The 276505-nt window shown below is 43.2% G+C and overlaps 4 protein-coding genes across 6 annotated transcripts; 2 read left to right on the top strand and 2 right to left on the bottom strand.

Annotated features, from left to right (window-relative positions):
* Positions 1-51668: 51668 nt before the first annotated feature.
* RABEP1 (rabaptin, RAB GTPase binding effector protein 1) lies at positions 51669-158122 on the top strand. Of its 3 annotated transcripts, XM_077482394.1 has the most exons (18): positions 51669-51821; positions 76104-76232; positions 82674-82877; positions 91003-91163; positions 92411-92530; positions 97456-97591; positions 99081-99259; positions 100536-100652; positions 112628-113092; positions 116695-116799; positions 124306-124422; positions 134840-134938; positions 135750-135890; positions 136756-136945; positions 141211-141266; positions 147217-147315; positions 151717-151833; positions 154963-158122. In XM_077482394.1, exons 1-18 carry the CDS (start codon positions 51788-51790, stop codon positions 155062-155064), a joined length of 2571 nt encoding a protein of 856 aa, XP_077338520.1. In that variant the 5' UTR covers positions 51669-51787; the 3' UTR covers positions 155065-158122. The 3 variants fall into 3 exon arrangements, with proteins under 3 accessions (XP_077338520.1, XP_077338521.1, XP_077338522.1); XM_077482395.1 differs by lacking the exons at positions 141211-141266; positions 147217-147315; positions 151717-151833; positions 154963-158122 and adding an exon at positions 140287-140628; XM_077482396.1 differs by lacking the exons at positions 112628-113092; positions 116695-116799; positions 124306-124422; ... (5 more) ...; positions 151717-151833; positions 154963-158122 and adding an exon at positions 101201-101340.
* A 21557-nt stretch (positions 158123-179679) lies between these two features.
* On the bottom strand, positions 179680-237892 carry NUP88 (nucleoporin 88). Its single transcript, XM_077482392.1, has 17 exons — positions 237571-237892; positions 231475-231644; positions 227749-227874; positions 217114-217200; positions 216379-216549; positions 210463-210643; positions 200637-200790; positions 200460-200558; positions 200282-200372; positions 199001-199105; positions 196905-197063; positions 192813-192938; positions 192657-192722; positions 191771-191851; positions 181219-181345; positions 181024-181142; positions 179680-179975 (listed from the first exon to the last, which is right to left on the bottom strand). The coding sequence occupies exons 1-17, from the start codon at positions 237808-237810 to the stop codon at positions 179912-179914; spliced, it is 2166 nt and encodes a 721-aa protein (XP_077338518.1). The 5' UTR covers positions 237811-237892; the 3' UTR covers positions 179680-179911.
* An 8106-nt stretch (positions 237893-245998) lies between these two features.
* Positions 245999-256097, top strand: RPAIN (RPA interacting protein). The gene is made up of 7 exons (XM_077482391.1): positions 245999-246135; positions 246284-246472; positions 252599-252671; positions 252753-252864; positions 252943-253006; positions 254651-254791; positions 255939-256097. The coding sequence occupies exons 1-7, from the start codon at positions 246061-246063 to the stop codon at positions 255966-255968; spliced, it is 684 nt and encodes a 227-aa protein (XP_077338517.1). The 5' UTR covers positions 245999-246060; the 3' UTR covers positions 255969-256097.
* Positions 256098-260787: 4690 nt separating this feature from the next.
* Positions 260788-271603, bottom strand: C1QBP (complement C1q binding protein). The gene is made up of 6 exons (XM_077482390.1): positions 271321-271603; positions 269584-269734; positions 266131-266218; positions 264979-265074; positions 262727-262849; positions 260788-261625 (listed from the first exon to the last, which is right to left on the bottom strand). Exons 1-6 carry the CDS (start codon positions 271535-271537, stop codon positions 261479-261481), a joined length of 822 nt encoding a protein of 273 aa, XP_077338516.1. The 5' UTR covers positions 271538-271603; the 3' UTR covers positions 260788-261478.
* Positions 271604-276505: the final 4902 nt, after the last annotated feature.

Genomic DNA, 276505 nt, shown 5'->3' with positions numbered 1-276505 from the left:
TCCCCTACTCTTGCTACCTTCAGACGATTCCTGAAAACTCATCTCTTCAGGAAAGCTTATCACATCTCCAACTAATCTTCTAACACTTCCATCAGCTCATTCCCCACAGTTACAACCTTTTGTACCACCTGCCCCACCCTATTAGATTGTAAGATCTTCTGAGCAGGGCCCTCTTAATCCTGTTGTATTTTATTGTGTTATAACTGTATTGTCTCCTTTTTATATTGTAAAGCGCTGCGTAAACTGTTGGCGCTATATAAATCCTGTATAATAATAATAATAACAATAGCACATTGACATAAACATGACTCCTCACTTATATAGTTAAAAGAACTTTTCCATCTCCAGGTGAAGTTAAGCAGGATAGATAAGTGAATAATCACCACAAAAAACACATTTAAAAAAAAAACAATACACAAAATACACTTTGCATAATCTGTGAAATGTGAAAAAAATGTGAAAAATTAGAAAACCTCCTGTTAGTATAGGAATCTGAATACATCTCCCCCTCTTCCAGATGTCATAACTCACCCTCATCTTGTAATCCTGTAATACAACTCATTCAGTTTAAAATAAAAATAAAAATAAAAATTGCAAGGCAGTATCTCACAAATGTGCGTACACCCTCACATTTTTTGTAGATATTTTATTACATCTTTTTATGTGACAACACTGAAGAAATGATACTTAGCTACAGTGTGAAGTAGTGCGTGTACAGCTGGAAACCGCTGGCAACAAAAATGAGTACACCCCTAAGTGAAAATGTCAAAATTGGGAAAAATTTGCCATTTCCCCTCCCCGGTGTCATGTGACCTGTTAGCCCTTGTACACACGGTCAGACATTCTGCCAACCAAATCCGTTGGATTTTGTCCGACGGATTGTGTCCGAAACTGTTTCATACACACGGTCGGACCAAGTTGTCGGAAAATCCGATCGTTCAGAACGTGATGACGTTATTTCGTTACGACGGGACTACGTTCACGCCAGTAGCCAATAGCTTTGGTGTAGGAATTTGATCTGAGCATGCGTGGCACTTTGTCCGATCAAAATTCTCTACACATGATCGGAGTATGTCCGATCGGACCAGTTTGTTGGAAAATATTTCCAACAAGTTGGAAAATTGGGTCCGATGGATATTCCGATGGAAACAGTCCGATGCATACCACACACAGTCGGATTATCCGACAACACGGTCCGATAGAACACATTCCGACGGATTCTCAGACCGTGTGTACAAGGGCTAAGTGTTACAAGGTCTCAGGTGTGAATGGCGAGTAAATGTGGTAAATTTGGTGTTATCGCTCTCACACAGGTCACTGGAAGTTAAACCATGGCACCTCATGGCAAGAACTTTCTGAGGATCTGAAAAAAAGAATGCTCTACATAAAGATGGCCTAGCCTATAAGAAGATTACCAAGACCCTGAAACTGAGCATGGTGGCCAAGACCATATAGCGATTTAACAGGACGGGTTCCACTCAGAACAGGCCTCGTCATGGTCGACCAAAGAAGTTGAGTGTACATGCTCAGCGTCATATCCAGAGATTGTCTTTGGGAAATAGACATATGAGTGCTGCCAGCAATGCTGCAGAGGTTAAAGGGGTGGTGGAGTCAGCCTGTCAGTGCTCAGACCATACGCCGCACACTGCATCAAATTGGTCTGCATGGCTGTCATCCAAGAAGGAAGGCTCTTTTAACCACTAGGCACCCACGCTATAGCCGAAAGACGGCTACAGCGTGGACGCCAATTGCCGGGAGGCCGTGCCTGGATGTCCTCCTGTTTACTTCCGCGAGCCTGCATCGGGGAAATTCTGTGCTGCCCATGTCCCTTGAACACAGCCAATCACAGATCGCTGTAAATGGCCAATCACAGCAGCCATTTACAGCACGATCTGAGTGCCCAATGAGAGATGATCTCATATGTAAACATATGAGATCATCTCTCATCACCGGTTCTCTCTCCTCACACAGAGACAGAGTGTGAGGAGGGAGAGACGAACAGCTGCAGCGTAAGGGGGAAAAAAACGAAAAATAAAGTGCCCACACTACATGTCACTGCCATCTGTCCCAACTGCCACCTGTTAGTGCCATCTGTCCCCAGTGCCACCTGTCAGTGCCCCCTGTCAGTGCCACCCTTCCCAGTGATACCTGTCAGTGCCACCTGTCCCCAGTGCCACCTGTCAGTACCATCTGTCCCCACTGCCACGTAAAGTGTCATCTGTCATCAGTGCCACGTATCATCAGTGCCACATGTCATCAGTGCCACATATTAGTGCCATATGTCATCAGTGTCATGTGTCATCAGTGCCACGTATTAGTGCCATCTGTCATCAGTGCTACATCAGTGTCACGTGTCATCAGTGCCACGTATCAGTGCCATCTGTCATCAGTGCCACGTCAGTGTCACGTGTCATTGTCCTGGTGCTCCTGGGCCTTCAAAAGTGTAATAGGTAGTCAACAAGTTAGATGGGTAATTTATACTTCTAGAACACGTGACAGTGCTCCCTGCATTTTGCGCCTTTCTAAGTGGCTAGGCTGTGGAAAAGTCCCACACATGTGGTATCGTAATACTCAGGAGGAGTAGCAGAATGTATTTTGGGGTGTCATTTGTGGTATACACATGCCATGTGAGAGAAATAACCTATTACATGAACAATTTTGTGGAAAAAAAATCTTGCAAAGAATTTTGGAAAAAAATTACATCAAAAACCTCACCATGCCTCTTACTAAATACCTTGGAATGTCTACTTTTCAAAAAGGGGTCATTTGGGGGGTATTTGTACTTTCCTGGCTTGTTCGGGCCACAAGAAATGAGACATCAGGTGTGATCAATTTTATATATCCACTAATTTGGGTTATTTTTACAAAATATATGTAGCAGTATAAATTGTGGCCAAAATTTATGAAGAAAAATTTATAATTTGAAATTTTTTATCACAGAAACTAAGAAAAATTTGTTTTTTTTCAAAATTTTCTGTCTTTTTTCATTAATAGCGCAAAAAATAAAAAATCCAGAGGTGATTAAATACCACCAAAAGAAAGCTCTATTTGTATGAAAAGAGGACAAAAAATTCATTTTAGTACAGTATTACATGACTGAGTAATTGTCATTCAAAATGTGAGAGCACCAAAAGCTGAAAATTGGTCTAGTCACGAGGAGGGTTTAAGTGCCCAGTTGTCAAGTGGCTAAAGATGATGCACAAGAAGCGTGTGTGGTGGCAACCACACGAGGAGAACAAAGGCAAGTGTGTCTTGCCTACAGTCAAGCATGGTGGTGGGACTGTCATGGTCTGGGCCTGCATGAGTGCTGCCTGCAATAGGGAGCTACAGTTCATTGAGGGAACCATGAATGCCAACATATACTGTGACATACTGCAGCAGACCATGATCCCCTCTCTTCGGAGACTGAGCCACAGGGCGGTATTCCAACATGATAACGGCCCCAAACGCAGCTCCAAGATGACCACTGCCTTGCTAAAGAAGCTGAGGGTAAAGGTGATGGACTGGCCAAGCATGTCTCCAAACCTAGACCCCACTGAGCATCTGTGGGGCATCCTCAAACGGAAGGTGGAGGAGCGCAAGGTCTCTAACATCCACCAGCTCTGTGATGTCGTCATGAAGGAGTGGAAGAGGACTCCAGTGGCAACCTGTGAAGCTCTGGTGAACTCCATGCCCAAGAGGGTTAAGGCAGTGCTGGAAAATAATGGGGGCCACACAAAATATTGACACTTTGGGCCCAATTTGGATATTTTCGCTTAGAGGTGTACTCAGTTTTGTTACCAGCAGTTTAGACATCAATGGCTGTGTGTTGAGTTATTTTGAGAGGACAGAAAATGTATACTGTTATACAAGCTGTACACTCACTACTATACATTGTAGCAACTCATAGAGTTGGTTCACACTGGGATGACTTGTCAGGCGACTGACAAGTTGAGTTCCGTTCTGTACAATGGAACCGTTCTAATAGGAGCGACTCAAGTTGCTCCGACTTAGAAAAAGGTTCCTGTACTACTTTGGGGGCGACTTGAGGCGACTTGCATTGACTTCTATATAGAAGTTGTTTCACAAGTCGCCGCTGCTGTCGTGTGCAGGTCGCCTGATGCAGTCGTGCTGCAAATCGTGCTGCCTCAGTGTGAACCGGCTCTTAGGGGTTGATTTACTAAAACTGGAGAGTGCAAAATCAGCTGTGCACAGTACCCAATCAGCTTCTAACTTCAGTTTGTTCAATTAAGCTTTGACAAAAAAAGCTGGAAGCTGATTGATTTATATGCAAAACTGCAGAAGATTTTGCACGCTTCAGTAAATCAATCCCTTAGTCGTCTACCCATTTTGATGTAGTTAAACAACCATACAAATGTTTAGATTTAATTTGAATTCCAATAAAAGGGCTGGAGATTGAGCACATTCCTGTTTTATACAGCTAATAAGCTAAAAGGAGAATTTTTCTCTTTTTCAAACTGTCTGACCATCCAATACTTGCTATAAAAGGGACAGGGGGCCCAGATCTAGTTTGGCGGGAGAGTAATTACACACACAATCTGCATAGGAGGGAAGACACAGATAGCCAGCAAGATGTCAGAGGATTGCTGGAATTTGCATGCCTATCTGAAGATGTCAATTCCTGGATTCTGCCAAAGATGGACGCTTTCCTATGCAGGTATGCTGGGGCAGTCACAAGTTAGGGACTAGGGATGTTAGAGAATGTCTGTACTTTATTCTGAACTGTTACCTGTGATTGTCATCATCTTAATTTATTTATTTAAGTAAAACTTTTGTAATTTTGCCTTTGCCTGGTCTGAAATTACTAAAAGGGTGCAATGTAAGTAACCAGCACATATAGTCTACAGCTCAGGTAACTAAATCACTTTGGGTTATGAAGACATCGGTACAGAGATTTATTACAGTGTGAGGACAAGTAGTTACCAAGGTTAACAAAGGTTTCTATAGCAGCCTGTCATTAAACGTGTACATGTGGCAGGTGGGTAGCCTCTTGCAGTGAGGGAGATGTCATCAGCATTGCTTCAGGCAAGATCAATCTCCCAAAGTAACAGGAGTAGATCTGCACTACCAGTGCCCTCATCCTGTACACAGGGAGAAGGGGTTTGTGAAGTGCACGTATGGAGTCTGTGCTAGGTGCATGGCAGGATCCCATTGTGTTACTGGGAGTGAGATAGCAGACAGGTAGAGAGGGCATTGGCTTTTCATGTCCCCCCTAAATGCACAAGTGACTGTGGAGATGTGTAATTCTTCAAGAGAGTTTACAAGAGTTCTTTCATGTTTAGTCATCTGTCTGGGTGGTGAGCATGGCTCAAGTAAAGATACCCCATGTGTATGGCAGTGACCCTGTTCAAAGTGCCTAGTATAGCACAGAAAAACCCACACCAGGGTAGGCCTCTCATGTGACCCTTTCTTGGAACCCAACAAGAAGACAACCATGAAGGATTTGTTGACCACCACAGCACCCTAGCTCCCTTCAGACAAGTTTAATATGTTCGCTTGTGATCAATTCACATGAAAGATACGTTTGAAGGCTTCAACATTTCCCCACCAAATTTATTGGAGTTAATGGGCACTGGACACATATTTAAGGGTTTTATTAAACCATCAACACATAAAAAAACATTAAAACTTTAAAAGGTATTATCATATAACACCCGGCTCTATGACCATTCTGAATTTTTCTTAATGGTCTGGCCCAGGATCAGTGGAGACTGGAGAGTGAGGAAAACCACAACCCAAGGACACACAATGGGGTGGCAGGAAGAGACTGGCAAGGGTCTCCCGGAGCTGTTACAACCACAAATTCCACGCACACATATCAATGGTCAAAAGAGACAGCACACAGTGCTGTCTTTTTTGACCGGGTTGTGGCTTTCCCCCCTCTCCACTGCTCCTGGGCCAGACTGTCTGATGGTGTTCCCAGTTGCACCCATTATCGATTGAGGTTCCCTTTACTATTTTTTATTTTATCAGCTGATGTATATTCAGTCAACAAAAATATTTCCTGACTTAACTGAGATTCACAAAATGCATCGAGAGTTGTGGCATTGTTCAGCCTTCTTTCCTGGTTATGACTTTAGTGCACAGTGATGTTTGTCTATCTACTTTACTGCTTTAGTGCAAGCTGGCTGCACAGAATCATGTGTATGTACACTCACCCATCACTTTATTAGGTACAGCTTGCTAGTATGGGGTTGGACAACTGTTTGCCTTCAGAGCTGCCTTAATTCTGCCTTAATTCTTCATGGCAGATTCAACAAGGTGTTGGAAACATTCCTCAGAGATTTTCGTCTATATTGACATGATTGAAACACGTAGTTGTTGCATATTGTGTGTCTGCACATCCATGATACGAATGTCTAGTTCCACCACATCCCAATGGTTCTCTATTGGATTGAGATCTGGTGACTGTGGAGGCCATTGGAGTACAGTGACCTCATTGTCATGTACAAGAAACCAGTGGTGAGATGATTTGGGCTTTGTGACATGGTGCATTATCCTGCTGAAACTAGCCATCAGAAGATGGGTACACTGTAGTCATAAATGGATGGACATGGTCAGCAACAATACTCAGGTAGGCCATGGAGTTTAAACAATAATGAATTGGTGCAAAGTGTGGCAAGAAAATATTCCCCACACCATTACACCACCAGCCTGAACTGTTGATACAAGGCAGGATGGATCCATGCTTTCATGTTGTTTACGCCAAATTCTGACCCTACCATATAAATGTCACTGCTGAAATGAAGACTCATCAGACCAGGCAATGTTTTTCCACTCTTCTGTGGTCCAATTTTAGTGAGTCTGTGCAAATTGTAGCCTCAGTGGTACCCGATGTGGTCTTCTACTGCTGTAGCCCATCTGCTTCAAGGTTTGATATATTGTGCGTTCAGAGATGGTATTCTGCATACCTTTGTTGTAACAAATAGTTATTTGAGTTACTGTTGCCTTTCTATCATTTACCCATTATCCTCTGACATCAACAAGGCATTTTCATCCACACAACTGCCCATAACTGGATATTTTCTCTTTTTCAGGACGTTCTCTGTAAATCCTTGAGATGGTTGTGTGTGAAAATCCCAGTAGATCAGCAGTTTTGTAAATACTCAGACCAGCCCCTCTGGCACCAACAACCATGCCACGTTCAAAGTCACTTAAATCCCCTTTCTTCCCCATTCTGATGCTCGGTTTGAACTTCAGCAAGTCATCTTTACCACGTCCAAATGCCTAAATGCAATGAGTTGCAGTCATGTGATTGGCTGAATAACAATTTGTGTTACCAAGCACTTGAACGGGTGTATCTAATAAAGTGGCCAGTGAATGTACGTCATTCTGCTGTTTTGGGCCGGAGGCACACCCTTCGGCCCGGCTGGGCTGTGTCTTGTCACAGCATATGCCGATCACCGGCTCCTGACAAATGATTGACCACTGGCAACCGGTGATTAGCTCTGATCTTTCCCAAACTTAGCTTGTTTGTTAGGCACATATTTAACTCTTTGAGTGCCCTGGATGATAATCCCTTCCTGCTCAGTGTCATTAGTAAAGTGACAGTGCATATTATTAGTACTTATCGCTATAATAATGGCACTGGTGATGCCAGTGGCAGTTAGTCAGTTCCCCCCAGCGTAAGTCAGTGTCAGATTTCCCACTGCACTATCACAGTCCCATTATAAGTCACTGATCGCCGCCATTATTAGTGTAAAATAAATAAATAACAATTCCAGTATATATCCCATAGTTTGTAGACACTATAACTTTCACACAAACCAATCAATATACACTTATTGGGTTGTTTTTTTTGTTTTGTTTTTACCAAAGACATGTATCGGAATACATTTTGGCTATAATGTATTAAGAGATTATTTATTTATTTATTTTTATTAAATATCTTTTATAGCAAAGAGTAAAAAAATATTTTTTTTTTTCAAAATTGTTAGTTTTTTTATTTATTAAATAAAAAATAAAAAATTCAGGGGTGATCAAATATCACCAAAAAAAAGCTCTATTTGTGTGAAAAAATTATACAAATGTTGTTTGGATACAGCATTGCATGATCGCGCAAATTGTCAGTTAAAGTAGCGCAATGCGGAATAGCAAAAAATGGCTTGGACATGAAGGGGATAAAACCTTCCAGTGCTGAAATGGATATGTATTGCTGATGAATTATCTTTATTCATTCCATACACCATTTTGGATGTTTTAAACAATTTTCTGTATATTTCAAATAAAATTATAAGGATTTTAACTGTTCGACTGACTATATGGCATATCTCTTAAAGGTCCCAAGGGAACAATGTTTCTTTAAAGTATTTTATCAATTGACAAACACCGTTTTCAACAAGAATGACATCTAGTGGTGAGAAGTGTACACTGCAGAAATAAGACAGAAGAAATGTTGCTGATAGCAGCTAGTGTTTAAATTATTATTAAATGAAAACTATAATGGTTTACAGTTTATTTTTCAATTTACAATTGAAAAAAAAAAAAAAAGAAATAATAGAATTTCAATTTATTTAAACACTTCGGTACTGGACAGAGAAATAGAGCTTTCTTTTTGGTAGTATTTAATCACCACTGGGTTTTTAATTTTTTTGCTACATACATAAAAAAATTACTGAAAATTATGAAAAAAAACATGTTTTTCCTAGTTTCTGTTAAAAAATTTGGGAAAATAAATAATCTTTCTTTATAATTTCTTTGATAAAAATAACACAAATCAGAATATATTATTTAGTCTGTGTTGAAAATTAATCAGTCCTGATGAACTAACTGACTTTTTAATTTCATGAGGCCCTAAAATACTAGGACAGTACAAATACCCACCAAATTACCCCTTTTTTTGAAAGTAGAAAGTCCAAAGTACAGTGGACCCTTGGATTATGAGCATAATCCGTTCCAGGAGAATGCTTTTAATCCAAAGAACTCGCATATCAAACCGAGTTTACCCATAGAAGTCAATGGAATTGAAGATAATTTGTACCGCATTGGCTTCTATTGCATGCAATACCGCATATGGCCAGAGGTGGGGGGGGGGGCGGAGAGGGGCCAGAGAGCCTCGGAAATACTGGGGGACAGCTCGGCTTTACCTAGGAAACTCTCGGAAAGGCTCGGAAACACTCGGGAAAGGAGTATTTATGGGTGTTTCCTAGTATTTCCAAACCGTTCCGAGTGTCACCGGTGCCCCCGCACCTCTGGCCAAATGTGGTACTGCACACCACATAGCACATTCTGCTCGTTTTGCGAGACAACACACAACATGCAAACCGAGTCAGAATTTGAAAAAAAAAAAAAGTTGCTCGTCTTTCAAAACGCTCGTTAAACGTGTTACTCGTTAACCAAGTTTCCACTGAATTTAGTAAGAGACATGGTGAGTTTTTCGACGTTTTAATTTTTTTGTCACAACTTTTTTGGAAAATTAAGAAATTTAAAAAATATAGTTTTTTTTTTCACAGAGTTATCATTTTAACAAGTTATTTCTCACACACAGTATAGGCATACTTATAATTACACCCCAAAACACATTCTGCCATGTCTCCTGATTATGGGGATACCACATGTGTGAGAATTTTTCACAGCCTTGAATTTTTTTTACGCAAACGTCAATTTAATAAGATATTTCTCACACACAGCATTCACATAATTAGAATTACACCCCAAAACACATGCTTCTGAGTATGGTGATACCATATGTGTGAGACGTTTTCCCTTTTTGGACTGATTATATACCGGACATGTACATTGTATCTTATGTTTCACAAATCAACCAATTGTATCAAAGCCAATGTACTGTAATGGTCACCTCTATACGAGTGATCATGGAATATAGCTTAGTGTAGCATCACCTATAGCAGTCCCAGTTACTATAAGCCAAGCAAGCCTAGCCTACTAACATGCAGTGGCCCTTAGGAATGTGATGATCACTGACCAGGAAGTACAGGAGCCTGAAGAAATATAGAAAAAAGATTCCGTGTGGTTCCAGGAGTGCAGTTGTCCACAGGGGATTGCTGGGACTGGTGTCTCACAGGAACATAGTCAGTCGGACGTATATATGGGTCAGTTCAGGCTGCAGGCACAGACATGGTCAGCAAACAGGCAAAGGATCAGTCCAGGTAACAGGAAGAAATGTGTTCAATAAACAGATCAGGGTCAGTACAGGTGGCAGACAGAGGCAACACTGCACTGGTGTGGCGGTGATCAGAAACATTGTTGCTGAATGCACTGGTCTGGTGACACTGGGGACTAGTGCGGCAGCAATTAGGAACACTGGTGCTGATTTGCACTAGTCAGGTCACACTAGGACTGGTGTGGCAACAATCGGGGGACACCGTTGCTGGCTTTCACTGGTGTGGTGACATTGTGACTGGTGTAGGGGTGATCAGGGACACTGTACCTGGTGTGGAGGATGATCAAGGACAATATGACTGGTGTGGCGATGATCAAGGAAACTGTAACCAGCGTGGTGGTGGTTAAGAAGAATATAAGTTAACTATGTATACACCTGCTAGCTCTTAGACTCTGCACCCTGGGGAATCTATGCTCTAACTCCCACTGGGATCTGTGTTAGTGATTCAGTAGACCTGCTTCCTCAACCTCCCTGGGTACTATCCGTAGCAGTCAGTCCTAGAGTCCATTATCTTAGCGTTGAACTTCCAACTCCTACGGAGTGCATCTGTTACCAGGTCTCAGGTGACCTGACAGTACTGCACTTACATTAAAAGAAACTGTAACCAACATGTAATAAACTCAAACATTGCCCTCATCCAAGATGTGTCACATCAGCTGGAAGTAGCACCCAACATGTTTCGTCATCAAAAATCTGGACATTAACTTCCGAGTTTATTACAAGCAGTTAGGAAGAGGGTAAAATACAGTGGTACAGAGGACATAGCAGACATTAATTGAGCCACAAGAGTTGCACTGACATGCACTTTTCCTGGTCTCTCATCCTGCTGTCCCACACGGCAAGGGAAGGGGGGTGCACATCTGATGACTTTAATGTGTTTCATGCAAAGCTAGACTTTGGCAGGCTGTACTTACCCAATCTTAGGCAGGGGTTTTAAAAATCTGCCATCTGTCCATTCAGGCAGTTTCATTGTCAGTACGTGCACATCTCCTGCCAAGCCACTCTTTGTTCCCATTATAATGTACCAGTTAGGGCTGTATCATCAATTTATTATTTAAGTCTAGAGGGGCCATTGTATTTAAATCATAAATCCATTTTGCCTCCTTTTGAAGGAGTATTTCATCTTTGTCTCTTTTTCTTGCAAGTAACTTAAATTAATAGATAACACTGAACTTTAACCCTGTTAGCCAGCCATAGACAGATCAAAATCCAGCTGGTTCAGCAGGAACAGACTGAATTTTACTGAGGCTGCTTGTACTTAGGTTGAAAATTGCATAAGGCAGGATACATAATGGACAGCAGCATTGTCGGTCTGGGGAGAGGGGAATTTTAAATGTACTAGAAGATAAAAAAATTGAAGCCAAACTTTAGTACCTTCATAGAGAACTCAAGCTCCTCCCAGGAGCCCCTCTACACTACCAGCACCTCATTAATGTAGCGGATCCAAGTCAACACACTTTCACTAGATTCTTCTGTCATCATCCTAGATGTAAACACACATAGGCAGGGGCATATGTGGTTGCCATTGGACAGATAAACTTGTTTGTTTATAATAATGGGTGTTAAATAAATGCTATTTAGTACCAACAGATGTCATTTACCCTACCACTGGGCCACCACGTGCATCCCACCCCTATGTAGGATGTAGGTATATAAAGATGCAACATTGATACCGATGAGAAGACACTAGTGTTGCCAACCGTCCATAAATTTAAGGGCTTCCCATAAATGCCCGTTTCGTAGCATGAGAATAATTCTTTATTTTACATTTCGGACAGTGGCCACCTGTGAAAAATATGGCTGTGAGCCAACATTGAAACTGCTCATATATGGATGGAGCCAAAGAGAGGGCAATCTCAGATAAAAACCTGTTAGAGTCTGCAAAAGACTTGAGACTGGGCCAGAGTTTAACCTTCCAGCAGAACAATGACCCTAAACATACAGCCAGAGCTACAATGGAATGGTTTAGATCAAAGCATATTCATGTGTTAGAATTGCCCAGGCAAAGTCTAGACCTAAATCCAATTGAGAATTTGGGGCAAGACTTGAAAATTGCTGTTCACAGACGCTCTCCATCCAATCTGACAGAGCATAAGCTATTTTGCAAAGAAGAATGGTCAAAAATGTCATTCTCTAGTAGGGATGGGCCAAACAGACCCCTGTTCGTTTCGCACCAGAACTTTCCGAACACAGCGAAAGTTCAGTCCGGAATAACGAACCCCATTAAAATCATTGGGACTTGAACATAAAAAATCAAAAGTGCCCACTTTGAAGGCTTATATGCCCTGGGTGACATGTATCAATAAAAATAAAAAAGTTTGTGAAAAACGTCATTTTTAAATGAGCAGTGATTTGGGGATTTTTTAGAGTTAAAGCCTAAAAATTTAAAATTCCTTCCAATATAGTGCATGTGGGGCCCCCTTAGTCCACCTGTAAAGTGACAGATCCGTACCATGTCTAGAATCGGCTGCAGCAATAACTGCATTTATAAAGCCAAACAATTTTAAATTTTCCCTGCAAGCTGCCTTTACTTTGCTCAGCACCAGCTGGGGAGTCAGTGTGTATGATGAGGCCACAATGTAGTGCACTGGGAACAAGATTAGAGATTTTTTGGATTCATTCTGGTGTCACTGTTTGACAGGTGCAGAAAAATTGGTCTTTGGGTGTCTGTGGCACCTTTCCATCATAAACCTATAGAGGTGATCTTGATGAAAGTAAGAATTGGCCTTGCTCTAAAAAATTGCAATGATATGCACCTGTCAAACAGGTGCAGAAAAATTGGTCTTTGGGTGTCAGTGGTGCCTTCCCACCGTAAACCTATAGAGGTACTCTTGATGAAGGCAGGAATTGGCCTTGCTGTAAAAAATTGCGATGATATTCACCTGTCAAACAGGTGCAGAAAAATTACTCTTTGGATGTCGGGGTGCCTTTCCACCGTAACCCTATAGAGGTGCACTTGATAAAGGCAAAAAAATTGCAATGACATGCACCTGTCAAACAGGTGCTGAAAAATTAGTCTCTGGGTGTTAATTGTGTCCATGAAACCTATGCCAAAAACATTCTTCCAGATGAAATGATTGAACACCCTCAAAGCTAGGCAGCCTCGAAGTCCTGCAGAGATTCCACATTACAAAAAGATCTTAATCGGTCACATCGGAATCAGGGGCTTCATACCTGGTAATCCAGGACTGATTCATTTTTATAAAAGTCAAATGGTCCACGAAGTCTGTGGACAGATGCGTTCTATGACCAGTAATGAAACCTCGTGCGGCACTGAATGCCCATTCTGAAAGCATATATGCACGACGGCCCAACAACTCAACAGTATACTGGGCAAGTTCTGACCAGTGGTCTATTCTCATGACCCAGTAAGTCAGTGGATTGTCAGCTGGAAAGCTCTCCATCTCTGTTTTGGCCCCGAGGTAATCATCCACCCTATGATGCAGACGATGGCGATGGGATGTGGAAGCTGACAGCCCTGGGCGACGAGGACTAAAAAAAATTCTGAAATGCCTCATTTAGGCTGACGCCTTCTCCAACGCTCCTCTCTTGACCAACAGAAGACTCAAAACTATGTTTTCCACTACACTGTAACCTACTGGAGTCAGGAAAAACGTTCAATAAAATCCTCTTTAACGCGTCCTCAAGAGATTTTATCTTCTGTGCTCTCTGTGGGGATGGGATGAGTTCTGAGACCTTCCCCTTATAACAGTGGTCAAGGAGAGAAGCCAACCAGTAATCATGCTTCTCCTTTATGCCACGTATTCTTGGGTCCTTTCGCAGGCTTTGAAGCATGAGGTTGCCCATGCGCCTCAAATTTGTCAAGGCTTGAGAAACACTGGGGGTCACTAAGAATGACAGCATCTAGAACTTCCTCCTCCCAGCCATGTACTACTCCCAAGGGTCCTGGGGTTGGAAAGCCATCACTTACAGATTGATGCATGTCTTCCTCTTCTTCGAAGCCTATGAAAGTGCCAGAATCCTCCTCCTCATCCTCCTCCCCTCTGTCCTCTTGTGTGTTCTGTGACATAGGAATGATGGTGTCTGGATAAAGTGGGCCTTGAGAGGAAAGGAAGTCCTCCCCTTCCCCTCGCTGCTCTGCCTCCAGTGCCATGTCCATAATGCTACACAGAGTCTGCTCCAGCAGGAACACAACAGGGATTGTATCATTGCTCACCATCCTTGTGGCCTCCTTAAATGGTGACAATACAGTGCATGCAATGATCACCCATTGGTGTGGGGGAAAAGGCTGAGACGGCCTGAGCCTGTCGTCGTGCCATATTCACGCAGGTAATCGTTGACGGCCCTCTGCTGCATGTATAGCTGCTGCAGCATTGACGAAGTTGAGTTCCACCTGGTGAGCATGTCACAAATCGGGCAGTTTACGGGCAGGTGGATTTCCTGCTGAATTTCAGCCAACTGAGAACTGGCTGTGTATGACCGCCTGAAATGACTACAGACTCTTCTGGCCAGCTTTAGCACATCTTGCAACCCTGGGTACGTATTTAGGAAATGCTGCTCCACCAGATTGAGGACATGTGCCAGGCATGGCACATGTGTCAGCTTTCTCTGTCTAAGGGCGGACAGGAGGTTTGAGCCATTATCACACACCACCATTTCTGGCTCCAGCTGGCATGGTGTGAACCACCTCTCGGCCTGTCCCTGCAGAGCTGCAAGAATCTCTGCTCCAGTGTGATTCCTGTCCCCTAAACACACCAGCTGAAGCACTGCGTGGCACCTTTTAGCCTGACTCTGGGAATAGCCCTTTGAACGCTTAGGTGGTACCTGATGTTCATAGGACAATTCTGCAGAGGAGGGCATGGAGGTGGCAGAGGAGGAGGAGGGGTAGAGCTCACAGGTCTGGCATCATCACCGCCAGCTGTATGGAGAAGTAGGGGCACAGCAAGCTGCAGCACCGAGCCCTGTCCTGCATCCTTTCAAGTTGCAAGCAGGGCTACCCAATGTGCTCTGATCCGAGAACATTCCCTTCCAAGTGATGGTAGAGAGATGGAACGGCCTTACATAAAAACTAGTAGCGATTTGGAACCTGCCATTGTGGTACAGCACATTGTGTGAATTCACAGAAGGGGGTAGAATCCACAAGGCTGAAAGGCAGAAGTTGGAGAGCCAACAGCTTTGACAAGCTTGCATTTAGACACTGGGCATGTGAGTGGCAGGGACTGTATTTTTTTTTCTGCTGCAGCAGATGCGGCAGAGAAATTTGCAGCTACAGTCTACAGCTGGTGGTGTGCTGCTGGCAGATGTGCCACTAGGACCTGGGACACCCTGTGCTATACCATCATCCCTGTCAGTGGAGGCTGCTGAAAAGGTAATGACTTAATATAGCAGGGTCAGACTGAAGAGGGTAAGGAGGAGGAGGAGGGACAGATTTGTGCCCCTTTTGTATGGCTTTTAGGTGTTCTTGCCAACGGGCTAAATGGTTGGACGTTAAATGCCTTGTTAAGCTTGTGGTATCCAAATGGTTGGTGTTTTTGCCACATTTGATGTGCCTGAGACACCGTTTGCAGATAGCAACAGTACGATCTGCTGCAGATGTGCTGAAAAAGGCCCAGGCAGCTGAGCTTTGGGGAGTGGGCCGGGAGATAACAGCTACAGAATGTGATGGAATAGGGTGTCTGCTCTCTACTCTTTCTTGATGTTGGCCTCCTTACAGTTGTGTGGCCTCACCTTTAATTTCCTCCTGTGCTCTATCTGGCACCCAAGTCGCATCAGTGACCTCATTATCATCATCATCTCCATCTCCACCATCTTCATCATTACCACTGGAGACAACTTTGCAATACGCTGCAGCTTGGGGAACATGAATGCCAATTTGTCTACCAGTGTTCCTCCCTCTTTCTAGGCTCATGTTCCTGTCATCCTCAACCTCAGAACCAACATCTGAATCCAGTAATGGCTGGGTATCATCAAGGAGTAAGTGGCTGACGCTGTGGTCAAATAACTCAGCTGATGTGGACAAGGAGGCAGGTTTATCCACTCTGGCAACTGCAGGGGACTGCACATTTGTCTCTGCTTGCGTGACAGAGGATGAGGAGGATAAGGAAGGTTTAGTAAGCCATCCCACCACCTTCTCTGCATGCTGTGGCTGGATAGCACCGGCAGACTCGCTAAACAGAGGAAATGATGCCTTGCCTGAGGACTGACCACCATGTCTACCTTTGAATGTGGACACATTTGTTGTTGCCCCCTTACAGTGCCAAGGGAATCTCTGCCTCTCCTTGTCGTCCTCCCAGACATTATTGGGAGGGAGGGGGCGGTGCTTAGAAGCAGAAGTTGAAATCTGTACGTAGATGCACTTTAATCAATGTAAAGAGGTGTTTGGTGCACTTTAATCTGAGTACTCACACTACACAGACACACTTCACAGATACACTAGAATATACTGCAATATAATATGCCAAATGTATAGTGACACACAGAATTATATGGCGTTAAACTGGCAGTAATGCACACAGAAGTAAATGCCATTAAACTGTCAGTAATCACAAAACTATATGGCGTTAAAATGGCAGTAACACACACAGAACTATATGGCGTTAAACTGGCAGTAACACACACAGAAGTAAATGTCATTAAACTGGCAGTAACGCACACAAAACTATATGGCGTTAAACTGGCCATAACGCACACAGAACTATATGGAGTTAAACAGGCAGTAACGCGCACAGAAGTAAATGGCCATAACGCACACAAATGGCCATAACGCACACAAAATTATATAGCGTTAAACTGGTAGTAATGCACACAGAACTATATGGCCTTAAGCTGGCATTAACGCATACTAAACTATATGGCGTTAAACTGGCAGTAACGCACACAGAACTATATGGCGTTAAAGTGGCAGTAATGCACACAGAACTATATGGCGTTAAACTGGCAGTAACACACACAGAAGTAAATGGCATTAAACTGGCAGTAAAGCACAAAACTATATGGCATTAAACTGGCAGTAACGCACAAAGAACTATATGGCTTTAAACTGGCAGGAACGCACACAGAACTATATGGTGTTAAACTGTCAGTAACGCACACAGGACTATATGGCGTTAAACTGGCAATAACGCACACAAAAGTAAATGGTGATAAACTGGCAGTACTGCACAAAACTATATGCCGTCAAACTGGCAGTAACACACACAGAATTATATGTCGTTAAACTGGCAGTAATGCAGACAGAAGTAAATGGCGTTAAACTGGCAGTAACGCACAAAACTACAAAACGGTAAACTGAAAGTAACGCACACAGAACTATATGGCGTTAAACTGGCAGTAACACACACAACAACTATATGGCATTAAACTGGCAGTAACGCACACAGGACTATATGAAGTGCCAATCTCATTTCTTGAGACACTAACAAGTCAGGAAAGTTCAAATACCCCCCCAAATTACCCCTTTTTAGAAAGTAGACATTCCAAGGTATTAAGTAAGTAGCATGGAGAGTTTTTTTAAGTTGTCATTTTTTCCCACAATTCTTTGCAAAATTACGATTTTTTTTATTTTTTATTTTTACAAAATTGTCATATTATCAGGTTATTTCTCACACACAGCATATGCATACAACAAATTACACCCCAAAATACATTCTGCCACTCTTTCCGAGTATGGTGATACCACATGTGTGAGACTTTTACACAGCATGGCCACATACAAAGGCCCAACACTGACGTGGCACTTTCAGCTGTTCTAGGAGCAAAAATGACATCTCATTTCTCAACCACCTATTACACTTTTGAAGGCCCTGGAGCACCAGAACAATGGATTTTCCCACAAAATTACCCCATTTTGGAAAGCAAACCCTCAACATATAATCTATGAGGCATACTGAGTCTTTTGAACAGTTCAACTTTTTCCAGAAGTTTTTGGAAAATATGGAGAAAAAATGAAAACGCATTTTTTTTTACACAAAGATGTCCATTTATAAGATATTTCTAACACATAGCATGTATATAGCAAAAATTACACTCCAAAATACATTCTGCTACTCTTCCTGAGTATGGCCATACCACATGTTTGAGACTTTTATACAGCCTGGCCACATACAGAGGACCAAATTGAAGTAGCACCCTCAGGCGTTCTAGGAGCATAAAGTACACATTTCATTCCTACCTCTCATACTTTTGAAGGTCCTGGAGCACCAGGACAGTGGAATTACCAACAAAATTACCCCATTTTGGAAACCCCAATGTGTATTCTATGAGGCATGGGCTGCAAATAGGTACTCGGGTACTCTGATGGGCTGCAGATAGGTTCTCGGGTACTCTGATGGGATGGTGACAGGTACACGGGTACTCTAATGGCATGGTGACTGGTATTCGGGTACTCTGAAGGGCAGTGATGGGTACTCAGGTACTCAGTACTCATATGGACTGTGACACAGGGGCGGATCCAGAGTCTAATCTCGGGAGGGGCACTGCTATAAAATATGTTTTTTTGGGGACAATTTATATGGGAAATGGCTGGTATTTGCGCTTCAATCATTACGGCACCATGGTTGTTATGGTGTCAGGATGATTGAAGCGCATTATTTCTATTAATACATTGTAATATAAAATTAAATGGTTCAACTCACCATAATGCAGAATCAGTGGGAGCCCTGAGGATGTCACTTGCCATGTCGCCTGCCACCAAATGTGGATTGTCACTTGCTACGTCACTTGTCACCAAATGCGGATTGTTACTTGCCACGTCACCTGCCACACATTGCGGATTGTCACTTGCCACGTTGCCTGCCACACATTGTGGATTGCCACTTGCCATGTAGCCTGCCACACATTGCGGATTGTCACTTGCCACGTCATCTGCCACACATTGCGGATTGTCACTTGCCACGTCACCTGCCACACATTGCGGATTGCCACTTGCCACGTAGTCTGCCACACATTGTGGATTGCCACTTGCCACGTAGTCTGCCACACATTGCGGATTGTCACTTGCCACGTCACCTGCCACACATTGCGGATTGTCACTTACCACGTCACCTGCCACACATTGCGGATTGTCACTTGCCACGTTGCCTGCCACACATTGCGGATTGCCACTTGCCATGTAGCCTGCCACACATTGCGGATTGTCACTTGCCACGTAGTCTGCCACACATTGCGGATTGTCACTTGCCACGTCACCTGCCACACATTGCGGATTGTCACTTGCCACGTCACCTGCCACACATTGCGGATTGCCACTTGCCACGTAGTCTGCCACACATTGTGGATTGCCACTTGCCACGTAGTCTGCCACACATTGCGGATTGTCACTTGCCACGTCACCTGCCACACATTGCGGATTGTCACTTGCCACGTCACCTGCCCCACATTGCGGATTGCCACTTGCCACGTAGTCTGCCACACATTGTGGATTGCCACTTGCCACGTAGTCTGCCACACATTGCGGATTGTCACTTGCCACGTCACCTGCCACACATTGCGGATTGTCACTTGCCACGTCACCTGCCCCACATTGCGGATTGCCACTTGCCACGTAGTCTGCCACACATTGTGGATTGCCACTTGCCACGTAGTCTGCCACACATTGCGGATTGTCACTTGCCACGTCACCTGCCACACATTGCGGATTGTCACTTGCCACGTCACCTGCCACACATTGCGGATTGCCACTTGCCATGTAGTCTGCCACACATTGCGGATTGCCACTTGCCACGTAGCCTGCCACACATTGCGGATTGTCACCTACTGTGTCACTTTTCTGCTAAGGTGGTCTTTTGTTGGGTCCCAGAGTGAAGATAGGCAGCAGAGAGATGATGCAATCTCTCTGCTGCACACAGCTTCCTACACAGTGAGGGCGGAACTGGAGGGATGCAGGGCAGTGAGAGATGATGTCATCTCCCTGCTCCCCTGCCTGCTGGCTTCCTGATTGGCCAGCAGCCCTCCTAAGCCGCCCAGCTGCCCCCCCTCACCCGTCCACTCAGCGCGGGTACCCGCGGAACCGGCCGCGATTGGACCCGCGGAACCGGCCGCGATTGGACCCGCGGAACCGGCCGCGATTGGACCCGTGGAACCGGCCCGCTGGTACCCGCGGAACCGGCCACGATTGGACCCGCGGAACCGGCCTTGCTGTCATCAGCTGCCGGTATTCTCGGGGGGCAATTGACCCGTTGCCCCCCCCTGGATCCGCCCCTGCTGTGACAGGTATTCATATGGACTGTGACAGGTACTCAGATGAACTGTGACAGGTACTCAGGTACTTATATGGACTGTGACAGGTACTCGGGTACTCTGATGGACTGTGACAGGTACTCGGGTACTCGGACGAACTGTGACAGGTACTCAGGTACTCATATGCACTGTGACAGGTACTCAGGTACTCGGGTACTCAGATGCAATGTGATAGGAACTCGGGTACTCAGATGGACTGTGACAGGTACTCGGGTACTCTGATGGACTGTGACAGGTACTCAGGTACTCATATGGACTGTGACAGGTACTCAAGTACTCATATGGACTGTGATAGGTACTCAGACGAACTGAAACAGGTACTCAGTTACTCATATGGCCTGTGACAGGTACTCAGGTACTCATATGGACTGTGAAAGGTACTCAGGTACTCATATGGACTGTGACAGGTACTCGGGTACTCAGATGGACTGTGACAGGTACTCGGGTACTCAGATAGACTGTGATAGGTACTCGGGTACTCTGATGGACTGTGACAGGTAAGGTAAAGAAACAAGGCAAGAGACATTACTAGCCCATATTACAATTATACCCTGGGACCTAAAATTATGGGATGGATCAAAAATGTATATAATCGGCCTACGGCAATGGTTAAAGTCAATGGGAAAGTGTCATCGCCCCTGAAATGTATAATGAAACGAGACAGGGGTTCCCACTCTCATCACTCCTATATGTATTGTCGATGGAACCTTTCCTTGTGACTCTACGGAATAATCGAGGTATAGGAGGGGTGAGAGTGGGGGAGAAGGAACGTAAAATTGCAGCTTACGCCGATGACATCTTGATGTATGTAACTAACCCAAGGGTGACATTGCCAAATATAATCAGAGAAATAAAAAGATATGGGGAATTCTCAAATTTTTTAATTAACCCAATAATAACAGAGATATTAAATATAGGAGTTGAAAAAAATTAAGAACTTGCATTACAAAGGGAATTCCCATTCACGTGGGTGAGAAGAGAACTGCCATGCTTAGGAATTAAATTGACATTGTCATGGCTGAGATACATCAAAATATTATATCTTTCATGTGACTTTCAGCTTAGGAGTCATCACTCCAGGAGAGCATCCCCCCCTCCCAACAGAGAAACAGAGAAATCCAAACATGTGATCGGCTGTGTCCAATCACAGCCAGTCACATGTAAACAAGGAAGTGCCAGTAATTGGCGCTCCTCGCCTCACAGTCGCCGATCAGCGGCATCTTCACGCAGGGGGACATCTAGGAATGTTATGAGGGTACTGATCATCAGTTCCCTGATTACAATATTGCAATATAGTGTCACAAATCAGTGCCCACCATTGCCCACCAATGCTAGCTATCAGTGCCCACCAGTGGCAGCAATCAGTGCCCACCACTGCCGACAATTTCTACCAATCAGTGCTCATTAGCGATGCCAGTCATTGCTGGCAATCAGTGCCACCTATCAGTGCTGCTCATCATTGCCCATCACTGCTGTCAATCAATGCCCATCAGTGCCCACCAGTGCCGCCTATTATTGCCCATCAGTGTCGCCTAACAGTGCCTATCAGTGCTCATCGGTGCCACCTATCAGTGCTGCTCATCAATGCCTATCATCGCCCACCAATGCTAGCTATCAGTGCCCACCAGTGGCAGCAATCAGTGCCCACCACTGCCGACAATTTCTACCAATCAGTGCTCATTAGTGATGCAAGTCATTGCTGGCAATCAGTGCCACCTATCAGTGCTGCTCATCAATGCCCATCACTGCTGTCAATCAATGCCCATCAGTGCCCACCAGTGCCGCCTATTATTGCCCATCAGTGTCGCCTAACAGTGCCTATCAGTGCTCATCAGTGCCACCTATCAGTGCTCATAAGTATGGCATATTAGAGCCTCCTCATCAGTGCCACCTAATCAGTGCCCATATGTGCCACCTCATCAATGCCCACCAGTTCAGCCTATCAGTGCCCATCAGGCTACTTTTAAAACTTTTTTTTGCATTGAAACATGTGCCCTGGGGCAGGACCCGGGTCCCCAAAAACTTTTTATGGCAATAACTTGCATATAAGTTTTTAAAATGAACACTTTTGATTTTTCACATTCATGTCCCATAGACTTTATCGCGTGTTCGGACACATTTTTTGCCTATTCGCATGTTGAATAATGACAGCTGTTAAACGGAGAAGTGTCGACAGGGCATTCACATGTAGGTTATTATCAACTGTTATTAGTATAATGTAGTATTGAATAATCTATTTTCATATAATAAAATTGTTGGGGGGGGGGGGCGGGGTTTACCTTCGTAAAGAGGTCAAACAGCTGAACAGTTTAGGGACCCCTGTGTAGATCTACAACAGTATTGCTGTCTAAAAGACAACATGTTAAAGTGTCCTATGTGCATAGGTGGTGCAGCAAAGACTATGGATGCAGCAGAGGTGTATTTACTGCATCCTTTTATTCCTTCTTCTCATTTGATCTCTTTCTTTTCCCTTCTCTTTAGATTTTCCTATTACCTTTTATCTATACCTCAAGTCCTTTTCTCTATTATTTTCCTCCACATTTCCCCTTTTCCTTTGCTTTCATTTTTCTCTTTATTTTCTTATTCCTTGTTCATTTTACTCTCTGCCTTTATTTTCTCCATCCCTCCCCTTTCCTTTTATTGTTTTCCTCTTTAAAATACCTTTTTTTTCCTGCCTTCACATTTCTTTCTTCTTTCCTTCTCTTCTACTATTTATGCCATCAATTTTGTTTCTTCTCCACTTTCTTTGTTTTTCTATTGCTCCTTAATTCCTTTGGTCTTTCCCTTTTCTTCATCTTCTTCTCTTCCTTGCTTTCCTCCACCTTTCCTTTCTCTGATTCTTTGCAGCCTCTATTCCTTTCTTTTCATTTCCATGTCATCATACCTCCCTTCTCTTCCTTACCTCTATCCATCCTTCCTTTACTTCCTACTTTTCTCTCACTTACCATCTCTCCCAGCCTTTATGTTTTTCCACCCCCTCATCATCCCTTAACTTCAACCATTCCTCTCTTTCCATCCTTCATTCCACTTACTCTATCCCTTTCTTGTTTTTCTATATCCCTTCTCACTCCTTTTTTTTCCTTTTGCGCTTCCTTTTTTTCTATTCCACTCTTTTTTCTCCATCCGTTTACTGATTGCTCTACTTTAAACCCTCATTTTCTTCCATTTATATCCTTTAACTCCTTCCGTCATTTGCTTTTTTTCCTTATCTTTTATCCTTTCCTCTTCTCACTTTACAAACTCTCCTCTTTCCTTTCCTAAAATGCCTCTCTGCCTTGCTTTTTACCTCCTCTCTTTTCCTTGCTCTCTTACCTCTCTCTTTTCTATTCATCTTTTCCTTCCCCCTTTTCCACCTGTCTTTCCTTCCACCCCCTTCTTCCTTTATTGTTTTCGCTCCTGGTTCTTCTCTTATCTTCTTTGCCTCCACCCCTCAGTGATGCTAAGAAGCCGGAATCTCCAGATTACCTTAAATGCCCTTCATGTAAAAAAAAAAAAAATCTAATTGTATCTTTTATTCATGTACATTAATACACTATATAAGCCTTCAGACTTTTTCTTTAGATCATTGATTTGTAGTGCTATGTAAAAAACAAAAGAAAAAAAGGATGCATAAAAAAAATATATTCTTAATCATACCAAATTAAGGAAATGGATATAGATTTACACAATGATGAATAATTTACTCAAAAGAACCATGACAGCACTTTAGTGCTTATACGCATATTTGTGTGGAGCCATAAAATGTAATCATCTGACTACGTAAAGGTTTAAAGCGGAACTCCAGGTTCCCACTCATTGACCATTAGCTTCCCTTCTTAATCACAATAAATATGCATTTAAACATTTTTATGAAAAGACTAACTGTTGGATGACGTCACATTGTTGGTCCACGTTACTCCCTAGGGCTTGGCAGGCACTCTTCAAATGTTAGTGGATTACATACATTCTTTTAACAAGCCTGTGAGATGTTTTTACACTATGGGAGCCTCCTTCCTTCTTTTTAATCCTTACCATGACATGCTGTGACCTGTGAAAGGGTAATCTCACCATTAAACTGTGATGTAAGGGAGTTAGAGTTGGTGATCGTTTGGAGATATTGTGGTCTTCTAGCTGGTTTATAATTTTACTAGTATATCAATCTGGTGAGTCCATTTTAGTGAGAGTGGTGAAGGATTTAGACAGTGGTGGAGCACTTGGTGCACTTATAAGCAAAGGCGTTTTTACTTCACAAGTTTGCCATAAAATCAAGATATTTTGGGAAGAAATAGCCCCATGGATTAGGAAGATGTCAAAGGAGTGGATGGAATTAACACCAGGGCACTTCCTGTTCCATGGGACTATGGGGACTATAAAAACATATAAAATTAGTGTCATACCACACTTATTAAATGCAACAAAGAGGATAATACCCAGACACTGGAAGCAGGCCATAAGTCCGACACTAGGAGAATGGAAAAGGGAAGTGGAAGGAATAAGAGAAGTGGAGAGGTGGGTATTTAAGATCAGAAATAAACAGGAAAAATTCGAAAAAATCTGGGAACAGTGGGAAAAATATGTCCCAGAGATTGAAAGAGAGGTCATTGCCAAGAGTAGAGATAGATCCCAAATGGAAATCTGAGAAAGGGAAAAAGAAAAAATGAGGAACGATCCACAACATTTATTTTTTTAGCAGTGTTAATTGTTATCTGTTTTTTCATCCTTGTCGTAATTAAAGCCATTATTGTAACTATGCGACTATGTGGTGTATGGTGGAGAAAGACTCCCCCTCGTGGGATATTGAGGATATACTGGGGGGGGGGGGGAGAGGGAGAACTTTTTTTTTTTCCTCCTTTCCTTCTTTTCTGAGTGAGGTTGAGGGATAACGACTAAATATACATGTTGGTTTGAGAATTAAAGAGAAGTATTAAGAAATAACACAACGACACATGATAGTCACTTATGTAAAAGAGATTAAGGTAGAGGGTAAAATAAAGGAAAAATGTTTAATATAGAATAAGCACGGGAATATAACTCACAAGGAAACATACAGAATACCATTTTTTTTTCCATAAAGAATTTTCTTTTATTTATGGAAATGTAAAACAATACAGACACGACATTTCAAGGTAAAATGGCTCCATTTGGAGCGCCAGTACAGATTACACTTTAACATGCAGATTCAAAAACCACCAATTCTATAAGGTCGAGAACATTTTCCAACAGTTATGTTTATGTGGCGTCTTCAAAATTCTCCCATCCTGAGGTTTGTGTATGGTCACAGTTCTTCCTGCCTATTTGTCTACTGCTCCCCCAGGATGGGTCTCTGCTCTATAGTAAAATATGCATTCCGTATGTTTATTTTAGAAGGCGGCATGCACCAAGGGAGCCGGCCCCTAGGGCCTCCCCTCAGTCCATGCCCCCGACCCTTAAATGTTAATATAAGAGAGGGAAGAGAAAAAAAAGGGGGGGAGACGGGGAAGAAAGCAGGAAGGTAGAGAGGAAAGGGGGATGAGGGAAACAGATAGAGAAGCTGGGGGGGGGGGGGGGGTTACGTGGAAGGGAACAGTTATTGGGGAGGGGGGTGGAAAGGCCTAGGCCTAGGTGGAACTACCCTCCCCATCTGCTCCTCATAGCCCATCATCCGAGGCGTTCACCCAAACATGTAGTTAGGATATCATTATGTCAGTTCTTGAACAATGAGCACTCCTAGCCAGTTTCTCATAGTAGAATTTGGTATTCTTGGGTGTTGCGGTGGAATACCATATTTTGGGAGAGGGGTAGGAGGAGGGAGGGGAGGTATGGGGAGGGAGGGGAAGGGAGAGGGAGTAGGAGAAAAAAAGGGGAAAACATTAAACAAGGGGTGTCACGAAATTTTATAGATCCACTTTTAATGGTGAAAGAACACTAAGAGAAGGTATTCACTGAGACGGCATGGAAAGGAAGAGGAAGGAAAGGAGGGGGGGGGGGGGTAAGGAGGGGAAGGGGGAAGAAAAAGGGGGGGGGAGAGGGAGGGGAAGACGAAGGGGAGGGAAAAACTTTTTTTTCTTTTTCTCTTTCTGTCTCTCTCTCTCTCTTTTCTCTTCCCTCCCCTCTCTGCCCCCGCTCCGGGGAGGGGGGGAGTCAACCACAGAGGGAAACATAAGCTTAAAGGGCAAGATATGATGTTTTTATTGTTTGGTACTGTTTATACGTGATACACTTGCAAAATGTTGATTGTAATCAGTGGAAAAAAAAAACTTTAGAGTTTGAATTATAAAAGAAAAAAAAAAGCAAAGGCGTTTTTACTTCACAAGTTTGAAATATTGTTCAATATTCTCTCTTTATATAGTTGTTCATTTTTTCATTTGAGTTTTTTGACTTCATGGACTGTTATATAAGCACTTTAAAGAGGAAGTAAAGGCACTTTTTTTTTTTAAATGCAACCTGCAAGGCAAAGGCATAATGAGCTAGTATGCATAGCATACTAGCTCATTATGAATAACTTACCTAAGAACAAAGCCCTCGAAGCGGTCCTCCTCCTTTATCTTCACCGCTGTCATGTATCCCGGAGTGACTTCCGGGTCTCACTGCTCCGGCGCTGTGATTCGCTGGAGCCGCGATGATGTCACTCCCGCGCATGCGCATGGTAGCCGACACGAGCGGCATATCGCCGTGATCTGTGGCGTGCTCAGTTCGCCTGCGCATTGCTGTCTACGACGGTGCCTGTCTTTTTGTCAGATATTTCTTGGACCTACAGGTAAGCCTTAATCTAGGCTTATCTGTAGGTCAAAGTGGTTTGTAAGGATTTACAACCACTTTAATAATATTGCACAAATATTTTTTTGTATTGCACTTTGATATGCACTAGCACTTTATTCATATTTTTGCACAGAATTTGTTTATTACATAGTGATATACAGTATATATAGTATCTCACAAAAGTGAGTACACCCCTCACAATTTTGTAATTGTGTGTATTTATTATGTCTTTTCATGTGACAATACTGAAGAAATTACACTTTGCTACAATGTAAAGTAGTGAGTGTACAGCTTGTATAACAGTGTAAATTTGATTTGCTGTCCTCTCAAAATAACTCAACACACAGCCATTACTGTCTAAACTGCTGGCAAAAAAAGTGAGTACACCCCTAAGTGAAAATGTCCAAAATGGGCCCAATTAACCATTTTCCCTCCCCTGTGTCATGTCACTCATTAGTGTTACAAGGTCTCAGGTGTGAATGGAGAGCAGGTGTGTTAAAATTGGTGTTATCGCTCACATTCTCTCATACTGGTCACTGGAAGTTCAACATGGCACCTCATGGCAAAGAACTCTCTGAGGATCTGAGAAAAATAATTTTTACTCTACATAAAGATGGCCTAGGCTATAAGAAGCTTTCCAAGACCCTGAAACTGAGCTGCAGCATGGTGGCCAAGACCATACAAGAGTTTAGCAGAACAGGTTCCACTCAGAACAGGCCTCACCATGGTCGACCAAAGAAGTTGAGTGCACGTGCTCAGTTATATCTAGAGGTTGCCTTTAGGAAATAGATGTATGAGTGCTGCCACTATTGCTGCAGAGGTTGAAGGGGTGGTGGGTCAGCCTGTCAGTGCTCAGACCATACGCCATATGCTTCATCAAATTGGTCAAATCAAATTGTCCCAGAAGGAAGCCTCTTCTAAAGATGATGCACAAGAAAGCCCACAAACAGTTTTCTGAAGACAAGCAGACTAAGGACATGGATTACTGGAATCATGTCCTGTGGTCTGATGAGACCAAGATAAACTTATTTGGTTCAGATGGTGTCAAGTGTGTGTGTTGACAACCAGGTGAGTAGTACAAAGACAAGTGTGTCTTGCCTGCAGTTAAGCATGGTGGTGGGAGTGTCATGGTCTGGGGCTGCATGAGTGCTGCTGGCACTGGGGAGCTTCAATTCATTGAGGGAACCATGAATGCCAATATGTACTGTAACATCCTGAAGCAGAGCGCAATCCCCTCCTTTCTGAAACTGGGCTGCAGGGCAGTATTCCAACATGATAATGAACCCAAACACACCTCCAAGGTGACCACTGCCTTGCTAAAGAAGCTGAGAGTAAAGGTGATGGACTGGCCAAGCACGTCTCCAGAACTAAACCCTATTGAGCATCTTTGGGACATCCTCAAACGGTAGATACAGGAGCGCAAAGTCTCTAACATCCACCAACTCTGTGATGTCGTCATGGAGGAGTGGAAGAGGACTCCAAGCAACCTGTGAAGCTCTGGTGAACTCTATGCCCAAGAGGGTTAAGGCAGTGCTGGAAAATAATGGTGGCCACACAAAATATTGACACTTTGGGCCCAATTTTGACATTTTCAACTGGGGTGTACTCAGTTTTGTTGCCGGAGGTTTAGACATGTATATATATATATATATATATATATATATATATATATATATATATATATATATATATATATGTTCCGGTTACTCACACTTTAAAATTTAGTATTTTTGGGTTGATGTGTGGACCAGGGCCACTCTTATCATTATATATGGTTTATTTGTTCTCCTGCAATAATTAGAGTAGCAGCTGTTTATTAGAGCACATATCTGTGGCGCTGTTATTTTGTTATTTTTGTTTTGTTTTTTAAGAAGCACATAATTAGAGCCGGAGGCTATAATTGGCTGCAAAAAAGGGTAATATTCGCTATTGTTTTCCTGAGTCTCCTCCCAGCGAATCCTGGCTCTGGAAGCGGGTCCTGAGACCCGATTGGCCAAGAGGAGAATCGATCCTATTGGCAACCGAGGAGGAGGAGGAGGGAGGAGACGCAGGGAAGCCGTACCGCCATAAAGCTGAGGAAGGAGGAGACGCAGAGGCCCGCTACCTGGAGAAAGCCCACAACCTAGATAGGGTAAGTGCAGGGACCGATCAACCAAGTGGGGGGTGGCGTTGGACAAATTGCCCCCCTCCCACAAATATATACCGCCAGCCGATACCAACTATTTTCACACGTATTTGTGAGAATGCTCTGATACCTTCTGAAACTGATACCTTTGCAGTGTGGTTTGAGCCCATACTAAAAGAATGGGCTCAAATCGCACTGCAAAGAATTACATGCAATTTGAACAGGTATGCAGTGTGATTCTTATCTGAATCGCATGTTTGTCATAGTGATTTCATCCTGTGTTCACACAGGAGCAGTGCGGAAAACTGCATACGATTCGGACAGGAATAGTATTGCATTCCTGTTAAAATCACATGCGATTCTTTGCAGTGTGATTTGAGCCCATTTATTTTGTCATTTTTTTATATGCTCAAATCACACCGCAAAAGTATCAGTACTCGGTATCGGCAAGTACTTCACGGAAAGTATCGGTACTCATTAAAAAAAAACATTGGTGCAAAAAAATAATTAAAAAATTGTTATCTGTGTCCCATTTAAGAGATTTCCCTTGAATCACTGCAGAAAACAGTTTCCTGCCTATATAAAGACTTATTCCATGAAACAACCCTCCTGTTGGGGCCTTGCAGGAGAGCTTCAGAGGCTTTGGCTCCAGGGCTGGACAGAGACGATTGGGGCAACATGTGGGGGACTGCGTTCCAGTATCTAGTATCTAGCAGAGATAGATTGTTTCATTACAAATTCCTACACAGAATCTACCTCAACCCAGCTAGACTGGCAAAGATGTTCGGGAATCAGCTGCACCCTTAGCTAACTTCATGCATATTTTCTGGGAATGCCCACTAATTAAATCTTATTGGCAAGCCATTGCCTCCTGTATAAGGTCAGTCACCTCAATTTCTATCCCTATGTCCATTGAATTATGTCTTCTACACTTAGTGGAGCCCTTCGCCACTACCAGGGCCATACAGACCCTTCTTACCCTGTTACTGTTCTATGCTAAAAAGCGCATTGTCCTTTCATGGAAGAGCTCTGTGTCACCAACCTGGAGTCTAGGAAAACATTGGTCAACAAGGCAGTACCGTTTTACAAGGCTACATACTTGAGCAGAGGGGCTCTAAACAAATTCTAGAAGATCGGGGGGGGGGGGGGGGGGGGTAATGTCTTCCATGGACATGGAATCAGATTTACCACACTGAGACATAACCCAAGATCCTTTGTAGATATGGTAACACGGAAGGGCAATTGCTTTGAAGGACTAGAAGATTGGTGAGTGATTGTAGAATTTGTACACTGCACAGTTAGGGATGGGCAACTCTCCTTAATTAGCCATGTCACTATGGAGCAGGGGGAGCGGGGAGGGGGTAGAGAGCGTAACCATACCATGGACGATATATGATAGAACACGGGGGAGCCGCGGAATTGTATCCTTGTGTCATGGTAGACTGGAGGTAGGGACGTTTGTGTACCTGTCTGGGCAAAGTTAGGGGGATGTATCACAAGTTTCTGTGATAATGTTTATGTTGTATTGTTTTTCTGTAGTGTACCGGTGTTCTGCCGAGAACTGTCCCCCCATCGGATAGTGTCTGCCTCGTACTGCGCAGGCGCAGCGCTTGCGCAGTACGGAGGACAAGAAGATGCCAAAAGTCTCTGAAGATGAATGGCGCCTGCGCACATAATGGTACCTTCTGCCCGGAGTCCAGGTTCAAGCCCCACCATGCAAGTGGACATACGGTTTGCACTTAGAAACAGGGCCCCTCATGGGCTCCGTTAGCTTGCCATGCTTCGGGCACGGCCTCGCCGCACTCGACAATTTTTTATTCTAACTCTATGTCCACTTAGATGGTGGGGCTTGAACCTGGACTCAGTGCGCAGGCGCCATTCATCGACTTTCGGCGTCTCCTTGTCCTCCGTAATGCGCAAGCGCAGTACAGGGCGGACACAGTCCGATGGGGGACAGTAACAAGACACCGGCAAGTTTGTGGCCGGTTGCAGCCCACGTCGTGTGGCTTGTTATAATATGTATTGTATAAAACAAAATAAAAATAATGAAAAAAAAAAAAAGAGAGAGATTTCCCTTCACTTCCTGTTCTGGTGACAACCCAAAAGTTGGGATTTTCTTTTACTTTTGGTGATAAACAGGACAAATAAATGGGCATTATTTCTAATGGGGCAGCAATAAAAACCTGACAGAAACAACTCTCCACTTCATTTGCAGTCCAAACTGGGTTGTTATTATAGCTACTTCTATAGTTAGCCCCTGTACACACGGTCGGAGATTTTGCCAACCAAATCCGTCGGATTTTGCCCGTCGGATTTAGTCCGACGGATTGTGTCCGAAACTGTTGCATACACACGGTCGGGCCAAGTTGGCGAAAAATCCGATCTTTCAGAACGTGATGACGTAATTTAGTTACGATGGGACTACATTCAGGCTAGTAGCCAATAGCTTTGATGTAGGAATTTGATCTGAGCATGCGTGGCACTTGGTCCGAAATTGGGTCGGACGGAGATTCGGATGGAATCAGTCCGATGCATACCACACACAGACGGATTATCTGACGACACGGTCCGATAAGACGCATTCCGACAGATTCTCCGACCGTGTGTACAGGGGCTAAGAAGGAGCCATAATAGCCACCTGTCCACCCCTTATGGGCCAAAGCAATTTTGTGTTACTGCATATATAATGTGCACTTTTTTAAAATGTGTCCTGTTTAAAATGACGCTATTGCATTGCAAAGATATTTACAAATGAAATAAAATGTTTATTTATTTTTTAAATTTTGCATTCTTTTACATGGGAAATGTGTAAATATATGTTAAATGTGTAAAAAAACAAAAACAAAAACAAAACAGAAACAATCAAAAATTCATCAGGAAAATAATGGTAGGGAAAAGGAGACAAAGGAGTTCATTAGAGCTAAGCAGAGGAAACTAAGGATTAATAAGGGATAAGGGGCTAAATAGAAGAGCCCTTTATTAAAAAACAAAACCAAAAAACATTTGTTGCTTGTCAGGTTGCTTTAACCGCTTGCCGCCCCCGTCCGTCATATGATGGCCAGGCGGCGCAGCTCTCGTTCTGGGAGGGTGTCATATGACGGCCTCCCATTTAAACAGGGAATGCGCGTGATCGTGTGTGTGCATTCCTGTTCCATCAGTCGCGGCGTGTCACGGAGACACCGCTCGCCACCGAGGGGGGTGAACAGCCATTTGGGCCTGGCTGTTTACCACATGACTTCATCACGGCCGATCACAGGTGGTAAAGCACCACATTGTATGGCGCATGCGCGCGATCGGGAGCGCGCTGCCCGTGCACGTTGGTGGCGGCGTGTTCGCGGGAACACTGCTTGTCACCGACGGTGGTAAACAGCCATTGGCCGGCGGCTGTTTACCATGTGATCGGCTGTGATCCTTTCACAGCCGATCACTAAATGTAAATAAACCGCAGTAACGAGATGTTACTGGGTTCTCCTCCTCACACACCGATCATGGGTGAGAAGGAGATTGCGGTAACATCTCGTTACGCCCTACAGTGTACACCAACACACACTGATTGCCCCACCCCCCCCCCAATAAAGAGGACCTGTCACCACCCATCAAAGTACCCGAGTACCTGTCGCAGTTCATATGAGTACCGAGTACCTGAGTACCTGTCAACGCCCTTCATAGTACCCAAATATCAGTCACCAGCCCATCAGAGTACCCGAGTACCTATCACCAGTCAATCAGAGTACCCGAGTACCTGTCACCAGACCATCAGAGTACCTGAGTACCTGTCACCAGGCCATCAGCGTGCCCGAATACCTGTCACCGGCCCATCAGAGTACCCGAGTGCCTGTCACCAGCCCATCAGAGTAACCGAGTACCTGTCACCAGGCCATCAGAGTACCCGAGTACCTGTCTGCAGCTCATCAAGTTACCTGAGTACTATCTCCAGCCCATCAGAGTACCCGAGTACCTATCTGCAGCCCATGCCTCATAGAATATACGTTGGGGTGTTTGCTTTCCAAAATGGGGTCATTTTGTGGGTAATTGGCTGGGCTGGTGCTCAAGGACCTTCAAAATTGTGATAAGTAGGAATGAAATGAGATGTGTAATTCATGCTCCTAGAACGCCTGAAGGTACTACTTCAATATTGGTCCTCTGTATGTGGCCAGGCTGTGTAAAAGTAGCACACATGTGGTATCGCCATACTCGGTAAGAGTAGCAGAATGTGTTATTTTGCTATATACATGCTATGTATTGGAGATATATTATAAATTGACAACTTTGTGTAAAAAAAAATGCGGTTTCACTTTTTTTTTATTACATGTTTTCCAAAAACTTCTGGAAAAAAATAAACCGTTTAAAAGACTCATTCTGCCTCATAGATTATACGTTGGGGTGTTTGCCTGAACTGAGGGTACAGAGCACTGCGCTTCGAGCCCACCCAGTTGTGTGACAATAGCGAATGAATATTCGCTATTGTCACACTGAACCTCCTCCCGGCCAATCAGGAAGCGGGTCCTGATACACGTCACCCAATTGGCTGAAAGGACAGGTGAGCATATTGGACGCCTAGGAGGAGGAGGGAGGAAAAGCACAGCGGAAGCCGACATTGCGCAGAGGAGGAGAAGACTCCATATAAGCCATCACCCGTCGCCTATAAGAGCGCTTCCTGCCCACAACCTAGAGTGCAGGACTGGATGACTGATTGACCGTGAGACCCCCAAAAAAATAAAACCGCCAGCCACCACTGCTGAAAGATACAATGCAAATGTACAATAAGGAAGATATTATATTACACTTAAAATGTGGCGTGTCATCTACTGATTTTAATCTTACGATAAACAGTGGCGAATATAATTATTTGATCCCCTGCAGATTATGTAAATTTGCCCACTTATAAAGAAATTAAGGGTCTATAATTGTTATCATAGGTGTATTTTAAATGCTAGAGACAGAATATCAACCAAAAATCCAGAAAAAACACACAATACAAATGTTATACACTGAGTTGTTCAGTGATTAAAATAAGTATTTGATCCCCTACCAACCAACAATAACTCTGACTCCCGCAGACTGGCTACAGTATGTGCTCATATGGTACACAGATTAGACCTGTCAATTTAAGAAGGTACTTTTAACAACAGCTCCTAATGTGCATAATAGACATCTGTCCACAGAATCTCTTTCTTCCATTCAAGCCTCTCCACCATGGGCAAGACCAAAGAGCTGTCAAAGGATGTCAGGGACAAGACTGTAGACCTGCACAAGGCTGGAATGGGCAACAAGACTATCAGCAAGTAGCTTGGTGAGGAGACAACTGTTTGAGCGATTATTCGCAAATGGAAGAAATACAAAATAACCATCAATCGCCCTCGGTCTGGAGCTTAATGCAAGATTTCGCCTCATGTGGTAAGGATGGTCATGAGAAAAGTGAGGATCCAGACTACATGGGAGGTGCTTGTGAATGATCTCAAGGCAATTGGGACCAGAGTCACCAAACAAACCAATGGTAACAAAATACGCCTCCAAGGATTGAAATCCTGCAGTGTGGGCAGGCATCAGAAATTTTGGGGCCCCTTACACAGCTTTAGGCCTGGGCCCCCCGGGGCCCAACCCCCGACATTCTCCAGGGCCCGCCCACTGGTCGTCCCACCGAATCTACCCACTGGTCATCATTTTACATTCTTATGCCACGTACACACGATCGGAATTCTTATCGGAACAAGCTCTGATGGTTTTCCCGTCAGAATACCGGAAAAATTGAGAACATGCTATCAAATTTTTGCTGGCGGGAATTCGGCCAGCTAAATTCCGATAGAGCACACGGTCACATTTTCTGATGAAAAGCTCTCATCAGTCTTTTGCTGGCCGAAATTCTGATCATGTGTACGCGGCATTACACCTTAATATATGAAAAGTGGATTTAAAGTCATCAGTGCTTTCAATATTTAACAGTAAGGCCCCTTTCACACTGGGGCAGTGGGAGTGTCAGCGGTAAAGCGCTGCTATTTTTATATATGCTATTCGGCTGGGAAAGGGTTAAATCTGCTGGTGGTATAGCTGCGCTGCCCCATTCATTTCAATGGGCAGGAGGGGTGGAGGAGCGTATACACAGCGCTCCTTCACCGCCCCAAAGGACTTTTTTTAGCGTCCTGCCAGCGCACCGCTCCAGTGTAAAAAGCCCGATCCTCCAATGCTCCTCTCAATTGAAATCAATGGGGAAAAGCTGTGATACCACTGGCAAAACACCACTCTGGTGGCATTTTGCGGGCGGATTTAACCCCTTTTCGGTAGGGTTAAAACTGCCCCGCTAGCGGCCGAATAGCACCGCAAAAACAACGGTAAAGCGGCGCTAAAAATAGCGCCGCTTTACTGCTGACGGCACAGTGTGAAAGGGGTCTTAGTGTGTCCCATCCAAGAAGAAGGAGATAAAAAAAAGTCCCACTAAAATGTACAGGCAGCACAGGGGGCGCAGTCAGCAGCACACATTAAATATTTGCGACTTACCATCCATGCTTTCCAACCTGTTGTTGGTGTCTGTGTCCATGTGTACTGTCGACAAACTGGCCACTCTCCCTGGCCCTGTCCTGCCCAATCACAGTCCAATCACAGTCACAGCAAATCCTGCAGCAGCCATTAGGCTCTGCCTCTGCAGGGATGGATAAGAAGAGAGCTGACGAAAATGTGTGATCTCATGTGTTTCCTTCTCCCCTCTTCAGCTGCCAGCTTAGAAGCGGGGGGGGGGGGGTTTTCTGCCAAAAATGTCTGATCTCATGTGTTTCCTTCTCCTCTCCTCCTCTCACCGTCACTGGCAACACGCTGACTGGGGGGGGGGGTGCAAGGGCCAGGCCCCTGGAGACATGCGGGCCCCTTACAGGTATAATGCCTATACCCCCTGATGGCGGCCCTGCCTGCAGTACCCACAAGGTCCCCCTCCTCTAGAAGGCATATGTACAGGCCCATCTGAAGTTTGCCAATAAACCTCTAAATGATTCAAAGAAGTATTGAGAGAAAGTGCTGTGGTCAGATGAGACAAAAATTTAGCGCTTTTTGGCATTTGACTCGTGTTTGGAGGAAGAGAAATGCTGACTATGACCCTAAGAACACCATCCCTATAGTCAAGTAAGGAGGTGGAAACATAAAGGTACAGGCTGAGTCTGCTGCATTGAGGGCCCAATGGACAGGGCCACGTTTTGTAAAATCTTGGATGAAAAACTTCTTCCCTCAGCCAGAACACTGAAGATCCAGACATTAATCCTATAGAAAATGTATGGAGGGAGCTGAAACTTTGAGTTGCCAAGCGACAGCCAAGAAACCTTAAGGATTTAGAGAAGACCTGTAAAGAAGGGTGGACCAAAATCCTTCCTGAGATGTGTGCAAACCAACTACAAGAAACGTCTTACCTCTGTGCTTGCCAGTAAGGGTTTCTCCACCAAGTACTAAATCATGTTTTGCTTGGGGATCAAATACTTATTTTACTCACCTTTTAACCCAATTTATAACATTTGTATCATGTTTTGGTTGATATTCTTTCTCAATCATTTAAAATACATCAATGATAAAAATTATAGACCCTTAATTTCTTTGTAAGTGGGCAAACTTACAAAATCTGCATGCAGCACAGATTTAGTTTGCCAGATAGTAATTGTTCTGGTTAATTGTTAGAAGATCCACTGATCACTCTCTGGTGGACGTGTGTTATGTCATCCCGGGTTGCTAGGCCAGAAGCCTGTGGTCTATTTCAAGGACACCTGGCTGCCTGAGGCCTATCCAGGAGGAGGAGAAGCAGTGTAGGGTTGGGACTGCAGGATTAGAGTCTGACCGAATTCCAGAGGTTCTGCCGGGTGGGGAACCAGCCGTGGTCGGAGGTAAAGGGGAAGCAGTCACCCCTAAGGGACCATCCACCTTATTACTGGAGACTACAGTAAGTAAGCCTAAAGAAAAAACAGAGCAGTCTTCTCACCAGCCGGGGGCAGGGACCATTGGATCTCCAATGGCTCCTCCGTAGCCTCAGACCTCCGTGGTGTTCCAGGATAGGCAGGCCAAAGATTTCATTCTAGAGATGTCACTCATTAGTCAGGAAGGCCGTGGATGTATAAAGTGAAAAAAGGGGAAACTCCAATAGTGTGATAAAGTAGAAAAAAAGCCTTTATTGCTTTTAAAATGCACAGGCAGGAACAGACATCCACCGCACAGAACATTTAAAAATTAGCCGGCAAGCATAAAAACAAAAAACGAACACCCGTGTAACAGAAACACATGAGGTGCAATGGCGTCAGTGCGTGGCCACGCCCTACATGTTTCCATGTAGGACGCCTCAGGGTGAAAGTAGCCTAGCAAACTAAATGAACAATGGGTTGTACTCCACTATGAGAAAATTGTGTTTTTAGATCTAATTCAAGGTTCTGATGAGAATTTATTAATAATTTCAAACATGGCGACCTTGAAAATGATATTAACCACTTAAGCCCCGGACCATTTTGCAGCTAAAGGACCAAGCCCCTTTTTGTGATTTGGCTCTGAGTCGCTTTAACTGACAATTGCATGGTCGCACGACGTGGCTCACAAACAAAATTGGCGTCCTTTTTTTCCCACAAATAGAGCTTTCTTTTTGTGGTATTTGATCACCTCTGCGGTTTTTATTTTTTGCGCTATAAACAAAAATAGAGCGACAATTTTGAAAAAAATTCAATATTTTTTACTTTTTGCTATAATAAATATCCCCCAAAAATATATAAAAAACTTTTTTTTTCCTCAGTTTAGGCCAAAACAGTTTTTTTTTTACATATCTACATATTTTGGTAAACAAAATCCCAATAAGCGTTTATTGATTGGTTTGCGCAAAAGTTATACCGTCTACAAAATAGGGGATAGTTTTATGACATTTTTATTAATAATTTTTTTTTACTAGTAATGGCAGCAATCAGGGATTTTTATTGTGACTTCGACATTATGGAGGACACGTTGGACAATTTTGACACATTTTTGGGACCATTGGCATTAATACAGTGATCAGTGAGATAAAAAAATGCACTGATTACTGTAAAAATGTCACTGGCCGTGAAGGGATTAACCACTAGGGGGCAATGAAGGGGTTAAGTGTGTGTGTGTTTTTTTTACTGTGGGGGGGGGGCGTGGCTTGGTGTGTGACGTCACTGATCGTCTTTCCCTATAACAGGGAACAGACGGTCAGTGACAGCCTCACTAGGAAGCACGAGGAGAGGTTTGTTTACACTAACCTCTCCTTGTTCTTCAGCTCTGTGACCCGATCGCGGGACACCGGCGGCGATCGGGTCCAGGAGCTGAGGACCGGGTCACGAGTCCGCCGCCGACAGCGCGTGTGAGTCCCGCGGCTGGGCACTTAAAGGGCAACATACCTGTACGTGCTTGTGCCCAGCCGTGCCATTCTGCCGACGTATATCGTGTGAGGCGGTCCTTAAAAAGGAAGTAAACCCTGATGAGTTTACTTACTCTTTCATTCCCTGCAAAGGCAAAGCATAATGGACTACTATGCATCGCATAGTAGTCCATTATGTGTCACTTACCTGACAAGTAAGTGTCTTGTCTTAATCTAGGCTTACCTGTAGGTCAAAGTGTGTTGTAAGGGTTTACAACCACTTTAAGCAGTTAAATACCGGTAGGAGGTTGAAAATTGTTTCATTTTAGCCATAGATGTACAAAAGCATTTTCTCCATTATATTATATTGAAGTTTTATGATTATATGTGTAGCTAAGGGTTTTCTAATATAAGGCATTACAGTTGTTATGGTTGAAAATGAGTTTGGCTCCCTTTAGTGTCCTTTAAATGCTGTTAGGACTTTCTTTTAATTCCTGAGAAGCAGCACTGCAAAGCACTGTGGGAGAAGTAGTTTGGGAGATGTTAGCTGGATCAGCCCTAGACTACAATACAGACAATGCAAAGCACGCAGCACTGCATGCTGGGAGGAGTAATAAAAGGATCAGCGTGGCCATCTTTCTGCCTCTATGGACGCCATTCAATACCTACCAGCATGAGGTCTGTGTGTGTGGCCAGGAGACTGCGGCCTATACAGCATGGAGCAGGATTGCCAGCCTCTGAGGGACTTCAGATACAGCCCTGCCAGTTTAGCAAGTGGATAGAACAAACAAAAAGAAGACCACAACCCCCAATTATCTCAATAGGATGGCATAATTCAAATCACCTTATATCACTCCTCCTCATATAGGAGACTACTGCCGTAACCGAAAGCAATATAAGTAAAAAATTACTCCTTTGGGGGAACACAAGAGAGGTCCAGCACAGAAGAAAAAAAAGGGGGGGGGGGGCTAGATGGCTACTTATGGCTGTAGTGGATACATTTCCGTGAAAAAAAATGTTAAACATTAAAAAAAATGTTATTCAAATATCAAAAAAATACCATTATGGCAGAAATTCATTCAGTACAATACCTTCATTTAAGAATAATCCTAATATGTTATACAAAGTACTAACATCACACCACCAATGTGACTACTCAAAAGATTTTAACCTACAACCAATATTTAAAAAACATATAAAGACAGTAGACCAACATAAAACATATACAAGGACAGAGGCGCCTCACAAACCAAACATATACTAAGCCCTTGTACACACGGTCGGAGAATCTGTCGGAATGAGTCTTATCGGACCGCGTCGTCAGATAATCCGACTGTGTGTGGTATGCATCGGACTGATTCCGTCCGAATCTCCGTCCGATCCAAATTTCCAACATGTTGGAAAGATTTCCCGACCAACTGGGCCGGACGGACCTAATCCGATCATGTGTAGAGCATTTTCATCGGACCAAGTGCCACGCATGCTCACATTCAAATTCCGACACGGAAGCGCTCGTTCACGTAAAACTACTGCTCGTAAGCGATATAGCACATTCGTCACGCTGCAATGTTAAAAAATCTCTCATCAAGCGCATTCTCTTGATCTTTAACAATGCTGCAAGAACGAACTTCTTTTGATGCTCATAGTCACACACACTTCTCCCGAACGGATTTCATTACTCTTTTTTAACCATTTCAGCAATACAATTTTAGTTTAAGTCACATCTACACAATGTTTGTTATTTTTTTTTATTTTTTTTTATGTTTTTTTGGGGGGGGGGGGATTCCCTAAAAAACTCCTTTAAAGACACTGGTCATTTCTCCTTTATTTAACTTTTTATTTTGGTGTGTAAACTTATAACAACAACATTATTGTATTTTTTAGATTGTATTTTTGAATCTACAGGCGGTTGTTTAGTGTTGGTACCCCTTGTTATTTGTTTTACTTTGTATTTTGGAAATGTACCTGCCTGCTCACAAATAAACTCTACTTTTTGAAGGAAAACACATTACACAAGTATTTCATCAAACAAAAATAAAATTTATTTTTTTTTGCTTGAAAATAAAACTAGGAACGCAGCACTGGAGAAACTTCTTAACTTTGGTGCAGCCTTTGGCCCCCAGGGCAGACAGGACTAATAAGTCCTCGAGAGCAGGAAATTCAGATGCCCAGGATGGTGATCTTGAACAGGCTGCATCTTCTGGCACACCAGACTCATCCCAGGCCATCACTCTCTGGTCTTCCTTTGGGACTTCCCACCAGGCATCCTTCCAGGCTGTGGCTGGGCTCCTCTAGCTGGGGCAGGAGGAGGAGGGCGTTGTTGGACCTCCTGGCTGCCACTTGCCACAGCCTCCCTCGACTGAGGTCTTCCTGTGTATGAAAAGGGGACATAGTTTTAGTTTTTTGATCATCAATCACAACATTTTGTGCTCCTGGCTTTTGCTATTTGACTGTTACCAAATAGAACAGACTATCATTCTGACACCAGCATTTTTCTTTCCCGTCCCAATCATTTTTGGTCACTACTGTCTATTGAGATGTAAACCACTTGGAGAAATCACAACTTACTGATCAATAAGAACATCTAATCTAGTTAACATCATTAAATGTAACACAAGAAATATGTTCAACAATGCAATACCTGTCTCAAGCTGGGCCCCACCACATGGTGCTGCCTGGATGGCCCAGGTTGGTCATCAGAAGCCTCAGCTGGGGGTGAAGGATGGAGGAAGGAGGAAGCATGGAGAGTGGTGGCCTGAGTGGTGGCCTGGGTACCCCCTGGTCTAACAGAAAATGCAGCCTGTCAAAGTGCACCATCCTGGGGTAGTAAACAGCATCTGGATCTCCTGCTCTCAAGGACTCCAGGTGCTTCTTCCTCTCCCTGAAATATGTAAGCTTCATGGTCACAATTTTGAGATTCAGATATGCCATGTCTGCCGTGGGGACCCTGATCTGCACCAAAGCAAGCAGTTTCTCCAGTGTTGCGTTCCTCTTGGATCTGTCATAATAAAATTTGTTGTGGAACTGCCACAGGCAGGGCATCTCCTTGTATAGCTCGAGGAAGAGCCCCATAAAGTTGGGATTGGTGAATGGGTCCATTTTGTCTGCAAGATACAACACAAGACAAACCCTCAAATACTAATAATGCAATTAAAATCCCTCCTAATCTTGTCCCAACATTGGCCTAGATACAAGCAGTCTAGTCTAGTGAAGCACCAAGTTAAAAATGTTACCTTCGTTTCCACGTTCGCCGCGTCCGTGACTCACACTCTCCTCCCAGATCGTACGGACGATACACATGTGTGGCGTTTTATATACAGTGTGCATGCGTGAAACTCCACCCGCCCCTGACGTTCTTTCCAGACTATTCCCCGCCCCTTCGCTTCCCACGCAGTGGGGAGAGCACATGGCGGAGAGAACGCAGGTGCGCACTAATAGTTCCACTAACGAGGAGGAGGGTAAGGAAAGCCCGGAGCCTGAAACGTCCCGATCCAGGAAGACAAGATTTAAGGCCTCAAATATGTATTTTGGAGAGATGTTGGAGATGGTCGACATATTGAACAGGACCGACTATGATGGGAAGTATGGACCTTACCCAAACCCAAATATCAGAAAGGCCAAGATCATGAATAAAGTTGTGAAGAGTCTTCTGAAGAATTTTGGGGTACGCCGATCCAAGGATCAACTGAGAAAACGCTGGTCAGACCTGAAACTGAGGGAGCACGAGCAGTACGTAAGGATCAAGCGTGTTCTTAAAAAAAGTAAGTAGTTGTGTGTTCATATCATTATTCTTGCTTGCATACATGCTCCATGTGCTTGGATTTCATGTTGTGCATTTTTAAATGGCCACTTTCAAGGTCATGGTTTCGTTCGTTCGTATGAAACATCGTTCTGCAGGGAAGTATTCCAGCTTAACAAAGTGGCAGCAATAATGTTCTCACCTTGTAACTCGGCCCAAAAAAACAATTGGACAACACTTCCAAGCAATGTTTCATATTCCTATTTATGCCCTCTGTGTGCTAATTAATCTTTGTTTACATTCTCATAGGGGAGAGAAGACTCGGCAAGTATGAGGACACCAGGGACCATGAGGACACCAGGGACCACACCCCTCCCAAAGAAGGGCAACTTCCAAAAGAAGAAACAGAGGAGCAGGAGCAGGAGCAGAAGGAGGAGGAAGAAGGAGAGATTGTGGAGGTTGGCCAAGTTGTCACCACAACAGGTGAGTGTCGGAGAACACAGCTTCCGGTAAGCTCATCAATGTATATCACCATATTTGGATTACATGGTGTGTTTGTTTGTTTTTTTTCTAGGTGATGTGGAGGAAGATTCCTGTTTTACCAGTGAAAGTGCCCAGATCTTGATCGGGGAGATAATGGTGTGCAATAGGGATTTGGAAATTGTACAACAAAACATCAATGATGTTAAAAATAAAATGAAGAACACCATTGATGTTTTGGGGAGAGTGTGAAAACGAAAAAACTAGATAGGGTTTTATTTTTGTTTTATTAAAAAAAAAGTGGATTTAGCATAATACCAAATTTGGAAGATGCACACAGTGTGTAAACATGCGCTATCTCCCATCATGGGGAATCAATGTACATGTTTTGTGGAAAGTGTCTGAGATGAAGGGGTTGCAGCCCCAAAGCATGTACATTGATCCCCCATGATGGGAGTTAGCACATGTTGACACACTGTGTGCATCTTCCAAATTTGTATTTTTCAGGGGTGACACCCCATGTGATGAAGGCAATATCAGCCCAGTTTGTACATACTCATGTCTGATATTGTCTTCACTTTTCCAAGTTGAACTTTGTAAGTTCCTGTGTTCTGTATTTTACGGTTTGATACATGCCTGTTTACACAAAAAAACAAGTAAAAAATAAATATGATTAAACTCGGTTTTGGATACCCAAAATATCTTGGTTGTGTTGTAAAAACCTTTACTAAACGCACATATGAATGTGCTTGTATTAAAAAGTTTCATTCTCAACAATGTGTGGCTTCCTTTTTCATTGGGATTACAATGTATTTGTAGTCAAATTTGAGTTTGTGCTGAGAAGGAGTGCGATTTACTACAGGCAACTCCACTTTCAGGTGTACTTTTGCAGTGCACTTGTAGTGCATAGTGGATGTGCCTTTAGTAAAAAGCACCCAGAGGTGTAAATTTGGACAATCATGCCATTTTCCTCCCAGGGTGCTGAAAATGAGCATGATTTACACTACACATTAGTTAACAAAAAGAAGGTGTGTGTGTAGCAGACCAACAACATAATAAGATTATCCGAAGAAGAGACTGTCCCCTCATCTCGGGGTTTGCACTGTTGCTGAAAAAGGCACAACTTGACAAAAAATGGCAAAGTGGGAGGCCACAGTCTGCCATTCCTGTTGCATTGAAGGACACTGTGTAGTGACACAAGAAAACAAACTAGTAATTTGACAAATCAACATTGCATGCAGATTAGACACACACATTTTTGAAGACAATTAGTATAACATTTTTTAAAATTAGTATTTAAAGCCTAAAGTATAAGGTCCCCTTATGAGAGTCCTAATCCCCCCCATCTGATGGGCCCTTGATAAAAAATGAGGGGGGATGTTTAGGAGAGGTAACCCTCTCCACTTGATTGAGAGCTGAATTCGTAAATAATGTGTGATACTTTGTGAAGCCCCTCCTTAGTTACACTATTGGCAGCCCACCGGACAGGTAAGAAGTGTCATAATAACAAAATGGAAGGACATTTTGACATTATGCTATTACATAGCAATAAACTGAATATGTTGAAAAAATAAAACTAGCATTTGAAAGTATTGAGGCAGGCCCTTACACTACATGCTTTGGTGAATTTGGCCATAAATGTGATCATGAAAAAAGTATTTAGAGAGTGTATTGGGTTGGGTCAAGTCATGAGATAGAAGATTGCTATCAGCTGAGGTAATAGTTGGGGAGAGGGGGGTTACTAATGAGTTTGGCACAACTCCAAAAAACAAGAAAAAGGTCACTTTGCATGAATTGAAGCACACACATCACATTTGTAGAGATTTTAGGGGGTGTTTAGGGAAAAGCAATACTATGGAGCTGCCAAAAGACATTGTCAAGTGACTAGACTCTAGATTTAGGGGCCAAGAAGAGCATGGTGGGGAAGTTAGTGAGGCAAATCCGCATGAGGACAAAGGGGCAGAGTATATGAATTAGAGCATATTGCAATGATGGTAATTAGGGAATGAGGAAAGAAATGCAAGACATTAGCAATCATGAAATACATAGAATGTGATGTTTACGGTTAAAAATTTGCATAATATAGTCCTTCAGCAGGAGCTGAATGATGGCAGAACAGGTCTCTGTAATAATGATCCCCAGAGCCTGGGGGGAGATGCCTGTAGAGAACTTGAGGTCCTGAAGGTTCGTCTACATCCTCATCGTACAGTTTGTGCTGTGCAGGGGTTCTTACTTTGACTTTGACACAAGCCCTTTGGCTTGTGTCAAAGTCAAAGTAAGAACCCCTGCACAGCACAAGCTGTACGATGAGGACGTAGACGAAACATGAAACACGAAACATGTTTGGAAAACGGTCGGGTGGTCAGAAAGGACACCAGAAAGCAACGCTAAACAGCAAGGCCTGAAAGGACGACCTGAATAGCAGAAGCAAGCAGACACTAAAAAATGCCTTTGAAAGCGTACTATACCAAGATAGAGTCCACAATGAGAAGCAAATACTTAATGACTGCACGCACTGATTATCAGATACGCAAAGACAAGCAGAAACTGAAGAGCAGTAGCGATCTGAATCACTAATCTGAAAAGCACGAATCGTCTTTCACCAAACTTCTACTAAAACACGAGATCAGCAGAAGGAGCACAAAGGGTGCCGGACGTGGTGCTGAACTTCCTTTTTCTAGTCCCGCCGTACACGGCTTACGTCACCGCGTTTTTGGCAACCGCGAAATCAGACAACTTGGCCCGACCGTGTGTATGCAACAGTTTCGGGCACAATCCGTCGGACTCAATCCGACGGGCAAAATCCGACGGATTTGGTTGCCGAAATCTCCGACCGTGTGTACGTGGGCTAAGACTCCTTGGGGAAAACGAAAATCCCTTAAATAAATATTTAAATAATCAATAATTCTTATAATAGGAGTCTGGGTATATGTGGTTTCCTACGGTAGGGTAGTGAAAATCTGAATATGCGTCTATCAATTCCCTTAGAAAGTATGTACATTCAACTAAGGAAGGGGTAGCTGCTCAATTAGTAAGAAACAAGAAGGGAACTAATTCCTCATTATAGTCCTGTTTGTTACATCTGTCACTTTTCAGGTGTCTGCTGGTTTTCCATTAGCAAGTTATTGAGTGCACTTTAAATGAATCACAGAGTTAACAAAATCCACGGAAGGATATGATTGCCTTTCTCAGTTACAGAGTAGCATAGTCAATTTATATTTCTCATTAATACCTAATGTCTCAATAGTGCTTTTCAGAGAGCCTCCTACACAGCAAATGATAAGAACTTCATTCATTCAGCACATGAGATATTAAGTCAATTGCCGGACAAAACACAGCTGAGCACTTCATAGTTCACAAGCTTGTTATACTTAGCTTTCAGAGGGCTGTTCATAGATTCACAGACACTTGATTTCCTCATGCATATGTGTCACGTCTGCTTAATGATGTCAATCGCTTAATAGTGTCCCGATAACTGACCTCCATAGCTTGCAATTTAAATTTTCAGTCATACAGGAACCCATCCGCCAAATGGTCAGGCTAATCCCTGTTTGTTCAGTAAGTCAATATCATCCAATACTGACCAGCATTGTCGCTTAGAGGACGGGACATGAGTTGTCATTAACCACTTCAGCCCCGGACCAATTAACAGCCTAGGGACCAGAGGTCTTTTTACAATTTCGCACTGCACTGCTTTAACTGGTAATTGCGCGGTCATGCAATATTGCACCCAAACGAAATTTGCGTCCTTTTCTTTCCACAAATAGAGCTTTCTTTTGATGGTATTTGATTGCCTCTGCGATTTTTATTTTTTGCAATATAAATGGAAAAAGAACGAAAATTTTGAAAAAAAAAGATATTTTCTTCTTTTTGTTATAAGAAAAATCGAATAAACTAAATTTAAGCCATACATTGAGGGCAAAATGTATTCAGCCACATGTCTTTAGTAAAAAAAATGTCAATAAGCGTATATTTATTGGTTTGCGCAAAAGTTATAGCGTCTACAAACTAGAGTACATTTTCTGGAATTTACACAGCTTTTAATTTATGACTGCCTATCTCATTTCTTGCTTGGAAAGTAGACACCCCAAGGAAATTGCTGAGGGGTATGTTGAGCCCATCGAATATTTTTTTTTTGTCCTAAGGGATTGAATAATGACAAAAAAATAAAAAATTTTACAAAAAGTTGTCACTAAATCATATATTGCTCACACATGCCATAGTTATATGTGGAATTGCACCCCAAAATATATTTTGCTACTTCTCCAGAGTATGGGGATACCACATGTGTGGGACTTTTTGGGAGCCTAGTCGCGCACGGCACCCCGAAAACCAATTACCACCTTCAGGATTTCTAAGCGTGAAAATTTTTGATTTCACTCCTCACTACCTATCACAGTTTCGAAGGCCATAAAATGCCAAAATAGCACAAAACCCCCCAAAATGACCCCATTTTGGAAAGTAGACACCCCAAGCTATTTGCTGAGAGGCATGTTGAGACCATTGAATATTTTTTTTTTGCCCCAAGGGATTGAATAATGACAAAAAATAAAAAAAAATTTTTTTTTACAAATAGTTGTCACTAAATTATATATTGCTCACACATGCCATGGTTATATGTAAAATTGCACCCCAAAATACATTTTGCTGCTTCTCCTGAGTACGGGGATACCACATGTGTGGGACTTTTTGGGAGCCTAGCAGTGTACGGGGCCCCGAAACCAATCACCGCCTTCAGGATTTCTAAGGGTGAAAATTTTTGATTTCACTCCTCGCTACCTATCACAGTTTCGAAGGCCATAAAATGCCAAAATAGCACAAAACTCCCCCAAATGACCCCATTTTGGAAAGTAGACACCCCAAGCTATTTACTGAGAGGCATGTTGAATCCATGAAATATTTTATATTTTGCCACAAGTTGCGGGAATAATACAAACTTTTTTTTTTTTGCTCAAAGTTGTCACTAAATGATATATTTCTCACACATGCTATAGGCATATGTGAAATTACACCCCAAAATACATTCTGCTGCTTCTCCTGAGTACAGGGATACCACATGTGTGGGACTTTTTGGGAGCCTAGCCGCGTACGGGACCCCGAAATCCAAGCACTGCCTTCAGGATTTCTAAGGGCATTCATTTTTTATTTCACTCCTCACTACCTATCACAGTTTTGAAGGCCATAAAATGCCAAGATGGCACAAACCCCCCCCCCCCCCCAAATGACCCCATTTTGGAAAGTAGACACCCCAAGCTATTTGCTGAGGGGCATGTTGAGACCATTGAATATTTTTTTTTGTCCCAAGGGATTGAATAATGACAAAAAATATAAATAGTTATTTTTTTTACAAAAAGTTGTCACTAAATTATATATTGCTCACACATGCCATGGTTATATGTGGAATTGCACCCCAAAATACATTTTGCTGCTTCTCCTGAGTACGGGGATACCACATGTGTGGGACTTTTTGGGAGCCTAGCTGCGTACGGGGCCCCAAAAACCAATCGCCACCTTCTGGATTTCTAAAGGCGCAAATTTTTGATTTCACTCCTCACTACCTATTACAGTTTCGAAGCCCATAAAATGCCAAAATAGCACAAACCCCCCCCAAATGACCCCATTTTGGAAAGTAGACACCCCAAGCTATTTGCTGGGAGTCATGTTGGCTGAACGAAAAAAAAGAGATTGATCGGTGGGTATGCCCACCATTAGAATACCTCCCTTCATCCACCCACTTCTAATGATGGACATACATGCACCATTTATATATGCCGAAGCATGGGGGTACTCTCCCACAAAAAAGTTATGCCACGTACACACGGTCAAACTTTTCCACGGGCAAGCCCTCCGTCGGAATTTCGACCGTATGTACGCGGCATTAGGAGCAAAATCGCTCCTCCGCCCTGCTGCCCACCATGCTTCGGGAATATATGCTCTTTTTTTAACTGTAGTGGTGAAATCACCTCCTACAGCGTTGGAGTCGTGGCTTTATGTATCGTGGGAGCAACCGCTATTGCTGTCAAGATAAATAAATCCACGCTGCAACTGAATGGCGTACCTGCTAAGCAAATTATGGTTAACGTTAAAACAAAGTAACATTATAGTATAACAGTAAAACCTTACCATACCATACCTGCAAAGCAAATGCCAAAAAAAACAGTAAAAAATAAAACATTTTTTAACACAACCTGTGCCTAAAATATATATATGCCGAAGCATGGGGGCATCCTCCCGCAAAAAAGTTATGCCGCGTACACACGGTCAAACTTTTCCACGGGCAAGCCCTCCGTCGGAATTTTGACCGTATGTACGCGGCATTAGGAGCAAAATCGCTCCTCCTCCCCTGCTGCCCCCATGCTTCGGCATATATGCTCTTTTTTTTTAACTGTGGTGGTGAAATCACCTCCTACAACACTGGAGTCACGGCTTTATGTATCGTGGGAGCAAACGCTATTGCTGTCAAGATAAATAAATCTGCGCTGCAGCTGAATGGCGTACCTGAAAACAAAAAAAATGGTTAACAATAAAACACATACACGTACATACGATCTGTGAACAGAGGGAGAAGCTGACGCGACGATCGTGCAAACAAAGGTAAAATTTTGAACTTGGTACATCACTAGCCTATAATGCTTCTAGATTGAGGCCTGCATTAGTGGAGTTTAGCCTGACATTAGGGTTTGTCTTGTGTCGTGTCTTGCAGAGATTATGGACGGTTTCAACGATCACAGTTTCCTCCCTCTGTTCATCTGAAAAAAAAAATTTAAGAATTTTTAACATTGCAGCGTGACGAATGTGCTATATCGATTATGAGCAGTAGTTTTACTTGAGCGAGCGCTTCCGAGTCCGAATTTGATTGTGAGCATGCGTGGCACCTTGTCCGTCGGAGTAGGCTACACATGATCGGAGTATGTCCGATCGGAGCATTTTATCAGAAAATTTTACCAGCAAGTTGGAAAAGTTGGTCCGTCGGATATTTCGACTGAAACAGTCCGATGCAGACCACACACAGTCGGAATATCCGACAAAATGGTCCGATAGGAAACATTCCGTCGGAATCTCCGACCGTGTGTACAAGGGCTGATAGTTTCAATGTGTATGCAATCAGGAAGGCCCTTGCACTACATGGTTTTGGTAAACCTGAAGGAAAGAATCAGCAGAAAATCTGATAGTGTGTATGGGGCTTTATTGTTGATCAAAGAGGTAAAGTTCTATACCTGGCACATGTAATCTTTATTGCTGCAAAAATGGCTGAAGTTAATAATACATTACTAACTAGATGACATAAGACACCTGCTAATATTCACCATATATTCCTCAAGATATCTGCTGGCAGGGTTGTGGTATGTCAGCCACACATACACATTCTTTAAATTGGAAATTCTCAGATTGTCCGCCGCAATTTTTCAGTCCTGCTATAAGTTGATCACCACCATATAAAAAAAAAATTCAACCATAGTTTGTAGACATATAACTATAAATTTTGTGCAAACCAATCAATATACCAGTGACGGCCCCAAACCCCCCCCCCCCCCCCCCCGAAGCCTATTAGAGCCTCTGCTTCAAAAAATAACACCTTCCCATTGGACTCCATGGTCTAGCGCGCGTATGTAGATCAGGGGGACCCCCACCACCCCCCCTTTCCAATGTGTCTGGCCGCCTGATCTACTTACAGGGTGCTGGACCATAGATTCGATTGGGAAGGTGTTATTTTTTGAAGCATAATAGGCTTCAAAGAAAGGGGGGGGGGGTGTTTGGGGCACAGAGCACTATGCTCCAAGCCCACCCAGTTGTGTGAGAATAGCGAATGTATATATGCTATTCTTACACTAATCCTCCTCCCGGCCAATCAGTAAGCGGGTCATGAGACCCGTCACCCGATTGGCTGAACGGAGAGGCAATCCTATTGGACCAAAATGTTATTACCTATAAAGGCCTGAGCTGCAACTCATGGCGTTATACAATTCCAAACAGAAATAAAACAAGATGAAGCTGCGCTAAGGATTGATTTTAAAAGGCACAAACCATTGGAAATAAGCCAATGCGCTTACTAATGGCAAACGGGTAAATGTAAAATGTTTTTTTTTGTTTTTTACCTACCTTTGTAGTAATATTTTGCATTTACCCATTTGCCATTGGTAAGCGCATTGGCTTATTTCCAACGGTTTGTGCCTTTTAAAATCAATCCTTAGTGCAGCTTCATCTTGTTTTATTTAATCCTATTGGACGCCTAGGAGGAGGAGAGAGGAGACGTGCGGCTGTGATGGACAAGACACAGGAGTCGTTGCCCGCAGCTTGCCACCCACCACTGCTAGATGGGGTAAGTGCTGGTTCGACTGGCAGACAGTGAGCGGGCGAGCCACTGCAATATAAGCTTATTGGGATTTTTTTTACCATAATACACAGTGGCCCAAATGTGTAAAGAAATTAGATCTTTTACTTTTTTTTATTGGATATGTTTTATAGCAGAATATAACAAAAATATATATTTTTTCAACTTTTATTGTTTATAGCGCAAAAAAAATAAAAAATAAATCCCAGAGATCAAATATCACCAAAAGAAAGCTCTATTTGCCAGAAAAATTTATATAAATGTAATATATTTACAACATTGCATGACTGCACAATTATCAGTTAAAGTAATGCAGTGTCGTATCGCAAAAAATGGCCTGGTCAGGAAGGGGGGTAAATCTTCTGGAGGTCAAGTGGTTATATGTTTCTTTTCCCTAATACGCTGTGTGCTTTTACAGTGACAGCACACGGGATACTGTAGCTAAATAAGTGGTAATTGTATGATTAAGGAGTGTTGCCTAATGATTCCAAAGGTATCTACAGAAGAGATCTTTTATCTCCCAGAAGTTGTGGGTAAATACTCTCACATATTTTCATCACAACAGCTAATTCCCCTGCCAGACAGAAACATGGCATTCCACATTCCTCGCCAGGTCGCAGCGTCACGTCCAGCTACGTAATGACGCTGCCTGTCACGCTGTCAGAATGACGCGGTACTCGAAGATGCCCAGGCCGAGCTCAGTGCTGAACGTTTCCCGACACTGACCGTAGCCGGCTTTGGAGGTCGGGATGGCGGAGTCGGGACAAGATGCCCCCGAGGGCGGTAAGTGCGCCCCCAGAACTGGGCTTTGTATGTGTGTGTGTTGGTTCATGGGAGGTTGTCAGGCAGGCTGGGGGGGTCGGGCCGTGCAGTCCTCGGTAGTGGCTGGATGTAGTTCTGAAAGCTCGGGGAGGACACATGTGAGCACCCGGTGTGTGATGACAGGCCTGTGTAGGTACCGCTACATGTTCTGCTTGTATAATCATTGCACACACCCTGCCTGCCACATCTCACATCCTGCAAGGCAGCCTGTGATAGCGCTGCGACTTGTAGTTCTACAATCATCACCGTTCTCTCATCTCACCTAAGTCTGATGTGATCATTGTTCTCACCGGTGTCTATAGCGATCTCTGATGTCACCTGAGTCTGGAGCAATCACTCGTCTCCGATGTCACCTGGGTCTAAAGTGATCACACGTCACCTGAGTCTAGAACGATCAGTTGGATCTGGTGTCACCTGGGTCTAGAGCGATCACTCGTCCCCGATGTCACCTGGGTCTAGAGCGATCACTCGTCCCCGATGTCACCTGGGTCTAGATCTATCACTCGTCTCCGATGTCACCTGGGTCTAGAGCGATCACTCGTCTCCGATGTCACCTGGGTCTAGAGCGATCACTCGTCCCCGATGTCACCTGGGTCTAGATCGATCACTCGTCTCCGATGTCACCTGGGTCTAGAGCGATCACTCGTCTCCGATGTCACCTGGGTCTAGAGCGATCACTCGTCTCCGATGTCACCTGGGTCTAGAGCGATCACTCGTCTCCGATGTCACCTGGGTCTAGAGCGATCACTCGTCTCCGATGTCACCTGGGTCTAGAGCGATCACTCGTCTCCGATGTTACCTGGGTCTAGAGCGATCACTCGTCTCCGATGTTACCTGGGTCTAGAGCGATCACTCGTCTCCGATGTTACCTGGGTCTAGAGCGATCACTCGTCTCCGATGTTACCTGGGTCTAGAGCGATCACTCGTCTCCGGTGTCACCTGGGTCTAGAGCGATCACTCGTCTCCGGTGTCACCTGGGTCTAGAGCGATCACTCGTCTCCGGTGTCACCTGGGTCTAGAGCGATCACTCGTCTCCGGTGTCACCTGGGTCTAGAGCGATCACTCGTCTCCGGTGTTACCTGGGTCTAGAGCGATCACTCGTCTCCGGTGTCACCTGGGTCTAGAGCGATCACTCGTCTCCGGTGTCACCTGGGTCTAGAGCGATCACTCCTCTCCGGTGTCACCTGGGTCTAGAGCGATCACTCGTCTCCGGTGTCACCTGGGTCTAGAGCGATCACTCGTCTCCGATGTCACCTGGGTCTAGATCGATCACTCGTCTCCGATGTCACCTGGGTCTAGAGCGATCACTCGTCCCCGATGTCACCTGGGTCTAGATCGATCACTCGTCTCCGATGTCACCTGGGTCTAGAGCGATCACTCGTCTCCGATGTCACCTGGGTCTAGAGCGATCACTCGTCTCCGATGTCACCTGGGTCTAGAGCGATCACTCGTCTCCGATGTCACCTGGGTCTAGAGCGATCACTCGTCTCCGATGTCACCTGGGTCTAGAGCGATCACTCGTCTCCGATGTCACCTGGGTCTAGAGCGATCACTCGTCTCCGATGTTACCTGGGTCTAGAGCGATCACTCGTCTCCGATGTTACCTGGGTCTAGAGCGATCACTCGTCTCCGATGTTACCTGGGTCTAGAGCGATCACTCGTCTCCGATGTTACCTGGGTCTAGAGCGATCACTCGTCTCCGATGTTACCTGGGTCTAGAGCGATCACTCGTCTCCGATGTTACCTGGGTCTAGAGCGATCACTCGTCCCCGGTGTCACCTGGGTCTAGAGCGATCACTCGTCTCCGGTGTCACCTGGGTCTAGAGCGATCACTCGTCTCCGGTGTCACCTGGGTCTAGAGCGATCACTCGTCTCCGGTGTCACCTGGGTCTAGAGCGATCACTCGTCTCCGGTGTCACCTGGGTCTAGAGCGATCACTCGTCCCCCGGTGTCACCTGGGTCTAGAGCGATCACTCGTCCCCCGGTGTCACCTGGGTCTAGAGCGATCACTCGTCCCCCGGTGTCACCTGGGTCTAGAGCGATCACTCGTCCCCCGGTGTCACCTGGGTCTAGAGCGATCACTCGTCCCCCGGTGTCACCTGGGTCTAGAGCGATCACTCGTCCCCGGTGTCACCTGGGTCTAGAGCGATCACTCGTCCCCCGGTGTCACCTGGGTCTAGAGCGATCAGTCGTCCCCGGTGTCACCTGGGTCTAGAGCGATCACTCGCCTCCGGTGTCACCTGGCCCCACAGTCCTGTTCTCTGATAAGGACACTGTTCTTTAATCTTATCTGGTCCTGCAGTTCTACAATAATTCCCATTCTCTGATATGATCACTGTTCTCTGATCTCACCATTCTACAATAACCGCCGTTCTATGATCTCACCTGGCCTCACAGTTCTACAATAACCACCATTCTCTGATCTCGCCTGGTCCTATAATTCTACGATGAACATTCTTCCCTAATTTTACCTGGTCCTCAGTACAATAATTTCTGTTCTCTGATATGACTATACTGTTTTCTGATCTCACCTGACCCCACAGTTCTACAATGATCACTCTCCTCTGATCTCACCTGGTCCCACAGTCCCGTTCTCTAAGAACACTGTTCTTTGATATTATCTGGTCCTACACTAATTTCCATTCTCTGATATGATCACTGTTATCTAGACTCACCTGGCCTCGCCATTCTACAATAAACGCAGTTCTATGATCTCACCTGGCCTCAACGTTCTACAATAACTGCCCTTCTATGATCTTACCTGGCCTCACCGTTCTACAATAACCGCCTTTCTATGATCTCACCTCACCGTTCTACAATAACCGCCTTTCTATGATCTCACCTCACCGTTCTACAATAACCGCCTTTCTATGATCTCACCTCACCGTTCTACAATAACCGCCTTTCTATGATCTCACCTCACCGTTCTACAATAAACGCCGTTCTCTGATCTCACCGTTCTACAATAACCGCCTTTCTATGATCTCACCTCACCGTTCTACAATAAACGCCGTTCTCTGATCTCACCGTTCTACAATAACCGCCCTTCTATGATCTCACCTCACCGTTCTACAATAAACGCCGTTCTCTGATCTCACCGTTCTACAATAACCGCCTTTCTATGATCTCACCTCACCGTTCTACAATAAACGCCGTTCTCTGATCTCACCGTTCTACAATAACCGCCCTTCTATGATCTCACCTCACCGTTCTACAATAACCGCCCTTCTATGATCTCACCTGGCCTCAACGTTCTACAATATCCGTAGTTCTATGATCTCACCTGGCCTCACCGTTCTACAATAACCGTAGTTCTACGATCTCACCTGGCCTCACCGTTCTACAATATCCGTAGTTCTATGATCTCACCTGGCCTCACCGTTCTACAATAACCGTAGTTCTACAATCTCACCTGGCCTCACCGTTCTACAATATCCGTAGTTCTATGATCTCACCTGGCCTCACCATTCTACAATATCCGTAGTTCTATGATCTCACATGGCCTCACCATTCTACAATATCCGTAGTTCTATGATCTCACATGGCCTCACCGTTCTACAATAACTGCCGTTCTCTGATCTCACCTGCTCCTGGAGTTCCACAATAATTCCTGTTCTCTGATATGATTACCATTTTCTGATATCACCTGGACCTACAGTTCTACAATAACCGCCTTTCTATGATCTCACCTCACCGTTCTACAATAACCGCCTTTCTATGATCTCACCTCACCGTTCTACAATAACCGCCTTTCTATGATCTCACCTCACCGTTCTACAATAAACGCCGTTCTCTGATCTCACCGTTCTACAATAACCGCCTTTCTATGATCTCACCTCACCGTTCTACAATAAACGCCGTTCTCTGATCTCACCGTTCTACAATAACCGCCCTTCTATGATCTCACCTCACCGTTCTACAATAAACGCCGTTCTCTGATCTCACCGTTCTACAATAACCGCCTTTCTATGATCTCACCTCACCGTTCTACAATAAACGCCGTTCTCTGATCTCACCGTTCTACAATAACCGCCCTTCTATGATCTCACCTCACCGTTCTACAATAACCGCCCTTCTATGATCTCACCTGGCCTCAACGTTCTACAATATCCGTAGTTCTATGATCTCACCTGGCCTCACCGTTCTACAATAACCGTAGTTCTACGATCTCACCTGGCCTCACCGTTCTACAATATCCGTAGTTCTATGATCTCACCTGGCCTCACCGTTCTACAATAACCGTAGTTCTACGATCTCACCTGGCCTCACCGTTCTACAATATCCGTAGTTCTATGATCTCACCTGGCCTCACCATTCTACAATATCCGTAGTTCTATGATCTCACATGGCCTCACCATTCTACAATATCCGTAGTTCTATGATCTCACATGGCCTCACCGTTCTACAATAACTGCCGTTCTCTGATCTCACCTGCTCCTGGAGTTCCACAATAATTCCTGTTCTCTGATATGATTACCATTTTCTGATATCACCTGGACCTACAGTTCTACAATAACCATTCCTTGATCTCTCCTAGCTCTAGTTTTACAATGATCACCATTCCCTCATCTCTTCTGGAATGCATGGTTCTACAGTGACCATCAAGGATTAGCCAAGGTGTTTGAATGCTAGTCTGAACCCCCTGCTGAGATTGATAGGTATTGCAAATCTGTAAATTTCAGGAGAGATTATGGAATGATGATCATTGTAGAAATATAGGACCAGGAGGAGTCAGAGAACGGTGATCATTGTAGAACTATGGGGCCATGAGAAATCGGGGAATGGTGATCACTATTGAACTATATGACCAGGCTGAGATGAAGAGGAGGGGCAGATAATGTTACAATCTCCACCTCAGCCAATTAGAGGAAGCCTTGTACTTACTCAGAAATACAAATCTTTCTGTGTATGGCCGAGCATCACTCCCCAAAACTTGATTTTGTTCCGAGAGTGGGATGGGAAGTCCCTGTCTATGTGCCAGAATACAGCTCTGTATACTGTATGCAGCTAATGCAAAATACAGTTTTATAGATTGCTGATGGCTGCTTCATGTGTTGTGAAGGTAATAGTTTGTTTGGAACAAGCTATTTTAAAGTGCCTGAAAGCGGGAGCTTGGCTTTAAAGCTTAACTATGGACACAAAAAAATCATTTAAATACAGTGCCTTGAAAAAGTATTCATACCCCTTGAAATTTTCCACATTTTGTCATGTTACAACCAAAAGCGTAAATATGTTTTTATTGGGATTTTATTTCATAGACCAGCACAAAGTGGCACATAATTGTGAAGTGGAAGGAAAATTATAAAGCGTATTCAAAAGTTTTTAGAAATATCTAAGCGTGGCGTGGATTTGTATTCAGCTCCCTTTACTCTGATACCCCCAACTAAAATCTAGTGGAACCAATTGCCTTCAGAAGTCACATAATTAGTAAATAGTGTCCACCTGTGTGTAATTTTATGTAAATACAGCTGTTCTATGAAGCCCTCAGAGGTTTGTTAGAGAACCTTAGTGAGCCTACAGCATCATGAAGGCCAAGGAACACACCAGACAGGTCAGGGATGTAGTCGTGGAGAAGTTTAAGCAGGGTTAGGTTATAAAAAAAAAAAAAAAATATATATATAAAATCTATATATAAAATCTATCCCAAGCTTTGAACGTCTCACAGAGCACTGTTCAATCCATCATCTGAAAATGGAAAGAGTATGGCACAACTGCAAACCTACCAAGACATGGTAATCAGAGAAGCAGCCAAGAGGCCCAATGGTAGCTCTGGAGGAGCTGCAGAGATCCACAGCTCAGAATCTGTCCACAGGACAACTATTAGTTGTGCGCTCCACAAATCTGGCCTTTAACCCTTTCATATGCCTAAGCCTGTTTCTGACATTTGTTGCTTACAAGTTAAAGTACATATTTTTTGCTAGAAAATTACTTAGAATATATATAATATTTTACTTTTTTTATTTATTTAGCAGAGAATCTAGAGAATAAAATGGCGCAGCTGTCTTTTAAAGGCAACTTTTTAGGAAAACATACACTTTCATGAATTAATCTAAACAGTAAAGTTAGCCCAAGTCTTTTGTATAATGTGAAAGATGTTATGCCGAGTAAATAGATACCTAACATGTCATACTTTGAAATTGCGCACACTCGCAGAATGGCTACAAACTACAGTACCAAAAAAAAAAAAAAAAACTTAAAAAAAAATAATGGTTACCAGGTTAGAGTTACAGAGGAGGTCAAGTGCTGGAATTATTGCTCTCGCTCTGACAATTGCGGCGATACCTCACGCGTGATTTATCACCATTTACATATGTGGGTGTGACTTTTGTGGGCGTATTTTTTGCTGCGTGAGTGCTTTAAAAAAAAAAATATTTTCTTTGTCACTTTTGAAGAAAAAAAAATTTTTTTTGATCACTTTTATTGCTGTCACAAGGAATGTAAACATCCTTTGTGATAGTAATAGGTGTTGACAGGTACTCTTTATGGAAGGATTGTGGGTCTCTCCTTTGCACATCCAGAGTATTAAGATCACCAAAAACGGCAATTCTGAATACTGTATATTTTTTATTTTTGTTAGCCAAGTAAACCAGAAGTGACAGCATGATGTCTCTTCTGTGTTTACACAAAGAGCGGAATGAAGCTGTTTCTGGCTTCCTTCCAGTCTGCACAGTCTCACTATAGCTGGTGGAAGTGCCGGATCACGCATTGGGTCTCCCAGTTGGAAGGGAGGCCCGGGAAGAGCGTCGGAAGGCAGCGGGAGGGTGGGCATACCTTCCCGCTCCTCCAGGATAACAGCCGAGCAGCTTTAAGCCACATCGGTTGTTATCCCTGAAGAGCCGACCACCAGCTCTAAAAAAAATGGTACTAGGTTAATGCATGCAGCAGCATGCACCACTCCAGTATTACCCCCTAAAGCCAAGGCTGCATATGTGCGTACGGTCCGTGGGAAGGGGTTATGGAAGAGTAGCAAGAAGAACACAATTGTTAAAAAGCCATAAGTTCCGTTTGCAAGAAGCCAGGTGGGGGACACAGCCAACATATGGAAGAAAGTGCTCTGGTCTGATGAGACCAAAATTAAAATCTTTGGCCTTAAATCATGAACATCAATTTTATTTGGGTACAAAGTTGCAAGACCGCGCAATTGTCAGTTAAATTGATGCAGTGCCGTGTCGCAAAAAATGGCCTGGTCAGGAAGTGACTAAAGCCTTCCGGGTCTGAAGTGGTTAATAGGTGGTGGTGTTCCCTCAATAACGCAAAGTAAGCTTAATAGCAGGCTTTGTTACAAATGGCGATTATGGAAAATCCACTATACTCAATCTATGTAAGGCCATCTAATGTGACAGAAGAGCCTCCATTAGAGTGGCAGTGTTCCCTTAAACAATTTCTGCCCGGCTTATAGCAGAATGATGGCTGGGCGGTGGTTCTGTTATACTGACTGGGCGTCCAGCAGGATAACTGCCAGCGCAGGCCCGTGGGGATGTGAAGTGCGGCATGTCACATTCACATGTATACCCGTAAATATATATAAACAATGCTAAACATGCAACAAAAAATAGATAGATATCCCAAAAAATATATATATAATTTAATTGCCCAAAATATTCCAGTGCAAATAAATCACATAAATATTAAAGCGGGGTTCCACCCTAAAGTGGAACTTCCGCTGATCGGATCCCTCCCCCCCTCCGGTGTCACAATTGACACCTTTCAGCGGGGAGGGGGGTGGAGATACCTGTCAAAGACAGGTATTTTCACCCACTTCCGGGCATAGACTCCCGTGGGAGTCTACGCCATTTCCTGCCCTGCCGCGCTGTCTGCTGGGACACACACGGGTCCCAGTGACAGCGCGGAGATTTCCTATTGCGCGGCTCGCGCATGCGCAGTAGGGAACCGGGAAGTGAAGCCGATCAAGATACATGACCTCGCAAGTCTGGTGTTATACAGCGGGCATCTATCTAGAGGATATAAAGCTTGTTTTGCCAAACACGTGAGTGTGAGGCTTATGATCCGGTGAGTGCACCCACAACGGGGGTTTTCACGATCACAGCTGGTGTGGTGAAGGAGCAAATTAATTTCGGCGGACACTGATTATCACTGTTCACGTGGACTTTATTATTCGGATTTCATTTATTCGGATTGATATATATTTTTATTTGTTGATTCCCGGATCTTTAAGTACTTTAATTTTGAGTACCTGCGTTTAGATTGGTTAATATTTAAGTGATTTATTTGCACTGGAATATTTTGGGCAATTTAAGTTTTTATATATATATATATATATATATATATATATATATATATATATATATATATATATATTTATTTACGGGTATACATGTGAATGTTACTGTTTTGTTTTTATTTTAATTTTATTTATTTTTAGGCAGGGTGAGGTTAAGCATTCACCTATTGAGTGCTATGTGTCACATAATTTTTTGGCTTTTTGAGAAACCATACATAGCTCGGCCACTATGAGTGGTGACTATTAGGACTGCATGTAGGACAACCTTCACCTATCCCAGTTGGACGGATAAAGAGATTTCCCTTTAGTTGATATTGCCCCCACATGGTGATTCCCACCATAGTATATAGTAGAAGATGGCGACATTCAGATGGTAGCGTCAGAATTTGGTGAAACATGAAAGTATGGATCCATCCTGCTTTGTATAAATGTTTCGGGTTTGTGGTATAATGGTGTGGGGGATATTTTCTTGGTACGCTTTGGGCACTTTAGTACCAACTGAGCAACGTTTAAATGCCAGGGCCTACCTGAGTATTGTTTCTGACCATGTCCATCCTTTTAGGACTACGTTGTACCCATCTTCTGATGGCTCCTTCCAGCAGGAAAATGCACCATGTCACAAAGCATAAAGGGGATTCCGTTACTAGCAAGGTGTACCTAATAATAAAGTGGCCAGTGAGTGTATATCGTCCAAGCAGGACCAGTGTAACTGTATATAACAATGCCAGGAATTATTGATTTTTTTTATTTTTATAATAATAAATAAATAAATAAATTCTTTCAAATGTAACTGCAGTCACATTTTAGTTTTTAGCGGAAATGGGGAACCATTAGAACCTGTTAGGGTTTTATTGCTGTTTACAGCCCTGTTGGGGAGATCTCCTCTCGCCTTCTATCCCATTGACAACACTGCTGCTGGGAAAGAAGTGAGTGCAAGTCTTCAGTAGGGACACGGCAATAAAAAGCTGTTAGAATTCCAGTCTTCCTTTACACGTTATACAACGTTTTTTAGTTGCTATATTGGTGTTGAGCTGTTTCCCAATCTCCTGTCCTAGCTGGAATCCCACTTTAAGCAATTCCAGATTTTCTGGTTCTCACCTATGATAAATGTTGGGCATCACGTTGCCACCTATGAGCCATCTAAAATTCCCAGGAAGTCAAGGTGACCTATTTGTGGCATGTGTTGTATGACAAGCAATTATTTAGAAAGCCACTGATAATGTTTAGGTGTGAGATATGTAATAGTATTCTTGGACAGGCTAAACATGTCTGAATCTGCATCTCCTTAAGCCAGCATATTTTGGTAATGGTGACGAGTATGACATAAATATGACTATTACGCAATCCTTTACCCAGTAATGGCAGTGTTCCTCATGTGTTTACTTATCTCCTGTACATCTCGGCTTTGGATAAATATGTACCCATGTACTGTGTTTTAATAAAATGAATTATAATAAAAAGTATGACTATTATCTAGACTGTTGGTATATTGCACATAGTTCATGGTGCCTTGATGCTTTGTACTTTTCATGAATAATATCATTACAGTGTAGCACTGTAAAGGCTCATGCACCTGCAATAGGTTATGGCATTTCATGGATTCATACTCTTCTAAGGGGTACAGTAAGGGAAAAAAGTATTTTGAGCCCCTGCTGATTTTGCACGTTACCCTGTTTTCCCTAAAATAAGACCTAGCATGATTGTCGGTGTTGGCTGCAATATAAGCCCTACCACCCAAATAAGCCCTACTCTGTTTCCTCAAAAATAAGCCCTACCCTGAAAAGAAGACCTACAAGGACTTTAACTAGGGCTTATTTGGGGGGTAGGGCTTTTATTGCAGCTATCACCGACAATCACACTATTTTAGGGGAAACAGGGTAGCTCACTGACAAAGAAATCATCAGTCTATAATTTTAAAGGTAGGGTTTATTTTAACAGTGAGAGACAGAATAACAAACGTATCCAGAAAAACACATTTAAAAAAAGTTATAAATTGATTTGCATTTTAATGAGTGAAATAAGTATTTGTTCCCTTATCAATCAGCAAGTCTTCTAACTCCCAGGTGTCTTCTATACAGGTAACAAGCTGAGATTAGGAGAACTCCCTTTAAAGGAAGTGCTCCTAATCTCAGTTTGTTACCTGTATAGAAGACACCTGTCCACAAAAGCAATTAATCAGGTTCCAATCTCTCCACCATGACCAAGTCCAAAGAGCTGTCTAAAGATGTCGGGGACAAGATTGTAGACCTACACAAGGCTGGAATGGGCTACAAGACCATCTTGGTGAGAGGGTGACAACAGTTGGTGCGATTATTCGCAAATGGAAGAACAAAACAACTGTCAATCTCCCTTGTTCTGGGGATCCATGCAAGATCTCGCCTCCGTGAAGTTTCAATTATAATGAGAATGGTGAGGAATTAACCCAGAACCACACAGGAGACTCTTGTCAATGATCCCAAGGCAGCTGGGACCATATTCACCAAGAAAACAAATCGTAACACACTACACTGTGAAGAACTAAAATCCTGCAGCATCCACAAGGTCCCCCTGCTCAAGAAAGCACATGTACAGGCCTGTCTGAAGTTTGCTGGGTGAAAGTGTTGTGGTCAGATGAGACCACAATCAAGCTCTTTGGCATCAACTCAACTCGCCGTGTTTGGAGGAGGAGGAGGAATGCTGCCTATGACCCAAAAACACCAACACCATCACCACTGTCAATCATGGAGGTGGAAACATTATGCTTTTGGGGGTGTTTTTCTGCTAAGGCGACAGGACAACTTCACAGCATCAAAGTTATGATGGACAAGGCTATGTACCCTCAAATCTTGGTAGAGACCCTCCTTTCCTCAGCCAGGGCATTGAAAATGGGTCGTGGATGGGTATTCCAGCATGACATTGACCCAAAACCCACGGCCAAGGCAACAAAGTAGTGGCTCAAGAAGAAGCACATTAATGTCCTGGAGGGGCCTAGCTAGTCTCCAGACCTTAATCCTATAGATATGTGGAGGTAATCGAAGGTTCGAGTTAGCAAACTTTATCCTCAAAACCTTAAAGTGGTTGTAAACTCCAAAAACCTGCAAGACAAAGGCATAATGAGCTAATATATTATGAAATACTTACCTTAGATCGAAGCTGTTGCAGCAGTCTCCACACAACACTGACTGGCCTCATGTCGCCTGGAGTTATTTCCGGGTTTGCGGGCTCCGGTGCCGTGATTGGCCAAAGCCGCGATGATGTCACTCTCGCTCATGTGCAAATTTAGGAGATATTCACGGAACCTACAGGTAAGCCTTATTATAGGTTTATCTCTAGGTAAAAGTGGTGTAACGGGGTTTACAACAACTTTGCAGGTCCTCTGCAAGTCATTTTAAAGATGACAAAATACCTCCTGAGGTGTGTGCAAACCTGGTGTCCAACTACAAGAATTGTCTGACCTCTCTGTTTGCCAACAAGGGTTTTGCCACAAAGTACTAAGTCATGTTTTTGCGATGGGGTCAAATCCTTTTTTCACTCATTCATTTAAAACTCCTTCCCGCTGACCGTATGCACATATGCGGCCTCGGCTTTAAGGGGTTAAGGGGCAGCTGCATGCATCATCCCGGTACTGTTTTTTAGAGAAGTTGGCCGGCTCTTCAGGGATAACAACCGATGCAACTAGAGTGAGACAGGGAGGAAGCCGGAAACGGCTACCTTCCAGTCTCCTTTGTGTAGAAACAGAAGCGATGTCTCAAAGCCCCTTCCAGTTTACTCGACTGCCAATGGCGCCAGTTTAAAAAAAAAAAAAAAGTACTGTATTCAGAATTGCCGTTTTTGTCGATCTGAATACTTTCAAGTGCAAATGAGGGATTTGGGGTCTTTTAGACCCCTGATCCCTCCATAAAGAGTACCTGTCGCCACCTATTACTGTCACAAGGGATGTTTACATTCCTTGTGACAGTACTAAAAGTGATCACTTTTTTTTTTTTTTTTTACGTGACAATGTAAAAAAAAAAAAAAAGTATATATGAGGGTGTGTGCGTCTCCATTAGCTCGTGCAGCAAAGAAAGCACACACATAAGTCGTGCCCGCATATGTAAACGGTAATTCTAGCACTAGACCTCCTCTGTAACACTAGCCTAGTAATTGTGTTCTTTTTTTTTTTTTTTTAAAGCGCCGCCTATGGAGATTTCTAGCTACCGTAGTTTGTCACCATTCCACGAGTGTGAGCAATTTCAAAGCATGACATGTTGGGTATCTATTTACTCGGCGTAACATCATCTTTCACATTATACAAAAAATTGGGCTGGATTTAATGTTTAGTATATTTGTTTTAAATTCAGGAAAGTGTTGTTTCCCCCCCCCCCCCTCCCCCACCTAAAAAATTTCCCATTGAAAGACAGCTGTGCAAATACAGTGTGACAAAATATTGCAACAATCGCTACTTCTCTAGATTCTCTGCGAAAATTATATAATGTTTGGGGGTTCTAAGTAACTTTCTAGCAAAAAATACAGATTTTAACTTGTAAGCAACAAATGTCAAATAGGCTTAGGCATGAAAGGGTTAATTCAGTCTTATTTTATTCATATAGAGAACATAAAAAAAAGTAAGCGATACAGACATTAGTAAGGTACACCAACAATAGTTATTACAGAGGAACAAATGCATATTCAGGTTACATAAGAATGAAATGAGAACATGTTTTACAAAGCATGTTGGGAGTCCAGCTGTAAGAGCAACACCTAAAACCATTTCAGGTTAAAGTAACAGTCGCCATCCTTTCTCTCCCTAAGGTGTCAGCGGCTGAATGTGCGATAAAAGTGTATGTATGTAGCTGCGAGTAACATACATAGTCGTACAGTAGACCGCACTGTGTTCCGGCTTTAGGGTATGAGCGGAGACTTCACAAAACACAGACTAGTCTACAGCAGTGATGCTCAGCCAATCACAGCAAGCAATGTAGACTAGTCTGTGTTTCTGGAAGTCTCCGTCCATACCTGGAACACAGTGCGGTGTAGTGTATAGTACTGGAGTATGTAGACAGCCACAGATACAGAACATACAGTTTTGCATTTGCACATGCAGCAGGCTGACAGCTTACAGAGAGATGTATGTACAGTAGTTCAAAAGCTGGAGTTCTCTCTTAAATTGAAGTGCAAAAAACTGTAGATGAACTGTAGATGAACAAATGGCACAACTAGACAATTGGAACATACTAGGTAGTCAGTCATACTATGTTGTATGTTCCAATAGCACAGTCCCGTACCATTTCATTTACTATGTTCAACATGGTAAATCAATTGGTCTATGCTACGGATTTATAAATCTATTTCAGTAAAATTGGCAGATTTCGCTTTAAGAACAAAAGTTTTTCAGCTTTCTCACAGTAGAGAAGCTTTCTCTTCTCATCAAGAATATGAGATGCTAGACTGAATATTGTCTCACTCTGTACTGGTGCTTGGGGCAGATAAATATCTGCGTGAAATCTGTGCAAGCAATGGAAAACATTCTTTGTTCATGCGCCAGTACTCAAGGGGATTGTCACTTCAGGCGATAGGCTGTTCAGCTAAATAAATGTCCAGCTGTTGGGTAGCTGCACTTGTGGCACTGCTATGGACCGGGGTGCATTCATGTAAAATGTCTTCAAACATATCAGATATGGAGGGAGCGTGTTCCTCTTTACTTATATGCAACCGTATCTTCTCACTTTTCTCTGTGCTACACATCAAAACACCTTCACCAGATGCTTCCACCACCTCCATTTGTGCCTGTATCATTCCCGTGCACGCTGCTTTTTCTCAACATTAAAATAATACTCTTTAAATCGAGGATCTAGAACTGTTGCAATGCAGTACAGAGGGTTGGACTTGGTGTCTTGAAACTGGTTGGTAACGGCCTCCAGTGGTCTGTTTCTGTCTCTTTTCCTAGCAAACGCTTCAGTGCAGCAATTAAGGGAGTAATTTCAGAAATGGAAGCATTAGTTGAGCTTATTTCTTTTGATAACTGTTCAAGTGGAGATAGAAGAGACAAACTATTTTCAACTAACATCCCCTAATGTGTGCTCAGTGTTGCCGGCAGGTCGTAATCTGCAATGTATGCAGCTAAAACACGATTTGGTTCAAAAAGACGTTGCAGCATATAGTTGGTGATGTTCCAACGAGTGGCTACATCTTGCTGCAGTTTCGGTGGCATTCCAAACTGCATCTGCAAAGCTTGTAATCTGGAATAAGCAAGCGGAGAATGCTTAAAGTGACCCACAATTTTTCTTCCGTTTAAAACAATATCAGATATGGTGCGCTGACTCAACAATCCTTCATTCACAGCCACTTGCAGCGTGTGTGCCATACATGGTATGCTTTTAAGTTCACTGTCCACCATTGCCTTTACCTTAGGGCTGCAACTAACGATTATTTTCATAATCAATTAGTTGGCCGATTGTTTCGATTAATCGTTTAATGACCTTGAAAAAAAAAAAAGTGGGTCAAATTGACATTAATTTTCAACCACAGTGATGGGAAAATTTGGAAAGAATAGAAAACTGCTTGGTCAAAGGAATTTTCAGACAGTGTTTGTGGTTTTCATTCAGAAATTACATTAATTTTAAAAACGGAATGTTAAAAACAAGTGAAAATTTCAAACAAAATTCTTTCATTCAGCGACTGTACAAAGATTTTTTTGTCTGAATATTCTCATCTGAAAATTGATCCGTGTGGCCATCATAAGGCTCGGTGCACACCCAGTTTTCTTTTGATCCATTTCTGCAGTGCTTTTTGCTGTGCGTTTTTGATTTTTGCGCACATGATTTTACTGCAATTTGCATTTTTGTAAAGTAAATGAACTGTAGTGCGTTTCTGCAAAAAGAACCAATAAACATAGATGTGAACCAGGTCTAAGACATTTAGTAACATAATGGGGTTAAAAAAAAAAAAAAAAAAAACTAAAATGAGCCCTTTATAGTAAAAAAATGCAGATAATCACTACTTTAAGGGGTTCATTTTTTTTTTTTTTTTTAACTGTAGAACTGTGAAAGTAATATTTACAGTAGCGATTATTTGCTCTTTTTGTACTATAAAGGACTAATTTTTTTTTTTTTTTTTCTAACCCCATTATGTTACTGGCCAATTAATCAATTATGAAAATAGTAATGGATTAATTTCATAATCGATTAGTTGTTGATTAATCGATTAGTTGTTTCAGCTCTACTTTGCCTTATTCCACGCATTATCTGACGATCAAATGCACTTTAGACTTCTCAATGTGCCAAGTGTTGAGCATGGTTTTTAAAGCATCAGGTATTGCTGCTGCAGTATGTGATCCAGCAATCTTGCGTGCGTTAAGTAGGATGTTTTGCAATTGAAATTTGTCATCTATCCACTGCGCTGTCAGGCTAAGCATGCTCGTTGGATTGTTATGATGTTGGTAGTCATGACCTCGTGAACGTGTTTTTTAACGCTGCAAAACAATTCAGGTAGATGGGTATCTGCAAAGTAGTGTCTGCTTGGTGGTGAGTAACACGGCTCAATATGTTGCATGAGCCTATGGAATCCAACATCCTCCACAACAGACAATGGCTGGTCGCCTAATACAATTTCATAATTTTATCTGTAATGGTACAAGCCATGGGACTGTCACTTGCAAATTTTTTAACCTTTTCAAAGACTGGCCACAGATGGTGTTAAGCCTGAGGCACTTTTTGGAAGTGGCGCTCTTTTCTTGTAATCTGAATGCTGAACTGGATGACGTGTTTTTCAGGTGGTGTCTCAAACTTGTTGAAAAATGCCTTGGCACTGTACCCCCTCTTGAAATTTCTGCTGAGCAAAGACTACAGATTGCAAATTTTGGGGTCTTTATCAGAAATTTTAAAATATTTCCACACAGCAGACATGGTCCACCTTTGCTGGTAGCTCAGAATAATAGCATAGAATGGTTTTTTTTTTTTTTTTTTTTTTTTTTTTTTTGATAGTGGGAGTGAAATCTGAGGGGGGAAAAAAGATGAAATACATTTAAAAGCTAAATTCCAGGAGGCAGCTTTATAAAAAACTAACCAATCTTCTTTTTTTTTTTTTATGGCACAGCTCTTGCCATGCAAGGTAGTTATGTCTGCACTGCGGTACATCTGACTTGTACCAAAAAAGATAATTGAACTGATTAAATTTGATTTGAAATGGAATCGATTGCTTGCAGATTGCATGCTATTTTATTTTTTGAGCTATTATGTAGTATACCATAATATAAACGTCATGCGCTTGTTGTCATTGAATTTGTCTCTTTGACAGCGTAGCATTATCAGTTGTACTACACTGACATAACAGCAAGCACATGAATTTTTTTAAACGTGACAGTACGCAATAAATATAATTTATATTTATTGCGTACTGCCATGTTTAAAAACTTAATGTGCTTGCTGTCATGTCAGTGTAGTATAACTATACTATGCTGACAAAGTGACAAATTCAATGACAACAAGCACATACATTTTATAGTATACTACGGAATAGCTGAAAAAATAAATAGCATACCATTACATTTCAAATCCTGTTTAATCAGTTCAATTGTATAAATGCTTTTTGCTGCAAGTCAGATGTACTGCAGTACAGACAGCCAATTTAATACTAATATTGCATGGCAAGAGTGCTGGATTGTTGTTTAACAACAAAAGTAGTAAGTAATATGTTGTTTGACTGCTATAGACAGATCATCGTTTCAGTACTATAGTGAAATAAATAATACTACTAGTTGGATTGTTTCTGTCAGTTTAAGTTTGGCAAAAGTGGCAATGTTCATCAGTGAATAGTAGTAATGGTAGCCATCCAGGAGGGACAGTGCCCACTCTTGTACTTGAGTATGCTATGTGCAGCCCTATATGAAGCTGTCTCTCGGGTCCCAGCAGCGTCTCGCAAGCACGAGGATCATCGGCGGGGAAGGTGCCAGCGTCTCAGCAGGAAAGGAAGGTGCTTACGAGTGCGGCGTCTGAACTGCTAGGCACGCCACCAACACAACAAATGTCACCCACTGGTTCTCCCACCGCTACTGCGCATGCGGAATTTTCAGCGCCATTATCAGCAAGAATTCTCTTTCGGCAAATTGCCGAAAAGCCTTTTTTCGGTCGATATGTTTCGGTGGCCAAAATTCCGGTGCATCCCTAGTTTGTATGACAGATATGTTAATGAGTGATCTACTGTGTTGCAGCAGAACGCCAAATGATTAACAGGGTTTCAGTATACTGGATCTCCTGGACTGTAGCTAGTACTGTATTCCTTTTGAAATGTGTAAATATCTTTTATCTCATGTAATTGTCTTCATTGTGAGAAATGTTAATTTTAACTGCATTCGTTGGGAAAGATTGTACTCTGTAGTAAGTTAATAGCTTGCAAACAACATGGTTATACATTTTTTTAAAAGACATGTATAGCAAAATGTTTACTGTTTAAAATTGCTATACATTCCTTTTTAAATTGTTTTTGTATTTGTTTAAATAAAATCAATAAAATATAAATGCAAGCCCCACAGGGAACTTAAAGCGGGAGTCCGCCGGGACTCCGCGTTTTTTTTTTTTTTTTTTTTTTTTTTAAAGCCAGCAGCTACAAATACTGCAGCTGCTGACTTTTAAAATAGTGACACTTACCTGTCCAGCGCGCCCGCGATGTCGGCACCCGAAGCCGATCTGTAGATCGTCACTCGGGTGCTGCCGCCGCCATCTTGGGTATGGGAATCAGGAAATGGAGCCTTTTCGGCTTCATTTCCTGGTTCCCTACTGCGCATGCGCGAGTTGCGCTGCACAATAAGGACGGTCCCCGCTGCCTCTGGGATCTGTGTGTTTCCCAGCAGGCAGCGGGGCACTTGCGGAAGGGGGCGGGCACTTGCGGAAAGGGGCGTAATCTACACCCCTTTCCGCAGAGAGCTATCCCGGAAGTGGGTGCAGTTACCTGTACTGTACAGGTACCTGCACCCCCCTCCCCCCTGAAAGGTGCCAATTGTGGCGCCGGAGGGGGGGGGGGATTCCGATGAGCGGAAGGTCCATTTTAGGGTGGACCTCCGCTTTAATTTCTTGCTGTACAGCAGATGTTGGGAATATATTTTAAAGATCAAGAAGGTTTTAATGCCTGTGATACCTTGTCTGATCAATGCAGCCAAAAATCAGATACCAAGACATTGGCAAGAAACAGCCCCACAATAAAGGATTGGCTAGCCAGGGTAGAAGAGACCTATATAATGGAATACTTGAGAAACCGCAGAGAGGAGGGAATGATAAATAGATGAAAAGATTGGAAGTAGTTTTACAGAACGATGAGATATGTGGCGGTGGTAGGAATATAAGATTGGGTGAATGGGGAGAACCGGGAGAAATTAGGGCTGCAACTAACGATTATTTTCATAATCGATTAGTTGGCCGATTATTGTTTTGATTAATCGGTTAATAACCTATAAAAAATAAAAGTGGGTCAAATTGACGTTCATTTTCAATCACAGTGACCGGAAAATTTGGAAATAGAAAACTTCTTAGTCAAAGGAATTTTCAGACAGTATATGTGGTTTTCGTTCATAAATTACATTCGTTTTAAAAACAGAATGTTAAAAACAAGTGAAAATTTCAAACAAAATTCTTTCATTCAGCGAATGTACAAAGATTTTTTGTCTGAATATTCTCATCTGAAAATTGATCTGTGTGGCCAGTATAGGGCTCGGTACACACCTATGCAGTTTGCTTTTGATTTGTTTCAACACTGCTTTTTGCTGTGCGTTTTTTGATTTTTGCGCACGTGATTTTGCTGCAATTTGTATTGTTCCATTTTCTTTGGGCAGATTAAAAAACACAAATTGCTGCAAAAGCACATTACATGCTTTTCTGCAGCTTCTCCATTGAAGTATATTGAACCAATAAAGCACCATTTTGCTTTAAAAGTCCCTGACCCTTTCAGATGTGAACGTGTCCCATAGGAAACCATGTAAATGAACTGTAGTGCATTTCTGCAAAAAAGCACCAATAAATATATAGATGTGACCCAGGTCTAAGACGTTTAGTAACATAATGGGGTTAAAAAAACTAATATTAGCCCTTTATAGTAGAAAAAAAGCAGATAATCACTACTGTAAGGGGTTAACTTTTTTTTTTTTTTCCTGTAGAACAGTGAAAGTTATATTTACAGTAGCGATTATTTGCTCTTTTTGTACTATAAGGTCTCTCTTTTTTTTTTTTATTTTTTTTTTTTAACCCAATTATGTTACTGGCCGATTAATCGATTATGAAAATAGTAATCCATTAATTTCATAATCGATTAGTTGTCGATTTAATCGATTTGTTTTTGTTTTTTCAGCCCTAGGAGAAAGGGAGAGAAAAATCAGACAGACTGGATTGATGGGGAGGGATTGAGGAGTGTGTGAGTGTGTGAGTGTGTGAGTGTGTGTGTGTGAGTGTGTGAGTGTGTGAGTGTGTGAGTGTGTGAGTGTGGCGGGGGGGTGCATGTTGTAAAATGTATACACGAAATGTAATCATGTTGGAATTTACAGAGTTCGTCTTTTTGTACTGTAATGTGTATATAATCAAAATTAAATAATGATAAAAAAAAAAGTTCTAATGGAGTAGGCCTCATGTACACTGGACATCTTTTAACGTGGCTGCTAGGCCTCATAAAACGCCAGTCGCAATAGCTGTAGAATGAGTTTTTCAGCGTTTTTTTTTTTTGCCATTATAGTTTTTCTTAAAAAAAAAAAAAAAAAACGAAAAAGACTCATTCTACAGCTATTATCGCGACTGGGGTTTATGAGTGAGGCCTAATGCCGGCCATACGCGGTTCGAATTTCGAAATAATTTTTCTTGCGAAAATTGTATATTAGAATTTTTCGTATGAATTTCGCACTATTAGTGGGCTGCAGCAACAGCCGATTTTCTTGCGGAAATAAAATTTGAGGAATTGGACATTTTTGGAAAAAACAAACGATTTTCTAATCCCTGATGGGAGAATCATGCGAGAAATGTAATCCGAAAAGAAAATTTACGGAGAGAAAAGAAGATTTCCGGCCAAGAAAATTCTTTCCTGTAGCAACATGAGGTGAAATTGAAGGCTTGGTCGGCCGAATTTCGAAAATCAATGGTGGCATCATCGGATCGCAAACATTTTTTTTTTTCTGATTTTGAAAAGAAAATTAGTTCGAAATTCGACCGTGTATGGCCTGCATAACAGCCATGTTAAAAATGTCCAGTGTACATGAGGCCTACTTCATTAGATCCTCCTCCTCCTCCTCCTCCTCCTCCTCCTCCTCCTCCCCCCCGATGAATAGTTTTTCATCATTTTTAAGCTTTTATAAGAGTTGGAGCATTTTTTTTTTTTTTTCTAGCCAGAAAATACCATGCATGGACACATAGGATAACATTAACATGCTGGGGAGTTTACTGGCTGCAGAAAAAAAAAATGCCTGAAGCCAAAAACAGCAGCTGTAAAAATGTCCAGCGTGCATGAGGCCTTAGGGGTGTCTGGCGTTGTGTGTGTGTGTGTGTTTTTTTGTTTTGTTTTTTTCCTGTCCCTAAATGCCCCTGCATGTTAGCTTATGGTCCCTTTTTCATATGGACGTCACCCGTTCAGTTATATATTTTTTTTCAAATAAAAATGAATTTACACATCTGTGTTTCGTTTACAGCCACATGCACACAAGCTGCTTCATTCTGGCCAATAAAATGAATGAACACACAAGCGCTTGCCTCGCCTTAATGCGTTACATGCGCTTACAAGCTTTCAGGTGTTTTTTTTTTCTGCCAAAACGCTGCTGCCAGGAGGAAAGGAGTCTAGGAGAGATGGCAAAATGTCCAGTGTGCATGAGGCCATCGAGTTATGAGTGAGAAAGTTAGGTGAAATGCCATTCACAATGGCTTTGAAGCCAGTATAGGTAGAGAAAAGAGATTTGGCAGGTCAGGTGATCTTTGACAGCACTGATGAGTGAATATTTATGGGCACTCTTTATATATCAAATCCTGTTTTCTATATTACTTTTAACTTCACAGTAAGTTTAGAGTGGACTATTGTAATAGGATTACTGGACGTTCCATCCTCTAATCTGCAAATAAAAGTACAAAGGCTTTTAAGTGCCATCTCTTTTTATATTTATCTGGAAATGAATTCTAGTGATACAGTAAATACGTCTCATTTGAGAATCTTGAAATATAAACCATTTTTAAATGATTAAAGCAGAGGACCAAGTTAATTGGCTAGGAGGACAGAGTTTGCCTGGATGGTTATTCGGTCAGGTGGCATTTCACAAATGACTGGTTACATTTCTCTTGTTCTGCAATCCTTGATTGTTGTAGATGGAGGAACAATACTTCCATGAAGCTTCCACAAATACATAAGTGGAGTTTTTTGTGTGAAATTGTATTCCTGTTCTCTGCACTGATAAGCCAGGCTTGCAGAGCCATCCTCTTTCATACACGAGTCTCGCGATTTATAAAAGCTTAAAAACAGTTTTGCTGATTCATAAGACAGCATATGTTTTACAGAAACAAAAGGTCTGTTACGATTTTGATCAGTAGTCAGCAATTGTAGAGGAAGGAAGTCCTTGTCCTGTCTCCTGATTGCTGTCTAAAATATGATAAGGACAGAAGCTGACACTACAGAGGATAGCAAAAAATGTCAAATCGCCCTATATGCATGTACAGTACATGTAGAGAGAATATGTGGATTGTGGGATTTCTTTGGAAAAAAAAAACTGTTTTTTCAGCACTGTTTATTTGTCTAATATGATTGGGTTCCAAAAATGTCAACACATTTTCTGCATGATAGCATTATTGCCATTAGAATTTAATTGTTAGCGTTGTTAAAGTGATTGTAAAGGCTCATGTGTTTATTTTTTAAAAAAAATAACGTTATACTTGCCTCCCCTGTGCAGCTAGTTTTGCACAGAGCAGCCACAGGAGCCAATGGCACCGCTGCTCTGTCTCGGCCAATTAGGAGGAGTGTCCTGTATGTCTGAGGGGATTGTTGACATCGCTGGAGAGAGAAGGTGCTCAGGTTTTGGGGGGGGGCTGCTAAACACAGGTTTTTAAAAAACCTTCTGCTGTTACAACTCCTTTTTAAAGAGGAAGTAAACTCTCCAACCCTTCTTCTTCTTTTCATTTAGTCTATTATAATAAGTAATTATCAAACTATAGCCACTGTAATCCAGCTCAAATTGCATATTACTTACTGTTTAAAGAAACATTAAAAAACTTGTTTCCAGGGGTTAGGCAGCGCCATCTTAAGTATTGTTTTCTGAGTCCACAGTGGAGTGTATTTCCGCCCTTACATGGAGCACTTCCTGTACTGTTAACCAAGCCTCCTTCTCAATCCAATGTTTCTATGGCAACCCTGCTTCCCCGTTCATAGTTGACTTGTTTTATTTCATAGTATTTACTTGTGCTGATTATCTAGTGTTTGTGTGAGTCCTATCAGCTTCAGCTGATAAGAATGCAGTACTGCTGTCCCATGCCCTGCTTTACACTGTATGTCATGTCACAAGGTCACATGGTGCGTAGGAGGAAGCTCTGAGGGATTATGCAGCCTCCTGGGATATCAGTGGTGTGCCCCAGGAAGTCCTGATAGATAAGCACATAGAGAGTGTGCCGTAAATCAGGGGAGATCTGGGCATGCTCAGTGATGTCATTCTAAAGAACAAAAAGGATTACAGCAATACTAAGCAAGTAAGGAGATATCTACAAGCAGTGTTCATTGGGGTTTTTTATGCTGATTTACATGGGACAAAGTTGTGGGGAGAGTTTACAACCACTTTAAAGTATAGTTCATCTGAAGTTTAGGGTTATTTATACACTTAAGGTTCAGATTAGAGTATATCTAAAGCCGACATTTTTTTTTTTAAGTTAGAAAAAAGCAGGGGCTTTTTTTTTTTTTAATTTATTTTTTTATATGCTGTCTTTTGTACCATTTAGGAAATGTATCTTTTTCTTGTCCTGTAGACCCAACAAAATTTTTCCCATACAGATTTCTCCTGTATTTCTGTTATGATAACAACTATTTTATGTTTAAAAACTTGCATGCCAAAAACAAACCGGTTTTTAGAAGTTGACAACTGGCATACCACTTAAAATGTGATGAGCTTAAGCCTATAATATGCAACATCTGAGAGTATAGGTTTAAAGTTGCATTGACTGTCAGGAGTAAAGACGGGAGAAAGTAACTTTTTAGTTTTGCTATAGTTCATTAATTATTCAGAATAATCCTTTACAAGGTCAAAACTAAAGCCCGGCAAGAGTGAAATGGTTGTAATGGTGACTATTGGCAGCAATGAGTGGTTGCTTATAAAAGCATAGACCATTAATGAAATCCCATTTGCAGTATAATGTAACTGGCACTTGGCTAATGAAATCTAGTTATCAAGTTTTTACAATGATAAAATTTATTGCTCGGTTCTGACCCTAAACACTAAGCCCCTGTACACACGGTCGGAGATTTCGACAACCAAATCCGTCGGATCTTGTCCGAAACTGTTGCATACACACGGTCGGACAAAGTTCTCGAAAAATCCGATCATTCAGAACGTGATGACGTAATTTCGTTACGATGGGACTACGTTCAGGCTAGTAGCCAATAGCTTTGATGTAGGAATTTGATCTGAGCATGCGTGGCACTTGGTCCGATCAAAATTCTCTACACATGATCGGAGTATGTCCGATCGAACCAGTTGGTCGGAAAATATTTCCAACAAGTTGGAAAATTGGGTCCGACGGAATCAGTCCAAAGCATACCACACACACAGTCAGATTATCCGACAACACGGTCCGATAGGACACATTCCGACGGATTCTCCGACCGTGTGTACAAGGGCTAAGACTGTATTCCCTATTAGCCTTACAATCAATCCAAAGGGAATACATGTTGTGAAAAAGCAAGGGACCTGAAACAGTAATACTCGTGTTGAGTGTAGTTTCAGTGACCCCTTATTTTCTACATTCCTGACATGCCCCTTAGTTATGCTCCTCTATCCTTTTTTGAGTATTTTGTTTTGAGAAATAAACCTTATTCTTTATTCTTCCTGACAGCTGCTCTTCAGAAAAGAATAGAAGAACTGGAGAAAATAAATGGAGAATTTCTTAGGACCAAGCAGCAACTGGAGCAAGAGTTTAATCAGAAGAGAGCTAAATTCAAAGAGTTATATTTGGCCAAAGAAGGTAAGGCTCACCTTACTGTGAAAAATATGCTGTGAATTAAAAATGTTTCCAGAAATAGAAGTGTTAATAGTTTATTTGTATCGATTAACAAAATGGAAAGCAAATTAACAGAGGAGAAATCAAAATAATTTTTGGTTTGACCACCCTTTGTCTTCAAAACAGCATAAATTCTGCTAGGTACACTTGCACACAGTTTTTGAAAGAACTCAGTAGGTAGGATGTTCTAAACATCTTGGAGAACTAACCACAGATCTTCTGTGGATGTAGGCTGTGTTAGATCCCTCACTCTCTTTGTGTAATCCCAGGCAGACTCGATGTTGAGATCAGGGCTCTGTGGGGGGCCAAACCATCACTTCCAGGACTCCTTGTTACATTCAACATGGTTCTTAATGACATCGGCTGTATGTTTGGGGTCATTGTCTGGCTGCAGAATACATTTGGATGCAATTGCACACCTCCCTGATGGTATGGCATGATGAATAAGTATCTACCTGCATTTCTCAGCATTGAGGATACCACTAATCCTGAGCAAATCTCCAACTCCATTTTCAGAAATGCAGCCCCAAACTTTCAAGGAACTTCCACCATGCTTCATTGTTGCCTGCAAAGATGCTCATTATTGTACTGATCTCCAGCCTTTTGTGAACAAACTGCCACTCGTCAGTCCAGAACACATGCCATTTTTCTGCACCCCATTTCCTAGGTTTTAATGCATAGTTGAGTCACTTAGTCTTATTTCCACAGTTTGAGGGTATAGCTTTTTCGCTGTGATTCTTCCATGAAGACCACATCTGGCCAGACTTCTCAGAGCATTAGATGTGTGTACCTGAGTCCCACTGGTTTCCACCAGTTCTGTGCTGATGCCACTGCTGAACATCTTCCAATGTCTGAGGGAAGCAAGCATGATGTGTCTTTCATCTGCTGCATTAGGTTTCCTTGACTTGACGGTCTATGGTCCTCAATGTTCCCAGTTTTTGTACTTTCTCAAAAAAGCTACAATACATCTCCAAACCCCAGTCTGCTTTAAAATCTTTACCTGGGAGAGACCTTGCTGATCCAGTGTAACTACCTTGTGTTTTCTTGCTGTACTCAGTCTTGCCATGGTGTATGACCTGTGACATAAACGGTCTTCCACAATCTCACCTTGGCAGCAGAGTTTGGTTGTTCCTCGCCCAATTTTAAGCTTCCTACACAGCTGTTTGTTTCAGTTACTGACTGCGTTTTAACCTACTTATGAAATTGATAATCATTAGCATCTGCTTGGTATAATTGGTTAATCGTACAACTGACTCTAATCCTACAAAATCCCTGACTTTGTGCAAGTGTAAGAATTGATGCTGGTTTGAAGCCAAAGGGTAGTCAAGCCAAATATTTGTTTTTAGCTTTTCCTTTTCTCTCACTTTGTATTTTGTAAATTGATAATGCTTTCAAAAATATATGGTTTAATAGTTTCTTACAGCATTTTTTAATCATCCCCTAAAACTTGTGCACACTACTGTATGTACAGTATCTGTTTTTATTATGCACTTCGTAGGTTTCCTGTGGTTTTATTATTTGGTTGATCATTTAAAGATTGTAATATGTGACTTTGCTCAGCAGTAGAAAAGATCTTAGTGTAGGTAAAGCCAAAACTTTTTGGCTTTTTTCACTTTATTTGCCATAGTGAACATTGTCTCAGTTACAGAAAGTGAAGGTCCTAACCAATCCATACCCTAGAAAAAAATAATATAAATGTTTTAGCTTTTACATTTTAGGTGTACATACAATTGAGTCTGAGGTGATATTTGTTGTTCTATTGCGGTTTGATTGCTCTTAGCCCTTGTACACACGGTCGGAGATTCCGACATCCAAATCCGCCGGATTTTGTCCAAAACTGTTGTATACACACGGTCGGAAAATCCAACGTGATGATCTGAGCATGTGTGGCACTTTGTACGATCGGAATTCTCTACACATGATCGGAGCATTTTGTCGGTAAATTTTACCGACATGTTGGAAAACTTGGTCCGTCGGATATTCCAACGGAAACAGTCCGATGTAGACCACACACAGTCGGAATATCCGACAAAACGGTCCGATCGGACACATTCCGTCGGAATCTCCGACCGTGTGTACAAGGGCTTAGAGTTATCATGGAACTGGTCATAAAGGAACACTTTTTTTTTTACGCTTTTTCTTTTTGAGGGGCTACACACTGTATTTATTGCATGCAGGATAAGGGCCTATTGAGGGCTAATATAGATGTATGTATGTATGTATGTATGTGTATGTGTATATATATATTATTTTTTTAAATATTCATGTACTGTAATTATAGGGCTTGACAAATACCAGGCGCCAAGTCGCCAGGGCGACTAGAAATTGCATCTTTGCGCCTAGGCTTTTGTCATCCATCCGTATCCGCTGCTGACTATGCTATAGCCGAAGGACGGCTACAGCATGGTCGTCTAGTTCTGGGAGGGTGTCTATTGATGTCCCCCAGTATCCACATCCCCTGTAGATGGCAGTATGACCCAATTGTCTTGGAATTATGTGTCTGCCGAATAAACTTCAATAAATAGTTTGTACTGTTAAGTACAAAATTCCTACTTTTTATTGCATTCCCATTGACTTGCATGGAGAAGTAATTTTGTTCATGTTAGAAATTATTCTATCAAAACAAGCCCTTAGGGCAGGGGTGTCAGCTCTTTAGTCAAAGTGGTGGCTCCTGATTAAGGAGTAAAAGCATTTAGTAACATACAAATAAGGATGTTGGTTCTGTGGGTTAGGACCGCTTGCCAGTATTATGTAGTCTATGAATGAATTTCATCTTTAAAATGACACATCTGTGGGATAGAACTGCTTTTATTTTCCTCATTATTGAAAATAGTATCTTAATGATCTTGATTTTAAAGAAAATAATGAATTTGTTTTTCCTTGGTTTTTATGTATTTTGGTATTTAACATGCTGTTTTCTAGTTTGACCCAGTATTTATTAATGGGTTTTGATTATAAACCAAGCCACATCACACAGTGAACAATTGACCTATGTAGTGCCATAAAGAGATTAATTGCATTTATTGGTACCGCGAAGACAGGTTGATTGTTAGTCAAATCTTTTGAAATTATAGGTACTGTTAACTCTACCTACTGTTTTCTGTTCTTGACAATTATGTTTTGGTGGTTGCTTGTCAACTTGCTTTGATGTGTCCAGAGAGGGCTGCATGTCAGTATAGATTGAGATGGTCAGAGAGGGCTGCATGTCAACATGGGTTTAGGTGGCTGTAGAGGGCTGCATGTCACCTTGTAGTGAGATGACTAGAGAGGGTTGCGTGTTGGCATAGGTTGAGAGGCTGGAAAGGACTGCAGTAGGGGCTGGAGAAGACTGTAGGTTAACATGGTTTGAGGGGTCAGAGAGGACTGCATGTTGGAATGGACTGCATGTTGGAATGGACTGCATGTTGGAATGGACTGCATGTTGGAATGGACTGCATGTTGGAATGGACTGCATGTTGGAATGGACTGCATGTTGGAATGGACTGCATGTTGCCATGGTTTAAGGTCGCCGGAGAGAGTTGGTTGTCAGCAGGCAATGAGGTGGTCAGGAACAGCTGCGGGTCAGTGGGGAATTGATTTGGCCGGGGTGGAATTTGTCTGAGGAAAAACTTGAAACGTATGCACAGAGCTTCAAGTGCCTGTGTTTCCATTTCTTTTTCTTTTTGATACTGAGCAAGTCACCACTGCAAATTACACTTATCAAGCCTGGTTGCCTTATCACCGAGCATTGTTATGAGTAATATAATCGAATAGGAGCCGTAGTGTGATCAGAGTGCTGAGTGATGGAGGGTGAAGGGAAGGATGACTGGGTGGGGGCATTATGGCAGTAGGTGACGAGGCCAAAATGGAAGGGGGTTTACATGGTGGCAGAAGGGGAACAGGGGGATGGGAGGAGCATGATCAAAAGAGGGTGGTGCTGGTGAATGGGGAGAATGGCGATGCAAAGACGAATGTGGGGTGTTGCTCTGTAGTGATAGGTGTCAGCCATGAACATTTTTATGCATTCCACATACAGTATGTTCAGATTGGCTGGAGATCAACATTGCTGTGGAAGTGTGGAATGTGACAAATTGAATTCTGGAGTGTTTGATGGCTGTCTTACTCCTTAGAGCTCCATAGTTTGGGCCTGTCCTGAGTGGTTTTTATGGGTGGTGCTGGTAGCAGCATGTCAGACACCAGTAGCGCAGATAGCAACAGAGAGTGATGGCCATGAAGGTGTGTGAGGTGGCAGATGTGATGTCGGAGTGCCTGCATGCCATGGTTTTCTTGCAGCTGCTTCCCAGGTCAGCCATGTACAGGACCTTAGTGGCCGAGAATGAGCAGGGTCTGCCAGTGAATCAAGCTGGGGGAATGGTATGTTGGTGGTCAGGGAACACTCAGTCTTGGCAGTATTAAATGCAAAGCTAAAACAAAGGCACAGTCATGCATACAGTGGGGATGGAAAGTATTCAGACCCCCTTACATTTTTGACTCTTTGTTATATTGCAGCCATTTGCTAAAATCTTTTAAGTTCATTTTTTCCCCATTAATGTACACACAGCACCCCATGATGACAGAAAAACACAGAATTGTTGACATTTTTGCAGATTTATTAAAAAATAAAAACTGAAATATCACATGGTCCAGTATTCAGACCCTTTGCTGTGACCCTTATATATTTTAGTCCATTTCTTCTGATCATCCTTGAGATGGTTCTACACCTTAATTTGAGTCCAGCTGTGTTTGATCATACTGATTGGACTTGATTAGGAAAGCCACACACCTGTCTATACAAGACCTTACAGCTCATGGTGCATGTCAGAGCAAATGAGAATCATGAGGTCAAAAGGAACTGCCTGAAGAGCTTAGAGACATAAGTGTGGCAAGGCACAGATCTGGCCAAGGTTACAAAAAAAAATTCTACTGCACTTAAGGTTCCTTAGAGCACAGTTGTCTCCATAAACCTTAAATGGAAGACATTTGGGACGACCAGAACCCTTCCTAGAGCTGGCCATCCGGCCAAACTGAGCTCTCAGGGGAGAAGAGCCTTGGTGAGAGAGGTAAAGAGGAACCCATCACTGTGGCTGAGCTCCAGAGATGCAGTCGGGAGATGGGAAAAAGTTGTAGAAAGTCAACCATCACTGCAGCCCTGATTGCAATCGAGGGAAAGATGAATGTGGCCAAGTACAGGGATATCCTGGACGAAAACCTTCTCTAGAGTGCTCAGGGCCTCAGACTGGGCTGAAGGTTTACCTTCCAACAAGACAAGGACCCTAAGCACACAGCTAAAATAACAAAGGAGTGGCTTCACAACAACTTCGTGACTGTTCTTGAATGGCCCAGCCAGAGCCCTGACTTAAACCCAATTGAGCATCTCTGGAGAGACCTAAAAATGCCTGTCCACCAACGTTTACCATCCAAGCTGACAGAACTGGAGAGGATCTGCAAGGAGCAATGGCAGAGGATCCCCAAATCCAGGTGTGACAAACTTGTTGCATCTTTCCCAAAAAGACTCATGGCTGTTAGATCAAAAGGGTGCTTCTACTAAATACAGCAAAGGGTCTGAATATTTAGGACCATGTGATATTTCAGTTTTTCCTTTTTTAATAAATCTGCAAAAATGTAAACAATTCTGTGTTTTTCTGTCAATATGGGTGCTGTGTGTACATTAATGAGGAACAAATTAACTTAAAGTGGAGGGCCATCCTGAAAAAAAAAAATATTAAAAATTACAAAAAAATCTAAAAAAAAAAAAAAATGAAAATAAATTTTTATTTTTTTTTTACTTACCAGAAGTGCCTGTTGCTAGGCACATAATCCTAATCTTCCTCTTCCGCGGAGATCTTCTTTCTTCTCTCCTCCGTGCGGCGTCTTCTGGGTAATGGGTCGCGCTGTGTTCTGGGAACTGTGTGTTCCAGAACACAGCGCGTCCCATTCACAAAGCGCTGCGTAACTCGCGCATGCGCAGTAGGAAACGGGCAGTGATGCCGTAAGGCTCCACTGCCTGTTTCTCTTACAAGGAATGGCGGCGCCGGGACCCGAGAGCCGAGGGACGGGTCGGCCTCGGGCGGCCGACATCGCGGGCGCCCTGGACAGGTAAGTAGGCTGATTAAGTCAGCAGCTGCAGTGTTTGCAGCTGCTGACTTTTTTTTTTTTTTTTTTTTTTTTTAAACGGCCCTGCGCTTTAAATGATTTTAGCAAATGGCTACAATATAACAGAGTTAAAAATGTAAGGGGTTCTGAATACTTTCTGTCCCCACTGTATGCTTTTGTTTCTATTTGGTGGGTTATTTTTAATAACCTGAGGATTGAATAGGATACATGTTGTTTTGTCTTTTGTATCTCCCAGTTTTAGAGGTTAGACATAGAATTTCATAAATTGTTATCTCTTTATTTTTTCCCTTGTCTGTTTGCCTCCCCTCTCAGAGGATTTAAAGCGCCAGCATGTCACTATACAGACTGCACAAGATGAGATAGCCCAGTTGAACCTCCAGTTGTCTCAAGCACGTGCAGACATGGAGAACATCAAAGCAATTGCCACAGTGTCGGAGAACACTAAGCAGGAAGCAATTGATGAAGTGAAGAAACAATGGCAAGAAGAGGTGGCATCTCTACAAGCTATTATGAAAGGTATGTAGCTGAGGGCAGTAGTTGCCCTCCATTTTCTTGATACAGCCTTCGGGTAAACCTAACATGAAGAAAAAAGTTATAATTTATACTTCCCCAAGGGTAGGCACCAGAATGTGCCTGCACATACCTGTTATGAGGAGAATGTATTGTATATGTCTGGGGAGCCTCCACGCATGGGTGTTCCTATGCACCGGACAGGGCAAAACAAACCCAACACCACCATTTTGTACATAAGGGATGGGTTGTTACAAACAGCAACAGCAGGTCAACAGCAATCAGTATAAACATAACAAAGCTAATGGTGTAAAAAACAAAAACAAAGGAAACGCATAAAAAAACAAAAAAACAAAAAAAACAAACAAACATAACTCTCAAAGTGTAATGTATAGAACGCTATCGCGAAATTCCTGCCTCTAGTCAGGTGCACACAAGCAATTTTTCCAAATATTAAAGGAGAAGGAACAGAATGGAAATCGGAAAGCCGAGAAGAAAGCCGGGGCATGGAGAGGGCCAAGGCGGATTTAAAGGAGAACAGAAGCACAGGGAAGTAGAGACTTAAGGGGAGGAAGAAGGGGGTAGGAGGAGAAAAAAAAAACGGAAGCCTATCCTGTTACTGTAGTTCTACCGAAGGAGTCAGGAGGGTGTCATAATCTGGAGTGGATCGGAAAGTCATGCCAGTAAAACCAGGTTTTATTGAATTTTTCCTGTTTTTCGATGCAGTGTGGCTGTTAATTTCGTTCACCACAGCTATCCACTGACCGATGGACGGGGGATCTGGGCATTTCCATCTTCGGGGGATACACATTTTAGCGGCATTAAATAGGTGGATCAGAAGGGAGTTCTTATATCGATGTCTCGACATCGGGGGTAAGGTGCAGTAGGCATTCCGCTGGGTCGTCTGCAAGTGAAATACCTGTCAGTCTAGCAACCATGCGACGAATAGCTACCCAGAAGGGGTGAACCCGCTCGCACGTCCAAAATACATGTAATAGCAACCCATCAGTCTGCTGACATCTCCAGCAGAGGGAGGGGACTGCGGGGTAGATCTTGTGGAGGAGCATCGGTACCCTATACCACCAAGTTAGTGTCTCAAACCCAACCTCTTGAAACCTGCTTGCAATTGAGGAGCGAAGTGAAAAGTGCAAGATTTGTTCTCTCTGCTCTTTTGAAAAGGCCTGGCTCAGATCAATTTCCCATTTCTGTAAATAGGGAGGTATAAAGCCTCCTTGAGTTTCAACCAAAAGCCTGTACATTAAGGACAGTAAATGTCGGAGCGGAGCAGGGTCCAAGTAGAGCTTCTCAAAAGCAGACATGGGTTGGTTAGGGGAGGCCATACAATGCGAGGAAGTGAGAAAGTGTCTAATCTGTGTCGCTCTCCAGTTATCCGGGGGGGGGGGGCACGCGATAGCAATGCTTGAATTTCCTTGATAGTGTACCATCGACCCTCGTGCTGGAAGTCTCGGAACCTGAATTTATTGATCATTAGAAATTCCCTAAATCTCCTCCCTGACAGACTAGAAGGGAATTCCTGGGTGCCAATGACCGGGGACATAGGAGAGGGAGTGTGGGGGACCATCGTGACACAGTCCGTCTTGATCACCACTGACAGTCGTCCCAATCAAGGGGTGGGTTTTCAGGGGACCTGGCAGGGTAGAACTCTGCCACAGTAATGTTGGGAGGGAAGAGGGGATATTGCCGCCCCCACCCATTCCTTCTGAGGCGTGTTTGACCCAGTCCAGTGCTCTAGTCAAGTGGACCGCCTGGTAGTATTTAAAAGGGTCTGGGAACCCGATGCCTCCCTGATCTTTTGGTAAGGACAGGATACAGTGCGACAGTCTTTTTGCTTTGTATCCCCAGAGAAAATTCAAAAATTCCCCTCGAACAGAGCGAAGGAAGTGTCCTGGCACCGATATTGGCAGGGTTTGGAGGATATAAAGAAGTCTTGGCAAAACCGCCATCTTTAAAATACTGTTCCTTCCAAACCAGACGAAAGTATTCTTTTGGCAGCGTTGGAGCTCTAAGCGTAGCGAGGTAAGCCAAGGGGCAAAATTCTCTTGGAAGATTGCTGACAATGAGGGGGTAAGATAGATTCCCAGGTTTTTTATTTTGTGGCGTGCCCAGAAGAAGGGAAAGTTCTGTTGAATAGTGTTAAGAGTTTCCTTAGGAAGATTTATGTTCAAAGTTTCCGATTTGTGCAGATTACTTTTGTAATTAGAAAGGGCGGAGTACAACTTGAGTGACTGCAATAAATTGGGAATAGAGGTAACGGGGCTTGTCACGAAGAATAATAAATCATCGGCATAAGCCGCCACTTTATGCTGTATGTTGACAGCGCAGATGCCCTTTATATTTTGATCGTCTCTAATGTGAGCTATCAAGTGTTCAAGGACCAATATGAAAATCAAAGGAGACAACGGGCACCCCTGTCTCGTCCCGTTGCTCCGTGAAAAGGGAGCTGAAATTGCTTCATTGGCCCGGACTGCTGCTGAGGGGTGGGAGTAGATTGCCTCTATCCATTGACACATATGTGGTCCTGGACCAAGGTGTTTCAACATGCGTTTCATAAAGAGCCAGTTGACCCGGTCAAAGGCTTTCTCCGCGTCAGCTGAAATCAGCAACATTGGAGTTTTCCTTGACCGGGCCAAGTGGATTAGATTTAAGGCCCTAATCGTATCGTCTCTGGCTTCCCTAGTCAGGACGAAGCCGACTTGGTCGTAGTGGACTAATTTAGGGACGAATGAAATCGGGTGGTTAGCCAGTATTTTGGTAAATATCTTGAGGTCTGTATTTAATAGAGAAATAGGGCGGTAGTTTGCGCAGTCTATCACGTCCCTATCCTCTTTTGGAATCAGAACTATGTGAGCAAATAAGGAGTCTCTAGGAAGTGGAGTCCCGTCCAGGAGCACATTATAGGCCTGTATAAACCGAGGCACTAAGTGCGAAGTGTATGTCTGGTAATAAAGCAGTGGGAAACCATCGGGCCCGGAGTCTTTCGTGTCTCCATACCTTGGATGGCTTTAAAAACCTCTTGTTCCGTAATATGGCCTTCCATTTCTTCCCTCCACTGAAGTGTCAATGTGGAGACGCCTCAGGAGCTCAGGTACTTGTCTATTAGTGAGATGCGGGTCGATGAGGAGGACCCCGCATCCCCAGTGATCAGATTGTAAAGTTTCTCATAATGGTTACGAAAACAATTGGCAATCTCCTGTGACTTAAAGACTTTTTGACCGGAAGGGAACGCCAGGGAGGGAATGTAAGAACGTGCCGTGGTCTCACGTAGTGCACGGGCTAAGGGTCTGCCAGGTTTGCCCCCTAATTCATAGAATAGCCTCCGTGAGTACATACGTTTTTTAGATTTTGCTTTAGCTAGTAAGAGAGAATTGAGGGAGTCGCGTAGATTCTGTAAATTTACAGCCATGTCTCGGGCTAAAGATAATTTATGTTGCTTTTCCAGGGCCCCAATGTGTTCCAGGAGAGACTCCACCTCACGCTGTCTGTTTTTTAACTTTAGTAACTAATTTGATTAGCACTCCCCTGACTACACACTTATGAGCCTTCCAGAGCAAGCACAGAGAGGACACTGAGTCAAGGTTGTCTGCAAAGAAGGACTTAATCTCCTCTTCCACTATTTTTGCATATTGTGGCTGTTGAATTAGACTTCCATTTAACCGCCGAGCACCTGTTGGTGGGGTCAGTCCCCCCCCAGCATGAGTGTCGGCAAAACTGGTGCTTGATCCGAAAAGGATCTCACGCCTATACTACTGGATGATACTAAAAGAGCCAATTGGTGCACTAAGAAGAAATCCAGTCTAGAGTAAGAGTTGTGCGGGGGTGAGAAGTAGGTATAGTCCCGAGTGTCACTGTGAGCAATCCTCCTCCAAGCATCCACCAGGTGAGCACGCTAGTATATGCAGAGTGACATGCCTAAAGGGGACCAGTCTGTTAGCAAGGCTGTAAGAGGTCATCCAGGAAAGCTCACATGGCCCCAACAGGTTGTCAAAGTTCTGGGTCAGAGGGGTGGATGCGAGTCGGTCCAGCTGAAGTGCCATATGGAGCGGGACCGTCTGCGCCTTTTGGGGCAATGGGTTAGCTGACTGGGGGGCAGTACCTTCAAAAAGGACATCCAGCCAATTGAGTACAAGGATTGGGTCAGATCCCAAAAACAAAAAAAGTTCAGGGAGTTGGTCTGGGGACCCCAGGGTGAATTGGTGGTTTTCCTTCTTTACTTGCACATGGAGTGGGAAGCCCCAAGTATATGTAGCTCCAGCTTCTCGAATAGCAGGTAGGAGAGGTCTAACTGCTCTGCACATCCCTAGAGTAGCACGAGACAGGTCTGGCAAGAGTTGAATAGAAGCATCGTCAAAGTGGGACCCCTGTGCCACGCCTTCTGCAGGATCAGTTCTTTCACCTTGTAGTAGTGGACCCGACATAAGACGTCTCTTGGGCGGTGGTATGCCCAGTGTCACTCTGTCTAGTTCTAATACAGCTGTCGGGGCTCTGCCAAGGTAGGAGTTAAAAATGGAGGTGACAGTTGCAGCGAGGTCTCCGGGAGTCGTGGCTTCAGGCAAACCCCGGATCCTGATATTCCGCCTACTCCTGTTCTCAATATCCTCTGACCTTAGCCGGAGCTGGAGGAGTTGGGTTCTGTGGTGAGATGCTGTGGACTCCAATGCAGTAATGCGGGCGTCCTGTGCATTTTGGCTGGAGACAGTAGCAGCGACCCTCGTATCCGTCTGGGTGATCTGAGCCCTGAGATCTTCCACCTCTCTCTTGAGGGAGGATTCGATGCGCTGTGCCCAGTGATCCAGCTCCTGCCTAGTAGGAAGCGTGGCCAGGCTGTGTTGGATCTACCTGAGGGCTTCTAGCGGGATTAGGTCCGCTGAGTCCTGCCTGTCTCTAGCATCAGCAGATGAGGGGGACAGGCTCAGGCATGGTGAAGGGATCGGGGAAGCATCTCTCACCTTTTCTGCAGCGTCAGCAGTAGGAGCGGTTAGGCAAGAACGTGTTGAAGCTCTGTTATCCCCAGCACGGCTTCCTGTCGGGGTGTTGGCGCCATGTTGCCTGCAGCCGTTTCCACAAGGGCCGGAATCTCTGGGGCCCGGGAGGCAAAAAAACGGGCGATTGCCACCGATGAACGGGACCCCAGGACGCTTTGGGACCTCCTTTTTTTTTTTTTTTTGGGCATCTGTTAGGTGACCGCGAAAATGTGCAGTCATAGCTGCGGGAATAGCCCTGTGTGTCGGGAGCTTCAGAATCAGCGTCCGGACTCTGCCATGATCAGCCACGCCCCCATTTTATTTCTGTAGTTAATAGGCTGGCAGCTAAAACAGGGTAGCTTTTCTTCTGCCATCACTCAGGAGGAGGAACCTTTTAAGATCATGATGTTGGTTTTCACATGCCAGAAAAAAATCAGTATTGTTTAACCAGTTCCTGACCGGCGCACGACGATGTACATCGGCAGAATGGCACGGGCAGGCAAACTGGCGTACAGGTACGTCCAGTTGAATTTGCCGCCCTGCCATCGCGTGCGCACACGTGTGCCGGTCGGGACCCCCGTGAGTCCGGTCGCGGGTCCCTCGGACTCAATAGCTGCAGGGATACCCGCGATTGTCTCACGGGGAGTCTGAACGGGGAGATGCCGATGTAAACAGCATCTCCCCGTTCTGCCTAGCAACAAGTGACACTGATCTCTGTTCCCTGTGATTGGAGCAGAGATCAGTGTTCTCTGGCACACAGCCCAGCCCCCTACAGTTAGTAACACGCCCCTAGGACACACTTAACCCCTACACTGCCCCCACCTGGTTAACCCCATTTACTGCCAGTGTCATTTACACAGGAATCCTTGCATTTGTATAGCACTGATTGCTGTATAAATGACAATGGTCCCAAAAATGTCTGTGTCCGCCATAATGTCGCAGTCACAATAAAATCGCTGATCACTGCCATTACTAGTAAAAAAAAAAAAAAAAAAAAAAAAAAAAAAAAAATTATTAGTAAATATGACATAAAACTATCCCCTATTTTGTAAATGCTATAAATTTTGCGCAAAGCAATCAATAATCGCTTATGGCGCTTTTTTTTTTTTTTTTTTGATTTTTTTTACCAAAAATATGTAGAAGTATACGTATCGGCCTAAACTAAGGCCCCTTTCACATGGGACTAATCCGTATTGATCCGCCCCGTGATGATCCGCTTGCTCAGCAGGGATCACTCCGTTGTCCCCGCTGAGCCGGCGGCGGGGGGCAGGACGGTCTCTGCACACTGTGCAGGGACCGCCCTGTCAGCTCTCCGCTCTCCTCTATGGGGGATCAGATGAGCACGGACCGTCTGTCAGTGTTCATCTGATCCGCTCTGCAGACGGATAGAAAAATAGGATTTTCCTCCGTCTGCAGAATCGGACAATTGCAGAAGCGGACAATAGCGGGTGTCTGCGGATGTTCATCTGCAGACACCCACTATCCCATAGGAATGCAGGCCAATGATCAGTTCCTCGAGTCCCAACGTTTGATGATGCAAGACATGAAGCGCATGGAGTCTGTGTTGACCACAGAGCAGCTACGACAAGTGGAGGAAAAGAAAAAGAGAGACCTGGTGTGTGTGTGTGTGTGTGTGTGTGTGTATATATATATATATATATATATATATATATATATATATATATATATATATATATATATATATATATATATATATATATATAAAAAAAATTTTGGGGGGATATTTATTATAGCAAAAAGTAAAAAAAAATTTTTTTTTTTCAAAATTGTCGCTTTGTTTTTTGTTTATAGTGCAAAAAATAAAAACCTCAGGGGTGATCAAATACCACCAAAAGAAAGCACTATTTGTGGGGGAAAAAAAGACGTCAATTTTGTTTGGGAGCCACGTCACACGACTGCGCAATTGTCAGTTAAAAATTCCTCCTTGACATACAGTATATTCTGCTTGATATGCTGCTTGCTGTCTGGTACTGTGCTGGTATATGGTAATGGTACCCTTCTGTAGTCATAGTCATTGATTCATTTTCAGCTGGACATACATTTTCATTTGAAAGTTTTTGTTTTTCAGAACGTCTGTTCAATTCTCTGTTAGTTAATAAAATCATTCTTGATCAAAGTGATGAGAAGATTTTACGTGAACAAACACATTTTTAATTGTATTTTTTGTTAATTTGGGAAATTACATTTATGCAATAATTGAATGGGACCCCCATGACCAGGGTCAAAACAAACCTTAATGCCCAAACACAATTTTGCAACTTTGACATTTGTTAGTAAAATTGTACAAATCACAAAAACTTTGTGTATTCAAGTGGCTTATATCTTGTTTTTTCAGTACAGATTGGGCTTTCATTTGAAGGTAAATGGTAATGGATATCTCCCTGTTGTGTGTTTTTTCAATTTTTTTGTTTTTTTTGTTTTTTGTTTTTTCCTACTTGAACACACTGACCCCAACTCTAAGGCTCCATACACACTATTAGATTTTCTGCAAATTTTTGTCTTCATGGTTTTGGTAAATCTGTAGTGCAAGGGCCTGCCTGATTCCATATAAATCGAAACTCTTAAGGTTTGACCTCCATATTATATGGTTTTGGTAAATCTGAAGACAAAAATCTCCAGAAAATCTAATAGTGTGTATGGGGCACTACACAAGACCAAGCCCTGAACTAGTTACTCTTCCTTTATTTTTTTTTATATGGACAATTGAATGGACAGATTGAAAGATCACTGTGATAGCCAGTCAGAGGCTATCACAGTGATCAGGATCTGGTTCCCCCCACCTCCCAATCACTAGTAGAGACCCAAGGATGTCACCCACAGTCTGGTCTCAGTGCTGCGAGCGTGCTTCCAGCACAAACACAAGAACACATATATTTGGTTTAAAGCCCACTTCCTGAACGGCATATATATGCATTGGGCAGTCATGAAGAGTTTATAGCAAACAGAATTTTGAAGTTATTTCAAAGAGTTGGGTCTCTGTGTAGACATTATTGTACTAATGAGGCTTTTCACAAGAGCATTTGTACAAAAATCTACAAGTGTATAGCCAGCTTTACAGAAGCACAATAAACCACTGCTGTTTTCTTTCCATTTACTGATTGAAAATGTTTTGTTTGTATCAATTATAGACACAGTGCATGAATACGAACTTCAGTTTCATCGCAGATTGGAGCAGGAGCGTGCACAGTGGGGACAGTACAGAGATTCTGTGGAAAGAGAGATTGCAGAGCTTAGGAGGCGGCTTTCTGAAGGCCAACAAGAGGAGAACTTGGAAAATGACATGAAAAAGGTGGGTGAGGGTTTCACAATGTTTTCCTTAAAGTGATTGTAAAGTCTCATTGTTATTTTTATAGAAAAAAATATATATACTTACCTGCTCTGTTGCAGTGGATTTGCACGGAGAAGCCCATATCCTCCTCTTCTTGGGTCCCTCTTCTGTGCTCCTGGCCCCTCCCTCCTGTTCTGTGCCCCCACAACAAGCAACTTTTCTATGGGGGCACCAGAGCAGAGTCACAGCTCCCTGTGTCTATTCAGACATGGAGACCGCAGCCCCCCCCCCACGCGCGGCGATCGGTGGTGTGTCAGTCTGATACATCACTACACCGATCTCGGTAAGAGCCTTTGATGGAGGCTCTTTACCACGTGATCAGCCATGTCCAATCATGGCTGATCAGGATGTTAACTGGAAGAGCCGTTTATCTGCTTTTCCTCACTTGCATCTGACAGACGCTTGTAGAGCCAAGCCGATCGTCTGCTCTCCTGACGGGGGTCTGCGCTGATAGTTTATCAGCGAAGTCCTCATGCGAATGCCCACACTGGACCACCAGGGATGCTACTAGGACCACCAAGGATGCCCACAACAGATGGATGACCAGGGATGCCAGTAAGCGCCCATATAATACCAATCAGTGCCCACACATCTTGCCAGTCAGTGCTTGCCAGATGTCTCTTATCAGTGATGCCCAGCAATGCCATCTATCAGTGCCCACCTAAGTGCCTATCAGTGCCAACTCATTGGTGCCACCTCATCAGTGCCCTTTAGTGCAGCCTCATCAGTGAAGGAGAAAACTTATTTATTTACCAAATTTTAAAGCAGGAACAAAGAAAAACTTTTTATTTATTTTTTTAAACGTTCTGTCTTTTTTTTATTTCTTGCGCAAAAAAAAATGGCAACATTGATCAAATACCACCAAAAGAAAGCTCTATTTGTGGAAACAAAATGAGAAAAAAAGTGTTTGGGTACAGTTTAGCATGACCGCACAATTGTCTTTTAAATTGCGACAGCGCTGAAAGCAAAAAATTGGCTTGGGCAGGAAAGGACAAAAGTTTGTAGTATTGAAGTGGTTAAAGCAGGGGTGCACCGAATGGAAATTTTAGTACTGAAAATGAAGGATGCACTAGGCCCGAAAACCGATACTGAAAATTAGTTTTTAAAAAATATTTCTATTTTTATATACAGTTGTATTTAGATTTTTTTAATATCATCAATTTCAATTAATATGAATTTATTGTACAATTGATTTATTTTGATCACAGGCTCAAGAGGATGCAGAAAAGCTGCGTTCCGTAGTGATGCCGATGGAAAAAGAGATTGGAGCATTAAAGGAGAAGTTGTCAGAAGCTGAGGAGAAAATCAAGGAACTTGAAGCATCTAAGGTTTACACATTTGATTATTTGAAATGTAGTATATCTATAGGGCTTAGAATGTAGCTGATCCCAGTCACCGCAGAGGGAGCTGCCATTTCCCATCTGCTTGTCTTCTGGGTTAGCGGCTCCGGCTCGGCCAGAGCGGCAATGCCGAAACTTCACAGTGAATATCTCCTGAACCATGCAGGTTTAGGAGATATCAAGTTTACCTACAGGTAAGCCTTATTATAAGCTTACCTGTAGGTAAAAATATTAAAAAAAAGTGTATACAACCACTTTAAAGTAGAACTATAGGCAAAACGTCTTTTTCATTTTGGATAGAGCAAGATGTGGTTATAACCTGTCGATGTTGTGGTTTTTTTTTTTCCACCATCTGTGTACCATTGCACAGATTTCCTTTCATGTACTGTCCCATAGCCAAACAGGAAGTGAGAGGAAATCTCTTCAAACGAATGGAATATTTTGGGGACCCCCAGGTCACCAGAACTAATTTTCCCCATTGAAAGGTTTCCCTTCTATTACTGATCTGGGGACAACACAAAATTTGTATTTTCTCTTACTTTCACTTTTAATGGTAAACAGGACAAATAGGGTGAATCTCCTTAATGGGGACACAGAAAGCAATAAAAACTGAAAAGCATTCTAATCTCTCTCCACGCTATCAAAAAACAAAAAAAAACGTTTGCCTTTAGTTATACTTTAAACCTAGCCAAAACCTTTTATTGTCAAAAAGAGCGTTAACGAATACATCTGAGATCAAAACAATCTGATGCATTGAAGACTTTTACATGGACTGAGAAAGAGGGTTTTTGTGTCCCAACTGTGTAGATTTTCTCCCTACTGTCTCTGCGACCATTTTTTTTTTTTTATTTATTTTTTTTTTTTTTAAAGATTGGAGATAGTTTATAAGCTTTGTCAAGTTTAATATTTACTGAAAGAATGTAGGTGGTTCTCCTAGCTTTTTGAGTGAGCCATGTGGGCTGAGCTGCTGGAGCTACCTTGTTACTAAGGTCACCAGTTACCATCTAAAAACCCCACTCCATTGGCTCATGTGGAAGAGAGTAATGCAAAGGATTGAGCACTGGTGTAATTTGTTGGGTGGAGTGAATTTCTTTTCATAAGTGACACATAAAGACCAGGCCTTTCTTCTACAGTCCAAAAAGGGGAAGATCCACATTGCAAGCTTGGTCCTTCCTTCTCGACGCACAGAGTTTTTTTTCCCTCATCCCTCAGGGTTCAATGACAAGGGCCTAAAGTCTTTCAAGCAAGATATTTGGGGGGCACACCCTAAAAGATGCATTAAAGATGGTGCAGCCATAAGACCATACAACAGAACAAAATATTACAGCGCACACATGCAAAAAATACATTTACCTCCAGCAAGGCCTATTTTAAAACACCTAGACATTTTCAAAAAATATGGGGATTTGGTCACACCATATTGCCAGATGGTGCTTAAGCCCACTTACTGCGACAGTCGCACTCCTACACTATCCATAGACTGGGAGCCATGGGAAGCATACACTCCTCTATATGGGAGAACTTGAGGTTGATAATGTTTTTTTGAAATGGCTAGGTGTTATAAATAGGCCTTGCTGGAGGTAAATGTCTTTTTTTGCACTTGTGCGCTGTAATATTTTGTTCTGTTGTATGGTCTTATGGCTGCACCATCTTTAATGCATCTTTTAGGGTGTGCCCCCCAAATATATTGTTTGTCTATTGTATAGATTCTGACCAAATCCTTTTGGGTGAGGAGCACCCCACTCCCTCATTGAGTACCTCTCATTAGTGTCCACCTGTGTCATGGGTGGAGACATCAAATTCTCCCATATAGAGGAGTGTATGACTTCCATGGTTCAGAGAAGCAGGATCTCCCAGTCTATGGATAGTGTAGGACCGGCTAATCATGGGGTAATTTGTTGCAGTAAGTGGGCTTAAGCACCATATAGCAATATGGTGTGACCAAATCCCCATATTTTTTGATAATGTTTTTTGAAAATGTCTAGGTGTTTTAAATAGGCCTTGCTGGAGGTAAATGTATTTTTCTGCATGTGTGCGCTGTGATATTTTGTTCTAAAGTCTTTCAAGCCCCCCTCAGGAGGTTCCAAGCAACCCTGGTCGGGTAAACCGAGAGCAGGTTTCTCCAGACCCCCAGATAAGGCCCCTTTCGGCATGAAGGGGCGCCCTCGCCTGCATCCCGGGTGCACGGGGGGTGTCTTCGCTGGTTTCCGGGCCTGTGGACATCTTTGCTAAACGACATGTGATTCTGTCTGGTTACAAGATCGAGTTCCAGACTCACCCCCCCCCCCCCCCCCAAGCAGATTTTTTCCTTCCAATCTGCGTCTGTCTCCAGACCGCTTGTTAGCCCTCCGGGGCGTGGTACAAGACCTGTTGCTTCAGGGGGTGATTGTCCTGGTTCTGGTGTCGGAATGTTTCCAGAGCTTTTATTCAAATCTGTTTATAGTCCCCAAAAAAGAGGGTGCGCTATGTCCAATTCTGGACCTCAAGGCCCTGAACCTCTTTGTGCGGGTTCGGAAGTTCAGAATGGAGTCCAATCGTTCGGTGGTGGCATCCCTTTATCGGGGGGACTTTCTTGCCTCCATCGACATCAAGGATGCCTACCTGCACATTCCGATTTGTGCATGACACCTGCGATTCCTCCGCTTTGCTGTGGGAGAGGAGCATTATCAGTTCATGGCGTTGCTTTGGTCTCGCCTCCGCTACTGGGGTCTTCACTAAAGTGTTGGCCCCAGTTCTAGCTTTGCTACGGAAGGGGGAAATTGCTGTTCTGGGCTACCTGGATGACCTTCTTCTGCAAGCAGAGTTCCTTGCTACCCTGAGGGGCGACATGAAGATCGCTTTTCAGACTCTGGCAGATTTTGGATGGCTGATAAACTACCAGAAGTCTGCACTGATTCTCTGGACAAACAGACTTGGCTGAGCCAAGAGACCAAGGGGCCCCTGATCTGGTGGCTTCGTTCCCCGAATCTTTGGCAGGGAAAATCCTCTCTCCCTCTGTACTGAACGGTGGTCACCACCAATGCCAGTCTGTTCAGGTGGGGAGGAGGGGCCTGAACTCTGTTCAAGGTCGCTGGATGCTGGAGGAATCCAGGCTACCTATCAACATCTTGGAACTCCAGGCGATCAGACTCTAGATCTACTTCAGAGGCTTCCGGTACAGATCCAGCCGGATTAAGCCACGGCGGTGGCCTATGTCAACCACCAGGGAGGATATAAACCTATGGTTCTGAATAAGGAAGCGCTGTGTCTGTCGAACTCAGAATAGATTTTTACGGTAGGTCAAAAATCCTATTTTTATTTTTTTTTTGTCTGGCAGGCCCTGCTTTGCAAAATGCCCTAGCTGTGGAGTGAGTCTTTCAAATTCTAGTTGACTGGGCTATGGCCATGAGAAGTGAACCATTTACTGTCCAGGCTGATCTCTTCTAGACCATCTGGAGCTCATACCTGCAGCCTGAAACTACTGCGTGGACAGGTCTCTTGTATAATTTCTCATATGAGTCTCCTCTTAGTAACAGAGGAAGGCACTGTGGGTGTGTTGAGCTGTGGAACTGGTATGCAAAAAGAACCTGCTACCAATACAATGGGACACTGACTCTTTTAATGCTGCCTGTTGTCAACCTTATCAAGGATGTCTCCAGGGCAAAGAGTACCCACCTGTCCTAGGGCTCAAAAGAAAGTTTAGGGCTCAGCCCAGAAAGGCTCATCTTTCCTAGGAGTGTAAGAAAGTCCTTTTTGGTACTCCCCAGGCCTCAACGCCCAAGTATGCCTGCAGGCCCTCGACTACTGAGTCTGCCATGGTTTCCTAAACTAGAATTCTCCCAGACACCCCCTTGATTTATGTCTTCCAATTTGCCTATGTCACCACGCAGATCATCATGCAGCTTCCACGGTCATTGCCCCAGTACCTTTAGCAGAACACATTAATTATTCTTATCCAACCTGTTTACAGTTCCCAAACCATAAGGGGATATCCACCCCATCTTTGATTCCAATGCCTTAACTGGCCCAGACATAATTTTTTTAATTTTTTTTTTTTTTATAGCCTTTTTCCATCGAGAAGACTTTCTGGCCTTTGTTGACACCATGCATCCATAGTTGCATGTTTTTGCACATCAGCAAATCCTTCCAGCACTATTTTGCGGCCTTGTAATTCGGCGTTACCAAGGTTCTTGCCCCTGTACTAGCCTTGCTATCTTCCAAAGGCACCCCCATTTGTGGGAACAGTTGGAACAGATTCTTCCTGAAAGTGTAGCTCAAACCATCCAAATCTTTGGCTGTGTACTGAACGTTCAGCAGTCAGTGCTGGAACTGACTTATTGCTTGGAATATTTGATTCTTATCCTAGACACAGCTCAAGCCAGAGTTTTTCTTCCTTAGGAGATGCTCCCATATTCATGCTCTTCAGTCCAAAAGTCACCCAATTCATTATTGCATGAGCATTCGGGGGCTAATAGTACAAAATCTGGATTGGCCCTCTGCACACTGCCACAACCCCTTCCCAGCAAACTATGCAATGAAAAACCGGTATATTTAGTTCACATATATTGCAATACATGTTTAAGCTGACCAACTGCGTCAAAGTAATCCCTCTTCTGGCCAGTCCTACACGGCCTGGCCACTGCAAATGCTATGGTGCACACCATGCCAACATGGGCTATTGAGACACAAAGTGGGGGAGAGCTACAAGGTTCAGTTCTGACCACTGACCTGCATTTCAACAGAGAAAAAAATATATCTGTGCTCAGATCCCAAAAGATTGTACATGTATTTAAACTACCAGGTTCTAAAGGGGTGTGATCATATGTTAAAACTACAAAATCTGGATTGACCATCTGTACACTGCCATAAACCCTTCCCAGCAAACTGTATAATAGAATAAATTCATGTTTTTTTTTTTTTTTTTACTTTTTCAGACTAAGGAAATTAATCATTACCTAGAAGCTGAAAAATCCTGCCGGACAGACTTAGAAATGTATGTGGCTGTTCTAAATACTCAAAAGTCTGTCCTTCAAGAAGATGCTGAGAAGTTAAGGAAAGAGCTACATGAAGGTGAATTTTTGTTGCTCTGTATTTTCTTCCAATGATTTTGAGGCCTAGTGAAGAGGACAGAACAAACCAAACACACCCTCTAACATGCAAAAGCAAAACTGAAACATTTTTCTTGTTACAATAGCAGCACAGCTCCTCCTAAAGGAAGAAATGCATACTGTCCTTGCTTTGGAGGGTTCAGTTTGTTACCTAGGACTTGCTTGCACAGAAATTAGAATAATCTGATATACATTTATTTATTTATTTTTAGAAATTATTTGGAAAATATTTGAACACCCTGTCTTAAAATATTTTATCCAGCATGTTAAAATATCACTTTTTTTTTATTTATTTTTTTTCAATTTTTCCAATTTTTGGGAAAAACAAAAAACCCTTCAGGAAAAAAAAACCGGGGGGGGGGGGGGGGGGGGGCGGAGGAATTTCCCAAATTTTTCCGGGCCTTCACATCTCTAGGCACATGCATACAATTTGTAAAAATGAATTGAAGTTTTTAATTGGATAAAGTTTAAAATCATGGTTTATAGACGCTCATTAAAAAAGAAAACCTTGTAATATAGAATGACCCCAAAGACTCAACACCTCCAAGATATATAGATATATATTAATCCAAATTAGTGTAATAGTAAAAGTAACCAATAGCAGCATCCAATGGAGATAAAGTGCATGGAGTAGTTTAGTCACAATATGAGGTCACACAGAGAATTCGCTCTACATGTTGCGCGCTTCTTCAGGAGCTTGCAGATCAAATGGCTATTGCAGGCATATATCTAATACTATATAGAGCTGGTAAGCGAAACATCTGCAAAACGTAGTAGGACGGGGACACGCTCTGATAGAATATAGTCTATCGCAGCAATATAAACCAACAAGTGTCACTGTTAAACCAGGGAGCAACAGTGTCCAATAATCAAAGAGGAAAATCTATAGCTCAAATGGCCAGTACCTCTTATGGACAGAGCAATGAAAGGTAATGGGGGAGCCGAGTTATGTGTGCTCTCCCGGATGGATAGCCTGACTCCACGCACTTTATCTCCACTGGATGCTGCTATTGGTTACTTTTACCATTGCACCGATTTTGGATTAACTATCCATATTTCTTGGAGGTGTTCTTTGAGTCTTTGGGGCCATTCTATATTACAATGTTTTCTTTTTTTAATGTGTTTGTAAACCATGATTTTAACTTGATCCAATTTAAAACTTCATTTATTTTTTACAAATTCTATGTGTGTGCCTATAAAGTCCATTTTCCTATTTTCAATTTTTCTTCCAAATAATATTAAGACGTTGGCACACTATTATTTTTTGTGTATCCACAGTGTCACCCTGTAAGGATACACTTTAAATTTGCAATCTGTTTGTTAAGTACCAACTTTGCTCATGATTTACATAACCTGTTTTGCTTTTAAATATGACCTTTTGTGAAGATTTATCATCTGTGCCATTTTATGTTATTTGTGAGTAACTGTTTATTGATTTTTCTCTGGGCTAGTTTGTCATCTGCTAGAACAAGAAAGGCAACAACACAATCAGCTGAAACATACATGGCAGAAGGCCAATGATCAGTTCCTCGAGTCCCAACGTTTGATGATGCAAGACATGAAGCGCATGGAGTCTGTGTTGACCACAGAGCAGCTACGACAAGTGGAGGAAAAGAAAAAGAGAGACCTGGTGTGTGTGTGTGTGTGTGTGTGTGTGTATATATATATATATATGTATGTGTGTGTATATATATATAATCTCTATCTCTCATGGAGGCTACATAAGACTGTCATGCATAGATCAAGCAAAGCTAGCTGTTTATACTGTGATGTAATATAGGTTGATATAAAAAACAACCAGACTGCAACACTTCCTGCCTAGATTATTATTGTAATGTCATTTTACTTTTGACATCAACTTACACAACAATCTTTCACCCTCTTTATGTAACTACCCTAGATTTTATTTATAAAAAATAATATATAATAGAGGACAGGGCTTCATCTAATACATAAAAGTAAATATCTTTATTATCTGGGGATTTAACTTTTGCAAATGATTTCCATATCAAGTGGTATTAAAGAACATTTACATTTTTATGCATGGAGGATTCATTCATGTATGGACATCCTAGGATCATCAGTGCCATTTGGTGGCACTAATGCAGTTTTTTTTCCCTGAAATTACTCAATCGGAAAAAATGACACATTACTGCTACTCTATGGTTCTGACAATCCTAGGGGGAAAAATATCTGTTAGCAAAATTACTGTGAATATTCGTGGAGCCAGTGCAAACCATTCGCAGAGCAAATTTTTTATACGTAGTTTGGGGAAGTTTAACTTTAGAAGAAGTTATACACTTCTGCAAAAAAATAAAAATAACATTTCAAAAATTTTCCACTGCTATACAACCTAAGGGGTGGATTATATCAATTTCCCCTTGCATCTACATTTTTTTCTTATGTTTACATTTTTTGCTCAGGTTTATAGAGTTATACAACATTAACACAAATTGAGCTATAGGTGGGGGTAACTTAAAATATACATTTTCTGTTATTCTTTGAAGTTGGCATTGATGGTGCAGGATTTAGCATTTTCAATTTGAGTTAAATTGTTGTGAAGGCTACATGTGTAATGTGTTGAATGTAGCTCCACACTTCCATTATTATATTTATAAATAGGGTCTATGATAGTCACATAAAGGGTAAACATTATTTGTGGATATGAAAAGTAAATTGTAGTTTAATATTGATAATGCTACGATTGGTGTTCTAATAAATGTTATATGACAAAATTGATAGGGAACAGGTCAGTAAGTTGGGACAGACTGTAAACATTTTGTTTGTTTTTAATGCTGTCAGATATAACCTATAATATATAATAGGTTATTCAATTATTAATCACATTTGTTAGCTATAAATAAAATTATCAAGTCTTTTTATTCTATTCTTTTCATCTTGTCTAGGAAGAAGATGAGCAAAGAAGCCGTCGCAAAGCAGTGGCAAAACGGAAAGGAGAAGAGGAGGAGTCGAAACTAACACTTACTCGTGAAGAATCCCTTCCAAATATTCAAAGCCAAGAGGTTAACTTCTTTTCGTATCTACAATTTTAAAATTTGTGAACCAAATTTCCAAAAACCTTATAGAGGTATTTAAAGTGGAAATAGGAGGCCACTATACAACATAAAGTTATTCTACACTTTGACTGCGCTAAGTTCACTTTTTGTTGAATATTACATTACACCCATATTAAGGATGTAACATGTTACTATACAGCACCTGTCCACACACCTCTCGCCGCCTCCCCAATCCCTGTGACAGCAGGCATGGAATGGCTGTGAACTAAATAAAGACTACAAGTCTCTTCTGCCACTGCAGCAGGCATCTTGTAGTTTTCAAGGAGCTACCAAGGCAATGATCAGCATCCTGGTGATTCACTGACATTTCCTGTCAGTAACTGCCTGTAAGGAGATACAGAGAGCTTTCAGCAGTGTCTGCAGCAGCCTGACATTGCACCTGCAATCCTCTGAGCGCAGTTGCAATGCTCTGCAGGCTCAATTGTAAAAGAAAAATAAATAATAATAAATGCCTATTTTTGTACCTGCTAAAACGTGCCTTTTTGTTTTTTAAGGTGAATGCATCCTTTAAATTTGATTCATAGAATATGGACCATGGTGTAGAGACTGCAGTGAATGATGAAGTAAATACTGCACAGAGAAGTCTGTGATTGGAGGAGAGGATCACTCGCTTGACATTGACAAATTACGTGACTGAGATTTCCTCGCAGCCTTTTTTTTTTTTTTTTTCAATTAACAACGTTTTATTGAAGTAAAGCACAGATATCAAAAACATAGCTTACAGTAATAAACACGTATGGAAGGAGTTTACATCAGCGTATCTACATTTTGCATTCTATAGTACATTCAGCATAGAGTACGGATTTGTTTTTTTCCACCTTTTTAATTCTGATTATGCTTTGCTTCAAAGTCCCAAAACAAGCAACACAGTGCATATCTTTAAAGTACTCTGAAGATTTACACTGTTTGATTCAGTTCTTGTAAATCTGTTTCTTAAAGCGGAGGTCCACCCTAAAATGGACCTCCGCTCATCGGAATCCCCCCCCCCCTCCGGCGCCACAATCGGCACCTTTCAGGGGGGAGGGGCGTGCAGTTACCTGGATAATCCAGGTAACTGCACCCACTTCCGGGCTAGCTCTCTGCGGAACGGGGCGTACGTTCCGCAAGCGCCCGCCCCCTTCAGCAAGTGCCCCGCTGCCTGCTGGGAAACACACAGCTCCGAGAGGCAGCGGGGACCGTCCGGATTGCGCCGCGCGGCTCGCGCATGCGCAGTAGGGAACCGGGAAATGAAGCCGAAAGGCTCCATTTCCTGATTCCCATACCCAAGATGGCGGCGGGACCCGGCAGCCGAGCGAGCGATCGGCTTCGGGTGCCGACATCGCGGGCGCGCTGGACAGGTAAGTGTCACTATTTAAAAGTCAGCAGCTGCAGTATTTGTAGCTGCTGGCTTTTAAAAAAAAAAAAAAAAAACGCGGAGTCCCGGTGGACTCCCGCTTTAAAGTGTTTGTAAAGTGTTGTGTGTGTGCTTTTTTTTTTTTTTTTTTTTTTTTTAAAACCACTTCAGCCCCGAAAGATTTGCCACTTTAATGACCGGGCCATTTTTTTTTTTTTACGGTGCGGAACTGCGTCGCTTTAACTAACAATTGTGTGGTCGTGCAACACTGTACCCAAACAAAGTTGAAATCCTTTTTTTCCCACAAATGGAGCTTTCTTGTGGTATTTGATCAGCTGTGCGGTTTTTATTTTTTATGCTATAACTAAAAAGAGACAATTTTGAAAAAAAAAAAACAATTTTTTACTTTTTGCTATAATATCAAAAAAATAAAAAAATTCGAACTCTGTTTAGGCCAATATGTATTCTTCTACATATTTTTGGTAAAAAAAAAAATTGCAATAAGTGTATAATGATTGGTTTGCGCAAAAGTTATAGTGTCTATAAAATAGGGGATTTATGCCATTTTTATTTATTTTATTTTTCTTTACTAGTAATGGCGGTGATCAGCTATTTTTATTGGGACTACGACATTGCGGCAGACAGATCAGACACTTTTGATACTTTTTTGGGGACCATTGACATACAGCGATCAGTGCTAAAAATAGCCACTGATTATTACTATTAATGATTTATATAGTGCCAACAATTTACGCAGCGCTTTAAAATGTAGAGGGGGGGGGGGGGCAGCACAATCACAGTACAATACAGAAGGGACAGGAGGGCCCTGCTCACAGAGCTTACATTCTAAAGGGGGAGGGGTGGTGGTGGTACAAAAGGTAATAGATGCGGGGAATGATATGATCTGATTGTTAGGCGAGTATGGGATAAGCTTCCCTGAATAAGTGAGTTTTCAGGGATCTCCTAAAAGTGTACAGATTAGGGGCTGATCGGATATACGTGGGCAGGGAATTCCAGAGGACGGGAGAGGCTCTGGAGAAGTCCTGAAGATGTGAAGACAAGCATGAGAGGAGGTAATAAGGGAGCTAGAGAGCAGGAGGTCCTGGGTGGAGCAGAGGGGATGATTTGGGCAATATCAACAGATGAGGTTGGTGATGTAGCTGAGGGCAATGTTGTGGATGGCCTTGTATGTTATGGTTAGCATTTAGAATTTTACCCACAGTGTAAAATTCAGGGGAAGCAGAGAGGGGCAGCAGTCACGGATCAGTTGGTGAGGTGTATTAGTCTAGCAGCAGCATTCATAATAGACTCAAGGGGGGGATAGCATGCGTAAGAGTAGGCCATTAAGGAGAGAATTACAGTAGTCAAGGCGGGAAATAATCAAGGAGTGAGCTTGCGTGTGGTATCGTTAGTCAGGAAGGGTCGAATTCTGGAGATGTTGTGGAGGTTAAGGCGGCAGGATTTAGCCAGTGATTGGATGTGGGGGCTGGAGGAGAGGTCAGAGTCAAGGATGACACCCAGCACCCTGGCATGTGTAAGTACCAGTGGCTGTGCTGTTGATCTTAATGGTAGAGTCATGGGGGGGGGGGGGGACCGGGAAGGAGGAAATATTACAAGCTCAGTTTTAGAAAGATTGAGTTTGAGAAAGTGGTGTGACACCCATACCGATATGTCATTCAGTAAGTTTGAGATCCATGATTTCTGTATAAATGTCACGGGCAGGGAAGGGGTTAACACTAGGGATGATCAAGGGGTTAAATGTGTCCTAGGGCACAGTTTCTTAACCTCAGTCCTCAAGGTACCCCAATAGGTCTTGTTTTCATGCTCTTCATTATTTTGCACAGGTGATTTGATCAGTTTCACTGCCTTGGTAATTACCACAGCTGTTTCATCTGAGGGAAATCCTGAAAACATGACCTGTTGGGGCACCTTGAGGACTGGAGTTGAGAAACACTGTCCTAGGGAGTGTTTCTAATTGGGGGAGGAATGGGACTGCCTGGGGGAGGAAATCGATCACTGTTCCTAAACAGTACGAACAACAGATCAGTCTCCTCACCCCTGACAGAACGGAGATCTATCTGTTTACATCGACAGACCTCTGTTCTGACTCTCTCAGGAGCGATCGTGGGTGGCCGGTGGACATCGCGGCCGCCGGGCATGCTCATCGGCTATGTCGTTGCGCCGTGCACGCACGCCTCCTAGTGCTCTGAAAGCAGCTGACGTACAGCTATGACAGGACGCCCAGGGGAGCCAACCTCCCGCACTATAACTGCGGTGGCTGGTTTCCAAGTGGTTAAATAACAAACGTGTTATACTTTGTGCAGTTGATTTTGCACTGAGCAGCCTGGATCCTCCTCTTCTCCGGTCTCTCTTCGCTGCTCCTGGCACCTTCCTCCTGTCAAGTGCCCCCACAGTCAGCAGTCACATCGAGTCACAGCTCCGTGTGTCCATTCAGACATGGAGCCACCAACCCCGCCCCCTCTCTCCCCTGATTGGCTAACGTTGACAGCTGCAGGAGCCAATGGGGAGGAGAGTCCTGGGTGGCTAAGACACTTGTGGACATCGCAGGAGAATAACCGACTGCCAGCTCAGGTAAGTAATTAGGGGGTGCTGGGGAGGCTGCCACAAACAAGGTTTTTTTTTTTAAACTTTTTGCCTTCAAAACCAATTTTTAAGTGTGTTTGCACTTTTGGGATGATATCTACCTTACTTTATATTTGGTAAATGTTCTCATTCACATAGCATAACTTAAAAATATTTTAAAATAGCTGCTTACCTTTTTACATTCTATTTTCTGATAACTCCAGCACTAAAAAAAATCCTACTTGGTTCTTTTTATGAGAGCACTGAGTCCTTTGCTCAGCAGGGATCGCTCCGTTGATCCCTGCTGAGCTGGCGGATAACAGGTCCGTCTCTGCACACAATGCAAGGATGGACCTGTCAGAGCTCCACTCACCTCTATGGGGAATTGGATGTTAATGGTCTGCCTTTCCGTTTTTCATCCAAACCGCCAGACAGATGGAAAATGGGGTTTCCAGCTATCTGAATTCAGCCAATTGGAGCGGACATGTCATCGCCGACATCCGTCGCTCCATAGACCTGCATGGAGCATCCGTTCAGGTCCGCCTAAAAGACTGACAGGCGGACCTAAATGGTCCGTCCGTGTGAAAATGGCCTGTGTTTGCCATTGTGAGTCGTGTCTTAAGCCTAGTACACACGGGCCGGATGTCGGGCGGCATCAGCCAGTTCAATAGAAACCAGCCGGCAGTCGGCTCGTGTTTACTGCAAGCGAAAGGGGCATGACTGAAAAAGGCCTGCCGATCTGCTCTCAGCTAATGGATAGTTAGTACAGCGGCTCCTTCTGACCTACAAGACATCATTATCAATAAACTTCATTTGAGGACTGTCCGTCCTAACAAGGAAATATTTGGAAACTGGGTTTCTCTGTGGTATGCTAATGTGAGAATACAGAGCTTGGGCAAACTTGCCCTAAACTTGTTCAGAAATGCTTGCGGTCAGCCATGACACATTTTTCTAAGTCTGTGGTCATCATACTTTATACAATTGAATTTTTTCTATATTTACCTTCAGCTATGTACTGCAAGAGCCTGTCTGGTTGCATAAAAATTGAAAGTGATTAGGTTTTCCAGCTGTAAAAATGCTCTTAACTCTGATAAAAGCTTAAAAACACTGAAAATGCAGCCATTTGGCGTTTGAGTGGTTTTGAGCCATAAGCTTTTACGGGAGTATAGTAAAAAAGCTAAAAAAAAATGCAAACGCTGGGGGTGTGGCCTGACCAGCGATGGAGTAAGACGGGTGTCTCCTACGAACATCCTGAGTGCCCACTGGCTAATATTTACACGCAATCGTAACCGCTAATCTCCTGAGTGGCTGTGGCTGTGGACATGTCTCCGCCGAAGAGGAATGCTGCTGCGCTGGACAAGTACCGGAGGGATCATGAGGGCCAACGTGGCGGACCGTCTTCCCCGCCGGTGGAGCCCACCATGCCGGACACAGCAAAGGTGCTGGAGGCAATCTCCTCCTGTCAATCCACCCTGACATCCAAAATCGAGGCAGTTAAGGTGGATATATCCCTAATCCGGCAGGACCTGGCCAAGCTAAGGGACCGGGTGAAAGAAACTGAGACCTGGATCGGCCAGGCCGATGATGTTCTGTTCCCAATGCAGCACGCCCAGGAGGATATGCAGAGGCAACTTCAACAACTAGCCCAGAAGCAGAACGACCTGGAAAAAGGGGTTCGCCGGTCTAACCTGCGATTCATCGGTCTCCCGGAGGGCTCTGAGGGTGCAGACCCGGCAACGTTCTTGGAAACTCTCCTGATAAAGACTTACGGCAGAGAACGCGTACGTTTATCACCAAGCTGTTAAATTATTGTGACAGAGATGCTATCCTGTGCCTCACTTGAGACAGAGGAAACATCCCGTTTCAGAATGGCCATGTATCGTTTTTCCAGACTTTTCTGCGGAAGTCCAAAAGCAGCGTTCCCGGTTTGTGGAAGTTAAAAGGCGCCTCAGAGCACACCATATTAAATATGCCATGTTGTTCCCGGCAAGGCTCCGTGTTGCGGGCGAAGACCCTGCGATGTCGGTGGCCTGGCTGGATCAGAGGGACACGGCATGGAATCGGCCACCTCAGGACTGAACACATTTGATGCTATGCGAGTAAGTCTTTCTGGACTTGGTACTGCAGTGAATTGATATGTTGACTGTATGTTTCCAGCTGAACAGACCCCTCGGACCCGCAGTCTTAGTTGTTGCTCCATGTGTACCCTCCTGGTGTGAATGGGATGTTTGCAGTTTTCCCTATCCTCTGGTGACAGCCATCATCTATGCCACTGTCCCACTAGGTTAATCCTAACTGGACTTGGGGGCTATGTGGGAGCTATTATCCATTCTCCTTCCCCCTCTCCCCCCCCCTTGGGACTTGGAAGACGGCTCTCGAGGCCCCGCGTGTGTACTACTCCTTTGAGGGCAGTGGGGTGATGGGACCCTGTGTATTAAGGTCTACACCTGTTTGTCCTTGCCCCGACTATTTAATTCTAGAGCCGCCACATGCCCCTGGGACTTGTGAGGTAACCTAAAGAAGTGGGCACCGCACGACCATGGTAATGGGCGTAAAGCCTGGACAAGCGCTTTGGTTCTTGTTACATCACCGGTTTACGGTGCGGAGGATTTGAGTTCCATCGCTGGGAACACAGCCAGCAAATGACCACCCCTGTGGCTAGTCGTTGTGGACACTGCCATGTTTTTGTTTGTTCTGGGATATATGCTCCAGCAAGGTTTGGGTAGCTGAGAGCGGGGAGGGTTGGGGTGGGATTTATGTGTTTTAATAATGGTTTAGGCTTCTATGTAGTAAGTTTATATTATGGCACAAGATATAATCTGTTATGGTACAGGCTACAACCTTTTCTTTGGGTATGCGGTGACAACTACAGGAGTGCCTATTGGCCCTGCCCTGGGGTCCGACTTCTTTCCTCCCTCAAACACATTTACTGTACCCTTCCCATGAGTGCAGTGAAGTTGCTGACCTGGAATGTCCGGGGACTTCGGGATAAACTGAAGCGCGCGGCAGTATTTGGGTGTCTTAAATCATATATAGGGCAGATATTGCAGTATTGGTAGACACATGTTACCGGACATTTGCAGCTAGCACTGAAGCGTCCATGGGTCGGCTGGGCCTACCACGCCACCTATACGCCGTACTCCCGTGGAGTTTCTGTTCTGGTTGCCAAAACGGCTCAATTTAGCTTGATTTCATTGCGAACGGACCCCCAGGGCAGGTATATATTTATGCATTGTTTATTATATGGCGAACAACACCTCATCCTGGCTTATAACCGTACTTACTCATGTTTTTCTGCAACTCACTCTATGTCCCGCATAGACTATATTGTTGTTTCTAATTGCCTACTACCCAGGCTTGTGGACACGGGCTACTATGCCAGGTCACTTTCGGACCATGCCCCTTGCTGGGCTACGTTCTCGCTGTCCCAGCCTGTTGGACCTAAATCATGGCATCTTCATCCCTTCTGGCTGTCTGCCTTAAGTGACTGTGAGGACATTCAGAGTGAGTGTCAGTTCTTTTTTAGCACCAACCGGGATACGGCATCGGTGGATCACATTTGGGAGGCCTTTAAGCTACACGTTCACTCCACTCTCACGGCGCATCAACAAAATGAAGAAGTCCTCCAAAACTCTGTTGCAAAAAGCCATTGAGGGACTGGAGTCAGCGACCACTCACTTTACCACAGACCCCACACCTAATAGGGCCCAGGTACTTAGACATCACACACGCGTAGTCGATCATCTTCAATATGAGCAGGCTAAGCAGAAGCTTTTCTTCATTAGGCAATGGGTATTCGAGCAGGGGGAGCGGGCGGGTAAGCTCCTGGCTTATTTGGCAAATCAGAACTCCAGGCCCCCAGTGGTAGTCTCCTTGACTAACCAACGGGGCGAGGAGGTGACTGACCCACCAATAGTAGCCAAGATGTTCCAGGAGTACTATGCGGCCTTATACGCCTCAGTGAACACCCCGAGGGCTGTCACTAGGGTATAACTGCAGGGGGTTCCCCTTCCCCGGCTATCTGAAGCACAGGTTAAAGACCTTGAGGCCCCTTTGACAGCAGATGAGATCGCCCTTGCAATAGCTTCCCTGGCCGTGGCCAAAGCCCCCGGTCAGGATGGCATTTCATTCGATTTTTATGCCCAATACTCCGAAACGTTACTACCAGAGTTACTGAAATTGTATAATTATATATTCGAATCCGAATCCCTCCCTGACACTTTAAGGCAAGCCATCATCATAGTAATACCTAAGCCAGGTAAAAACCCTAATTTCCCAGATTCATACCGTCCCATTTCACTACTCCAAGTCGATATCAAAATTCTGGCCAAAGTATTTGCAACCCGCCTAGGTGGAATTATTCTATCTCTTATCCATTCTGATCAAACAGGGTTCATGCCCAGGGAAAAATACGGCCATGAACATCCGCCGCTTATATATGAATATTTAGGCCAGGCATGATTCGGTGGGATCGAGAGCGGTAGTGTCTTTAGACGCTGCCAAGGCATTCGATTCCATTGAATGAGGATACCTTTGGGAGTGCCTAGGCAAATTTTGGCTTCGGCCCCAATTTCGTCAAATGGGTCACCTTATTGTACTACCGTCCAGAGTCTCGGAGATTCAGTATTTGGGGGTGCGGATCACAAGAGGACCTCGGGACTACATCCTGAATAATATCGAACCTTTGTTTTTATTTATGAAAACTCGAACCCAGACTTGGTCCCGTCTCCCTCTTGGGATCATGGGACGGGTTAACCTCTCCAAAATGATTCTGCTGTATATGCTCTGGGAACTCCCCTGTTATGATCCCTCTACAGATTTTCAAAACACTAGATGGTATCCTTAACACCTTCATCTGGGGACCATCTAGACATAAGATAGCCTGAAATACTCTTAAAAACCCGGCCTCTCTGGGGGGGCTGGCCCTCCCAGATTGTCAAACCTACTACATTCCGGTACAACTTTCCCATTTCTATCACCTACACAAATCTGATGGGCACACATATAAGGCCTTAGTATGTAGGGGTGCTGACCTTCATACACATACCCACATTCAAATGCTTCTTAGAGGGGGCCGGATGGGTGATGCCAGGACCCAATTACTGCCTCACCATAAGTGTATTTGGAGACTGGCACTTAGATTAGCGGGCGCTGACTTTTACCACTCGCACACTCCACTATAATGCAATCCTCTGTTACGGGAATTGACTCGTGCTCCTGACGTGGACTTATGGGCATCTAGGGGCGTTATTTACCTACATCAAGTTGTGTCCCCACTGGGAATCCGAGACCTTCGTTCCTTACAGGCGGAATTTGCTCTACCCCCTTACATGCAGTTCCGGTATCTGCAACTGCGGCATGCACTCTGTTCTCAGTTTCCTCAAGGCCTCCCGAATGTACAGTCTCTAGCCCTTATGGACCTGATCCTAGGTGACGACCCAGGTAAATTGATCTCGAACATGTATAATTTGTTGAGAGCCCGGACGGTAGCGCAAGTTACCGAAAGAGCCAAGACTAGGTGGGAGGAGGATTTGGGCCCCTTGGAGGGGTCGGAATGGGATAAAACGCTGGATAACGTTAAACAGGTATCACTTAGACTGCCCGACCGTCTAACACAGGTGTACATAATACACAAATCATATCTAACCCCTGCCAAAATCGCTAGATACCACTCTGATTATAACCCGGGATGCACCAGGTGCCCTAGCCCTGCGGGTACATTCTGCCACTTAATGTGGCAGTGCCCAAAGATGCAGGCGTACTGGGCACAGATCATTAAATTTTTGCATGATCATATGGACTCGCCCCTCCAACTGGACCCGAAAGTTTGTCTACTGGGTATACTCCCGGACACCACTATTGATAAATTCTTTGCCATATTCCTACACCCAACGTTGTTTAGTGCAAGAAAATTAGTGGCCAAATACTGGATGCGCCCTGGCCTTCCCACAATTCGTGAATGGATCATTGATATTAATAGTAAACCACCCTGCATAAAAATGGTACATAGGCATCATGGTTGCCCTGCTAAATATAATAAAGTTTGGGACAGATGGGTGGAAAACTTGGAAACGTGTAGAATAGACAGACTGCGATCCCGTGCGAATATAGCATTCATCCACAGGGCTCTGTGGAGGATAGCATGGCCCGTGTCTTCCTTGTAGTTCTAGGGATGAGGTGTGATTCGTCTCTTATATTATCTGAGACTGGATAGGATATGTGCCCTTATTTGACATGGATAGAGGGGGTGCTCCAGGGGAGGCGGGCTTGCGTTGTCAACAGGTTGCTCAGATCCCAAATGTTAGACCTACTAATACTTTTTTATTCATTGTGTGATCTGTCTGTACCTACTGTTTTTGTGGATTACTTAATTTTGAATAAACTTGTGCTATATTAAAAAAAAATAAAAAATGCAAACACTAAAAAATGCTTTGCCAAAAAATGCTGCAAAACTCATTCTACAGCTTACGCTACTGGTGTACATGAGGCCTAAGTTGAAAAATCTGAGATTTTTGATGCTAGCTTAACATTTGATCCACAAGTACAGAATGTTGTTAGAACATCTTTCTTTCCACTTGAGAAACATCACTTGACTAGACCTTTATGTTATCGCACACTGTGGCTGAAAAGCTGATCATAACATTTTGTGTTCTGACTTGACTACTGTGAAGCGCTATTTGCCCAATCACTCCTCTTCTGGGGTGCCAGTGAAATGGCAGATTAGAAGGGACCCCATAGCAACAAGACAGATGGAGTAAGTTAAAAAAAAAAGAAAAAATTACCCAAATGTTGTGCGAGCAGAAAGCTAATGATTGATATAAAGTTAAATTATGGGTGAAACTCCACTTTAATATTTAATGTTGGTAATACATTCAGGTAACGTGCAGTGACATTACAGCCAATAGAGCTTAGTTTTGTTTTGTTTTTTTATATTTTAAAGTTGCAGTTCTGTTGGTCAGAAAGCAGTATTTGTCTTTGAAACTAGGTTTTATTTCTAAAGACGTTCTACTGTATATCACAACAGCAAAATCTGTGTCTGTAGTGCATGTTCCAATCTTAACACCATAAATAACATGTTGTTAGATTTTTACTCCAGCAGTATGAGTTTGGCATTTCTAGAGAAATTCTTAAATAAGGCATTATAATTTAACTAAACCCATTCGATTTTAGTCAATTAAAATGTACTGGAGATTTTAGTCGACTAAACTACGACTAAAATTTAAAGCAATTCAGATGGCTAAAATACAACTAAAACTAAAATGGAATTTTTAAGTCAAGACTATGATTAAAACGAATGCTCAGTTCACAATTCTGCAGGTGCGGGAATCTCAGTGATACCCACAGCAAAAACGCACTGCTCTGCGAAAAACATGAGAAGCTACGACGCATTATTAATGCGTGTGCGGGAACTGCAGGAAAATTGTACGGTCAAAAATACCATGCGATTTCCCTGCTGCTGCATTTGGAAAGGTGCATGCAAAAACACATCGGTGGGAACTTGGCATACATAGAAATTTGACATCAAAAGTAACACTTCCTCCAAAACATGTCTACAATCTATAGAGGACAGGGCTAATTCCTGTTTTTGTTTGAAAGCAAAGCAGTGAACTTGGACTGAGTAGGACTAATAAGGGGTTAAATAGGAATTCATTTTATTTAACAAATATAAATGTGTTTCTTGTAAGATTTCTTTAATTGACGACCTATCCAGATCATAGATTTATAGGTCACAACTTTGATCTACGCTTGAATGAAATGGAAATTACAATATAACTATACACTGCACACTTTTACTCAATGACACCTACAGACTTTCTGCAAGTGTCCTTTTACACAGGACTTTCACAAGCTGCTTCTGCTCTGTAACACATAGTTATTCCTGGGGAGAGGAATAGGACATTAGGTCTTTTAAGATGTTTCTCCTAGATTTAAAATACTCATGTGGTTAAATATAATTGGCCAAAAGGCTATGTTGCAAAAGTTCACACTTTTCTTTATTTTCCAGGGTCTTCTAAACAGTTCTCATGGCTCGATCCATTCATTAGATGCAGACCTTACATTGCATGAAGGAGAATGTTTTGGCAAGCAAGAGGACTTATTTAAAGATGGACTTCGAAGAGCACAGTCTACAGATAGTCTAGGCACATCTGGATCACTGCAGGCAAAAACCTTGGTCTATAACAACAAAGCCAAATCCGCTGGCAACCTTGATGAGTCTGACTTTGGTCCCCTTGTAGGAGCAGATTCTGTTTCTGAGAATTTTGATACTTCTTCCCTTGGATCTTTGCACATGCCAAGTGGATTCATGTTAACCAAAGATCAGGAGAAAGCAATCAAAGCCATGACTCCTGAGCAAGAGGAGACGGCCTCATTGCTTTCAAGTGTCACACAGGTCACCGAGAGTGCGTATGTTTCTCCGTCTGGTTACCGTTTAGTGAGCGAGACAGAATGGAATTTATTGCAAAAAGAGGTATATTTTTCTTGTTATTTTAAGTCTAACACCATAAATAAGCAAAGTCTACTCTCAATATATACTTTGCATTACTGTTTAAGTATACAACTTTTTATTTATTTTTTGCATTGAGTGGTAAATAGGTTAAGTCCCCCCCCCCCCCCCCCCCCAAATCCAGTCAGGTTTTCATTGTCATCGATGTCCATGCTGGGGAGGTCAAATTCTCGAGTCAAGAAATGAAGGGAAATCTCCTGGGAGGAACATAGATTGCCAAAAATAATTAAAAAGGGTTCTACTCCCTACACACTATCCCAGGGGGTACTGAAATAAAATTCACGGAGGTCTGATCAATACATTTTCATCCAGCAGATGACTCGGGTCCTTCACAACCCCCTTCTTAATTTCACTACCCCGTCCCCAATCACAACCCCAGATATCAGGATCCTCAGTCCCCCTGCATATCACAATCCTGTCTTCACATGACAGTTTCCCCTGCAAAGCAGTTTTCTTAACCCCCTTTCACAGAGGTGTCCTTTGCCCCCCCCCTTCACATCCCAGTCCCCCACAGCTCTGCCCCCCCTTCACAACACAGCCCCCTTCATTACATCCCAGCCCCCCGCAGCTCTGCCCCTAATTCAAATCACTGACCCCTTCACAACACAGCCCTCTGCAGCTCTAGTCCCCCTTCACATCACAGCCTCTTGTAGCTCTGGGTCCCCTTGAAATCACACCCTCCTGCAGCTCTGGCCCCCTTCACATCATGCTGACGCGACCTCCGGCTGGAACTGTAAATGGAGTAAAATGTTACCAGCACACCATGCATCTCCAGAATGGATCCAAAGCTTTAGTCAGTGATCACATTGTTACAGCAGATAGCAAAATTTTGGCACTGCGCAGGATCCTTTCATTACATTCCTGACTAAAGGGTTCTGCCTGGCTCCGAAACATTGCTATCTGCTGTAAAACTGTCATCCCTGATTAAAGCTTTGGACCCGTGGATCCATGGTGTGCTGGTGACATACTTTTGCTCCCCACCTTCTGGGGCTGGTGCAGATAGAAGGGTGCCAGTAGTTTCTGAAGCAAGGAATGCGGTAAATATTACTGTGCTTAAAACCTAACCCAAACGAACAATAGACCTTTAGTATGTAAAAGTTATTTTTGGAGGCTTGCCTGGGGGTGAGCTTTAACTACATTATTTTTTTATTTTTTATTAAATAGATTTTATTCAGAGGCTTGTACATTTTACAAAACACATACAGATAAACTAAACAAATAAGAAAATACCATAAAATGGGCATCTGCATTATAATCCTGAGAAATTATTGCTTACAAAACTTGTTAAAGTATATGAGTAATAAATCAAAACAAGTCGCTACAAAGACATTGTATGGCTATTTCTCCATGCATCCAGCGTGCTGCACCGTGTGAAATTGTGCTCACCTACAAATTCGCCCATACCTATCATCCTCTGTACCATCAAAGGTTTGTTAACCACTTTCAGACCGGATCAATTTGCTGGTCAAAGACCAGACCACTTTTTGCGATTCGGCACTGCGTCGCTTTAACTGACAATTGCGCGGTCGTGCGACGTGGCTTCCAAACAAAATTGACGTCCTTTTTTTCCCACAAATAGAGCTTTCTTTTGGTGGTATTTACTCACCCCTGCGGTTTTTATTTTTTGCGCTATAAACAAAAATAGAGCGACAATTTGGAAAAAAACAAATTTTTCCCTCAGATTAGGCCGATACGTATTCTTCTACATATTTTTGGTAAAAAAAATCGCAATAAGCGATTATTGATTGGTTTGCGCAAAAGTTATAGCGTTTACAAAATAGGGATAGTTTTATAGCATTTTTATTAATAATTTTTTATTATTTTTTTTTTTACTAGTAATGGTGGCGATCAGCGATTTTTATTGTGACTGCGACATTGTGGGGGACCCATCAGACATTTTTGACACATTTTTGGGACCATTGTCATTTATACAGTAGTCACTGCTATATAAATGCAGTGATTCCTGTGTAAATGACACTGGCAGTGAAGGGGTTAACCAGTGGGTGGCAGTGTAGGGGTTAAGTGTTCCTAGGGGTGTGTTACTAACTGTGGGGGGGTTGGGCTTTCATTTAGTGAACACTGATCTCTGCTCCAATCACATGGAGCAGAGATCAGCGTCACTAGTTGCTAGGCAGAATGGAGAAATGCTGTTTACTCAGCATTTCCTCCATTCGGCCGTTCCGTGAGACGATCACGGGGATGCCCGCGGCGATCGAGTCCGCGGGTCCCACAACCGGACTCACGGCGCTCCCGATGGCAGGGCGGCATTGAATATTGGACGTACCTGTACGCCAATATGCCTGCCCGTGCCATTCTGTCGACGTACATCGTCGTGCGCTGGTCGGGAAGTGGTTAAGTAACCAGACTTGACTGGTGATGCTAGAATAGCATAAAACAGATACATTTTAATTTTAGTATCTCTATGGATTTTTCAGTGTCGGGGGTGGGGGGGGGGGGGGGTTTTGAACCATGGGTCCCACAACTGTGAAGTGTACCTCTCTGTTGATTAAGATGACATTCTTTGAGGAGTGTGCAATTAACTTGTGATCTCCACTCTTACACTGTAGGAGGGAGAGGGGACAGCCATTTAGATGCAATGCACTTACGAGCCAGAAATAGCAGCCTGGAAAGAGGGGTTCTAGCAGTATTTTGAAAAATTCCTCATCCAAAAACCCCAGTACACATGTCAAGGGATCATTAATCAAATTAACTTGAAATGCCCTATTGATAGTATCGATGATTCAGTGCCAGTAACGAATCGCCTTGGGGCAACGCCAGAGCAGATGTAAAAGATCAGCTGTTGTGCTGTGACAACGTGGGCAATCGAAATCATCCCTTTGATTCCATCTATGAAACTTTATGGGCGTTTTATAGAGTATAAAGGGCTGGGACAACCTCTGCGTGGGGAGAGGCAAACCAATTGAACCTGCTCCAATATCGCCTGCCACGTCTCCTCTATTTCCCCCAATATCGTCTTCCCATCCTATCCTAACTGGTATACAAATGTTGGCCTGAGATTTGTACAGCAGCATCCTGTACAGGGAGGAAATAAGACCCTTCTTGTCCACTGCATTGGCCAAGGAATCAATGAGGGGAGTGGAATTCAATCCCATATTGGTTATTTTTGCCTGTTGTAGCTGAAGATATTGAAAAAATATCAAATTGCCCCTGCAGGTCTTTCAAGGGTTAGTGATCCACACAGAAGAGTTGTGTAGAATGTATAGTGTGTCATTTTGATGAGATTTGTTTGGCACACCACTGATAAAGGTAATTTAGACCAGGCCTTACTCTTCAGTTGAAACCTGTTCAAAAGGGGTTGTAGGTTTTATTTAGATAACCTCCTACCTATGGTTGAACACAAACTCCAAGATATTTAAACAAATCCACCACTTTTATTTGTTGTGCACAGCAAGGCAACAATAATTGTTGGGAGTCAATGGGAACTACATTATTTTAATTTAAAATTGATTGCTCTTTTGCTGAGGATTATGTGTATTGCTTTTCATCGTGCTCTCAATTTGTTACTTAAGATTCCATGGAGAACAGTTTTATGTTGTGTTTTGCAGGTGCACACAGCTGGTAATAAGCTAGGACGACGTTGTGATATGTGTTCAAATTATGAAAAACAGTTGCAGGGTATTCAAACACAGGAGGCAGAAACAAGAGATCAAGTGAGTCCTTAATCTATACATTTTTGTAGTAAAGCTTTGTCTGATCTTCGTGAAGAATGACTCACTCAGTGCTTGCGTATCATATCCAGTAAATGGGCCAATCTGTTCAATAAAGAACTTTTGGTGATTCTTTCTCACTCACTAAACGACACAGGAATTTGGAGACCAGTTGGTTATAGGGATTCTTATAAGAGGATTGGACACAGAGTTAATGTAACCCCAACTGCACTCAGCTGGCCTCAGTTTTAAAGAAGAATTTCTCTTATATTCATCGACTGACACAGCTTCTCTCTTTAGACCATTGGGTTGTTATGCCACCTTCAGGAGAGGACTAGGCATTACATGTTAATGTGATAATAAAACTAGAACTTTCTAGTCCCGCCCCAAGGGGCGGTCCCTTAGGTAACAACCCCTCAGCATGCTACTGCAGCCTCAGTTTTATTTTGCCTAGTGAAGGAGAAGGACCTAGGAACCCTGACGGGCCCATCGGTCCGTGGATTTTTCTGCAGAAGCTTTGCTTTTTGCGCAAGTTGAATGATCCTGTGATCTGCTAACAGCCGGCTGGGTAACAGGCTGGATATCCTTATCCTTGTAGTCTTCCCCAGCCTGGCCAGCGAGCGTGTGCAGGTCGCAGCTACATGCTAGGTCTGCCACGACATACTTCAGCTACAGAGGTGGTCGGTGAGCTTTTATGCTCCGGGGCACACATATGACTGGGCTACTGATGTCTGCGTAACAGTGTGCCAAGGCCAGCAGCCACCCCGTACTGATCGGAAAGTGGGTCTGTGATGGAATGTCTCCCAGCTCTTCAGGACTGGTAAGTACAGCTCTCCCTGCCTCTGTGGGGCTGAGCAGCTGGGCATTCCCTGGGAGGTCGATTCGGGGGTCCCTCACCTCTCTCTCTCTTCTCTCCCTGTCCCCATCTTCCCCACCTCCCATGGGGGATGCTGCATGTGGCTGCTGAGCGGTCTGTGTGTCTGTACAGGGGCTCTCCGGGGGGGGGGGGGTCCTCAGTTCGTTTGTTGCCAAGATGGAGGCGGTGCGTGGACGCAAGGTGCTATAATGCGGCCCCTGCCCCCCATCCTTTGGGGAGAGCTCTGACACAGACTCGGCCCTACTGAGGCTGGTGACCCCTGCCATGTCGTTTCAGACGACACTGACCAGGACCGTTCAGACAGTGAGGATGAGTCCCCGTCCGGGTCCATGCGCAACAAAGCGCTTGTTGGAGCACTTATCACAGCTGTGCATGATACCCTGAAAATTCAGGAGCCAGCAGATCCCTCTGCTGATGTAGCAATTCATTTTGGGTCCCGTAAGCCAGCCCGTTCAAGGTGTTCCTGTATCTGACAAGTTCATTTACAAGGAGTCGACCGCAATTGACCTTTTCGGTCCCCAAATATATGGCGGTGCATTACCCCTTTGAGGAAAGCCTTCTCAAGAAGTGGTTGGCCCCTGCGTTCATGGATCCCCCCAGTATCCATGTTAAACAATGTAACCAGGATCCCGGTACTCCTGCATTTAAGGATCCCATGGACAAGAAGGCCAAGGCAGTGGCTCGTTCCTTGTTTGCGGTTGTGGGGTCAACCATGCGACCAGTACTGGAATCCGCACTTGTGTCGCAGACACTATCTGAGTGGGCAAAAATGTTGCACCGCGAATTGGGAGAACAGGCTTCTCCTGTCTGCGTGGAACTAGCAGACCAGCTAGTACAGGCCTTAAGTACGTTTGTGATGCGGCCCTGGATACCCTCCCTCTGTTATCCAGGGCCTCAGTGTCAGCAGTGGTGCTGAGGCACCTGATTTGGTTAAAATGCTGGTCGGCTGACCAGGCATCCAAGAAAGCCCTGACGGATCTACCCTTCCTTGGCGACCGGCTCTTTGGAGCCTCTTTGGATGACATTATTAAAAATGCCACAGGTGGTAAGAGTACACTGCTCCCACAGGGCAGGAAGGCTAAGGAGCCATGCCGTAATGGAGGCCCTCATTTTCCTCTCACAAGCGGCTTTCGTCCACCCAGAGCTTTGGGCAAATGTCCCCAGCCCGACAGGACGACTTCTGAAGGACAAAAGTGTCCCTGGAACCGCAAGCCTGTGAGAAAAAGTGCTACCGCATGAAGGTTTGCCCCCGCCCGCAACTTGGGTGGGGGGTCGCCTTTGGGAGTTTGCAGCCCGGTGGACCTCTCGGCTATCCGACTAATGGGTCTGCAATCTGATTTCCTCCAGCTACAAGATGGAGTTCCTCTCTTGGCTGCAATACAGATTCTTCCCCTCCAGCATACCCGTACTCCCGGCTCGCCGGGAGGCCCTCTTGGGGGGGTGGTAAGAGAGCTGCTGAATCGTGGGGTGATAGTACCTGTTCTGGAATCGGAACGTTTCCAGTGGTTCTACTCAAACTGTTTGTAGTCCCCAAGAAGGAAGGGGTACGTCCAATCTTGGACCTGAAAGCCGTTAATTACTTTGTAAAAGTATAGGGGTTCAGAATGGAATTGGTTCGCTCTCGCTGCACTCCTTCAAGGGGACTCCCTGGAGTCTTTGGACATCCAGGATGTGTACCTGCACATACCCATTTGCCTTCGGCATCAGATATTTCTGTGGTTCACAGTTGGGGAAGCCCACTACCAGTTTGTAGCTCTTCCCTTTTGGTTTGGCATCAACCCCCCGAGTCTTTACCAAGGTATTGGCTCCTGTTTTGGCGTTGCTGCGACAACGCAGGATCGCAATCGTGGGTTACCTAGACGATCTCCTCCGGAGAGCATCTTCCACCTCGGCGTTAGAGAAGGATGTGGCAATCACCATGCAGACCCTGCAGGAAATTGGGTGGCTGTGCAGACTCTCAGAGCCGTGGTAAAACCACTGATGAACTTCAGGTGGTTGTCGCTGTTGCTTCTGCATGAGTCCAGAGACTCATGGTGGCCTCCTTCGAGGAAGTACCATATGCCCAGTTTCACACCAGAGTCTTGCAGAAGGAGATTTTGACAAAGTGGGACAAATCTGCGTTGTCCCTGGATTGGCAGATTCAGGTGAGCCAGTTATTCAGGGATTTCCTGATCTGGTAGCTGAAGTCCCCGTTACTTCAGTCGAGGAAGTGGACAGTGATTACAACGGACGCTAGCCTATCCAGCTGGGGTGGAGTAATGGGACTACGATCGACTCAGAATCTCTGGTCGACTGAGGAATCCAAGTTGCCGATCAACCTGCTCGATCTGAGAGCGATCAGGCTATGCCTCTCCACATGGTCGATGCGACTGCAAGGGCATCAGATCAGGATCCAGTTGGACAACGCCACGGCTGTGGCATATGTCGATCACCAAGGAGGAACAAGAAGCTCGGCCGCCACGCGGGAGGTCGCTCACATACTTCGGTGGGCAGAGCAACATGTACCGGCCCTGTCGGCCATTTACATCCCGGGAGTGGAGAACTGGCAGGCAGACTATCTAAGTTGCCAGATGCTGGACCCAGGAGAATGGGCGTTGCAACCGGAGGTGTCCAGGCTACTGTGCCTGCTGTGGGGCACACCAGACGTTGATCTTCTGGCCTCCTTTTTTTTGGGTAAAAACGCAGTACCTTTTTAAGTTAATGCACTGTTGCATTTGTTGCCGCAGTTTTGGTGCGGTTTGAGGGTAGTACTTCTCTGTTGAGGAGCACCCTGTTTTTTTGTGGTGGTTATTCCACACACTGTAGTTTTTTTTGTGGGTAAAGTTTGTACTAGCTCCCACATGCTATGGTGGATGAAGTTTTTTTTTTATACGGTTTTCCCACCCCTTGTTTTGGCACTGCTTGGGGACATTCCAATGGTCTAAAGAGAGAAGCTGTGTCAGTCGGTGAATATAAGAGAAAATAGGATTTTTTGTACTCACCGTAAAATCCTTTTCTCTGTATTTCACCGACTGACACAGCACCCTCCCCTTATTTTTCTTTACGTTATACTGCTTGTTGACGTACTGAGGCTGCAGTAGCATGCTGAGGGGTTGTTACTTAAGGGACCGCCCCTTGGGCAGAACTAGAAAGTTCTAGTTTTATTATCACATGTTAACATGTAATGTCTAGTCTTCTCCTGAAGATGGCATAACAACCCAATGGTCTAAAGAGACGCTGTGTCAGTTGGTGAATTACAGAGAAAAGGATTTTACGGTGAGTACAAAAAAATCCTATTTGCCTTCCTGAGAAAAGTCTAACCTTTTTTCCATCTTCCCTGTGTTTTTTTTTATTTTATTTTTTATTTTGTTTTTAAACTAAGATAGGGTTTATAGTGCCACCTCCCAGGAGTAAAAAACAAAGCACCCCCCTAGGGACAGTCCCTGTTAGTGATCACACCCCTCATCTGCTATAAGTGTAACCCTGAGTTTCTAAAACTATAGGATGATGCCTCTGAGGAGATGAAGGCTGCTGCCATTACACCTCTGACATAGAGATCCTCTCTTTTATTCAAACCACTTTAAAACTAGAGAATCGGTCTGCAGCTTATACCAGTGCTGTTACTGGTCTAGGCTCCTTTAAAAGCCGGAAGACCATCAAGACCCTTCCATGACTGTTCCCAGCTTTTCTTGACCCTGACAAAGCTGTTCACAACTCCCAAACACCTGGCGGTCAAGTATCTGTTTGAAGAATCCTGCATTAAGAAGTAGGCTATTCCCGCAGTAAATCTGGCAGTATTGCATCTTAACAAAGTATTGACCATTTCCGTAGAGTATTTGCCTGTGTTTAAGGATACCATTGATAAACGATTAAAGACTCTTTCCAAGGCCTTATTTTTCTGGCAGGCTCAGGTCTGCATTCTGCCTTGGCAGTGATGCTAGTCTGTCAATCCTTGGTAAACTGGACTAAGGCCATAAGAAGTGATCCAGTCTGTTTTCAAGCTGATCCCTTGTGGAGCATTTTAAGCCTGTGTGTGGAGCCCTAAGCTACTGGGTACGCAGGCTGCTGGTTGCCCCCCCCCCATCTTATTTATTGGTGAAAACGCTGAAGACTCTCAGCTAAAGTGTCCAGAGCAGGCATGCTTTATAAAAGCAGTTGCTGTGCATGCCTTTCAAAGGGTCAAAGTCTCTTCAGAGCTGCCTTGAACATCCTCATCTGCTTCAGCAGAAGGCTAAAGCTCAAGAATGAACCCCTCCTCCGAGTCCAAGAAGAGTTCCATTTCAATACATCACAGGTCTCAAAAGCCAAAGCCAAACACCCAGCTAAACTGCAAACCTTGAGCTTTAAAGTCCTCCTAACCTTCAGATGAACCCAATTCAGCATAAAAGGGCACCACCTCTGTTAACCTTTTCTACCTTGTCCATTGTTTACTTTCCAGGCATAGACAATTGGCAGGCAGACTTCCTTAGCTGGTAGCATCTGGTCTTGGGAAAGTGTTTTCCTATACCTTGAGGGGTTTGGGGACGTGTCATACGTTGGTGAAGCCAGATGTGGTTTTCAGGTCTCCAGCTTTAACAACAAACTGGACTGGTTTCCAGAGGCAGAAATACCTTAATGGATGATCTGGTAACTCTGTGGGACTGGCCCGCTCTATGCCTTTTTATCTTCTCAAATTAGTTCCCTGTCTACTGTGCAGGATTTAGATCAGGGCATTCCAGTGACCCTCATAGCTGGACTGGCCCATGCAGATGTGGTACTACAACCTAACTGGACTGCTAATAGATTCACCTTGTGCTTTACTAGATTGTCTAGTTTTCTGTCTCGTGGTCCAGTCTACCACTCTGCTTCACAGTCGCTAGCTATAAAGACATGTCTGTTGAAGCCCAGGTCTTAAAGAGACAGGGGCATCTCTAAATTGGTGTTGAGAAAAACACCCTTTTTTTCTACGTTGGATCGGCATTTCACCTCAACATTGTTCTTCTAGCCCTCTGTCTGGCTCCAGTTTATTTGAAGATTTCCCCTTTATTGTTTAGATGTAGTTTAAGCTGCGCTTGTCTACCTCGCAGCAACTGCAAGCATTAGAAATGCTGACTCTCTCCTTATCATCCCTACTCTACTATATATGTGTGCTTCTTGGACTTTTCAGTAACTATTTCCCAAATTTGCAAGCCTGCCATCTGGTCTACTGTTCATTTTTTCTCTAAAGCTCTACACACAGATCAAAATGCTACCGGATCAGCAGGATCTAGCTGAATTTCAATCTATGTGTAGCCCTTCCTGTTAGAGCAGCACTGTTGAAACCTGTAGCGAGTCGGCCTCAGCGCTGAATAGCACGGGGAGTACTTACTGTCAGACTACAATGTCCCGGCAGGGGAGAGGAATCCTGCATCCACATTGCTTGTGTTGATGCAGGAATCAGTTATTTGTTTTCAGCCCGCTGACTGAACAAATATAAAAAGAAATTTTTGTACCCAGCTTAACTTCACTTAGATGTTAAGGCCTCATCTCATGCCAGTTTTGGGTGTAGGGTCCTTTGGGTGGCTCAGTTAACTGCAGGCAACCCCCAATTTCTATTTTGTGTGGACCTGTTAGTGTTTTGTTGCTGTTTCCTATCCCTCAGCACTGCTTTTGGATGTCCCCGAATTCTTGTGTCCCTTAAAAGAGAAGTATGGGATTTTTTATTTTTTATCCCTTAATCATACTTACCTAGGTGGATGCAGCATCTGTCTCCCGCCACCTCTTCACTGAGAACCGAGCCACTGAACATCATCGATGGTGTGGTTCTCTCACCTCCCTGAGTGTAGAGCCGCTGCCTATCAGTCAGCAGCTCTCCTGCTCTGCTCCTCCACGCTCACTGAAGTGCTGAGCTGTGGAGGGGTGGGGAGTGGCTGTCTCAGAGTCCTGCTGAGAGGCTGTGACTGCCATCAGTCCAGGCACCTGACGGATCCAGACCGCTCTCTGCTGAAAATAGGCCACAGGAGTGCAAAAGGAATTGCACTCCTGTGACCCATAGGAGAAGCCCAGCTGAATGAACTCAGGCTGGACTTCTCCTTTAATGAATGAGAGAGAAAATTGGATTTTTGAACTTGCTCTAAAATCAATTTTTTGGAGTTTGAGTGACATAGGTCCCACCCCTCAGTGTTTATAATCATTCTCATGGTTCTGCTTTTCCACTAAACTGAGCCATGCTTGGGAGTCGGAGGAGTCCTACCAAGCCAGTTATTTTTCTTTTGCTTCCCAGTGTCCAGTCATTCTGTAGACTGCAGTATAATGCAACAGTCTGAATTCTTGTGTCCCTAAATAAACGCCAAAAAATTTATTTGACAGTAACTGCAAAAATCCTATTTTTATGAATGTGTGCGTCTTACTGTGCAGGTTTGATTCTGGAATGCCAGTGTCAACTAAGTGAATTTGCAAGCTACAGCAATATGTAGGCTGATTGGGGGGGGGGTCTCTATAGCTTTAAACATTATGTAATTAAAAGACCGTTGTGATGAAAAAATGTGTTCTGTATTCTTTACATCAATAATAAATTGAAGCTACCGTGCTTGTTTTTTAGCAGTATCAAGTTGGACGTTAGCTGTTATGGTACCTGAAAAGTTTTACTGACTAGTTTTAAAAAAAATCTTTTATAGTAATGGTGTTGTTCACAGGTTAAAAAACTGCAAGTAATGCTGAGACAAGCAAATGACCAATCTGAGAAAAGCTTAAAAGAAAAGCAGGAACTGGAGGATTATTTAAAGCAAAATTCTGAAGAAACTGCTAAACAGGTATGAATTTGTATATTTTGCCAATGCCATCTATTTGCTCCATCCTGACAGATTACACCAATTGCTAGTAGTATCTATAGTAGATCATGTTTGATTTACTTTTGGGTGGGAACGTTATCTCTGTTTTCACCAAAAAAAATAGCTAGTGGTGTGTTTATGTATTGATTTGCCTTGTCTCATGCTTCGCTCTACCAATTAGCTTTCTTTTTAAAATCATTTAACTAAAATAACTTGTTAGCTAATTTAGTAGTATGGACTCTTGCACAGTACTAGTTAAGTATACAATATTCTACAGAATTATGGGAGCTACATCCTACAAATAGGAAGTAAATAGAAGCTTGGCAATGAGAATTGCCAAATTTTATTCAGAATTTTGGATATACCGATGTACATTACTGTAAACTGAAGCACAACACTTGCATTGTTCAGGGAATGTTGATGCTTACTGATGCTCTTCACATTGATGACAGCCTGATACATTCTTAGAAATGTAATGGGTATCAGCATGCTCTATCAGTGGTATTGTATGAGGAACAGAAACATGTTTCTGTTCACTTATGTTTCTTAACCTTTAAAATAATCTGCAAAGCATTTAGAGCCTTAACAGCCTGCTTAAACTGTACAATTAAGGACATTTTTTACTTGTAGTTGGTGCGTTGTATAAAGTAGGAAAAAAAAACAACTTTAATATGACACTTAAAGAGGAAGTAAACCCTGATGGGTTTACTTCCTCTTTTTTTCCCTGCAAAGGTAAAGCATAATGGACTACTATGCATCGCATAGTAGCTCATTATGTGTCACTTACCTGACACAGGAGCCAGCGAAGTCGCCGCTGTCCCCTGTAGTCCGCCTCATCCATGTTGCTTGTGGCGTCTCGCAGCTCCGACGAATCACAGCGGCGCAACCGCGATGACGTCACTCCCGCGCATGCGCACGGGAGTCGCGCCTCGCAGCTCCGCCGCTGTCATACGGCGAAGCCGCGATGACGTCACTCCCGCGCATGCGCACGGGAGTCGACAAATTTGGCAAATCCATTCTTGGATTTGCCGCATTTAGTGCGCATGCGCGCCGCTGTCTACGGCGCATGCGCCGTAGACAGCGGTGCCCATTTTCGGGCAAATATCTCCTAAACCATATAGGTTTAGGAGATATTGCTTGGACCTACAGGTAAGCCTTAATCTAGGCTTACCTATAGGTCCAAGTTGTTTGGAAGGGTTTACTTCCTCTTTAATGTGAGATTAATGTTGCATATATGCTTGCTTTATTCTTGAAGGTTTAATGAACCTAATTGAAAACAAAATTGTCATTGAGTTAATGTTATCTTTTAATTCCTGCCATGGCTGCAAAGCATCGCAGCCGCAACATGTTTTTCCTCCAAAGCTGTTGTCTCTGCAGCTAAGAAAGTAGCAGTTGGGGATGTAAAAATGTGGCTCAACCGCAAGGTTTTATCACCCCCAAACTCATGTGTGAACGAGCCCTTATAGTGCAGCCCATAGCAGTGTCTCCACTTTCAACCACACCAGTCACAGTGTTGCCACACCAGTGTAGCTAGATCAATTTTCCTGATTGCTAGCACACCAGACCAGTGCAGCCAGCAATAATTTTCCAGACCACCACTAAGGCCTGATTCACACCTACGCATTTTTAGTGCTTTTTGCATTTTGCAGGTTTGCACTACAGAAAGTGTTCCATAGGAAACCATGTTAAATGGACTGTACTGAAAATATGCAAAAAGCATTAAAAATGCGTAGGTGTGAATAGAACCTCAACCATTGTATGCCAGCAACATTGTTCATTACCACCATCACACCAGCTACATTGTCACCAGACCAATGTATGCAAGCAACAGTGTTCTTGATTGCTGCCACAACAATGCCCGTATCGCCAGACCAGTGTACGCCAGCAACAGTGTTCTGATCGCCACTAGACAAGTCCCAATGTCACCAGACCAGTGCAGGCCAGCAACAGTATTCTTGATCACTGCCCCACCAGCCCCAGTATCACCACACTAGTGCAGCCAGCAACAATGTTCCTGATCATCGCCACACCAGTCCCAATGCTACTAGACCAATGTCATCCAGCAACCGTGTTACTTAACACTGCCACAGCAATCTTCATGTCACCAAGCCAGTGTAAGTTATGAACAGTTTTCCTGATTGCTTCCACACCAGTCACAATTTTGCTAGACCAGTGCCACCACATTAATACGGTGTCACTAGAGCCTGTGCAGCCAGGACAGTGTTCCTGATCACCGCCACATGAGCGCAGTGCACATTTCTCCCTATTTTTGGGACCAATGTTTTGCCTGTTTGTTGACCATGTCTCTGCCTGCTGTCTGAACTGACCCATCATAGTGCCCCACTGGCTATATTCTGTGAGAAGCTAGTCCCAGCCATCCCTTATGGACAACTGCACTCCTGGAGCCACAGGCATGCCTTTGTTCTTCCTTCCTTCCTTCCTTCCTTCAGTCTCCTGTAGGTCCTGGTCAGTAAACATGCTATTACTGGGAGAAGCCACGTACCAGTAGGCTAAACTTGCTTGGCTTATAGAAATGGGCTGCTATAGCTGATACTACACTAAGTTATATTCCCTGACCACACATACAGAGGTAAACATTACAGTCCCCTGAATTTTATAAAGTTAATATTTGTGATACAATATCTGGTACATAATCAGTCCAAACATTGAAAGTTTCACAAATGTGGTATCCCCATACTCTGGAGGAGCAGCAGAATGTGGCTTGGGGTGAAATTCTAAGTATGCCCATGCTGTGTGAAAAATGTCTTATTGAATTGACAACTTTGTGTAAAAAAAATTATTTCATCATCTTTCCAAATTTGCCAAAAATGTTCAGCTCACCATGCCTTTTAAAAATACCCCTGTGGGTGTTTACTCTCCAAAATGTGGTCATTTTTTGGGTGTTTCTGCTGTCCTGGTGCTCCAGGGCCTCCAAACGTGTTAGGTACTCAAGATATTAGATGTATCATTTATATTCCTCAACAGCCTTAAAGCATTTAACTCAAAAAATCTTATTCCCTTTAAAGCATGTTATATAGCACAGCACAGTGCTTGTGCTGTGTCATTTGGCCCCCTGTATTACCTATCTGATCCTGACAGTTTCTACCCTCCCCCTGTACGCTGACTCCGATATATCTGCTGACCTGATCAGAGAGGGGAGGGGGGTAGAGGACACAGGAGACAGAGTAGGGCTGCGTATGACGAGGCATGTACTGACTCAGGTTTCAGAGCTCAGCAGCCCCACTCCTGTCTCCTGTGTGCTCTCCCCCCTCCCCTCCCTGAGTGTCTGCTCATGTCAGCACCCGCCACCCCTGCTCCTGCTGCTCTCATAGTTGACAATAAGGCTGGATTCACAGAAATGCAAAAAGCACTAAAAATGCATAGGTGTGAATCCAGCCTAAGAGCCCCCATCCCCTCTGTATTATAAAAATAATTCCCCTGTGTCTGTTATATCATAAATATGAAATATGCTCATCTGTACTGATAAAGCAGCGTCTTCCTGCGATCATATGGCTCCTCTGCTCGCGCTCTCTCTCCTCTCCTCCCTGGCTGACGTCTGCTGCAGTGCTCGGCCCCTTCCACTTGAACTGTCAACTAGGCAGGGGAGAGGAGGCAACTGATCATGGGAAGATGGTGTTATCAGTACAGATAAGCACTGAATGAATAATTTGTATAGCGCACAACGCGAACTGAATCGCCTCAAGGCGCTGTGTGGAACATTATGTGGGTATTTCCACTGTCCTGTTACTCCAGGGACTCCAAAAATGTGATGGGTAGTCAGGAAATTATTTGATTAATGCCTCCAGAATGCCTAAAGATGCTCCTTGGATTTTTGGTCTCTCTGTGTCTAGGCTTTGAAAAAAGTCTCACGCTTGGTATCACCATACCTTGGAGTAGCATAATGGGTTGTAATTCTAAGTGTGCCTATGCTGTATGTTAGAAATATCTTATTTGACAACTTGGCAAATGTGATCATTGTCCTGTCCTGGCACTTCAGGGACTCAAGCAATATGATGGGGTAGTCATGACTTTAGAGGTTTAATTTATGTTTCTTGAAAGCCCAAAGATTTTGGGCCCAACAAACAACTAGGCTGTGAAAGGTTTCACATGCTCGGGAGGGGTACCAGACAGTTTTTTTTGGTGTAATTGTAGATGTGCCTTTGCTTTGTGTGAGAAATAATTGTTAAAATGTCAACATTGGGGGGGGGGGGGGAATACTTACCATGTCTCTTACTAAATACCTTGGATCGCCTACTTTTCAAACTTTGGTTATTTGGGGGTTATGTGTATTTATACTGTCCTGGCATTTTAAGGCCTGAAGAAATAAAATAGGCAGTCAGAACATCAGTATTGATCAATTTTCAAATATATCGTATATACATGGTTATGGTAGACTCTAACTTTCACAAAGATTATAGACCTGGTTTTGTTTTTTTCACCAAGGAAATGAAGCAGAATACATTTTGGCCTACATCTATTAAAAAAAAAAAAAAAAAAAAAAATTATATATATAAATGTCCATAAATATTGGGAAATTGACACAATTCAAATCTTTTTGAATTCATCCAAATCAGGTGAACGGTGTAGGAATTACAACATTTTGTATATGTGCCTCCCACTTTTTAAGGGACCAAAAGTAATGGGACAATTGGCTGCTTAGGTGTTATATGGCCAGGTGTGTGTTATTGCCTCTTTATCCCATTTACAAGGGGCAGATAAAAGGTCCAGAGTTCATTTCAAGTGTGCTATTTGCATTTGGAATCTGTTGCTGTCAACTCTCAATATGAGATCCAAAGAACTGTCACTATCAGTTAAGCAAGCCATCATTATGCTGAAAAAAAAAAAAAAACAGTCAGAGAGCTAGCAAAAACATTAGGTGTGGCCAAATCAACTGTTTGGAATATCATTAAGAAGAAAGAACGCACCGCTGAGCTCAGCAACACCAAAAGACCCGGAAGACCACGGAAAACAACTGGTGGATGACCGAAGAATTCTTTCCCTGTTGAAGAAAACACCCTTCACAACAGTTGGCCAGATCAAGAACACTCTCCAGGAGGTAGGTGTGTCAAAGTCAACAATCAAGAGAAGACTTCACCAGAGTGAAAACAGAGGATTCACCACAAGATGTAAAGCATTGGTGAGCCTCAAAAACAGGAAGGCCAGATTAGAGTTTGCCAAACATCTCAAAAAGCCTTCACAGTTCTGGAACAACATCCTATGGATAAATAAGACCAAGATCAACTTGTACCAGAGTGATGGGAATAGAAGACTATGGAGAAGGAAAGGAACTGCTCATGATCCAAAACATACCACTCATCCGTGAAGCATGGTGGTGGTAGTGTCATGGCGTGTGCATGTATGGCTGCCAATGGGACTAGTTCTCTTGTATAGGTGATGTGACTGCTGACAAAAGCAGCAGGCTGAATTCTGAAGTGTTTTTGGCAATATTATCTGCTCATAAAATGCTTCAGAACTCATTGGACGGTGCTTCACAGTGCAGATTAACAATGACCCGAATACTGCAAACGCAACCAAAGAGTTTTTTAAGGGAAATAAGTGGAATTTTACGCAATGGCCAAGTCAATCACCTGGCCTGAATCCGATTGAGTATGCATTTTACTTGCTGAAGGGAAAATGCCCCAAGAACAAGCAGGAACTGAAGACAGTTGCAGTAGAGGCCTGGCAGAGCATCACCAGGGATGAAACCCAGTGTCTGGTGATGTCTGTGTTCCAGGCTTCAGGCTGTAATTGACTGCAAAGGATTTGAAACCAAGTATTAAGTGAAAGTTTGATGGATGATTGTTAATCTGCCCCATTACTTTAAAACCCTTAAAAAGTGGGGGGTACATATACAAATGTGTTGTAATTCCTACACCGTTCACCTGATGTAAATACCCCCAAATTAAAGCTGAAAGTCTTCAGTTAAAGCACATCTTGTTTGTTTCATTTCAAATCCATTTTGTGGTGGTGTATAGAGCCAAAAAGATTAGAATTGTGTCAATGTCCCAATAGACGTGTGTGTGTATATGTATGTATATGTGTGTGTGTGTGTATGTATGTATATATATATATATATATATATATATATATATATATATATATATAATATATATATATAATATATATAATTAGTGTGTGTATATGAATATATATATTATGTGTGTGTGTGTATGTATTTGCAAAGATTTATAACGTTAAAAAAAATATATATTTTTTTTCATTTTTATGGGGGGTTTTTTTAACTTTTTTTTCATATTTGCCTGTTTTTTTTTTTTTTTCTGTAAATAATAAAAATTAAAGAAACAGTGTTTCAATATTGCCAAATACAAATAGAAAGCTCTATCTAAAAATAACCATGTTATATGGGTATTGTGTTGCATGACTGAGCAATTGTTACTTTGTCAGAGCAAAGTGTGACAGCACTGGAAACTGAAAAATGGCTGGGACAGGAATCGGGTGAAGCAGGCTGGTCTTCAATTGTTTTATAAATACCCTGGATGTTTCAATTTGAACCTGTAACAAGAGAAGTATAGGGACTGTATTTCTGAACTCCCTGCAGAAATGACAGCTGCCAGTCACTGAGGCAGAACAAGCATACACAGAGCACAGTCCGAACTCCTGATCTACATACTGTTTTTGAGTTGCATAGTAGGCGAGGTTGAAAAAAGACACAAGTTCATCAAGTCCAACCTATGCGTGCGATTTTATGTCCGTATTACATTTCATATCCCTGTATTTTGTGGTCGTTCAGGTGCTTCTCTAATAGTTTTTTTAAAATATTGATGCTCCGTGCTGAAACCACCGCCTGTGGAAGGGAATTCCACATTCTTAACGCTCTTATGGTAAAGAACCCTCTATGCAGTCTAAGGTTGAACCGCTTTTCTTTTGATTTTAGTGAATGGCCACGTGTCTTATTAAATTCCCTTTTGCGGAAAAGTTTTATCCCTATTGTGGGGTCACCAGTATGGTATTTGTATATTGAAATCATATCCTCTCTCAAGTGTCTCTTCTCCAGAGAGAATAAGTTCAGTGCTCGTAACCTTTCCTCATAACTAATGTCCCATTTTTCCTCCTGTGTTCTTTGTTCCTAAAATTTTATCTCATTTTGTATCTCCTAGCAAGGATCGTAGTTTAGGGAAGTTGGCTTTTTTGAAATTGTGTCTTTGTACTCCGCTTATGTTTTCTATTTGTGTGATTTATACTGAAACTAATTGACCTGTGATCGCTGTTTCCTAAATTGCCCCTTATTTCCACATCCGTGATCAGGTCTGTATTGTTGGTAATCAGTAGGTCTTGTAAGACTTTGTTTCTAGTTGGTGCATTTTTTCATCTGACTCATGCAAGACGTTTAGGAACTGGCGAGCCTTAGATGAAAAGTAAGTATCTGGGGGTGGAGGTTACCAGGTCCTTGATGGACTACATACATCTGAATGTCACACCCCTATTTGACTTGATAAAGTCCAAATTCCAGACGTGGTCCAGGCTGCCACTAGGGGTGATGGGACGTATAAATATAATAAAAATGATCTTATCACCCAAAATACTCTATATGGTTTGGCATGTTCCTCTCTATAACCCTTTGAAAGTCTTTAAACAAATGGAAGCTATTCTAAACTCATTTGTATGGGGAAATAGCAGACAAAAACTGACCTAGCATGTTCTTAAGAACCCCACGAATATGGTTCTCTTCCTGATTTACAGGATTTTTACTTCTCAGCTCTCCCACATGTATCACTTTAACAAAGTGGAGATGCCGTTCTATAGATCCTTAGTATGTAATAAACTGGGTCACTCAGCTTTCATCCTAGAGGCGATTCAGTTCGCATTGTGCGCTATACAAGTATTTCATTCATTCATTCATTCATCCCGCTCCAAGCTATCCTCCGAGGGAAACAACAACAAAAAAAAACCCAAGGTATAATATGGGAATGCTACTCCATCATCAAAGAGTATGGGAAATCACATTGAAAAAGCAAAACTCTGGGAAAATTCACACCCAGACCCCACTATGGTTTAACAAACACCTGCCTGAACTAGAATCTGTCTAAGACTCAATGGTATGGGCTACACACAGATAACACCTGATGAAGGTATATTATGCCAACTCCAGACTCAAGCAATTTCAAATACTTAAGGAAGAATACAAACCTAATCAGATGGCTTTTAAGTATTTACAACTTCGGCATGCATTAAAAACACAATTGCCAAATATTGAGATAGTGTCAGATTCCCTGCCAGTTCTAGATACAATAATGGGAGAGGAACCCTCTAAACTCATATCAAACTTATATCTAAAGGGCAGAAATCGTAGGTCAATTGCACAAAAGGCTAGAACAGAATGGGAAAAAGACATAGGCTCCATAGGGGAGGAAGACTGGGATGAAATAATGAAAGGGAATATATTGATGTCCCCTAAGTTGTCCGACAGACTGCCACAGAGATACATTTTACACAAGCAAATAATTTGTAAAATGTTTCTTATCCAAATAAAGTTGGCTTTTTCCAATTTAAAAAAAAAATGTCCCCATTATAATGACACTTCCCATACTTGCCGCTAATCCAAATTGTTATAGGAAGTCTTCTTCTGCCTCCTCCCTCTGGTTAGGGGGCCTATAGCATACTCTCAGTATTACTTTCCATTTAATTTCCTCCCTTTGGAGCTCTACCCATAAGGATTCCACCTCCTCCCTTTAGTGATGTCATCTCTCACATTCACTTGTACATCATTTTTGATCTACAGACATACCCCTCCCCCTTTTTTACTCTCTCTATCCCTGTGATATAGGGAATTCTCCTGAATGGTTGCCAGCCAATCATGAGAGCTGTCAAATCAAGTCTGAAAATCGAAATCCTCCTTGTACAACAGTAGCTCTAGTTCCCGCATCTTGTCCGCCAGACTCCTGGCATTGGGTAACATACCACGTTAGTCATTAACCACTTGGGGACCGCCCAACGGGGATGTACGTGATTTTTTTGAAGAGGGATATCTCGGTAACGGCAGCAGCTGCTGCCACAACCGAGATGTCCATCTCTTCAGGCGGCGGTCCTCTGTACGATAACGGTGGTCTCCGCGGCGGATTCGCCGCGAGATCACCGCTATCGGCGGGAGAGGTGCTCCCCCCCCCCTCCCGCCGCCCTCCCGCACCTTCCGCCGCTTACCGGAGCCGTCGGTAGCGGCGGAGGCGATCGGGTCCTTCCATCTGCTGGGCATAGAGACAAGTGAGGCTAAGATGGCCCCCACTCGTCTCTATACCATAGCAGGGCGGAAGCGACGTCAAAACGTCACTTCCGCCCATACCTCTTAAAGGTATATATTTTTTTAAATGTCAGATTTTCTTTTTTTTTTCTTTTTTTTTGCATTTTAGCCCAAAGATCTGAGGACTTTTTGACCCCAGATCTCATATTTAAGAGGACCTGTCATGCTTTTTTCTATTAAAAGGGATGTTTACATTCCTTGTAATAGGAATAAAAGTGATCCATTTTATTTATTTTTTAAAAACAGTGTAAAAATAAATAAAATCAATTAAAATAAATAAGAAGAGAAAAATTTTTTTTTTTAAAAACACCCCGTCACGATGAGCTTGCGCACAGAAGCGGGCGCATACGTGAGTAGCACCCACATATGAAAACGGTGGTCAAACCACACATGTGAGGTATCGCCGCGATCGGTAGAGCGAGAGCAATAATTCTAGCCCTAGACCTCCTCTGTAACGCAAAAAATGCAACCTGTAGAATTTTTTAAATGTCGCTTATGGAGATTTTTGAGGCTAACAGTTTGACGCCATTCCACGAGCAGGCGCAATTTTGAAGCGTGACATGTTGGGTATCAATTTACTTGGCATACCATTATCTTTCACAATATAAAAAAAAATTGGGCTAATTTTACTGTTGTCTTATTTTTTTTTTATTCAAAAAAGTGCATTTTTTCAAAAAAAAGTGCGCTTGTAAGACCGCTGCGCAAATACGGTGTAAAAAAAAGTATTTCAATGACCGCCATTTTATTCTCTAGGGTGTTAGAAAAAAAACAATATAAAATGTTTGGGAGTTCTAAGTAATTTTCTAGCAAAAAAAAACGTTTTAAACATGAAAACACCAAATCTGAAAAAGAGGCCTGGTCCTTAAGTGGTTAAGTAATTTATTGCATCAACTTCGCAGCCGAGTTACTAGAACTTTTAAAATGAGTGACACTCTACTTGGTTATCTTAGTTCAGGCTTCTTTAAATATTTATTGGCTGGTGTGCAGGGTGACCAAGCAGAGAGAAGGTAAAGTGTTACTTTTTTTTCCCCCCACCCTTTTGATGTTTCATACAATAGTCATTAATAGATATGCTTCTGTTAGTAAATATGTGCTGACAAAACGTATTTAATGCAGATGTTTTATTTATTTTTTTATTGTTAGATAACTGCCCTAACACTGCGAGCTCAGGATTCAGAAGTGTTGCTCACTGAAATTCAGCAAACTTTCTCTCTCTCAAAAAGAAGTGTTCAAGAACAAATGGTAATCTCATTTATCCCTTCCTTCATTCAGTAAAGAGTAGAATCAAATATGACAAAGAGTGTTGGCCACGGCTTTATTCATGACCCTTTAGACTTAAAATATACCTGTGCTTTGGCATGCAGGGCAAAGCAACATATTTACTCTAATGCTGACTCCCCTAACCTCCCCCCTGCAGCTTTATCCTACCATCCTCCTTCCAATGTGAGGGCATTGGTGTTTGTCATTTGTCCCTCTGAATTGCCCAATGTCAGCCACTGTAAGCTACCTGCTGATTGCCTTATATTGCTGTTGCTGCTGTTTTCATTATTATTATTAATAGGGTTGCAGTGGATTTATAAATAAGTTTGTTAAAGAAAAGCTACATAGTGAGTTTAATATAAATGTGAATTGGTACCTGTCTCACAATGCCGTCTTTAGGCAGCTTATTTTGTTATGATAAAGTCCTTCAGAAAGGTACGAACTGCATGGTCCTGTGTTCAAAGCTTCTAGTAGAAAAAAAAAAAAATCAAGAAAATTTGTGACAAACCATTATGACAATATGCATCCAAGCACTGAAAATAGTAACATCAGAAATTTTAACTTTTTACGTTTTGAAAATAGGTATACTAGAATGATGTTCTTTTGCTTTGATAGAATAGAGCTTCTTAAACTTTTCTAGATAATTTGTGCTTCTAGTGGTTAGGGCACTTTTATTTCTGCTACATTTTTGCCATAACTTAAGAAGCTGAAACCATCACAGTTCATTGGAGATAAGCGCTTTGAGTAGGTTTGCTCTAATAGTTCCTAGTCATTTTTGTCTGTTGATTTTCAGGCTGTGCTGACACAGTCACGGGAGCAAGTCTCTGAAGAGTTGACCAGACTACAGAAGGACAATGAAAGTCTTCAAGGAAAACATGGCTTACATGTGTCACTACAGCAGGCAGAAAATTTCATTCTTCCGGAAACTGTTGAGGTATATTTCTGTCTTCAGATAAATAGTTTTTGCTACTTCCTCTACATTTATGCACCTATGTGTGGACATATTGTTGATGCCACAGAGATCGTGAGCTTTATTTCTGTCCATGGATACAAAAACTAAGTGAGCATATAAAGAGTATTTTACTTGATACGGCTAGTCTCCTACAGGCGTCTTTACCAACATGCAACATTTAACGGTTATTGGTAATGGTGAGGTTAGAATTACACCACATGTCTCATACCTTGCCATATTTCTGAGGCACCCCCTATGTTCACACAGGACTTTCATGCAAGGTAAAATTTGATTAATGGGGTGAAGCCATTTTGAGAATAGATGAAGAGGATTTTGCATCCATTTAATGGCAATTTTGCTCTTGGGTCGAGAGAGTCTCATGCAAAAAACGTCCTGGTATGAGCTTTGTTTTATGGAACAATCTATGACTATTTACGTGCCAGGTCATGTGGAAATTGTAAACCTGTATGATCCATGTGAGGAAAAAGTGAAAGGAAGCCTATAGTTTTAATGTAAATCATGTCTCCCAAGAAGATATGCCATTATTGTCTTAAAGGAAAAAAAACACATCGCTTGATGCATTTTGAGTTGCCCAGGAGCCATAGTATGCATCTTAGCCATGCACAGTTTTGCTGTTGAACTTTTGTTTTTTATTTATTTGCCTAGTTTGTTTAAAAGAAAAAAAAGAATATCATGCATGTTAAACATTCTTGCTTAGACCAAGAGGAATGGTCTGGGTAAATCGTAATGAAGGTGTTTTATGCAGCCATTCATCTTTGGACTTTATTCCAGAACAATTTTATCAGCTTCATTTTCATCACTATTAAATGGCTTTCTCTATTCCTAGGAACTACATGAATTAGTTCTGAAATATAGGGAAGATATTATAAGTGTCCGGACTGCATCAGACCACCTTGAAGAAAAACTGAAGGCAGAAATTTTATTCTTAAAGGAGCAAATTCAAGCAGAACAATGTCAGAAAGAAAATATAGAAGAAACCCTACAGACTGAAATAGAAAATTGTAAAGAGGAGATAGGTAAGACTTCCAGCTCCTAGACCAATAAGCTTTAATTGTCAAAAAGTAGAGCGAGTAATGAGGTTTTATATTTTATCATTGTACACGCATTTCACACTCTCTCATTATTGCTAACAGGTAAATAAATTATTTGTGAACCTAAAATTCCATTTACATCACAACAATGCTGGATAAGCATGTCATTTAAGCAGATCGCTGCTGCGTTCTCTTCTCACTTCCTGCTCCAGGTGCTGTGGGCGGATCCTAAAATCGGCACTCATCAGCTCACGCCAACATCACATGTCTCAGGAGCTCTTTAGCTCCATAGAGATGGTCAAAAGTGTCATTAGGCTGTAGACAGGGATAAAGGGATGACTGGCAGCCCTTAACACTCCTTGCCTACAGCCGTGTGGATCAAGCCTGGTTTTAAGAGGATAGATGGTTTGGGACAGAGGCAAAGATGCGGGCTGGAAGGCAATACACATAAAGTGCTAGTTCACACCAGATGCAGTTCTGTGCCTTTTATGCACTAAAAATCCATGTACAGTGTTTTCCATGTCTTCCAATGGCTCTAGTTCACACCAGTGCAGTCTGTTCCAGTCAGTTTCCAGTGCATAAAAAAAAGTAGAACATGCTGCATTTTTTTTCTGCACAGAACTGTACTGGAACATAGCAAATTGTATAAAAGATGCACTGGAGCTGCGTGTGGTGTAAACTGTAAGCAAAAACTGATCTGGAATGTATTCGGAGTGGATGTTTGTGGTGTGAACTGGCCGTGAAAATGCATGCACAGTGTTTTCCATGTATTCCAATGGCTCTAGTTCACACCAGTTCCAGTCAGTTTCTGCACTGGAAACTGACCTGAAACTGCATTGGAATACATGGAAAACACTGTGCATGCATTTTTAGTGCAGAAAAAAAGCACACAGGACGGCATCTGGTGTGAACGGGCCCTAAAGGTGGGTGGGGAAGTATTCACATTGGAGTGTCCTGGACAATAATACAGGGAACAGCAGGGCTGGGCAAGGGGTGTGGAACTAAACTGGCTACAGAGATGCAATAACTCCAAGATGGAATGATACACAAACTGACCACACCAGCACAGTTCTTCTTCTGTGCTTGGCATGGTCAGATTGGTACAGCAAAGATAGGTACTGACAGGACCACCAGGCATTTCTAAGAAAACTAGGAATAAAAATATAACTGTTACAGTTGCACACAACCTTATACAAGCACAGACACATATATGAAATAAATGGGATATCATACACTTAAATACATTTGAAGTTTTGACCAACGTAAAATTGTAAGAAAACATTTTTAATTTCAGATTCAGTAGGTGTACAGAATTCTGAAGGTATGCTTTATTTAATACAGGACTGTGTACTTGGCACCGTTGTGTAACACTTGCCACACATTTAACACTTCCAGCACAATAAGGGTCCATTCACATAGGGGTGGACTCTGCCTGCGGTCCACTAATCCCTGCTGAGCAGGTGGATGACAGGTCAATGTCCGCTCCGCACAGCCTGCTCTCCTCTCTGGGCAGTCTGATGTAAACGGACCACCTGTCCATTTACACCCAATCGGACTGCTGGACGGAAGGGGAACAGATCCACATCATTTATTTTTATTTTTTTTATAAGATTGGACGTAGGTGGGTGTAAACGACACATGTCCGTTTACACCCGCCACCCCATAGAGGAGAATGAAGCTTCCGATCAGGTCCCCCTGAAAAACAAATGTTTGTGTGAAAGGGGCCCAACAGTTGCGCTGTTACTGTGTAACACTTGATACAGGCTTAAAGTAATTTTCCAGAATCCCTTAGCAAGATTTAGGTTTACCTACCATGCACTATATTTACAAATACATACTTATTAAAGGGCCCATTCACACCAGAACTCCCACATTCCCTGCGCTTATTCTGCGCCACATTTAAAACACACTGCACTTGCGATCTGCAGCGGGTATCAGTGCAATGCTAACAGCACCCCAAATGCATGTTGTAAATGCAATGCATTTGTCTGCACCAGATCACATTGTACAGACGTATCATACGGTCAGGTTGCAGTGCATTTCTTAAAGAAATGCATGCACGACTTTTGGTGCTGTGCAATTTCAGCCCATTCATGAAAACGCATTGTGCTCAAATTGTACACGAAAACAAGCTTGTTCCTTTGCAATTCCTGGTGTGAACAGATCCTATTCTATGTCTGTGCTGTGAAAACACTTTGGGGTTGATTTACTAAAACTGGAGTGCAAAATCTGGTGTAGCTATGCATGGTACCCGATCTGCTTCTAACTTTAGCTTGTTAAGCTTTGACAAAAAACCTGGAAGTTGATTGGTTTCTATGCAGAGCTGCACCAGATTTTGCACTCTTCAATTTTAATAAATCGACCCCTTTGTGTAGTAACATTAATTTTGTAGCACTGCTGTGAAAGGCAGCAACTCGGGGGGGAAAAAAAAGTAAAATCAACCAGGTATAGCTGATTAGTGGAGTTAGGTGACTGCCAGTGGCGGCTGGTGTTTTTTTTTTTTTTTTCTGGGTTGGTCAGTCGGTAGCAACTCCCCCTACCCTGGCGCTTACCTCATTGGTTGCAGGTGGTCTCCTATGGGTGGGTTTCGGGCTCCTATGGGCAGCGTGCAGCGGCTCGTGTGCATCCTCTTCATCACGGCGGCTTCTCCCTCCCTCCTCCTAGGCATCCAATAAGATTGCCTGTCCTTTCAGCCAATCGAGTGGCCGATTTCAAAACCAGCTTCCTGATTGGGCGGGGGGAGGATCAGTGTTACAACAGCGACTATTGATTCGCTGTTATAACACACCTGGGTGGGCTCAGAATGTTCTCTCTTGAAGCCTATTGGCGCCCCTGGCTCTAATCGGTGCTTAAAAAAAAAAACAGCCCCTCCACATTGGAATCCATGTGCCAGTGTTCTGAAAGGGACGCATGGATGGGGGATACGGCAAAAGGATGGCGCCCGTACCGGCCTTAATGGACGGGCCGCCCCTGGTGACTGCCTACAAGAAGATAACGACTCAGAGAAGATGCTCTATGCAATTGTTTATCGTCTGAATTTTTTTATTTGACCTTTCTTCTGGTGTTTTGTTAGCTTACCTGATGACCCTTTACCAGTAGATGTAGTCTTTGTGCTGGGGATTATCAAAAAGAAAAGCATAGAGAAAAAAATCATTGAGATCAATTGATCTTTAGGTTGCCCTATTTGGTGTTTCTTTTTGTTCAGCACATAACTCAAGAAAACTGATAGAGATTGTCACTAATATAAATTGTCTCTGCACTTTTATTTTCCTCCTTTACGTACTTTTCTTTTATCCTTCTTCCTCCTGTCTCTCATCACTTTGCAGACATCTTAGAAGGTAGGATTTACTTGTCTATTTCTAGTCTGTGTTGTAGGTTTTTATGTTGGTTCAAGTGTTCGTCATTCATATTCATATATCTTAGAAGATGAGATACATTGTTGTATACAATAATTCCCTGAGGTTATCTTTGTCATACAGTAAGTCATAGTAAAATGTTTGGCAACTAACTTTAAACCATTTCCTGTTCTCTGCTGCAAATCCAAGGAGTATTAGAGCATCCCACTTCTCTAAGAACAGCATTACTCTCTCTTGTGCTCTCAAAGGAGGATTCATTTGAACAAATAAAAGACCATGCGTATGGACAGCGCTTAACAAACCAGTCAAAGAATGACATGAAAAACCTAATGGGGTCAGTCTTTTTGACCAGCCATTGTCTTTTTTTTTTTTTTTTTTTTTTTTTTTTTTTTTAACTGAACACATCTGAATCAGTGATTTGTTTGTGGAAGGTTTGGTGTATTTTTATTTTTAGAGGACTATAAAAAAAGAGGTATGTCAGTCCCTGTTTCCAAAGACAATTGTACAAGCAGAAATGCAGATACACTTTAGGGTCAGTTTGGTCATTAGTCAAAACTGCAGTATTTTTTGATTTCTTTGAGCAGCTGTTTGGCAGACCAAGTAAACACCTATTATATATAAACTCTTTACAGATAAATTCCACTGGTATGAATTGAAAACGGGACCAAACTCTACAAAGCAGGAATTAATGCATTTGACAGGCTAGAATTTTATTATTGATATTTTTCTATATTGTACCCAGTTTTTTTTTTTTAACTATATAGGTCTCTGTGCCATTGTTTTGTTTGATAAATGTATGTTTTACACTGTACACTTTCAGGCGTATTGATGGCTGTATTGTGTGACCTTTTTTTTACTAGACTGATGTCATTTTCTTTTTTTTTTCCTTAATAGCATCAGTATCAAGTTTAAAAGTTGAGCTGGACAGAATAAAAGCAGAAAAAGAGCAGGTATGAATAAGTTACGGCTTCCATCTTCACCCGGTCTTTTTTCCAGGTTCACGGGCTCTGGCTGTATGAATGGCTGTGATGAATTCACGTTTGCACATGGGGGCCCTGGCATGGAGCTCTGAAGGTATGGCACAGGTATGCCATCCCTTCAGAGCACATGCGCTGGTGACGTCAGTGGCTGCATCCCATGTGAATAGTGCAAGCTTAGGAGATATTCACTATACTTACAGGTAAGCCTTATTATTGGCTTACCTGTAGGTACAAGTTAAAAAGTGGACTTTACTTCCACCATAATGGTAGAAAAAAAAGTTGTAATTTTCACTGGAATACATTAGTTTTGTGGAAGTTGCAACTTTAGTTTAAGGTAATGCTTATCTAACCTTCAAAATGTGTTTATATTTTAAGGGTAATTCTCCACAATGCACGCTTATGGACTATTATGAATATGTATCCACCAGAAAATAGTTATAGGCTTGTATTGGTTCCTGCCTTTTTATAAGTCAAGTTGAATATTTACCCCCAGCAACATGGGACTTTTAACCACTTGCTTACTGGGCACTTAAACCCCCCTCCCTGCCCAGATCAATTTTCAGCGCTGACACATTTTGAATGACAATTGCACGGTCATACAACATTGTACCCAAATGAAATTTTTATCATTTAATTCACACAAATAGAGCTTTCTTTTGGTGGTATTTAATCACAGCTAGGGTTTTTATTTTTTGCTAAACAAACAAAAAGAGATGGAAAATTTTGAAAAAAATAAAATCACGTTTAATAGTCTGTTATAAAATTTTGCAAACAGGTAATTTTTCTGCTTTATTGATATGCGCCGATGAGGCTGCACTGGTGGGCACTGATGGGCTGCACTGGTGGGCACTGATGGGCTGCACTGGTGGGCACTGATGGGCTGCACTGGTGGGCAATGATGGGCTGCACTGGTGGGCAATGATGGGCTGCACTGGTGGGCAATGATGGGCTGCACTGGTGGGCAATGATGGGCTGCACTGGTGGGCACTGATGGGCTGCACTGGTGGGCTGCACTGGTGGGCACTGATGGGCTGCACTGGTGGGCACTGATGGGCTGCACTGGTGGGCACTGATGGGCTGCACTGGTGAGCGGCACTGATGGGCGGTACTGGTGAGCGGCACTGATGGGCGGTACTGGTGAGCGGCACAGATAAGCGGCACAAATAAGGCGGCACTGATGGGCCCTGATAGGTACCATTGGCACTGATGGGCACTGGTAGGTGACACTGGGCACTGATATGTGGCACTGACGGGTGGCACTGTTGCCTACTGCTAGGTGGTACTTGTAGGGGGCACAGGTGGGCACTGAGGAGCAGGCGGCAGCTCGCAGTGATTGGGACTGATGTCCCTCTCACTGCCGCTGGTGATCTGCCCTCTGCCCTTTTTTTTTTTACTCGTGCTGCCAGTGCGAGGAGAATAAATAGCCGATTATGTTGACATCACATGATCAGCTGTCATTGGCTGACAGCTGATCACGGGGTAAGGGGTCGGGATCTCATAGACTCACTGATCAGAGCGTGCCCTTCAGGGGGGCCAACGTCAATAGATGTAGTCCCGGCAATGCAGGTCTGCGCAGTAGCCGTCATTCGGCTATAGCGCAAATCTCAAGTGGTTAAGGCAACTTGATGAAGAGATCAAAACATGAATAAAAATTAACAAAATGTTATTGAGGTATTGTTAAAAACAACTAGGTGCATACATTACCAATTAGAACATAAATTTGAGAGAAAAAAACAATACAGTTGGTATGGTTGAGAACTGTTGATCTCCTTGTGGTTTTCCCAATGCATTTCGGGATTTCAGTGTTGATCCTTTCATCGGGGGAATTTATTTCAGGAGAAATTAAGCAAATAACAGTCTATAATAAAACATAGTAAAAGTTTGAGTATTTGAAAACCATGGGACAGAAAATGAGCATCGCTGGAGACGGAAAAGGGGAAAAAACCCTCATCAACCGGATACTGCACATATTGCATTTCCAGTGTTTTTAAGTGTGTGTGTACATGTGTAGGTAAATATACACCGATGTAAAGACTTGTACAAATGGATAGGTTGAATATTTATTTCAATATCATTAATTGAAGGGCACAGCTTTATGGATATTAAGCAATCAGGGGTTATGAGAAATGAGCACTAGGCACATAGAAAACTGAAGGCCAGGCTCTAGAGGCTTCTTCCCGCCTCACACCTGACCAGTTTTGCTGGTGGCAGGGTGGGCATGTCTTCTTTAGCTCAGCTGTTTTCTGTTCATTTGGAAGATTTTTCTACTATTAACAGCTGCTAGTATTTTTCGACCAGATTCTGTTATCCTGAAAGTCTTTCCAGTCAGCCAAGGAGTGCATGTTTTCCAGGTTCATTAGATCTACTAGTGTCCTCTCTGCGATGGTACTACAAGTTTGCCGTGACAACCCGTTTGTGTTTCAGTTAGTACAGTACCCTGCTTCTCATGTCAGGGCAGTTTTCTGGGAAGCCCTTGCAGAGTGATCAGGTTCAGAGCTTATGGCAGTTCACCTCTCACCGTCCCACTGTTGTGATTGGCTAGCTAGCTTTTGCTGTAATGAATATTGTCCTCTTTGTACACTGAGCTGTATGTGTGGTGCTTCTACCATGGCCGTTTTATACTTCCTGGTCAGACATGTTTGGGTATAAATTTCCCTTTTCTATAGTTTGCTTTGTGTGTATTGTACATAATAGGCAGTTTGTGGGGCCCTCTTTTTTTCCTTTTTTTTATTGTTTCTAATTTAGCTGTGTGTTTTTTCTTTTATTATTTTATCAATGGTCAGACAATGTTTAGCCCATACCGCCAGTTCAAACTTCTTGCTACTTTCTCCTACAGACTGGGAGTTTGCTGATGTAGCTTTTGGGTGTGCGTGCAGTCTGCCGTGTGGTTTCTCATTCTGCATTCTGAAAGTTTTTCTCCTTGTGCACCATTACTTCTGCTTTTTTCTAGATTGCAGCAGTTTCTTCTCAGTCAGCCTTCTCACCTCTTGCCTTTTTTCTAAGCACGTTTTCTGGCAATAGAACCCAATACTGTAGTGACAAGTGGTCACAGAGCTGTTATTGAAGGTTCACCCCCTGAAACTCCCAATCCAAGCTCGGATCTGTGAGTACTACTTGGGGAGTTTGGGTAGCTTTTATATTTTATTATTTCCCAGCATATTTAACTCTGATACCTAAAAGAGTAATCATCAGATGTAGACAATCCCCTCTAGAGGAGGATGAGATCCCACCAGCTGAATTTTAGTTAACTGTTTCACCAAAACAAGAAAACTGTCACTTTTATAATCAAGGTTGTGCATTTACCTGTAAAGTAGAGGCTTTCACCTACAAAAATGCCCCGCCTTGGTTTCTCAGAGCAGTAGTTCACAAACCCTGTCCTCAAGACCCACTAACAGGGCAGATTTTGAGTATTACATTGGGGAAATGCAGAGTAGAATACTGCAATCACTGAGCAGCAAATGATATCACCTGTGATGTATTTCAGTTCCAAACCTGACCTGTTAGTGGGTCCTGAGGACCGGAGTTGAGAACCACTGTTCTAGACCTAAACATCCTGCCAAGTTGTTTTTACTCATTCCATATTCCGTGACTTTAATAACAAAGTTTGGAAACGCCCAAACAATATCTTGCCCTTAAAGGATTTTTTCACAAAATGGACTATGGACCATCTAATGTTTCGCCTCATCAAGGACCCTATCAAATGAAAGACCCTCTGTCCTCTAAAGTTATGCTAACACCTCACTGTTTTTATTCTAATTACATTTGTAAATGTCATCTAAGCATAGGACATAAAATTGTATGCTTTAGAAAATGTCCAGAAATACTTTCAACTTGGCATCTTTAGAACCGTCAGCCTCCGGCTTGCTCTGTGCTGCTTCCTGAACTTTCAGTTGGGGAGTGTGGACTCACTACTGCACAAAATATCTCCTAATACCCCCTTCCTAGGACTACAACTCCCGTAATTCCAATTGCCACCCATTCCGCTCTAGCTGCTTGCATGTCAGTGCAGGCAGCAACCCAACATCAGCTTGGAGTTTTTCCCAGGAGTGCACACGAAAAGGTGGCTTCATAGTGACCATCCAAGGCAAAGAAGCCATTGAAAAACAGGAAACTCATGGCATAGATCTTTGCACTGACTCATTTAGGAAAAAAGGCAAGCTTTTAAAGAAGCAGCAGATTAGCCAAGAGACCATGCTTACCATATAGTAAAAGATTTGAAGACAACTTTATTCAAAGCAATAATATTTTAAAATCCATAGTGGATCAAATTGATCCTAAAAAGATTATAGACTACGTTATGTCAAATATTCCTCTTATTAACAGAAATGACTGCTAGCTATCGTCCACAATCTAGGCCTGTATTTATTTGATTTACAATTTATGTGAATGACATATGGCCTTGTGGTTAAGTCAACACAAATGGCTTCTTCAGGACAAAATGAGGACCAAGCCAAGCGATAAAATTTACTAAATAAAGAAAAGAGACACAGTGGGGTTCATTTACTAAAGGCAAATCCACTTTGCACTACAAGTGCACTTGGAAGTGCAGTCGCTTTAGAGCTGAGGGGGAGATCCTGAAATAAGGGCAAGCTCTGCTGATTTTATCATCCAATCATCTACAAGCAAAAATGCTGTTTTTTATTTTCCTTGCATGTCCCCCTCAGATCTACAGCGACTGCACTTCCAAGTGCACTTGTAGTGCAAATTGGATTTGCCTTTAGTAAATAAACCCCATTGTGTTCTGCCTGGACCATCATGAGTCAGCTGACTGTCCTGTCTATTCTTTTTCAGCATGCTCATGCTTTCTTTGGAAAGTTTCCTTGACTTTTTATTCAAAAATTGTAGTCTTTATTTTTACTAGAAGGGTCTCCATTTGATTTATATAAAGGCAAGGTTGTTTTTAGGCCCAGGATCTCTGTTTTTTTTTTTTTTTTTTTTTAAACTTTATCAAGTTTAGCACACAGGCAGGAGTAAGTAGGCTACTGAACATAATGATCTAGAATACCAGCCTGCAAATGCCAACACAGAAAATCATGTAATGGTCTCTGCTTTCAGTGAGGATATTACGTTACCGTTGTTGTGTCTGGCACTGTTCAGCCCAAGGAAACTATTTTACACCCGTTTCTTTGATTTCCTTTGTTTTGGTCTTTGTTGGACTGGTTCAATCGTTTTGTTTATGCATGCCCATCTCTGTTTGGATTGCTTCTGGTTGCTTATTAAGCTGTGACCCTCAATAGATGATAAAAAATAGGATTTTTGTACACTCCATAAAATCTTTTTCTTAGGGTCCATTGAGGGACATGGCGTCCTCCCCTCATATGCTGGACTGCTTTCTACAACTGAGCAGGTGTGGGGTAAGAGGGGTTAAAGTTTCTTGGGGATGACTTTCAGTTTTCTATGTATTTAGTATTAATTTATTTTTAAGGCATCAGTGTAACCCTTGGTTGCATATTATCAATAAGCAGTATAGCTCAATGGACTCACAATTCAGCTGTCCCTTTTGCCTAATTATCATAGCTCCATGACTGACCATGATTTTGCAGATTCTTGATTGCTAATGAGAGGCATCTCATTGGTTTGGTCGGTGAGGGAGCAATTCCATAGGAACACGTGAGTGGACGATCAGTGATGCTGTTGCTGCCGAGTTGCTGGCAGCAACAAAATCCTTTGTGTGATATGAGCCTTAGAGAGGATTGTTTCCCTGAAAAGGATATGTGTTATTGTAAAGCGTAAGATACTGCTACCTGCAGTTCTTTGAGGGGGAAAGTTTAGTAAGCAATTTGCTCAGTTAAAGTCCATCAGAGTGTTCATATTCATGCAGAAGCCCAGTCATGGCTGGCTTTGTTCAGTGCTTTTCAACCATACACTTGTGTGTATAGACTTATCACAGAGCTAAAAGCTGTTATTTCTGTCAATGCAGCTAGAGTCTACCTTACAAGAAAGGACAAAAGAACTTCAGAATATTCAAGAATTCAGAAATTCCTTGGAGGACCAACTTAGAAAAGAGACATCCGGCAAGGTAAGTGCAGCATATTTCTATGACTTAAAATGTATGACCACAAAAAAAATGATCATAGTGTGTTTTGAGAAAATGCAAAAAAATGGCTTCTTGACCCCAACCAACTTTGTATACTTTAAAACTGGCTGTTAGGGGCAGCTGTTCTGACTTCGCCATTAAATGCTAGGCTCCATCAATACCCGAACCAAACTTTTACAATTTGATAGTGTTTTATAACAAATATAATGACCACACAGTATAAAGCACCCAATAAGTCCTTCCATAGAGATGCATTGTCGTTAAAATTAGAGCAGATCTGCCAGATTTCATGTCGTTTTCCCGTTCGTATAGGTTCATGACAAAGCTTTTAAGACAATACAGAGAAAAAGGAAAGCGCATACGTCTAGCACAGTGCGGAATCAAAAGGGGCACTCATATTTTATATTGCACAATCACACCTTGTAAATATCCATGCTGGGAGGAAGGAAATGGATTACTGTCACTGGAGTAGCCATGCAGCAAAGAGTGCCTCTCTTTTAAGTCAGAGCTACTGCGATCTGGCAAGATGGTGTCAGCTTGCAACTCTCAAAAGCTGTCTTGCTGGAATCCTGCTCCTCGCTTGCCAGCAGGTGCAGAGTATGCACACTGTCCCACTCCTCTATGCAGGGTGCTGTTGTATGCTTGGAATGGTTCCCAGGGCAACGCGTTTTGGGTATTTGTCCATTTGAAGAGTCCATTTGTATTTATGGGTTAGTCCCATGTTATAACAAATAGGGTTTTCCCAGGATGAATAATTTATCCTTGTGATCTGCAGGAGTCAACATTTACTTGACTGTGCCTATAACAACATTTAGTGTTCAAAGCTGAACTTTTTTTGAGCACACAGCACCTTCTAATTTAAGAATAACATACTGTATGTCCTGGTTACTGTACAGATCTCCCCTTTTGTGATGCCAGATGCTGTACTCTGTAGGGGTCTTCTGGTCCTCAGGGATGAGAAGCAGCAGTTGTGACCGCGAAGGATCCCGTTATTTGCTCTCCCCTAATTTTATTTGCAAAACTCCATTTATACTTTTCAGTCTTTTTTCCTGTCACGTAGCTACGCTTCATCTTTGCACTTACTATAAAATTATTTTCTTGGACTTCACTGAGGGATACAGTGGCATTATGAAAGATATAGGCTGTAAGGAACTTGTGGTCCTCCAAGAACTCCAGGAAATGGATTTACATTTAATTAAAAAAATCTCATTTTCTTTCTTATGCATTCACTGAGGGACACAGGCAGGGCAGACAACAGAAATTTTTGGGGCCCTTACACAGCTTTAAGCCGGGGCCCCAACCCCCACACACCTGTATATATGTCACCCCCACACGCACACACACGCACACCTGTATATATTATATATCAGCCCCTCACATACACACACTGCTGTGTTTTGGCCTAGGCTGAATAATGGACCTCGCACAGCCACCCGGGACCTCACAGCCACCAGGGACCCTGCACAAGGACCCCGCACAGCCACCAGGGGCCCCGAATAGCCATTTGAGAAGGAAGGGGTGGAACAATTTTAGATGGAGTGGGGCAACTGATTTTAGTCTTGCCTGGGGCAGCACAACATCAAAATACACCACTGTATACACAAATCTGTACACACAAAAGGCTCTGCAGCCCCCCTCCCTTTCCTTCACAGCTCCTACTTGTAAATAAGGTCTTCCTACCTAGTCCCAGGTCGTTTTCATAAAGCTGACATGTTGCTGAGACGCTCAATACAGATCACACGAACAGTGAACATACACATAGTAGCCAGAGGTGGCAGTAAAGAGCTTGATGTCGGTGCTCAGTGTCAGTGACGCAAGAACAGCAGAAACTGGGAAATCATTTGTGTAATGCACAGCATGGCTCCCCTCCACCCACCTGTCCTGCCTTCTTCTGGCCCGGGCGGGCTTCTCTGGCCCCTTACCCTTGTGATGGCTGTACCCCCCTGATGGCGGCCCTGGACACATGAATTCACAAACTGTTGGGACATCCAAAACCAGTCAAACTGAGGGCTGTGCAACAGCAACAAAATACTAACAGACTCACAAAAAACGGAGCTAGTAAAACTTGGAGAACATGTGCACAAAAGACCTGGCAAATCTACAAAACGGTCTGATGCTTAAAAACCCAACAAACATTTAGACCTAGTGAAGTGCTCTTTGACCAGAAAGGGCTGAACCTGATCATTAAGGCCATAGGCTTGGGTGACATCTGTCTGAGCCACTGAGAAATGGTTAAACAAAAAGCCAGTTACTCTTTACTGACAAAGATAAAATCAATCTTTTTTTAATGGAAGCAGTGGCTGCTAGGTAGAAAAACTCAATACAAACTACTTCCAGGCATTTTAGAATAATCTCCTTTTGATAACTTGAAGCCGGACAGTCGGACAAAAGAACCTTTGGTCAAGGTAAAAGGCAAAAACCACTTTATCCCTGTGCAAGACCAGAATGTATTCTTTAGGGGATAAAGCCACCAGCTTAGATACTCTCCTTGTAGAGATGGTGACAACAAGAAATGCAATCTTGAAAATATCAGGGATATGCCCCTTTCCACTGTTAGGTACAAAAGGCATTCTTTTAGGTGCTAAAAGAATCAAGTTCAGATATCACGCTACGTCACTTCAACTGATAATTTGCACGGTTGTGTGACGCTATACCCAAAAAAAAATGTACTTTTTTTTTCCCCCCACAAATAGAGTTCTTCTGGTGGTATTTGATCACCTCTGCGGTTTTTATTTTTTTCGCTATAAACAAAAAAAGACCGCCAATTTGGGAAAAAATTTTTTTTTTACTTTCTACTATTATACATATCCAAAAAAAATGTAAAGAAACAAATCTCCATGAATTTATGCTAATATGTATTCTGCTACATATTTTTGGTAAAAGAAATCCCAATATATTGATTAAGTTATAGCGTCTATAAACTACGGGATAGATTTAGGGACTTTTATTTATTTACTGGTAATGGTGGCGATCTGCAATTTTAATTAAAAAAAAAAAAAAATTTGTGGGATTGCGACGGACAAATCTGACATTAAGTGACACTTTTTGGGGACCAGTGACACCAATACAGTGATCTGTGCTTAAAGGAAAAATGTACTGGTTACTGTAGAAATTCCACTGGCAGGGAAGGGGTTAACACTAGGGGGTGATCAAGGGGTTAAATGTGTTCCCTGGGAGGTGTTTCTAACTGGGGGGGGGATTCACTGGAGGAAAAAGAGCTTGTTATTCAGCTTAGCTGAAACACAATCTCTCACTCCGTCTCTTCTGTGAACGTTTGGCTGGACGCGGTGGCTGCCAGATCCACTTATTGGCTCCAGCTCTGTCCAGTTACAACGGGAGCAGTGCGAGTATGCCCCCTGAATCGCATGCACAAAATCACGTAAACAGGTACGTGATTTTATGCACCCGGGCCACCCTGCCGCAGTAAATGTACGTGGGGCAGTGCAGAAGTGGTTAAGGCAAAATGTTAATCCAGGCATATTTATGGAAAAGCCACTATTCATCCCATGGAGACCTTTCCCCCAGGTCCAGACGCTGCAAGCTAAGGTAGTCTGCCTGCCAATTTCCCATGCCTGTGATGTTCATTGCGAACAAAGCTGTAATGTGAAATTCTGCCCAGGACAGGATCTTTTCTATTTGCTGCTGCAAGACCAGCACACTGACATATTAACATGTATGGTATATACAAAATTATGTATGCAATTTGAATTGCAATCTCTAAATATGAATTGTGATCGTCCAAATTAAAGTAGAAAAACAAGTCCAACATCCAAGATATTTAATGTGGATCATGATAGGTGATAATCCTCTGACTTCAACTAAAAAGCCTCTTACTGAACACTGCAACCTCTTCATCAAAGGAGGTTAAAAGACACCGAGTTTTCCTGGCCCATGAATACTTTGTGACTAGCTTGCCAGTTTGCATGATTATTTGCTGCTGTGTTCATCTATGACTATTTGCTTGCAAAGGGGCTGCTTGTTGCTGCTTCTATGTTTTCTTTATCAGCTGGGTCATTTTATTTGTGCTTTGCTTGCACTCCTATTTGTACTAATCCCGCACAATGGATTAGCTTGCTCAGCTCACATGGAAAAGAGGGATTATTACTAATGGACTGTTATACATATATAGGTCCTGTGTAGGCAAGGTCATATAGTGATTGTTTTAAAAAAATAAAAATAAAATCTTTCTCCTTAGTCAACTCCTGTTTCATTTTGAATGCCTTGCTAAAAGTATGGTGGGTTTTTTGGTACTTTTCTTACCTGTTATTTTGCAAATTCTGTACTTTTGTTGCATTGGCAGGAAAAATACTTTGATATGAAACTATTGTCTGGCTGTAATGTTAGATGTATTTGTGAACACTAACACTAAAGCTCTATTTTCAGACTAGCCTGGAACAGCTTTTATTTGAAGAAAAGAACAAGGCACAGAGACTGCAGACCGAGTTGGATGTCAGCGAGCAAGTGCAGAGAGATTTTGTGAAGTTATCCCAAACGTTGCAGGTGAATCGAATGTCTATGATAAAGTGTGGTTCATTTTTATCGACTAATAAAAGATGTGAAACTCAAAGTAGCATGAGCCAATCAAAGGTCAGACCACAATCCAACTGAAAAGCATTGACAAACCTTTAAAAGAGTAACGGTCCCCCTCCAGCCTGACATAACTAGATCAATAGATTATTTGTACCAAAGATGGGCTAAAATAACAGTAATTTCAGCCGAAGGTTAAGTTGGTCAATATTGCAGTAGTACAGTTGTGGGTTGAATGAGGCTGGCCATCAGGCTGAGAAAGTACTATGGTACTGTATTGAAGATGAATATTGCAGCAAATTATTTTTTTATTTTATATTTTAAAGAGCTATTCATTTTTCTTATTTTTGGCTGGAGTTCTGCTTTAAAGACTTCTGCTTTGGAAATATAGTAGCAGTCATTGCTGACCTTCCATTCTGGAAATGCAAGTTGTGTTGATTCAGTGGTTTTAGTCGTTGAAGTTACAGACCCCCCCCAAAGACATGCACAGATTATTATTATACAGGATTTATATACTGTAGCACCAACATTTTGTGCAGTACTTTACAATGATGTAGAGTTATGGATTTCTTAAATTAGCATTTTTGTTTTTGTGTCCGTTTCTTAATAAGCACTGAAGCCAAAAACCGCCAAGCAGATAGAATTCCCAGGAGGTTGTCAACAATGGCAGCTTCTGTATGTCTCCTTTGTGCATGTGTGCTGCTAGTATAGCCGCTTGCCGACCAGCCACCATCATTATATTGTGGCAGGTCAGCGCAATCCCGCGAACCTTTGTAGCTATACGTCGGTCTCTTTAAGCGGGATAGCAGGCGCGTGCACCCGCTGCATCGCAGTAGTGCTGATGCTCGTGACAGGCGGTTGCGATGACCACTGCCCGCGAGCGATTGCGGGCACTAGAGGCAGAACAGGGACATGTGCGTTCTGTGAGAAGAGAGACAGATCGTAAGCTCCTAATAACTAGGAATCACAATCTGTCATTTCCTCTAGGTCAGTCCCTTCCCCCTACAGTTAGAAACACACAATAGGGAACAGGATTAACCCTTTGATCGCCCCCTAGTGTTAACCCCCTCCCTGCCAGTGACATTTTTACAGTATTTTTAGTTTTATACAGCACTGATCGCTGTATAAATGCCAATGGTCCCAAAAATGTGTCATGTGTCCACCATAATGTCGCAGTCCTGATAATCGCAGATCGCCGTCATTGCTAGTAAAAAAAAAAAAAAAATGCTATAAATTTATCCCCTATTTTGTAGACGCTATAACTTTTGCGCAAACCAATCAATATACACTTATTGCAATTTTTTTTTTTTTTTTACCAAAAATATGTAGAAGAATACATATCGGACTAAACTGAGAAAAAAATCTTTTTTTTTTTTTTTTTTTAAGGGGGGGGATATTTATTATAGAAAAATGTACAAAATATTGTCTTTATTTTTTTTTCAAAATTGTCACTTTTTTATTTGTTTATAGCGCAAAAAATTAAAAAAACGCAGAGATGATAAAATACCACCAAAAGAAAGCTCTGTTTGTGTGAAAAATGTTGTGTGGGTGCAGCGCCACATGACTGCGCAATTGTCAGTTAATCACTTGAAGGCCAGGCCCCTTGTTCAGACTCGGTGTTTACAAATTAAAAACAAGTTTTTTTGCTAGAAAATTACTTAGAACCCCCAAACATACATTTTTTTTTTTTCAAACACCCTAGAGAATAAAATGGCGGTCATTGCAATACTTTTTGTCACACCGTATTTGCTACAAGTTGCATGTTTTTTGCGTTACAGAGGTCGTCTAGGGCGAGAATTATTGCTCTCACTCTAACGATCACAGCGATACCTCACATATGTGGTTTGACCACCGTTTTCATATGCGGGTGCTACTCACGTATGCATTCGCTTCTGTGTGCAAGCTCGCCGGGACAGAGCACTTAAAACAAATAAGAAAACATTTTTTTTTATTTTATTTTTTTTGATTTAGTTTTAACTAAAAAAAAAAAGAGTCACTTTTATTCCTATTACAAGGAATGTAAACATCCCATGTAATAGAAAAAAAAGAAAAAAGCAGGTCCTCTTAAATATGAGATCTGGGGTCAAAAAAACCTCAGATCTCATATTTGGACTTAAATGAAAAAAAAAAAAAGTTGTCATTTGAAAAAATGACAACGGAATAATGGCCCTTTAAAACGTATGGGCGAAAGTGACGTTTTGACATCGCTTCTGCGCTGCTATGGTATGGAGACGGGTGGGGGCCATCTTAGCCTCACTCGTCTCCATACCGAGCCACGGAAAGGTCCCGATTGCCTCCACCGCAGCCAACGGCTCAGGTAAGCGGCGGAAAGGAGGGTGGCCCCTCTCCCGCCACCGGTAACGGTGATCTTGCAGCGAATCCGCTGCAGGGACCACCATTATCGTAAAGAGAACTGCCGGTTCCAAAAATGGATGCCCCGATTGTGGCAGCAGCTGCTGCCGGTACCGAGATATCCATCTTCAAAGTGCCAACGTATATGTACAGGAGGCGGTCAGCAAGTGGTTAAAGCGACACAGTGCTGAATCGCAAAAAATGGCCCGGTCATTCAGCAGCCAAATCTTCCAGGGGCTGAAGTGTGTAGTATAGATTTTTGCCTGATAATAATCTCTGCAGTGCTTTGCAACCTTCTTGTCACAGGCACAATTTCACTTTACATGTAGTCACTTACTGACTTTTACACCGAATCCAACTTTGAAATTGTGCAACTTCCCACATGTCAGTGCGACTTCAGGTGCAACTTGCCTGACATCTGTGTGACTTCATGTGCAGGTGTCTGTGTAATACAAGTCGCACCTGAAATCGGCATAAATGGTGCAGAAACGTATTTTTCAAATTGGTGCAGTACCCCTATTTCAACAGTTCCATTGCCGACAATAGGGTGCAACTTGCCATAGGATTTGAACCTGTCAAATCCTATGCCAAGTTGTACCAATGTGAATGGGGGTTTAGGGCTAACATTGAGTCAGCCCATGTAATTGTTATTTTTTTGTTGTCCTACATGTCCAGTTGCCTTTTACATGTTCCTGTTGTGCAGTCAGACTGTCGCATTTAACCATTTTTTTGGTCGCTGGTTCCTTTCAGGTGCAGCTGGAGCGCATTCGGCAGACTGAGTCTTTGGAGGTCATCCGAGCCATTCTAAATGACACAAAACTGACAGACATTAATCAGCTACCTGAAACATGACCTCTCCGTATCACAAGGATCTGAAGCTACAACCGAGTTTTTATTTTTAAAACTCATCTTTCTAGTAACATTAATTATTATTTAACTCTTCTCCCAGATGAGGGGATGTGGTATGTGAAATGAGAGCACTGTATAAGGGAATAAATCAATGCAGGTTGGAGTCTTGAGAGCAAGGAGGCCAGGAACCTTTCCAGTGGCAACACTAATGAAACAAGTCGCTTTGTCTGACTAAACAGAGCTGTCTCTCCATTAATAAAAAGTCTGTTGTTTTGTCTCTCATCTTATTTTTGGGAAAGCAAAAAACTAAATAAAATGCTTTGTAAGTATACTAAGCATATGCAACAGCATGATAGCTGCAGGCTACAGCCTTCTTAACCGTCCAGTTTGGCTCGTAAGCTGTTTTTTTTTTGTAAGTGTAGTGACGGCCCGCTGTGTCTTTGGCAAGGCAGGTTATGTTTACAAATGAAACTTTTGCTGGTGAATGACACAACACTCTTTCAGTGCAATAATCCTGCTCTGATATCGAAAGGACTTACTTGTAATGGGAATTTGGGGATTTTTTTTTTTTTTTTTAAGTACACCCCAAAGGCAATCAAAAGGCAGCAGACACTGTTTGATGGACCCCAATATTTGTTTCAGCAGCATACAATTCTAACATATAAAATAGAAGGACACATATTAAAAGGTTAGTCTGTAGAGTCCATTGACAAGAAATTTGGCACTCAAATCCCAGTTTTGCAGTTTAACAATAAAATGCAGTGAATCCCACCATATTTATTGTTAGACATGAGATCTTTAAGCACAGAATATTAGCAATACCCTTTGCTGTATGTACACTCTGTGTTAAAGCATTTAAACCAGAAAAAGAGTAGTGATGTCATCTGTTTAATTGTGCAGTAATATTTTAGTTCTGTAAATTGCAGCATGTATAGGCAGCAGCAGTTCTCTGTGGCATGTCCATATTTGTTTTTGTAGAGCCTATATATAGTAAATACTTACCAGACAACATCTTGCATTAGTCTGCATGATCAGTTTATGAAAGTTCATGTATTGCAGATGGCCCCCCTGCAGTTTGACATGTAGCAAGTCACAGGCCCATATGCTGCTGTTTGGTTACCTTATAGATTGCATCTGGTCAACTTGCTGAATGACTGATCATTCGGTAGCTGCATTCAACGTTTTACAGTTCTGTGGACTGTTCAGCACATAGAGCCATTTGCATTCAGATTTTCTTTCAAACATATTCATTTGAATTTTCTTTTTAGTAGCTAACATTATGCAAGGGATCAAATACCACAAAATGTCTACAACATGATGATTTTAGAAAATTTAGATCAGTCCTTTCTATTTGGTGTATAGTTCATATGTATCCCATTGATACTGTGCATTTATGTTGTATTCCCTACAGAATCTGAAGAAGGGAATGATAGAGAGGGATAACTTTGTGATTGGAAAATACTGTTGCACCCAATTCTAGCTACTGATCAGGCTAAAGACAGTCATAGACTTCAGACTGCAGTCAGTTATCGGGAAACAATGGCGTTGGTTTAGAGGAGTAGAAGTTGTTCACTTAAGCTGGCCATACATGGTGTAAATTTTCTTTCCTGCAACCACAGGTTGCAGGAAAGAGAAATTTGCTCAATTCCCCCCATCGACACAGACATTGATATGAGAATTAGGTTTCCTTCTGCCGAGCCATTGCATTCTCCTGGCGGGGGAAGCTGTTCCCACGGGGAGAAGACTGTGATTATTGCTAGTGGCTATACCAGCTGTTAGCGATAATCATAAGTAAAATCCGGCAGGCTGGTTGTACCCATGTTGATCGATCAACTTGGTACATTTAGCCTACCCATACATGAACAAAGATTCACTAACTTCTACTTTGTAACGGCCTATTTCCTTTAGGAAATCGCAGATCCAATTCAAACTTTGTTTCTTGCTAAGATCTTAATCTCGCAACTCTGCTTATTTAGAAGATGGACACCCAAAATCTATACATAACTTAAATGGTTTGTAAAGTAGCCAAATCATGTAGCTTTTCTTAACGGTTGAAAGATGAATATGTCAGTGGGCTGCATAAAGATTAAATACATGCAGTATATGTTTTCTAGGACCAAATACCTATGCTCTAAGTAACTGGCTAATGTTTAAGATGCCGATTTGAAGTAAACTAAATATCCACATAACTGTTTTCTGGACAGAATTGTAACCCCCCCCCCCCCTTTTTTTTTTTTTTTTTAAACCATAATTTTTGTCATTTGAAATATAGGCTTTGGTATTCTGGTTTCTGTGAATGAAACTCAGTGTGCAGTTTATTTTACTAAGGATCAATTTTGGTAACTTAATTTTTTTCAACTACAAAATATTTGACAAATATTTAAGCTGTTCTAAAATTGAATTTTTTCCCTCAATCTAATTCTTAGTTTAGAGAAAGGTTTGCTCCCCTACTAAGTCTTTACTGCTGTCTATGACCTCAGGGAGAATATTCCCTACTTTTGGTTCTATTGTCAGGGCATTTTCCAAAGTCGAATTTCTCAGTATATTACTTTGGATATCCAATAGGGGAAGTTAAAATGGGTATCTTTTACCTTTTTATGCTTTATTTCTTTAGGAGCACATAATACCAGATTATTTTAATTTTATGTACTGGTGCTTGATTTTCAGATAAACAGAAGGCATGTCTAAAACTGCTTAAGGTGGCATTTAGGTAAGGACTGCGTTTTGGGACACCGGTGGGGGGGGGGGGGGGTGATTGCCACACAGGTAGTATAGGTTAATGCACCAGAGATTTTTCATCTTGTTAGAAAATCTCTGAAGCATTGTGCAGGTAGCTGAACATTACTGAAAAGGTACCAGAACATTTCATTCACTTTGCCTGGTTACAGTATAATGAAGTATGCAGTTCTTTGTAAAATACAAGATTGGAATGACTGCTGACATCAACAATCTCCATGGCAGGTTTCTGCTGATAAAGTAGTATCTTCCTAACCCAATGAAAAATACTGCATAAATGTCCTCAAAGTAAAGTGTTTGACAATTAAAAAGCTGCTGAAGTGTCTCTTCTTTACTGTCTTTGTAATTTTGAGTGGAGTTACTGCAGAGTCTGGTTGAGTGAAATTCGCAACTGGAAAACCAGGAATTGTGTTGCTTGATTTTACATTTGTTATTTTAACGGATAAGGCAATACGTCATGCTACCTAACATAAAATAAAGGTCCCATATTGACACAAAATACAGAATCTTTCTCATAGTTTTTCCTTACTCTGAAATGTTAGTAATATTTGCTGTACGCTGCACAATTTCGGGTGGTTTTAAATTAAATTTTGTATGATTTTTGGGGACTGTTGAAACACAATTCCCCCATGCGCTTTGCATGTGGCATAGGTAGTGATTTTAAACAGTTAATGTAAACCTGTGCAACCCAACCTTAGCATGTGATCTAAACAAAAGCTTGAAGTAGAATTCCAACCAATCCTTTTCTTATTAGCTTCAAAGTGGGAAAGGGTTAAAAGACTTTTGCTAGGTTTAATTAGGGTCTTTGTCCCTATCGGGGAGATTTCTCTTCGCTTTCTGTAATAGACAAAACAGAGAGGAATCCGGTAAAAGAGGACATCCCCTCAATTCCTAATTCCAATTCTGGCTGCAACTGTAATTTCAGATTTCCCTTTACTTTCTGTCACAGTCACCATGACCAGTCGCAACGGAGACCTTAAGCAGGTTGTAAAAATAGTTTGCTGCGCTTAGGTTTTCTTTGAGCCTGGGCCTGACCCTGTGATTTTTCTCTGGAATCTGACGGAAGCCGTCGCCGCTGTCTAGAGGCAGATGCGCTTGGCGCAGGAGAGAGAGTCCGTTTAAATGAAGGACGTTTTATACTTTCTTTTGACTGGCAAGAGAGTACTTTTTCTACTGGAAATTGTCTGGATGTATTTATCCAAATCATCGCCAAATAGTCGCTCCCCATGAAATGGGAAACTTGACAGTAGGTTTTTGCAGGGTGATATGGCAGACCAACCCTTTAGCCAAAGGGTCCCACACATGTCTACTAGCACAAGTGCAAGGCGAGACGTCTGGTGAATAGAAACCTTTATAACATTTATGGCAAAACATAATGCTTTTGGTAAATCGGCCAACTCACTGGCCTATTGTGCAGGGAGCTCGTCAAGGGCCTCTGTGAACTGGTCTTTTAAGGACTGACAGGTGCCTATAGCTGCAATTGTAGGCTGAGCAACAGTACCTGCTAAAGAAAAGGAGGATTTTAACAGGAATTCCAACTTTTTATCATTTGGATCCTTTAGCATTTGTGCATTGTCTACTGGACACGTTAAACGTTTATTCACACTGGAAATCACAGCATCTACTGCTGGAACTTTCCATTTTTTAGTGAATTTTTTCTCCACAGGATAGAGAACTGAAAATCTCTTTGGAGGGAGAAAATTATTATACGGATGATCCCATTCAGTATCAATAAGCTTCTTTAGTAATGTGGGGACTGGAAACGCATAAACTGGTTGTGACAGTTTCAAGGAACCCAAAGAAGAAACCAGACTTTCAGCTGACTCTGTTAGGGGTAGCATGAAAGTGGAGCGACCATGTCCGTAAGGATTTGTACCTTAGATTGTGAAGCTGAAACTTCAACTGTTTCTTCTGCAGAGGCATAATCTGTTTGTTTTTCCTGATAATTTGAGGGTAATACCTCATCCTGTCCCCACTGTTCCCCTGGGGGTTTGGAGTGGGATCTAGCACGCTTCTTATGCCCTTTAATGGAGGATGCGATTAAAGCCGCTAATCTTCTAAGCCCTGCAGGGCAGAGGAAAATGCATCTTCAGTCACGTATACAGGGGCTGAAGTGTGAGAAGCAGTTGCACCACTAATTGCTTCCAATGACTCACCCTGGCTTGCCATGTCAAGTATCTCCGGAGAGGGTGACAATGTGGAGGCATGTCTGGGGTTCCCAGCACCTGGGGGTGGTTTTGCTGCCTTAGTAGTAAGCCTTGAAGCCATAGTGCAAAGCACAAAAAGCAAACATACTCTAAGACAGTGTTTCTCAACTCCAGTCCTCAAGGCGTCCCAACAGGTCATGTCTTCAGGATTTCCCTCGGATGAAAGGGCTTTGGTAATTACTAAGGCAGTGAAACTGATAAAATCACCTGTGCAAAATAATGGAGAGCCTGAAAACATGACCTGTTGGTGCACCTTGAGGGCTGGAGTTGAGAAACACTGCTCTAAACTGTTCTGTTTATTTGAACAAAAGTAGGAAAAACAGTGGTAGCATAGAATGATCTAATGCTAAACAATGTGTTTTTTTTTTTTTTCCTATACTGCAAATGCCTGTATAAACCCTTCACGTGCACCAGCGCTTCTGTGCCCTGTGGCAGCCTTCGTTCAGCTGCTCTGATAGACCCCATCCATTTTCCCAGAGTATCAGCTTTAAGCTTTTTCAGGTGTGAACCTGATAGTCTATGTGCCACGTCCTTTCCTAAGCTTTAGCAAGAGTCACCTCAGAGGGGTGGCGGGAAAGGGGATTTACACAGCCGTTTTATCAGCTTTTCAGATTTATTCTTGTTTAAACATAACATGTATCCCTATCCACTCGGTTTCCCCATTTAGGGGGAGAGGAGACCCCCCCCTCCAGCTGCTGATATAGACTCTGTATTAGCACAGTCTTAAACAGGTTCTATACACTATTACTCCCTCTAGAGGAGTTTTTAAGGTATTTTACAATATAATTGAAAGAGAAGTCATAGGTGGACTTTGCAGTTCCTATGTTTTCATTTTTACCTTTTCCTCGCTGCAGGATACTGCTGTAAACACAGATCCAAACTTCACCCATCACGACAGGCAGCGTGGTTAAACCTTCAAAGACTGGGGCCCTTTTAATAGGGGTTCCACTCCTTTGGACCATGTATAGCACCCCTCAGGACAGCTTTAGGTAATGTAGCAAGACCAAAAAGAGTCCTGGTTCCTAGGGTCCAGCCCTCAAAGAGGAGCATTGCAGGCAAAACCTTGTTCTTCAATGCGAGGCACGGGTACCATCCTGGAGCCGCAGTAGCGGGATGGATCCGGTTGTGGAGGCTTTTTAAATGCAGCATGGATCCCTCCTGGCGCTCCATGGAGCAAAGCTTCACTTGTGCCAACACCTTTAGACACTGGTGAAAAAACTGAGGTATTCCTGGAAGGAGGAGGGGGTTATATAGGGGAGTCAACTTCCTGTATTTGGTGTGCCAGTGTCAACACCTGAAGGTAGCTATAACCCACTAAGTAAATACTTAAGGCTCTGTGTGCTATGATGTATGATAAAGAAAATTCCACTCACATTTATAAGGGCCTTTATAGTCTTGTACCTATAGTAAAAACACCACAATAAGTCAATTTGATTTAGAGCTATATAGTAAGATTATATTAAATTATACACTTAGCTGAAGTTTAGGTGTGAATTTAGTTTACATTAATCCAGCTTGGCCCAATATGCTGTAAATATAAATATCTCATACCTGACCGATCCCTGTGCAAACTGCAAGTCTCAGTAGTAGTTGCCTCTACTACAGTGATAGGAGAAGTCTTCCAGGTTCAGTTCTGAGCATCTGCAATTCTGCATAGTAACCTCAGATGGTAATTTCCTTGGGAGTGCTGCAATTCAGAATCTTGTAATTTTTTTTTAATTTTTTTTTTTTTGTGAATACAGAGCATTCTCTGATTGGACCAGGTGGAGATTGTGATATTTAGCACCCTGCCTTTCCACCACCTATGAGATAAGCTTGTTATGTAATTTTGCTGCCTAGAGGATTGGACATAGGTAGACTCTCCTACTACTACCATGCTTCAGTTTTTTTTTTTGCTGCTCCTGTTTTGCAAAAGACTCGCCAGGAATTTCTGGTCCATTCCTACCACCCCCCTATAGTGACTCTGGTTACCACCAGCCATGGCTCATCAGCCTCTGGTTGCCTGGGTTTATGAGTATACCTAGACAGAGCAGTCAGTCCTGCTGCTACGTTTCCTTTTTAATTTTATATCAAATGATTTTTTTTATTTTTTTTATTAAAGGCTTTGTAGATTTACAAAAACATACAAAAGGCAGCAGTTTTACATGCCTATAGTACAGTAGCAGTGAAGCATCCACTATCCGAGCAGACATATACCGAAAAATACAAAAAAAAAAAAATGTAAAGGGACATGTAAAATATAAATATTTTAAGCTGGCATTCAAAAAGTAAATGGGGTGCTACTCTCTCCCTGCCACTCAAGTGGGAGAAAGGGGGAGCAATAAAACGTTGTCATAAGTTTAACAAAAGTGCTTATTTAACCACTTAACAACCGGCCCATAGCCGAATGACGACTACAGCGTGGTTGCTTAACTCTGGGAGGACATCCTATGATGTCCTCCCAGAATTCTGCTCTTGCGCGCCCCCCTGGGGCGTGCACTCAAGAGCATCCGTGACCGCCAGGTCCACAGGACCCTGTGCATCACGGTAAACGGCTGCTCATCACGGCCGCTTACCGCGTGATCGCCACGTCAAAAATGACGGAGCGATCACTTGTAAACAAACCGGCGTCATGTGGACTAGATCTGTAGTGTCCACAGTGCTGTTCACCGACAATTAACCCCGCAATGCCCTGCCAATACTCTGCAATACCCAGCAATGCCCTGCCAATACTCTGCAGTACCTAGCCAATACCCAGCCATACTTGGTGATACCCTGCAATACCCAGCCATACTCAGTGATACTCTGCAATACCCGGCCATGCTCAGCCATACTTGGTGATACCCAGTCATGCTCGGCCATGCTCAGCCATTCTCGGCTGTACTCAGCCTCTGTGGCCAGGCTGTGGAAGTCTCACACATGTGGTATCACCGTACTCAGGAGGAGTAGGAGAATCTATTTTGGGGTGTCATTTTTGGTATGTACATGCTATGTGTTAGAAATATTGTATAAATGGACAACTTTGTGTTAAAAAAAAAAAAAAAAAAGCATTTTAACCACTTCCCGCCTGCCGGCCGTCATATGACGTACTTGACTTTGTGCGGGGATATCTGAATGATGCCTGTAGCCACAAGCATCATTCAGATATCGGCTTTTTCATCCGGCAATTCCCTACACCATAAGAATGATCATAGCGGCTGTTCCATTGCTTGATCATTCTTACGGGAGGTGAGAGAGGACATCTCCTCCCCCCCCCCGCCGCCCTCCGGTGCTTCTACTGACTCGCCAATACGATCGAAGCCCACATATGAAAACGGTGTTCAAACCACATGTGAGGTATCGCTGCGAACGTTAGAGCGAGAGCAATAATTTTGGCCTAACGCCGTGTACACACGACCGGACTTAGGTCTGACAGACTTTCGACGGAGTTCTGACAGAGTTTCCGAATGAACGGACTTGGCCACACACAATCACACCAAAGTCCAACGGATTCGAATGTGATGACGTACGACTGGACTAGAATAAGGAAGTTCATAGCCAGTAGCCAATAGCTGCCCTCGTATCGGTTTTTGTCCGTCGGACTAGCATACACACGAGCGGATTTCTCGGTAGGAACTGGGTCCGGCGGAGTTCTGGCGGAAAAATTTGAAACATGTTCCATTTCTAAAGTCTGTCAGACTTTTGCAAATCAAAAGTCCGCTGCAGCCCACACACGATCGAATGGTCTGCCGGAATCATTCCGTCGGACTTTTGATGTTGAAAAGTCTGGTCGTGTGTACGTGGCATTAGACCTCCTCTGTAACTCAAAACCTGTAACCAGTAAAAAAATGTTAAAGCGTCGCCTATGGGGATTTTTAAGTAGTGACGGTTGGCGCCATTCCACGAGCGTGTGCAATTTTGAAGGGTGACATGTTGGGTATCTATTTACTCAGCGTAACTTCATCTTTCACATTATGCAAAACCATTGTGCTAACGTTACTGTTTTGTTTTTTTAAAGCAAAAAACTGTTTTTGTTTTTTTCAAAAAAAAAAAAAGCATTTGAAAAATTGCTGCGCAAATACCGTGCGAGATAAAAAGTTGCAACGACCACCATTGTATTCTCTAGGGTCTTTGCTAAAAAAAACAACCCATATATTATGTTTTTATAATTTTCTAGCAAATAAATGATGATTTTTACATGTAGGAGAGAAATGTCAGAATTGGCCCCGGTGCTCCAGAATACAGATGGCGCTCCCTGCATGTTGGACCTCTGTATGTGGCCACGCTGTGTAAAAGTCTCACACATGTTATTGCCATGCTTGGGAGTAATAGCAGAATGTGTTTTGGGGTGTAATTTGTGGTATGCATATGCTGTGTGTGAGAGGTAACCTGATAATATGATAATTTTGTGAAAGAATTGTGGGGGAAAAATGACAACTTCAAAAAACAAAAACTCACACCATGCCTCTTACGAAATACCTTGGAATGTCTTCTTTCCAAAAAGGGGTCATTTGGGGGGTATTTGTACTTTTCTGGCATGTTAGGGTCTCAAGAAATGAGATAGGATGTCAGTACTTCAGGTGTGATCAGTTTTCAGATATTGGCACCATAGCTTGTGGACTCTATAACTTTCACAAAGACCAAATAATATCCACCAATTTGTACTTATTCTTACCAAAAATATGTGGTAGTATAAATTTTGGCCAAAATGTATGAAGAAAAATTACTAATCTGTTAAATTTTATAACAGAAACGAAGACATTTTTATTTTATTTTTTTACAGAATTTTTAGTCTTTTTTTCTTTTATAGCACAAAAAAAAACCCCAGCGGTGATTAAATACCACCAAAAGAAAGCTCTATTTGTATGGAAAAAAGTCATATAGGTATAGTGTTGCATGACTGAGTAATTGTCATTCAAAATGTGAGAGCGCCGAAAGCTGAAAATTGGTCTGGTTATTAAGGGGGTTTAAGTGCTCAGTGGTCAAGTGGTTAAAGAAATCTTACCACTGCCCTTCCCAGGCTAAATTGTAAAGAGAACTCAACTAGAGCATGCCCTGTTAGTGTATAACAATACCAACCAGCTGCATATTCCAGTTAGCTTACATCAATACACATATTTCCACCTTATGAATCCCAGTCATTTACAGACAATATTAACATTGAAGTATCTGCACTGACACTAAAACTAGGGAAGCCAGGCTGTGGACCTGTAACCATGGATCCCGCAGTTTGTAAAATGTATGCAGAGTAAACCATTTTTTTTTTTTTTTTTTTTTTTTTTATTTGTCGCTCTTTGAATAGAATTGACCAGTGCATGCAATCCTCAGACAGATGGGGTAGAGGACAGGGCCATTTTAGTATAATGCATTTGCATGCCAAAAATAACAATCTAGTAATGGAGGTCCTGACTTGCGGTCTAAAGATTTCCTTGTCTAGAAATCCAAGTACACATATTAGAAGGTCATTATGCAAGTTTGGTGTGCCCAGTTAATGGTATCTATGATGAGATGCCAATAGTGAACTAGTTTGGGGGTATCTCCAAAGCATATGCAGAAGATGTTGCTGGGGATCATTTACATCTAGTACAGTTTTGGTTCTCCCTGCATTTCCTCTGGAATAGCTTTTGTGATTTTTCTATACGCCCTATGACAAAGAGTTGGGAGAGTATTTGGGTAGGTGAGGGACACCATTAGCACATGTTCTAATACAGCCTCCCAGGTCTTCCCATTATCCTTTTCCCATCCTTTCCTGCCTGGTAAGTGAAAAATTCTACTTTTACTGTACTTTGAGAGCAAATTTGTTAATGGCGATCTACACTATATTGTAAAAGTTGTTTACAGTGTTAGTGTGCGGCTTTAGGCGCTACCTATGCCAGACCAGATGTTTTGCCTTTGTAATGTCCAAATTATATTTCCCATTATTCGTTATAGTATACAAACAATGGGGTTAATTAATACACAGACCACATTGCAAACCTTATATGCACTAGGTAATATGAGTGGGATAATAACCTGAAAAAAGAGAGGAATAGGAAGAGGGGGGAAAAAGGAGTATTATTTGAAACCAAGATCCCCAGCCAAAGATACTTTAATACCAATTCATGCACACTTCCTACATCCCCCCTGTATGTACTCCCCACCACTGTAGCACACCCAGGGTGTATTAGACCTGAGGTAGGCAGTGGGTGTGGATTATTTAGATAAAACTGAAAGGTGCCCCTTCAGATTAATATAAAGTAATAAAGTGTGCAGAATAAATTAAATTATGAAAATGTTTTCAGCTGACAAATGACTATGCATGTTCATAGTATACCCTTATTACAAAATTATTTGGGGGCCTAGATATGTCCACTTTTTTTTACAATATCCACATAAGGGTTCTATTCTATTAAATATAGCGGAAGATTCAGATCCTTATCTCAGAGGTATATGCAAACAGTGCAAAAAATCCCACAGTAATTTGTATTATTTTTTAACTAATAAAGTGCACTAAAAGTGCAAACGACAGTGCAAAAAAGACCGTCCAAAAAAAGATCAGTGCAAAAAAGTGCAAAAGGTTTAAACTGTGCAAATAGACGCAAGAAATTGCCTATATAGGCAGAAATCCACAACTATCAAGTTATAAAAAGTACAGAAAATAATGTTCCAAATATAAAAGTGCTGAATGTCTAATAATTTGCGATATATCTATGTAGTGTTCAATTAATATCTCATAAAGTTCCAGACGACTCAGAAAAAAAGGTGACTTTTGTGTTCACATAAATCCAGTGACTTCTGTGCTCGTACCCCTTTGGGTCCCCACTCACCAGATTCCTGTCCCTGTAGGGGGTTACGGGCATGTAGTATCTCCACCTGTGGACACCCTGCGCCGGATACCTCCACCTTCTTGCTGTATATTTGATACCCAAATGGTGCTCCTTTTCGGATGGTAATCAGCGGGCAGATGGTTCCTCAGAGAAAAAAAAAACAGTTCCCATAGTGTAGTATATTTGTCACCACAGAATTCGTTTATTGAAAAAAAAAAAAGATTTATATAAAAAAAATTAATATAAAAATGACAAAATAACAAAAATAAAACTAAAGAATTAAAAATGAATAAATAAAAATGTATATATCATAAAAAATGGTATTCAGTAACCAACGTGTTAAATAAGCAAAAATGGGACCAATATGTTGGACTAAAGTTATGGATGTGCTCTTTTATGGGAGCCAAATGGTTGATACCATATTGATGCCCAAGACGCTAATAAACAGTGTCCTTTTCCTTGAAGGAAAGTAAAAAGAGGAAAGCTTTGCGCCGTAGCGCTATGTATAAAGCCTCCAGCTTTATACATAGCGCTGCTGCAACGCAGCAACGTTGCTGAGGACGTCTATGATGAAACGTGTACAACGGAGCCATGCACACTACGTCACTTCTGGTCTGTCAAGTTCGTGGAGCGCAGCTGGAACGCACGCCGCTCCTCGGCGATCTCCCTAACAGAGCCGGGGGCTTTATACATAGCGCTACGGCTCGAAGCTTTCCTCTTTTTACTTTCCTTCAAAGAAAAAGGACTACTGTTTATTAGCGTCTTGGGCACCAATATGGTATCATATTCCTCTTCCTATTCCTCTCTTTTTTCCGGTTATTACCCCACTCATATTACCTAGTGCATATAAGGTTTGCAATGTGGTTTGTGTATTAATTAACCCCATTGTTTGTATACTATAACGAATACTGGGAACTATAATTTGGACATTACAAAGGCAAAACATCTGATCTGGAATAGGGTGGGGCTTTAGGCACTACCTAACACTGTAAACAGCTAAACCGCCACAGCCTCCTAACAGGGGCTTAGAGGGCGGCAGTAACCTGAACCTTCTCCTAAGCGCGGCTATTCCAAATATTTTTCTATATTGTAAAAGTATTGGGACACCTTCCTTCACATGAAATGTAATGGCTTCTTAGGCCCCTTTCAAACGCTTTTAAACCACCATTAAAACACTGAGCGCTTTTGAAGAGCTTTCCATTCATTTCAATGTAGAGGGGTGTTTTTTCACTGCACTGCCCCAGTGTGAAAGCATTCATTGATTTTAATGGAAAGGTTTTCGTGCACTTTTTGTTTTTTTTGCGTGAAAGGGGTCGAAGTCTTGAGGGTTCAATAAAGATTTGGCCCACCCTTTGCAGTTATAACAGCTTCAACTCTTCTGGGAAGGCTGTCCACAAGGTTAAGGAGTGGGTCTATGGGAATGTTTGACCATTCTTTCAGAAGTGCATTTGTGAGATCAAGCACTAATGTTAGACGAGAAGGCCTGGCTCACAGTCTACACTCTTGTTCATCCTAAAAATGTTCAATCGGGTTGAGGTCAGGACTCTGTGCAGGCTAGTCAAGTTCCTCCACCCCCAACATGCTAATCCATGTCTTTATGGACCTTGCTTTGTGCACTGGTCCAAATCATTTGGTAGAGGGGGGGAGGATTATGGTATGGGGTTGTTTATCAGGGGTTGGACTTGGTCCCTTAGTTCCAGTGAGGGGGAACTCTTAAGGCATCAGCATACCAAGAACTTTTGGACAATTTGTGGGAACAGTTTGAGGATGGCCTCTTCCTGTTCCAACATAACTGCGTACCAGTGTATTCACTGCGGATTGACCATTGACCCACTTTAACAGGTAAACTACTAAACAGGAAGGTGTTCCTACCTTTAAAGATTCTACTGACAGGCAACTGCGATCCTTCCTTAAATCAGTTTTCTCTTGAAGATTCTACACTGCCCTGTGTTGGCAGTTGAAGCATATGTTGGGTGCCATTCATATCAGTTGTGATAAATTGTGTCGTGTATGATTCTAGTTGCATGAATTCCTTGCCTCTGGCACTCTTCAGCGTCACACTTTCTATTCCCCTGTGCACTGCACGGATTAACAGACCTTTTCCACCCCAGGGTAGCACCCTCTCTCCTAGTGTAATTTGCTTCCCTTGTAAGGGGCTTGTAAAGCCATTAATGGCACCTTGTATCCCTCTCCAGATGTACTCTTTGACCTTTTGAGTCCAATGTCTGCTGCCCTTCACCCTAACTGGGATATGAAGCTTCCAGGTGTTGCTCCAACGCACCTGATACTTCTCACCATTGCATCGACTCCTGTATCTGGACCAGTGTTTTTTTTTTATGGCATCACCATTGTTAAACACCCAGGGAAAAGAGTTGTTTTTCCCTGGGGACCCTAGCAGACATCTCACCAAAGGGCCGGACCTGACTTTGTCAGTGTTCAGCATTGGAACATGTCTGTCACTGGTAGGTGACATTTATTAGTTCAGTTCCTAGCTAGAAGGGTTTACGGCATGTTTGCATCCTGGCCCCTTGTCATTCCTTGCAGGAAACCTTGGATATTGAAGGGCTTTGCTCTCAGAAGCACCTCCTATTCTACCACCTTGGCACCATCCTGTTGTTGCAGGTCTAATTCCAGTACAGACTAAGGGTGCCTGTCTCTGGGGACCAGGTAGTTCCTTGCAGAATCACTCTTCTAATCTGGTGGCTGCTACGATCTCTGCAGCTGCATTTTGGTATCCTAGAACAGGTGGCTCTGGATAGGTCTCCTGGCTAAGACACTGGGATACCATCTAGATAATGCAGTATCTTCACCTTCTAGAAGTATTGTAAATCCTTCCTATGTCAAGAGAGGTAACCTAATACTGGTTGTAAATGGTTACTGTGGCTCTCACTGTTAGAATAATCTAGTTGAAGGTGATCCCCTGGAAACCATTTGTTCCCAACTAGTAGCTTCTGATTGTAGGGGTTGAGGTGCTTGCATCTGAGATCTAGCATTGCAGGAGGGCCCTAGAATAAGTCTGCAGTAGATCATCTGTCATGAACAGGGAATTACTTGATTCTGTGGTACCTTTGCAACTAGGATTAGGCATCTTCTCTTTGGCTGATCTGCATAATGCTGCCACCACTATGCTTCACTGTGGGTTGTTTTTTTTTGTTTTTTGTGATACAAAGTGGTTTTGCACGTAACACACTTGGCATATTATGACCAACAAATTCAACCTGATCTCATCAGACCATAATACATTTTCCCACATGCCTTTGGCAGAGTTGATATAGGCTTTTGCTAATGGCAGCCAGATTTGGATGTTTTTCTTAGTAAGAAAATTATTCTCCCTCTCCCTCCCAACATATGACGATAATACAGTTGCTGTAGGTCTCTTGGTTTTCTTCATCCAGTTTTGGAGGTTATGTACTTGGTAATATCACAGTTGTGACATTTTCTCCAATGGTTGATAACCATTTTCTGTGTTGCATGATATAACTAATACCCTGGAATTTTTTTGTACCCTTCTCCTGCCTGATACCTTCCAACAACCTTTGATTTGTAAGCTTTTCAGGGACCATGGCTTTTTCTGTAAGATGCAACTGAGTAAAATACTAGGAGAAGCACTCAATGGGTGTATGGGCTGAATCAGAATCACTTTCACTGATGGTAGTTGTATACTGAATACTATTTAAAGGCCAAGTTCACCTTTTTTTCCCCCTCTCTAAATTCTAGCTCTCCTATATAGCATTAATGTACTTCTTTTGCAAAATTAAAACAGATTTCCATTTATTCTACACACACTTACCCTACTGTCTTCATGGCTGTGTAAAAACACTGCTCCATTACTTCTGCCTTAGGTCCTGGACAGACTTTAGGTCATGACACAGGGAAGAGCTGACCAGCTGAGGGTAGATGATGCAGGGTGTGCTAATGAGATGGATGAGCTGGTCAACACCTTCCTGTGTCATGACCTGAAGTCTGTCTAGGAAGTAAGGCAGAAGTAATGGAGCAGTGTTTTTAACCACTACCCACCCGCCATAGCAAAATGATGGCCAGAAAGTGGTTTCACTATCCTGACTGGGTGTCATATCGTCCAGCAGGATAAGCTGCAGGGGCATGTGGCGCGTCAGTCCGATATACCGTTTCGCCAATCTCAGTAAAGGGCCTCTAATATAGGCTCTTTACCATGTGATCAGCTGTGTCCAGTCACAGCCAATCAGCGCCTAAAGAGGAAGAGCCGTTTATCAGCTTTTCCTCCACTCACACAGATGCGGGAGTAAAGGAGAGCCGATCGACTGCCCAGCCAGGACCACCAGGGTTGCCAATCAGATGCTTGCCAGTGCCTCCTCATCAGTGCTACCTATATGTGCCCATCAATAAATGAGAAAACTTAGTTTCTGTTATAAAAGTTTGTAAATAAAACTTTTTTTTCTGAATTTTTGGTCTTTTTTTTTTTTATTATTTGTTTAGCAAAAAAATAAAACCCCAGTGGTGATCAAATACCACCAAAAGAAAGCTCTATTTGTTGGAACAAAATGATAAACATTTGTTTGGGTACATTATTGCATAACCACGCAATTGTAATTTAAAATGCGACAGCGCTAAAAATTGGCCTGGGCAGGAAGGGCTTAGTATTGAAATGGTTACACAGACATGAAGACAGTAGGGTAAGTGTGTGTAGAATAAATGGAAAGCTGTTTAATTTTTGCAAAAGTACATTAATGCTATATTGGTACATGGGGAGCTGGTATTTGGGAGGAAGAACTTAGCCTTTAACATCAGTTTGAATGTGACTAGTTAATTCTGAACACAGCCACATCCCTAATTTTAAGAGGCTGTGTACACCAGCCACAGTTTTTTTTTCTTCCCCCCACTCAATAACTGAATTATACAGCTTATCATTGAGGATTCACACCCATAGAAATGCATTTCTGCTGCATTTTCCCCAAGTTTCCTGTTTTTGTTTTTCTTTCTGTAATGTGTTTCTGATGCAATTTGCCACATTCCAGTACAGTTCTGTGCAGAAAACAAATATCAGCATGTTCTTTTTTTTTTTTTTTTTTATGCACTGGAACCGACCACACTGGTGTAAACTATGCAATTGGAACCCATATAATCTACAGTCAAAGTGTTTTTGATGCAGGAAAAAAAAATGCACTGGACTGCTTTTGGTGTGAATCAGGCTTTAAATTGGGGAGGAAAAAAAAGGATTGATCATGGTCTGATTCTCCCACACCCCCCACCCCAACTAAAAAAAAAAAATGGCATTTGGTGAGGACATATCGGTTGTGCACCAATGAAAATCCAGCCCAATGCTCTGAAAGTCTAAGTCCTAAGAGACATCAGGTATTTAGCTATGCATTCAGTTCCCTATACTCCCCCTGCCTTTCCTGTTTTGTGCTTGGCACATGCAGTAAAATAGAGAATGTAATTCTGGAGGTCCTTTCCTTCAACTTGGAGCCTAGTTTCTTAACCACTTGCCGCCCGCCCTATAGCAAATGGATGGCGGCAAAGTGGTTTCATAATCCTGACCGGACGTGATCAGGATTATGAGCCGCTGCGCGCCCCCGGGGGCGCGCATCGCGGCGATCGTTGTTGCGGGGTGTCAGTCTGACACCCGGCAACTACGATCTCGGTAAAGAGTCTCCGACAGAGACTCTTTACCACGTGATCAGCCGTGTCCAATCACGACTGATCACAGTGTAAATAGGAAAAGCCGGTGATCGGCTTTTCCTCACTCGCGTCTGTCAGACGCAAGTAGAGGAGAGCCGATCGGCTGCTCCTCTGACAGGGGGGGGGGGTCTGTGCTGATCGATTATCAGCACAGCCCCCCCGAGGATGCCCCCCCGAGGATGCCCCCACTGGACCACCAGGGACGCCACCAGACCACCAGGGATGCCAAGGACAAGGTATGCCACCCTAGACCACCAGGGATTCTAGTCAGTGCCACAATGGATGCCAATCAGTGCCCATAATGGATGCCAATCAGTGGCCACAATGGGCATCACTGATTGGCATGCATTATTGATTGGCACTGATTGGCATCCATTAGTGCAATATATTATAATACAATGCCGCCTATCAGTTCCCATCTGTGCCGCCTATCAGTGCCTACCCATGCCCACCTGTGCCGCCTAACCCATGCCCACCTGTGCCGCTTATCCATGCCACCTATCAGTGCCCATCCGTGTCACCCATCAGTGCCGCCCATCAGTGCCGCCCATCAGTGTCCATCAATGCCACCTCATCAGTGCCACTTCATTGGTGCCACCTCATCGGTGCCAATCAGTGCCGCCTTATCATTGCCCATCAGTGAAGGAGAAAACTTACTTATTTGCAAAGTTTTGAAACTAAAACAAAAAAAAACTATTTTTTTTTTCAAAATCTTCGGTATTTTTTTTATTTGTTTAGCAAAAAATAAAAACCGTAGAGGTGATCAAATACCACCAAAAGAAAGCTCTATTTGTGGGAAAAAAATGATACAAATTTCATTTGGGTACAGTGTAGCATGACCGCGCAATTGTCAAAGTGCGACAGCGCTGAAAGCTCAAAATTGGTCTGGGCAGGAAGGTGTTTAAGTGCCCGGTATTGAAGTGGTTAAGTTGATTATAAAGGATCATCCATGTATTCTGTCATCTGTCCCATCATAGACCAAGACAGCTGGGTACCAGTAATCATCAACTCATTATTCTAGCATTCCTTCCGATTATAGAATCCCCAATTACCACCGACTGTCTAGGCCTTCCTGCATTACATTCACCAGCTGACAGCAGTGACGTCTAGGAGCTGCCATTTTGCCCAAGTTTGCATCCTCCACCCAAACACAATTTTTTTCAATGCTCAAACCCAGACTGGTCTTCCTTTTCTTTTAAGCCCCTACCATGCCCTCTAACTACATTAACCAATCTTCATACATGATCATCCTGACTTACCCCTTTGCACCAACCCCATTAAGGTCTGGTTCAAACCTATGCATATTTTTTTTTTTTTTGTGCGTTTTCAGTTTTCCAGAAGCATACTAGTCATTTAACTTGGTTTTCTATGGGTCATGTTCACATCTGTGCATTTTATGGGAAGGGCCAGGGACTTTTTTTTTCTGGTTCCAGACTTTAATGAATCAAAAGCATGCATTGAAAAATACACATGGAATATGCAAACTGCAACCTGCATAGGCATGATCCAGGCCTGTAAAGCGCTGCGTAAATTGCTGGCGCTATATAAATCCTGAATAATAATAACTCTGCGATCTCAGCCCAGGTTTGTTCAGAAACCATTATTTGAACCTACCTACCTACCCCGTGCACTTGTCTAAACTCACTTACACGGTTGCTTTTCTCATAGCAATCACCTATGCCCGATTCTATACCTACAGTTGATCCAGAGGAAGGCCAAAAAAAAAAAAAAAAAACCAGCAGAGCATGATCCAATTTGATAAAGCAGGGGGGAAAAAAAAAAAATCCTTCCTGATCCCGAGAGGCAAATCGGATTTTCCCCGGATCAACTTTACCTATAAATGTTAGTACCCAGTTATATTATGTACACTTAGGAAATAATCCAGGCCTTTCTTAAAGCAATCTACTGAGCTGGCCAGAACCACCTCTGCAGGGAGTCTATTCCACATTTGCACAGCTCTTACTGTGAAGAAACCTTTCCGTATTTGGAGATTAAATCTCTTTTGGCATTGCATGCCATTACTGAGCTTATGATCTACCAAAACCCCAGATCCTTCTCCACTTTGGATCCCCCCCAGTTGTACTCCCCCTAAAATGTATGATGCATGCATATTCTTATCCCCCAAGTGCATAACTTTACATTACATTTTACAGTCACCCAATTAGACAGAACATTGAGGTCAGCTTGTAAATTGGAGACATCCTGTAAGGACGTTATTCCACTGCATAGCTTGGTGTCATCTGCAAAGATGGAAATGTTACTTTTGATCCCAAACCCAATATTATTGATAAAAGATATTAAAAAATAAGGGTCCCAACACTGAACCTTGGGGTACACCACTGATAACCTTAGACCATTCAGAGTATGAATCATTAACCACTACTCTCTGATTCTTTTAGCCAGTTTTCTATCCATTTACAAACTGATATTTCCAAACCTGTAGACTTTACCTTGCAGATGAGCCGTGTGCGCGGAACTGTATCGAACACTTTTGCAAAATCCAAGTATATCACGTCCACCGCCACCCCTCTGTCCAAGGTTTTACTTACCACCTCATAAAAAGAAATCAGGTTTGTCTGACAACTTCTGTCTCATGAATCCATGCTGTCTGTTGCTTAAAATATTTTTTTCCTGCAAGAACTGCTTTATGTGGTCTTTTATTAATCCCTCCAGTCTCTTCCCAACTATAGAAGTTAAACTAACAGGTCTATACCGTTTCCCCTAAAATAAGACCTAGCGTGATTGACGACGATGGCTGCAATATAAGCCCTACCCCCCAAATAAGCCCTAGTTAAAGTCCTTCTATGTCTTATTCTCAGGGTAGGGCTTATTTGGGGGGTAGGGATTATATTGCAGCCATCACCGACACTCACGCTAGGTCTTATTTTAGGGGAACAGGGGTAGTTACTTGGTAAAGACTTTGTTCCCTTTTTAAATATAGGCACCACATTGGCCCTGCGCCAATCCAGTGGTGCTATTCCTGTCATTAACCACTTTCAGACCGGACCATTTTGCTGGCTTAAAACCAGACCACTTTTTGCGATTCAGCACTGCGTCGCTTTAACTGACAATTGCACGGTCGTGCAACGTGGCTCCCAAACAAAATTTACGTCCTTTTTTCCCCATAAATAAAGCTTTCTTTTGGTGGTATTTGATCACCCCTGCGGTTTTTATTTTTTGCGCTATAAACAAAAATAGAGCGTCAGTTTTGAAATAAATAAATAAATAAAAACACATTTTTTACCCTTTGTTATAATAAAATATCCGCAAAAATATATATATAAAAAAAAAAAAAAAAATGTCCCTCCGTTTAGGCCGATACGTATTTTTACATATTTTTGGTAAAAAAAAATAAAAATCGGAATAAGCGATTGATTGGTTATAGCATTTACAAAATAGGGGATAGTTATGGCATTTTTATTATTTATTTTTTTCTTTTTTTACTAGTAATAGCGGAGATTTTTATTGTGACTGCGACATTATGATGGCGGACACATCGGACATTTTTGGGACCATTGTCATTTATACAGCAATCAGTGCTATACAAATGCACTAATTCCTGTGTAAATGACACTGGCAGTGAAGGGGTTAACCAGGGGGTGGCAGTGTAGGGGTTAAGTTCCTAGGGGCATGTTATTAACTGTGGGGGGCTGGGCTTTGTGTTAGTGAACACTGATCTCTGCTCGATTCACATGGAGCAAAGATCAGTGTCACTTGTTGCTAGGCAGAATGGGAGATGCAGTTTACAAAGGCATCTCCCCATTCAGCCTCCCTGTGAAACGATCGCGGGTATCCCCGCGGCGATCGAGTCCATGGGACCCGTGACCGGACCCACGGGGGTCCCGACCGGCATGAGAGCGTGCCGCCGGTGGAGCGCACACGATGGCAGGGCGGCATATAGAAATGGACGTACCTGTACGCCAATATGCCTGCCCGTGCCATTCTGCCGACATACATCGTCTTGCACTGTTAGGGACTGGTTAATGAACCCTTTGTCAGGGTTTACCCTGGCCCAAGCATCCCAACAAAATACAACCTACTTCGCATTTCACTATTTGCAGGTGGATGCAGACATTCATATTTCTTACCTATGGACTTAAAGGCAAAGTTCCAACTTTCCCTCCACTATATTAGTTAGGGCTTCCTTGGTTTTTCCGCATCGGGAAACAGTTCCTCAGATTTGCAAGGCTGGCATCTGGCCTTCTGTTCACGTTTTTATCACTTAAAACAAGTCAGCTATGAGCAGGGAAGCAGGGTTGCCATAGAAACATTGGATTGAGAAAGAGGCTTGGTTAACAGTACAGAAAGTGCTCAATGTAAGGGCAGAAATACACTCTATTGTAGACTCAGAAAACAATACTTAAGATGATGCTGCCTTACCCCAGGAAACAAGTTTAAAGTTTCTTTAACCGCTTGCCGCCCGCCCTATGACGGCCAGGCAACACAGCTCTCATTCTGGGAGGGCGTCATATGATAGTGCGCGCACATCCCTGTTCCTTCGGTGGCGGCGTGTCACAGAGACACCGCTTGCCACCAAGGGGAGTGAACAGCCATTGGGCATGGCTGTTTACCAGGTGATCGGCCATGATGAAGTCACGGCCGATCACAGGTGGTACCGCCCACTTTGCACAGCGCATGATCGGAGACATGCTGCCCGTGCACGTCGGTGGCGGCATGTTCCTTGGAACACTGCTCGTCACCGACGGTGATAAACAGCCATTGGCCGGCAGCTGTTTAACACGTGAACGGCTGTGATCCTTTCACAGCTGATCACTAAATGTAAACAAACCGCGGTAACAAGATGTTACAGGTACACAAATCACACTGATTCCCGCCACCCCCCCCCCCCCCCACAAAGGGAGGACCCATCACCACCCATCAAAGTACCTGTCACAGTCCATCAGAGTACCCGAGTACCTGTCACAGTGCATCTGAGTACCAAAGTACCTGTCACCACCCTTTATAGTACCCGAATACAAGTCACCAGGCCATCAGGGTACCTGTCACCTGGCCATCAGAGTACCAGAGTACCTATTTGCAGCCCATGCCTCATAGAATATACGTTGGGGTGTTTGCTTTCCAAAATGGGGTCATTTTGTAGGTAATACCACTGTCCTGGTGCTCAAGGACCTTCAAAAGTGCGATAGGTCGGAATAAAATGAGAAGTGTAATTTATGCTTCTAGCTCGTCTGAAGGTACTACTTCAAGGTTGGTCCTCTGTATGTGGCCAGGCTGTGTAAAAGTCTCACACATGTGGTATTGCCATACTTGGGAAGAGTAGCAGAATGTATTTTGGGGTGTAATTTGCTGTGTGAGAAATAACCTTATAAATATGACAATTTTGCATAAAAAAAAAAAAAAAAAAAACTTTAAAATCTTCATTTTGCAATTGAATTGGATTGTGGGAAAAAAAAATGACAACTTAAAAAAACTTGCCATGAAATTTACTTAACTTGGAATGTCTACTTTCTAAAAAGGGGTCAATGGCGGGGTGGGGGGGTATTTGTACTTTCCTGACTTGTTAGTTTCTCAAGAAGAGATACACCCGATGTACTGAAGGCCTGATCCGATGCGATAAATTTTCAGTGATTGGCACCATAGTTTGTAGACTCTATAACTTTCACAAAGACCAAATAATATACACTAATCTGGGTTATTTTTACCAAAGATATGTAGAAGTATAAATTTTGGCCAAAATTCATGAAGAAAAAATTACCAATTAGCAAAATTTTATGACAGAAACAAAGAAATGCATTTTTTTTCACAAAATGTAGTCTTTTTTTTATGTATAGCACAAAAAATAAAAACACTAGTGATTAAATACCACCAAAAGAAATCTCTATTTGTGTGACAAAAAAAAAAAAAAAAAGGACGCAAGTTTCATATGGGTACAGTGTTGCATGCCTGAGTAATTGTAATTCAAACTGTAAGAGCGTTGAAAGCTGAAAATTGCTCTAAGTAGTTATTTATTTAAGCACTATTCACTTTATATTAAGTGTGGCAATATTTGTATTAGTGGATTGATTTTTACACAGTTTTTTAAACAGCGCAATTTTCCCTTTGTAGACCTTATTTTTTTCAGGACTCCACCTAGGTGGTGTTCCCAGTTAGCGAGGCTGCAGTTCTTTCCTCCTAAGCGTGGACATTTGGTGTTTTTTATACACCAAGAAAGTATTTTTACAGTTAGTACAAAAAAATAAAAATCCTGTTTCCACCCACACTAGATGAAAAGAACAAGGCTCACAAAAAAAAAAAAAAAAAAAAATATATGCATGCATGGACACCCCCCCCATTGCCTAGTGACAGTGAAAATAAGCCTTCCACATAAATGATATATCTAGTGGGAAGTAAATTAACAAGTTAAAGCATGGTTGAGAACTGAATCCACAGTCTCTCATAATCAGGATTTCAACAGCCACTGCAGCAATGGAGAGACAATGCGGCAGATGGGTCCTTCAGATAACAGATCTAGCCCATCTTGTAGAGGCCACACAGCAGCCTCTAACAGACAAACAAGGCAAGAAGACCATACTCTCAGAAGCTATAAAAAAAAAAAAAAAAAATACTGGAGCACCCTCACTTTTGAAGTAGAGGAACGGCATAGATCGTAGTATACTGATCAGTGCTACCAGGGTCTCCACAACATCCACTTTCAGGTCACAGGAAACTAACCTGTCCAACCTTTTTCTTTAGCGAGATGCTAGTAAATCCACATCCAGCAGACTTCCATTTTCTGCAACACCTCCTGATAGAGACCATTCCCCTGGCTCCAGAAGTTGTCTGCTGAGAAAAACTGCCTGCCAGTTCACCCTAGAATTAAGAGATTTAAATAAATGTTCCAAAGCAACTGTACCTGCAAAGTGAAAAAGGAAATTTCCACGCCTACTTCTCATCTCTGGTAATAGCATACAGAAGCTGATGATCCACACTTCAGTAATGTTGGACTATTGGTCTCCTAATACACTACTTGAGTCAACCTGCCAGCTCCCATATTCCTACTGTGTACTCTAGTGAAGTAGGGACTGACAGCTTGAATCACAGAAAACAAGAAAGGTGCAAGACTAAGTAATTCTGATGGCAGCCTGTTTTCAGTCCTGCAGATTGGCAGGGTTGGCAGCTGGAGTGGTGAATATTCATGTCTTCTTTGCAGGAGACGTCGATTTGGAAATTTTAGCTACATAGCTTCTTTGGGAATATACATTTTTTGTGCAGGATTCATAAAAACATCAAAAATGCGAACTCAGACAAGAACATTGGAAAATGTATGTATTTCAAATGTGAAAAAAAAATGCATTCTATACAGTCCCAATGATAAAAGAGGAATAAATCCATTCAGAAAAACTCCAATCAGCAAGTACAATGATGAACATTCTGTGGCCAAGTTTACAATCCAGAGAGCTTAGATAAGCTTGTCCCATATGTACAGTCTTCAAAATAAAGGAAAAGCCTTTCCTTTAAATAGAAAGTTTTTAACCTCCTTAGGAGTTAAAAGTTCACGTGGCTTCGTATACTGTTAATTTGTTTTACCATTTCTTGTATATGTTCACCCCTAAAACAAAAAGCCAGAAAAAAATTCAGCATGAAAAAACAAAACACATACATACAAAAGCTTATTTCATAAGGCAAGACAGTCAGTTTCTTATAACGCCAAGCTCTATATACACACAAAGGGATTCTATAAGCAAAGGTTGGGGGGGGGGGGGGGGGCAAAAAGAAAATCTACTAGTGTTCTACCCGCTGTCTATATAGAATATACAGTATTTAAAAAAAAAAAAAAAAAAATAGGACAATATATGTACAAAACAAAATATACATTTCCCTTTACTGTTACTGATGTACAGCACATGCCAGCCAGCCTCACAAGCCAGCTACAAAATAATAATCACACCTAAAGCACTTTTTTGAGCCTGCCCTCACATACATACATACATACATATGTAAAAACGCACACATCAGGGTCAGAGGGACCTTGTTGCGAGAGGTAAATAAACGCTTCCCTGGAGAAGAGAAGGAAGCAGCAGACAGGAAGATACTTACTGTTCTTTTAATAGTCTGGATAGTCTTCTTCTGGTTGCCAGGCAATGCAGGAATGAAGAGCACACCATCTCTTTTCACACATGCCTCTACCTGCACAAATTGCCTGGCTGCAGAGCCATCATGCTGACAGTCCACACGGCGTCAGCATCTTCCAAGGTAAACATGTTGACAGAGCTGGGTGGCTTCTGCTGGCACGCAGATCATCAGCAGCCTGAGAAGAGTCCTCCCTTCTTTCTTTTATTTCCCACCCAGCCTCAGCAAGAGGAAAGCAAACTAGCTAATCTGCAAGATCTTACCTTGTCAGCTCCTTAACCTGTGCAACTAAACTCTTTGGGAGCAGAGGCAGCTCTTTAAGTAAATTAGGCGGCCGAATTAAAGAGACGCCTTTGCCCTTCTGCCTGGGGGCTGCGCCGCCCCCCTAAAGCATTTATTTTACATACATTTTATTCTCCACACTGTGACTAGCATACAGCCATTACATTTTTCATATAATTAACATTGCAATTCCAACCACTGACCATCAACTGTAGTTTTAGCATTTCAGCTGCATAGATACTTACTCTTCTTTTAATACAGTCTGGATAGTCTTCTTCTGGTAGTTATTAAGTGTCAGGTTAGACACACTTGGACTTTTTTCCTTTTCTACCTGCTTCTCTTGGTAAGCGGTTTTCATTTTGATCTGTGTTGAAGATATAAAATGTATTAATCACAGAATGATGTAAATATTCAAGGCATTTAAGCTACAAACATTTTACCTGTTTTATTGCATTCCCTAGGTGATGTAGCTGTTCAGATGTCATCTGTAGCTCTTTTTTCATATCTCTTTCGCTGTCTGATAAAATACAGAGCTGTGTGTAGAAATTGCGCAGTACAGCTTTCATCCTAATGGACGCATGCAGCAAGTAAAAAACAACAATCGTCATAAACAGATAATAAACCAACGTATGTAGTGCTTAAGCTAAAAGTAAAATTCTATGTACATAAAAGTGCATAAACAATAACATGGAAGTTTCAAAGTGCCCATGTGTTCAGTGTTTTCCAATTTAACCCTCATGCTTGGGACACTATATGTCTCTTACATCTGACGTTTTATCCATCGTCAGTGACGTGTTTATGAGCTTGTATATTTTGTGCACGATTTAAATGTGCACCAAAAAATGAATATTCTGAATTCCTGTTACTCTTAACCTGTACTCCATACAAGAGACATCAGGCTCTAAATAGTGGCATCATCCACTAGAGCGAATGAACAGCACTCAATTTTCCTGGCCCATCTCACACCAGCACACAATAGGATATAAATAGCAGAATGGATATGTCATGTATATTTGAAGCATACTTTCCGCTACAGTCTCCTAAATATGAGCGTTGAATTTTGCGCATCTGTATTATTATATATTCTCACTTCTTAAGGCAATCTATGCAATTTCATTTTTTCTGCCACTGCAGACTCAAAATGCACTCTTAGCTGGATGACATTTCTTATCATGCTGATATAAACTGATAAACAGATAAGCTGCTTGAGGAACATGAAAGCTGCCCTGTGAAGGAATCTGAGGGATGCGAATTGTCCTGGCCAGAAAGATGACCAATGGCGGGGTCTATTTTCTGGAATGTTTGCATTTAGGGGATTTGGGATCTAAAATAATGCAAAAACACCATCATTTGCGGCCCATGAGCACTCTTTTCAAACCATGTCCGATGTTGCCCACTCATACCTTTCCCTGGTCTTTTTTGCCAGCAACAGGTGTGGCAAGCTCATATCTGCACAAAATATATAGAGAAAATCAGATTAATCTCACAAAAAATACAGTTACTTCAGAAGAAGCAGCAGGTGAGCCCAGGCAGCACTTCCTGAGGCAGAGGACACAAAACCAGCCAATAGACAGGATTACAGAGAGAGGGAGAGCAGCCAGACTCCTCTGCAGACTTCTAAGATGGTTACACCATTGCCTGATGGCTTGGCTGTCACTATCCTGCACTTCCCTAATTCCCTGCCTTGTGACTTCATCCACAGCTGCTCCCATGACTGCAAATAAATCCAGGATAGTGGTGCAGCGCGCTGCCTATACAAGGCAGTAAAAACCCCAGGAGAGGGCAAATGGTAACATTGCACAGCTTACAAATACCACACCTGTACAATATCAATGCTGTTAAAGCATCATTGCCTTCCCCCCCGGAACACAATTTCAAGGTGGTGTACTTCCAACCATCTGGGTCCTCCAACATCATGAGAGGTTAAACCTGGAGGTGTAAGTGCTGCATGGGTGAAATGCAGCAAAGTACTTAAAAAATGCAAATCAACAGGTAGCCTGAAGTATGACCACAAAAGAACACATCAGTTGGGGAGGGGCTGTCTTATTGAGCTAGGAAGAGGTGGTCCTGTGGGTTCCAGAGGAGGCGTTAACCCATTGTGAGCGGACGTGAGGTGGGCCAGGAAATAAAAAAAACAAAAAAACACAACAACAACTTTGTAGTGCTTTAACCACTTGCCGACCGGCGCACGACGATGTACGTCGACAGAATCGCACGGGCAGGCATAAGGGCTTACATGTACGTCCTTGCCTGCCCGCGGGCCGGGGGCCCGATCGGGCCCCCGCCCGGTGCCTGCGGCGGTCGGTATTCGTTCGGGAGCGATCCCGGACGAGGGGACGGCCATTCATTCATGGCCACCCCCTCGCGATCGCTCCCGACGAATGAAAATGTCCCGTGACATCACTTCCTCTCCTGTAATGTAAACACAGGAGAGGAAGTGATGTATTCTCTCCTCCGTGTCGGTATTTTTCGTTCCGGCACCGAGGAGAGAGCATCGGTGAGTTGCACAAGCACTACACTACACAGTAGAACATGCCAGGCACACTCACACCCCCCCTTTACCCCCCGATCACCCCCCAATTACCCCTGCCCCCCCCAGTCACAGTGACACCAATTGCATTTATTTTTTTGCATTGGTGTCATTTGTGACTGTAATAACTGTTAGGGCAGTTAGGGTTAGCCCCCTTTAGTTCTAATGTGCCCCCCTAACCCCCCCAATAAAGGTTTAACCCCGTGATCACCCCCCCTCGCCAGTGTCACTAAGGCTGGGTTCACATTGCAGCGGTTTATGAGAACGAATGTGATTCGCACCGCACTGCAGTGCAAATCACATCCGATCTCTGTGCGATTCGAGTTCAGCCATACAGATAGTATGGCTGAATTCGTGTCGCACCCGCCGCACATTCGCACGGGACCCTTTTTTTGGCCCGCAGCAGAATCGGATCGCATGGGTGTTCACACCATGCGATCCGAGTTTGCAGATCGCACTGCGATATGTGAACTGATCTGGGGGTGTCATTAACATTTCACTGACACTCCCAGCAGTTCGCATAGGGCAGTGTGAACTGCCGCCAGGAGGCATGCGATGCGGGAACCCGCCGCGCATTCATGGCGTTCCCGCATCGCTCCAGTGTGAACCCAGCCTAATAAGCGATCATTTTTCTGATCGCTGTATTAGTGTCACAGGTGACGCTAGTTAGGCAGGTAGGTATTTAGGTTCGCCGCAGCTTTTTATAGCGCCAGGGACCCCCATATACTACCGCATAAAGCCCCTTGATTTCCCCCTAGTTAACCCTTTCACCAGTGATCACCATATAACTGTTACAGGTGACGCTGGTTGGTTAGTTATTTTTTTATAGTTTCAGGGCACCCGCCATTTTTTACCTAATAAAGGTTTAACCCCCTGATCACCCGGCGGGTGTCATTTGTGACTGTAATAACTGTTAGGGCAGTTAGGGTTAGCCCCCTTTAGTTCTAAGGTATCCCCCTAACCCCCCCAATAAAGGTTTAACCCCGTGATCACCCCCCGTCGCCAGTGTCACTAAGGCTGGGTTCACATTGCAGCGGTTTATGAGAACGGATGTGATTCGCACCGCACTGCAGTGCAAATCACATCCGATCTCTGTGCGATTCGAGTTCAGCCATACAGATAGTATGGCTGAATTCGTGTCGCACCCGCCGCAAACTCGCACGGGACCCTTTTTTTGGTCCGCAGCAGAATCGGATCGCATGGGTGTTCACACCATGCGATCCGAGTTTGCAGATCGCACTGCGATATGCGAACTGATCTGGGGGTGTCATTAACATTTCACTGACACTCCCAGCAGTTCGCATAGGGCAGTGTGAACTGCCGCCGAGAGGCATGTGATGCGGGAACCCGCCGCGCATTCGTGGCGTTCCCACATCGCTCCAGTGTGAACCCAGCCTAATAAGCGATCGTTTTTCTGATCACTGTATTAGTGTCAGAGGTGACGCTAGTTAGGCAGGTAGGTATTTAGGTTCGCCGCAGCTTTTTATAGCACCAGGGACCCCCATATACTACCGCATAAAGCCCCCTGATTGCCCCCTAGTTAACCCTTTCACCAGTGATCACCATATAACTGTTACAGGTGACGCTGGTTGGTTAGTTATTTTTTTTATAGTTTCAGGGCACCCGCCATTTATTACCTAGTCTCACTAGTGTACCCCTAAATTTAGGGGTGTCTACTTTCCAAAATGGGGTCATTTGGGGGGGGGGGTTTGTGCCATCTTGGCATTTTATGGCCTTCAAAACTGTAACGCCCTTAGAAAGCCTGAAGGCGGTGCTTGGTTTTCGGGGCCCCGTACGCGGCTAGGCTCCCAAAAAGTCCCACATATGTGGTATCCCCGTACTCAGGAGAAGCAGCAGAATTTATTTTGGGGTGCCATTTCACATATGCCCATAGCATGTGTGAGCAATATATCATTTAGTGCCAACTTTGTGTAAAAAAAAAAATATATATATTTATTTTTTGTCATTATTCAATCGCTTGAGGCAAAAAAATAAAATATTCAATGGGCTCAACATGCCACTTATCAATTTCCTTAGGGTGTCTACTTTCCAAAATGAGGTGATTTGGGGGGGTTTTGTACTGCCCTGCCATTTTAGCACCTCAAGAAATGAGATAGGCAGTCGTAAACTAAAAGCTGCGTAAATTCCAGAAAACGTACCTTAGTTTGTAGATGTGACAACTTTTGCGCAAACCAATAAATATACAATTATTGACTTTTTTTTTACCAAAGACATGTGGCTGAATACATTTTGGCCTAAATGTATGACTAAAATTGAGTTTATTGGATTTTTCTAATAACAAAAAGTAGAAAAAATGGAATTACGTACCGGTAATGTCCTTTTCCAGGAGTCTTTCAGGACAGCCACCTTAGAGAGACACCGGCTCCTCCCCTCTGAGGAAACACCGCCTTCAATTTCATAATTTAAGCCTCCTCCTCCCTTCGTTCCTCAGTTCTTCCAGAGTACCTCCGGCCAAACTGGGGAGACACAAGAACACGTCAAACAAATAAACTTTTTAAGTCTTACCTGACGATCTCATGCAATGAGTTCCCGATGATCTGCAACAATTTGGGTGGGAACCGGTGCTGTCCTGAAAGACTCCTGGAAAAGGACATTACCGGTACGTAATTCCATTTTTCCCCAATCGTCTTTCAGGACAGCCACCTTAGAGAGGATAAGCGAGTATATTACCTTAGGGTGGGACTACTGCCTGTAGCACCTTTCGACCAAAGGCTTGGTCTTTGGCTGACAGAAGATCCAGTCTATAGTGTCTCACAAACGTAGAAAAACTGGACCACGTTGCAGCTCTACAGATCTGTTCCGGAGACGCACCAGCCCACTCTGCCTGAGAAGTTGCCACGGCCCTGGTTGAGTGTGCTCTAATGCCCGCTGGAGGATCTAATCCCCCTGCCACGTATGCCTGCCCAATGGCTAACCTTAACCATCTAGCTATGGTACGTCTAGAGGCTTTGGAACCCTTCCTGGCCCCTGAAAATAAAACAAAAAGTGAATCTGTCTTTCTGAACTGACTTGTGCAGTCTAAATAATAAAGAACACATCTTCTAACATCTAGTCTGTGAAACATGTGTTCCTGTTCTCTAACTGGATTTGAACAAAATGTAGGTAGCACAATCTCCTGCATCCTGTGGAAACTAGAAGCTACCTTAGGCAAAAAGGCCGGATCTATCTTCAAAACCAGACGATCCGGAAAAGCCTGAAAAAAAGGGAGCCCTGACAGAAAGGGCTTCGAGTTCACTTACTCTTCTTGCTGTAGTGATCGCCACCAAAAACACCGTTTTGAGAGTGATCAGCTTTAATGAGCAAGATTCTAACGGCTCAAAAGGTTCCCCTGTGAGAACCTGTAAAACTAAAGAAAGATCCCAAACCGGGAAGGGGGAGCTTGAAGCTGGTCTTTGCCTACCTAGGGCCCTGAAGAACCTTACGACCCAAGGATCTGACGCTAGATGTTTCTCTAAAAACACGCTCAAAGCGGAAACCTGAGCTTTTAGTGTTCCAAGCGCTAACCCCTTATCCGCCCCTGCCTGCAGGAACTCTAGAACGGCTATAGGGCTATGCACGTTGAAGGAACCCTCTGAACACCAGCTGTTAAACCATTTCCATACCTTTAAGTAAATGGACTGGGTTTCCTTTTTCCTACAGTTTAGAAGAGTGGCTACCAACCGGTCTGAGAAGCCCTTGGCTTTTAGCAATTCTTCCTCAGAAGCCACGCTGCCAGGTTCCATCGTCCTACCTGAGGGCAGAACACCGGACCTTGAGACAGAAGATCCTCCTGCACTGGGAGAATCCAGGGGGGTTCTACAGACAGGCCCTTCAAGATCGAGAACCACGGCCTCCTGGGCCAGTGAGGTGCAATTAGAATGAGGGTAGTATTCTCCGCTTGAAATTTCCTTAATACTGCTGGAATGAGCACTGGAGGGGGGAAAGCATAGCACCTGGAGAAACCCCAACTCTGTGCTAGTGCGTCCACCGCCAATGCCCCGTCCCCCCTGTTTATGGAGAAGAACGTTGCTACCTTCGCATTTTCCCTTGCGGCAAAGAGATCTATTGCAGGAATCCCCCATCTCCGGGTGATCATTTCGAATATTTCCTGCTTGAGAACCCAATTGCCTTCTCTCAGAGTTCTCCTGCTGAGAAAATCTGCCACCTGATTTTGTTCTCCCTTCAAGTGGATTGCTGAAAGGGACAGGATATTTGCTTCGGCCCATCTGAGGATGGCTTCCGCTAGGGCCCATAAGGACTTGCTCCTGGTGCCCCCCTGTCTGTTGATGTAAGCTACCACCGAGGAGTTGTCCGACCTTACCCTTACGTGCTTCCCCCGGAGCTCCTTCTGAAAGGTTCTGAGAGCTAGATCTACTGCCCTCAGCTCCCTCCAATTCGAGGATCTCCTCGAGTCCCTCTTTTCCCAAATACCCTGTATTAATTGGGAGTCTAGGTGTGCCCCCCAACCTGAGCTGCTTGCATCGGTCGTGACCACCCTGGAGGTTGGCATGACCCACTCTAGACCTTGGGACAAATTTGCTCCCTTCCTCCACCACCAGAGGGACCTCTTTACCTGATCTGGAATCGAAACCAGAGAATCCAAAGATTCCTGGCTGTGATCCCAAACCTTCAGCACAAATAATTGTAGAGGGCGGTAATGTAACCCTGCCCACTGAACCGCTGGAAGAGCGGATGTCAGCAACCCTAGCGCTGACATGATCTTCCTTATGGAGATCTGGTGGTTGCCCTGAAGACACAACAGAGCCCTGTCTATCTTTTGAATTTTTTCCAAAGGAAGAAAGACCCTTTGTACTGTTGAGTCCAACTCGTACCCTAGGAAAGTGACCCTCTGGGAAGGGATTAAGTTGGATTTCTCCAGGTTCAGGAGCCAACCCAGGCTTACTAACAGGTTTCTTGTGACCTGTAAATCCTGAATTAATTGTGCTGGGGAAGGGGCAAACAGAAGGAGATCGTCGAGATATGCGATCACCGAGATTCCCCTGAGACGCAGAAATGCCAGAACTTCTGCCATCACTTTGGTGAAGATTCGGGGGGAAGAGGATAGTCCGAAAGGAAGCGCTCTGAACTGAAGGTGTAGTACTTCCATTGGAGTTCTCACTGCCAGTCTGAGAAAACGCTGGTGGGACTCTGCGATTGGAATATGCAGGTATGCATCTTTCAGATCTATTGATGCCATGAAGCAGTTCGGAGGTAGGAGTGCTTTTACTGAGTAAACCGAATCCATCCGAAACCTTCTGTAGGTAACTGAGACATTCAGGGGCTTCAGGTTCAGGATGAGCCTGAACTTTCCCGAAGGCTTGCGAATCACGAAGACGTGAGAGTAGAAGCCTCTGCTTGTCTCTCCTACTGGAACCCGTACTACCACCTCCTGTTCTTCCAACTCCTGAAGAGAGGAAAGAAGGGCAGATGATTTTTCTGCGCATTTTGGCAGCTCGGTGACAAGGAACCTCAGAGGAGGGAGTTCCGAAAACTCCAAATGGTAACCTCCTCTGACGATCCCCAAGACAAACTGATTGGAGGAAATCATTTCCCACTGTGGGAGGAAGGCCCCCAATCTTCCTCCCACCGTGACCCTGTCACTGAGATTTTTTGGGCTGTTCAGGAGGGCGAAAAATTGCTCCCCCGGGGCCCTTGCTTTTGGGTCCCCAACTTTTCTTCTGCTGAACCGTACGGGGTGGTACAACCCTTTTCTGGGGACGAGTCTTTCTTTTGGCTTGTTCCCCAATTTTCCTTTTAACAGGAAAGGCCTTTCTTTTGTCTGCTGTGCGATCTAGCACCGCTTCAAGGCCTGGTCCAAACAGTAGATCTCCTGTAAAGGGGATTCCACAAAGTTTAAGTTTGGATGCATTGTCTCCAGGCCAGGTCTTCAACCATAAGGCTCTCCTGGCAGAGTTGGTCAGGGCCAAGGACCTTGCCGACATCCTCACGGATTCCGCCGAAGCGTCCGCTATGTAGGCTATCCCTTTAAGAAGCATGGGAAAGGAGGATAGAATAGTCTCCTTTGCTGTCCCTGCTTCAATGTGTGCGCTAATCTGGGTGAGCCAATACTCCATGTTGCGGGCCACCACCGTGGTTGCCATGGCTGGCTTAAGATTTCCCTGTGACGAATCCCAGGCCTTCTTAAGAAGGTAATCCATCCTTCGATCCATAGGGTTAGACAGTACCCCCATATCCTCAAAAGATAGATCAGTGTGTCTGGACACCTGGGAAAAAGCAGCGTCTAGTCTGGGAGATTTATTCCAGACGAGAGTCTCTTCCTCCGAAAAAGGAAACCTACGTCTTAATGCCCCAGAAAAGAAAGGTTTCCTTTCGGGATCCCGCCATTCCTTCTTGATGGTATCGATCAAGACGTCATGCACTGGGAACACCCGCTTCTTTTGTTCCCCCATGCCCTTGTACATCCGATCATGGAGTGACAATGTCTTAGTTTCTTCTTGAATACCTAAAGTGGTATGAATCGCTCCCAAGAGCTCATCCACCTCCTCCAGGGAAAGCTTATACCGCGAGATTCTGCTGGATTCCCCATCCAGCATCTCTGCGTCAGACTCCCCCTGGGAGTCTGAAACGACACTGTCAATTTCCTCCTCAGCTTCCTCCCTGGGACCCTCTGAATTCTCTCCCCTTGCAGGAGGAACATCCACAGGGCTGGATGGTACACTCTGCTGCGCTGGTGTAGGAGTACTCGGAGGCTGGGGCCACTGAAAACTGGAAAAAAAGTTTTGGAAGGACTGAAAGGTACCAGAGAGTTCCTTCATAGAAGCTACCAGATCTGCACCCTGCTCTACTGCCTGTTCCTTAAGTAAATCCTCAACACATTGTTTGCAAATAGCTTTAGACCAAGAGTCTCCCATAGACGTTCTACACGAAGGGCACTTCTTCTTAGAACCATGGGGGGACTTGCTCGTGGCTTTCTGAAAGACACAAAATACAGGAAGGGGCAGCATGAGCCTAAAAAAACTGCAACACCAGCGCTACATAGAGGACCACCGGGAGTGCCCCCCCTAGGATCAACCATCACCAGGATCCCAGACACACTACCCTTCCCCCCGACCACCAAGGAGGAACACCAGTGGAGCTACTGGATACAAGTAAGGGAACACCTCCCCAGGTTTCCTCTTACCTTCGAGTGGCTGGTGCTATTATCTCCAGGAGTTTTTGAAGCCTCTGCCTCGGACATTCTCCCGTTGAGGAAGCGTGGTACGAATGCGCCTCTAACAGCTACCTGTGCAACTGTGAAAAGAGAGGCTGCACCAGCCGAACGCTAGGTTCCCTTTCACGTGCCGCGTCCGGAACCGGAAGACGCGGATCGAACGAAGGGGTCCGCCCCCACCGGAACTGACGTCGCCCGCCTACCGGTCCGGCTTCCAGCTCCCAGCCGGCTGCGTACACAGGGGGGCCCTGGACGCCTTCGTTCAGCACCCCACTGGGCGAAACGCAAGGATGAACCTCTCCAAAGACTTCCTGCTTTCCCCAAGCGAAGATTGGAGTGCGTGTAAAGGTCAGTCGAGTATTCAGCTTCCCCAGCCGACTGGACTGTTTGTTCCGTTGAAACCCCCGCGGGTGAACGAACGGACGACCCCATAAACTTCCCGCTTTCCCCAAGCGGAGTTTAGGGTATATGGACAGTACGAACACTACAGCTCCCCGCTGATAGGACTGTCCTGGACCGACCGATGAACGGTCGGATAGCCGAACGGGGCCAGGGCTCCGCTCGGGTGGCTTCAGTTTCACCAACCGAATTTAGCCTAAGGTTCCTTGGCGATGTCTCCCCGCCGGAGGAAACACCATAACTGAGGAACGAAGGGAGGAGGAGGCTTAAATTATGAAATTGAAGGCGGTGTTTCCTCAGAGGGGAGGAGCCGGTGTCTCTCTAAGGTGGCTGTCCTGAAAGACGATTGGGGAAATATCATTTTTTTTTCAAAATTTGCGGTCTTTTTACGTTTATATCGCAAAAAATAAAAATCGCAGAGGCAATCAAATACCATCAAAAGAAAGCTCTATTTGTGGGAAGAAAAGGACGCAAATTTTGTTTGGGTACAACATTGCATGACCGCGCAATTACCAGTTAAAGCAGCGCAGTGCCAAATTGTAAAAAGACCTCTGGTCATTTACCAGCAAAATGGTCCGGTCTGAAGGTGGTTAAATAAAAAAAAATTTAAAAAAAAACTCCAGTCGTGCTACGTCAAAAATAAAATATACATAAAAAAACATTAAAAAAAAAACACGTGTTTTCCCCATTACTTTTTTTGGAATTAAAAAAAAAAAAAAAAAGGGCTGCATCTCTGCTCTCCCTGACAAATAAATGGACAGTACTGTCTAGCTATATTTGCTGCTCTAGGCTAAAACATTTATGAAATATTTTTTCTTCTCAGCAGTGATAAATGCATTTAAAAACAGAGAAAAAACACAGAATGGCTTGTATTCGGACTCTACAAACAAACCTGTTGATCAGAGCTTCTTGTTTGTCTTTGGCCTCTTCATATTTTTCAGCAAGACGTTCAGCGGTCTCTTTAAGACATATTCTGAAAAAACAAAAAAAAACGCACACCATTTCAAAGTTAGCTACCAGGAAGTGTTGTGTACTCTAGGTTTTATCTTTACATCAATAGCCACAGCAGAAGTTTGGTCAAAATAAAATGCAAACTTTTCTTGTTAAGCCAAATTAACATCCTAGAGGCCCATACATATTTGATACTCCTGCTTTAAACGTGTACTTGTAAAACATATTTGCCATATGCTAGACAAATTAAGCTTTAGGGAACATAGTTGAGTCTTGCAGCTTCATTACTATAAAAACACCGTATGTGCGTTTTCTTCTGCTCCCTTTCACTGCCATCATCCAGGTTTTAACCCTTTTACTGCCATCATCTTAAGGATTAATGCAGAACAGCACCTATTCCAGCTGGTCAGGTCAGTAATTCTCATTACAGCTGCATTCCCCAGTCTATTGTAAGCTCACTTCAGTGACCAAGAATTATAACAGAACTGTTCAGCAGACTCTGCTGAATAAATAAAATAACTGATTAATAGCCGACAAGCCACTGATTGCAGCTATTACTCTAACATATGTGTCATTTTTAAGAAGCAAAGAGGGAGTGTCAAGAGGTTTCCCATCAAGCCATTTTGGCCATCATTTCAGAACATCAAATAAGAATAAGCCCGTAAAGAAGGATAAAACATTTCCCCAACTGCCTCTACCAAAATGCTTAAGACATATGTCTGATGTGCAGTATTTGCTTGTTTTTGCATAATTACAGTTTGAAACCTTGCGATTACTGATATACTAATACTATACGAGTGCAGAAATTGAGGGGGTCAAATTCGTACCGTTCTTCCTTACAGTGCTGCAAATCTTCCATCTGTTTCTCTTTCTGGAACATCAGCAACTTCACTCTAAGCAAAAAAATATCAATGCAACGATTACACATTACAGATACACAAAGCATTTATGTGTATAAAGAACAAACATCACATAAGGATTACCGTCTTTGAATCTCTTCTCTTGCCAGATCCTCTTTGAGGGCATATTCTTCTCGAAACACTTGGATTGCTCTACTCAGCAACTGCAGGCATTCTTCAGGTGGGGGAGAGGAATCTTTATTTGATGCACTAAGTAAAAGTAACAGATTCAAGTTACTTATTCATTGGAATTTTATTAACAGACCTTGCAAAACACAAATATACAAACTACGGGTCACGTTTTATTTTTTTTATTTTTAGTGAGTGCTACCCTGTTGCCCTATTCATCCTTACATAGGTCCTGATGAATCCTTCATGGTAATTTGATCTGGATGACCCACATTTGTAATGGGTACCAATCCACTCTGCAGGGACCTCTGACTTTGCAATACACCCCTAACCCATTTCTCTGTTGCCGTGCTCACCAAGCGGGAGAATTTTTTTCTGCTGTTTATTAGTAGTGGTTACCCTTTTGGTGTAATGGTTTTGTTTACTATTGTTTTTTTTTGGGTGGCTGGGAATGCCCAATACATATACACACACACACACACATTATAATAAATAAAATTTATATATATATATATATATATATATATATATATATATATATATATATATACATACATACATATACACACATATATATATATATATACACACACACACACACACACAGGCCAGTAGCAATGTAAGCTTTACTGCAGATATCTTTTGGAAATATAAATATATATCAACTGACCCAACTTTCCACACCAAATTTTAGTCAAAGATGATGGAAAATCCTGCCACAAGCTGATCGCCAACATGTATGTAGTTGCTAGCGAGGTTTTGCTTTGTATCCCAAGAATCTCAATAGTTCTAAAAGATTAGGCCACTCTTTGGTTGTCATGAATTCAAAGACTGCTGGGACATCCAAAAAGCAGTCCAACTAGGGTGTGCAACAGCAACAAAACATTAGCAGGCCCACAAAAATAGAACTGGGGACTGCCTACAGCTCAAAAAAAAAAAAAAATAAAAAAAAAAAAAAAAAACACAACCCAAGTTGGCATCAGAATAGACCTCAACATCTACCTGGTAAAACTTGGAGAATATATTAACAGAAGACCAGGTGGCAGCCTTGCAAATATGGGAACTCACAGCCTAAAGCCAAAACACCCAAGAAGCATTTACAAACAGGAAAAAAAGGTGGAATAAGATTCTTAATACTAATAGCTTGAATGCTGGTTCTCCCTTATGGGGACCATCAGGAATTAAAGTGAGAGAATCAGTGTAAAATGAAAAGTGGTAGACATGAACAGGTAGACACAACCAGTACAAACTACATCCAGGCAGCAAAGGGAGATCTTCTGGTGAACTGGAGCAAGGCAGAGGGTTGGATAATCCCTAATCAATTACAGATTTAACAGGCAATTTTTTTAAGTGCAAACACAACTAAATTTACACCCCGAAAGAGTCATGGCGGAGCCACATAAAATAGACCCTGTATACCAGGGATATGCAATTAGTGGACCTCCAGCTGTTACAAAACTACAAATCCCATCATGACTCTGGGTGTCATGCTTGTGGCTGTCAAGAGTCTTGCTATGCCTCATGGGATTTGAAGTTCTGCAACAGCTGGAGGTCCGCTAATTGCATATCCCTGCCGTATACAAAAGAAGAGTGGGAAGCTAGTGGTCTATGGAACAAGACTGCAAGCGCCAAGATTTAAACCTGGATGGTACTCCTAGCAGGACACTGATCCAAACAACTACATTCCACGATCCCTCCCATTGAGAATTTTCTGGAATTAAAATTACTTGGCTAAATCCATGCAAAGTATGCCTTCCCTGTTTTAATGATAAAGCATGTATGCTGTGAACTCCTCTGATTTTAGAATCACCGGAAATACCAATTTGTTGCAGACCAGTGCTTGAGAGATATGGTCAACTCCAGATTATTTTCATTAAAATCTACAGTCATTAAAGCAGGATGGTAAACTAGTACTCGGGGCAGAAGATCCTGACAATCTGGACAAGGCAATTGAGTTTCAGCAACAGTCTGATCAAGTAGGAGTACCACCAGCCAATCCAGAACTATAAAAAAAAAAAAAAAGAAGGATAACTGGAATGCTCCCCCCCCCCCCCCCATCTGATTACTACAGAGCAGGAAAGATAGGATTTTCAGGGGAGGAAAGGCATAGATAAAGCTATACTAACCCTACGGAGCCACCAGAGCATCCTCTGCTTCTGCCAATGGATGCCTATACCTGTTGACAACCCTGCCTAGTTTGATGTTGAACCGGTTGTTGAGGGCGGTTGGTCCACATCCAGTTTCCCCCATATGTGACACAGGTCCTAGAACAGCTCTGGTGTAGAGACTGCTGCCTGACATTCAGGTGCTGCTGACTGAAGAAGTCTGCCTGCCAACTGTTCATGCCTGGGATGTAAACAGCAAACAAGGCTGGAATGTGCAATTGCTTAGGACAAAATTATTTCTACTCCTATGCCTTTCAACATCAGATTCCTACTAGTGGTTGATGTACGTCACTGCTGTGGCATTGTCCGACTGGTTCAGTCAGGGTGTCGAGCAAGGACAACCAAATCAACAGAAGCTCCAGAATGTCAATTGGGAGACAAGATTCCTCAGGTCAGTCGGTGCAAGGCCCCTGCACAGACAGATGGGCATCCATTATGAGGACCTTCCTTCGGAAGAAAGGACACTTTATCTCCCCCCCCCTCCCCCCCCCCAAATTCCAGAGCTAGACTCCTGTGCTACCAGGCTAGGGACAACCTGGTCATCGGTGTCTGCTCAAACTCTGGACAGACCAAATCACCCGACTTCTCCCATGATGATAGAATGTTACATTTTATGGCCTGAATCTAGGTGTGTAGAGTTTAAAAATGATCCAGAGGAAGAAAAAAAAAAAAAAAACATAACAGCTGGAGCAGTGTGTAGGATGAGACTCATACACTCCAAGCTATCAGTCGGGTTCCAGTGCTGAGGGTCCAAGAGCCAACAAACTTCGTAAGGTTTGGACAGTCTGTGGCACATTGTTGGCCAGAACCAATTGTTCATTCAACAGGTGACTGTCCAGATATTCCACTAAGGAGAAGTCCTGGGAATGCAGCAGAGACAGCAAAGGGGTCAGTACCATGAAGAACACTCAAGGAGCAGAAGCTAGGCCAAATAATAGGACCACATTCTGAAAGCACTAGAGACCCAAAGTAAAGAAAGAGCTAATGTGCTGGTCTAACAAAATAATCATGGTCCTGGAAATCCAACCGGAGATTATAATCCCTGGAACCATTCTGCTACAGGCAGGTATAACCCCCTAGATCCAAAAGACCCACCAGGGTGACATGAAGGAGATTTGCTAATCTGTGGTCATATTGACAGGTTTGAAAGAAAAACTAAGGGTGAAGCTAAAAATGGAATTCCAGCTTGTAGCCCCTAGAAACCACCGATGAGGATGTCCATTACGGTTCCAAAGAAATGCTGTCTCTCAAAGAGGGACAGCTGGAGTTTTTTACATTCTGGTTGTGCAGCCCAGCATTTGAACCAACAAGTTCTAATGTTCACTAACAAGAGATTAATATGAGAAATCTAACAACCAATACACACAGCAGTCGAAGGCTGCAGGCATTAGCTCCAGATTCAACAGCTATGCCATCAATGCCAACAAATGTTCTGTAAAGAAAGGAGAATAGGGGAATTTTGAGATTTGAGGTGTAGATGAAAGAACCCACCTCAGAATTCCAAGTCTGTAACCAATCAGAAGCCAGAAAACAAAGCTCCCCTCCATCAAGCCTGTCTGACTCCTTGTGCCTTCTTGATGGCTTGTGTTCACCTGCAGTGACATTGGATTGACAGTCTTGGAAACCTAAACTTAAATAGGCTGTCGGTGACACACTGCTTACATGTGTCTCCTGTATTTCTAGATCGGTATTTTGCAAATGCTACATCGTCAGGGGAATCCTTGTATTGAAATTATAAATTTGTTCTTACATTTTTTTTTTTTTAAATATAGAATAAAAAAACAAAAAAAATTAAAATAAATCACTGACCTTTTGACAACACAAAAAAAAACCTCAACCTTAGATTATAGATAAACATCACTAATTTAGACATTGGACATACTTCAGCAACAAGGGGTTTCCAGAATTACGGCTCAGAATGCCTCTGATATGGCTTTCAAAGGATCCTTTCACATCTGCCAGGACACGTGGCAAAGTTTCTGAAATGCTTTGGTCATCCTGGGAGCAGAGAAGCAACGGTGAAGGTTGACAGATAGCTGTCCTGTAAAACAAAAAAAACATGTAAAAAATTTAAAGAAACATTTGTATGGAAATATACCTAAAGTGGTATTAAACCCAAAAGCAGACATTTATTATGTTGCATCTTACCAATGCTTAGATGGGAGGGCCGCATTTGTTTTCTTTTCTAGGCTCTCTTATTTTTACCTGGTGATCTGACCAGTCTATTTTTCAAAAGAACAAGCTCTCTTGGAAATGATAAGAGGGCTGAGACAAACCATTTACCACCAACAGTGGCGCTTACAATGATCATCTTATTTATTCATGTGAAACCTTGATTTCAAAAGAAAAACTGGTGCTGTAATTGCTTATGTAAATGCAGTGTGAGCTGGAGTTTGGCTTCAGTTTGTTAGTGCATCTAAATCTGCTAGTCCATCCAACAATACCCTCCCTCTCAGATTACCAATGCTGCTGTTTTGAGCCTGTGCTCCTTCATTCAGAGTAGGGGCACACTAATGCAGGTGTGTGAACTGGCCAGATCAGGGAAAAAATAAAAAAGGAAACCAATACAGCCACATCATTTAATAATGCTTTAACATATAAAAGTGAATGCAACAAACTAGATGCAGGTACATGTACACACATCCCTACACATCTCTATATATCTCTTACAACTGCTACTGTAGGACTATTATGTCTGACACAATTTAGGAAATGTTAGATTGAATCTGCAATTATGTGCACCAAGACAAAGAACCTATAAACAGTTGACATATATCATCATTACTTATTTTTTACTCCCAACCCCCACACGCACACATATAAAAGCAGGTTTACTGCAAGGATGTTAGCTGTTAAAAGGGGTTGTAAAGGTAAATGTTTTTTCACCTTAATGCATTCTATGCATTAAGGTGGAAAAAAACATCTCACACTGCTGGCATCCCCAATCCCCCCGTTTTACTTACCTGACCCCTCGAAAATCCAGCGCTCGCCCCCGCCGTCCTCTTTGCCGCTCAGCCTGGCCGCTGATTGGCTGGAGTGGATGGATTGAAAGCAGCACAGCCATTGGCTCACGCTGCTGTCAATCACATCCACTGACGCAGCTCGCTGGGGTGCGGGGCCGTGTGATACAGCAAGTGGCTATAGCCGCCAGCTGTATCACGGGAGCGCGCCTGCAGGTGCTTCTCACCATGCGAGGGAGCTCGCATGAACGTGAGAAGTACCTGCGGGAGGAAGCAGAGACAGCCGCCAAGGGACCCCAGAAGAGCAGGTTAAGGGCCACTCTGTGCAAAACGAGCCGCACAGTGGAGGCAAGTATAACACGTTTGTTATTTTAAAAAAAAAAAAAAAAATTACTTTACAATCCCTTTAAAGGAAACCAAATGGAGGTCTTTTCCTTCCGTAAATTTTGGAAGTCTATCTGTCAAAATGTGCACATAAGTAGTCCTGATCTGGCTAATTGTTTCGTGTTAGTGCAGTGAAGAATAAAGTTGGCCATAGAAGGATTGAAATTCAGCCAGTTAAGCAGGGTCCAGCCAAATATTGATCAATGTGTAGCTGTTCCTGATCAACATCTGCCTTATGACATTGTTGGAAAACTTGTCAGTGGGAGTCAGCAGTGGTTGTCCCATAGTTCTTTCAGCACACATTTTCATTGATCATGTAAATGAAAATTCCCAACCCTGCTAACCTGTAAGTGGCTGGCTGAGGTATTCGAACATTACATGTTACAGTCTTTGATGTTGTTCATACCAGAAATGAACTGTACAAATTATGCTACAAGCATCTTTAGACTGGCACTGGCTTCTGTGCTGTACAAATTGCTATTAGTCACAGATAAATCCTACTGGAAATGTAACTGAAAAAAAATTGTTTCAGGTCAATGACAAAGTATTAAAGCCAAAAGATCAAAATGACAGATAAGGCAAGTAGCACTCAACAGCAAAGTTTGCCACTACATTTCTTTGAATGTATACATACTGCAAAGGCCGAGTGATGCACTCATATTCACTAGTAACACATATCATAGCTGTCCCAAGAGCAAGATCAGAAATAATCCAAAATCCCTGAATGGGAGCAGGAAGGCTGGAGAAAGGGGAAAAAAAAAAAAAAAAACACATCAGGCCAATCTTAATTTTTTACACAATACCTAACACTTACATGTCCTCAGTGGAACACTTCTGTAGACTTAGGCTCCATTCACACCTAGGCATTTTTGGATGTTTTTCTGCACGGTCTCAGCTCTAAAAATGCCCAGAGACGAATCCTATTCATTTCAACGGCCCCTGTTCACGGTTGAGGGTTCTGTTGCCTAAAGAAAAATGCCTGTTGCTCAAAAAAGTACACAAGCTTCTTTTTTGGCATATTACAGGCCTTCCCTGCTTTTACCCGTGACTTTTTAACCTTGAAAACACCGGTACAAAAATGCTACAAAACCGTGCAAAAAACACCTGAAAAAAAAAAAAAAAAAACCCTGTAAAAAAGCAACGCCTAGGTGTGAATGGAGCCTTAAAAGCTGCACGATTCTGGCTAAAATGAGAATCACAATTTTTTTGCTTAGAATAAAGATCACAATTCTGTGCAGCATAACCTCTTTCAGATTATACCAAAAAAATTGGGCTAACTTTACTGATTCGCTTTTTTTTTTTTCTTTTTTAATTCATTAAAGTGTATTTTTATTTTTTTTTTACAAAAAGATCGCTGTGCAAATACAGTGTGACATAAAATATTGCAACAACCACCATTTTATTCTCTAGGGTCTCTGCCAAATAAAAAAAAAATTGTGTGTGTGTGTGTGTGTGTGTGTGTTCTATGTAATTTTTTTTAGCAAAAAACACAGATTTTACTTGTAAGCAACAAGAGTCAAAAAAGGTTTAGTCTTTAAGCGGTTAAACTGACCTCATATACAGACAGAAGTCCCTACACTTAATTGAGGAAATGTTTTAATATTGGGAGGAGGTAGAATCATAATCAGCAAATAATTGTGCAGCTCTATGTAGTCTACTGGCTAGTCACATCACACGCCGACTTCACTGGTAGGTGAAGCATGCACTGCTTTGCATTTTAGCATTGCACAACAGTGTGTTTTCATACCACACATGCATTATGTGCACAATAACACACAATGAATGATGTCAAGTCCAATTTTAAAGCTGATCCTCACTTAATATCAAATATGAACACAGTACAATTCACAACTGTAATTTTAGCAGGCAATTTGTAATGATGAAGAAGCATACAGCCCTGATTGTGTGCGATTACCTGCATGGTAGAGGCTTGGTACACAGAATATGTTCTACAAGACATTTTTGTTCTGTTGCCAGCTCATGCAAACTCTCTTGGTCTTCCTCACCTGCAAACAATTGCATATTATTGATAATCTTAACTAAATTTAACTATAATTGCAGCCACTCTGTACAGTATTCGGGCAAGAACATACTTGCTGCAAGAAAGGTTCCCAACTTTTCGAACCAGGTCAGGCCGACACTGTGAACCCCTGCCATGTGTGTGCAATGATATCTTGAGGGACAGACTGGGTCTGGAAACATAAAAACAAATAAGAAATAGTGCTTACCACTATTTAGATGAAAATGACCTGTATATTATATTAACTTGCCTCTGTGAAGTTTAATGGGGCATGAGAAGTCCGTATCCACATGTCCTTCATCTTCTGTAGCAGCTATCTTAAGTGCTAACTCCAGCTCGACACACTCACAAACATACAGGGAGGGAACAAGGTCAGTATCTGGGCTGGACCAGGACTTGTTGGACTGCAAAAAAATAAAAAAAATGTTTTATGTAAGCACGTTAAAAAGGCTAACAATACCTACATAAGCTTTGATACCATCTGGGCCCCCTCACTCTCTTCAAGCAAACTCTAGATCTCAGATCAGCAGTCTGATTCAAGTGCCACAAGTGACATCAATTCAGGTGGCTCTCATACCTAAAAGTGAGCTAGCGGCTCAAGCCATTTCATACAGTGACCCAGGTCTCCAGAAGTCCAACAGTGCCCCAATCAAGGCTCACACACTCTCAAAAGCAATGTTTACTGAAACAGTACATGGGAGGTGTCAAACCACTGAAAACCTAGACTGCTGTACTCTGTTAAACGAAGCAGTCTGACTCTCCAACTTGTTGCTGGCACAGGGTATTTTAAATGGGGGGCTGGTCAGTTTTTAATCAGGTTTTCAGAAAGAAACAAAAAATAAAAATTACACATACATACACACACATACAATTTTTTTTTTTTTTATTACACATACAAATACACACACACACACACACACACACACACACCTTTAATTCCTATGGAACGCTTCACACTGGTCAGTTGCGTTTTTGACTGCTTTCACACTACTCCATTGCAAAAATTATCTGCTTATTTTTTATTTAAAACGCGCACAAAAAATGCAGCAAACAGGACTTTTAACAAAAAAAAAAAAAAAAATGAAATGCAACTGAGCAGTATAAAGATTTCCATAGGCTTAAGGGCCAGTTGACACTTGTGCGATGGGAGAACCCTACGAATCAACTGCGGGTTTCCACATCGTACCCGACACACACAGCAGTTCACACTGCCATATGCGAACTGCTGGGGAGTGTCATATGTTAACGACACCCCCATTTCAGCTCGCATAACGCACAGTTCGGACACGAATCAGATCGTATATATATGTGTGAACACACATGCGATACGATTCTGGTCCGAACAGAAAAAAGGGTCCTGTGCGTGTTTGGACCAAATGCGGTGCGATATCAGCCATACCATCTGTAAGGCTGACATCGCATGTAATGTAAACAGCAGTGGCGCTGCGGATTACATGCAATGTCTGTCATCGCACTAGTGTGAACTGGCACTTAATCACTTTCCACCCAGGCTTCAAAAATTACTCAGAACCCCAAAACACACACACACAAAAATTATATATATATATATATATATATATATATATATATATATATATATATATATATATATATATATATATATATATATTTATTTTAAGTCCCCTCCCACTGCTTGTAAAAGCAAGCCATCGGCTGAATAGCTGCTAGGATGGCTTTTACATAGGAGGGAATCGGCAGCTGAAAACAAGGATACCGAAATGATGCCTGTAGCTTCAGACATCATCCAGATATCACCATATGATGTCCTACAGCCGGCAAGTGGTTAAAATGACACATTTTTACAATTGAGCTGTTTGCACACACTGCAATATATGTTTTTCTTGTCCATTTAAAAATACAAACTCAAACTGTTGGATTTTACTGGTGCCTACAGGAGTCTTGGACACTAGCTAACAAATAAAATGTAAAGCAGCTTCCATATAAACCCTCTTTCACCCACATGCATAACATTTGCAAGAAAGCAGTACCAGGTCAAAAAGCAAAAAGACACAGACAGTTTGGACCCGTGGCCGGGAATGGAATCAAAAAAAAAAAAAAAAAAAAACACAATTTTAAAAGTACAAAAATCCTTCAATGGACAAGAAACAGTTGGGACATTCCAGCTCAAATGTGGGAAAGCGCCATTGACAGACTCAAGGCATTGATGAAATGTCTGGGGGGAAAAAAAAGGTATGTGAAGAATCAAGGCCCAAGGGAGGAGGAACCAAGGCCCAGGCGAGGAGAACCCTAGCAATACAGAGGAAATGCATGTCCCCAGAACGCCAGATTAAGTCAGTGCGCAATCTCTAAGCCATAAGTCTTACCACAGTAAACCACTAGTGGCAGGAAAATTAAAGCGGAACTCCAGCCAAAAAAATCTATACAAGTTCTATAAAAAAGGATTACCTCTTGTCAGGTGCGTTCAATTTTCAGATCAATTTTGTTTACTGTACAATTCCTTGACTTGTATTTGCTCGATTCTACAGCCAGTAATGTAGTTCTAGGGCCATGGTTATAAAAGCCAGAGCTCTCATACAGTGGAACAAGCATGCTGTAAATGCGCCCCTTTTCTCTTGTAACAAAAACAGAAATAGAAAAAGCCACACAACCGCTAAGAGGACCAGACAACTTTATTCCAAACAAAAAGTCAGGGGACAAGCGAAATAGAGAACATGTTTCTGGAGTCCAAAAATGCCCTCTTCGTCAGTACTCGATTGAACACAATGTGAATGAACTAGAACCGAGCTGGATCTTTAATGTTCGTTCTTATAGGGCCAGTTTGCACCATAGATGCGTTCCAGATGCTTTTCTGCATACCGGTTTTTGACAGGTTTTTGATGTGTTCCAGTGCATTTTGCTCCCTTTTTTTTCTTCACCATAAATAAGGGACGTGTGTTCCAGTGCACTCCAGTGTGTTTTAATACAGTAAAAGCACAGCATTTTCTACTTTTTTTTTTTCCTGGAACTGACTGCACGGATGTGAACTATGCCATTGAAAACAATTTAACCTACTATCCATGCGTTTTTGATACAGAAAAAAAAAACAAAAAAACAAAAACAAAACCAGTTAGGTACATGGTAACTTTTTCTAAGTCTTTCAGAGAAGCATCCGAGAGATAAGCTCCTCCTGAAACACATTAGTCCACCATTATAAATATAAAAACGTTAGCCTTACCTGTGTGCCTCAGTTATATTAGCACCAAAGGTACTCTCAATAAGCTAATGCTTCTCCACTATACAAGGTATCGCTTTAGGGTGGGAACTAGTGTTGCCCTGGAAGACTTCTTAGAAAAAAAATAAATAAATAAAAAAAAAGTTGTCGTCAGGAACCCAACTGTTTTCTTAAATATTCTTCCAGGGCAGCATCCAAGAGGATGTATCAAGCAATACTTACTAGGGTGGGGATAAAGACTGGAGCACCTTGCAACCAAATGCCTGGTCTTGGCTGGACAGCTAGTCTATACGGTAGCACCTAGGTACTGAAGCTCGACCAAGTTGTTGCGCTGCAGATCTGCTCCGGCATTGCCCCCGCTTTCTCTGCAACTGAAGTTGCCCAGGCTCTGCTTGAATGAGTTCTGATCCCGCTTAGAGTGGTGAGGTTTTGTACCTCATAGGTCGTCTGTATGGCAATTCTTGTTCATCTATGGATCGTGTTTTTTGACGTTTTCCTTTATTGGCTCCTGCATAGAGTATGAATAGAGAGGTAGTTCTTCGCCAATCCTTCGTTCTCTCGAGTTATGCTACGAGTGTATTTCTTACATCTAGCTTATTATAAAAAGGGTCTATTTTCTTGCTGACCATAGATTTTGGAAGTGATGGGATGATTACATTTTGGGTCCTATGGAATGCTGAAGAGACTTGGTCACTCTTCTGGCCAATACTAGGGCCACTAGAAGTGCAGTTTTTAGAGTTAGATTTTTGTCTGAGCTGTCTTCCAACAGTTCGAACGGGGGAGAGAGAAACCCTCTGAGCACTGTGGACATATCCCATGTTGAAGTTCTGCCAATTTTTGCAGGTCTAGCTCTGTTTAGTGACATTAGGAATCACTTTATCAGCGGATCCTCTGCTAGTCTGGTGTCCATAAAAGGAGGAGAGTGCTGCCACTTGTACCATAAGCGTGCTCTGAGAGAGATGTTCTTGTCTGCTCCTTCCTGTAGGAAATCCAGAATAGTCGAGATTTTCCCTATGTCGCAAATTTGTTTTTTATTCCAGGAAACAACCTTTTTCTTTTATGGTTTCGTAGATTTCTCTAGTCATGGGTTTCCTGCTGTTTAGAATGGTGTTGATCACTGTTGACAGCCCTTTGTTTTGTAGTCTTACTCTTTCAGTAACCAAGCCGAAAGCTTCAGGAGTCTGTGGTTCAGATGGTTGACTGGTCCCTGTGATAAGAGATCTGGAAGATCCGGCAATGTCAGCTGTGGCTGGATGCTGAGGTTCTTTAGGTGGCTGAATCATGCTCTTTGGGGCCAGTACCGTGCTACGAGTATCACCATTGCTCTCTCTGCCTTGATTTTTTTAATCACTCTTGGTATTATGGCAGTTGGACGGAAAGCATAACACAACTGCTGACCCCAGCTTTGGCTGAATGCATCTACTCCACTATTGCCATCTGTGGGATCCAGTGAAAAGAACGTTGGTAATATGGGGCTTGCCTTGGAGGCAAACAGATCTACCTCATGTTTGCATGATCTGCGAGAAGGTTGCTTGGTTTAGCGACCACTGTCTGTTTTATAGTCTCATAAAGTCTGCCAGCGTATTGTCCATTCCGTTCAGGTGGATGCCTGATACTGATCTTATGTTTGTTTCTGCCCACAACAGTTGTTTCCGTCAGGCTCATCAAGCTTTGGAATTTTGTCCCCCCCTTGCCTGTTTAAGTATGCAACCATCGTGGCGTTGTCTGATTGAACTCATATATATGTCTCTCCCCTGTATCGCTGTTTAAAAGTCTTTTAGTGCCTCTTCCATAGTTTTTAGCACCCTCATGTTCGAAGAGGCTTGAGACCACGTGGAGTTCCATTTCCCATGTGCAGAGCTCCTCCATGTGTGCTTCCCAACCTAGGGTACAGGCATCTGCGGTAATCCTGATGGGTTGGATGGAGCCCATCTGCGCCCTTCGATGTATAGGAGCGGATTAAGCTAGAGTGTTTGATCGAGTTCGGAACAGAAATGGATGCGTCTAGGAATAAGTGTTTGTCATCCAACTGGGACAGAATAGGTCTCATGTGAATATGCACCCAGGTAATGGCTGGGATTGTAGACCTAGCACTGCCATTCCTTGTGTGATCGTGATAGAGTTGGTCCTCAGAGAGGCCATTGCCTGCATGTTTTTTTTTCCCCCCTCTGTTAGGAAGGTTTTGGTTAGTCTGGAGTCCAGTACATAGACCAAGTACACTACTCTCTGGCTTGGGGTCAGCTGTGAGATTTTTCTGCATCTACTATCCACCCCAGGTCTCTAGGGTCTCTACAAAGAACAGTAGGTCATCTAGGTATGGTATAATGCCAATGCCTTGGTTGTTTTAAGCCTTTTAGAGCTTCTGCCATTATCTTTGAGAAGAACCTGGGGGCAGAAGAGATGCCGATAGGGAGAGCCATATATTACAGGTGTAGGCTGGCTCCAAGTCCCTGAATTGCAAACCTCAGGAATTTTTGATTACTTTCCTTTATGGGGACATGTAGGTAAGCATCCTGTAGGTCTATTGTGGCAGAATATTTCAGACTGAATAGATAGACTCCATCCTGAATTTTTTTTTTTTATTCTCCTGTTGAGTGGCTTGAGGTTCAGTACAAGCCTTAGCTTGCCAGACTGTATTTTTCTTTGCAAAGATATGCAAATAGAATCCTGTTTTGTCTCTTTTTGGGGAACATGGCGATCACTTTTTGATTTAATAGGTTTTCCAGGGACTCTAGGAAAGACCTTTGCCCGATCTCCGTCCCTTGGTAGGATGGTTACTAAGTACTTGGTTGGGGGCGGGCGGAAAATTCTATTGAGTAGCCTGTCGCTTTGGTGCAGGAGATGAATTTTTCTTCTGTTTTCATCCACTGGTGGGCAAAATCTGCTGCCCACATGAAGACCATCGTCGTTTTTTTCTTCTATTGGTTGAGGGTGAATTCTCCCTTGCCTTTTTTGTTTTGCTGTCCCCAGTGCTTTTTTGCATTGTCGAAAGGGCGCCTTCCCCTGCTTCTTTTTGGTTTGGTGGAACCCCTTGTTTTTTGCTGCAGTCCTGTCTACTACTGTTTATAGGTAAGGCCAAAATAGCAGATCTCCTGTGAATGGGATTCTGCATAGTCTGTTCTTGGAAGCGATAACACCTTGCCATGACTTCAGCCACAGGGCTCTTCTGGCTGAGTTCACTAGAGCTGTGGTCCTGGAAGATACTTGCAGTTTTAGCCCAGGCAACCACTATAAAAGCTGCCACTTTGGTCAGTGTTGGAATAGTTCTTACCTTGGTGTGTCACCTTCCAGTAACTCTTGTAGCTGGGTCAACCAAACTAGTAAGGTGTAGGCTATGCAGGTGGAAGCCATCACTGGATTCAGGTTTGCCGCCCCCGTTTCCCCAGGCCCTCTTCAGGAAGGTTTCTATGTTCTCACCATGGGGTCGCTTGAGGTCCCCGCATCACCAAAAGCCAAAGTTGGATTTATATGCGACTCTTGCTAAAGACACATACATTTTGGGGCATTTAGCCTAGGTCTTGGTATTTGCCTCTGAAAATGGATAACTGCGTTTAACCACTGCTGGAATTAAGAGTATTTTCTCTGGTTCATCACACTCTTTGACAGTGTATTTAAGAGTTTGGTATACTGGAAATGTTCTAGGTTTTTTTTTTAGGCTGCAGTCCTTCATACATTTTGTCATGTAGGGCAAGCACTGCGGCTTTTTGCTCTTTAATGCCAAGCGTGTCAGCTATAGCTTTTAGAAGACTGTCCGTATCTTCTGAGAACAAGTTGCCAGATCTTCTTCAGAGTCTGAGCATAGGCCTTCCTCAGATTTATCAGAATCTTCGACACTCTACCTGCTCCCTGCTACCCGAAGGGACGCATGTCCCACTGGTAGCTGGTGTACTGGTTTGATTAGCGCTTGCCAGTGTTTCTAATTTCACAATTGCTGAGCGTAGTGGTGCCATGGTACACCATTTCTTTTTTTGAAAGAGCCAAGCAGGTCTTTAAGGTTAACCTTGCAATTCTTTGACCACCATCTTGTCTATGCATTTTTGGAAATCTGTGGCAGCAAGAAGTGCATGCTTTGTTTCTGCTTTTCGCTTTCCTTTCCTCTGGGGTCCTTGCCTGTAATCAAGCCGAAAGGGCCCTGTGTGGTAGGCTGTTTACCAAACTGCATGTATATAGACAAGTTTGTAGTAAGATGAAGACAGGGGTGACTCCAGAGTACTCTGGGTTTACCTTGGAGCTGTCCTGGCTTGCAGGATCTGCAGGGCAGGGTGGAGAAGTGTCCGACATGGTCATCCACCAGGATCCTCTGCTTAGAGGGACCTTTTTAAATGGCTTCTTGCATGAGCTCTGGCCCCGCTCCCAGCTGACCCCGTGCAGGTTGGTGGGCATACCTGCACATGCCGCTTTCTCTGGTATCCTTCTTCCTGGCTTTCCATTAGGGAGAGAGACTTTTGCCGATTTGTCATTTTTCTCTTTTTTTGTCATTTTCGCCGCAGCCCGGAAATGACCCCACCGGAAGTGACCCGCTCTATTGTTTTCTTAGAAGGCTTTTAGCCTTTGCCAAAACGTCTGGCGACCAGAACCACGTGACCAGAAGCGACGTTTCCAGTGTCTGTGCCATCTTGGTACACCCTGTGGGGCTGACTATGCGGAAGAGATGCCAGGAAAGACTGCGGGGTGCAGCGACCTCCGTCCGTGGTAGTCAGACCAGCGGGAGAGAGTGCTGGGTGCAGCAGCCACCATTTGCGGCAGTACAGCGGGTTGGCAGTGGGCAGACAGGCCAGTTGAAAGAGCTGCATCTGTTTCAGCTTGGGGGGGGGGGGGGGGGGTGGTTGCAAGCCCCTCTGTAGGGATGAAACCTCAGGGAGACCAAGGCCCGCTGAGCTGAATGGGATGCTGGATAGGGAATCTCTTGCAAAAAAGGACAGACTTGTAAAAAAAAAAAAAAAAAAAAAAATGGTTTGCAGATCCTGTGGTTCTAGAGGAAACATAAAACAACTGAGGCACACAGGTAAGGCTAACAAATTTACAATCGTGGACTAATGCATTTCCTGTTTCAGGGAGGAGAAGCCTATTTGAGAAAAAAAATGCACTGGACTGCATGTGGTGTGAACTAACCCATAGTGTGATGAAAAGCACATGCCTTGTCAGCAGCCAGTTTGCTTTCATTTCACATACTCTGAGATAGGTTATCTTATTGGTGTTACTTACAGGTCAGCACTATTTTTCCCACTTTACTCAACCCTCCTCATCCCTTGCCCATTCACAGGATAACAATGCCAACTAGGTACCCCAAAAAACGAGGAGAGAGAACATAGGTCAGCTAAGACAGTTTGCTAAAAGTCTGGACACTTCAAAATGACTTTGGAATAGCATCAATTATTCTGCTGACCATTAGTTTGCAGATAACTAATGAACAGAGATCTGCTAAATCTGTAAATATCTAATTGAATGCCTTAACAGGAGATCTGGAAGATCAAAAGCAGAATGTCAGGAGTTATTTTAATGTCTTCTAAATTAAACAGCTAGAAAGCTTATAACTGTCCTCTGAGGGAATTGGGATTAACCCATTATAAAAAAAAAAAAAAAAAAAAAAAAAAAAAAAACCTTTCAGTTCTGTTACATGTGGTCTGCAGGGTAATTAAACCCATTAGGAGTAAATACCATGCCATAAAGTGTCTGATCCATCTTGTCCATTGACTAGACTCTGCTGAACCAGGAGTTTTATTCTTAAACCCTTTTTGTTTTGCGGTTGCATTATTGCCTTTTCCTTTGTAAAAGCTTTTTTCCCTGTAAATATTTCGGTTGCAGCCTTTTATAATTTCTTTTTTTTTTATTAAACGAGATTTCAACATCATTAAAATGGTCTCTACCACACCAAAACAGAACTTAAGTAATCTGTCTCAGAGGAGCGCTGCTTTAATGTAAATCCCTGGATACTCCTGCCTGTGGAGACATTGGGTATTACAGATATTTATTAAGAGTCATTATTGTGATCCTCGATATTTATGATAAATATCTGGTGGCAGTGGTTTATTTGGATTAAACACGGTTAATTGCTTAGTTATCGAAACCCAGTGACACTCAGTCTGCTGCTACTTGACTGTGGTCCTGCGAGAGTGTCATTGTCACACATCAGTGACAGTATAGTGGGAGTTTAGCCAGCCATGTATCACAAGTTGGTGAAGGTGGCCAAAGTCTGACGTTGCATCTGTCACACACACAAACTCATAGTTTTCTGCAAATTAATCAGTAGGTCTACACAGAAAGGCCCAAGCCTTACGTTCTTTGGATTAGGGAAGGAAAACTCCATGAAGTAGGTTGGCAAGCAGATTCTCAAGCAGACAACAAACCTCAGAAGGGGAAGATAAACAAAACCATCCACAACAACATGTGTCTTCAAACTATGGCCCTCCAGTTGTTCAGGAACTAAAATTCCCATCATGCCTAGTCATGTCTATGAATGTCAGAGTTTTACAATGCCTCATGGGATGTGTAGTTTCGCAACAGCTGGAGGGCCGTAGTTTGAGGATCCCTGCACAATAATAATCAGCACCAACAGTTGCCAGAGTCCAAACCTTCTGTAGCCGGCCGTATAACATGACTAACTGAATTCACAGATTGGACAAGGAGGAAAATCTTCAACTTTGGGGAGGATTGTATGTCTGTGAGCAATATGCAGTGTCTAGAGTTTCTGCGCTGGAATGAGCCCTTAATCCCAATTTTAACCACTTATATTGTGTTCACATGCATTCTTCCACGGGCAGATAGAAATTGAACGAGGCTCTAGATTAGCATTTTATTAAAGCACATAAACATCAAAAATGTATCTGATAAAGCAAATGACTTATGTAAATCAGAGATGAAGTTCTATGCATTTTTCACTTACTGTCTGCTCATCATCATCTTCTGCCTCTAGCACCACGCAGTGATATAAAAGCCCTGATTCAGTGGCGATGACAAGCATGCTAGGTAAACAGGGTAAGCAAAGCACTGCACAAGCATCATAGCCATAGTTATCCTCTGCAGCTGGGTGCATTGGAAGTGGGCCCAGGAGCTTACCAATACGTCTGCCATTAGAAAAGAAAGAAAAATAAAAAATAAATTAGAGTTACGCTTACCGGTAACGTCTTTTCCAGTAGTCTTTCAGGACAGCCACTAAGAGAGTCATCTCCTCTTCCTCTGGAAACACTGTGCCAGCCCATAAATTCTCACTTCCCCTGCCGGACCTCAGTTTATATCGAGATTACCTCCGGCCAGCTGGGGAGACAAGAACACATTAATAACATGCTGTCAAATATCATTATCCTGCTGCGTTCTGGTCCTTAATAAGACCCCCCCAATCTTCGGGTGGGTAACTAGGGCAGTCCTGAAAGACTACTGGAAAAGACGTTACCGGTAAGCGTAACTCTAATTTTCCCCAATCGTCTTTCAGGACAGCCACTATCAGAGAATAAACGAGCACTTACCAGCTAGGGTGGGACTACAGCTTGCAAAACCTTTCGCCCAAAGGCCTGCTCACCTGCCGACACCAGGTCCACTCTGTAGCGTTTTACGAAAGTGGAGTAGCTGGACCATGTTGCTGCCCGGCATATCTGTTCTGGCATTGCTTCCGCTCTCTTTCTGCCTGAGAGGCTGCCATAGCTCTGGTAGAGTGTGCTTTAATACCCACTTGGATTTCTTTCCCTGCAACTGAATAGGCCTGCTCGATGGCTACTCAGCCATCTAGCGATAGTGTGCCGGCACACCTTGCATCCCTTTCTGGCCCCAGAAAACAAAACAAATAAATAGTCTAGAGCTGACCAGGGCATTTAGAAGGTCAGATAGTGTAGGATACATCTCCTAACATCCAAACAATGACATTTAAATTCCTTCTCTCCTGAGGGATTGGGACAAAATGAGGGTAAGACTACTTCCTGGCTTCTATGAAAGCCAGATGCCACTTTCGGTACAAAGGCCGGATCGGTCTTTAAAACTATCCGGTCTGGGAAAATAACGCAAAAGGGTGATCTAACTGATATTGCCTCAATTTTGCTGACCCTCCCCTCCTGGCAGTTGTTACCGCTACCAGAAAAACCGTCTTTAAAGTAAGCTCCTTTAGTAAACATTCTTCTAAAGGCTCAAAGGGGGCTCCCGTTAAGCTTTGTAAAACTAAAGATAAATCCCACCTGGGAAAGGGCAGAGCCTGGATCGGTCTCGGTCTAGCCAGAGCCCTAAAGAATCTGACTACCCATGGGTTGGCAGATGGTTTTTCTAAATAAACACTGAGGGCTGACACTTGACCTAAACTAATGGATAAGCCCTTGTCTGCCCCGCACTGCAAAAATTCCAACACTGAGGAGGAGCTCCATACTGAGAAAGAGCTTCCTACGCACCATTTATTGAAACATAGCCAGACCTTCTCATAGATCTGGCGCGTTTCCTTTTTCCTACTGTCAAGGAGGGTGGAAACTAGCAACCCTTAGCTTTTAATATACCCTCTTCAGTAGACAGGCTGCTAACTTCCACTGGTGTACTTGTGGACAGAGGACTGGCCCCTGAGAGGAGATCCTCCCGAGGGGGTAAGAATAAGGGAGGTTCTACAGCCAACTGCTTTAGTATTGAGAACCATGCCCTCTTGGGCCAATGCGCTGCCACCAGAATCAGACGTGTTTTCCATTTTAAACTTTCTCAGAACTGCTGGCAACAATGCCGGAGGCGAGAAGGCATAGCACGTCCTGAAATGCTAATTCTGGTTCAAAGCATCCACCCCTAAGGCTCCCTCTCCTCAGGGAGAAAAAAATAAAAAAATATAAAAAAAAATAAAATAAAAAAAAATAAAAAAAAACACGGGGGTTTTTGCGTTTTTTCGTTGCTTTTGGACGTGAAAAGATCCACTTCCGGAGGCCCCCCATCTCTTTATGAGATTGAAGATCTCCTGGTTGAGGACCCAGTCACCCTCCCTCAGCCTATTTCAGCTGAGAAAGTCTGCTATCACATTCTTTTCTCCTCTCAGGAAAAATGCTGAGAGTGAAAGAGTGTAGGTCTCGACCCAGCTCACGATGTCTGTTGCTAAAGTCAACAGGGGTCCGCTTCTTGTGCCGCCCTACTTGTTTAAGTAGGCCACTGCCGACGAGTTTTCTGACTGCACCTGAATGTGTTGGCCCAGGAGTTCTTTTTTGAAAGACCCGAGGGCTAGTCCAACTGCCCTTAGTTCTTTACAATTGGACGACGAGACGGCTCTTCGTCTTCCCATGTGCCCTGAGCTAGAAGGGAACCCAGATGTGCCCCCCAGCCCCTGCCACTTGCATCTGTGGTGACTACACGAGAAACTGGGATGAGCCACAGATGTCCTTGTGACAGGTTTGTCACTTTCCTCCACCACCAGAGGGATTTCTTTTTTTACTTGGGGTGGAACATGTACTAGGGTGTCTAGAGCCTCTTGACTGTGGTCCCACACACCTAGAATGAAGGTCTGTAGAGGACAAAAGTGTAATCCCGCCCACTGCACTGCTGGGAGGGTAGATGTAAGTAGACCCAATACTGACATCAGAAACCTTATGGAAAACAGCTGGTTGCTCTGAAGAGAGGCCACCGCTCCGTCCAGCTTTTGCAGCTTCTCTACTGGTAGAAAAACTCTCAACAGTGTTAAGTCCAACAGGAATCGTGATCTGTTGCGAGGGGATCAGGTTGGACTTCTCCAAGTTCAGTAGCCACCCCAGGTCTGTAAGGACCCTTTTTGTTATGTCGAGATCCTTGGCTAACTGTATTGGGGACACTGAAAATAAGAGCAGGTCGTCCAGGTAGACTTATTGATATCCCCTGGAGTCGAAGAAAGGCCATTGCTTCTGACAGGACCTTGGTAAAAATACGGGGTTACAAGGATAGCGCGAAAGGCAGGGCCTGAAACTGAAGGTGTACCGTTTCTCCCCCTAGGTCTATAGCAAGGCGTAGAAACTTCTGCGAGCTAGAGACGTGTAAATACGTGTCCCTTAGGTCCAAAAGATACCATGAAACAGTTGCGGGGTAGTAGAGCCCTTACTTTAAAGACCGATTCCATACGGAATCTTTTGTAGGTCACTGACCTGTTCACAGGCTTTAAATTCAGAATTAATCTGAATATTCCTGAGGGTTTTTTTACTACAAAAATGTGAGAATAAAACCCCTTTCCCTCTTCCGCTTTTGTGACTGTGAATGACATCCTGATTTTCCTATTCCCCCCAGCGCTTCCAGCAAGACCTCGGCCTTTGCCATGCACCTGGGTAGATGCGCGACAAGGAATCTTTGTGGGGGCGGACTTGAGAATTCCAGGAGGTACCCCCTTATCACCCCTAGAATAAACTGATTGGGGGATATTGCCTCCCACTGTGGGAGGAAGGCCCCCAGTCTTCACCCCACTGTACTTGGAATGTCACTGGGTTTTACGGGGCTGGTCAGGAGGGCGAAAACTCGCAACTCCTCTGCCCCTGCCTTTTTGGGGCCAGGTTTTCTTTTTTCCCCCTCTGGTTTTGGGACTTCCCTGCGCCTTTTGCGGACGAAGACCCTTTGTTTGTATAGGGATTTTCCGCTTAAGAGGAAAGGATCTTTTCCTGTCCGCTGTGCGGTCTAAAACAGTCTCTAGCCCTGGGCCAAAAAGCAGGTCACCCGTCAAAGGTATCCCGCACAATTTGAAATTGGAGGCGTTATCCCCTGGCCAGGTCTTTAGCCAGAGGGAACTCCTGGCCGAAATTGGCTAGAGCCGCTGTTCTGCCCGACATGCAGACAGACTCTGCAGAGGCGTCTGCTATATAAGCGATACCTTGCAGCATTGTAGGGAAGAAAGACAGAATGTTTTCCTTATCTGTGCCTGCCTCAATATGTTGTTGGATCTGTGAGAGCTGGTGCTCTAAATTGCGAGCCACTACTGTATCTGCCATTTCTGGCTTTAAATTGCAGAGAGTCAATCCTTTTGTCCATGACATCTGCCAAGGCCCCCATATCTTCAAACGCCAGATCCATGTGTCTGGAGACCTGGAAGAAGGCAGCATCCAATTTGGGGCTTTTATTCCAAATGGATGCCAGGTCCTCTGAAAATGGGAATCTTCTCTTTAGGGATCTAGGGAAAAAAAAAAAAAAAAAAAAAAAAAAAGGGGGGGGGGGCCTTTCTTTCAGGATCTTGCCACTCCTTTTTAACTGTTTCCATTAATACCTCATGTGCCGGAAACACTCTTCTCTTTTTTTCCCCCAAACCCAAGTACGTTTGGTCATGAAGAGCCAGGGGTTTCTTTTAGAGCTATGCGTAGATTTAGTTTTTTCTGTAGCTTTCCAAAAAATAAGCAAATCCCAAAAAATTCAAACCAGGGGAAAAAAAAAAAACTGTCACTTCAAAGTTCAGGATACAACCCTGGGAGTGCACTAGACCCTTTTTAACATGCAGGAATCTGAGCCTCCCCCCCCCCGGCCACCCAGAGGGTCTGCCCCCCCACCCCCACTGATAGGAACCATACATGGGGGGGCAATCCTAGATAGAGAGTACCCCCCCTGGGTGCTCTTACCTTAGGAATGCTGGAGGTAGCGTCCATTGGTTGAGCATCAGCTTCCGACATGACTGAAGGTGGCTGCTTACTACCGAGTCTCAACGTTACTGACTCGTCTCCAGCTTGTGCCCGGCCCTCCTATCAGCTCTATGACCCAGAACCTGAAGTCGATTGTTTTTGGGTCAAGCGCTCGTTTCCAGCGGAAACGACGTTGCCCGTCGTTCGGCACGCTCGGTTCCAAAAATGCGCTATGTATCCGAACGGCTTGCCAGGTGCGCCCCTGTAGATGCGATAGGAGCTGAAGCCACAGTTGACTAGGAAGGGGTGGCAATACCTGGTGGGGTAAGTGAACTGAACATCTTGAACCAGTGATCCGAACGGCTTGAACCCACTTTCTCCCTAAGAGGCCCCTGCTTTTTTTAACAGGATTCTTGACAAAAAATGGCCACAGCCTCCCTGACTGACCGGCCTGGTCCCTGCACAGTGTCTCCCCGCCAGAGGAAACACTAATAACTGAGGTCCGGCAGGGGAAATGAGAATTTATGGGCTGGTGCAGGATTTCCACAGGAAGGGGAGGAGACTATCTCTCATAGTGGCTGTCCTGAAAGACAATTAGGGAAAAAAAACACATACATACATCAGCCTAGTTTGTTAGATTTACTATATCTGTACATCTGATTTTATTGCACCGAATTCTTAAAAAATATAAAATATATCTACTATCATTATTCAATAAAGCCCAACACCAGGAAATCTATCATTCTCTCTTGCATGGGGGTTATGCTTACACACTGCAAGGATTAGCTGCTTGTTTAGTCTAAGAAAGCGTAAAAAGCAATTTTACTTACCTAATCCTCCCCGTGGGAAACCGCAATCCAACATGCTCTAGTCTAGTGAGTGGTGGACTGGTTTCTCAAGGTCTTCACATTCATTCAATGCATAGCTATGAGGCATGAGGGAGAAGACACTGCAGGATTCAGTCTAGCAACATGGACAATCAGGTAAGTAAATCTACTTCCCATGACCCCTAGACCTAAAAAAGCAGTCAACCTTTGCAGAGCTTACACAGCCCCACGGCAAGGAAGATGTGACATGTTTCCTGGAGTTGAGCTTTAAATAGCTTACATTTATTAAACTTTTTTAAATAAAAATGTAAGCTGATATTTAACTTTTTTTTTTTGTAAAAAAAAAATAAAATAAAAAGAAAGAAAACAGATAACAGGGCCGAAAGTTGAATGACCATTAACAAAATGTAACTCATTTACAGGATACAATGTGTAAATGCAGCCGTGCAAGCCAAGTGATCTCACCCATTTTGCAGATTAATGTAAATAAGGAAAGTTTCTCCATTCTCATAGAGTATGTATAAAGGATATGCAGTCTCTTCTTTATTATGCAGTCTATGACCCTTAGAAAATGCAATTAAAGGACCAAAATCACATGCTACTGCAGTTTCTCCAAGAGATGCTCTGTAAGAACTCCTGAAAGTACAAGAAATCTTTATTAATAATACAAAAAATAAAAACACAGACACAGCAACCAATATGCTCACATTTGCATGTTTGTGACAGCCTAGAGACCCGGTGCTCAACACTGTGTGCAACCTACTGTGTCCTAGGCTGGGTGAACCAATTGATGGTGGAAAATTGCAGAGCTGCAGCGGGCCAATACACTGCCATTAACCACCAATGCTGTTTGGGTTATCAATACAGTTACCAATCACACCAATGCTCCTGGGTTACACTGCCTCCAATGAGGATCCATTTTGAATTGGCTGTCAAACTCGATGCAGTGCATGTGAACATTACTAATCTGAAGGGGGTGGGGGGTGGAGGAGATAAGGCACTTCAGACTTCTTAGAATTTTTAACCCTAACCAACACTGGCCTAGAGATAATGCACGTCACATACTCCCTAGCCACAAGTAATGGGAATTTTGCACTGATATGGTGGAGTCAAAAGGCAAGAACATAGCTTGTACACAATTTAGACAGGAGAGCCATGCAATACAAAACGCACCAATGTTATAATAATAGGTATACTGACCCAATATGGGAAAATGATGTGTCCTCTTCAGAGTTAGAAAGTGGAATAATTTTTATTGGTGTTAAATGATCACGAAGACTATAAATTCTAGAAGAAAAACAAAATGTAAGTTAGAGAAAAAAAAAAAAAAAAAAAAAGACAATCATAGTGATGTTTTGTCTGGCAGCCTAGGTACAGAGCCTCCTTAGCGCCTAAGCAGTCACTCAGAAATCCATCTCAGTTGATGAATAGCTGGATGGGTGGGCAGGGCTAGTTGTTGAAAACCACAACTCTACCACACCTGTATTGATTTAGATGGGGACAAGTGCTATGTGCACAGGATCCCCTATGAGGTTTTAATAAGCTGCCTCTTTCTTGGTAATGGATCTTTAAATGTAAACAGAGGAACTGAAGGAATCTGTATGTAGAACTGAGTTACTGAAAGAGTTACTGCCCCATTAGCTCTGAATGGATGTTCTTTATGCGGTGGTAATATAGCAAGTGTGTATTTACTGGCTCTTAAAGTGATACTAAAGCACACACCGTTTAATTTACAAAAAAAATAACAATGTATGTAAAAAAAGCCTTTAAAATACAGAGTAAAAATAAAAGGATTTTTGTAACAGCTTTCCTGTAAAATCCCTTTCTTTGATGTACATCAGGGGACACAGACCCATAGTAGTTGTTATGTGGGATATAGACCACTTTTAGGTGATGGACACTGGCACGCCCTAAGACAAAAACTGCACTCCCTATATAACCCCTTCCACTACTGGGAGTACCTCCATTTTGTAGCAAAGCAATACATGTGTATAACAAGAAGGGAGAGACCTCTGTGTTCCATGTTGTACTTCAAAGAAAAGGATTTTACAGGTAAACTGTTATAAAAATCCTATTTTCTTATCGTACATCACGGGACACAGAGCCATAGAAGTTACCATGTGAGATGTCCCATAGCAATGCCAACTGAAGGGAGGGAGACACAACAAAAGCAGGGCACTAAGACTAGAGGACTTATACTGCAGCACACTGCGCCCAAAGGAGATAGAATCTGGTAAACGTATGGACTGAAGACCAAGTTGCGGCCTTGCAGATCTGAGCCATGGAAGCTTGGTGATGCACTGGCCAAGAAGCACTAACAGCCCTGGTGGAGTGCGATTTAATATGAAAAGGAGGAATTTTCCTTCTTAAACCATAAGCTTGAACAATCACTTGACAAATCCATTTAGGAATAGAAGATTTTGACGCTAGCTGTCCTCTTGTAGGACTGTCTGGCAATACAAACAAAACATCCGTTTTACGAATACGAGCGGTCACTTTCAAATAGACCTTGACTGCTCTTTCCACATGAAGAGAATGTAGTGACTTTTCTTCCACAGAACGAGTTTCTGGAAATAATGAAGGCATCCTGGTTTACATGAAAACCCAACACTACCTTTGGTAGGAAATTAGTATGAGGCCCCAATACAACCTTATCCTTATAAATAATCAAATATGGCTCTTTACCAGAAAGAGCAGCCAGTTCTGATACTCTTCTTGCAGAAGATATGGCAACCAAGAAAATAATTTTCCTCTTCAAGAGGACCAAGGGAATATCTCGAATAGGCTCAAAAGGCTGTTTTTGTAAAACAGACAGGACTAAATTTAAGTCCCAAGGGTTCAGGGGTGACCTGAGGGATTAATCCGCGTTACCCCCTGAATAAAGTTAAACAGTTTGCACTTTTTTTTTTTTTTTTTTTATTCTCGTGGCTCCCTTTCCCTAAGAAGAGGGGAAGAAAAAAAACAGCACAGGGGGGTGTCTGGTGGGGAGAGGGAACCGCCCCCCCCCCCCCCCAGACTTACCGGAGTTATGCTGCTTGGCCGGAGGAAGAAGAAACTGCTGCTTCCTAGACACAACTTGGGCTTTCTGAGAAGCATGAGATGGTAAGTGCTCAATACAGCCCCCAGTGGTGACACATAGGTACGACAACACTTACTAAATTTAAAGATCATAAGAACATTTTTAAAATTTCTTACAAAACTCCACTTAACTTTCCCGCTGCAGGGTTTTCTGTGGTAAACCAACAGACCCAATATTCACCCTTCACGGTGGGTTCCATTAAACCTTCAGGAGCTGGGGATCAGAGGAAACTCACAATCCTGGACCTGTAATTAATAGGTTGGACCTATTTAATAGGTTAGACTTGATGGACTTGTGTCTTTTTTCAAACTCGCCTACTATGTAGTAGCACCACCGCCAGTAAAAACGTTATGGCCTTAATACCAAAAAGTACTGGATCTGGGTCCAGCTCTCTAAAAAGAGAAGCGTTACAGGCAAAACCTTGTTTCTTCGGATACCATTCAATTCGGCCAAAAAGACACTTTGAATGGATCCGGTTGCATGGCTAACCCCAGCAAGGATTGCTCCAGTGGAGCTCAGCACAGCACAGTACATCCTCACTCGTGACCAACACCTTAAACACTGGCAAAAAAAAAAAAAACAGGTACTCCCAGTAGTGGGAGGGGTTATACAGGGAGTGCACTTTTTGTCTTAGGGCATGCCAGTGTCCATCACCTAAAAGGTGGCCTATAACCCACATAATAACTACTATGGCTCTGTGTCCCGTGATGTACGATAAGAAATTTATCTAAATGGTGCCTATTTACTGCAGCGAGTGGTTGGGGAAGGCCCCCATAGTTTTGTTTGGAGAAACACCAGGGTGTTGTGGTGCAATGTCATGGTCAATATAATAATGTGTTTAACAAGCACTTGATAAGCTAGCCCATAACCATGATCTTGTTATAAAACAGGCCGATAATGAAGGTGGCGTGGTGATCCAAAATAGGTCCGATTATATAAAAGAAGCTGATAGACTTTTCTAACGCCACTACCTATTAAGATTTTTTTTTTGAAGACCCATTACAGACTTTTCAGCCTGAACTTAGAAATTCAAGTTAGTCTTTCCGGTAACTTGTTTTCCAGAAGTCTTTCAAGACAGCACCTGAGAGATAGAAGGTGTTTCACTTTCTCCAGAACTTTAAAAAGGGAGGCAACTCCCTACCACAAGTCAATTGTAGAAGAGAACCTCCGGACCCGGCTGGAACACATAAGCACATATGTTAGTCACAGTATAGTACATCAAAGTAATTGGGCGTGTGTTCGCTGTCCTGAAAGACTTCTGTAAAACAAGTTACCGGTAAGACCAACTTGCATTTTCCCAAGCAGTCTTTTAGGACAGCACCAGAGAGGATAAACAGGGACTTAACCCCTTAGAGCAGGACAACAGCCTGCAGGACCTTCCTGCCAAACACCTGATTGTTGGTAGATGTGAGATCCAGTCTAATGTTGTACAAAGGTGCAGAAACTTAACCACATTGCCGCCTTGCAAATTTGTTCAGGGGTGGCACCAGCTATTTCTGCCCAAGTGGCCGCAAGCGCTCTGGTTGTGTGTGCACTAATTCCATCTGGTGGAGACAACCCTGCATGCAAGTATGCTTCCAGCATTGATAATTTCAGCCATCTGGCTAATGAACCTTTTAGATGCTTGGCAACCTTCGTTGCCCAAAAAAATTTAAATACCGGACAAATAATGAGTCTGTACGTCCTTTGTAATTTCTAGATAGCGCAACAAAATCCTTTTGACGTCTAACGTATGAAAAAAACGCCTTCACCGATGGGTTAGCACAATGTCTTGTGAGTGATTATGTATTTTAGCTACCTTTGGTAAGAACTTTGGGTCTGTCCTAAAGAGAACTGGAAACACCGACAGGTAAGGTTCCCTAATTGACATAGCGAGTAGCTCACTGAACCTGCGTTCTGAGGTAATGGTGATTAGGAACATAGCTTTAAGAGTGAGTGATGCTTCCTCAGGTGTTCAAATGGACTCCTTGCTAGGGATTGAAGGACTACTGACCCACTTAGGGAAATTCCTGACCGATGCTAGCATTGATCTTGCAAGAGCTCTAAAAAAAAAATAAAAAAAAAAAAAAAAAAAAAAATATGGACTACCAGAGGTTCAGAAGCCACAGATCTTTCTAAGAACACTGCTAGCGCATTTATCTAGGTACTACTACTATCAAGGTACTACTACTACTACTACTACTACTACTACCACCACCACCACCAAGGTACTACCACCACCACCACCACCACCACCACGGTACTACTACTACCACCACCACGGTACTACTACTACCACCACCACGGTACTACTACTACCACCACCACGGTACTACTACTACCACCACCACCACGGTACTACTACTACTACTACTACTACTACCACCACCACGGTACTACTACTACTACTACTACTACCACCATCACGGTACTACTACTACCACCATCACGGTACTACTACTACCACCATCAAGGTACTACTACTACCACCATCAAGGTACTACTACTACTACTACTACCACCATCAAGGTACTACTACTACCATCAAGGTACTACTACTACCATCAAGGTACTACTACTACCATCAAGGTACTACTACTACTACCACCACCACCACCACCAAGGTACTACTACTACTACCATCAAGGTACTACTACTACCACCACCACCATCAAGGTACTACTACTACCACCACCAAGGTACTACTACTACCACCACCATCAAGGTACTACTACTACCACCACCACCAAGGTACTACTACTACCACCACCATCATCAAGGTACTACTACTACCACCACCATCAAGGTACTACTACTACCACCACCACCAAGGTACTACTACTACCACCACCACCACCACCACCACCACCACCAAGGTACTACTACTACCACCATCAAGGTACTACTACCACCACCAAGGTGGTACTACTGCTACCATCAAGGTGGTACTACTGCTACCATCAAGGTGGTACTACTGCTACCATCAAGGTGGTACTACTGCTACCATCAAGGTGGTACTACTGCTACCATCAAGGTGGTACTACTGCTACCATCAAGGTGGTACTACTGCTACCATCAAGGTGGTACTACTGCTACCATCAAGGTGGTACTACTGCTACCATCAAGGTGGTACTACTGCTACCATCAAGGTGGTACTACTGCTACCATCAAGGTGGTACTACCACCACCAAGGTGGTACTACTGCTACCATCAAGGTGGTACTACTGCTACCATCAAGGTGGTACTACTGCTACCATCAAGGTGGTACTACTGCTACCATCAAGGTGGTACTACTGCTACCATCAAGGTACTACTACTATCAAGGTACTGACTGCTAGTCCCCTATCTGCCCCATCCTGCAAGAACTCCAAGATGGAAACTAGGCTCCTCGGGTCTTGGGCAGATGAATCGCAACATGAATTATAGACCTTCCAAACTTTAGTACATATGACCCTTGTCATCCCTTTTCCACTTGATAGGAATATTGTAATCAGATGGTCAGAAAACCCTTTACTCCTTAGAAGCTGCTCCTGAGATACCAGGCTGCGAGACAGGCTGGCCATTTCTGGATGATTTACTGGACCCTAGATTAGCAGATCCTGCCTGAGAGTTAGATGCCAACAAGGCTTGATTGCCATTCCCAGAACGGTTGAGAACCAGGCCCTTTTTTGGCCAAAGCCGAGTACCGTATTTAAATCGGCATATAAACACGCACCTTCATTTTAGGAGGGAAGTTTCTGGTAAAAAAAAAAAATACTTAAAATTTTAAATAAAAGAACTTTGAAGCAAAATAAGGGTCAGTGCCCATCAAATCAGCCTCACCATTGCCCATCTGCAGCCTGATCAATGCCATCTGCAGCCTCACAATTGCCCATCAATGCAGCCTGATCAATGCCCATATGCAGCTTCACCATTTGCGAAGAATGCAGTCTGATCAGTGCCCATCTGCAGCCTCACCTCAGATTACTGCTGCCTTGGAGGAGACAGGTGGGGGGGGGAAGACAAGCCCTGTCAGATTACATACAGCGGGACTCTGTTTACTCGGCAGTCTCTTTAATACAAAGGCCCGCCTCCTGGACCAGCTTCTATGATAGACAGAACACTGGTCCAATGCCGGCCCAGGAGACGGGGCTTCCTATTACAGAGACGGCCGAGTAAACATGAGATTCTTGCTGTATGTAATCTCACGGAGAAGATTGTAGACACATGAAGTGCAGTCTTGCCCACTGAATAGCTGGCATTGTGGGGGTCAGTACCCCTAATGCCAACATAACTTGTCTTATCGTTATTGACTGGTTGGTCTGCAGCAGATTCGATAGCCTAGAAAGTAAATCTCTTGTGATAAATTTAGGGAGGATTTCTGAAGATTTAGAATCCATCCTAGAGATTCCAGATGGTCGCACGCTTTGGTTAAGTTGTCCTGTAACCTCTCCCCTGAGGGGGTGAAGAATAGTAGGTTGTCTAAATAGGGAATTACTGCGATTCCCTGAAGACGAAGTGGGGCTACAGCTTCCGCCATCACCTTGGTAAAGATCCAAGGTGAGGATGACAGCCCGAATGGCAAGGCCCTGAACTGCAGATGAATCATGCCTTCCCTCTTTACCGCCAACCTGAGATACATCTGGGACTGGAGCGAGATTGGGATATGCAGGTAAGCATCCCGTAAATCTACTGACGCCATGTAACATTCTGGGGTCAGCAAATTTCTGACTGAAAAAAAAATAAAAAAAAATCGAGTCAATCTTGAATTTTTTGTACTTTGTTCAGAGGTTTGAGAATCAAAAATCGGAATTTTCCTGTTGGCTTTATAAAAAAAATGTGAGAATAAAAACCCTACTGCCGCTCTTCTGGTGGCACTCTGATCACTACACCCTGCAACGTCAGTTCTCTTAAAGAAGACGTCATGGCCACGGATTTTACTGGATCCTTTGGGATATTTGTCACAAGAAGGGGGGGGGTTCCATAAACTATTATGCAGCCCTGAGAAAGAGTGGTCATTATAAAACTGATTTTATGTTAAGCCTGACCACTGTAGAAGGAAATTTTGCAGCCTTCTGCCCACCCGCAGGGTCGAGTCATTGTTATTTTTTGGCTTGCGTAGGTGGATGTAAAAAGGATTCCGCCTTTGCCTTTAGCTTTTTGTGCGGAACAATTCTTTCTCCTCCCCTGGGACTTGCTGTCTTGGTCCTGAACTCTGAGGTAGGGAAAAAAAAAAAAAAAAAAAAAAAAAAAAATAAAAAGCACTTTGGGGGTTGTTTCTGATTTACCAGGAAGGACTTTTTCCTATTTGCAATCCTGTCTAGAATGGTATCTAAATCAGGGCCAAAGAGGAGGTCACCCAAAAAAGGAATCCCACAGAGCTTGCTCTTTGATGCCGCATCACCTGGCCAAGTCTTTAGCCACAATGCTCTTCTTGCCGAATTTGTTAATGCTTCTGATCTAGCTAACATTCTAATTGCTTTGGCTGAAGGATCTGCTATATAGGCTACCGCAGAGGACAAGGTAGAAAAAGAATCCAAAATCTCCGGTCCGCTACTATATGAGCTTTTAGCCGGTTAACCCAATACTCCAGCTTCCTGACTACGCATGTCGTGGCCATAGCAGGCTTTAAATTTCTCATGACCGATTGCCAAGATCTTTTGAGTAAAAGATCCATACACTTATCCATTGGACCCCTTAGGACCCCCATGTCTTCAAAGGCCAGGTTGGTGTATCTAGAGACCTGGGATAAGGCAGCATCCAGCTTGGGGACCTTGTTCCATACCACTGAGGAGTCTTCCTCAAAGTGGAAAGCGTGTCTTGAGGAAAACAGTTTTCTCTCCGGTTCCGGCCTTTTTTCTTTTTTTTGAGAGTCCGAAATTACAGAATGAATCAGAAAAGTCCTAACCTTAGGCTCACCCAGACCCGCATATATATGCAGTCGTGCAGCGTCGGTAACATGAATGGCGCTAACCACTTCAACCCCTTCACCCGCCGGACTAACTAATGAGTCACGGAATGTCTGAATCGTAGGATATAGTTCCTTCTTTACGGAGGCAACCAAATCAACTGGAAGCAGATTCCTCTTTAACTAAAGAAGTGATGCAAGTACTGCATAGGGCTTTTTCCATTTTTCTCCCATCTTGGCCTTACATAAGGGGCATCTCTTTTTCCCCAGATAAGAGCTTTTGGCCCGAGAGAGAAAAAAAAAAGACAAAAGGGGGGGGGGGGGCCTTAGCGAGACCCAGTCTCTGCTTGCGGACCACCCAACAAGGTGCACTAGGTGAAAAATATAGCCTCCAGTGCCCAGACAGGCCCTCGCCACCAGGGGGAAAAGATAAAGAGACCGGAAACTCCAGGTAAAGGAAATTGGCAGACTTAATCCACTACCCCCTACCTGAGCCTTGCTGGTGCCTGTCCGCACTGCTGCAGACGCCGCGTCCTCCATATCAGGTGTACAGCGCTCCACTCCTGGCTTCACATGCCACTTGCAGACTCCAATAGTGCCACTGCACCAGACCGGAAGCGGAAATAGGCACCAGCTTCTGTCCAGCCTCCTGCCACTGCATCTGTTGCCAGAAAGGACGTCAGGCACTGGGACAGGCAATAGGAAGTGTCACTTCCGGGGCGGCCGAGAATTTCTCTCGGCCAACGCAACATGTCTGCGGTGCACGCGCCGCTCCCAGGACACTGGAGTGGGTCTCCGGATCTACTACGGCTCTCCCCAAACACCTAGGGCAGTGATGGCGAACCTTGGCACCCCAGATGTTTTGGAACTACATTTCCCATGATGCTCAGCTACACTGCAGAGTGCATGAGCATTATGGGGAATGTAGTTCCAAAACATCTGGGGTGCCAAGGTTCGCCATCACTGACCTAGGGCGTAAGAGGAGCCCGAAACTATCACTGCCAAAGCCCTGGTTAGACAGGAGGGCTGAAGCTCTCTTAGAAAAAGGAGGAAAAGAAAAAAAAAAAAAAAAAAGTAGAGGAAACCTTGTCTCTCAGGATCACCCAAGAGACCCTGCCTCCCCTCCAAAAAAATGTTCCCTCCAGGTGTGGTTGAGGTAGGGGAGGTGCCTCCCTTTAAAGTTCTGGAGGAAGAAGGCGTTTCCTGTTGTCTGGTGGGTGGAGTCACCAGCTCTCAGGTGCTGTCCTGAAAGACGCCTTGGGAAATTCTAGTAGATCAAGCGTTTAGGGAGAAGGTCATAACGTAGAAGAGTGTAAATTCCTCTATAAGGAACTATACAAGCACCCCTACTTTTACCATCTACCAGGATCCAACTTGTGTCCCGGGGAGGCCGATCATCGCAGCCATGGATAATCTCACCAGTGGCCTTTCCCAGTATGTGGACTCCTTCCTTCAGTCTATAGTTCAGTCAATGCCATCCTATGTCCGTGACTCATCCCAATTTTTGGACACATTATCCAAATACACATGGGAGGACTCATATTCGTGGCTATCCTTGGACTTAATGTCCCTATATACATCCATCCCCCATGAGGTTGGGCTTACTGCATTAGGACACTATTTGGCCACTGAACCAAATTTGCACCATAGGCAGGCCCAGTTCATCTCGGACAGCACACAATTTTAATTGGAGAATAACTATTTTAAACACCTTGGGGGTTATCGCCTCCAGATGCATGGTACAGTTATGGGTGCCTCGTTTTCACCTCGTTATGCCAACCCTGTGGCCCCCCCTACTTGTTCTACCAAAATGTGGACACCCAGAGTGGCGTGTTAGAACACCTGATGTCCCTGGCATGTGATATTGTGGCTACTCTCCAGTCCATCAAGACCTCTGCTCCATTCTACCAGCTCTGTGTGCAGTATACAGTATTTTTAGATGCAAGTGTTTTTCATTGTGGTTTATGTTTGACATATACTTATCTGGCGCCCTCCTTTATTGTTTACATGTCTTGAGGGGACCCCATACCCATCGAGGATCTTCTGGTGACTGGGTGTCTTTTCTCCTATCAAGCTTACTCTCCTGCATATGTCTTCTATGGATTTTAAATGACTATTTGTCTGCCAGTGAAGCGCTGACACACCTGCTAATTTAGTGAGCGATTTGTATTAATGGAGTCTTGCGTGGTAAGCGCACATACAGGCTATAGCAGTTGAGTGCACTACTTATTTGCTTTCTTTGAAACAATTGTACCTGCTAATATCAGGTCTTTCTGAAGCTCTCGAGGCGAAATTACCCAACAATGCTCACTGGGACATTCGGAATTTTAGAAATTCTTCTGTAACCAATGCCATCAGTAGGTTTTGCAACAATAAGGTTGCGAAGGACTTAAGAGCTCTTGGCTTTTTACCCATCAGGAGAGGTTTCTTATGTGACACTTTGATAATGAAAACACCTTTTTACAGGCCAACAGTTGAGGCTGAACCAGCTGATAATTTGCACTGACAAGGGGCAGGATTGCTTTCTAATTACTGATAGATTTCAGCTGGTGTATTGGCTTTCCATGTATTCAATACTTTTTCCCTGTGTCTTTCCATTTTATTACACATAACTTCATTTCTGAATTTGTGTTTTTTTTCCTTTATATGTATGGATTGTTACCGACATCTGGTGACACTTATTTAACCTGCTGCGTGTGTAAATAAATATAATATATACATTTTATTTATTTATTTTTTTTACACATATACAGACAGTATAATGATAAAATTCTCCCTTTTAGGTTCCTGCCCTATATTCTACTCTCCAAATTGTTATATACGAAATCAACATGATAACAGCAAAAAAAAAACAAAAGACGCAAAGGACAAAAAATAATGACTATTTTACCTGATGGTGTTGTCAGATGTTAACAGAATGAGATGAGGTTCTTGAGTTTCACTGGGGTACCAGATTGCTTGTTTTAGAAAGAGAGAAGTGGAGCTGGAAAGCATTCTCTCTGCAAAAGGTATAGTTCTATATGGGGGGAAAAAAATAAATAAATAAATCACAGAGTATGACTCTTATAGGAACTTGAGAAGGTGAAGCATGTATTGAAACTTATAACGCTACAGCAGCCATCTTTGTATTTAATATATTCTCTCTTCTGTACTCTCACATCTGGAATTTTAAAGTGGTTGTAAATTCAGAAGGTTTTTTCATCTTAATGCATGCATTAAAAAAAAAATAAAAATAAAAAAATAAATAAAAAAAACCTGACTTTACATAGCATTTGGTGTGCAGCAGGTCCCCCCCCCCCCATACTTACCCGAGCCCCATCTCGATCCAGCAATGTCCACGAGTGCCTCAGCCATCTGGGACTTTCCCTCCTGATTTGCTGAGTTACAGCAGCTCCCATTGGCTCCCGCTGCTGTCAAAGTAAGTTAGCCAATCAGGAGAGAGAGACGGCAGGGTCGAAACGTGGCTGTGTCTGAATGGACACACAGCTACGGCTCTGCTTGGGTGCTCCCATAACAGGCTGCTTGCTGTGGGGGCACTCAACAGGGAGGGAGGGGCCAGGAGCGTCTGTGGGGGAAACGAGAAGAAGTTTCAGGCTGCTCTGTGAAAAACCACTGCATAGAGCAGGCAGGGTGGTTTGATTTAAAATCAAGTCGATTTAAAATCACTAGTAAAATAGCTTGATTTAAATCAACTGGATTTGAATCAATTTTAACCACTTCAGCCCTGGAAGATTTTACCCCCTTAATGACCAGAGCATTTTTTGCGATTCGGCGCTGCGTCGCTTTAACTGACAATTGCACAGTGGTGCGAGGTTGTACCCCAAAAAAAATAAAAAAATAAAACTGATGTCCTTTTTTTTCCCCACAAATAGAGCTTTCTTTCTTTTGTTGGTATTTGAGCACCTCTGTGGTTTTTATTTTTTGCGCTATAAAACAAAAAATAAAAAAAATTATATTAAAAAAACAAAATGTACTTGTTTGCTATAATAAATATCACCAAAAAATATATAAAAAAAAAAAATTCTCTCTCAGTTTAGGCTGTTTCTTCGTTCTTCATTTTCTTCTACAAAAAGAAAGTTATAGCACCTACAAAAATAGGGCATAGATTTATGGCATTTTTTTTTTTTATTTTTTTTTTTTTTTTTTTTTTTATTAGTACTGCCGGTGATCTGCTATTTTTATCAGGACTGCGACATTATGGCAGACAGATCGGAAACTTTTGACACTATTTTGGGACCACTGACATTTATACAGCAATTGGGAGCTAAAAATAGCCACTGAATACTGTGTAAAGGTCACTGGCAGGTAAGAGGTTAAACATTAGGGGGCGTTTAAGGGGTTAAATGTTCCCCCTCAGCGTGTTCTAACTGTAGGGGTGGTGGGCTACCTAGGACATGATAGAGATCACTGCTCCCGATGACAGAGAGCAGTAGATCCCTGCCATGTCACTAGGCAGAACAGAGAAATGCCTGGTTTACAATTTCTCCATTTTGCCTCTCCTCTTCACGATCGCGGGCCACTGTGGGACCCGCGATTATGAAGGGACGTAATGCGCAAAAGGGCGTACCCATGCCATTCTGACGTACATCGGCATGCAACGTTTGGGAAGTGGTTAAAGAGCAACTTTCATCTGTCCCCCAGTGGCTCCTCCTCTGACCAGCTGTTGACTCCCCGATAGTCTCATTCACTTTAATGGGACGGTTGTTGATGCGGCAGTGACAACAAGGTGAGGAATGTGACAGCAACAAGCACTGCCATGATAGATCTGAAATGACAAGTGCTCTTTAAAATGTAAGGACTTAATCTTGCTGGTAGTTAGAACATTTTAATATTTGCAAACAAAATGAAGGTTTGCTTTTATAATAAGTTGTCAGGTTAGTAAAACAGCTATATCAGAACAGATTCAAAACATACCGTTTGTAGTGTACATAGATTTGCAAAACAATGGGATAAAAGGAATATTTCTGAACTTTGTTTTATCTCATGGTTACTGTAAAATTGTGTGAATTAACAGATTAAATATTGGCTCAATGTTTCTACCATAGCAGATTTCAGATCCCCCAATAATAGACCACCAGGATCTCTTAAAGGGTTGGTTCACCTTTACAAAAAAACTGTATGTTTGTAGATATAAACTGTGCAGGTTTGACTGATGTTTAATATTGTCCTTGCTAGTAGGCCACTTACATACCGCCTAAGCCCAACTGTAAAACTCCCAGGATATTGCCAAGTGAGGCCCAGTCATTACTCCTCACCTCCGACATCACAGGAGGGATTATTTTTCCGATTCAACCCCCCTCATATGATCTCTCTCTAATTCAGTAACTGAGCTCAGCATTTCAGAGCTTGCTCCTGTGATAGAGGAGGTGAGCAGTCAAGCTTCAGGAGGTACATAAATGGCCTACAGCAAGGGCATTATTCAACTTTGGTCAAAGCTGTAGTTTATTTTCATCTACAGTGAACTAACCCAATGGCTCCTGTTGCTGCCAAAGTCCCTGTGTAAATAGAGGGGAGAGTGGATACACAGCGCTGGATCTCATCCCCTCTTCCACTTCACACAAGGAAGAGGAGGACAGAAACTTACAAAACATTTTTTGCCATAATGCAGAAGTTAAAAAACGCTTTGGCTTTAGAACCCCTTTAACAAATTGATTTGCATTTTAAAATCAGGGCTTGTGTTAACAGCCATTTAAGCGTTAAGCTAGGTACTAACATAGGTAAAGTTGATCCAGGGAAAATCCGATCGCCTATTGGGGGGGGGATCAGGAAGGAATTTTTTTTCCCCTGCTGTAGCAAATTGGAGCATGCTCTGCTGGTTTTTTTTTTTCGCCTTCCTCTGGATCAATTGTGGGCATAAAATTGGGTATCTGGATTGTACGATTATTTTTTTTTTTATTTATTGGTTTTTAAGGTTGAACTGGATGGACTTGTGTCTTTTTTCGACTGACTAACTATGTATGGCTTAAATGGCTGTTTGTCAGGGCCCAGCTGGAGCAGCGTCCTTCCTGCACTTGTTTATAAAGTTTATTGAACCCCATGATCAATGGTCCATCTATCGTATACACCATGAGCACAGTGCAAAATTTTCCAGAATAGGAATGTGTTCGATTCAGATTTTTTTTTTGTACTGGGTTCATTAAAAACAGCTTAACCAAGCCTAATGCAGGCAGTGCTACAAAGAACACTTGTGTGAATGCATGCCAACTTGTCTATATGCTAAGGATGAGCTCCGGCATGTTCGCACACTCCACGCGCAGAGTCCGCCAGGAAGTCGGCACTGCGCTAATCACAGGCAGTGAGACATTTCCTGATCTCTGCAGCCGCACATCGGGAAAATGTCTCACTGCCTGTGATTAGCACCGCGCCAACTTCCTGGCAGGCTCTGCATGCGGAGTGTGCAAACACGCTGGGTCTCATCCTTGCTTAGCAGGAGAGGAACATAAGGGGCAGAGTGAATTTCAAAATAAAAAAAAAAAAATGTAGCTTTATCGAATTTAGTAGATATGAGTGACAAGATTTTGCATAAGCAAAAAAGGGAACCTGCGGCACACCTTGCTCCCTTTATTGTAAAACAGTCCACTTTCACAAAAAATAAAATACTGAATCAGAGAAATACCTGCAGTTGACAGCTTTTTCACCTCCTTCAAATTCAGAATTTTTTCCCCACCGCTCAGGCACTTCCAGAACCATCAAACCTTTGGTTCCAATGAGAGCAATATGACGCCTTGCAGGACTTAACAAGACTTGAGTAACTTCAAAAAGTGGGTTGCGAATGCACAGTAATCTCTGATGAATTAAACAACAAAAAAAGTGGTCAGTTAACTGCTTACCTGAAAGGAAAGAAAAACAAAAACTGAAAATACAAGCATCAAATGGAAAAAACAGAACAAACAAGACTTGTGAAAGCTACTATATTGTTTGAGAATCTGTTGCAATTCAAACGGTGTTTGTAATCAGAAAAGAAAAGAAAAAAAAAAAAAAAAAAAAAAAAAGGAAAATCTGTCATGAACATACTCCAGACAATTAGGCAGGACAGTGGTTAAGTGGCTAGAACTTCCACTTAACAGCACTAGGGTCATCGGGTCGAACCCCAACCATGGCACTACCTGCCTGGAATTTGCATGTTCTTCCTGTGCCTGCGTGGGTTTCCTCCTACACTCCAAAAGAAATGTTGGTAGGTTAATTGCGTCCTGTCTTAGGTTTTAAGCTCATTGAAGGCAGGGTGAAAGTAAAAATAATACATACACATTATAGCAGGGCTTGACAAATTTGCTTGGAATCTAGGAGCCAGCTAAAAAAGTTAGGAGCCAGGTCCGTAACGGCAATCCGGACCTGTCCCTGGCCTGACATGGAGACGAGTGAGGGGAAGATAGCGCGGGGGCCCCCCCCCCCCCACATCATTGCCCATAGCTCTTAGAGGGACATTTTATTTATTTTATTTTTTTCAAATGACAATTTTTTTTTTTTTTATTGCATTTTAGTGTAAATATTGAGATCTGAGGTCTCTCTGACCCCATATCTCATATTTAAGAGCACCTGTCATGCTTTTTTCTATTACAAGGGATTTTGACATTCCTAGTAATAGGAATAAAAGTGAAATTTTTTTTTTTTTTTTTTTTTTAAAGAACAGTGAAAAAATAAAAAAATAAAGTTAAAATAAAAAATAAAAAATTTTTTTTAAATGTGCCCTGTCCCGCCAAGCTTGCATGCAGAAGCGAACGCATACGTGAGTAGCGCTGCATAGGAAAGCGGTGTTCAAACCACATGTGAGGCATCACCGCAATCGGTAGAGCGAGAGCAATAATTCTAGCCCTAGACCTCCTCTGTAACTCAAAATATGCAACCTGTAGAATTTTTTAAACGTCGCCTATGGAGATTTTAAAGGGTAAAAGTTTGTCTCCATTCCATGAGCGGACGCAATTTTGAAGCGTGACATGTTGGATATCAATTTACTCGGCGTAACATTTTTCACAATATAAAAAAAAAATGGGCTAACTTTACTGTTGTCTTATTTTTTTAATTAAATAAATAATTTTCCCCCAAAAAAGTGCGCTTGTAAGTCCACTGCACAAATACGAAATACGTTGTGACAGACAGTATTGCAACGACCACCATTTTATTCTCTAGGTTGTTAGAATACAAAATATATATATAATGTTTAGGAGTTCTAAGTAAAGGGGAGAAGATGGGTGGGCAGTGAAAGCTCCATTAGCACTGCTGGCTGTCATACCAACAGCCACCACTAGAGGGCGCCAGATCCCAGAAGGAAAAATAGGACCGCAGAAGGTCTCAAAGCCGCGGCCTCAATTACCGGCCAGCGGCAGCGCAGCCCGACACGATCACGCCGGGGGGGTGCACGGAGACAGGATACCCCCAGCTGTGCTGCCCCAGACACCAGGTCGCTAATTCTAGTCGCAAATGCGACCTGGCGCCCAGGGTTTGTCGAGCCCTGCATTATAGTAATATATATTTTTTTCTTATTACACATACACACACTGAGCAAAATTATAAAAACGCAACACTTGTCTAAATCTGTGTTAGTGAGCACTTCTTTGCAGAGATAATCCATCCACCTCACAGGTGTGGCACATCAAGATGCCGATTGGACAGCACGATTATTGCACAGGTTTGCTCTAGGCTGGCCACAATAAAAGGCCCCTCTAAAATGTGCAGTTTTACTAGAGTTGATCATGTTGTTCATTGTGGCCTGTGGAATGTTAGTCCATTCCTCTTCAATGGATGTGTGAAGTTGCTGGATAGACAGGAACTGGAACACACTGTCGTATACGCCGATCCAGAGCATCCCAAACATGCTCAATGGGTGACATGTCTGGCGAGTATGCTGGCCATGCAAGAACTGGGATGTTTTCAGGGATTCATCCATGATGAACACCTCTCCAAAGTGCCAGACGCCATCGAAAGTGAGCATTTGCACACTGAAGTCGTTTAAGATGACAAACTACAGTCAGATCAAGACCCCGTTGAAGACGTCAAGCATGCAAATGAGCTTCCCCGAGACAGTTTGTGCAGAAGTTCTTTGGTTATGTAAACCGATTGCTACAGAAGCTGTCCGGGTGGCAGGCCTCAGACAATCTTTGAGGTGAAGATGCTGGATGTGGAGGTCCTGGGCTGATGTGTTTACACGTGGTCTGCAGTCAGGAGGTCGGTTGGCTGTACTGCCATATTTTCTGAAACGCCTTTGGAGACTGCTTATGGGAGAGAAATGAACATTCAATTCAAGGGCAACAGCTCTGGTGGACATTCCTTCAGTCACTATGCCAATTGCACACTCCCTCAAAACTTGCGACATGTAGCCTGCTCGGATTGACTTTGAGAGTCAGAGAGGCGCAGGCTGATGATGTCCCAGCCTCTACCAAAATGAGCAGGCTTTGTATACATTAATAGAATACATCGCTCGCCGCGATTAGCTCAGTGAGGTATGGCTCCAGCTCCATCTTATACACCAGGTATAAGCAAAAAAAAAAAAAAATTAGAAAAACATTAAAATTAGGGGGTCACCTTATACACTGGAAAATACGGTACCCGAAACATAAAAGAAAGTTGTAGAAGCCCATTCACACCATATGTGTTGGGCTGTACAGGGCAACCCACACAGTCCCAAAGCCATTTATGACACATCTGCACCTCTCCCTTTGCAACACACACCAGGGGTTGCATTATAAATGCGGCTACGGGTTTGAACAAGCCTTTACCCTAGGTTCACACTGCTGCGGGATTGAAACCATGCAAGTTCAGCCAAACTCTCACAATTTCATACCCGCATGTCAGTTTGACTTCGGGGGGTGATTTCAGAGACATCTGTATGGGTTCTCGCACGGATGTCTATTAAAATCGCACCCGAAGTCCCCAAAATTAATACAATTCGGATGGTGCCATTGCCAGCAATAGCCGCCGAATTGACATGTCAAATCGCATCAATGTGAACCTAGCCTTACTCCCACATCACACTTGGTCCTGCCTGCCCCCTCCCACGTCAAGCTTGATCCTGCCTGCCCCCTCACTTTCTGCTTTGGATATGATACAGGAAGTGAAAATCTTCCCATTGGGACAAAGAGGGCAAAAATAAAAACTTTTCAGAGGGGTATAACCCTCCCTTACGCTATCCAAGATGGGAAAAAAAAAATAAAAAATAAACACTTTTGAATATAGTTCTACTACTTTACCAAAAAATAAAGGTCAGCAACTACAAACACTGAAGCTGCTCACTTTTTAAAAAAAGGAGACTTGCCTGTCCAAGGATTCAGCACCATTCTCACATGGGTCGGTTCTTCACAGATCGTTGGGTCCTTGGCATGTTTACTAATGCCTAGTACACATGGGCAAAATGTTGGGTGACTTCAGCCGGTTCAAAAACAGAAAAAACTGCAGTCATTCAGCCCGTGTGTATGGCAGCCAGTCTGACAGAAGCTGGCCATTTGGCCAGCTTGTCGGACGAGCAAGCTGGAAAAAGAATTGATCAGTGTGTTCTGGACACAAAAGAGCAGCAGAGGGGATTGCTGTACTAATTAGGGGTGCACCGAAACGATACCGAAAATGAAAAATACACTAGGCCGAAAACCGAAACATTTTTAAAAAAATATATTTTTGTACAGGAGATGGTCAGAGACAGAGGGCATGGGACAGGAGATGCTCAGAGACAGAGGGCATGGTACAGGAGATGGTCAGAGACAGAGGACATGGTACAGGAGATGGTCAGAAACTGCACACATGATAAAAGATCTATGCAGCCTCACCAGTGCCCGTCAGATGCAGCCAGTCAGTGTCCCCTCATTATTGCAGCCAGAGTGTCCCATTGCAGCTAGCCTGTGAAGGGAAGAGAGGCGAGCCACCTCTGCCGCCTGTTTGATCACAGCGCCGGGAACATCACAGCTTTCATTTCAATAGCTGTGTGTTCCCGGCCGCATGCCGTCACATACAGCCCCTCCCTCTTGTCCGGGCACTTTGATAAACAGATCATCCGTCCAATCCTGCGGGTGATCTGTCTATCAAAGTGCCCGGACAAGGGGGAGGGGCTGTATGTGACTGCGTTTGGCCGGGAACACACAGCTACTGAAATGAAAGCTGTGATGTTCCCGGCGCTTTGATCAAACAGGCGGCGGAGGCGGCTCTCCTGCACTATAGCATGATCTAGCTTTTCATGATGTACGGCACCAGGTGGGGGGGGGGGGGGGGGGGCGGAGCCCGGCCCCCACCCAGGCCACGCCCCATTTTCAGCTCCATTATCAGACGTTTTTCTCTTTCTGCAAATTGCCGAAAAGGGCATTTTCGGCCAATATGTTTCGGCGGCCGAAATTTCGGTGCATCCCTAGTACTAATGTTAGATTGTTGGTACAGCTTCTCTAGAGCTGTCAGTTTTTTTCAGCAAAAAAACAAATGGTGTGTACCAAGCTTAAGGGAAGCTACGTGAAGCTTAAAGCGGACTTCAAATTAAAAAACAAAAATGAAAAGTCAGCAGCTACAAATACTGCAGCTGCTGACTTTTAATAATCAGACACTTGCCTGTTCCACTGTCCAGCGATGCAGGGGAACGAAGCACCGCTCATCTCCCCCTCCTCTCTGCGGCGCCATCGTCACCGTGGGCGCCCGACTGTGGCTCCACAGCTTGGGCACACACTGTGCATGTGCAAGCCGCGCTGCACGCTGTCACTGGCCAGGCAATCATCTGGGACCTGTGACGTGTCCCAGATGATTGCCGAGAGGGAGGGTAGAGAGGCAATCTTCCTTCCAGCGCCGCAGTTGCGCCAGGAAGAAGTGGGAGCTGGAACCCTCTAAAAAGGAGGGTTTCCGCTCCCCCCCAAAAAAATTACATGCCAAATGTCAGGGGGTCACCAATCCTTAAATCAGAAGTTTAATTTTTGGGTGGAACTCCACTTTGACTCCCTGTGACTTCATATCCAGCTTGTCACTGTGCATTTGCGAGTCACGCCCTTCTTTGTGAATGGTCCCGCAGCCACCTGTGACATATGCCAGAAGGTGGTGGGCAAGTGGAACTTCTGCTCCGATTTCCTAGGCCAGTGGTCCCCAAACTGCAGCCCCTTGCTTGTTTTCATCCAGCCCCTGGGGCACTATTTCATCTACTGATACCAACAATGGGACATAATTCCTTCCCACTGCCATCAATAAAGTGGCCTAACTCCTCCCAAAGACACCAACAATGGGGCCCCCACCCTTTCCCAATGACGCCAACAATGGGGTCCCCACCCTATCCCATAATCCATTCCTTTGACACCAATGATTTTTTTTATTTTTTTTTACCCACTGATGTCAGGGCCATTCCTACTCTCAATAGTCCAACCCCCCCTAAAGTCTGAAGGACAGTAAACTGGCCCTTAAGTACCCCCCAAAAAAGCTCCAAAAGTGGGGGGAGGGGGGCATTAAAGCAGAACTTCCCATTTAGGGTAGAGTCCTGATAGTCCTACCCTATCCAAAACTAAAAAAAATTGTTTTGTCTTTATATACTTCAATTTATAAAGTATTTTTATATGTGTGGGTCTGTACATGAGACCATAGAGGGAAGAACTGAAGAGAAAAGAGGGGTAGGGGCTCAAATTAGACACAAACAGCCACAGACTGGGCATGAAGCTGGAGAAGAGGCACTGCTAGAGTCCTCTGTGTAATATGGCGGGCCCTCTTCTGTTTCTGAGGGACATACCAGTGAGAAGAGGGTCACACAGGACGGATAGGCTCTCACCTGCTCATTCCTCGGAGGACTGTCAGCGCCCAGGCTGATGAGACTTATGATGTGGAAACATTTGTGCTCCGGGTTCCACACCAGCAGGTCCCCGTCCAGACTACAAATCAGGTTCTTCAGTTGGGCCGCACTATGTCGGCTCGCCTCTCCATCTTTATATTTGTGTCGGAGCTCAGAGAACACTCGGTGCTCATGCACAACGCTCTGCCACCTTTCGCCAGCCTTTCCCAGCGCAGCCATGTTCTTCTACACCGGTGCCTCCGCGCCAACTCGTGTGACGTCCATGACCCGCGACTAGAGGCTGAGGGCGGGCGGTATGATTCCTTGGAAGTGTCTGCTCGTTCTGTACAGCAGTGCTCAGTGACACCACCAATAGCAGCTCTCGGCTCTTACACACCTTCCCTCAGTATAATAATGCTTCTTGGTTCTGACACGCCAGAGAAGTGAAAACCCAGCAACGCCTGATAAAAGCCATTGTAATTCATGTCTACCTCAGCATTAGTTGCCTTGAAAAAGTGTAACTAAAGAGAAAACTGACTTTTCCCTTGTTCACACCTATGCAGGTTGCAGTTTGCATATTCCAGGTGCATGTTGCATTCTTCAAAACATATTTTTTTAATCCATTGAAGTCTATGGAACCAAAAACCAGAAAAAAAGTCCCTGGCCCTTTCCATAAAATGCACAGATGTGAACTACATCCATAGGACGCCATGTTAAATGGACTGTAGTGTGTTCTGCAAGTATGAAAACTAGGGTTGCACTGATACTAGTATTGGTGCCGATACCAAGCATTTGCATAAGAGCAAATGTTCCGATGCTTGACCTGATAGCTGGACAGTTGGGGATGATCGGTGCGGTGGTGGGGAGAGTTACAAGTATCTACCTGTATAGATTTCAATAAAGCAGCTGACAGCCTCTTTTCCTCCTCTCCCTCCCTCAGCTGCTTTATTGAAATCTATACAGGGAGATCAGTGCAGGTAATGCCCCCCCACCACTGCACCGATCATCCCCGACTGTCCCCTGTGTCCTCCTCCATGCTTCTCCACTCTCCTGTCCCCCTCCGTGCTCCTCGGGTCCCCCTCCGTTCTCCTGTCCCCCTCTGTGCTCCTCCGGTCCCCGTCCGTTCTCCTGTCCCACTCCGTTCTCCTGTCCCACTCCGTTCTCCGGTCCCCCTCCGTTCTCCTGACCCCCTCCGTTCTCCTGTCCTCCATATTCCTGTCCCCCGCCATTCTCCAGTCCCCCTCCATTTTCCTGTCCCCCTCCGTTCTCCGGTCCCCCTCCATTCTCCGGTCCCCCTCCGTTGTCCTGTCCCCCTCCATGCTTCTCTGGTCCCCCTCTGTTCTATTACCCCCCTCCTTGCTCCTCCGGTCCCCCTCCATTCTCCGGTCCCCCTCCATTCTCCTGGCCCCCTCCATGCTTCTCCGGTCCCCCTCTGTTCTATTGTCCCCCTCTGTGCTCCTCCGGTCCCCCTCCATTCTCCGGTCCCCCTCCGTTCTCCAGCCCCCCTCCATTCTCCTGTCCCCCTCCGTTCTCCGGTCCCCCTCCATTCTCCGGTCCCCCTCCGTTGTCCTGTCCCCCTCCATGCTTCTCCGGTCCCCCTCTGTTCTATTACCCCCCTCTGTGCTCCTCCGGTCCCCCTCCATTCTCAGGTCCCCCTCCGTTCTCCTGGCCCCCTCCATTCTTCTCCGGTCCCCCTCTGTTCTATTGTCCCCCTCTGTGCTCCTCCGGTCCCCCTCCATTTTCCGGTCCCCCTCCTTTCTCCTGTCCCTCTCCATGCTTCTCCGGTCCCCCTCTGTTCTATTATCTCCCTCCGTGCTCCACCGATCCCCCTCCATTCTCCTGCCCCCCTCCGTTCTCCTGTCCCCCTCCGTTCTCCTGTCCCCCTCCGTTCTCCTGCCCCCCTCTGTGCTCCTGCCCCCCTCTGTTCTCCTATCTCCCTCTGTTCTCCTGTCTCCCTCCGTTCCCCTGCCCCCCTCCATTCTCCTGTCCCCCTCCGTTCTCCTGTCCCCCTCCATTCGCCAGTCCCCCTCTGTTCTCCTGTCCCCCTCCATGCTTCTCCGGTCCCCCTCTGTTCTATTGTCCCCCTCTGTGCTCCTCCGGTCCCCCTCCATTCTCCTGTCCCCCTCTATTCTCCAGTCCCCCTCTATTCTCCAGTCCCCCTCCATTCTCCGGTCACCGTCTGTTCTCCTGTCCCCCTCTATGCTTCTCCGGTCCCCCTCTGTTCTATTGTCCCCCTCTGTGCTCCTCCGTGCTCCTCTGGTCCCCCTCCTTCAGTTTATGAATGGAGAGGAGCCTCTGTCTCCTGTCCATTCATCTTCAGTACAGCGTAGGCTGCTGAGAAACGGACTTGGGAATCTCTGTCCTTAGTCCCTTTCTCTGTCTCAAAAGGGAGATGTCAGGGGTCATTGTAAAGCATTGTAAAAAAATAATAATAAAAAAATTTGTAAAAAATATTAAAATAAAAGTAAAAAACGACTGACACATTCCACGCGTCATCAGCACTGCATATTAGTGCCACTGTCACATGTAATGAAAAAGAAAGTATCAGTAATCGGTATCTTCGAGTACTTGAATAAAAGTATCAGTACTTGTACTCAGTCTTAAAAAAGTGGTATTAGTGCAACCTTACTGAAAATGCACTAGAATATGCATAGGGGTGAACCAGGCCTTATGCCCCATACACACGATTGTAAATTCCGCCAGCAAAAGTCTGATGAGAGCTTTTGGTCAGAAAATACAATTGTGTGTATGCTCCATTGGACTTTTGCTGGTGGAATTTCGGGCAGCAAAAGAGTGAGAGCATGTTCTCAATTTTTCGGTCGGAAAAAGTTCAGATTGGAAATTCCGATCGTCTGTACAAATTCTGACACGCAAAATTCCTACGCGTGCTCAGAAACAATTCCACACATGCTCAGAAGCATTGAACTTCATTTTCTCGGCTCGTCGTAGTGTTGTACATCACCGCGTTCCTGACGGTCGAAAGTTCAGAGAACTTTTGTGTGACCATGTGTAGGCAAGACAGCTTGAGCGGAATTCCGGCGGAAAAACCATCAGCTTTTTCCGACCAAAATTCCAATCGTGTGTATTCGGCATTAGGCCTGGTTCACCCCTATACATTTTTAGTGCAATTTGCACATTTGCACTACAGTCCATTTAACATGGTTTCCTATGGGTCACGTTCTGCAAAAAATACAAACAATGCATAGGTGTGAATCAGGCCTTAGACTGAGTGGTGATGGATTAGAACACCTGTCAAATTTTTATTATATTTATACAGCGCCAACAGATTGCGCAGCACTATACAACGTTAGGGCAGACAGTACAGTTACAATGCAATTTAATACAGGAGAAATCAGAGGACCCTGCTCCTTAGAGCTTACAATCTAGATCATGGTTTCTCAACCCATGGTACATGTACTCCTTGGGGTACATGCACCAAGGGCAGGGGGTACGCTGCCTGTGCCACCGCCACCACACAGTGCTATGCTAGCAGAGTTGCAGTGGTACGAGTGCGCTCCTGCATCCATTTAACACAGTCACTTCCCTCCACTCGGGCCCAAAAGGAGCTTCCTAGGCCCCGTCCAGCATGACTTCATTCAGAGGCCGGGAGCCACGATGGGAGAGGAGCAGTGCAGCCGCTCTAACCTGCAGCAAATCCACTACCTACCGCGAGTGAGTGAGTGAGCACAGAGGCTGCACGGCTTTGTCATAATGACTTAATTAACTGCGTGATCTTATTGGTTAACTTTTTTTTTTTTTTTGGGGGGGGGGTTAATTGTCAGTGTTATTTAACCCCTATATGCTGCTGCAGAATTTGGGCCTGAAACAGAGCCAAAAACGTACAGGACCCTTGTGTAATCCGCTCCGCAGCCACCCCGGGGATGTGTGAACTGCCTCTATTGAGAGCCAGTCACAGTCTCCTGTCATGCAAATTGGATGTGGGAACATCTTCATCCAATTTGCTTAAGTGTAAACACAGCCTTTGGGGGGGGCTGCTGCACACAGAAGGTTTTTACCTTCATACATAGAATGAATGAAGATAAAGCAACTTCAGCCTTTAGAACCAGTTTAAAGCGGAGGTCCACCCACCCCTGCAAAAATTAAAAGCCAGCAGCAACACATACTGTAGTTGCTGACATTTAATAATAGGACACTTATCTGTCCTGGAGTCCAGCAATGTCGGCACCGCAGCTGATGTTTCCAGCATTACAGCTTCACGCCAGATCCCTACTGCTCATGCATGACGCACCGCTGCGCTCTCCTCCTGGCCCAGTGGTGGGAGGAAGGAGAAGGGTGCTGAGCTGCTGACATAATTCGCCGCAGCCACAGTCTCTCGGAAATGGGGACAGGGTACCTGTTAAAGACAGGTATCAGCTCCCCCTGACAGATGCCAAATGTGGCACCGGAGGGTAGGGGGGGAGAGACAAATTAGTGGAAGTTCCACTTTTGAGCGGAACTCTGCTTAAAGCCAGGGTCCTAGAAATAATTCTGGACTCTGACCTTGCCCCACATCCAATCACTGTCCAAATCTTGCCACCTTTACTTCCATAATGTTTTCAAAATTCTCCCCTTCTTAACCAATGACACCACCACAATATTTATCCATTCATTTGTTGTCCCTCACCTTGACTATTGAAACTCCCTCCTTGATCTGAATCTACAGAGGGTATCTACCCTCTTCAGTCCATCATGAATGCTGCTGCCAGAGTCATCCACCCTACCAGCCGCTAAGTGGTGTCTTCCAATGTTCTCTGCCAATCCTTCCACTGACATCTGCTCACCCAACAATCCTCCTATTTCACCCAAATTGTCCTGTTCGCTCCTCCCAAGACCTCCTGTTTTTTATTTCCCTTATCCCTCTCATGCACTGGAACTCCCTACCCCAGGTTCTACAGCTATCTACTACTTTGGATCCCTGAAAACCTTCCTTAAGGGAAGATTTAGTTCCCAGAGGGAAAATGAAAGTGATATTATAGGCACCATTTTTTTTTTTTATAACAAACATGTTATACTTACCTGCTTTGTGTAGCAGTTTTGCACAGAGCAGCCCCTATCCTCCTCTTCTCAGGTCCCTCTACCAGGGCTCATGGCCCCTCCTTCTCATCGAGCACCCCCACAGCAACCAATTTGCAATGGGGGCACCCAAGCAGGTGCACTCCTGAGCCGCTGCTCTGTGTCCATTCAGATATAGAGCCGCAGCTCAGCCCCGTCCCCTCTCTCTCCTCATTGGCTCACTAGCTGTAATTGACAGCAGTGGCAGCCAATGTTTCCCATTGCTGTCTCAACCAATGAGGAGGCAAGTCCCCTGAGAGCCGAGAGACTCGTGTACATCGCTGGATCGCGATGGAGCTCAAGTGAGTATTAAAGGGTTACTAAACCCCCCGTTTTTTTTTTTTTTTTTTAAATAACAAACATGTCATACTTACCTCCTCTGTGCAGTTGGTTTTGCACAGAGTGGCCCCAATTCTCCTCTTCTGGGGTCCCTCAGTGACACCCGTGGCTCCTCCTCTTCTCAAGTGCCCTGTCGGAGAAGCTCTCTCCTTTGGGACACCCATGCGTGCACGCTCCCAGGACTTGGCCCCAGGACTTGGCCCCAACCCCGGCACCCTCATCATTAGATTTGATTGACAGCTGTGGGAGCCAATGGCTGCAATGCTATCAGTCTATCCAATCAGGACAGGAGACACCGGCTAGAGCTGGTGTGCTTGTCCCGGGGGCGAGAAAAAGAACGGATTCAGGTAAGTAAAACGGGGGGGGGGGGGGTGTCTGGGGGGCTGCTGCATGAGAGATAGGATGCATTAAGGTGAAAAAACACGAGGGTTTACAACACCTTTAAGGGGGCTGCTTCTCACAGAATGTTTTTTACCTTCACGCATAAAGGTAAAAAAACCTTCAGCCTTTAGAATCACTTTAAAGAGTAGATCTAATTCCCGGGTTGGGTTTTAAAGGCTATGCCCACCTTTTTGACCATGCTTCATGTTACACCCATATTTCGAGTACAATATGAAACATGCTTACAGAACACAGCCCCCCACTTCCAACCTGTCCCCCAGTGCCTTACAGAACCCAAGGGTTCATTTTAAATTCAGAGTGTCTCCACTGCTGCATGAACCATTTACAGAGATCTGTGAATGGGGAGACTTTAGGTGACCATACACTATATAATCTGATTGTATACTCTCCTTTGTTGACTCTACTTTCAAGTATGTAGTACAAAGGTCTGCCTGATTTGATACTAATTGAGTGCAAAATTCATTTGCACCCTCCTATTCCATAGTTTTTGGTAAATCTAAGGCCGGCCTTACACGGTTTGAATCTCGGGCGGTTCAGCAGGAACCAGCCGAAATTTGAACCGCTAATGGGCAGGCTGAATGTACCATGTTGATTGATCGATCGACCATTATCACTAGCGGCTGCTATAGCCATTAGCGATAATCACTGTCTTCTCCCCCCACGCCGGGAGCAGACAATTGCTTGGCAGGAGGGATTCCTCTGTCAGCACTGTCTGTTTTGATGGGGGAATCATGCAAATTTCTTTCCTGCAGCCTGTGGTTGCAGGAAAGAAATTCGCCCTGTGTATCGCCTGCCTAAAGCTTACCACATGTTACAACCTGATTGTACAATCTCCTTTAGCTCTACCAACAACTATGTCGTGGAAGAGACTGTCTGACTTGATACAAACGGATAGATTAGGAAGGCCCTTATATTGCATAATTTTGGTAAATCTAAAGTTGATTGTACAGGGATTTTTATGATCAGACACCAGACATTGCGCAAGAGCATGCTGCACAATCCTGTGTGATTCACATGCGGTGCAAATTGAGCCCATTTTGAAGGGGCTGAAATCACACTGCGTGGCACCAAAAGTAGCACACACACTACTTTAAAAAAAATAAAGAGCAACCGGGTTTGCATTGTACTTCTGTACTATGCAATCCAATACAGGCAAAAATACCATGTTTTCAAACTGTTTTTGGGGTGTCATTAACTTAAGGGAGAAGTATAGCCAAAGCTCGTTTGGCTGTACTTCTGTGGATCACAGGAGTGCTGTTAGTGACCTGGTTTCAGCTGAGTCTGGACCGTCACCCAGCTCAGCGTCTCAGCGAGCAACTGAGAGCCTGAGCCGGCCACTCCTGACCCCTTCACAGCCCAGCACTCCAATGAGCGCGGTTGTGGGCAGGGCAGACAGCGGTAACTGACAATCACCAGCTCTCTGCTCACGGAGCTCTGAGAACCAAGCTATCAACAGCATTTGATCATTTGGTTCTCAGTCTTTTAAGCTTGTGGGGAACCGATGCTGCATCCACCTAGGTAAGAATGAGTCTAAAAAAAACATTCCCACTACTTCTCTTTTAGGCCTGGTTCACACCTATGTATTTTTTATTGCTGTTTCAGTTTTGCAGAAACACACTACATTTAACATGGTTTCCTATGGGTCATGTTTACATCTGTGTATTTTATGGAAAGAGCCAGGGACTTTTTTCTGGTTTTTGGTTCCATAGACTTTAATGAATCAAAAACGTGTTTTAAAAAAAATGCAAAATGCACCTGGGATATGCAAACTGCAACCTGCATAGATGGGAACCAGACCTTAAAGTCTCATCTTCCACTGCGTTAGATGTGACTGTCACCTCACTTGTAGATCATTGATGACCAGTGGTGGCTGGTGCTAAACCTTTTGGGGGGGGGCGGCAAACAAGCCACCCCCCAAGTCTGCACTCACACCTCCATGGCCCCCCTCACTCAGCCCCCCTGTGGCTTTCTCAACTTCTCCTCCCGGCCAACCTGTGAGGAGAAGCCGAAAGACAATAGCAAATATTGATTCGCTAGTGTCACTAGTGGGTGGGTTTGGGGCACAGTGCTCTGTGCCCTGAGCCCAACCTTCTTCAAGCCAATTAGAGCCTCAGGCTCTAATCATGCTTAAAAAAAACCTCATAGAAATCTATGAGTCTGGCACCATGGATGCAAACTAGAGGGGTGGCAATACTTCCTGGCGGGCTCTGCACGTGGGGTGTGCGAACACGCCTGAGCTCATCCTTATGGAGGAATAGTCTGCAAGAGTCAGAACTTTGCACCGGCCATCCACTGATTATGAGTGCAATGTTTGGCAGGCTCCAATGCAAAATAAAGAAATAAACATTTTTATATTTTAATCAGTGTGGGCGTGTTTATTATTTTGCACCTCAATGCAGGAGGTAACAGGTCTACCTTCTTAATCTAAAATGACAGTCATTCTTGTGACTGGCAGCTTTCAAAATGACATGATTCATCAGTGGACATGCAGAAGTCTTCCATATCGCTACGACTTTATTTCTAGTATGTTTACGGAGCTCTACGATTTATGGTTGACGCATCTACAGTATTAATCATCGCACCGAGATTAAATACTACAACTCCCGGCACGCATTGCGCTGGCAGGCTGTCATCACGTGGGGCGGGCATTTAAATGGGAGTGTCTGGACGCTGCGCTGTACATGGTAGTGGGAGTGTATGATGGAGTCTGAGCAGAGACATCGCGCCTTGTACAAGGGGTCCACTCCACCATGGAAGGAGACCTACAGAAGGGTAATGTCATGGGGAGCAGGGTGGGCTTTTGTACGCTGGAGCCCGTTGTGCACGGTTATTATGACGTTAGTGCATGGTGATCAGGCGGCTTGGGCTGTCATGCATGTCTCATTACTCAGCACTGTGATGTTTTTATTTCTATTCTTAGAGGTGCGTGGAAAGATTGAAGAGCAACCGCTCCAAACTTCTGGATAAGTTCCGCCAAGTGGGGGAGAGAGTGAATGGAGGTATTGGAGGGTCCTTCCTGGTGCAGGAGGTGATGGAAGAAGAATGGAGAGCCATGCAGGCCAGCAGTGGGAGCTTTCCTTCTCTATGGAGGAAGGAGAACATCTCACAGGTAATGGTAGGAGGAGGGTAGAAGTGTGCACTGCTGGTTAAAGCCCCATACACACTATCAGATTATCTGCTGAGTTTTTCCTTCAGATTTACCAAAACCATGTAGTAGAAGTGCCTGCATGATTGCATACACATTGAAACTCCTAAGGTTTGTCCTCATATTATATGGTTTTGGTAAATCTGAAGGAAAAACTCAGCAGATAATCTGATAGTGTGTATGGGGCTTAAAGAGGAAGTAAACCCTGATGGGTTTACTTCCTCTTTTTTTCCCTGCAAAGGTAAAGCATAATGGACTACTATGCATCGCATAGTAGCTCATTATGTGTCACTTACCTGACACAGGAGCCAGCGAAGTCGCCGCTGTCCCCTGTAGTCCGCTGCATACATTTTGCTGGTGGCGTCTCGCAGCTCCGACGAATCACAGTGGCGAAGCCGCGATGACGTCACTCCCGCGCATGCGCACGGGAGTCGCGTCTCGCCGCTGCCATTCGGCGAAGCCGCGATGACGTCACTCCCGCGCATGCGCACGGGAGTCGACAAATTAGGCAAATCCATTCTTGGACTTGCCGCATTTAGTGCGCCTGCGCGCCGCTGTCTACGGCGCATGCGCCGTAGACAGCGGTGCCCATTTTCGGGCAAATATCTCCTAAACCATATAGGTTTAGGAGATATTGCTTGGACCTACAGGTAAGCCTTAATCTAGGCTTACCTGTAGGTCAAAGTGGTTTGAAAGGGTTTACTTCCTCTTTAAGCCTTCTAAGCACTGGAATCAAGTGATACAATGTAACAGTTACACTGTATCGTTCATATGTGTGTCAAATTGTCAGGCTTTCTTGGCTTCTTTATTGTAAAACTGTGTTCCTTTTTGCTGGGTTGTGCTCAACAAATATGTCTCCTCATCAGCCCATCCAACATTGTTTTGATTTTGTTGTGATCTACTGCACACCAGGTCTTGCTTCTCCATGCCAGTCCCCTGCTGATTTGGGGCAAGATTCTTCCTTCTCCAGCAATGCCTCCTGGGATATCTGATGTAGGTTTCCCAGGAGGGTGCTGGTCCTTTCTCCTAAATAAGAATGGAGGTAAGGTGGATTGTAACAAGGGTTAGGGGGGGGGGGGGGGGGGAATAGTGCTGCTTTTTTTTTTTTTTTTTTTTTTTTTTTTTTTTTTTCTTCTTCAGGTAATCTCTTCCCTGCGGCCCTATAACTAGGTCTTTACATCAGAGGTGGTACAGACTTGCCAATTGTAATTACTGGTGACGGGCTGTCCCTGGCAGCTCCTGATAACCAGAGACCAGTAGATCTCTGAATGCTCAGTCACTGTGCTGGGAGTTTGCTCTTAGGACAGAAACTTTGGCTGCCACGGACAGACAAATATGTGCAGCCTATGGGTGTTTAAAGCTCACTCTTATTGCCACATGTGTTGTGGTTGGTAGGAACATAATGAGGGGGAAGCTTACTATGCTTTCAAGGGGTATCTTGTCATGAAGGTCTGCTTTACGTTGTGATTCTAAAGTCTTGTGTTGCTTGCTATAGGGGCACCTGAGCCAAGCCAGAGCTCACCTGTGTCCATTCAGACACTGAGTCGTGGCCCCGCCCCTTTTCTCTTGTTGCCTGACTAACTTTGACAGCAGCAGGAGCCAATGGCACCACCCTGCTGTCTTAGCCAATAAGGAGGGGCGTCCCGGGCAGCCGAGACACCTCTGCAACATCGCTGGATCTAGATGGACCTCAGGTAAGTATTAGAGGAGGCTGCTTTGCACAGACTGCATTAAAGGGTTTAACCCATCAATATAAAACTATGCCAGCCCCTCTATTAGAGGCTGGCATAGCACACTGTCTGTAGTTATAAAAAAAAAAGGTGGTGTAAATGTCTAATTTCAGCTGCCTTCAGGCATGTCGCATCACTGGTGGCTCTTGTCTTTTGGCTTCTGAGGGAGGGACTGTGATCTCCCTCTGACGTCAGCCAGGGAGATCATGTGGCCACTCGTCTCCTCTACAGAAGACGGGTCTCATAGCTGTAAACCGGACGCAAGTCACATGACCAGCCTGAAGACAGCTGAAATTGGGTAGTTACACTGCTTGTTTGTTTAAAACTACAGCGTGATATGCCAGCTTCTAATAGGCTGGCAGTGAAACATATTTTTTTAATTTTATTTTACGAGAATAGTGGTGGGGATGACAGGAAGGAGAGAGCAGAGGGAACAGCGTATGATGGAGAGGGAGGTACTTTGACCACAGTGATCAGGGCGGTGCTACCCTGGTTATTATGATTTATTTAGAGAGCCATACAGGAAGTGGCAAGTTCAGGTGTTTGGTTTTTGTTTTTTGTACCAGTTTAAAGGGGGGCAGATTACACTGCACAAGCGCTGTACTGTTTAATCTGCCTTTAAGGGACCCAGAAACTGTTAACCAAAAAAAATCTTCTGCCTTTACAAGCACTTTAACTATTAAAGCGGGAGTCCACCGGGACTCCGCTTTTTTTTTTTTTTTTTTAAAGCCAGCAGCTACAAATACTGCAGCTGCTGACTTTTAAAATAGTGACACTTACCTGTCCAGCGCGCCTGCGATGTCGGCACCCGAAGCCGATCTCTAGATCGACACTCGAGTGCTGCCGCCGCCATCTTGGGTATGGGAATCAGGAAATGGAGCCTTTCGGCTTCATTTCCCGGTTCCCTACTGCGCATGCGCGAGCCGCGCTGCGCAATGAGGACGGTCCCCGCTGCCTCTGGGATCTGTGTTTCCCAGCAGGCAGCGGGGCACTTGCGGGAAGGGGCGGGCACTTGTGGAAAGGGGCGTAAGTTACGCCCCTTTCCGCAGAGAGCTATCCCGGAAGTGGGTGCAGTTACCTGGATTATCCAGGTAACTGCACCCCCCTCCCCCCTGAAAGGTGCCGATTGTGGCACCGGAGGGGGGGAGGGTTCCGATGAGCGGAAGGTCCACTTTAGGGTGGACCTCCGCTTTAACCCTAGCTAACTTTTTCCACCTTCGCTTTTTTATTTATTTATTTTTTTTCCCTGTTTAATCCTAATTTATTATAACAACATTATTAAGTTTTTGACCAATTTATCTCTCTGAAGGTTTACTTCATCAATTTTAGGCCTATGTGTTCTGCTACATATTTTTGGTAAAAAAAAATCCCAATAGGTGTATATTGGTTTGTGCAAAAAGTTAGTGTCTACAAATGACACTAGTAATGGTGGTGAGCAGCGACTTATAGGGGGGCTGTGATATTATGGCGGACAAATTGGACACTGAACACACTCTTTGGGGACTAGTGACACTAACCCTGGTCGGTGCTTAAAAATAAATAAATAAATAAATAAAAATAAAAAATGCACTGTACTAATGACACTGGCTGAGAAGTGGTTCACATTAGGAGCGATCAAAGGGATAACTGTGCACCTAGCCTGTGCTTACTTGCTTACTCTCTGTTGGAGGCCCTTTGACTAGGGGAAGGCAAAGATCCGGTGTTTCTGCAAAGCAGGAACACAGGTCAGTTCCTTCCCTTCTGACAGAACCACAATCTGCCTTGTTTACATAGGCAGATTGATGTTTTGCCTTTGTAATTGGCAGGTGCCAGTGGACATTGAGTCTGTCGTACCTGCTACTGGGCTTCTGCTGTGTTTTAACACCGGGAGGGGTTGCTAGCAGTGCACGCACCCCAGACCAGCAAGTGTCAGATCACGTACTAGGTACATGATCTGGCACAGAGTGGCCGCCCTGCTGCAGTTAAAGTATGGTGGGCAGTCCACAAGTGGACTAAAGGCAACGTTTCTTTTGTCTGTCTCCATTAGTCTTATTACACTAGCTTTGCTCTCTGAAGCATGACCCAGGTTTGGACCACTCTTCAGAGCATTTGACGGGTAGAGAGGAGGCCTTGTATTGCATCCTCCATTCCTCACTACCCGCTTTAACACCTTGGACCTCACACTACCCTGATGCAACTGTCTTCAGAGCTGTCCCGTTGACTTGAAAGAGACAGGGGGTATAATTCCTGCTACAAAGCCACCCCAATGGTGTTTATGGCAACTGTATGAGGGGACTTCCCCAGCTAGCTTTGGAAAAGGATGCCCTCACTTGTGTACATGGATAAAATGAGGGGAAAAGACATTGGTTTTAACCCTCTGTTTTAGATATACTTTTAAAGTGGAGTTCCACCCAAAAAAAAATTCAATGTGCATGAAAAAAGTAAAAATTTCTAATGTGTTTTTTTTTTTTTCTCTCACACCTCTTTAAAGAGGGATTCCACCTACAAAAAAATATTAAAAGCCAGCAGCTATAAATACTACAGCTGCTGACTTTTAATAAATGAACACTCACCTGTCCCGGGTTGCAGCGAGGCCGATCGCTCGGCTCTCGGCTGCTGCCATCACCATTCTAGGTGAGGGAATCGAGAAGTGAAGCGAATTGGCTCCCTACTGCGCATGCGCGAGTCGCGCAGTGCAATAGGAATTCTCTGCGCTGTCACTGGGACCCGTGTGTGTCCCAGCAGACAGCGCGGCAGGACAGGAAATGACAGACTCCCACGGGAGTCTATGCCCGGAAGTGGGTGTAAATACCTGTCTTTGAACAGAGCTGAGACTGTCAATCAGCTGGATATTCCCATCTCCACTTTGCAGAATGTAAATGTGCTGTGCCTAGGAGCTATATACAGTTGTGCTCAGTTTACATACCCTGGCAGAATTTGATTTATTGGCCATTTTTCAGAGAATATGAATCACACTTTTCTTTCACTCGTGGTTAGTGTTTGGCTGAAGCCATTTATTTATTGTTTACACTTTTCTGTTGTCATTGTGATTTTAAAAAACTACTCAAATGACCCTGATCAAAATTTACATACCCTGGTGATTTTGGCCTGATAACATGCATGCAAGTTGACACAAAGGCAATTTGGCCTTTAAAGTTAACCATCCTCATCTGTGATCTGTTCACTTGTAATTTAGAGTGATATCTATCTCAATGAGTTTCTTGAATCCTGGCAGACCCTTGCATCTTTCATCCAGTGCTCCACTGACATTTCTGGATTATGAGTTATGGGGAAAGCAAAAGAATTGTCAAAGGATCTGCGGCAAACGGTAGTTGAACTGTATAAAAAGAGATCCAAGGAACTGAGAATGCAATCAGCACTGTTCAAACTCTAATCAAGAAGTGGAAATTGAGCGGTTCTGTTAAAACCAAACCACGGTCTGGTACACGAACTAGAATTTCAGCAACAACTGCCAGGAAAATTTTTCAGGATGCAAAGAAAAACCTACAAATGACTTCAGATGAAATACAGGACTTTTGTACAGGTGTTGCTGTTTTAAGAGGCACTTGAAGAAAGATGAGCTACTGGGTCGAGTTGGCAGAAGAAAGCCATTACTATGCAAATACCTCAAAGTATCCCGCTTACAATATGCCAAACGGCCTCAAACAAAGTCATTTGGAGTGATGAGACCAAAATTTAGCTTTTTGGCCACAACCATAAAGACTACACTAGACTACACAGAGGAGTCAAGGCCTATGATGAAAGGTACATCATTCCTACTGTGAAACACGGAGGTGCATTGCTGATGTTTTGGGGATGTGGGGGGAGCTACAAAGGCATGGGAAATTTGGTCAAAATTGATAAGATGAGTGCAGTATGGTATCAAAAAATACTGGAGGTAGACTTGCATTCGTCAGCCAGGAAGCTGTGCATGGGACGTACTTGGATATTCCAACATGACAATGATCCAAAATGAAAGGCCAAGTCGACCTGTCATTGGCTACAGCAGAATAAAGTGAAGGTTCTGGAGTGGCCATCTCAGCCTGACATCAGTATCACTGAGCCACTCTGGGGAGATCTCAAATGTGCAGTTCATGCAAGACAGCCCAAGAATTTACAGGAACTGGAGGCTTTTTGCCAAGAGGAATGGGCAGCTTTACCATCTGACAAGATAAAGGGCCTCATCCACAAGACTTCAATCTGTCATTGATGTTAAAGGGGGCAATACACGGTGTTAAGTGAAAAGTTGGTTTATCGTTCATATTCTCTATTAAAAAAACAAAAAAAACAAGAAATTGCAAGTTCTGCCAGAGTATGTAAACTTATGAGCACAACTGTAGGTGAGAGTGCTGAAGTGGTAATACTTTTCATGTATTTTTAGGCACTGGGCATCTTGCAGGATCCAGATGAGTTGGTAACGTTGGAAGAAATCAGACAGGAACTATTTTTTGAAGGTACAGTTGCTTTAAGTCTGCAATTTAATGTGTGAATGCAGTAGATTCAATGTTAATCTACCATTTTGCTTATCTTTCCAGAGCAGGCAATGGTTGCAGAAATCGAAAGCATCCTTCAGTTTGAGGATGACTGTCTAGATTCAGTTGTAGGAATGAGTGCAGAAAATCTCATTGTGTGCCCTGTCTGTAATCGGTATGTATTTCTTAACTAGTGTTCTGTTTGTTATCAAATCTTCAATATTACAGAAATGTGTACTGATGTCTTTTTCAGGAACTACCTAACCGTAACAAGTTGCTTTGTCTTATGCCAGTGCGGTGTGTACATCAATTGCAAGGTAAGAATTGTTGTTGACAAATATCCAATAAAGCATTCTTGCTTCACTGGAAGGCTTTATGGGATCTTGTGTGAGGTTTTTATGTGTATTCCCTAGATGGCTCATTAGCTGTAGGGTTGTCATAGTGCAGCACTGTTTAATGCTATGGCACAATGGATAGCCTTTCCCATCACTCCCCACAATGAAGAAATGTAGGGCTTCCATTGCTGGACTGGTATGCAAGTGTTCAGTATACTTGCTAGTTTCTGCAACTTTGTTCAGTGACTAGATATTGAAGGCTGGGACTGGTAGCTTTTTATTTATTTTATTTTCTTCAATATTATCTGAATTGTAAAGTTGGCAATTGAAAACCTAGGAGTACTTTTGCCCACATGGGTGTCACAAATGGCATAAAAAATTACGTCACAACTTTTATAGAGGGAAAGTTTGTGTCTAACGATCTTCAGAAAGAGGTCTGCAATGGTTACCCATGTATTTTGGTCTAGTTCTCCTAGACTCCTATGACTTCTGTCTACAGGGGGCTGTCAGCATCAGCTTGTTATTGGCACCAAGTCTGAGATGTGGTGTGTGTGTGGTTTTATTTTTTTATATACTGTCCTTGCAGTGAACAAGACTGGAGCATGTCTTTAGTAAATGGCTTAGTGGTTAGCATTCATGCCTTATAGAACAGACGTGACACTCACCCATTTTAAAAGTGCATGTGTCAATATAATTTTTTTTTTTGTAGTAGCAAAATTACCGTCTGAATTGCTTTAAGGCTGAGTTCACACTCCTGGGACTTGGGATCCAACTTGAAGAGCCAAAGTCATAGGACATGTGAAATGCCTTGTATCTCAGAGCCATTCCAATGACACTTAAGTCACTGTGACTTCAGAAAAGGTTCCTGCACTACATTGATAGGACTTGTACATGCTCTGACATTGAAGTGTCAAAGCTACACTGGAAATTGCACAACTTTGGAGTCGGCTAGTGTGAACTGAGCCTTGTTCACTGAAACTGCATATAAAAGTAGATTCTTATGATGTAACTTTTTATGTATGTTGCAGTTAAAAATTTTTATGTAGTCACTGCCTGAAATGGCAAAAACCGGTTATGTAGCTTTTTAACAGTATTCATTCGGGAGAATAATTTTTGCACTTTGTATCTTCTAAGAGCCTGATTCCTGGCATGTAAAAGACCATTTACATTTATTAAAGCCCAACTCTACCTGGGTTCCCCCACCCCTCAGTGTTACTGTTCTACTATTCTAAGGACAACCATCCTAATAGCCAGAAACTCTAGGTAGTAAAATCCAATTCTCTTGTCCATGTGTATGACCAGAGGGAGATACTTGGCCTGCTGCTAAACTAGAGGTCGTTAGCGAAGGCATGAGTCAATTTATTATAGCATGCAAAAATGTTTTCCAAGGTATTGTAACAATTTGCTTAGTTGCTGCCAATGTTTTCCCACAATTAAATGTTTACCTATTCTCAGATGCCCATTTACGGTTCATGTATTGTTAGGCTTGCTGTTTTGTCTAGATAATGCCAGGTCAGCTCAGTTGACAATACCAGGTTGTAAACCCGCGCAGAGACTAAATATATTGTCCTTGCTTTCAATTAACTGATCAGTGTTGGCTATAACTTGGAGTCTGTTTTGTTGCAGTCTCAAGGCATGAACAGTGAAAAGCTGCAATCATTAATTGAGGTAAACCTGTCTGCACATGCTAACGGCTGTTCTGAGCATCCAGCGTTTTCAGTTGTCCTAGATGCTGAAGGAGTGTCCAGTTTATTTATGAGTTGCACTGTAAGTATACAGTAATAGTCTGAATTAAAATATACTGTGTTCATGTGAATGTTTTGAAGAGAAATTGTATATGGAGTATAGAGGTATTAAGTTATGTTTTGTGGTCTGTTGCCAGCTGAGGCAATTTTCCATCACTTCCTGTACTGGAGATGTAACAAGAAATGAGAATAAAATTCTCCCCCATCTTCCAGGACAGCTACGCAATTGGCTCTGCCTTCTCCTTTTGACCTTCAGTTTTGTTTCCAGATGCTCCAGGAGCACACCATAGTGTGTGCGTGTGGTGTGTGTTTTTTTTTTTTTTTTTTTTTTTTCTAGTAACTGGTCAATGGACCTACCTTCTGTTGGTGATATCCAGGACTGGTTGTGGCCATGTCTAGTGTGGTTTTTCTATATTTATAGACTGAGAAGGTCCCTCCTGTATGTATTGGGTTACTTGATTCCCTGGTGGTTTAGCAGCAGCAACTCCCATTTCCAGCCTGTGTGCAGAGGCATCTTCCTTGTGTCTTCCCCAGCTTTGGGTGTACCAAAATGGTGTCGGAGGACTTCTGGTGACTGACATGATGCACTTCCTGGATGCTGTTTTTTCTTAAAAGGATCTCGGCATGGTACAATGCAGAGGACTCGCTGCTTTGGAAACAGTCTGACAGACACAGGGCAGGCTAGTTTAGCAGTGCAGCGGTGGGGTTTGATGGATGCTAAAGAGCTGGTCAGTACTAGTGTATAACAGTATTTGCTTTGTAAGAATAAATCACCATTATTGTTGGGTGGCCTAAATGTGTTGATGGGGTGCCTCAAGATTGTAATTTTAAAGCGTGCCTTGACTAGAAACGTTGAGTAATGTTGACTGTCTTATTGCCATGACCAGCCTTTTTTAAATGCTTTATTTTCACTTGGGACCAGTTTTAGAATGTAGTGAAATGACGTTCACTGCAGGTGAATCAATTCCGAATTTCAAACATGCAATCTAAACCTATGCCTGCAATGAGTTTTTTATTTATTTTTTGTAGTTTTTACATTCACTAATTGTAAGGGTTTATTTGGCCTTTAATAGTTGAACTTTTCACTGTAGAATGGCAAACTTGGTGGTGGCCACAAAGTAAATGTATGTATGACTCATCCCCCCCCCCCCCTTTTCTTTTTATTTTAGGTGTGCGATGCAATGGCAGTCATAATCTAGACTGAACTGTGAATTTGTGTGGCTTCCACTGATGACTATAGCTTCAAAGTCTATTTTTGTATGTACAGTTTCTTTTGTAACTTAATGTAAATATCTTTTTAAAGACTAAATAAAGTAAATTTAACTGGTTTTAGGCCTTTTTTGTTAATGGAGAACCAAGTGTTAAAGCATATCTGAACCAAAGAACAAAACCTCTTGCCGCCAACCATGTCAAACAAGCATTCCCCTAGCCTAAGTTGGTGCTCCCTCCACCAAGTAAGAACCAGGCAAAGGGGTATACAATTCCACTCTTTTCCTACCTTAGGGCTGGAAATGGTGTGCTCTGCTGATCAGCCACCTCCATCCTGCCAGCTGACTTTTGGAGTCTACGTGCCAGGTCCTAGCATGAAAGTGTGGATTGGGTGCCTGCCCTTGACTGCCACTGTTACTGAATGCATCTTCCGCAACCTAAATTCCAGGTTGCCGTTAAACAGACTGCCTTTTCCCCAACGTAACAGCCTTGCCACTTCCACCCATACCTTGCCACTTCCACCCATACCTTGCCACTTCCACCCATACCTTGCCACTTCCACCCATACCTTGCCACTTCCACCCATACCTGCACTTCCACCAGAATAGGGTCAGTGAAACCATGCCTGAAATTACAGCAATGTCTGCATCTACCCCCAACTGTGCAATGGTGAAGAATCTTGGTCTGCAGGTGTAAAGTACCTCTGAGCCAAGACCAGCTAGGATAGGAATCCACCTCAACTGCCTGGTGGCTTCTTTCAAAGTAACCTTGGAAGAAAATTGGTTTTCAGGAAGAGTTCCCACTCCTAGGCCATTAAAGTAACAGTTCCTCCCCAGGTTCACAGCCCCTGGTCTGGGAGGCAACTGCCACCTAGCATGACTCCCTGAAAGGAAAACCTTCTTGCTTAATCCATGTTTAGCCTTCTGAGCTCACGGTAAAGTGTGTGTGTGTGTTCTCGAATCACACAGTGGTACAGGTTTTGCTCAAGAGTATCCCTGCATTTGGCACCAGCCATCCCTCAACTCAGTTTCCCAGTTCTGACTGCAGAAAAAAAACATCCTCGCAGCATGATGTTGCCAACACCATGTTTCACTGTGGGGCTAGAGAGATTGTCCTCCTTTGTGCTGTTGGCACTGTTGCACTAAACCAGATCTTACACCTCATGTGCACACGTTGTCTTGTGTTCTTTTCCTATCATGTACCTGCCAGTGCAATAAAGCGCATGATTGCATTGAAGGGTCAGGGGTGTTCAGGAAGTCCCATTTTGAAAGCAGTGAGATGAATTCTTCTCCCCCCCATGCATCTGTAATGTGTGAAACTAGTTACAGAACTGATGGCTGTGGTTTTGTAAACTTGCTTTTTGTGTGTGCGCTGGGAGGAGGTGCAATGGATCAAAAAATTCATGGATTGGATCAGCAAATAATTGAATTTGCAAAAACCTGTGAAAATTCCATCACCATATAGTCCCCACTGTAATATTGGCTGGGTATGGAGGGATGGCTGGCACAGCAGCGCTGTGGGCACTACAGATGCAGCACTGCTGACACTGATCTCCCCCCCCTCCACTGTAGATAGGAGGAAGGAGCTGGTGTCATGAGATGACACCGGTTTGTTTATAAGTGATCGCTCTGTCATTTGATGGAGCGATCACATTGTAAATGGCCTGGGTGTAGCAAGATGGCCACTGCTTCAAAGCTAGGCTGAAGCCACGGCCTTTACTAAGGCTGAGCCCGCGGATTGCCCCGTTCGGATCATGGATTGTTGATAGGGGTGCAATGGATTATCACCTAATATGTAACTATAGGGGTCTTTACTGTAAGAGCGGCAAGGATGTGGGATTCCCTTTCACAGGCAGTGGTCTCAGCAGGGGGCATTGATAGTTTCAAGAAACTACCTTATTAGATAATAACCTGAATGACTGACTGTGATATATAAGGTAATACTGACACATAATCACACAAGTTTGTAAGGACAGGTCTGGTAAGTTGGTCAGAGGCCATTACAAGAAGGCAAAACACAGTAAAACCTTTTTATGAAAATTACAAGACCATTAGGTAGTGGAGGTGTGTGTAGGTAAGAATATCGTTTAGCATCACTTTATAATCAATGATCAGCTAAAGAACTAGTGTCTTTTCTGCAATTAAAGAAGGCTACAATCACAGCTTAATCTAGTTCCACAACTCATTGGATAGCCTGCATGCTTTGTAGCTTTCCCACTGCTGTTTATGTTCGATCTGTAAAGACTAATCATGTGGTACCTTGCTGCCCGCGAGCAGCATTTCTTGTACTGTTCAGAAGGCAGGCTCTGCAAAATGTAACACAGCAATGCCTATGCACAGGGCATAGGTAATACACGTCACAGAATTCAAGGATGGAAATGTGTGGGGATCTTTACAAACTTCAAGCATGTGTAGACTGGAAGTAATCAAAATAAAAATCATTCATTTCCACATTGTACCAGATACACTTGAGTCAAATAGCCCACTGTTCTGCTGAAACTACGCTGACTTTCTGTACTCACAATGCAGCAGGTGCTTGGGGACATGTATGCAAGTGGAGATCACTCAACTAGCGTTTCTAGATTAGAGGGATCCCACAGGTATGGTTTATGCATCGTTATAGATCCAGCTTGGACCAATAAAATAATACCTGGAATTGACCTTTTTAAGATATCATGCCTATTTTTTGTGTCTCCATGAAAAGTATCAGGGCTACCCCCTCCCCCCCCAGGAGATCACTGCTCCAGATGAGCATAATCCACTAAAAGAAGGGTATGGTTTGCTAGCTCTGGTTCACAATGGTGAACATGTAGACCAAGTGAGAGAAAAAAAAACAGCTGCATACCAACATTCATTCAACAGGTTTATTGAAAGACTGCCACCAGGACTAAAACAGACCAAGGGGTGGATGATGTTATAATGGCAGTCTTTCAATAAACCTGTTGGATGGATGTTGGTGTGCAGCTAATTTTTTTTCACTTGGGTTACTCAACACCATATTTGTTGAGCTGCAGTGATCAAAGCAAGGTTCACGCTTTACAGATTTCCAATGATATGTTGTGCATAGTTGAATGCTTTTTGATAAAGTTAAAGGCCAAGTTCACCTTTTTGGAACATGTTAATACCATATTTGGTATGAAACCTGTTCCAACTCCTGCTAGTAAACCCCCCCCCCCCCCATGATAGTGGGTAGCAGATCTCCTCCCCAAACCCACGGTCACAATTTAAATACAACACAGCTCCCCCACACACAGCCATGTCATTCAATTTCTTGTGACTAAATTAGTTACCACCATGGCTGGTGGCTTGCAGTTCTGAATGAACTGCAAGGAGCCAATGATGCTCTCATAGTTCATTTACAAGTCCTGCAGCTTTCAACAGTGAGCCTGTATGAATTTATGGGTAGAAAGCCACAGGGCTTGTCAGCAGGTACAAGCTTCCTCAGGGGGAAAAAAAAAAACCTTTTCAGCAAAAATTTACATTTAATGTATAGTATTGTTTTTTTTTTTTTTTTTTAAATACATTGCACTAACCCTACATTATATGGCCATGATGCATGCATGGTGTGAACAAGCACCTTAAGCCAGACTGGACAGTCCTAATGCATCAGGACAAGTGTAGTTCAAGTCCAGGGGTAATCAGAAACTTTGGAACTGGACCAACTTTTTAATCATCGAAATGATCTTCAGAAAAGAGAAAATTTACAGTTCTCTATGTAGTAAAACAAGTTGGCAAAAATGTCCAACCCACTTTCCCACTCTGCTGGTTTGTACCAGGTTGTCAAATTAGATGTAAGTGCCTTATTGTTGATGAAAAGTAAACAAGAAATGTGAAAGTCAGGTAGACAATGTTAACCATTTACAAATTGACTATATTTTCCCTCCAATGTAAACTGCAAGACTTGCTTTACCTTTCAAACGCAACTCTGGGCACCATCCTTTTCCTACGTTTTTGTGAAGTGTTTCTGCTTCAAACATATAAAGCTGGCTCCTTGTACCCTAATCTGATACTAAAACTCATGCATTTCACCTGCTTTTAACACACATTTTCAGGAAGCCGTCACGATACAAGGCAATATCTTTTAGAAAACTTTTTTTTACCTTCTGTTGCATTAGGTTACAGTGAATTTGAGTTTAACTGCTTTTAAAGTGCAGAGTGGTACAGAGAAAAAAAAGTTTTCCCTCACAACTCTTCAGCTATGTTAAAGTGTGGACTGAGCACCATAAATGTTGTGTTTTTTTTCTGCATAGAAACCCAACTCTCCACACAAGGGTAAACCTGCCCCTCAACCCTGAGATCACTTGAACATTATAGATCTGGCAGAAGAAACAAATATGCATTTAAACTGTGTTGGTGTTCATGCACGAGTGGTCCTACTCCAAATTAACAAAAGGGATTATAAACGGTTTTCTGTATACTGTTGCAGATACCTGTCAAAATCTGGTGTAGTGATTGCAAGAGAATAGCCTGCAGAGATAACAGTCCTCCTTCCCAAACTCAGCTAAGCTGGGAGCTCCTGCTGAACTGCATTCTGTGTTGTGTCTGACAGACACATCGAACACAAAGCAGATCACTCCTATTTACCAAAGATTCTTCCCCTTTGGCTAATTAAAACAATCTGTCCATGTTGAACTAGTTAAGTGGAATTACAGGTAGGAAAGCTCCAATGCCTAGGTCTCCTTCAAAGAGGATGTTCTTTATAAAATTGATGATCTTAATGTCAACTCGCACATTTTCTTCTTGCATATTGAATTTTAGGCCAGGTCTATACAGACTGTACACTAGTTACATAATCAAGAAATCCATCAAATAGAAGGTAACATTTTAATGGGACTTGTACAAAAAAAAAAAAAAAAAGTGTGTGTACAGATTCTGAACTGCATAAAGAAAAGTGCACAGAACATACTGCTAAATTTAAAAAAAAATTATATAGCAGGATTTTCTATAGGACACTTCAACATTATCAGTAACTTTTGCCATATTCTATAGCTGTTAAATGAAACTTGTCAAATGGTTTTCCAATTCCGTACAGACTACTTAATTATCTTTCCAAAAAGGCATAAACCCACAGAAAACATTTCCATAGCTAATTTGATAGACATTCAAAAAGAAGAAGAAATGTTCTGCCAAGTAATCCAGGGAAATGGTAAACACAAATTAGACATGACATTTCAGCTGGGTGTACAATTTTATAGGAAACCTGTGAGACTAGGAACTGTCTTTACTAACTAGTCAGTCACTGACCTGAAACAAATCACTAATAGCAGAATTTAACAAATTTCAGAATTCACTACAGGCATGGTTGTTTCAGATCAGTAATGCACTAGGAGGATCAACAAAGATCAGGATACAGTGCTTGCACCTTTAAAAATAAAGTCAGCCACGGCAGCCCCTGTACCTCTATCTTCACTGAAGTGAATTTCTCCGAGTCCTTGAACCTATAAGCTTTCACTGAAAATGGCATACACTTAACACCATAAGAAAAACAAATTCTAACATGTTTAGCATTTAACAAACTTTTTCAGATTCTCAAGGAAATGAATATATTCTTGATGTTCTAAAGCAGTGCTGAGTTCCACAAGTTCATCAGCAAAAGTGTTATCAATGCCGCGGTCTGCCAGAAAATCCATCAAATGGTCATAAAGGGCCTGCAAAAAAGAAAATTATATACAATTCAGATATATGCATGTCACATTACAAACTATACCAGACATAAAAATGTGATCGTGTATGAAATGAAGACAAGTATAACAGCTTAGCTTAAAGACCAAATGCAAGGGGTTGGAAAACAATTAATTTTTTCCATCATATCTGATGAATTAAACAGAGGAAAGCCAATAGATTACATTTAATGTGCAGGTATAAATATTGAGAGTTTGCAATCCCCAATGTTCTGAGTATTTCAGTGGACTAAAACCAAATCCCTTTTCCCCTTGAAACTATTGGTTAACTCATTGCATTCTGCAAAGGTTTAAGCTGTGATACAAGACAAATATTGTACTTTCCTTACAATAGGAGTTCCATTTTTGGTGAGGACACTGAGGGATGCAGAAACTGGAGCTTTTATCTTAACCATACTAATATTGCACCAGGTGATCATAATGAAGTCTGCTCAGAGTGGAGAGGAGAACTGAGTGATTAGCGGTATGCTAATCACGGCAATGCAAAGGTGGAAGATGCAGCATCAATTGATGCTACATCCACCTAGGTGAGTTTTTTTTTTTTTTTTGTTAAACCTGAATTTATCTTTTAATGTAATATACTGTATAATTATGTCTCAAGCAACCAATGTGGGGGGAAAAAAAAAAAAAAAAAAAAAAAAAAAAAAAAAAAAAAAAAAAAAAAAAAAGGAGGATGGTGAACACCTAGTGCCAGTTCACATTGCAAAGTGGTGCGCATTTCCTGCATAGTTTTCAAAGCACGCTGTGTCTGCAAACTGCAGCAGGTGTAAGTGTAACATTAACAACTCCCCAAACACAGATGGCAAACGTGTTTGCTTGCACTGGATTACATGGTACCAAAAGTACCATACGTTTCAGTTTGCATGTGCTTTTAAAATGAGTGCATGCACTACTTTGGAATGGATTTCAGTCCATTCAAATGAATATAGACTGAAAACACACTGCACTCAAATCGCACAGGAACATAAGCACATTCCTGTGCAATTTCTGGTGTGAACCGGCCCTTAAGGCAATTTTAATAAAAAGGTTAGAGGAAAGTTAAAATCAGGCAGAAATATTTATACCAACCCAATCAAGGGAATCTGTGCCAAGAGTATAGCTGTTCTCTTTCCAATCGGTCTCTTCAGTGGGCTGGAAGCTAACCTCTCGGATAGTGAAAATGTCACTCTCTTCCTCTTCGCCATGTCCAACCTTAACACAGCAGGAACAGCAAAAAGTTACATTTTAAAAGGGTGGCATCAGTATAGTACATATATTAGGAAAAAGATCTACAATATCTGTGCCATGACATTTCAATAAAGTGAGTAAAGAATCCATGTGTACTGAAAACTACAAGTCTTAAAACGTGCCATTATGCTGCCTGTAACACTAGGAATGTAATGTATTTGGTAACATGTCTTACATGCAATGTTCAATATGTCTGATGTGCTACCAGTTACTGGATCTGAAAGCTAGAATGGGTAAATACTTGTGTGGAGTGACAAAAAATATATGTCTCAAAACACCTTATGGCTGAACATGTTAAGGGTTTGCCATTTAGGTTCCAGATGATAAAGTGGTGATATAATAAAAAAAAAAAAAAAAAAAAAAAATATAAACCCCACACACAGCCTTTTAGCCAGAGCAGCTTATTGGATTTTTGGTTTTGATAAACAGGTTACAAGGCCTTAAAATAGTTATAAAGTCATACATTTTTATTAAAATAAAAGGTTACACTCGCTTACATGTTCTTTCGATCCCCTGCTGGAACGGTCTACTCCACCTCTCCTGCATCTGCCTCCATAGCAAGCTGCATGTTATGGGGATATGTGTGGGCATGCTCCCAAGCCAGGCTGTGTGCGTCCATAGCCACACACAGTGCAGCTTCCACGCCTCCCCATAAGATTTGACTGACAGCGGCAAAAGTCCATGGCTGCTGCATGAGTCATGTGAGATCAGGAAGAGAGAAGAGAAGCAGCTGGGGACAGTGCTGGATCAAGAAAGGGCTCAGCAGTGGCATGCACAGGAACACCCTTCACACAGGAACAGAGCTGAGGCTGTCAATCAGCTGGAGTTCCCTCCCATGTCACCCTTTTTTCCTCTTGGAGTCAGGAAAACGTGTCAAAAGTAATTCACACTGACAGCTTTGTTCATATTTCATGTTTGAGGTTTACAACCACTTTAATGCATTCCCTGCATTAAAAAAGTCAAAAAAACAAACTTTAGAACTACTTTAATTCTAATTAGTGAAAATCCATAAAATTGTTCCTACTACCTTGAAAAGTACCTGTGTGCAATTTGAATATCTCACGTGAAGGAAAAAAAACCCTCAACAGGTATATATTGTTTGAATTGCTTTTTTACAGTTTGTATTTTACAACTTAGATACACTTGAAGTGTTTTGTTGTTTTATCTTACCTGCTTCCTATGGGTATTTTGTTGTATTTTCTAGAAGGTTAATTTATATACTGGTTCCTTCTCCTGTCCACCAGTTACAATAGCTAGCATGTTTGAAGATGGTTTAATTGGTTGGTCCATGTGGCAGGAGTGGTAAAATTAATGGGATGTGTGATCTACTGAGAATCAAATCAAAGATTTGATGAAGACCAGTGTGTTTAAAACACATTCTTGTACCTGCCTTGCATTATTTTCAAGTAGGTTTAGAACACTGTTTTATATTCTGTGATTTACTGCGGCTTTATACATCCTAAAATTAGACTGAAGGAAAAGGCGTTTATACATCATTTATCTTTTTTTAAAGGTGAACTAATAGGACACAAACGTTTAACTACAAATAAGAAAGTTGTTCAACAAGAAAAAAAAAAAAAATATATGCCAATTCTGTTCAACCAGTATTATGAACCAAACGCCCCTTGCAAACAGCATAACTAGGTCCTGTACACCCAGAGAACTCGGTAGACTACATTGCAGTTAAGCAATAGAGCCTATGACAGGATAAGCAGGGGTATACAGATGATATCACTCTGCTCCCTCCAACTGTCAGGAAGTTCTCACAGTCAGATAAACAGCAGTCACTAAATCCCTGTGTCTTACAGTGCAGCTGTACAAGAGGCTTATATCGAGGCAAGGAAAAGTGTCATACCTCTACAAGCTGTATGCAAAATACACCTAATGAATCCAAAGCTGGGTTTGCACAGTAAATGTGCATATTCCTTAACTGGGGTGTGCACATTTACGGTCTATATATAGTAAGGAAAAAAAATAAAAAATGAAATAACCAATCCACAGTTTTTATCCTGAATAATTTTGTATAAAAAAAAAAAAAAACCCACACACCAATGGACACACTTTGCTAACTGTGAGGGAAGTTAGAACATTACCTCATCTTCAGGATAATGGCAGTCAAGAACCAACGTCTGGCTGCTATCAAGTTTTGTAACTTCTACAACAAAGTTAGGTGTGGAAACTAGTTCAGGCTGTAGGAGAAAAAAATAAAAAAATGGTTAGTTTTATTTTCTCTCATCATGATTTCATTTTAAAGCCAAAAAATGTGTAAAACAAAACTATAATATATATATATATATATATATATATATATATATATATATATATATATATATATATATATATATATATATATATATATGTATGTATATATATACACACACACACTTTTTTTGAATTTTGCCAGTACAAAAAAAGTGCATTTATCTTTATTTTTTCTTCTGTAGACTCAGCATAGCTGTGTGCCCATACATCATACAGGCAAGTAGTTATCTGAAAGCAGGAAGAATCAATGAACCACCAGAGCGCTCACTAGTTCATTGAGAACTACAAACTGTCAGGCACAATGGCTAACGATACTTGTAGTCTATCCATTCACAGGAGAATTAATAAATAACACGAACGCGTGGGCGGAGCCCCACACATCCACACCCTTTTCCAAATTGTGACAGTGGGTTTGGGGATCACAGGACGAAAGAAAAAAAAATCAGATGTACAGGGTGCAGATGCTGGAACATCCAGGGAACTTATCCTTTAAAACCTCCAAGTGTTCTATTACCCGCAGGGAAAAAGATCCGATAGCAGCCCCATACCCTTCTCTCCTATTCAAAAAAGCTCATGCTTTGGTTGCACTGCATGTAACAAGATTTGAGAAATGGGGGGACAGAATCCTGTCATTCATCAGACTCTGCCCCATTCACAGATTGTGTGTTACAGGTTACCAATGCATGGTCTTTTCTCAAATGGGAGACGAGGGTGCTTGTCCATGTTGCATCTTTTTCACTGCAGCGGGCAGAAAACTTGGAGCCATTATCCCCCTAAGAGTCTGAAGTTCAGCAGCTGGAAGAGGATCGGTCATCACTGGAGAGAAGATTTCTACATGATATGGTAGCCTGACAGATGGGGGTACATACTTCATTACAGGTATGTGAAGAAACTGAATTTTTAGTTATATTTCCTACGATTATAAAACAGACCTCCTTTCTGTCCCCCCCCCCCCCCAAGATAAAAATAAAATGTAAACTTACTTCCTCAGCTTCACCCTTCTGACCTTCTTGAGACTCCTCATCGAAGGATGGTGGAATGCTGTTGTTTGTATTAAATGTCACAGTAATCCTACAAGGTTACCAAAAAGAAAAAAAAAAAAAAAACTTTGGGATACCTACAAATATATAAAAGAGCATGTACATTTAAATATACACTTATAAGTTAAAGTGATAGTAAAGGATTGTTTTTTTTTTTTTGTTTTTTTTTAAACACTAACATATACTTACCTCCAATGTGCAGTTTGTTTTTCCTTAGAGTGGCCCGATCCTCTACAGGGGTCCACCGGCAGCTTTCGGCTCCTCCCCACATCAGATAACCCCCTAGCAGAAGTGCTCTCCCGAGGGGGTTACCTTGCGGGCATGCTCCCAAGTCCAGCATTTGCGTCCACAAACACGAATGCTGGACTTGGCCCCGCCAATTGGATTTGATTGACAGCAGCGGGAGCCAATGGCTGCACGGCTATCAATCTAGCCAATCAAGAGCCAGGATCCCATGGAGAGAGGGAAAGCACATCCCCACCAAGGAGATGAAGGGGCCCAGGTAAGTAAACGGAGGAGGGCTGGGGGGCCGGTGACTGCCAGGTGTTTTTTCACCTTAATGCAAAAATAAATAAAAAAACACCCACACCCACACGAGGGTTTACAACCCCTTTAAGGCAGGCCCAAATCGAGATGATCCCATTCTAAATAAAAAAACAACTGAGATGTAATAAAGTAGAACTATAGACAAAACTTCATTTTGAAAACAGCAAGGGAGGGTTAGAACCGTTCTGCATCCATCTCTGAACTATCACTTTACGTGCTAGGAATAATGTTTCACAAATGAATATTGTGTGGCATTTGTCCACCTCTACGTCTGGCCCAAAATACACAACTTAGGGTCCAGCACCACAGGTGATCCCATATTTTCTTGGAGGAAACGGACAACCTGCGTCCAATACTTCTGGACATGTGGGCAGCTCCACTGGCAAACTCTTTCTAGAGTTAACGAGAGAGCTGTGCATGATATCATAAGCCTAGCCTTTTTACCAGACAAGAAAGAGGAAGTGGGCTGTATAAGGTATTTACAGGCAGAAAAAAAAAGTTTTACTACGCAAAGTTAAAACAAGAGCAGAAGATATAATAGATGGAAAGTTGAAAAAAAATAAAAATATGACTGAAGGTCCGCTTTAACTGCATTCTGGTAAATAAAGATGGACATCCAGAGAGGGGAAAAAAAAAAAAGCTCTGTATGGGTGGGTTTACACATGTCCAGTACAAACTGTATGTCAGTTTTCACTTAGAAGAAAAATACATTTGTTCAGTGGTTCAGATGCAAATTTCCAAGACTGCGGACTGGATTTTTGCCACAGCTGCTTTTACAGTGCTGGAGAATACATAGTAGCTAAAGGGCGTCAACTCCTGTAGTAGGAGAGCAATTTGTGCTGAAATCCTGAACAGAATCCGTAACACAACAGAAGATGTACTCTTTTTTTTAAATTTGCACTGCATATAGGTAAACAGCTTTAATAAAAATCAATGTTATTTCACATGTCATGTGAATCGGATGCAGTTCAAAATGCATCCAATTCGCATATATGTGAACCAAGCCTACTTCTCTTAATATTGGATTCCTTTGTGTTAGCCAGTTACAGTAACATGATCCGTATGCATTCTGTTCAAATACGGGAGTTGTGCATGCGAGTATTCCTGGAGGACACAAAACCAATGGCCCCACCCTTCAGCAAGGAGATGGCAATTTAGATATATGGCCTAGCTAGTTATAGGTTCCCAGGAGCAGAGGCCCAGATACAACTGCAGCCACTGCTGCCCTTGAGATTTTAACAGTGTAATGCAGAGCAGCAGAAGAGGAGGGGAGGAGAGGGAAAAGGAAAAGCCTAAAAATAAAATGAATGCACCCCCCCCCCCATCTGTGTCCCTGCAGCCTCCTGGGAGATGTGATGCCAGTATCCCAGGAGGCTGCAGGACCAGGGACATGTCATTATGGCTTAGTACAGAATGGCAACAGGGAAAACCTAACAATCTACTCCCACAAACATTGAATTGCTATACTTACCTATTCTGAAGCTAGTCCAGTCTCCAGGGGTGCCCTCTGTGTACAGGAGAAGGCCAACAGCAGCTGGGAAGTGACATCACCCATAGAATTACTTACTATGGGGCTTCCATTTTAGACTGCCTCTCCTACACACTGAAGCCACCAGATCAGATCAGCAGAATAGACAAGTATAGCGATTTTTTTTTTTAATTGGGTGAAAGTAGGTTTACAGTTAGTACGGTTTTGCCTTTATGTCCACTTTACACTAAATACCCGGAGTTCCTCTTTAACTCTGAGTGAAAGTTGTAGCTTCCTACAGTGTTTACATCTGCAATGCAAAAAAATATGCACCAGGATGAGGGAATCCGAGCTTAGGGTGCTAGGAACGGTCTTGGGAGATTTTGTAGCAAAAGTAGAATTGTTCTTTAAAAGGAAAAATATTTCTTACAGCTGATTATAAAAACAGTTCAATAAACCCAAATAGAAATGGGCACTATTTCAACCTCAACATAAAACTACAAAAAGGTCCATAAATAAAGTCCATAGTATAACCATGGTAATCCCACACATGAAAGTGTCATCTTATATCTGAAAGGTGCTCTTCCAACAAAACACCAATTGCTACTGCCAATGTGAAAAGTGCCCACTCACCATAGCTCCAGTGATCTTGAAATGAACAAAGGTCAGTTATGCAAATCTAGCTGCACAAAACCATGGTGGCTTTCCAGAAGATGCGATTTGTGAAACCAGTCGGAAGCCTCATGGGTGACGTCACATCTGGACCGGCCCTCCTGGTGGTGAAATGCATGCCCATCCCAGGAGTGAGAAGCGGCAGCATTTACGGACACTAAAGGCTGTACAAGTTTGTGCTGCGTCAGAGCACAATTACATGCAAGTGCAACTCCTTTTTGTTACTTTTAATCTGGTGCAATAAAAAAATATTACACTATAGCATTTTCTTTGGTTTATGGTGGTAATATTTGGAGAGAGAGACTAGGATAATTATCTAGAGATCTGGGGGCAAGACTGATCAATTTGGATGGGCTATCAAAATATCCCTGAAGCTCTTACTGACCTTTATTCTTTTAGAGGTCACTGGAGCTATGATGAGTGGGCACTTCTCACGTTGGCGGTGGCAATTGGTGTTTAGTTGTAAGAACACCTATCAGATACAAGAAGAAGACACTTCCATGGTGTGGGACTACCATAGTTATACTATGGACTTTATGGACCTTTTTGTAGTTTTATGTTAAGGTTGGAATGACACCGATTCCTTTTTGGGTTTATTGTTTCGTAGTATTTTACTAATAGGAAGGCAGCTTCAGTGTTTTTTTTCCCCCACAATGGAGCAGTCCCCTTTATATTTATGTTTATTAATAAAAATAGTTTGTGGTACATACTTCTCTCCAGAAACTTTGCGGGTCAGCTTAGCTTCTGTTCCATTGACTTCAATTTCCCACCCACCAGTCATTTTGGGGAGGCTCTTGTGTTTTTGGATTTTTCTCTCTTCTTTGAGTTCATCGCTCAAAAATTCTGCAAAGGCTTTGTCTCCTAGAATAATGGAAGTTGTAATATAACAGCACATTAAACTACATTGGACTTAAATAAAGAAGAGTTACACAAGAAATATTTCACAAGTATTTTGGAAAAAGAAGTGCAAAGTACATTGTATAAGGGAACATGTTCCTGAGCTTAGAGTGATCCTGGTGCAAAAATATTTTGTTAAAACCCTTTATCTGTAAAGAAGGCAGTAAATAGTTACCCGTCAGAGTGCCTGGGCCTCGACCACCACTCTGATCACTATAACAACCGAGCTTCCAGGAAGGGTGCTCTTCTGTGCCCCCTGACAGCTCTCACTACCTCTGACCTCAACATCACCACTCTCTCCATTATCACTTCTGCCATTTCTATACCTACTTATGGGCAATTCCCCACTCTAGAGAAAACTATCTTACCAGGGTTCTGGTTCTTCAAGGTTTCTAAAGTTTTCCAGAACAATGTCAATTGTCTAACAGTGCCTGCACGAATCCTGGCACAAATGGCATGGGTCTGTTTGGACCCCTCTTCTGCTCAGGTAACTCCTGATACTGATTTTTAATTTTAGTTATCTTTCAATAGGCCCCTTGTTCACTCTCTCCAAACAGATTTTTTTTTTTATAGTTATACTGAGCTAAACAAAGCTGGATGCATTCCAAAAATGCACAAAATATAACCGGATACTGATAATGCCAGGTGTAGTTGATCCAGGAAACATCCAAATGCCTCCAACTGGAGCAAATCGGATACTTTTTTTGGGGGTTTTTTTTTTGGTTTTGTTTTCCTCTGGATTTTCTGTGGTTATATATTATGGAGGTGTTCTAATTATGTGCTTTGCTTTTATTTGGTTCTATTGGTTGAATCATAGGACTTGTATATTTTTTCAACCTATTTAACTATAAAAGGCGCATTTCTCCACTCACCTTCAGTGTATTACGGGGGTGAGTGGATAGCTTCCACGTAACATTGGAGGCAACAATACACCACTCACCTTTAATGTAGAGGTAGATCAAAATGGGGGCCCCCCCCCCATTCCCCCCCCACTGACAATCGAGGGGGGCAACCCCCCTTCTCCCACTGACATCAAGAGGGGCCATATCCCCCACCCAACATTGCGACGGGCCATACCCCCCCTCCATCAATCGAGGGGGAGGTGGGGGTCATATCCCCCACCATCAATCGAGGGGGGGGGGGGTGGTGGGGGTCATATCCCCCCCCCCACCAACAATCAAGGTCGCAGTTTCTCCTCTCCCACAATGTAAAAGGGGCATTTCTGCACTTGCCCCCCCATAGGTGGGGTGCACACCTGTTCTTGTTTCATGATAAAAATGTACTACCATGTTCTCTGAAGATAGAAATGATGAGCTGTGGGTGTAAAGCATAGAAGTATATTCTATTCTGTAGTATACATACTATGGTGGTGTACCATGAGATAACCTCTAAGAGGGCCCCAGGTGGAGGAATGCTGCCCATCCCCATGCTAGGCCATCAGTCATACATGAAGGTGATCGTACTACATAACCTTGTCATCTATGTGGAGGGAGGAGAAGCTGGGAGATCCTAGGAAGAGAGAGGTCATGGTATGGAGGAGCCGCACTCACCTTCAGTGTGTAATCCCCCACATCCACACGATACAGCCGGGAATCCTCTATGTGGGTACAGGAAGGTCGGCCTGAGCGCACTGCCTGCTCCGCCATGTAACCATATAGAGCGGCACACGGACACAGCCGGGCCCCGACTACTCAGCAATGGCAGCGGCCGAGCGACCAGCACCCTGGCGGCGGCAGAGAAGACGGAGCGAGACAAGGAGGACAGCATGCTTACAGCCGTGACCCACGTGTGTGACGAGAGGACACTGTGACACCTCTCACCCGGAAGTGGATAGGCGGATGTCACGAAAGTACACTATCATCCAATGGTGTTAGCTCAGGGGAGTGTCAGAGGTCAGGAGGTGGAGAGCATCTCCTTCATCTGTGCAGCATGGAAATGCACTCTCAATCAACATTGATTGTTTTTAATCTTCACGCCATTAGTAAATAGATAGCAAAGTATATCATATTTACTTGTTTTACATTTTTTTACATTTCTTTAGTTACTTCCTGGCAGTGGTGGCCCATCCATTAGGGAGTCCCCCCCATCCATGCATCAGGCATTCTAATCTACATGCAGGATTCTAGACGCATGGATTTTGGGGGAAGGTTGAAGCACGTCATTAGAGCCAGAGGATCGAATAGGCTTCAAGAAAGGGGGGGGCTCTCTGCGCAACAAGCCCACCCAGTTGTGTGACAATAGCAAATTAATAGTAGCTATTATCACGCTGATTCTCCTCCTGGACAATCAGGAAGCAGGTCATGGGACCCATTTCCCAAATGGCCGAGGAGGAGTGAGAAAACGTAGGAGTCGCATTGGGAAGCCTAGCCAACGGAGCCGGGACATAGAGGAGACTGAGGGGGTAAGCTGCCACCTGTCAGCATAGGGTGAGTAAGCTGGCGACTGAGGTGGTGAATATGGCGCTTGGTGCAGGCTGGAGCAATGTGGGGGGGTCCATGGTCAGGTTCATCTGCAGCCCCCCCCCACGACCAATGGAGCACCGGCCGCTAGTACAGTACAAGAATCCATCTAAAGCTGCCCATATATTACACAATTTTATTATTCAATTTCCTTTAGATTTACCTACAACTATGTAGTGCAGGGGCCTGCCTAATTGCATACAAAGTGAAAGTGCTTAGGTAGCCGTCAAATTTTCAACTCGCATTTTGCAAATGGAAAAGTGTGGGACTGCCTCGGAGGAGGGGGGTGGATCGTTCTCCCATCCAGGAGCAGAGAGGAGAGGAAGATGCAAGCTGGCTGGATCGTCAGAAAGTGGGGATTGCCCGCTCTAACAGCTTTAATTTGAATTGCCTGGTGTTTCAGGCACTCACCATCACACAGTCCTGCCGCCGGGCCAGGTGGTGGGACTGTGTGACGGTGAGTGCCCTGGTGGTGTTTAATTTTGTTTTTCACACAGTATTTGTGCAGCAATTTTTCAAACACATTTTTTGGGGAAAAAACACACTTTTTTTTTAAATTTGAATGCACTAAAACACACTATATTGCCCAGATGTTTGATGAAATAAAAAAAAGATGACCTTAGGCCGAGTCCATGGATACCAAACAAGACATGCTTTAAAATTGCGCACAAACGTGCAGTGGTGACAAACTACATACATTTTTAAAAGCCTTTACAGGTTACTACTTTAGATTTAGACCCCTTTCACACTGGGGCGTTTTTCAGGCGCTTTAGCGTTAAAAAAAAGTGTTACAAAAAAGAAGCCAAATCTGCAGTCCCAATGTGAAAGCCCAAGTGCTTTAAGAGCCCAAACATAATGTCAGCACCCGAAAAACGCTTGTAAAGTGCTGCTTAAACTAGCAGCGCTTTACCAGCGTTTTTCGAGCGTTATTGGGGCGCCTTTAAGCCCTGCTAGTGGCCAAATAAAGGGTTAAAAGCGCCCACAAAACGCTGCTGCCAATAGCGTTTTACAGGCGCTTCCCATTGATTTCATTGGGAAGGGGTGCTTTAGGAGCGGTGTATTCACCGCTCCAAAAGCGCTGCAAAGAAGCTGCTTGCAGGACTTTTTTTGACGCCCTGCCAGCGCAGCGCCTCAGTGTGAAAGCACTCTGGCTTTTACATTGGGATTGCAGTTGCAGCTTCTTTCAGGTGTTTTTTTTAACGCTAAAGCGCCTGAAAAACGCCTCAGTGTGAAAAGAATCTCGGTGTGAAAAAACTCAGGCTTTTACATTGGGATTGCAGTTGCGGCTTTCAGGCGTTTTTTTAACGCTAAAGCGCATGAAAAACGCCCGTGTGTAAAAGGGGTCTTAGAGAGGAGTTATACTGCTAAAATTACTGCCCTCGATTTGACCTTCGCAGCGATACCTCACATGCATGGTGCAATTGCTGTTTACATTTGACGCCAGACCGCCGCATTCGCCTTTGCGCGAGAGCAGGGGGGGGGACAGGGGTGCTTTTTTTAATTTTTTGCTTTATTTATTTTTTAATCTTTTTTTTTTTAACAAAGTGATTTATTTTTTAATCTTATTTTTAAACTGTTCCTTTATTTTTTTAATCATGTTTATTGTTATCTCAGGGAATGTAAATATCCTCTATGATAGCAATAGGTAGTGACAGGTCTATTAGACCCTAGATCACTCCTCTGCCCTCAAAGCACCTGACCACACCAAGATCGGTGGGATAAAATGCTTTCCTAATGGCGCTGTTTACATCCAGCGAAATCTAAGTCATGAAATGCTTGTAGCTTCTGGTTTCTTAGGCGAGATGATTGGAGCCATTCTGGTCTCTAATCAGCTCTATGGTCAACTGGCCAAATCACCGGCTGCATTCTCAGATTCCCTGTTGGGACAGGAGAGCCAGAGAAAAACATGGAGGACTGTGTGTGTGGGGGGGGGGGGGGGGGAACATTCCCTCCCACTGCTAGTCTAGAGACTAATTAGCCACTAGGATTGCTTTTACATGAAAGCTGACCGCTGGCTGACAAGAATGATACCTAAACCTGAAAGCATAATTCTGGTATAACTACTCAAAGTCCAGCAACATACCAGTACGTTGCTGGTCCTTGTTGGGCATATATTGTAATCTTTTTTTCATGCAGCCTGTGGGCTGAACGAAAAAAAGAGATTTATCAGTGGGTATGCCCACCATTAGAATACCTCCCTTCATCCACCTACTTCTAATGATGGGCATACATGCACCATTTATATATGCCGAAGCATAGGGGCATCCGCCCGCAAAAGTTAGGAGCAAATCGTTCATCCACCCCTGCTGCCCCCATGCTTCAGCATATATGCTCTTTTTTTTTAACTGTGGTGGTAAAATCACCTCCAACAGCACTGGAGTCACGGCTTTATGTATAGTGAGAGCAAACGCTGTTGCTGTCAAGATAAATAAATCCGCACTGCAACTGAATGGCGTACCTGCTAAGCAAATGATGGTTAACAAAAAAACAAAGTAAACAGTAAAGTATAAACAAATTGAATACCTGAAAAGCAGACATGATGAAACATAATAACAATAAAACATTGCAGAATAGAATACAGTAAAAAAGAGCAGAACAATAGAGAGAGAACAATAAAACGACAACTATTTTTTTTTTGTGTGTTTTTTTTTTTACACTTGTTTTTGTAACTAGAACTGTTGTAACAGTTCCAGGTTGGGGCCTCTCAAAATGCGATAGCATCTTGGGAGAGCCTATGAAAGTGTGCCTTGTCTATACAGTGCTTTACCCTACGCTAATACTCAAATAGTGTATGGTAGCGTTCAAAACATTCACCAATGCAAAGACCAGGACAGTGGGGACAATAATAACGGGTGTCACGCCTATATCCGCGCTTACTGCTGACACTACATCTTCTTTGTGGGGTTTGTTGGGTAGGGGTACTCGGGAGGACATAAGGAAACGCCTCTCATGCAGCCAGCTTACTGCATTTGGATTGGGAAGGTGAGGTGGAGCACCGTGTGGAAACAGAAGGGCTCTGACGATCTCTTCCTGGAATTTAAGGAAGGATCCATTGCATCCTGATGCTCTGTATAGCACATGAATGTTCAGCAAAGCCAATTGAAATAAATAAACAGACAATTTCTTGTACCAGCATCCGGCCTTACAGGCAACTAGGTAGGGTGCCAACAACTGGTTGTTGAGGTCCACCCCTCCCATGTTAAGGTTATATTCGTGGACACAGAGGGGTTTCTCCACAACACCAATCGCCGTAGTAATTTGAACTATTGTGTCTGCATGAAGGGAGGTAAGAACGAAAACATTATTATTATCCCTCCATTTCATAGCGAGCAAGTTATTACACTTCAAGCAGGCTCTCTCCCCCAGCCTAAGATGGGAATCTACAAGCCGCTGGGGAAAGCCCCAGCGATTAGGTTGCATGGTGCCACATGCTCCAATCTGCTGATCAAACAAGTGACTAAAAAGTGGCACGCTCATGTAATAATTGTCCATGTAAAAGTGGTACCCCTTTCCAAAGGAGCGTGACACCAAGTCCCACACAATCTTGCCAGCGCTTCCTATGTAGTCAGGGCAGTTTGTCGGCTCTACGTGACTATCTTTGCCCTCGTAAACCATAAAACTACATGTATAGCCTGTGGCCCTGTCACAGAGCTTATACTTCTTGATCCCGTATCTGGCACGCTTGCTGGGAAGGTACTGTTTGAATGACAAGCGGCCAGAAAACGTAATCAGGGACTCATCAATGCAGACAACTTGATGGGGAGCAAACAAGTCTGCAAAATGTTGGTTGAAGTGGTTTACGAGGGGCCAAATTTTGTAGAGCCGATCATATCCAGGGTCTCCACGAGGACGACAGAGTTTATTGTTGTTGAAATGCATGAACCGCAAAATCTGCTCGTATCGTGCTCTGGTCATGGAGACAGAGAACACGGGCATATGGTGAACTGGGTCAGGGGACCTCAACTCACTCTTTTTGGTTATGCCCATGAGGAGCGATAGGCCCAGAAAGATCTTAAATTCGGAGACCGTAATTGGTTTCCAGTCTCTGTCAAGGGAGGACTGGGGAATAGTGGCGATGTATTGACCAGCATACAAATTGCTTTGGTCCACAATAGATCTATAGAGATCTTTGGTGAAAAACAGCAAATAAAAATCAAGTGACGTAAAATCAACAGTTTTCACCTGAATGCCGAGTTGGCCAGTGATTGGGGGAAGTACAGATGCTGCAGAAGGGATTGGTTCCCAATTAGGATTGGCGAATGCAGCACAAAGGGCA

The sequence above is a fragment of the Lithobates pipiens genome, unplaced genomic scaffold, assembly GCF_037356315.1.
Source record: "Lithobates pipiens isolate NorthernLeopardFrog02 unplaced genomic scaffold, aLitPip1_a1.2 Scaffold_16, whole genome shotgun sequence".
NCBI lineage: Eukaryota > Metazoa > Chordata > Amphibia > Anura > Ranidae > Lithobates > Lithobates pipiens.
Note: the sequence above shows the minus strand (reverse complement) of the source record. Positions and strands in the feature narration are given on the sequence as shown.

Excerpts from the sequence above, each read along its gene's own strand:
- RABEP1 (XM_077482394.1), top strand. The coding sequence starts at position 51,788 with ATGGCGGAGTCGGGACAAGATGCCCCCGAGGGCG. Across the intron at positions 97,592-99,080 it reads AAGGAAAGAGCTACATGAAG|TTTGTCATCTGCTAGAACAA; the intron begins GTGAATTTTTGT and ends TCTCTGGGCTAG. Across the intron at positions 147,316-151,716 it reads GAAAAGAGACATCCGGCAAG|ACTAGCCTGGAACAGCTTTT; the intron begins GTAAGTGCAGCA and ends CTCTATTTTCAG.
- NUP88 (XM_077482392.1), bottom strand. The coding sequence starts at position 237,810 with ATGGCTGCGCTGGGAAAGGCTGGCGAAAGGTGGCAGAGCGTTGTGCAT. Across the intron at positions 200,373-200,459 it reads GGGAACCTTTCTTGCAGCAA|GTGAGGAAGACCAAGAGAGT; the intron begins GTATGTTCTTGC and ends AATTGTTTGCAG. Across the intron at positions 181,143-181,218 it reads TAGGGAATGCAATAAAACAG|ATCAAAATGAAAACCGCTTA; the intron begins GTAAAATGTTTG and ends TCTTCAACACAG.
- RPAIN (XM_077482391.1), top strand. The coding sequence starts at position 246,061 with ATGATGGAGTCTGAGCAGAGACATCGCGCCTTGTACAAGGGGTCCACT. Across the intron at positions 246,473-252,598 it reads GGAAGGAGAACATCTCACAG|GCACTGGGCATCTTGCAGGA; the intron begins GTAATGGTAGGA and ends ATGTATTTTTAG. Across the intron at positions 252,865-252,942 it reads GTGTGCCCTGTCTGTAATCG|GAACTACCTAACCGTAACAA; the intron begins GTATGTATTTCT and ends TGTCTTTTTCAG.
- C1QBP (XM_077482390.1), bottom strand. The coding sequence starts at position 271,537 with ATGCTGTCCTCCTTGTCTCGCTCCGTCTTCTCTGCCGCCGCCAGGGTG. Across the intron at positions 266,219-269,583 it reads CGCAAAGTTTCTGGAGAGAA|GATTACTGTGACATTTAATA; the intron begins GTATGTACCACA and ends GTAACCTTGTAG. Across the intron at positions 265,075-266,130 it reads AGAAGGGTGAAGCTGAGGAA|CCTGAACTAGTTTCCACACC; the intron begins GTAAGTTTACAT and ends TTTCTCCTACAG.